Source organism: Microtus pennsylvanicus, chromosome 6, assembly GCF_037038515.1.
Source record: "Microtus pennsylvanicus isolate mMicPen1 chromosome 6, mMicPen1.hap1, whole genome shotgun sequence".
Taxonomy (NCBI): domain Eukaryota; kingdom Metazoa; phylum Chordata; class Mammalia; order Rodentia; family Cricetidae; genus Microtus; species Microtus pennsylvanicus.
In genome coordinates, this window is record NC_134584.1 from 60503523 (window position 1) to 60791880 (window position 288358).

The following is a 288358-nucleotide window of genomic DNA, read 5'->3' on the forward strand; positions in this document are numbered from 1 at the left end:
TAGAAAAAAATGGTATCTTATACCTCTTTTTCAACTCTGTAGCCCACGTTTCTAAATATCTTCTTAAATTTAATTTACATTTTAAAATATGTAACCTATTTACTTTCCACCCAAACTCTTTAAAGGGAATTAGATGCATCATGACTAAGCACCTTTGATACAAACTTGGGGATTGCTGTGCAGTATTTTGGCTCCTTTCTGTGGTAGAAAACAGGGTTATTTATGTCTTTCTTCTGTAGGAAATAGAAAGTGAACCACTCCTTTCTCCTCACTGGTAGGCATGCAGGGCACTATCATAAGATCTGAACTTCACTATTGGCATTGGAATAAATTAAAACAATAATCCTAAATTTTTACCCCATCCTGTGTCTAGGACATTGGCTATGTGTCTTTCCAGCTCCATTAATCAGGAATGGCATCTTTTATGTACTATTCCGTGTTGTCCTATGACCTTTTTTGGCAAAAGCATGTTAAAAGATATGATGCAGAGGTTGGAAATGCATTCAACACAGGTTGACTTGTCATCTTGAACTATAGTCATTATAAGGAAAAATGGTAGGTAATCCATTGATTCAATAAAATGAGACAGAGTTAGATTGAACCCACCCTGAGTTTGGAAGTAAGCACAAGCATGGGAGGATCAGAATAACTAGTCCCCAGTTAGGAAAACACAGAGATGAGTAAGTTATTCTAATTTGCCAGCTTTGGAGTTATGGTGGCATGTATCATGATTATGGTCCCAGCTTTCAGACAGTCTTGATTCTGGGACTTTTATTCTGCAGTGCTTGCTGCAGAAGGACAGAGATGGAGTAGAATTATTCCATCCATAGAGATCTCATCTTTAGGGACACGTGAGAGAGTGCTGGTGACAGAGTTTAGAGTCAGTCCAGTGTATCAGTATCACCTGGATGAGATTCCTACTATTCAGTTTTTATAGGATTTTACAACTAACATTGTCACAAATGAACTGATTTTCTGCTTAATTGGCCTGAAGTCAGTGTATGTTATTTTCAAATCAGAGTCATCCCAACCAGTTTTTGTGCTTCGTTGGAATTACTAAACTGAGAAAAGCTAAGGATGAAGCTGGGTGAAAGTAGAGAAAGCAGGGACATTATTCCGTGGGTCCACAGTTCCATGGCAAGGTGTCTAGGGCAATTTCTCTATGCTGCAGGCAGGATTTTCATTTTATGTCTTTGAGAAATGTCAGTTCTTCATAGTATTACATAGAACATCTGAGCAACAAAGTAGTTGAAATGAATGTGATTTAAGAGGAACAAATATAAAAAACATTTTAAGTTAGAAATTGTGTTTATCAATCTGGGGATGAATGAATTATGTCAAATTTATATTTGTTTGTTTTCTAACCATGGACACTTAAACATTCTTTTGAAGTGCTAAGAACTCCTAATTAAGAAAAGCTGAAGAAATCATTAGCACAGATTCTATCTAACACGATTTTTCAACATGACCCCTAGTAATAGTTTAAGTAACTAATATGATTATACAAAGAAATGCTGCTCAAAAGCAAATTTAATTATTAAAAAATCATCCATGCAACCCTTTTTATTCTTTTCCTTCCCCTTTCTTTCTTTCTTTCTTTCTTTCTTTCTTTCTTTCTTTCTTTCTTCTTTCTCTTTCTCCCATCCTCCCCCACCTTTTCTTTCCTTTTTGTACTAGTTCATCTTTTTATTTGGTTCTTGGAAATGTTCCAGTTTTCAAAAGTCTCAGAGTGTATATAATTGAATGGCATAATAAATACCAGATTTGTTCGTATTTTATAAGGTATGTAAAAAGCATGGAGACATGTTTGCCATTATTGCCATAATTCAGAAAAATTTATAAAGTTGCAAGGTTTGTGCCATGTAATCCCAGAGAGATGACTTCCATTTCATTCAAGAGAGATAGAATTGAGCTTCATCATTCAAAAGTTAGTATCACTTATTTGGCATTAATTTTCTATTTAGTACAAAGCATTTAGTTCTAGAAACTGGATCATACTCTGTTAATGTATAAAAACTTCCTTGACTAGTATATACATTTTAAGTTTATTATCTTTTGCCTTTATACAAAGTCCTTGGCAGACTATTCTTACACATATATTTTAGAGACAACTGAGTCTGTTTCTTGTCAGTGCTAAATGTAAATGGTTTTCATTTCACGATGGTTGAAAGTGCTTGAAGTTAAGGCATTAAAGGGTAAATTCAGCCCATTTGTGTTACTCCAAAGAATTAAGAATTTACGACAGATAGAAGTTTACTAGTGTTCATTCTGTATTTCCAAAAGCAAATGAGTTGGCCACCCTTAAAAGACTTTCAATTCAGATGAAACATTGAGTTGTCGAAGTGTGGGAGAATGGAAGCCAAAAAAACGGGAGACAGGGCAAAGATTTAGAGAGACGATAACAAGACCTTTCACAACTTCCTGAGAATAAAGCAAAGGAAAGCAGTGCGGGAGAGATTCTCAGTGGTTAAGAGAGCTTGCTGTGGGTTAATAGTGCCATCTGCTCTTTCAAGGATATGAATTCAGTTCCCAGCACCCATGTCTTCAGGCAGCTCACAACTGCTTGTTACTCTAGCTCCAGGGGATCCAATGCCCTATTCTGTCTTCTGTGGACATCCACACACATGACATTCACTCACACTGACACAGAATCACACAAATAAAAAACAAATAATAAATAAAAAGAACAAAAACCATGAGAAAAGTAAGAATCTGATGGTCAGAAAGTAGCAAGCACATAAAAATTAGAACATGACATTTAAATGTACGTATTTGCCATTCATCTTACCATGTTTTTTTCTGCAAAAGCATGTTTCACAAAAGTTAAACAAATAAATTCACTGATATTTTCCCCCTCTTGGGTAAAATCATGGACATGCTGGCATATGTTTTTGCAGTTATTGTGACTATGTGTGACAGGCTACATATTGTCATCACATGAAATTTTAGTCTGAGGATCATATTTTATAACCAATCAATCAAGATTATGAATCAATATTCTTTTACGTCAAAACTTTAATCCATTTCAATGGCCATATCAGTACCGCAGCCTATAGATTAAAAAAGTGACTTGAATCAAAATTTTCAGGAACTAGTCCCCCCCACTATTATTTAAATGGAGATTCAGCACCACTGCACCGTAAATGTGTTAAGGCTGTTAAGACATGAGCATCAACTGGGATTGAGGCTGTTGCTCAGACTGAATATTCCATCACAATCAACCTCTGCTTACTGGTGAAGCTCTGATGTTTGCTAGTCCATCTCCATCTGCCTCTAAATTTCTAGTATCTTTTCCTCAGCCCGGGACTCAGCCATTTACTACTAAAAGCTTCATAAGTTGAGAAAGCTTTTAGTCCAGTGTCCTGCAATGTTGAGAAGTGGTTTAAATATGGTATGGTAGCTGTTGAGTCTCTTTCCTAACAATATAGCACATCACACAGAGATTCATGAGGAGGCGAGGACATTATTTAAAACGAACTGTTCCCTGTTCTATTAAAAGTTTATGAAATATAAATGTTAAGCATGTTCTTAAAATATGTGGTTACAAGTTATAGTTAGGGTGAAGTGTAGTTTTCCAACTAACCCTGAGCCATGGGAGGCAATCGATTCACATTCTTGCTGACATATGCGGCTCATCTTGGACTGTACCCAGACAGATCGAAGTGGAAATGAGGTACTATTTTTATTATTAAACTTAAGGGCATATATGAAATAAATTGACCCTGAAAACACTGGTGTGATTTGAATCATGCTATCTTTTAAGTATGTCATTCTCAAAGTGGAAAAATTTGTGCTTAATAACAAACTGTTGCTTAAATAAATTGTGACCTACAGTGTAGTACTGTCATTATTTTTATATGGTATTTTACTTAAATAGCAAATTTCTTTAAGTTGTGTATAAATGTTTATGTTATTGCTAAATTGAAGGAGGCTAAAGTTAAAGGCAGTATGCGCCATTTATTTCAATTGGTAAAAATAAAATTTAAAAAATCTTTACAGATGTCTTTGCCTAACAGTACATTATACTGTTATTAGAAATCCCTTTCTCTTTTCATATATATTTTGTGTATTTTCTGTAATTCATAGACTTTAATTTTTTAATGAGAAAAAAATCATGTTACAAAAGTTTTGGCATGTGATTCTAAATGGAGCCTTTTGAGCCATTTCTGAGTAGACGGTTGAGATTCTGAGGAAAGCAGGAGCCATCTTTTACTCAGTGATTCTTCATGTTATTCCTGGGTGATCATAGAGGCACAATGTGACTGTGTATGTAGCCTTGGATCACAGCAAATAAAAATACACAGAAGACAGAGAAAATCATAAATATGGAAAACATTAGCCACTAAAGACCTAACAGTACTTTTCTGTTGTCCCTACTTTGCTTCTAGTTGCTGTGGAGCAAACGGATGAGTTCATTCTTACTGATACTCCTAAATAAGAAGCCTATGCCTGTCCATGCTCCCTACTGAAGTAACTACTGCTGTAATCATGTGACTCCCATGACTTCTAAAAGACCAAAGTGAGGACTCACGCAAGGTTGGGAAGATGAGCTACTGGGTGGGTACATTTAACAAAAACAGAAATTTCAGGTACAATGGGATTTCCAAGAATTATCTTTGAGAAACAAACAGAAACTGTTCTTTCTCCAAGAGCTCTTTGCCTGTAATTAAGAGACTGCTAGGAAATAAAAGTGGAGACGGGCGAAGACAACACAAACTCCAGGGCTCTGAGTTCAAGGCGGGGAAGGCTTTTGGGACCTTCTTACCCAAATCTGTGATGAGACTTCTTTCAAATTCTTCCTCCCACATGAATTGTGGTTCCCTGGTGCCCCTTGGCCTGCATGTGCATGGAAAACAGTTGCATTTACTTTTAGGCCAAACAACCATTCCTTGCTCTCATGGCACCTTTCGCAATTGTTTTTAACTGTGATGCATGTGCTTTCATTGAAAGGAGAATGTAGGAGCAGGACATGGGACATCAGCTTTGGCTGGGTTATGTGGCTAAGAATATGAAAGAGAATGTACACAGGATATTTACTCTTTTTAAATTATACAAGATTAAACTTCATTTTAAAGGTTAAAAGTTATTTTTGGAGAGCCACCTTTTTCTAGATTTCTATGACTAAAAGATGACAAATCTGGATGGAACAGAAAAGGCCCCCATGGGATAGATTAAGGAGTGTTAGTACACTTAGACAGAAAATTACTGTAGAACGGGTGACGCAGGACCCAGGTAACTGAAAATGTGCAGCTGCTGATGGCACATGCTCGCACCAGCTCACCAGTATCTTCCAGTGACCACTTGCTTCCTTGTAACTCCACTGGGTGTGATGAGCAGCATGACTAAGACCCCATCATTCCGCAGATTTTTTCATGACCCGTTTCCTGGCTGGATTATTTATGTAGCATTATTCAGCATGGGAAAAGCCAGCTGTTAAAGTTTTAGAATCAGGAACAAGTACACATTTTTATTAGCCCTTTCATCTTGTCTGCAGTGTTTTTCTTGGTTTAAATAATGACAGCAGCATGCTAGCCCCTCCACTGTAACTCTGTGTGCCTTTGGAGGCCAGGATGTTATTTCTTTTCTCTTTCTTTCTTCTTTCTTTCTTTTTTTTCTTTTCTTTAAGTTCTGGGGTTCCAGGAGGAGACTTATATCACAATAGATATGAATTCAGCATGTCAGATTGCCTAATCACTAGGAGGCTGAATTCACACACCTGTGTGGGGAGGTAGTGCCAAAAGAGATCTAGTTTCGGACTGGTGATAGCACAAGGGAGACAAGAGTTTAATATTAGAAGATGTGAGATAAAAGTGGTACTCTCAGAACCTTGTCAGGCTAGCGGGGAGCACAGCAGTGTGACCTACTCAGCATAATAAAGCAGCACATACATACTATCAGAAATCTGCCAACTAACCCAATCCGCCGAGGAAACACATCAGCCTGTAATGATTCGACCTGCCCTTTGATCTTTTTTTAGCCAATTCACGGGACAGAGGGGATCAGCTCTAAGAATAAGGGTGCTGGCCTCTTTCCCAAGAACGTCCATGGTAATGAGGCCAAAACAAGAACGGAAACAGGTTCAGTTCATCCTTAAAATACTTATTGCTCCAATATTAGACAGAGGCCGTAAAGCTCCTACAATTATTAAAGGCAAACTCTTTTGTATGAGCAAGTCGGCCTTTTCTATGGCTTGAAGTTCTTGATTCAGTCTTTTTTTTTTTTTTGAATCTCTGACACACCATTCTTTTCATCTCTACATTGAATTCTTTTACTAGTTTTCCATTTCTCCATTACTTCAGTTCTTAAGGTCTTTCCTTTGAATACACTGTTCCTTAGAACACGATCTTTAACTGCTGGAGGTCTTTGGCCTACTATCAAATTCTTGGACTGAATTTCTGTGAACACCCCACACAAATTCTTTCAGGTCTCTCTGGCCTTCATTAGAGGTTGTGTATGCTTTTTGCCCCCACACCCTAATGCCTTTTTGTTCTCAACTAAAACCTAAGTTCCTAGATCAGTACTTTTTTTCTACACCGACTATTTTGACTTTAGTAGTACCTGGCATATTCAAGTTAGCAAGCACAAGAGTTTACCTGTGAATGGAAAATAGGGGATTCTGATTCTAGCTTGTAGGTTGGTAATAAGGCCTTAATTTTCACTCCCTGGAGCTACTGAAGATTATCCTGAACCCTGTTATTCCTGTCCTCCATGACAGGTCACCAGAACTTAGGGATCGAGGGATCATGTCAGGAGTATTCAGTCACTCTTGTTACCTGCTGACATTAAATTGGACTACTCAGAAGATACCCAATTGAAATACGGAAAAGAAAAACCCTTCGACAACATTTGTTTAGAATATCACACTTCAGGTGTTGATTTATGTAGAGGCAAGAAAAATGGCCCTTTAAAAGACCTGAATGCTTCCACATAAAACCACGTTTTCAGAAAATTCACCCAGCTTTATTACTCTGTGTATACAACTTTAATTTCACATTGTTTTATAAGAAGTTTTTTCTTAGTAAGACATCATTATTTTATCTTCCAAGGCCTAACTTGCAACATTTAGTTAAAAGTAGACAAATGATTTCTGTCAAGTAATTAAAAGGAGAAAAATACTTTTTGACTATCCCTTAAGAGTGCTGATTTATGCTCAGAATTTTCCTAACTTTCTAATTTCCAAGGTCCAATCTTTCCATGTCATTGCAGGCCTGCAGATCAGGTTTAGTATTTGGATACTACACAGAGATCTTTTTATAGTGCTGGCCTTGTTGAAATCCTTTATGCTTTAAGCACGTATTTCTTTTAAGCAGTTTAATCTTTGCACACTACTTTCCCAGTATTTAGCCTAGGATGAGTAGTTTATCAAGTATTTGGAAGAGGCTGACAAAGTCCAGGTTCGAGCACTTAACAACCTCTGCACATCTGTTTTAGGCCACTTCCCTTGTCAAATAAAACAGTAACAGTAGTATCTGGCTCTCACACAGCCCCCATGTGTTCCTATGAACGGCAGAAAGTATAGTATGTGTAAATAACTCACCCTAACTTCCAATACTTACGTCTTTACTTAATATCTCTACCTCTAATTTTGTTTTGGTGAAGGACATCCATGTAAATCCTCTGAATTGTTCTTTCCCATATATGTTAAGTTTAATAGTCTATTACAATGGCATTTTGAGTTCTATGAGAGAAAAGTGAAATTTAGTAACTGTTTGTAGATCAACTGGAAGTCACAATGGCACACAGGAAGGCAGTAAACAACATCCCAAGAAACTACAATACCGCTGTCATACTCACTGTATAGTTTGAATTTAAAGCCTAATTAAAGCCAAAATTGCTAATCCCTGGTTAGGGAGAACATCTTTCCAGGAATCGGTGTAAAAAGGTTTGCAAACATTGATTTCCATATTTAGAAAGACCACGCTTTCTAAAGCAAAGAACAAACTTTATTTTTCAATAAAGTGCTGATTAGAAGAGTTGGGTTTCTAGGCTTTGGACTCTCAAACTGATAGCTACTTGTGCCACAATGTGTTATCTGTAGGCCCTCGGTTGAGAATATACTTGAAATTGTTAGTATTTGACAACTGCTATTCATTACCTCTGTGGCAATTCAAGACCAGATTGAAAACAAGCCAATCAGTTTTGGCTTTTGGGGATGTCTATTTTCCCAATGATGATAAAAAAGAAACTTCTGGAATTAGGACCTGCTTAAATGAGAAGTAGGCCTCTAAAGGGACATTAGAAGGTTAGAGCTTGGGCTAGTCTGTAGCTCCTGGACTCACTCTGGCTTACTGGTCCACTGAGTTTTTGAGCCCCTGCCACACATTCTTAAAAAAAAACTCCACTATGACTAGAAGGGAAACAAATACCCCACAAACTTCCCTGTTGTTCCTGTCTGGTATTATGGTCACAGTGACACAGAAGTCACTTATTCAGATACTTACAGTTTGCAGAGCTGCAGCGGAGGTCATGTGGGTAGTCTTAAAAAACAAACCAGTAAAATATTACCTCCAAACCTATCTTGGCAAGTCCCCACATTAAAGTAGATAAGCTACTCTGGTCATAATGGCCACCCTACATTGCTTTTTTTCTTAATGTGATAAGACAAAACTAGAGGCTTTTGACAATTCATTTTTTTATTACATAGCAGACATATAAACTAATCAGAGTAGGATGATCACCTCCACTTTTAATCACAAATTATTTTTCTCTTTATCCAAAAGGTACTGGAATGGCATTTTGGACTATTTCGGAATTAGTTTAGGGCAAAGGAGAAACAATATGAAGTTATTTCTCAGAAACTAGTCATGACTTCTTGAAGGTCACAAGGGTGATTGCCAGCACCACTTTGAGAACATTTATTACTAGATTACAGAAAAGTAAAAAGTGGCCCCTAAAAATTTTCAGATTGCAAGGATGGAGTAACTTCCCAAAGGCTTCTGAGCAGCTTAAGTTCTTGATAACTGGAAATATTTTCTGTGCATCCAGGAAATGTAAACAGTGCACTTTTGGTGTCGGTGTTTGCTTTAACAGCGGGGACTGCTTTTAGCAGATGGAATATGAGATTTTACAGGTTTCTGAAAACAACTGGCTAGTTGCTTCTACAACGTTTAGAGAAATCTCCGGAGAATCTACTATTGTATTCCACTGTCAACCTTTTTGTTCATCAACTGAGGGAGATTTTATTATCCTCCTGAAGGATTTGTGAGGCAGGAGGGAAAACACTCATCTGCTGTTTTGAGGTAGGTAAAATACATGACTCTCCAGAATATAACACCTGTCCACCTTCATGGTTTATACCATACTCCGTTAGTGCCACGACAAACTAAGGGACATATACCTAACACACAACTGTGCTTCTGCAAAACACTGCCAAGCTCAGCTTATTCCATGCTCTTCTACAAGTTCTACCCTCAATGAATCATGGCTCTGCATTTGCTCCTAGAATCTTGGGATTATCTCAATGACAAGTGCTAGCACATTGTACTTCATATACATTAACCTTTTATTTATATGACGAATACAGGGAAACTATTCATATTTCTATTTTCAATGGTTATACACCATAAGAACTGTGTAATGTCTCCTGAAATATAAATTATTTACAAGTGCTAAATATTTTTTCACAAATAGTGGTAAAACTTAATTCATAAAAATGTGTTATCCGATGATGAGAATAATTTTATTATGAAGATGAAGGAATTTATTATAAATTACATATTCTTACTAACCCCAGTAGGAAATATCTTGAATGGAAACATATAAGGTAGTTTATGGCATAGGTAGACACTGAACTGAGTTTCAACTCTTTTCAAAAATATACGACAAATTTGACAAATAAGTGGCTTCTGACCATCTTGAAGGACTACCTGGAAATAAGACATGTCCCTACTCTGTCAATGGCACAGATGACACTCATCAGGAACCAAACACCAATACAAAACAAATGTTGAGACATGGATTAAAGACTCTAGAGCCAATCTGGAGCTTGCTAGCCCCTGGGTCTGTGTCCCTTCTTAAGCTGTGTATTACAGCCACTGTGTAGAGGCCAGATGCCAGCAATGCTTACTGCTACTCCACATTCCACCTGAACACAGAGCTGAGTATCCTGTGGGCTTCACACCCCTATACCACCATGTGGCTCGGAAAATACGAGTCAGGGTTTACACATCAAAAACGGCAATGTCTCTTTTTTTTTAAATCAAACCCATACCTTTGCATCAATCCTGCACTCCAGAGAGCCCTACTTAAAGAGAAGAATGGCAGGGATAGAGATAAGCTGCTACACACAGTTAACCGTTTTATGTTACCACACATAGTCCAAATTAATTATGTTCCTCTCATTTCCACCTACACTGTCTGAAATGTTAAATTAAACAAACGTTTTAGGCCTGATCCTTTATTCTTTCCTTTTTATGAGACGTGTGCTAACTTAGGAAAAAATGTTGACAACACTTCCGGAAAATTCAGTTGGTAGCAGAGATGGACAACAGATGGCCGCCCAGATCAGACCTTGAAAGATGACTTACTGTTCACAAAGATGCTAATGAGGGAGTCCTATTTTTGGGACGTCCTAGAAATCTCTGACCTAATATAAAGCCCAAGATGCAGTTCAGAGCTAAGTAATTACCATAATCTGATTTCCTGTCCAAAGTAAAATAGACAGGTCTTAACTAGCTATAGACATTCCAAAGATCCTTTTGAAAAAAATGATCCCAAAAAAACACAAAGTAAGCTTCTTTGATGTTACCCTAAAGTGCAATCCATGCAGCATCAGGCAGTCTGTAAAACCTGGTGGTCTAGCAAGCTTTGTGTCTGTCTGGGCTAGGGTGATATGCTACTTAAAAAGGCTTCAAGTTCAGTACTCTGTTTCTATAGAATTTCATTTCTGAGAAAGTTTCTTTTATACTTAAACCAGTACTTAAATAATAAATGTTATGTGTAGTATGTGTTTTCAGGTAGATTAAATTCCTCTTAGCTTTAAAATAGCAATGGATTCCCACTTCCAACTGCCTTTTTATACTAAGGCTTCATTCCCAATCTTTGCATATATCTACATTACAAACTGCTCAAATTCTTGCTTCAGTGTCAAAGCTGAGAGATACTTAGACTGTAGTATCCAGACTAAGCAGGTATGAGATGTGTTTATCACCTACAAAGTTAGAAAACAGATTCCAGTTTAAGCTGACAGAAAAGAAACTGTATTTAAAGTGATGCATAAAAAACACAACAAAAACCACATTTGGGATAACTACAACAAACGCTCTATTTGGAAGACCTGACACTAATGAGAATGAAAACCACGTGACACTATTAGTCTACTCTTGTTCTACTTGCTTTTTTCCTTCTAAGAATGCTCTTTTTCAGAGAACGGCAGCTGTATCTTTGACCACACTTGACCATATTATATTAAAGAAATGCAGGGTTTTGTTTAAAATATTTTACACCTGTAATAATTTGCCAAGAATAGAGGTATTCTGGTTAGCAATCAAAATGGTTTAAATATGAACGCAATCCATAAGAATAGCAACAACAACAAAAATAGAACAATTTTTTCCAATAAAAATAGGCCAGTCACTAGAAGGTCTCATTCAATGAGGACAACATTTTTAAGCCCTAGTGAAAGGAGCCTGTGGAATCCACCAACTGTTTGTTCTACTTCATGGCCTCAAGAACCTTATGAAAAGCAGTCCCGAGACAACAGAATGACATTTGCTGAGAGTTAATACTGGAGCAACAGACTGAGGTTGATTGCTATAATCACATCCTGTGTATTAAACTGTTACATCTTAATTATTTATATAGCTCATTGGTCCATTAGCATAAAAATAGAGAACAGCATCTTGAAATTTATCTCATTTCTTGTTCAGAGATAAAAGGGTTAACTATTCTTCCCATTATTTTCTGGAGGCAAGTCTTTGTTTAGAGTCTGATGGCAATCACACGCTGGTAGTTTTTGAAGCTATTGTATGAAGAGGATGCTGAAGGCCATCACTATACAGCATACAGCAACGTAAGGACTCTTGCGTTCACCTGTTGAAAAAAGGAAGACATTCATCTTGGTTGAGTGAATGACTAATAAAGATATGATAAGGTTACTACTGAGAGATGGGAAAACAAGGACCTGGAGGCAAAATAAAACAAGCTCAATACAAACTGATTAACAAGGTGTGCTAAAATTGCAGCCCAACGCAAGGCAAAGAACTTAAAGACTCCAAAACAAAACCATTCTTATCATGTGCTGTTCATGTAAGTTTTCAAGCAACAGGGTACATGTGGAGGTTAGAGGACAAACAGGACCACTTTGGAGCGGGCTTTCTTTCCAACTGTCTATAAATTCTGACGTTTGAACTCAGATCATCAGGCAAGTGCAGAATACTGCCCCATCACCACATTTTATTATTATTATTATTATTCGTAACTCTGTGTAGTTTGCAAGAGTGACCTATGTAGACGACAATGTCACATCTCAATATAAAAAGGCTGGACATGGTTAGCAGCTAAACCCAAGTTATTTCTGAGACCTGTACCCGAAAGTACCAATGCCGTGCCCTGAAGAATTTAGGACAGAGCCAAAGAAATGCTCTCCAGCAACTCAGAGCAAAAGGATAGTCAGGTCTCTTCCTAAAAAATAAGACAAGGAATTTCTCCCTAGGGATTCTAATGCAGAACACTCAGCAATATATCTTCTTTGTATTATGGTACCAGTTCATGACCCTCATAGTATTTAGAAGACCAGCAAGATAGCCAATATTATCCCATTAAAAAAATAGGCACAAGCTCCTCCAAAGCTGATGACTACTTCTGATACACATGGTACTAAGTCTTTTACAGTCAAACATTCTTTATCTAATCTTTGGGATGAGAAGTATTTCCATTTGGGAGATTTTGGAATACTTGACTAGATCATCCCTAAAAATTTGGAAATTCTCTGAAGTCTAAAACATTTTGGGCATCATTTTCACTCACAAAATTTCTGAAATCTCAGTATTTCAATAATTTGTTAAGTTAAAAGTAGGTATTAAACACAATAACTTCTTTAATGAGTCAATTCCACATTCATTTAAGAGTGTCCCTATTTAGACACTTTCTTTTGCCTGATTTAAGATCTGATGTCGGCTTGTGAAAGTGTATTGCTAGCATACAGACCATGCAAGGGAATTCAATTCATTTTCATTGTCGCTGTGATTTTAGTAGCTGTAAACTGTACTAATTCAGAGGGTAGCAGGCATAAGAAGTAAAGCAGCAGTCACATGGAAACAGCTGAGGTATGTCTGAGTTCTTTGCGAGCCTAAGAGATGACTTTGACTAGCTTTACTTAGGTTCTTCTACAACGTGGAAATTCCTCTTCCCTATATTAAGCTCCTTAGTTCACCTTAGATACTCTTTACCTGGCTCTCATGTCAACCTTGACATCCCCATTAAGTAAAATTCTCAAGGTCACTATCAATGTTCAGAGCTTCTTCACTGTGTCAACACTGATATATTAAAATATTACATCTATTAAAACAGTATACATTTATTCAGGGGTTTTGCCTATAATTCCATCCTCCAGGAAGATCACCAATCAATATAGTCCACAAATATTGAGGCCATATTCTCAAATCTAAACTGAACCAAACTAAACTGAACTGAACAGAACTAAACCAACAAAATTCTCAAATTAAATCACAGTAAAGTAAAATAACAACCACAGATTTGGTGTTCTCAAAGTTTTTGTTTGTTTAAATTGCCTTTGCCCCCGCCCCCAAACAGACGTTTAATAGACTGCCTTCTATTAAAGGAGAATCTATAATGAAAAGGTGGTTTTAGAGTAACATTGATTTAACTAAAAAAAAAAAAAAAATTAAAAACAGAACGCTGGTTTACAATGTTAATTCATTAGGGCTAAATAAAGCCCCACAAAACACCTCACTGATCCATAAACTTTAGGTAGATGTTATAAAGTCTGTTATTCTTTTCAGGGCTGGTATGTCCACTGCTTAGCACAGTCGCAGTAAACACCCAAAGGGAGCAATTACCCCTGAACTGAGTTTTCCATCTGCTCGGTATTAATTCTTGAGGAAGTTCTTTTCTTTCTCATCTCATGACTTAGAATGCTATAATTTACAGATGGTTTTCATTTTCATGTTTTTCATTTTCTTAAAAGAGACTGCCATGTGGTAGAGCTGGGCATCTTTAGTTGAACTCGAGAAGGTTGCTTCTTGTCAGGCCGTAGCTTTGTGTAAGTGAGTGGGAATGGTTGCTGTCATATGATGTGTATCAAGATAAGATGACCTGTCTTCTGTCTTCTGCCTCAGTCCCATTACAATTGCATCCTCTCTTTGTGGATATACTGTGTGTGGAATAGAGAGCAGCAGGCTCTTGAAAAAAATGTGTGTCAGCACCAGAATTTTCATAGCTAGTTTGCTAAAAGAAAGCAAATGCTTTCAGATTTTCATAACACTTTTAAGTGACCCATTCAAGATTGGGGGGGGGGGGTCATATAAATAACTGTGCATGCACAAAGGAAAGGCAGTTATAACTAGACAGAAAAAACAGACCATAATTGAGGGACTCATCAAGACAGGCACATACTATATGTCTGATGCTTTAAGTTCTAGTCATAATTATGCACACAAAGGCTACTAAATAGAATTGTCTACAGGTCTAACTCCTATTTAAAACAAAGCTAAAAGCCTTTATCTTTTCTTTGGAAGTTAGCAACTTTATATAACAGAAAAGGAAAGTTAGCTCTTTAGTGCCAGATCTCTGCTGTCTCTCCCTGCAGAATACTACTCAGGTTTTTAACTACCTTGTTCTTGGCGATACTTTGGTCTATAATATATTTTCTTTTTCAGGTGAGGACTCCTAGGCAGTTTGGTTTACACTTACACTTAGCGATGAGGGTGATGGTCTGTTTCTCTTCTTGGTTCCTTTGCTGTGTTCAAGATTTCTTCTTCTATTTTAGGGTTTGTACCCATTATTCATGACTGAGTGGCAGATAAGCCTCTATACAAATCTATAAATCTAAGCCAGGCCTTTTTAATGTTAGCATCACTGACATCTTGAACTGGAAAATTTTATTGTGATTGGCCATCTATGCATTGTATATTTAGGGAGATCAAAAACCTGTACTCACTATATGTCTCAGATTCTATAGTTTTGACAATAAAAAATTGTTCAAGGCATGTTTAATTTTATGAGATACAACAATGTTATCTATAAAATTCATGTCTAAAGAGTACAATAAAAAAACAAAACTCTCAAAAAGTTTTAAGTGATGGGGTTGAGCTATAAGTTGAACACATATGCAAGAGAATCCAAAATATTCCCTGAATAATAGAATACTGATCTAGGCTATACATATTCTTTTGCTAATTTAAAGCGAGCCATATTTCCTATGAATTCTCATGCTTATTTCTATAGGAGAGAATAAGGCATCATGAAGAACACAGAGGAAGGAAAACTTCACATAAAAGCACACTTAATAGTTAGGGGGATAATGCTTCTCTTCTATCACTCCATCAGAATGATGGCTTTCAATAAGGTATTCTGAGAAATCCTTTGTACTTACCAACTATCCAGAAGACTAAGAAACATGGATAATTTAGCATTAGACGTCTAATTTGTAGTAGGAATTTGCCTATCATCTAAAAGTCAATGGAAGGAAAAACTTTCTCCTGAAAGTTAGTGAAATGATTAACAAATGATGCCTTAACACTCTGAAGTCCAATTTACACCTCAACTGTGCTTAGTTATGTTACACTGGCTCCCAGGACTTTAGAAAAATGTCTAAGTATTCTTTTTTCTTTTTTGAGACAGGGTTTCTCTGTAGCGTTGGAGTCTGCCCTAGAACTAGCTCTTGTATCCCAGGCTGGCCTTGAACTCACAGATTAAATCCTAACTCAAGGGTTAAGTGTGAACCATGTGGGCTGTTGATAAACTAGCTTAAAAATAAAAGGCATAAAAAAAGGCATACTCTTTAAATTATGAAGTTAACTGTGCTTTAACAGAAGAAGGTAGTTACAAGGAAATTCAAGGATAATAAAATATTGAAATATGACATTAATGTGTATATACATATATGTTTAATTACAAATATTTCCAAAGACAACAAACTTTACTTCCAGTCTAAGTAGTCTAAGCACAAAAACCACAAAGTATTTTTTAATTACATGTTAAAGATGGTATAGCTGATTATTAAAAATTATTACTTTTGCACTACATTTCGTTTACTTTCTGACCACTCTGAATTTACGTGAACAGTATCACATGAGGATAAAATAAGAAGTCAACCTGATGTGTATTTAAAATGCAAGTAACCTTACTATTGTTATTACACATGAATGAAGCTCATCCTTAGTTATCAAAACAGTATCCATGAGGGCTGGTGAGAGGACTCAGTGGGAAAAAGAGCCTGCCCTCAGGCTTGCCTCTACAGGAATCATGTGTGTGGAGGAGCAAAGTAACCACTACAAGCTGTGCTCTTCACACGTACATTGTAGCGTGCGTACCCTCACCCTTACACAAAACAAATATTTAAAAAGTGTAGCAAAAGTATTAAAAATTATGTTAAAAGCAGTAATTTTGAGAAAATGATACATGAAGATAGTTTTTACATGAGTCTTTGTAATATTCTAGACTTATTTCTTACAGAACATAGCTCTGTGTTTTATTATTTTTCCATATCCCTGTTAATAAAATATTACAAAGTTCCCCGTTACATCTAGTTTTAAATAGCAGAAAATGAAAACTGGGAGAATTCTGTAAGTTCTTACAAAATTACAGATGATTGAGAAGCCTATATTTGGAAAACTGACAACTGATTGCCAAGCGTATAACATAAATAAGGTGTCCAATAATTTATAGTTGAAGAAATGAATGCAGATTAGACACTTACCAATTCGGGCACACTTCCAAAATATTCCCAATAGTCTACACAGGATAAAACAGAACAAAAACAATTTGTGATTACTGCAAAAGTCAGTTCATTTCTGTCAATATCACAGAACACTAATTCTACATACTGGACTTTAAGATGTGCTCACTGGTCAGGAGCCACCAGTTATAAATGAAAACTGGGCTGGAAATACCATGAACCAGCACTGGAGAGAAGCTACTATTAACTGGACTATATGTGTGTCAGAGGTCAGAATTAGGGCACGTTAATGTGAGAGTGGCTAAAATTTATACAAGGACTCAATGAATTAATTCATTCAACTTCAAGCTCATTGTCACTTTCAAAAGCAAAAAAATTACATGTTAATTTAAGTAGTAATTTTGAGATAATTACACATGAAGATAGTTTTTAGATGTGCTTTTGTAACATACTACAAGATTTATTTCTTACAAATTATAGCTTTGTGTTTCATTGATCCATAACTCTAGGAGTAGTCCTTACATGTGCTAGTTAACAAGGAAATATACATAAATGTAAGACTACATTTTTAATATAATGAAAATTATTAGTTTAGGTGGAAATAAGCATGAGTGTATTAAGTGTGACATTTAAGACATATATTCCAGGAATAACATTTAAGATGAAGATGTTCTTTTAAATTCCATGAATAAGGAAATTATGAGTTAAATATACACACATAAATGGACATTTCACTTATTTGGAATACATAAAAAGCAACAGCTTTGGCAAAAGCAAATTTGAAAAAAATTTGAAAAAAAAAACCAAAATAAATCAAAAACAGTACAGCTGTTTTGAGGTATATACATACCTCTAACTATGTTTATCTAAGCTTACAATTATGTTCATAAACAGAGTACTAATTAAGACAAATCAACCTTATTTATTTATAATATGAAGACTATCTTCCTTATCTGAAGAGCTTAAATATCAAGGATATTTATATACTTTTTTTCAAGGAAAGATGGTTAATGAATCCTCACATTTAAACAGCAAGCTCACAGGCAAATACAATTCAGAAAATAACCTAAGCTACCGACAATGCCAGACTGTGCTTTAACTCAGCCGCACTTCATGGTTTTCAGAGCAGCATCCACGCTCAGAGGACTTTATGAGGAGTCTGCAGAACAGTAACAGGGCTGTGCACAGTAATGTGCACTGAAGGAACACGGGGCAGGAAATCTAAGCATTACTCAGAATTGGCTTTTTTACCCAAATAGAAAACTGAGGTCACCCTTACAAAACCATGTGTGTTTGATTCTCAGCACCTATGGGTCAGAGTAAGATATCTCAAGTCCCTTCATGGGAAACTCAGGACCCTGAACAGTTTGAAATCACCAGGCCACAAAAGGCAGGTCTCCCAAGTCTAGTCTAGGAATAAGGAGCTATTACTCTGGACTTAGTTCAGACCTATCCAGCAGTGAGCTGTTTCAGAGAATTTCCTAAGGCACGCCTCTGAACATCTAGATTGCTGTTTATTTTTATTTTTTTAAAGGAACTTTGTTAGTTGCTAAAAACCACTACAATCTGTTGCTTAATTTCTATGGCTTGAATGTGTATGCCTCTGCTGACAGAGCTGTAAGCTCAGGGAACTAGGAAGATGCTGTCTAAGGAGCAGTCCTTCAGTGCAGCCCTGGTCCAGACCATCTGGATCAGTTTGTAGAAAATGGAGTTAAATGTAAACAAATAGTCAAGACATCAAAAATGCATTGCACCTGACAGTGAGGTAACTCCACCCAAGCACGGTAAACACAATGACAAATCTCTTGTGAGAAAAGAGAATCAAATAATCACTTCTACAGAAAAGAAGTTTTTATTTATAATCAAGTAAAATTGTTTCTAATTGTACACACAACTGACACTATTAGCTTTTATTTTGAAACGTAAAAACAAGAAAGCCTTTTGGGGACCTTTAATGTAGGAGAAATATACTACTACTCAACCTCTACTGTAAGGTTGGTAGCCCTGAGAACTCCTTGATCAATGTAGCATGTTATGGATACATTCCTACTCCCAAAGAGAAGAGGGGCAGACATGTCCACATGCAACTTCCCTTTGAAGAGAAATTTCATGACAGCGCTAGAATAGTAAAAATGCTCAATTCTAACTTTAGTAGTGACTACTTTGTAAGATCAAACTCCTATTTTATTGGGTCTTACTCATTATATTACAATTCTAAATAACTGATTAGAATAAAAAGCTATAAAATATGTACAATAGGAGTTCAGAGAAGGGGGTGGAAAGGGGAAAACCATGTCTACAAAGTTACCAGGGCACTGTCATAACAATTGATGGATATATAACATGTCTCACCTTCAGTCAGAAGAATCTTGAGTCCACTTTTATTCAGTATGTGAAATTTCAAGCCATACTAGATCACTTCTGAAGTTTACTCATTAATTTAGTAAGGTACTACAAATATTTTAGAGCTTTAAAGCATGAAGAAAATGCAAAAACTTACTCAAAACTAAGCTATAAATAGAATTAAACTGTCTAATGACGCTCACGGTAATTTATATTCGATGCTGGTGAGAACTGACTTGACCAATATCATTAGGAACATACCCAGTTTTATTTCTGTCCAGGAGGCTGGGTGCCAAGGATCGGATATAAGCACACGTACATATAAGCAGCAAGATTACAGTCAACAGACTCTGAAAATTGAAAATGGCAGACTATAAAGAGAAAGAGAGAAAACAAAACAAAAACAAATTAATATCACAAGAGAAATTTCCTATCCAAAAAATGCCACACAATTCCACATTACAGGCAACACGATGTCGCACAACATGCAAACAGCATCATGAAGTCTTTAAAGGTGAACTTTCCTTCCATTCTTTAAAGTAAAGAATGCAGGAGATGCACCAGAAATGTAAATCCATGAACCTGAATGTCATGGATTCAAATCACCGGAGCCAAGTGGACTCTGTATAGTGAACGCAGATGGTCAAGGCGTGCAGAGTACTAGACAGAGGACAGGTGGTCTCCACACTGTCAGGGGCTGGCTGTGTGAGCCTGGGGACCATTAAGTCTTAGCCTTCATTTGGCATTTACAAATCTGAGCAAAGCTAGGGAGAAAGATTAAATACTGACTAAAGTTTCTTTCAACTGAGCTTTTTAACTGGGATAAGCATATTTTAAAAATATGAAATTATGTTCCAAGCCCTGATAAATATTAAGATTATTAGACATTGGTGAAAGAAAAGCACCTGCCCTTCCTTTTCAGTCACTCGTTATGTAACAGTGCCTTCTCCTATTGTAAAGTTTTACTAGGAATCCTAAGAGTTATATATTTAAAGAGGCAAACAGGTAATCATGGGTTTCAAGTCTAAACCTAGAGTTTGGCTCATTCCATTCAGTATTCAGGTCCTCTACAAGAGCAACAAGTACCCTTAGCTGCTGAATCCTCTCTTTAGATTATCAGCCCAGCTCGGTCGGGAAGGCTCCCAGAGCCCAGAAGTTCACCCTCTGTATTGCCGCGGTTCTTGTAATGCCTAGGCTCTTCTGGAACTAGAGATCCCTCGGCCTTTGCCTCTCAAGTGCTGGGATTCCAGGGGCATTTTCCTTAGGAACCTTTTCTACACCTCACATAGTAACTGACACTTCTGCTATACAAGCCACTCCGGAAGTGTGAGCACTGCACAGTCAATCTCTAACACCTGGCAATGTGTCTGAAGCACAGTGCAAACAAAAAGAGAAGCTTTTAAGAAGCTGCAAGAAAATCATATATGACAACTCTTCCGTTATTAGACGCTTCCATTAGGAGGCACATAAAATACATCAATCCCAGTCAACAGTCAACAGTATGCCTATTTAGTAAATTTAGAAGCAAAATTAGAAGATTTTCTTTCTTTCTTTCTTTCTTTCTTTCTTTCTTTCTTTCTTTCTTTCTTTCTTTTTTTTTTGGTTACTCAAGACAGGGTTTCTCTGTGTAACAGCTCTGGCTATCCTGGAACTCGCTTTGTAGACCAGGATGGTCTCAAACCCATATCCTCCTGCCTCTGCCTCCCAAGTGCTGGGATTAAAGGTGCCTACCACAACAGTGCGACTACATTTCTGAAAAAAACAGGAGGAATACATCATAATTATTTTTCAAAGGTAAAACTGCTACTTGTAAGTGAGGTTCACTTGAAAATCTCAGAAGCTAGTGAAAATGCTATGAACTTCAAGAGATAAGTCAGGTAAGAGAAACACATGGTCAAAATGCACACATAAATAACCTTCAGAATTATATTATTAACCAAATGAAAAATGAAACAAAAAGACAATAAAGAGTAACTAGAGCAAAACCTTCAGATTTCTAAGCTTAAAAAGAATTACATTACATTAGTAACAAAGGCAAACCCCCAAACCCAAACAACTACCTTAACACACATATAAGGTCTTTGTATAATTAGTATCAACTGATAAAGTTCTCAGTTCTGAAGCTAAGGCTGTGAAGCTAACCCAAAAAAATGAAATTAATACCAACACATGACTTCTGAAACAGACAGTTGATTCTCAAGCTTATATATGAAAAAAAAAATGAACAGGATAATTTTAAGAAAATTATTTTTCTTAAATTGCCAGGCATTACTAAAATTATTTTTACATATTTCGATAAATAAGACATTACTGAAAAAGCCAAGAATTGCACATTATTAACCAATAGTGCTTAGTGTGTGCAAGCTTATGGATTTGTAGTTTTGCATGTATGTATGATGGTGAGAGGCTTGGTCCTTCCAATCTCCATCTTTATTTTTAAGGCAGGATTGTTCATGCAACTTGGACTTTGCGACTTCAGCTAAACCAGCTCAACAGGGAGTTTCTGAGACTCTTCTATCTCTCTGCCTTTCCACCCATGGGATTATAGGACCACTTTAAAAAATATTGACACAGGGGGTTGAATTCAGGTTCTCATGCTTGCCTGTTAAGCAATCTACCAACCCAATCCCCACTTACTAATATAACTAGTGACAAAAATGATTATACACAAATTATATTAAGAACTGGGCAGACAGAATGCAAGATCTCAATGCTAGGATAGTCTTAGATCTATAAGCACTGATTCAAAGTGGGAAAATAAGGATGACTGTGGGTGGACTTTATTAGTGAGTGTAAGTTTTATGTCTTCAAAAAATGAACAAAAACACTTGTAATAGCCATTTTAATACTTGTTTTCCTGTGTAAAGATTTTGCTCACTTACAAAGCAAAGGTGGTATTTAATATGTATTGGCTTTTAATTAAATTTGGTTTTAAGTTGATGTCTGTGAAGCCAAATGGTTAAAACACTGCCACAGTGGTTGTCTTTCAAAGATCATTTGACATGCACATGAATATACTGATAGTATTTCTCTCTAGGCAAACAATATGCATATTTAGGGTCCACCCTGGGAAATAAAGTTGACACTAAGGATATAAAGTTAAATTGCACAAATTTTTCCTTATTTGGAGCTCATAACTAACAACAACTACTGACATTCACCTGATATTTTATTTTTAAGAAGTTGTTTTATTTGCATTGGTGTTGAGGTCTCAGATGCCCTGAAATGAAGTTACAGACAGTTGTGACCTGCCATGTGGGTGCTGGAAATTGAACCTGGGTCCTCTGGTAGAGCAGTGATCTTAACTGCTGAGCCATCTCTCCAGTCCTCACCTGGTATTCTTTTACATCTTCATACCCATCATAGTTATTATATCTTTATGTTATAGGTGACAAACACACACCCCAATTATCTGACTAGAAAAAGATGGATATTTTCAAAACTAAACAGTATTATATTGTAGCACCAGCAAGAGATGGTTTGGAACCCTGGGGATCGACAGAAGTTTTCAAAAGAAAAGCTTTAATAAGAAAGCAAATACATGTTAATCCACAATAGACTTCATTTAGAAGGAACAAGAATATGGTAGGTTCTAGAAAAGACAACACAGCAGTGTGTCTATGTATGTGTGCTTGTGTGTGTGTGTGGGGGGGGGGAAGGGACTGGCTAAGGAATTTTAGAATTAACACTTATAATCCTTAGAAACCAAGGATTCTAGTGGTAAAATGGCTAGTTTTACAAAGTAGGTTTACTATCTTCTTAATGGGGTATCTAAATCAAGGATTTCACCATGTATTCCACTTTTTCCCCCCGAAAGCCTTGAAAAATAATCTTAATGGTAAGACACCAAAGCTGGTCTCTGTGTGTTTGAGTCCACGCGTGCGCATGTGCATGCAGGGAGCAGAGTTGCCCATGAAATGCTGAGTATACAAAAAGCTCATCTTAGCCTTCTTTTTCTTTTCCTGTGTTTGAAGGTTTTCATAATAAAAGATAAAACAACACTCACCATCATGCCTATTATTAAGTGGAATGTGTATATATAATTTGTGTGTGTATAATCATTTACAAACGAAAGCTGTTTACATGTACAAAACATATGATATACGCAACTTTGTTCAGGGATTTAAGAAGTTTATATTTTAAACAGATAATATTAGACGGTAATGTCTTTCATATGTACTTATACTCTGGTCAAGATTGTTTTCTAAGTTATGGACATTGGCCTGTTACCTGTAACATTTCTCCCAATGCTCAGCATCTGCTGTCTACTGATCCAAGCTTACTCTCTGGGTTAAAAGAAACAGATGCCCTTATTTAGTAGAAATACCAATGAGACTTTCCACATAAAGATCTTAATAAGAGAAGAATGGGAGCTAAACAAAGATAGCACATGATAACAAAATAAAAAGATGTAAATTTCATTAATAACAGGCATTACTGAGAAAAATCAATTTAGATTAAAGCACTAAGTACATAATTTTGCTAATTATCCAAGAGAAGTCTATAAACTGTTGTGAATTTATATTTGTCAAAGGCATTTCAGATAAATGAGCAAAGACAAAAATACTATTCCGATTATGCAAAAGGCCTAGGCTGTGAAGGCCCGAGGTAATTTCTACCTAGATTCACATTTATCACTTTGTGCAACTCCAATGTTCTATCAAGATCCAACTCTGAAGGTGCTCACACCTTGAAAAAGGTGTATTGTTCTCATTCTAATACACACACTAAATTCACTTTCAAGAGGTATGTATAGCTGAGTAGGCAAACTTGCTAACTAAAAACTCTAGATACTCAACACTCCACAATTTAAAACAGTAATTATGAAACATGCTAATTATCAAGGGGTCACAAATACATATGCTCTTGTGTGCTGATTTGCTAATTACTAACTTCTTTGGTCTTTTTACTTTTTAAAGTCCATGGGTAATATAAGTAAACTTAGAGAGTTACACGTATCAAAGTAAAATACAAAACCTTCACTGGGTTCTGAACTCTTTTCTTCCCTACAGCAATGGTTCTCAACCTTCCTCATGCTGCAACCCTTTAATATTTAATACTCATGTTGTGGTGACCTCCTAACCATAAAGTTATTTTCATTGCTATGTCATAACTGTATAATTTTGCTACTGTTACAAATCATAATGCAAATATCTGATATGTATCTGATACCTGATGTGATCCCCAAAGGGGAACCGCTGCCCTAGAGTAACTAGAAGATTATTATTGTTATATCTTAATACATAAAGAGACTCTGGCTGTCTTTCCACACATCAACATGCATTTATGCAGATTTTGTTTTTAATGGGATGCTGCCACAAAGAAAACTTAGAAACAACATTTTCCATTTAAGTTCTTCATTCTTTTAGCGGTTTAGCGAGTTGCCACACTTCCTGATCTATACTTCGCTACTTGTAAAAAGGAATATTTTGTTAACCCCGATGGGCACACTGTCTCCAAACCTCACTCTTAAAAGTGATATGCAAAGACTGTAATAAACTATGCTTGCACAGGTGGAGGTATTCTTTAATGGGCTGGAGGTGAGAGAAGGGGAGTATCGGATGTTGGGTCAAAAGCAACTTATTGATCTTTTTCCCCCCAAGATAATGAAAACTTGGATGCAAAGTCTGTTGCCACGTGTGATTAGAAACATATTCGTATGTATGTGCAGGTAATGTTTTTACATGGGGTCCATTCTGTCTACCACATCTATAAATGTTTCCTTTTCATAAAGAAGCATCAAATGACATTCCCTTGAAACAGGGCTGCCTGTGGCATTTACTGAAACATAGTATCAAACACAATAGTAACCCTTAGGCTGTGGGACACAGAAACCCTTCTTTGACCTTAGATCACTTACAATTGTGCACTTCACTTTAAAACACAGTATTAGAGACTACCAAATTATTCTCTTCTTACGCTCTTCAATTGTAACTCTCCATTGCAGACTAATCACCAACCATAACTAACCAGAGCTTCCAATAGTTTGGAACAACTATGTTGGTTCCTTGAGTTAAAGCAGCCAGATGAGAAGCTACTCGATAATCATTCTGAAGTAAAATTAAGTACTTAAGTAGTGAAATAATGAAAGGGTTCACAGGCATTCTTATTTCGAGTCATTCCTGAATGCTAAAGCTATATCCACCAAGTTTGGAAGTGGGAGCTTGTTCTAGAATTATAAATGAAAGCAGCCTGGACAGATGTTAATAGAACTTTTAAATCAGAAATCTTAAGAAACCACCTCGGAACATTAGAAATATAGAGTTGGGAACAGTTGGTATCAAACATATCACAAAAATCTTAAAAAAAAAAAACACGGGGAAATAAATTAGTAGAGTAGGCACTCTATCTCTAATGATTGGTTACTAACAAGATTTAATCAACAGAAAGGATGTTTAACTTACCGGATTTCCCTAAGTATTGGATCACTGTGCTCCTTGCAGATTTATTTTTAGTATCAGCAAAACAAAATGTTCAGCGTATTAGCTAAGTAAGAGGCTTCTTTTTGTGTAACACTGTCTTAGAGTTTCAAACTTTTATTGCTCACATTTAAACTAAATTTTTATTGACATTAATTCCTCTAGGTTAACTCCAAGAACACGTTAAAATTAAGAGTTAATCTATAAGGATGATCGCAGCCAAGACTCCAGGAAACAGAGATACACAGCCTGAACTGGTAATTTCCTGTGACCTGGGCAAGACTTCCAATAGAGGGACTGGACACCAACCCAGCCACATAACCTCCGACCTACAAGCTATCCTATGAGATGTGCTGGGGTTAGGAGTGGAATAGAGATTGTGGGTGGCCAACCAATGACTGTACCATCCTCAGACCCATGCCATGAGAGTGAGCCCACCACTGACACTGTCTGGAATACCAGGACTTAGAGCTGGATGGTCCAGAGACCTAGGACAGAACCAAACACACTGGAGAAAAAAAAAGTCAATGTAACGGTGCCTAATGATATTCTGCTATACTCGGAGATTGGTGCCCAACTGTCATCAGAGTTTCCATCAGTCAAGGATGGAAACAGACGCAGAGACCCAGTCACACATTAGGCTGAGCTCAAGGAATCTTGCTCGAGAGAGGTAGAAAGGATTGTAGGAGCCAGAGGAGTGAAGGACACCACAAGAAAACCCACAGAATCAACTAAGTTGGGCTCATAGGAGTTTAGAGTCTGAACCAATAACCAGGGACCCCATACAGGACTGAACCAGGCATTCTGAATATATGTGACAATTGTAGTTGGATCTTCTTGTGGGACTCCTAGCAGTGGGAGCAGGAGCTGTCTTTTACTCATTTCCTGGCTTTTGGAACCCCATTCCTTATATTGGGTCACCTTGCCCAGCCTCAATACAAGGGAGGTGCTTAGTCTTACTGTAGCTTGATATGCCACGTCTTGGTAATATGGGAGTCCTGCCCTTTTCTGAAGAGAAATGAAGGAGGAAAGGATATAATGAAAACTTCGGTCAGGATAAATAAATAAACAAACTAAAAAAAAAAATTAAGAGTTAAACACCAAAGACAAAAATTTAAAACACTAGCTAGACTTTTTTGTTTGACACAAAACTAGTTTCTTTTTTCCTTAGGGTAGAGAAAACCACAGAAATCAACACCCCTAACCTAATTATGATAAAATATATACCATACTGGGAAAATAGGTCAGCATTTTATCATTTGCAAACCTTGGTCAGGTCAGCATTTTCCAACTAGATTTTACTTAGCAATTAATATGTACTATTGTCATTTAAAAATGGGAACCACAAAATGGAGATAAATATTAGCTCCAAATACAAAAACACCCAATCTACACAAGTAACCCAAATTGACTGAATACATGCATGCTCTTCAGGACCAGAGGCTATTACACATATGACTATTTAGCACATACATTTATCACCGAATAAATCAACATTTCTCCTCAGTTGCCTTTGCTCTAACTAGCCCTGTTTCAGAAGTGCATAAAGACTTTATTTACTCATTTTCCACTACAGAACTTTGATGATGAGTCAAGCCACAGTTCAGAGTTCATACACACCAGGCAGTGTTAGTAGCGATCTAGTCCAAAGGTGGAACTAATACTTGATAGCTTTAAAAAATGAAATCTTCATAGGACACCTCGATAAAATGATTGAAAAGATATTCTGAAGGGTAAAAAGCAAATACTACTATGAAAAAATGTATTTTGCAATCAAGAAAAGACAATCAAATACAGGCTGTTTGGTAAAAGAGAAAAGCTAAACGCTGGCCATGTGTCACTGGCCCCTCTCTAGAACTGCTCAAAGCATTAAACGCAGCAACTCCCCAAATTTAGACTTAAAGAAGCTACAATCTCTGGGAACTCAAAAGTATTTATTAGCAGTTACGTACTCTGAGAGAAGATCACTGCACCTACATTACACTTTATACACCGTGTGCAATGGCTTTCAGAGTTAAATTAATGGAACATTTTCATAAGATCAAATTTATTTTTGTAACACTAAAGATACATGTTTTTCTCCTGTCCTTTTTATTGTCAATACAACAAGAATTATCACCTAAATGTTTCTGTCACAAACTTGCCTTTACCTCTTGGATTTCCTGTGCGATTAATGACATCTTTGACCAGTGGAAAAGACCAGAAAGGACCAGATATACGGTGATTAAAGGAGCTACTATGTTTAAGCCTTACCTTCAATGTCATATATATGACATTGATATATAGTATATATTATATAATAATAACAATATTATATAATATATTAAATCAAGATGATCTTGGGTGGGCAATATACTTAATCCTTTTTGTGTGTTAAAATATTTATGTCCAGTAATATCTCTAATAAAACATTGCATACAATTATATTTTCTTATAACACTTAAAAAAGTAAAACTTGTAGATTAAAAAAAAGGTCCCATAGCTCAATAATGTTATCACGTATCCTTCCATAGCCATTGTACACATATAAGAACATGTACAATTCACCCTTCAATGTGGGTTATGCCTCCATGGAGTCAACAAATCATGGATTGAAAAAAGAAAACTGGAGAAGAAACTTGCACATCTACACTAAACACAGGTGACATTTTTCTTGTTACCATTCTGTAGGGAGACATTAAGATAAACCCAAGGCCTGGCTTTACTTACTAGGTTTGAGAGCCTAGGCAACTCGGTCACCCTACTTTTCAGCTCCTTTCCCTCTAAATATCTCAGAAGTGGGAGTTTACAGCAAGACAAGGCTTAGGAACTCTTTAAAACAAAATTTGATACACAAAGAACACTAACAAACAAAAGCTTTTTTTTTGTTTTTTGAAAAAGTTAAAACACTATCAGTCTTAAACGATCTTTGTGCGTTCTATGAGCAAAGTTACTCTACTTCAGTTTCTTGGTAGAGAGGAAGAGAGCATTCTTCTAAGTTTAGTACCACCGTATTAACAACATCCTTCTGGCTAAGTGTATGTTACTGTGTGGTAGGCAGCAAAACAGGCTGCGATGGGCACTAAAACATTAACCCGGATAACAAAAATGTGCTAGTCAATGCTCCCTCCTTTCCCAGGTGCTAATCTTGCTTAGGAAAGAAACTCCAATTTATGCCCAAACCTTGACAAACTGTCAAGAGGGCAGGAAAGACCAACCGAGCTTTTGACCACTGTTCTAAAGGCAGTGTACTGTAGATGATGTCGGAGTAACTCCTGGGAACTCAAACTCAGCTTCTCTTCACCATGGAATCCAGGTGGGGGGTGGGGTCATGGCTGCTTTTCAGATGATAAAAAATACATTCTTTCGCTAGGAATATGCTTATAAATGGTTTCTAAATTCACCTAAGTGGTGGTGCAGGGTTCCTTGCCTTGAATTTTGTTGTGGTTGCTATTTTCTGATTTGCACTGAAAGCTTTCCTGAGGTCTAAGCTATTAAACAATCATTAACACTAACATGAAATTTCAGGGAGGGCGGAGGTTTGCGAGGAAGACCCCGGCCAGACAATACTACGAGGAAGCACACTAAGCTCCTACAAGACAGATCCAACTTTGCAGGGAACTTGAATCCTTAAAACATTCGTTTGCAAAGAAGCACCATTACAATGGAAAGAATGCTGTGGAAGAGACCCTATCTCAGAGCTTTGGATTCAACAGGTAGAACAGAAGGTGTAGGACCTAGAGTTAAGGAAAAGCAGCAATCTATTAATTATCACTGTAAGATGCGGGCTGCGTGATACACGGAGCACATAAAAGGAAGGGGAAAAGGAAACTGAAACTAGCGTTTGAGAGTGGATGTCCACAGATATATGTAACCGACCGGCCGAACATGCCACCGAAACTGTACTAAACAGCTCAGCAAGGCGGCCTCTTCGCGAGGGGCCGAGCCCACCACCACCCGCGCTCTCCCTAAGGCTCTCGGCCTGATGCTCCGGGACGAGCCTCCGAGCCGCTCGACTCCTCGGCCTGTGCACCGCAGGGTCCCGGAGAACTTGGCTCCCGCCCGGGCTCCCGCGCTCCACAGCACCCGCGCCATCCCCGCAGCCCCTCCATGAAGCCCAACCGCGGCCCTGCACCCCAGGTTCTTACCATAGTGAGGCCGGTGCTGGTCCAGCCACATCACCCTTCCGGGCCGGGGCGGAAGAGGACGCCCGCCCGCTGCGCTTCCCGCTCTCTCCGGCCGCCCGGTTGGGCCTATCACGGGGCCTCCGCCCAGCCTGCGCCATCCCGACTCTGTGATAGGCTTCCGTTACCGGAAAAGGCGGGGCTTGGGCGACGCCGCGCAAACCGCGGAATTAGCGGACTCTCTCATTGGCCGCACCGTGTTATCCTGAGTGTCCACATTTTCTTCGGAGGAGACCGGAAGTGGAGTCACTGAGAGGTAGGGCCCGGAAGTGTCTGCGGTCTTTCTACATAAGGAATAGTTGCGCTCTCCTTCTGTTTCTTCCCATTTCAGCCTCCTGTAGTTTTCTGACATTTGCCTCCAAAGCTGCTCAGTGTGCGGCTTTTGACCCTGTTTGTGACCTTGTGTTTGTTGATCTTAGGGGATGTCAGGGTTTCCTAAGGTGTCACCTTTTGAGGTCCCCCTTAAGTTTCTCTTTTTATGCCTTTTGATTTGCAAGAGTGAGAGGCTCGTTGGAATATGCTGTGTTACTGCTTGACATATACTTGTATTCCGAGGACTGTGTTTAGCTTGTGGATTCACTGCCCCCACCCTTCCAGGTCTACATCCGGGGACTTAGACTTTGTAGGCCCTGAAGGGAGGGCAAGAGCTCTGGTCGCTACTGGAAAGGAACCGCCCATTTCTTAGGTGGGGTAATTGGCTAGTTTAGTACCGCTAGGTGAGGCACTACTTTACCTCTAGTTTTTCTTACGAATTTTATAAATATGGGCAAGGTGTAATTTGATGTGTTCAATTATATATATACACACACACACACATATATATATATCGTTCTTCGAATGATTCAATGATTCTGAAGTCGGGAATTTTTTTTTTCACGCCTCCAAGTGTATCAAAATTAGGGAAACCTTGCGTATCCAAATACTTTTTTCTTAGGCAGTATGTTTTTCTTTTTTATTCAAAATGTTCTATTCTTTAATTTATTGGCCTAGAAGATATGTAGAGAGCATGAATGAAAGGAAACTGATTTGATATATTGATATGGGCTCTATTCAGCTGAATCATGAGAATCCAATACTTAGGGCAACACAGTATTTTTACTTAGTGCTCTATGTGATTGTGTATGATACTGTATGGCACCTAAGATTTTATTTGAAATTATAATTAGATTTTAAAAATCTATTCAGTTGCTAAAAGTTCATCAAATATTCAAATTAAGGCTCTTCATTATTAGCGGTATCGCAGCAGAGGAAGTTAATGGGGAATAGAGAAGAGGACAATAGGAATGATACAGTGTACAGTACCTTCCACGTCGTATTTAATCATTTCAAAATTCCTGTGTGTTATACCTTACTACTCAAGTTGAATAAATATGAACGTTCCAAATGTAGTTGTAGAAAATATGTTCTGAGCTGGCTAAGTTTAGCTTCTGTAGCAGTGAAAAGCGTTGGTAGATGTTATAAATGACTTATTCATGTAAAAACTGCTGAGTGCTACCTTTTGACACCTGAGATTGCTATTTCTGTAGGAGGCTATGCTTCAGGCTCTAGTAAGGAGCACAGTAAGCTAAAGTTCAAGATAGTAACGGGTTTGTTGTATTTATGAACAATTTAGGCCGTAGTTTTTTTTTTTTTTTACTTTAGGCCATCACTTAACTTCAAAGTAGTAACAAATAGATTTGTCAATTTTAAGTTATTCATAGAAGCATTTACTATGGGGAGATAAAGCTGAACATGTGTGTATGGTATTTATTGTAGTCATGTAAAATAGCAAAATGAATCTTACATACTTAGATCTGTGGGGAACCTGTAAGGTGATTAGGCACACAAAGACCCTGATTTTGATTTTGATTGTAAGTGAACAATTCCTTTCTTCCTTCTGTAATCGTTATTTTGCTTTTTTTTTTTTTTTTTAATTCCTGCTGGTAGCTCTACTGTAAATTTCTTATTTAAGAATCATTTGGGTCATTTTCCTCCTAACACTGAAACTTGACTGTGTCATTCGTTATCCAGACATTGTTGTCTTCTCTGCATCTGGAGGAGGATTTTCAGCTTTCATGTCATCCACAGGGTTGTATATGAAATGATGTATTTATAATTTTCTGCAGGAGTGTGTTTAGCTTTCTTCACTGTTGTGAGGATTAAATGAGTAAGTACGAGTAAGTAATTTACCCAAGTCTTTGGTGCACAGTAACAGTAAGTGTTATGGTGTACATTACATTCTCCTTCTCTGGTGGAGGGTAATGATGAAAAAATGATTCAGTTTCATATTCGCACAATAAAAGGTTTAAAATTAATTAATTTTATTTCAATACTCGCAGATCACTGCATTTCTCTTTTTTCTTGATTTCTGTTATTGATAGTATTTGTGGTTTCTTTTTACTTTAATTACTTATTTATTGCTACTCAAATATATTACTGGGTTTTATTTTTATCTATAATTCTATCCATCTATTCCTTCATTTATTTTTGTGCTTGCTTTTTCTGATTCTTAACCAAATACATAAACTGAAGTTAAGTTCCTTTGACTTTGATTGCTGCCTTCCTGGTCTCTATGTGTTTCATTCTCTTCCCCCATGACTTCTAGATTATGGCAGGCTAATTTTGTTTGACATGTTTTTTTTCTTTCATCTTAAGAAATGATTCTAGGTGTCTTCTCTACCCTGGGAGCCGCTTGCCTCCCTTAGCCCCTCACCCCTAAAGCTGTATGCCTCCTTCAAGTCCTTCTCTACCTGCTTCTGGGAGCACCGCACAGCTGTTGAATAGTCAGATGTATGCAGTGGAATTGAACTGACAACAGACATTGACACATGGGGCCTCAGCAGCTTGGCAGTCCCAGTCCCCTGACCCTATTCATCCCTAGCTGCAGCTTCCACACCAGCATCATTTCAAGGGATATTGACACAGCTGCCAAGTTCATTGGGGCTGGAGCTACTCCTTGGGGTGGCTGGCTCTGGGGCTGGGATTGGGACTGTTTTTGGAATCCTCATCACTGATTATGCCAGGAACCCTTCTCTCAAGCAACAGATCTTCTGTGCAGTCCTGAGCTTTGCCCTCTGAGAGGCCATGGGGCTCTTTTGCCTAATGGGCATCTTTCTCATTTCCTTTGTCATGTGAAGTAGCTGTCTCCACCTCCACCTCCCATAGTTCTTCATGGCCATTCTGCTGTGTATATTCAGGAGGTCTGGAAAATGTGCTTGGCTAAGGGTTTGATAGACAAAAAAATATCTAAATATTGTATTAATAAAAAAAGATATTATTAATCTTTTTACATTTTAACCTCATTTACTTACTTTCCCCAGCAATAACATTTCTGTGTAGTTCTCTCTTTTATCCCAGTTTCTAGTGTTTGATGTTTTTATGAGTTTTCTCCAAAACAACTCCTGCTCCCATACTGCACCAAGATTCTCTTCTTAATGTTACCAGTGATCTCCAGATGTTGATGATCCTCAGGCATGATCATATTTGGTTTATCCTTTGATCACTTCCTTGCCCATGAAGGTTTTTTCCTTTACTTATTAGGTTTGTTTCTGGACCATTGTCACATGCTTCTCTTTGCACGCTTTAATTCACATTCAAGTCACATGCTTTTCTTCCTGCTTCCTTGGTTTCTCCTTCTAGGCCTGCACTGCTAGATCCTTTTGTTCTTCCTAAACATTCATTGTTAAAGTGCTCTATTGATCATTATTTTATGCTCCTTTCCTTTCTTTATCTCCTTTTGATGATACCAAGACTTTAACTTAATATTCGTATATCAATAATCCACACATTCATATTTTTCATCCCTACGCAGATCACAAACCAACCAACGAACCAAATAAACAAACAGAAAGACACCCCCACATGCAAAAGTAAATATAGGGTTTGGGAAGATAGTTCAGTTAGTAAGAGCACTTGGACTCAGCATGAAGACCCGTGTTCAGATATAGCACCCACAATAATAGCTGAATATCCCTGTAATCCAAGCATTGTGGGGTAGAGACAGGCAGATCCTAAATATTCTTTGGCATAAGTTCAGCATAAAACATCAGCTTCTGCTTTAGTGAGAGATCTTATGTCAGGCAATAAAGCAGGGAGCAATAAAGGAAGACACCCCAAGGCACGCTGTGGCTTCTGCTTATGTGTACATAGACACAAAGGTACTTATAGCATAATAGTTGTTATATAAGTCTGCTTTTCTGTTTAAAAAATTCTGTATGTCCCTGTTTTTGAACTTTTAAAAATGTGACAAGTCTTTCAAATAAACCCATAATCATGATTTTGGTTTGCAATTACATTTTCTTTTCTTTTTTTAAAAAGTAAAGTCTAACAAAATAATAGCAAGAATCCAATTATAGACTACTAACAGCTGGTTCTATATATTTTATGCCGAATTCCCTTTAGGTATTAGCCTAGTTTTCTTGACAAGGGGCCACATAAGTAATTGCTTCATTAGAAACTGCATTTATCCCTTCCCAGTCTGTAAGTTCAACTGCTTGGCAGAGCTGCGGAATTTGAACACCTGCAGTCCAAGCAGCTTGAAGAGGAGCCATAAGTGACTATTAAGAGCAAGAAAAGAAGCCCAAGTTCAAAATGGTGTTCTCAATGATAGTGTTGTAACCAACTTGAGCTGACCTAAGCGCTGGCTTCTGCACTGCTCCTTATCAGCATCCAAAAGGGCATACAAAATGCTTTGTAAACTAATTTAAAAAGTGTCTTGTTTATTCAGAAGCAACTGTGAATGCTATTTGTTCAGACCAAGATCACATCAATTGCGCACCAGCCAACAACGTATTAGTCTTCTAAGAGAGAGGCCATGTAGCAAAGGCACAAAGTACTAAAGATAAGCTTCTCAATTCTCAACTGTTCTGAGCTCTCAATAAAGCTACTGATGTACAAATTGGGGTGGAACCCAAGTGGTTCCACCTGCAGGCTCCTCTTAGATCCCTGGTTTTGGCTGAGAGAGGTGCTGATACTAATGTGTCCTTTAGTACTCTTACGAAACAAAACCTGGGCTCTCTTACAGTCCTAGTCAGTCAGCCTCTCTGAAGAGGATTCCACCCATTTTCTCCATGAAGCCTATTTCTGTGTACAAGGCTGGTAGGAGCAAAAGTATGGTTGATTTGCACTAGCTGTCTCTTAAAAGAATTTATGGCTCATTTGTTCCTGTGCTTGATTCTTGGATGTTTTGTATTTGATAATTTATGAGAGGGTAGTCTCAGTAAATGAATAAAGTATTCAAGAAACTAGTTCAAATGTATATTATCAAAACCTTAAGACTTAATTAAAACAATATATTTCTAATATTTTTAGAATGGATCTGATTCTTACCTGTCTTTTTAGTGTTATTGAGCTTAAAACCCTTTATTTTACTGTGAAATTAGTGACTGACAGGCATCTGGAATATTGAATTTTAAATGAATTTGTCTCTATATTTAGGAATTTGTTAGCAATTCTAAATATGGAATTTAAAAAGTGGTGAACCAGCCTGTTTTATAGTGATGTCAGCTGCTGGATTTTGCTTCCACAAAGTTAATGCTAACAGTAATCATGGTTCTCCAGGCATCTGGGAAAAGAAATAATTGTGCGTGCGTGTAGGCATGTGCTTGTGTCCCTGTGTTTATGTAGGTCTATAGAAGCACAATATGGCATTTTAAAGGAGTTTTTGTACCCTACCTCATATCCCAAATTAAAGTGTCTTTGTTTTTGTATGTGTATATTGACATGTGTGCATGTGCACATATCTCTGCATGTATCTGAAGGCGTGAGGCCAGTTATTCCTGTTCTTATTGAAAACAGAGTCTTTTTTCTTTCTTTCTTTCTTTCTTTCTTTCTTTCTTTCTTTCTTTCTTTCTTTCTTTCTTTCTTTCTTATTATTACTTAAAAAACTACCAATCCAAATTCCTACTCCCTCCCCTCCCTCTCCCACCACAGACCCTCCCCCCACCCCTCCAACCCTAAGGGGCTATGCACCCTGCCCTGTGAAAGTATAAGGCCCTCCCTACTACGTCTAGGATGAGCAAAGTTTACATCCAAAGAAAATAGGATCCTGTGAAGCTGGTACATGCAGTAGAGACACACCCCAGTGTCACTATTTATGGCCCCTCAGTCTGCTCCAGCTGTCAACCCTCTTCAGAAGGGCTTGGTTGTTCCCATGCTTGTTCACTCCCAGTCCAATTGGAGTTGGTGAGCTCCCAACAGAGTCTTGCCCATTAGACAAAACTGGCTTGTCAGTGAACTGCTGAAATCTGCCAGTTTCTACTATGTTTGTGTGACAAGAACTTTATCAACTAAACTTTCTCCCCATCTCCCAAATACGGGTTTGAATCCACATGAGTCAGAGATGTAGTTCATTCAGCGGAGTGCCTGTAAATGCCCAAGTACCACTGACTTCCTTCTCCAGCAACACAAAATACTGGTGTGGTGTCATATGTGTGATCTCAGAACTTGGGAGGTGGAGGCAGAGAGAGCTGATCACTTTAAGATCATCCTCAGGCACATTCTCAGCATATGTCCAACTCTGAGGACAGTAGGGCTTCATGACACTCGGGCTCAGACAAACCTGTGCTCTTAGGGAAACTAATCACCAAAGAAAATAATTGAAGGAGACATTACAAAATGGAAAGATTTTCACATTCATAAAGAAGCAGAAAAATGATTCATTTAGTCCCTAGAAAAATCACAATAACATTTTTTCACAGAAACTGAGAAACATTAAATTCATATGAAAGTTCAATAGAATAAAATACAGGATTCAGAACTTTCACACAGATATAGTCACCTGATTTTTCACACAGGTACAAGAAACACTCACTGGAGAAAAGACAGGATCTTCATCAAATGGTGATGGAAAACTAGATTGATTCCTTCCTTCCTTCCTTCCTCCCCCCCTCCCCAGCCCCGTCGCTTTTCAAGACAGGGTTTCTCTGTAACTGTCCTGGCTGTCCTGGAACTCACTCAAACTCACAGAGATCTGTCTGCATCTGCTTCCCGAGTGCACGAGCAACCATGCCTTGCACAAAGCATAGGTTGAGACTTCTAAATGTAGAAGAGTGAAACTAAATTCATATCTGTCAGCCTCCTTCAGACTTAATTAAAAATGGATCAAAGATTTTAATGTAAGGCCTGGAACCCTAAAAATGTTAGGGGAAAATAGGGAAAGACTTCAAGATATAACTAGAGGTGAGGACTTCTGAAAGTGACTCCAGTAACTGAGGAAATAGTCGTGAGAACTGACCAGTGAGGGGCAGTGAATGAAATGCTTCTGTAGAGCAACACTGAATATAGAGCAGTGGTTCTCAGCCTTCTGAATGCTGAGACTCTTTAATACAGTTCTTCATGTTGTGGTGACCGCAGCCATAACGTAATTTTCATTGCTACTTCATAGCTGTCTGTTATGAATCATAATGAAAGTATCTGATATGTAGGATATTTGATATGTGACTCCTATGAAAAGGCCAGTTGACTTCCATAGTGGTCACAACACACAGATTAGGGGAAAGTCTTTGAGAGCTGTACATTTGATAGAGGATTAATAGATAGAATACATAAAGAACCTAACTAAATACCCCAAAGCAAAACAACTGAAGCACTAAGTGGTTAATAATGAGATGATTTGATCTCAGAAGTGTGTTGACTGGTTGATGTAAAGACTGTCACTAGGAAAACAGAAGAATAAATTAAATCAGTATGATTGGTTAATGTTCTGAATGATCTATAACTGTAGACGGTAGTATGGATAAAGCTCTCAACTATGTTTATTCAAAGAAACTATTCCTTTTGTAAGAGAAGAGGCTATTTACTCTTGAGAAAAGGGAAATATAAAATTTACACATGTTGCTATAGTAATTTTCTTTAGCCTTCCGTCTTCTTGTCTGTCAAATCTGCTAGTCACTGTTGATTTGCTGAGCTCAGTGGTTGGCTCTTGCATACAACATTTTACTTTTATTTTTTTGAAGTTTTTATAGCCGAAAGAAAAGTATAAATGTTTTTATCATTTGATAATTGTAGACTCCTTTTGAATATAGATTTTGTTTTTTCATTACAGGTAGCCAGAAATGGAAAGGAAAGTGAGCAGAATCTGTCTTGCTTCAGAGCCCAACATAACTTATTTTCTGCAAGTGTCTTGGGAGGGAACGGTAGGATCTGGCTTTGTTATTACTCTGACCGATGGCCATTCAGCCTGGACTGCAACAGGTAATTTTGACAGCAAACATGTTTCAAGTTAAATAATGTCTATCATGAAATTCTGTTTCACTATTGAATGATACAAATCCAGCACAATCAGAATGAATTCAAGCTTAAAGTGTTTTATCTGTCATTTACACAGCAAATGTGAAACCTTTCTATTATAGGAAAACAAAGGGATTTCAAGGATAATGTGTACAATACTCCTTATGTTAGCTCTGTGAGATGTAAATTTCTCAGTGAGAACTATCAGCTGCTGACTGCTTCTGGCAGGGTAGCATGAGGGAGTTGGATTGCGATGCTGGCACTAGGCAGTGAGTGTGCCCACATGCTAGCTCTTGTTTAAAATTAGAGGATGTGTAGGGCTAAAACCGTGGTAGTGGTTCTGTGTGGACCTCTGTTGACTGATGGACTCAGCAGACTGTATTTATACGTACGTGCATGCATACATGCATATATAAATATACAGGCAATAATTGGAGAAGACAGCTTTAAGTATACACTACTAGTTAGAAAAAAAACTAAGCTGATGACAATGTCTGTAAATGAGAGCTCTTGTTTCCTGTTTACTCACATTACACACTTAGCACACATTCTGTGCAGTCTTCTTTTCATCCTCTAAGTAGTGTAACTTAGTATGACAAAACATGATGCAAGACTTCTTTCTGTACTCCCTGGTAGCCTGATAACATTTCCGCTTCCCGTAGTGATCATATTTCAAGCATGGAGTTTTATAGTTTCGTCTGTAATGATTTGATTTGGAGAACTATCCAATAAAGTTTTAGATTTTACATATGTTTTATGCCTTGCATTATTCAATTATACTTTTTTGTTTAAATATTAGGGTAAATGTGTAAGTAAGTATTAAAGTATATTTGTAAACTTTGTTTATTTAAGGCTTATTATATACAGGTCATATGGTACCTTACAGGCATTACACAAATAAGAATATTGAAACAATTACTAAATGAAGCACAAAAATGGGTTTCCTTCCTATACCTCTTCCTGTGTTTTAGTTATTCAACTTTTTGATTGCTGTAGCCTTCAATTATGGATAATTTTTTCTCTTTTCATTTAAATGGAAGGGATGTGAGGTTTGTTTTATTCTCCCACACACTAAGCTTGCTGATTTCTTTCCCATTAGCAATGCTTTATCTAATGAATGTTTGGGGACATAATTATCATGTGGCTTGTCATCGGTCACTTTTGTATTACAGAGTGTTGTGTCACAGGATTGTTTCATACAGTGCTAATGATTGATGGGCACTGTGTGCCTTGTAAAATAATTGCTTTGGCAGCAAGAAACTTATATCACCTATTAGTGGGGGGTATCTTTAAGTTTATTGGAGATTAATTCAAGCCTTACTAATGTTTTACTATCAAATATTTAGATTTTTGTATAATATTTCTAGACAGATATGTTGTGAACTATATGGAAATAACATTACAGAACTCATAGGAAAGGCCTTTGTATAGGTAGGTATCTGATGCGAGGCCACCCATATTCTTAATGGCATAAAGTTGGCGTTTTCTGCTTTCTGACATGGATTAGGATAGGTCTTTGCAGTCTTCACTTATAGGAACATTCTACAAATAATATCAAAACAATGGTTTTGGAGTTTCTGCTAGTCTTAGAATAGCTCCTCAGTTTTATGTTCTTGTTTGTCCTCTTGCCTTGTAGCAAGTTGTTCAGCTTTATTCTGGATGGCTTTATTGTTGCCATGTTTTCATTCCAGCCGTGTCAAGTTTAGAGCAGTGAATGCATACAACTGTGTTGTAGTTATTAACATAAAAATAAACTGGCAAACAAGTTCTTTTTCCAAGATTGAGGTTTAGAGTAGGCAATCAAAATTTCTTGTTCCTTTAAATAGGAAATATTTGGTCAAGCTTTGAAAAAACAGGCTCTTTTTTGCATATTACTTTTATGTTGAATTTAAAAAAATTTATTTTGCATTTTTAAGAATTTTATACAAGAGTCCTATGTTACATCATTTCTATACCTCCTTCTAACTCCAAGCCCTCCTGTATCTTTTCCAGTTCCTTTCAAATTCGCGTTCTTTTCTTTATATTTATACATGTATGTATTTCTTTATGCATATGCAAATACAGTCTGCTGAGTCCATTTTGTGTTGCTCATGTGTGTGTGTAGGGCATACCACTTCTGATTGGATAACCACACGGGGGCAGATTCTCCCTTTCTTAGCATCCATAAATTGCATCTAGGGATAGGGACTTTTGAGATTTCTTCCATCCAGGCTGGATGTCATCTGGAATTGCTGTTATATAGGGTTGTCTTTAAGCAACCATGATATTGACACTTCATGGGCGTAGTTTCCCTGTGATATATAGATGATATTGCCCAGCAACCATTCAGGTTTTCTGGCTCTTAAATCTTTCCATTCCTCTTGCCCAATGTTCCCTGAGTCCTAATGGTAGGGATTGCTGTAGGTGTATCAATCAGCATTGGGCATTCTACACTCACTCGCTTTCTATATTTTGACCAATTGTAAATTTCTGTAATGTTCTCTATCTTCTACAAAAAGAAGTTTCTCTGATGAAGGGTGAGAGATACACTTTCTGAGGGTAAATATTTAGTATTCAGAATGGAGTTAGAAGTTACATTGGTTTAGGAAAGTGCCAGCAGTAGATTCTCCTTTATGATCCATGATGCCACCATATACAGCCTCTTGGCCAGGTTTAAAATACTAGGTATAAATTTCCTCATTTTCAGTGGCTTTAAGTTTAATTAGACAATTGCTGGTTGCCCCCAAGACGTAAATGCCACTATTGTACTATTGGAAACATCTGGCCTGGCTGCTCATTTCTGTAGTTCACACCCATGACAGTTCATTAGGGCTACTGCTTCTTTTCTCCCTTGAAAGCTTGCATAGCACCTTCAGATACTTTAAGAGAGAGCCCTCAGAGAAGATTTCCAGTTCAGTTTCAGCTTGACTCTTCCCAACCTGTGTCTAAAGTGTGTAGAGTCTTCAAAAATTGGGCTGGTCTTACTTTCAAGTTTTAGAAGGCATTCAAGGACATTGACAATTATCTATATTATTTGGGGAGTCTATTCATTTCCCCAGACCATCAACTTGAAGGGAGGTTTCTCATGCCTGGCACTGGAGGTTTTGATAGATTGTCTATAGCCCTTGGTGGAAGACATTATCACTTTAAGTGATATCAGCTAATTCTCTCTCTCTTTTTCTCTCATACACACACACACACACACGCACACGCACACACGTGTGTGTGTGTATAAAGTGGGGAAACAAAAGGAGGGCATACAAATATATCAAATAATTGTATATATACATGTATGTATGTCCTCCTTTTGTCTTTCCAATTAACTCCCCTCTCCATTTTTTTCTATTTCATTCATATTAGCACAGTGTCCTACTGTCCCCATGTCTTTCTGGCCGTGATGGCCCTTTATTACATACCTAGTATCTGTTCTTATTTTAGGGTGTATGTATAAGGATACAGAGCCAGGATCTATAAGGAAGTGTGAACACATAGCATTTGTTTTTCTGGATCTGAATTACCCAACACAGTATAATTAATACTTTCTAATTCCGTCTATTTACCTACAAATTTCACTGTTTATTTTTCTTTACATCTGAATAGAATTATGTTGTAAATATACACATTTTTCACTTATCATTTATCAGCTGAAAGAAGTTTGTTTTGTTTTCATTCCTGGCTCTCTGCAGCAATGAACATGACTGAGCAAGTATCTGAGGAGTAGGATGTGAAGTCCCTTGGACATAATTGGACATATGCCAACGAGTGGTATAATTGGATCATGTGATAAACCTACTTTTGATTCACATATTCCTAATTGCTAAGGATGTTGAATTTAATTTTAAGATATTTCTTAGCCATATTTTATTTATTCTCCTGAGAATGTTCGGTTCAAACTCACAGTTCATTTTTGTAATGAGAATGTTGTGTTCTTAACTTGCATATATATATATATACACACACAAATACATGTGTGTATGTATGTATGTATGTATGTATAAATACTCTGTCAGATATGTAGGTGGTAAATCTTCTCTCAGTCTTTGGGCTTCCTTTGCACTTGATCATTTATTTTCTTTGCTGTATAGAAGCTTTTTAGTTCAAATAGTGTTCAAAACCAGCTTCTACAAAACTTCTACGTTTGAGCATAGGAGCATGAGGATTAGAATTATTAGACAAAAGGAGCAGAGACATAGGAGAAATAAGAGACAGAGACACAGAACAGCATTCTGCCTCATTTATTTTCCATACACTTATATATTTCACTCCAAAAGGGCAGGGGGAGGCAACAGGCTTCATTAATATGATATAAGGTATAGACTTGAAATCTCCAACCTTTGGTCCAGGTGGAGCACATCCACCTCTGCACCTAAAATACTAATTAATCACACCTTAAATCAGGATCTCTTGTTTGGAGCCACATCTGTTGTCGACAACTTTGAGAGAACAAAAATAAGCTCAAACTCTCTGACCTCCAGTCAAGGTAAACAGGCTCACAACTGTGCACCCACACATAAAAGAGGATCCACTTGTCCATTGTTAGCCCTAATTCCTGTGCAAGTAGAAGGCTACTCAGGAAGTCCTTTTCTGTACCTGTATTCTCCAGGTACTGCCTATGTTTTCTTCGAGCAGTTTCAGCATTTTAGGTATCATATTGAGGTTTTTATCCAGTTGGAGTTGATTTTTGTACAGGGTGATAGATCAGGCCTTATTTAAATCTTTTACATGTGGACATCTAACTTACTTAGCATCATTGTTAAAGATGCTGTTCTCCCCACCCAGTGTATATTTTTGATGTCTTTGTCAAATATCAGATAGTTGTTGTTACATGTAGTCATTTTTCTATCTTATTTTTTGTTTCATTGATTAACATATCTGATTTTGTTGGTCCCACACTATTTATATTACTATGGCTCTGTAATAGAATATGAAATCTGGTATGATAGATCTGTTTCTTACAGCATTATTGCTTAAGTTCAGTATTTTTCTTGCTAATCATTGCCTTTTATGGTTACATATAAATCTTAGGAACTTTTTTCTGTTTCTATGAAGGATGTTATGATTGCCTTGATTGACATTGCATTAAATTGTAAATTGCATTGTTATGATGATTATCTTTACAGTATTAATTCTACCAAAATGTAATCATGAATGTAGTAAGAATTTCTTTTTACCCACCAGCCCTCAAATAATGACACAGAGACTTATTATTAATTATGAAAACTTGACCTTTAGCATAGGCTTGTTTCCAACTAACTCTTATAACTTAAATTAACTTGATTTTTATGAATGTACATTTTACCATATAGGTTTTGCCTCTCTCTCGTTCTGCACACCCCACCTGCTCTGCTTCTTGCTGAAATCTCCCACCTCTCTTTTTTCCCAGAGTTCGTCTCTGTCTGAAAAGTTCTGCTTATTCTCTCTTGTCTAATTATTGACTATTCAGCACTTTATTGGACCAATTAGAAGGCATTTTAGGCAGAGACACATCTTTACACTGTACAAAAAGATTATCCCACAATATTAATTCATTTTTATCTAAATAAAAAGGAAAGGTTTTAACTCTAACACAGTATCACTATATAAAATAAGAACAATTATCAAGTAAAAATTGCATTCACCATGTCCAGTCTATTTGTATTTGGAAAATTCAGAGAATATACTTTATTATCTGTCCTGTCTTGGTGAGTCAAAAGTGTTCTACCTAAACCACTTTCTATCATAATTTGTATTACCAACCCCAAACTATCTTTTTAGAACTTAAAATATTTTCTTTTTTCTTTTTTTTTTTTTTTTTTATTTATTTTTTTTTTAAATTTATTTATTTATTAAAGATTTCTGTCTCTTCCCCGCCACCGCCTCCCATTTCCCTCCCCCTCCCCCAATTAAGTCTCCCCCCCAGCCCGAAAAGCAATCAGGGTTCCCTGTCCTGTGGGAAGTCCAAGGAACCCCCACCTCCATCCAGGTCTAGTAAGTTGAGCATCCAAACTGCCTAGGCTCCCACAAAGCCAGTGCGTGCAGTAGGATCAGAAACCCATTGCCATTGTTCTTGAGTTCTCAGTAGTCCTCATTGTCCGCTATGTTCAGAGAGTCCGGTTTTATCCCAGGCTTTTCCAGACCCAGGCCAGCTGGTCTTGGTGAGTTCCCAATAGAACATCCCCATTGTCTCAATGTGTGGGTGCACCCCTCGCGGTCCTGAGTTCCATGCTCGTGCTCTCTCTCTTTCTGCTCCTGATTTGGACCTTGAGATTTCAATCCTGTGCTCCAATTTAGGTCTCTGTCTCTGTCTCCTTTCATCGCTTGCTGAAGGTTAATATTCAGGAGGATGCCTATATGTTTTTCTTTGGGTTCTCCTTATTTAGCTTCTCTAGGATCACTAATTATAAGCTCAATGTCCTTGGTTTATGGCTAGAAACCAAATATGAGTGAGTACATCCCATGTTCCTCTTTTTGGGTCTGGCTTACCTCACTCAGGATAGTGTTTTCTATTTCCATCCATTTGTATGCAAAATTCATGAAGTCCTTGTTTTTTATTGCTGAGTAGTACTCTAATATGTATAAATTCCTACTTTCTTCATCCATTCTTCCATTGAAGGGCATCTAGGTTGTTTCCAGGTTCTGGCTATTACAAACAATGCTGCTATGAACATTGTAGAGCATATACTTTTGTTGTATGATAAGGCCTCTCTTGGGTATATTCCCAAGAGTGGTATTGCTGGGTCCAGGGGTAAGTTGATCCCGAATTTCCTGAGAAACCGCCATACTGCCTTCCAAAGTGGTTGCACAAGTTTGCATTCCCACCAGCAATGGATGAGTGTACCCCTTTCTCCACAACCTCTCCAACAAAGGCTATCATTGGTATTTTTGATTTTAGCCATTCTGACAGGTGTAAGATGGTATCTTAAAGTTGTCTTGATTTGCATTTCCCTGATCGCTAAGGAAGTTGAGCATGACCTTAAGTGTCTTTTGGCCATTTGAAGTTCTTCTGTTGAGAATTCTCTGTTCAGCTCAATGCCCCATTTTATAATTGGGTTGATTAGCCTTTTACGGTCTAGTTTCCTGAGTTCTTTATATATTTTGGAGATCAGACCTTTGTCAGTTGCGGGGTTGGTGAAGATCTTCTCCCAGTTGGTGGGTTGCCTCTGTGTCTTAGTGACAGTGTCCTTTGCTTTACAGAAGCTTCTCAATCTCAGGAGGTCCCATTTATTCAATGAGGTCCTTAATGTCTGTGCTGCTGGGGTTATACGTAAGAAGTGGTCTCCTGTGCCCATGTGTTGTAGAGTACTTCCCACTTTCTCTTCTATCAGGTTTACTGTGTTCATACTGATATTGAGGTCTTTAATCCATTTGGACTTGAGTTTTGTGCATGGTGATAGATATGGATCTATTTTCATTCTTCTACAGGTTGACATCCAGTTTTGCCAGCACAATTTGTTGAAGATGCTCTCTTTTTTCCATTGTATACTTTTAGCTCCTTTATCGAAAATCAGGTGTTCATAGGTTTGTGGGTTAATGTCCGGGTCTTCTATTCGATTCCATTGGTCGACTTCTCTGTTTTTATGCCAATACCAAGCTGTTTTCAATACTGTAGCTCTGTAGTAGAGTTTGAAGTCAGGGATGGTAATGCCTCCAGACGATCCTTTGTTGTATAAGATTGTTTTGGCTATCCTGGGTTTTTTGTTTTTCCATATAAAGTTGATTATTGTCTTCTCCAGATCTGTGAAGAATTTTGATGGGATTTTGATGGGGATTGCATTGAATCTATAGATTGCTTTTGGTAGAATTGCCATTTTTACTATGTTGATCCTCCCAATCCAGGAGCAAGGAAGATCTTTCCATTTTCTGGTGTCCTCTTCAATTTCTTTCTTCAAAGACTTAAAGTTCTTGTCAAATAGATCTTTCACATCCTTGGTCAGAGTTACCCCAAGATATTTTATGCTATTTGTGACTATCGTGAAAGGTGATGCTTCTCTAATTTCCCTCTCTGTTTCCTTATCCTTAGTGTATAGGAAGGCCACTGATTTTTTGGAGTTGATCTTGTATCCTGCCACATTACTAAAGGTGTTTATCAGCTGTAGGAGTTCTTTGGTAGAGTTTTTGGGGTCGCTTATGTATACTATCATATCATCTGCAAATAACGAGAGCTTAACTTCTTCTTTTCCGATACGAATCCCCTTGATCCCTTTATGTTGTCTTATTGCTATTGCTAGAACTTCAAGCACTATATTGAAGAGGTATGGAGAGAGTGGACAGCCTTGTCGTGTTCCTGATTTTAGTGGGATGGCTTTGAGTTTTTCTCCATTTAATTTAATGTTAGCTGACGGCTTGCTGTAAATAGCTTTTATTATATTTAGGTATGATCCTTGTATCCCTAATCTCTCCAAGACTTTTATCATAAAGGGGTGTTGAATTTTGTCAAATGCTTTTTCAGCATCTAATGAAATGATCATATGGTTTTTTTCTTTCAGTTTATTTATATGGTGGATTACATTGATAGATTTTCGTATGTTGAACCAGCCCTGCATCTCTGGGATGAAGCCTACTTGATCATAATGGATAATTTTTCTAATGTGTTCTTGGATTCGGTTTGCCAGTATTTTATTGAGAATTTTTGCATCGATATTCATGAGTGAGATCGGCCTGTAATTTTCTTTCTTGGTTGGGTCTTTGTGTGGTTTTGGTATCAGGGTAACTGTAGCTTCATAAAAGGAATTTGGCAATGACTCTTCTGTTTCTATATTGTGAAATACATTAAGGAGTATAGGTATTAGCTCTTCTTGGAAGTTCTGGTAGAATTCTGCATTGAAACCATCTGGTCCTGGGCTTTTTTTGGAAGGTAGATTTTTGATAACGGTTTCTAGCTCTTCGCGACTAACAGGTCTATTTAGATCGTTCACCTGGTCTTGGTTTAGCTTTGGTATGTGGTACTTATCTAAAAAAATGTCCATTTCTTTTGTATTTTCTAGTTTTGTGGCATACAGGCTTTTGTAGTAAGATCTAATGAGTCTCTGAATTTCCTCTGTGTCTGTGGTTATGTCCCCCTTTTCATTTCTGATCTTATTTATTTGCGTGTTCTCTCTCTGTCGTTTAATTAGTTTGGATAGGGGTTTGTCGATCTTGTTGATTTTCTCCAAGAACCAACTTTTTGTTTCATTGATTCTTTGGACTGTTTTCTGCGTTTCTATTTTGTTGATTTCCGCCCTCAGTTTGATTATTTCCAGTCTTCTACTCCTCCTGGGCGCATCTGCTTCTTTTTTTTCTAAAGCTTTCAGGTGTGCTGTTAAGTCTCCGATGTATGCTTTCTCTGTTTTCTTTAAGTGGGCACTTAGTGCTATGAACTTTCCTCTTAGCACTGCTTTCATGGTGTCCCATAGGTTTGAGTATGTTGTCCCTTTATTTTCATTAAATTCAAGGAAGACTTTAATTTCTTTCTTGATTTCTTCCTTGACCCAGGTGTGGTTCAGTAGTTGACTGTTCAGTTTCCATGAGTTTGTCGGCTTTCTGGAGGTAGGATTGTTGTTGAATTCTAACTTTAATCCGTGGTGATCTGATAAGACACAGGTGGACACTGATATTTTTTTGTATCTGTGGAGGTTTCCTTTGTTTCCGAGTATGTGGTCAATTTTCGAGAAGGTTCCATGGGCTGCAGAGAAGAAGGTATATTCTTTCCTATTTGGGTGGAATGTTCTATAGATGTCTGTTAAGTCCATTTGCTTCATTACCTCCAGTAGTTCTCTTACTTCTCTATTAGGTTTCTGTCTGATTGACCTGTCCATTGCTGAGAGAGGTGTATTGAAGTCTCCTACTACTAGTGTGTGTGGTTTGATGTCTGCCTTGAGTTTTAGTAATATTTCTTTTACATACGTGGGTGCTTTTATATTAGGGGCGTAAATATTCAGGATTGAGACTTCATCCTGACAAATTGTTCCTGTTATGAGTATAAAGTGTCCATCTCGATCTCTTCGGATTGATTTTAGTTTGAAGTCAGTTTTTTTAGAAATTAATATGGCCACACCTGCTTTTTTCTTAGGACCATTTGCTTGAAAGATCTTTTCCCAGCCCTTTACTCTGAGTAGATGCCTGTCTTTGTGGTTGAGATGTGTTTCTTGCAAACAGCAGAATGTTGGATCCTGTTTTCGTATCCAGTCTCTTAGCCTGTGCCTTTTTATTGGTGAATTGAGACCATTAATATTAAGTGATATTAATGACCAGTGGTTGTTTACGCCAGATATTCTTATTGTTTTTGGAAGTAGAATTTGTGTGTCTCCCTTCTTTGAGTTGTGCTAGTGAAGGGTCGCTAGATGCCTGAGTTATTGTAAGCAGTGTTGGCAATGTTGGATTCCTTGGGTTGCAATTTTCCTTCTATTACTTTCTGTAGGGCTGGATTCGTGGCTACGTATTGTTTAAATTTGTTTTTATCCTGGAATGTCTTGATTTCTCCATTTATAGTGAATGAAAGCTTGGCTGGGTATAGTAGTCTGGGCTTGCATCCATGGTCTCTTAGCTTCTGCAGTACTTCTATCCAGGACCTTCTGGCTTTCATTGTTTCCATAGAGAAATCAGGTGTAAGTCTGATCGGTTTACCTTTATAAGTTACTTGGCCTTTTTCCTTTGCAGCTCTTAGTATTCTTTCTTTAACCTGTATATTTTGTGTTTTGATTATTATATGGCGAGGGGATGTTTTCCTTTGATCCAGTCTGTTTGGTGTTCTGTATGCTTCTTGAATATTCAAAGGAATATCTTTCTTTATGTTGGGAAAGTTTTCTTCCATAATTTTGTTCAAAATATTTTCTGGGCCTTTGAGCTGTGACTCTTCTCCTTCTTCTATTCCTATTATTCTTAGATTTGGTCTTTTTATTGTGTCCCATATTTCCTGAATGTTTTGTGATGAGAATTTGTTGGCTTTGCAGTTTTCTTTGATCAGAGCGTTTATTTTCTCTATGTTGTCCTCAGAATCTGAGATTCTCTCTTCTATTTCTTGTATTCTATTGATTATGCTTGTTTCTGTAGGCTCTGCTCGTTGACCTAGATTTTCCATATCCAGCTGGGCCTCAGTTTGTGTTTTCTTCCTTGCTTCCATTTCAGTTTTCAATTCTTGAACTGTTTCCATTACCTGTTTGATCGTTCTTTCTTGGTTTCCCAGGGTATTATGTACGTATTTACTCATTTCTTCAAATTTTTGGTTATACTTCTCATCCATTTCTATAAGGGCATTTTTCACATGTTGTTTAAGGGACTCTACGGCTTTCATAAAGTCAATTTCTTCCACTTCTTCTGTGTTATGGTGTTGGAGACCTTCTGTTGTAAGATCGTTGGGTTCTGGTGTTTTCATGTTGTTTTTCAGATTATTGGGTGAATTCTTTCCTTGGCGCCTGCCCATCTCCTCCTATCGATGCTATCTAAGGGGTCTTTTAAAACTGGTTCAGGTTCCCCTGCTGGCCAGGGGCTCCTCTTACAAAATGCCCTTGCTCTGTTTCCTGGATCCTGCCGGGGGCCAAGATCCCTCTCACCCCTCAGAAAGGTCTTCAGGAATAGGACCCGGCTCCTCCTTTGCCAGGGACCTCCCCAACCGAAGGCCTACCTCTTTGGTTTAATTGTAGTGGGGCGATCTGTTCTTGGTGTTGCGCGCGGTCCCTGCAGCCTGCTTCTCCTGCTGGGACGGTTCCCGCCGCCAGCAGCCTGTGTCCTCTGCTGCCGCTCTGGTCCCAGTGGGTCCCCGCCGGCTGCACTGGGCGTCCTCCGGCCGCGTTCCGCCGCCCGGTGGTCCGGCCGCGTTCCGCCGCCCGGTGGTCCGGCCGCGTTCCGCCGCCCGGTGGTCCGGCCGCGTTCCGCCGCCCGGTGGTCCGGCCGCGTTGCGTTCCTTAAAATATTTTCTTAGATAAATGTTAAGCTTTTAGGTCTCTCAACTTTATACACTCTACACCTCTTTTGTTTGTTTCTTTTTTGAATTTGGTAAAACTAACTATAACATCTCATCCTCAATGCCATCAGAGACATGAGAATGATATAACATTACCTTAGTGAACAGGATTTGTAGCCTAAACATCTTCCAAAATTATAGAAATAGCAGAGGCATCTGGCTACCTGAAGAGTCACCCAGGTTTCCCCTATCTTTCTCCTACAGGCCTAGACTATCTGACAGACTTTTCTGTGAAGCAGTGATTTTGAAGGACTGTCCTACCTTGTCTTGGCAAAGTTTGGCATCTACCTTCTTTTGTGTCCTGCTTGTTCAAATTTGACAGCCCATTGTCATCAGTTGAGGCAGAAGCAGTTAGTTTCTTGCTCAGTGGCTACCTTTTATCCACAATGAAATCAAACTCTATATGGAGGTTCTTCAATGCCTGTCATACCTTTTTGAAATAAATTGGTCCTGCCAGTAGCAGACATGAAAAAGCTGTATGTTGTCATGAAAAGCTGTATGTTGTTAAAACTTCTTAAATGTCATTTTCTGTAGGTCTTTGACGTGTTTGAAGACCACCTATCTATCTAAAAATATATCTCTGTTTGACCTTGAAAGCATTCTAACATGGCCACAAATTTGATTGTTAGATGATCCGCTACTAACCTGTATTTCTTAATCATCTTAAATAGTTTTTAAAAATGATTTTCAAGGACTAGAAGTTTATATTATATTGTTAAATGAACTGCATAGCTATAGTGCTTTAAACTGGCATAGAAACATACATTCAGTATAGTACAAATAACCTTAAGTTTATATCATATACAAAAATTCATAGTAATGTAAAATATTTAACACTAGTAGTTGCTTTTTTAGATTAAACGTAGATTCAATAATCTACCCTTTTATCTATCATTTCTTTATGCCCTCATTTTTCTTTAAAGAATGAGATCCACGAATCTAATCTTATTTGCTTAGTTTCCTTGATCATGACCAATAACGACTTGCAACTACCCCAACTAAACAATAACAAAACAAACATCCACCGAACCACCAAACAACCAGAAACCACCCACCACAGCTCTTGGGAATGTGAGCATCATGTTCTTAGATTACTTTCTCCTGTTTTGGAACAATGGCATCTTTAAGTGAGAAAATTTACATAATGATCTTGACCTGGAAGAGCTAGCTGTTATCCATTTCAGTGTGATGAGAATGTTCATGGCTTATATCTGAAGTCTTGTTTGGAGTAGTCTGGACCATCTTAGTTAACTGCTTTGAAGTTGTCTTGTGCAGTTTGTAGCTCAAAGCTATCTTTGGGTGTGTTTGTCTGCCTAGTGACATTACTAAAATCCAGGTTGAATTGTCATTATAGGGCCCCATCATCTGCTTAGAGATCTCAAAGGTCAGTACATGGAATGGTCATGGTTCACTACAGAAAACTTAAACATTTTAGATGTAATACGTAGCAGATCTTTGAGAGGTCAAAGGACCACAATTTGTTAAATACATATAAAGAACATAAACTTAGTTTTTAATTACCTGCTTTAGACTCAAGCCTGAAATCACATACAGGAAGGTAGATGAATTAGTTACCACTCTATGTAATCATAAATATCGTGACAGAAAGTTTAAATATATATAATAATCTTATAAATATTGAGATATTTAGGCCTTAAGAAGAATTTTAAAGAGTCAAAATAAAACCAAAGGATTATGATATTTGTGGCAGTGAAATAATCCCTTAGTTTTTTTTTTCTGTTTCATATCAAGTGACTCTTCTGACATGAGACAGAGAGTTTGGATTTTTCTTAAGCATGCTTGGATATAGAGAAGGAGAGAGCCACATTCTAGCTCCAAAGCCAGCTTTAAATTTCAATAGAATTGGTTCTATAAAAAGACTTGACTTATATGTCTGTTGACAAGAGCAGAAACAAACATTTGGAAAGATTAATGAAATTTTATGCTGTTTGAGGTGTGCCATGTCATTAGGCCAGTTTATTCTTATTTTGGGAACATTTTCTTCTGATGATTTGTCTTTCTCATTTGTCCAGCGGTCTTCAGATTCCTTAGTTAGATGTTTTTATTCTCTTGGAAAGACAAAAACAAAACACCATCAACACCATCTCAACCTTAACTTTGATAAGTTCTCCTTTTTAACAGGTTATATCTGATCAAATGAAAGACATTTGTTAGTCTTTTAAGTTAGTTTAAATTGAATGGCCAACACTTTTTTGATAGTGTATTGTCTTTCCAAATCAAGAGGTTTCTCTTATTTGTGTCTAATCTTTATCTATCTTGATGATATTCATAGCTTTTTCTCCCCCTGGAAACAAAAGCAAAACATCTTCCTTAACGTAACACATATTCTGGTTTCCATTCTGAGATCAACACATCTTTAAAGTATACAGACTGATTTAATTCAGCAGTTTTTTTTTATTCTCTAATGTCTCTCCAGAGCTATATTTCCTTTCTCATTATCATTTAAAAATTAAAGTTAATAAAGCATTGTTTGATTTATCATTGTGTAATTTATCACCACTTTATGTTTATTAAGGCTATCTTTTAAAATGCTATTATATCATTCTATAACTCTTTGTCATGTAGGATTGTGTGGTATACTCATAATATGCTTTATGTTGTAATATGTAAAAAACGGTTTCATTTTACTAGAGACATGCTGGAACATTGTCAGTCTCAATTTGTACAGGTATTCCCATAATAGCCATAACTTTTGATAAATGTGTAATTACATAATTAGCTGTTTGGATCAGAGAAGGGAGTGAGAGGAGGTCACTGCTTGTATCTCTGCTGCTTTCTGATCAATCAGTTTTTATCCTGGCTTTTGACTTTTTAATTTTTATGAATAATATTTTGACAGGATTATATACATTATCAAAGATAGCACTGTTTCTTCCCTCTGGTTTTACTGGTATTACTTTGAGTTTTTCTCTACTTGGGATGATTTTGGCCAGTTATATAGTTTTTATTATGTGAGAAATGTTTCCTCCAGGTTTATTTTCTTTACAACTTTAAACATTAGGTCACTTTGGCTTTTTTGTCAAAGGCTTTTTCTGATTTTTGTCTTTAAACATATTTATATGATATCTTAGCTATGTTTTCTATTGCTGTAAAGAGACACCATGATCATGGCAACTCTTATAAAGGAAAACATTTAATTGCGGCTGGTCTACAATTTCATAGGTTTAGTCCATTATCACCATGGTAGAAAGCATGGCAGTATGCAGACACAAATGGTTCAGGAGAATGAGCTGGGAGTTCTACATTTTGATCCACAAACAGCAGAATGTGATTGTGTGCCACAGTGGCATAGCTTGAGCATATGAGACCTCAAAGCCTGCCCCCCCACACGCCCACTTCCTTCTAAAAGGCCACACCTACTCCAAGGCCACATCTCCCAATAGTGCCACTCCATAATGGCCAAGCATTCAAATACATTACTCTATGGGGGCCATACCTATTTACATATGATTTATTACATATATTGAATATACTGAGCCATCACTGTATCTCAGGATAAATTAAGCCTTGCTAATTGTGATTGCTTATCTCATGACATAATGTCTGTATTCACTGTATAAGTATTTTATTGATGATCTTTACATCTATGAATTGTAGTTTGAATGAGTGGCCCCCATAGGCTCATATATTTGAGTGCTTAGATACCAGGGAGTGGAATTCTCTGATAGGAGTGGAACTCTTTGATAGGAGGAAATATGTCACTGGGAGTGGGCTTTGAGGTGTCAAAGCCCATGGGAGTATTCATGCGCTCTCTCTCTCTCTCTCTCTCTCTCTCTCTCTCTCTCTCTCTCTCTCTCTCTCTCTCGTCCTGAGTATCAGGATATATCTCAGTTACTGCTGCAGTGTTATGTATGCTGCTACGCTCTTCTCCATGGTCATAGTGGAATAAATGTAAGTAAGCCCCTAATTAAATATATATTAAAAGTGCCAAGAATTATAATACAATGAAAGTACAAAACAAGAAAGCCTCTGGGACACAGTGAAAGTAGTCATATGAGGGAAACTGATAACTCTGAATTCCCACATTTAAAATCATGGTGTCTGTTAACAACAATAGAACAGGGCCTAGAATAATAGTTGTCATCAATACTGTCCTGTAATTTTCTTTATTTCTCATATTTTGCCTGGTTTTGGTAGTAGAGTAATATGGACTTTATAAAAGGTGTTTAGATGTGTTTCTTTTCCTTTTGATACTTTTGAATAAGTTATGAAATATTGCTTACAGATCTTCTTTGAAAGTTGAATGGAATTCTAGGCCTGGGCTTATTTTATTCAATCTCCTTATTTGCTATGGGTTTGTTTAAGTTGTTTACCTCTCGTTGGTTTTAACTTTGGTAGTTTGGATGAATATAAAATTATTCACTTCTAAATTTTAATAACTTAATAGAGTATGGTTTGTAAAATAATCCCTTATGACCTTCTGAATTTCTTTGGTATCTATTGCCATGTTTCTTAGTCTACTTCTGATTCTGTTAATTTGCATTATCTCTTTTTTGTTTGGTTTCTTGGACCAAGGGTCTTTTGGTCTTGATTTTCTTAAAGGAACAATTCTTCCGATTATTTGCATTTTTTTTGTATTGTATTCTTTGTTTCTATTTCATTAATTAAAGCTTTGCTTTTTGTTTCTTCTTATATACTGGACTTGGATTGTTTTGTTTTGTTTTTCTTAATTCTTCTGTTGTGTCAAGTCATTTATATGTATTTGCTGATTTTAAATGTGGGAATTGAGAGCTATCAGTTTCCCTCATATGACTACTTTCACTGTGTCCCAGAGGCTTTCTTGTTTTGTACTTTCGTTGTATTGTAATTCTTGGCACTTTTAAAATTTCAAGATTTCATGTTTGACCCATTTGTCATTCAGTAATGAATTGTTAAACTTAAGAGTCTCTAATTACTAGGATTCATTTTTCATTGATTTTGAACTTTATTTTTATTATGGTTACATAGAAACATGGAGTTAAGTTTTTCTAAATTTTAAAGATTTGTTTACTTATTTATTAGTTTTAGACAACATTTTAATTAATTCTTTGAGAATTTTATACAATACTTTTTGAACATATTCATGCCTTTTCTCCAACTTCTGTCAAACTACCTTGATCTCCTTACTCATCCAATGTTGTGTTATTTTTCATTTCTCTCTCTTTATAAACCATATAGTCCAGTTTGTGTTGTCCAATTACTCTTGGAAATGAGGCCAACTCTTTTTATTTCTTTATTTCCTTCCTTCCTTCCTTCCTTCCTTCCTTCCTTCCTTCCTTCCTTCCTTCCTTCCCTCCCTCCCTCCCTCCCTCCCTCCCCCCTCCCTCCCTCCCTCCCTCCCTTCCTTCCTCCATTCTTCCTTCCCTCCCTACCCCCTCCTTCTCTCCCTTCTTCCTTCCCCCCCCTTTTTTTATTGTTTTCAACACATCCTAACCACGGTTTCCCCTCTATCCACTCCTCATCTCAGTGCCTCTCCACATCTACTCCTCCTCTGTTTTCCTTCAGAAAAGAGCAGGCCTTCCGGGTATATTCACCAAACGTGGCATAACAAGACACAATGAGACTAGGCACAAACCTATTGTGAATAATAACTATGGGATATGATGGTATCCTTATTTTATACTGACTGTGTTTGGTATTTACTTAAGAGTGCTTTAGGATGCTCTACTCTGTTTGGAGATTTGGGGGAAGCTTCTCCTTCCAACAATTATAAATGTTCTCTTTTTATATTTTAATCAATGCTTTGAAATTTTCATACCTTTTAAATGTATTTTGTTCATATTTTTTTCCCAGCTACCTCTGTCCAAATTTGCATGATGATCTTTAGCCCACCTCCCTCTCCTCTTTTGGCCTTTATGATTATTATTATTGTCCATAATTTTCTCCAGTTAGTGCTCAGCATATGCGTCCAAGGGCAGGGCAGACTACCATGGACACCTTCTGTTTGCTGCATCCTCAACTTTATTGTTTTTTGTTTTCTTAATGATAGCCATTCAGACACTGTGGTAGAAATTAATGGTAGTTTTTATTCTTTAATTAATCTTATGAATAAGGATATTGAGAATTTTCTCTCATTAGTTTACGTGAATACTATCTGGTTTGTTTGCACATTGATTAGGCCATTATTTCAGCGTTGAATTTTCTTAGTTCATTATATTTTAGGATACTAATTTTCCATGATATCTCATGGAAACTTGCTTGTAAACTTATCTCTCATTTTTCAGTATTTCTGAACATTCCTTTTCTTTGTAGATCTCTGTAGTTTTCTGTACTTCCCTCACAGTTTTCCCGCTGTGTCTTGAACTCCTGGAACCCTGTTGTTTAAATCTATACTTGAAGTGCTTTCCTTTTGCATTCCTCTAGCAGTTTCAGGGTTTCTGTTCCATTTTGAATATATTGTTGTTGGGTGTGAGGGAGAGAAATCTAGTTTCATATTTCTACCTGTGAATGTTTGGCTTCCTAAGCATCATTTGTTGAGACATTCCTTAGAATATTTTTAACTTAGTATGTTTTGCTGCATGGTTTTAATTTTTCTCTCTAAGATTCCATGTAATTATATTAAACATAACACGTATCATTGGCTCTCAATACTAGACAAAGAAATACAGGCAACTATGGAATCCTCAGAGCTGAAGAAGTATCTTCCCCAGGAAGATCACCACATTTGATTACTAATCCCAAGTAGCCAGCCCTAAAGTCATTTGCATGCAAATAACATCATACAGACTGAGGAACTTGTATTTATATATTTAGGAGAAAGAAAGAGCACGCACGCAATTAAAGAAAGTGAGGCTATGAGTTTGAGTGAGAGAAAGGGTTTATATGGGAGCTGTTGGAAGGAGGAGAGGGAAGGGAGTGCATAATGTAATTGTGTCTTAACTTCAAAATTTGAACAAGAACAACATATTGAAAGCTGGGTATATAGACACACAGATGTATTTCTTGCACTCATAAGGCTGAGGCAGGTGTCAAATGGATACTTGCAAAATGTAGCTTATGCACATGCACACATACACACACATATGAAATTAAATCTTAAAAAAGAATATCAGAACTAGACATATATGTGACTGTAATTCTAATGCCTGAGTGAACAGAAGTTGACTTTCCAGGCTTCTTTAGTCACTAGAACTATACTAGGCATGAGAGAAACAACTGGAAGTATTTTTCTGTTAGTGAGACTGTCTTCAGAATACTTCCCTCAGCCCTGGAAGCTACCTCAACAGGTAAAGGGCCTCTTGTTTACTCATGAGGATTTGAGGCCTGGGCCTTAGCACCTATGTGGAAAACCCATGTGCAGCTCAATACATCTGCTACTCCAGTCCTCTGGGATTGACAGGAGGGTTTTCTGTGAGTCGAGCCTAAATGGTGAGCTACCAGTTCACTGATAGAGCCTGTCTCAGATTAGCTGGAGAATGATAAGGAGGACAGCAGCTGTGCTCAGTGGGGTGGCTTCCACATGTCCACAGGGGCACTTGCAGCTGCACAGAATGAATGAATGAGTTGCTGAATTTACCTCTCTAATCTTATTTATTTTTAGATAATGGTTGAAAATTCAGCTCTTAATTATAAAAGAAAGCAAAAAGAAAAGATTTAAAAGTAACTCCAGAACTGGTAAATCCTATAGGGACTCGGAGAAATGCAAGCATCAATCTTCACATAAGACTGCCTCTTCCCAGAGTACACCTGATGTGGTCATTATTGAATTATATTTAGATTGCCATATTGTTGGGATCTTGTGAGGGAAGCATTTTGTCTGGAAGACCTTGTCATAGCAGATGTCCCAGTGCCCTTTCTCTCTTAGTCTTTCCAGCTTCCATTCATGGTGTTTCCTGAGCCTAGAGGAGGGGTTATGTTGTAGATGTACCAGCTGGGGCTGAGGACCCTGACCGCTCATCCCCTGCAGTTCTACTAGTTGTGGATCTCTGCAGTAGCCTCCATCTATTGCAAAACCCAGCTTCTTGGGTGGGGCTGGGAACTATACTCATTTGAGAATCAGGAAAGGCATTTAACATTCAGTTAGAAGCTAGATGACTTAGGGAAACAGCAGGGGTTGGTCGTACACCAGGGTCTGTGTCTTCTCCAGCCACTGGTAATTGGCTAGGTTTTGCAGTACCAGGCGTCAGTTCCCTCCTATTGAGTACGCTGTAAGTTCCACTAGATGTCTGTTGCTTATTTCCAAGATAAAATAGCACGATTGCTCTTTTGGGGACACCTTGGCAGGCCAATTATTGTTTTGCTTTGTAGGCTGTTTATTTGTCTGGAACTATTGATTACATTTGTTTGTTGTTGGGTTGCATAGCACTTTCTCATACTATGAGTGCTGATCCTCAGAGGGAAAGCTTCCGGGTCACTACTGGGTCAGTTCCTCCAGGTCTGTGCTGGAAGTGTATGTTAGCTTCAGAAATAGCATCCTTTTCTTTAGTTGTAGGGGTGTAGCTAAGGACAATGGGACTATCTCATATTATTTGGTGGCTCTATAGAACCCTTGACCAACAGCTTGAAGCCTTCCATTGCCTGGCATTGGGGTATTTGTTAAATAATTTATGGTTCCTGCAGGGAGCATTGTAATTTTTGTGGCATAAGTCCATTAAACACACACATACACATAACGCGCACACACGTTCATAGCATACTTACATTTGAGTACGTAATCTGACATAACTGCAGAGGTTGGGAAAGGCTAGGTGAGTAATGGTTGGAGAGGAAGAGAAAGAGCTCAAGGGTTAAGGGCGCAAATGCTCTAGAAGGGCCAAGAGAAAATAAGAGGAGTGCCTAACTGGGAGAGGAAGGAGGGGGGTTAAGAGCACTAATGGTATTTTTAAAAAGCCACATGAAAACATTTTGGTTTTATTATTTTTCCAATTTCTGTTAGATTGATAAAGTAGTAGTAACAGCTAAATACATATTTCCTAAGAGAAAGTTTTTATTTCATCACTTTTATTAATATTTCCCATAGTTTCTGAGTCGGAGATTTCCCAAGAAGCTGATGACATGGCTATGGAGAAAGAAAAATACGTCGATGAGCTGAGAAAAGCATTGCTGTCAGGATCAGGACCAGCGGACACATACAGGTTCATCTTTTCTAAAGAGTCTTGCCACTTCTCCATTGAGAAAGAACTGAAAGATGTCTCAGTAAGTAAAGTGTTCCGCTCAGTAACGCTTACTGTCTCAGTAGTAAAACATTTGTTTTTATTGGTGAATTTTGTTTCACACTTAACTAGTGTTTGCTTGTTTTTGTTCTTGTTTTTTTGAGACAGGATTTCTCAGTGTAACAGCCCTAGCTGTCCTGGAATTCAGTCTATAGACCAGCTGGCCTTAACTTACAAAGATCTGCTTTCTCTGCCTCCTAGTGTTGGGATCAAAGGCGTGTGCTCATGCCTCGCTTGAACTGATTTTTACTAGTGATTAAGCTGCATAATCAGGAATTCAGAGAAGTGTTGAGTCCATAGCAAACTGCCTTCAGCTGTCACATTGCAGTTTAAATGGCTGTCCCTTGTTTACTCATTGTTTGTTTATGGATAAGTTTATTCATGCCTTGTTTGCTTGACAGAACTTTTTGGATATTAAATGAGGTAAAACTTTCTGTGCTAAGGTCAGCTAAGATGCAACTGAAACATTGACAAGCTTTTTCAGTCAAACTTGGGAATCTTCTAGTATGCCATGTGTTTCTGCAAACTGATTTCAGAGTGATACCATCTTATAAACTCATCTGCTGGCAAAAATGTGCTGACAGTTGCACACATGGCAAAATAGTCTGGTTCACTGCACTCGGATGACCCACACATTGTAAAGGAGTTTGTCATGGTTTCCGTAATGACACAGATAACTGACAGCTGCCAACAAAATGACCTCCTAAACTTAGAAGAATGGGAAAGAATGTACATATTCAATTTAGAAAGCTTGACTAAATTCTGTTGTGTTTCCACATATCCCTGTTTCCATGGCAAAGAGACCTTCGTGAGTCCCAAGTGCACTTGCTTCCAGACTGCCCCACTGGCAGGCACAGTTTGAGGCATTTCTTGCCATCATTCAAAAGCTTCATGTGCCAAATGGTGCTTTCAGGATCATTGTACAACTTGAAATACAGGAATTATGTAAAGCTTCTATGAAATTTATGTTTTTACATCCCTTTTTAAAAAATGAAAAATGGAAAATACTATCAATATGGATATTTTTTTTTCTTTTTCTGAGTTAGGATTTCTTTGTAGCTTTGGAGCGTGTCCTGGAACTAGCTCTTGTAGACCAGGCTGGCCTTGAACTCACAGAGATGCACCTACCTCTGCCTCCCAAGTGCTGGGGTTAAAAGTATGTGCCACCACTGCCCGGACCATTGTTTTCATTTTAAAGGACCTATTTTTAAGCACATTTTTCCTAAGTATTAGAATTTTCAATTTCCAGTGTAGTAAGGGGATGCTTAGATCTATAATTTGTTTGGTGATTTTCAGGGAAGATTGGGCTCAGAGTGTTTATGAGATTAACTTCGAATTTATAACTAATTCTTTAAATGTATGTATGTTCGAATTACGTTTATTCTTTAAAAAGTGTATGCTTTCATTTAACGCTAATACTCACTAGAATGAATATGATATGATCAGCTCTTCGTTAACACCATTTATCTATAGTTTGAACTTCACCACTAAGTACTCCATAGGTAACAGCAAGCTGAGGTGCACTCTAGTGCCAGCACTGGGAGCTGGCCGTGCAGACTCTTTAGGTAACTATCTGACTCTGCCAGATTATTCCCTCAACTTCCTACACTTCATGCTGATGTGGGGTAGAACTTGGTCATTTTGACATTGTATCATCACAATATAATTATCTTCTTACTTTTCTTTAAGTAGATTTTTTTTGGTAATAAATCACAACTAAATGAATTTTTAAAAATTCTTCTCTCATACAGTACATCCTGACAGCAGTTTCCTTCCCTCCAACCTTCTTATCCCTCCCTCCTCTCTCCCACAGATCCACTCTTCCTCTGTTTTCCTTCAGGAAAGGGCAGGTCTCCCATGGATATCAACTGAATATGGCATAACAAGTTACAATAAGACTAGGCACAAAGCCTCATGTCAAGGCTGGGTGAGGCAACCCAGTAAGGAGGTCAACAGTCCCAAGAACAGGCAAAAGAGTGGGAGACATCCCAATTCCCACTGTTAGGATGCCCACAAGAACACCAAGTTACACAACCATAACATATATGCAGAGAACCTTGCACAGACCCATGCAGGCTCCATGATTGCCGCTTCAGTCTGTGAACTCCTATGAACCCTGCTTAGCTGTCTCAGAACCGTGTTCTTATGGTGTCCTCGACTACTTTAGTCTTTCTTCCCACTCTTCTCTGGGGTTCCCCATCTTCCATTTAATGTCTGCTTCTGCTCCCATCAATTGCTGGATAATACCTCTCTGATGACAGTTGGGCTAGGTGCCAATCTCTAAGTATAGCAGAATATTTTTAGGAATCATTTATTGCTTTTTTTTTTCAGTCTTGATTGATTCTCTTCTAGGTCTTTGGGCCATCCAGCCTTCTGTTCCTGGCCATCATGGCTTGGTCATTGACACAAGTTGCAGGCAGGACAAATTGTAGGTCTATGTTTTGTGGATGAGTTAGTGCATTCCAGACCCAATACTGGAAGCCCTGCCTAGTTACAAAAGATGACCAGTTCAGATTTCATATTCTCCATTACTAGGAGTCCTTTCTAAGGTCACTCTCATAGATTCCTGGGAGTTTTCACTGCACTGGGTTTCTACATTGACTCCTAAATGCCCTCCAATTATATTAATTTCTCACCTTACTTTTTTCCACACCCTTACCCCTACAGCCCGTTCCTTTTCCTCATTCCCACCTATCCCCTAGTCCACCAGCAAAATCTATTCTACGTCCCCTTCCTAGGGAGATTCATATGTCCTGCCTTGAGCTCTTCTAGTTACATAGATTCTCTGGGTCTGTGGATTGTAGACTGATTATCCTTTACTTAACAGATAATATTGATATTAGCTGTTAAGTAATATCAATAATAAATGGTTATATACTGTTTTTATCTTTCTTGGTCTGGGATAACTCATTCATGATTCTTTTTGTAGTCTATTCATTTGCCTACAAATTTCATGATGTCATTTTTAAACAGCTGAGTAATACTCCATTATGTAAATGTACCACACTTTCCTTCTCTGTTTTTCATTTGAGGGACATCTATCTTGTTTCCAGTTTCTGGCTATTATGAATGAAGCTGATATGAACATAGTTGGGCAAGCGTGCTTGTAGTAGGATGAAACATCCTATGGGTATACGCCTAAGAATGCTACAGCTGTATCTTGAGGTAGATTGATTTCAAATTTTCTGAGGAACCACCATATTGATTTCATTAGTGACTGTACAAGTTTGCACTCCCAACAGCAATAAAGGAGTGTTCCTCTTGCTCCACATCCTTGCCAGCATGTCCTGCCACTTGTGTTTTTAATCTTAGTCATTCTGATAGTTGTAAGATGAAATCTCAAAGTAGTTTTGATTTACATTTCCCTGATGGCTAAGGATGCTGAACATTTCTTTAAGGGTTTCTCAGCCATTTTGGTTTTCTCTGTTCAGAATTCTATATTTAGATAAGTACCCATTTTTTAAAACTTGACTACTTGGTTTGTTGATATTTAGTTTCTTAAGTGCCTTTTATTTTGGATATTAGATCTCTGTCAGATGTGGAATTGGTGAGAATGTTTCCATATTTTCCTATTGATGGTAACCTTTGACATACAGAAACTTTTCAGTTTCATGATGTCCATTTATTAATTGTTGATCTTAGTGCCTATGCTGTTAAGAGTTCTGTTCAGGAAGTTGTCTTCTGTGCCAATGTTCAAGGCTACAAGGCTACTCCTTGCTTTCTCTGTTATGTTCAGTATATTTTGTTTTATGTTGAGGTCTTTTATTCACTTGGATTTGAGGCATTTTGTTTTTTTCAGGGTAATAGATGTAACATGAAGGGCCAGGCCTGTTTGTTTGTTGTGGTTTTTGTCCCACCTGGTACCCCACAACTGTTTAGCCCCAAAGAAAATCACACATAGGTCTCCATAAATTATAAGCTGATTGGCCCATTAGCTCTAGCCCCTCAGTGGCTAACTCTCACATCTTGATTAACCCATTTTTCTGATCTATATTAGCCATGTGGCTCAGTACCTTTTTCAGTGAGGCAGATCACATCCTGCTGCTTCGGTGGTCTGGGCAGGGGTAGGAGGAATCAACTTCCTCCTTCCCAGAATTCTCCTGTTCTCCCAGTATCATTTCTACTTCCTGTCTGGTTTTCCCACCTATACTTCCTGCCTGGCCAATCAGCATTTATTTAAAACATGATTGACAGAATACAGACAATTCTCCCACAAATAGATGTGTCTCTATTTTCATTGTTCAGTATGTTGACATCTAGGTATCTAGTTAAACCAGCATCATTTGTTGAAGAGGTTCTTTCCACATGAAGTTGAGTATTGTTTTTTTCAATGTCTGTAAAGGGAATTTTGATGGTGATTGCATTGAATATGTAGATTGCTTTAGGTAAGATTGCCACTTTTACTATGTTAATCCCAGGGATCCATGAACATGGGAGATCTTTCCATCTTCTGGTATCTTCTTTAATTTATTTCTCCAAAGACATGAAGTTTTTGTCATACAGGTCTTTCACGTTGCTTTATTAGAAATACTCCAAGATATTTTATATTGTGTGTTTCTATTGTAAAGGATATGATTTCTCTTTCTCAGTCTGTTTACCCTTTGTATACAGGAGAGCTACATATTTTTTTTTTCAGTTTATCTTGTATCCAGCCACTCCACTGAAGGTGTTTATCAACTATAGGAGTTCCCGGGTATAATTGTTGGAGTTGCTTATGTATACTATAATATCATCTGCAAATAATGATATTTTGATGTCATCCTGGTGGATTTTTTCCTTTAATGAGCATGCGCTGTCCTTCCCTATCTCTTTTGGTTAATTTTGGTTCTATGTGTATTTTGTTAAATATTAGAATAGCTATACCAGCTTGTTTATTAGTTCCATTTGCTTGGAAAATCTTTTTTCAACCTTTTACCCTGAGGTAATATCTATCTTTGATGTTGAGGAGTAGTTCTTATAAGCAGTAGAAGAGTTGATCCTATATTCATATCCATTTACTTAGTCTGTATCTTTTTATTGGGAACTTGAATTCATTGGTATTGAGAAATAATAATGACCAATGATGGTTAGTTCCTGTTATTTTGTTTTTATTTTTTGTTCTTGTTGTTGTTCATGGTGGTGCTGGTATGTTTGTGTGTGTGTGTGCGTGCGTGTGTGTGTATGTGTAGTGTGCGTGCTTTTTTTTTTGATTTTGTTAGTGTGAGATTATTTATTTTCTGTGTTTTCCTAGATGTAGTTAATCTTCTTGGGTTGGAATATTCCTTCTAGTATCTTGTGTAGAATTTTTAGATAGATAATGGTGCAGGAGGTCCTTCTGTCTTTGTGTTGCTTTCATTGGTTAATAAACTGTTTGGGGCCTGGTGATAGGGCAGAATTTAGGTAGGCAGGGAAGACAGAACTGAATGCTGGGAGAAAGAAGGGGGAGTCGGAGATATGCCATGGATCCGCCAGAGACAGATGCAGGGAATTTTACCTGATAAGCCATTGCCACATGGCAATACACAGATTAATAGGAATGGGTTAAATTAAGATGTAAGAATTAGCCAATAAGAAACTAGAGCTAAGGGGCCAAGCAGTGATTTAATTAATACAGTTTCTGTGTGGCTATGTTGGTGGTAAGCTAGCCCGGCGGCCGGGACAAACAAGCAACCCTCCTTGCAACAAGATATTGTTTAAATTTAACTGTTTCATGGAAAATCCTATTTTCTTCATCTATGGTGTTTGATAGTTTTGCTGGATATAGTAGTCTGGACTGGCATCTGTGATCTTTTAGTATCTGGATGACATCTGTCTAGGCTCTTCTGGCTTTTAAGTTGGATGTAATTCTAATAGGTCTGCCTTCATATGTTACTTGTTCTTTTTCCTTTGCAGCTTTTGATATTCTTTATTCTGTATGTTTAGTGTTTCGATTATTGTGTGGCAAAGGGACTTTGTTTTCTGGTCCAATCTTTTGGTGTGTTTTTTTTTAAGAGGACAACTGATGATTTATTCTAAAGCAAAATGTTAATGATCAATGGCCCCATTACAGGTTTCACCACATTTCCTCTTCCAAGAAGAAAGCAGTTTTTGAAGTTTTTTTTTAAATTTAAATTTATTTATTTATTAAAGATTTCTGCCTCCTCCCCTCCACCACCTCCCATATCCCTCCCCCAATCAAGTCCCCCTCCCTCATCAGCCCAAAAAGCATTCCAGGTTCCCTGCCTGTCTTTTGGTGTTTTGTATGCTTCTTGTTCCTTTATAAGCAGCTCCATCTTTAGGTTAAAATTTTTTCTTGTATGATTTTGTTGAAATATTTTCTGGGCCTTTGAGCTGAATTTTTTTCTCCTTTTGTTCTTAATATTCTTTGGGTTGGTCTTTTCATAGTTTCCCAGATTCCCTGGATGTTTTGTGTCAGGAATTCTTTAGATTTAATATTTTCTTTTACTGATACATCAGTTTCTTTTATTGCGTCTTCCATCTTTTCCATTCTGTTAATGAAGCCTGTCTCTATACTTCCCATTCACTTACCTAGATTTTTTTTTGTTTCCAGAATTACCTCTATTTGTGTTTTCTTTATTGTTTCTATTTCCATTTTCAGGCCTTGAATAATTTTATTTATTTCCTTCAACTGTTTTTTTTTTTTGGCTTTTCTTAAGGGATTTATTAATTTCTTCCTATTTTTTGCTTGCCGTTTCTCTCTCTTTTTAAGGGAATTTTTAATTTTCTTTTTAAGGATCTCTGTCATCTGCATAAATTTGTTTTTAAGGTCTTTTTCTTGTGCTTTATCTGTATTTGAATATTCATGTATATTTGTAGTATGGTATCTGGAATCTGGTAGTGACATACTTCTTTTGCTACTATTGATTTTGTTCTTATACTGGAGTTTAAGCATTGTAGTGTGGGTAATTATAGGTCTAGGTGCAAATTTTTGAGTTTGTTTTTTGTTTTAAATGTATTCCGTTCCTTAATTTCTGTTTCCTCTCTGGTCTTCTGGTGTGTGTAGCCTGTGGTTGAGCTCTAGTTCTCTGCCTGATTTGGGGCTGGATTTCTGGCAACCTGTATGGCCTCTTGTAGAGCAGGGGAGCAAGACTGTCTCCATCAAGTTGGGAGCTGGGACAGGGTGATAAGGGGAGATGAGCAGTGGAGGTAGGGGCATGGAGGTACCAAGAGAGTGGGGGAGGTCCATGTGTGGGTAGCCAATTTTTTCATTTTACATACCAATCCCAGTTCTCACTTTCTCCCCTCCTCTCATTCACTCCTCAGAAAAGGTAAGGTGCACTGCTTTGGGGAAGGTCCAAGGCCCTCCCTAATATATCTAGGCTGAGCAAGGTATTCATTTAAAGAGAACAGGTTCTGAAAAAAACAGTATAGGCAGTAGGGATATATCCTGGTACCACTGCCAATGGCTCCGCAGGCTGCCCCAGCCATACTACTATCACAATCAGAGGGACTAGTTTGGACCTATGTTGGTTCCTTCCCTAACCAGCTGGAGTTGGTGAGCTCCCATTAGCTCAGGTGACTGTTTCAATGGTTATCCCCATCATGGTCTTGACCTCTTTGCTCATGTTTTCACTTCTCCCACTCTTCAGCTGGACTTAGGGAGCTCAGCCCAGTGCTCTACTGTGGGTCTCTGCCTCTGTTTCCATCAGTTGCTGGATGATGGCTCTATGGTGATATTTAAGATATCATCAATCTGACTACAGAACAAGGCCAGTTCAGACACCCTCTCCTCTATTGCTTAGGATCGTAGATTCCTGAAAATTTCTCTAGTGCCAAGTTTCTTGCTAGCCCCATTATGACTCCCTCAGTCAAAAATATCTCTTTTCTTGCTCTCATCTCTGTCCTTCCTCCATCTCATGTATCCCATTCCCTCAAGTTCTCCTCTCCCTTCCCCTTCTCCTCCCTTCTTCCTCTTCTGCCCTCCCTTTTCCCTACCCCTATGTTTTCAATTTTATCATGTAATCTTATCTATTTCCCCTTTCCAGGTAGATCTTTGTATGTTTTTCATAGAGTTCACCTTGTTACTTAGTTTCTCTAGGTTCATGGACTGTGGGTTCGTTAATCCTTTGCTTTACAGCTTGCTAGCTAGGTTCCACTTAAGAGTGAGTGCATACCATGTTCATCTTTCTGGATCTGGGGTACCTCACTCAGGATTTTTTTTTTCAGTTCTATTCATTTGCATGCAAATTTCAAGATGTCTTTTTTTTTTTTAAAAAAAAAACTGCTGAGTATTCATTCTTCAGTTGAGGGACATCTAGGTTGTTTCCAGGGTCTGGCTTTTACAAATATTGCTGCTGTGAACATAGCTGAGCAAATGTCTTTGGGGTGTGATTGAACATCCATTGGGTATATGCCCAAGAGTGATATTGCCGGTTCCTGAAGTAGGTTGATTACTAATTTTCTGATCAGTCGCCATACTGATTTCCAGAGTGGTTGTACAAGTTTGCATTCCCACCAGCAATGGAGGAGTGCTTCCCTTACTCCATATCCTTTCCATCATAAGCTTTCATTGGTGTTTTTGATCTTAGCCATTCTGATTGATATAAGATAATATCCCAGAGTCATTTTGATTTGCATTTCCTTGATATCTATGGATGTTGAACATTTCTTTAAGTGTCCTTTGGACCCATTTGAGATTCTTCTGTTTGAGGATTCTCTGTTAATTTCTGTACCCCATTTTTAAATTGGATTATTTAGAATTTTGATGCCTTATTTCTTGTGTTTTTTATATATTTTGGAGATCAGACCTCTGTCTGATGTGGGGTGGAGGTTATTTTCTAAATCACTGTTAAAGACTGCTATTTTAGGTACAATGACATCAACTATAGTAAGCAACACATCAGATGTTCATTTCTTCATTTTCATACAACTGTAATTTTTACTATTGGAGCTTTCTAAAGAGTATTTAATTATACTAAAATATGCAATATAGTGTTTGAATTGATCAGTTTAGTTAGACCAACAAAAATATCTTTCATTAATATAACTAAATATTTGTTTAGTGTCTTTTGTGCAAACAACTAATCCCAAGTGATAAAAACTGTCCTTGGAATGGAAAAATAATGTCATTATGTTTCATATTACAGTTGTGGCCTTTATTCCCCCTGACAGAAAACATTTGGATTCTGTATTGACAATCTGAACATTTGCATGTAATATATCTGTAAACATAACATTATCATGTTTGGGCCAGTAGTATTGTGTTTTTCTTGTCTCTCCAAGATCTTGGCTTGGAAAGTTATTAAAGGCTTCATACCTCACCAAGATATCAGTTTATTCCCTTAATGGGTTTGTCATCTATCCTCAGACACTTCATTTTTGTTTGGTCTCCAGGATGCTGTCCTGGGCTTGTACATTGCACCAGGAGCCGTCTGGGACTCCTTTCATTTTCTGGAAGGGCATAAACATAACCTTGTCTTCATGTTAGAACAACATGTGGCCCTTTCTGTTGATTAGTTTCTAGGTCTTTTCATTTAACATGTGTTCTAGGCCATGTCTCCAAAATGTTTTAGTGCTGCAGAAGAAGTATTATCCTTTATAAGGAAGAAAAAAAATTAAGCACAGCTAAAAGCAGCATAGTATGCAGCAATTTTGGTGGGTGTTTACACCTCCTTTTTATTTTTAAAATTCACGATTTAGACAAGTATTTGATGGTGTTATTCCATAATGTCTTGATCTTGAAGCAGTTTAACCCTCTGAACAGAAACATCAATCATGTTTTGTAAAGCACCAACCATAACATGAACAAATTTGAAACGTTCAAATTCTGAAGGATGCGTAATATCAGTTTGCCAAGTGACGTTAAATTTTCACCCCTGAGGTTTAATTCTTCCAGCAGAGGGCAGTGGGATGAAAGAAGAAAAAGAAGAATAGGGTCAAATGATTTGTTATGAGGTCAAAGAGAATTCTAACAATTTTACCTTTTGATGAAGAAGTTTATGAGATTTTTGAGATTCCTGAAAAAGGAAGTATTATGGATGGGGATGAGGCTAGTATGTTGGCTTGAGCATTACCGGATGTGGACGAGTTAGAATGACCATGATATGAGTTATAAAAGAAGGTTGAGTTCATTGTCATATAGAAGTCTGAAGAGAGAGAAATAATTATGAGTAACATTAGTAGTGGGGTTGGGTTTAAGTTTTGTAGTTTCTAAAAGAGAAACAATTTTAACACATTAATAGAGTCAGTTAAAATGGTCAATGCTGAGGCACGTCTAATAAGCCTTTTTTTTTTTTAGCAATTTCAGACTGTTGAGCTATACAACAAGGGATCAGTATAATATTTTTCATGGAGGATTTGGAATTTATATATAAGACTTAAGCTCCTTATGCACTTGAAGAGCCATCTGTAAAATTATTAAAAAGAGAATTCTATAGGATTTTCTGATGTAATTTTAGGTAATATCCATGGGTTATCTTCAAAAGAAATATTAAGAGGAGAGCTATAGGATAATGATTATCTATCATTCATATATAATATATTATTGTTACCTGCAGATATCAGTGTGGAAGAAATAATTAACATGTGATTTTAAATGTACAGTGGTTTTTGTAAGCTCTGTGCCAGTAACTTAATTAAAATGTGTCCTTATCAAGTCTATAATTTATTTTAGATGAGGAGTTACAGAACATTGCAGAGAATTATGACATGCATAAATTTTTATATTACCATTGTCTTATTGATATATAATTTCAATAGATGATGAGGAAGAAGGAAGGATAATTAATTGATAAGATAGCATGGGATTAATTTAGGGAGCTACCACTTTATCAGCAGCACTATGTAATAAACAAGTAACTTGCTTCTTTTTGGCTGGTTTGTTTCTTAGAGTTTAACGAGGAGTCTCCAGAAAGTTAATTAAGGAACAGAGCTAAATATTTAGTAGTATTAGATATATAGGATATGCTTAATTGACATGACCCTCAATTTTTTTTTAAAGTAAGTAAAATTTCATTGTTTGGGATGTTCTAAACAGAGAGGATAATGGAGAATTTGTTGTTGAGTAATAATATATCCTAAATTATTATAAGGTGATTGCTTTTGTATTTTATTCAGAGCTATGCTCAAATTTTGTTCTTTTAGTTAAGTACTCATTTACATATTGATTAAATGGGTAGGACAGGAAAATGTCATCCATATAATGAAAGACCAAAATCTTAGCAAATTTAGTCAGCACTGAATTAAGTGCTTTATATACATAATATTGCATATAATAATGCTATTTTTCATCCCTTGTGATAGAACTTTCCATTGCTATCAGTTCATTTACTGTTGATTGCTTAAAGTAGGAATAGAGAGTATAAAATGTTCCTTATCATCAGGACGTAGAGGGATAGAGAAAAAGCCATCCTTTAAGTCAAGCATAATAGTGAAATGTCCTTGAGGAGTCATGTTAGGAACAGGGAACTCTGGATGGAGTAGCATTTATGCCCCAGAGATCATGCAACAGTTAAAATTTGTTCTTTGCCTTCTTTCAATTACAAAATAAATATGGGAATTCTAAAGACTGACTTCTATGTCCTACTTGTAATTATTCTTGCACTAGGAGTTGGTCCTGTTTTAATTTTTAACCATTAAGGGGCCACTGATCAATTGCTGCAGGGTTATCAGATTCTTCCTCGTCATTTTAACAGTTGTTTGGATGACCGTTAATCAATCAGTGACTCAAATTTGGGGCTGGTGATGCTTTCTTGTCTTATATTCATCAGATGATTAGTAAATAGCAGCAGTAAGTGCACCGTGCATTTGTTGTGATAAATCTCTTCCTTGGTGATTATGGAGAGTCCTGAGATGACTTAAGGTTGACTCTTCTTCAGTCCAACTTAAGACATTAGTATTTTAAAGCATCCTGTTGACCTACAATACCTTCCTTGTAAGGGGGTCTGGGTGGGTGGCTCCTCTAGACACTGGCCAGTGGAGGTTCCATTTTCTTGACTAATATTTGACTGATCTGCCTCAGTTTCTATATTGCCTCTAAAGAAATAGTTTTCAGTGTATGATATCACATTGGGTAGAAAACATTGCATTCCTTCTCTTGAAGGAACAACCCTGTGTACTTAATATTCAAAGTTCCTCTCTAGTGCATGTCTATGCCCCCTACACTAAGAACTAGATGAAATAGTTGACATAATGAAATTTTCCTTATAGAAATTATTGGTTTATATGTTTTACCAAATCCCTGGTTAGTGTAAATATTTCTCTGTTGCAGGGGGGCCAGCTTGTTTGTCCCGGCCTCCCAGCTAGCTTAACCCCAAAATAACCGCACAGAAATTGCATTAATTAAATCTCTGCTTGGCCCATTACCTTTAGCCTCTTATTGGCTAACTCTTACATCTTGATTTAACCCATTTCTATTAATCTGTATATTGCCATGTGTCAGTAGCTTACTGGGAAAGATTCGGCATGTCTGTCTGTGGCAGCTCCATGGTGTTCCTCTCTCACTCTGCTTTCTTCCTCCCAGAATTCAGTTCTGTCTTCTCCACCTACCTAAGTTCTGCCTCTATTAGGCCAAGGCAGTTTCTTTATTCATTAACCAATACAAGCAACACATAGAAAGAAGGACCTCCTACACCATTTCTCCATGAGTTTGCTTGCCAAGTTGGACCTTTATGCCCAATATCACTTAAATATATCAATTCAGATAGTTTCCAGTGGCAGAACACTTTTTAAATCTTCACTTTGTTCTAGAGTATTTATACATGCTGTTAATAATATGAGGTCTCTCTCTCTTTCTCTCTCCCCCTCTTTTCTCTCATTTTTTTTTAATGTGGATACTTTGTGCTATGAAATTGCCCGTAGAACTCCCTCTCTTGTGTCCCTTAAGTTTGGGTGTGCTCTATGTTCATTTTCATTTAGTTTTGAAAGTCTTTAATTTCTTTCATAGTTTCTATTTTGACCCATATTTTATTTAGTAGAAACTTGTTCATTTTCCATGAGTTTGTAAGCTTTATATTTCTGTTGTTGTTGATATCTAGTTTGAATCCATGGTGATCAGATAGGTTACAGGGTGTTATTTCAAATTTTCTTGCATTTGTTGAGGCTTGCTTTGTGTCCAAGTCAGTTTTGGGGAATGTTTCATTTGCTGCCGGGAAGATGGTGTATTCTTCTGTGTTTAGGTGAAATGTTTTGCAAATATGTTTTGTTATACCTAAATCAGAGAGTCCCCTCCCCCAAACCAAGTAGGAAACTGACTCTTGTAATAAAAACAAAGAGCCTTTATTCTTATTCAAGTTCAAACTCAAGACTCTCATGTATCTAACATTTTGGTGTGATTGGAGAGCCCGAGCTCAGTTGGGGTGGTTTTTATAATAGCAAGGGTTGGTGTGAGGGATTTCTAAGCTTTAGGACCTCTGATTGGCTAAAATTTGTCAGGGTTGACCTGGTGAAAAGAGATGGGTGTGTCCTGGCAGATTCTATCTACAATGGTTGGAACATTAGGCATTTCTTTGGATGGTCTGTTTCTGGGTGATGTTTGGGTGGTTTCAGTTTGTGGGTTTTTTTTGAACCAGGTATATTTTAGGGTAAACTACTGAGACTTGGGCCTCTATTGAATTTGTCATGGCTGGGTCCTATAGTGTTCTGAATTTTTTTTTTTTTGATGTAAGCATATAGTGTCATTTCCTATCTCTTCTGATTAGTTTTGATTTGAAATCTATTTTGTCAGACATTAAAATGACTGTACCAGTTTGCTTCTTGGGCCTATTTGCTTGAAATATGTTTCCATAATTTTACACAGAGTTGATTTTTCTCCTAAGTGTTAAGGTGTGCTTCTTGGATGCAGCAGAAGAGTGGATACTGTATTCAAATGCAGTCTATTTGTCTATGTTTTTTAATATGGAATTGAGACCATTGATGTTACGAGTTAACAATTAGCAGTACTTTTTGGGTTTCATCATTTTGTTGCAGTTGAATGAGTGTTTTTCTTCCTTGTTTTGACTTGCTGATCTGGGATTATTTATTCCTCATAGTTTATTTTTTTTTGCAGGGGGGTTAACCTCTTCATGCTAAAGTTTTCCTTCTAGAACTTTTTCTAGTTTTAAATTTGTTGATAGATACTGCTTAAATTTTTGTCATGGAGTATCTTTATTTCCCCATAATTATAATTGAAAATTTTACTAGGTGTGGTAGTCTGTGATGGCACCTATGATCCTCAGAAGTTTGTAGAATATATATCCAGTCCCCTCTGGCATTTATGGTTTCCATTGAAAATTTTGGTGTTATTCTATTCTAATGGTCTGCCTTTATATAAGGTATTTGGTCTTTTTTTCCTTATTGCCTTACTGCTACTTTTACTTGTCATGGATTTTTTTTCCTGGTTCCATCCATTTGGTGTTCTATATGCTGTTTTTACCTGGCGAGGCATCTCCTTCTTTAAGTTTGGGAAATTTTCTTGCTGGATTTTGTTCAATATATTTTATATATCTTTGATCTAGGTTTCTTCTCCTTATTATATTTTTATTATTCACAGATTTGATCTTTTCATTGTGTTCCAGATTTTCTTGATATTTTCTACCTGGATTTTTTTAATTTAATATTTTCTTTGAACAAGTTATCCCTTTTTTTTCTTTTTCTTTTTATCCTTTCTTCAATGCTTGAGAGTATCTCTTGCACTCTGTTGGTGAGGTTTGCCTTTAAGGTACCCATTTGAGTTTCTAAGTATCTTTTTGTCCAGATTTTTTCTAATTTCTTTTTGATATCATTTATACTTTCATATCTTGTACACTTGTTATTTTATTTTCACTGTTTATATTTCTATAGATTTCATTAATGTATTTATCCATATCTTCTTTAAGGTTCTTGAGCATATTCATGATTGCTCTTTTGATGTCCTTGTGTTGTGTTGTTCTTCACTTCTATTACATTTTTCAGGATCTGTTATAGAAGGTTTGTTGGGCTTCACTGGAGGCATATTGTCTTTTGTTATATTTACTTTGTTTTTATGCTGATGTCTAGGCATCTGGGTTTGGAATGTTTGTACTTCTAGGTTCTGATATCTGGTCTCTTTGGCTTCTGCTGCCCTTTCTTTTTCTTAGAAGAGTCTCATTGTTGTGTTTCTCAGGGTAGAAAATGCTTCTGAGATCCTGCCAATTGTGGCTGCTGGTGGTCTTGAATATAAAGTGCTTTTAGATATTCAAGCTGACTCTTAAGGATTGGAAATGGGCTTGAGGGGTGCTCAGGGTTGGTAGTTGATAGTTATTGCAGTAGGGAGGAATGCTGGGTATGCCACCATGATCTGCATAGAATCCTGGGGAATGGGGAAGAAAGGAGGAGAGGCCTCAACTAGTGGTCTAGGGGTAAAGATTACAAAGATGGGGGTATGATTAAGGGACTGGACATGGAGTACAGGAGGGAGTGAGGTGATTCTTACCAGATTCCTTGGCTGGCTTGGTAGCTTGTTCCCAATTAGTTCCTGTGGGAGTTGGCAGTTGAGCCAAAGAAAGGGGGTAGTTCAGGAAGGCTCATTCTCATATAGCCTAGAGAGCCTATATGGCAGGTGGGCTTCCCGAAGTGCCTGATGCCCAGCCTGGCTTGAAGGATGGGTTCCCAGGGAATGCCATATTATCATTTTTTCACAATTCCTACAGCTATGGGTATGTTTGGATGAATCCATTGATAGTTCTTTGTGATAGATCTTGAAATAAGAGAAATTTCCTCTTTATGTGGTATTTTGTTCATAGATACCCTAGTTTAGAATTTTTTTTCAAATGACTAAAGTACAATGAGTGCGTAAAGTAAATTAGGCAATTTCTGGTATATAATAGTTTGGTTCTTTTTTTTTTGAAATTTAGGAATATATGTAAAAGATATGTCACTACATTCTATATTTTTATTCCACATTGTAATTTAATATTAGCATAATATAGTTAACAATAAAACAAATATTTAATTCATCCAACCCAACAAAGATCCAAATAACATTAATATTTTAAATTATAGTTATTGGTCTCCTTTCCATCTTTTGAAGCAGTGATCAAAGAAAATTATATAATATATTTTGAAACAATTGAAATAATTTTGAAACATTATTGCCAATTCAAAATAATATTTGCTACAAAGGGTGCTTTTGTGAGAAGTGCTTTGTAAATGTCTGGTTTCACTGACTCCCCACACTGTTCTCTAGCTCTGGTACCTTGTAGGTATTCTGTAGAACAGCCCTTTGAGAACTGACTCATTGTTTCTCCTTACTATTTCAGTAACAATTTGTTTGTTATAGTGTGCTTTAAGCCAGCTGTGACATCAGAATGGACCACCCACAGAGAGGGGTGAGGGATTAGTGAGCTCAGGCTAAATGGCTGCCACCTAAGCAAATATTGCCCACTCTGTGATTTAATGCCTGGCCTAAGTGGCTACTTAGGAGTGAATCTCTTTAAGTGCTTGAGCTACTGAGACAGAACAAGTAATAAACACTGAAACTAACAGATGCAAATTTGAAGTCTGTTAGTTAAATTTTTGATTGGTGGTCACATTGTAATATTTACTTTAATTTTTGTATCATATGGTCTTATAATAACTTTGAGTAATATTTAAACATATTTTCATGCAATTTACTCATTCAAAAGACATTTATTTGCATTATTTGTCTGTGTAGTTTGGGTTTAGTGGAATTAGACAATATAAAAAAAGCAGTTGCAATTCTCTTGGATATCCTTAAATTGTAAGTATATATAACACACAAAATAAAGTAAATGTAAAGTTTCTTGGTATTTAAATCTTCCTAAGCGTGATTTGGAAGGTTAGAATTTGAAAGATAACATATTTGTGAGGTTTGGTAAAAGATTGCTATAACAGCAAAGGTCACTTAGAGTGCAGAATGTTTTCCAGGTAATATATTGAAATGTTCAGTTAAGGAAAAAGCCTGCTCACAGATGAAATAATGATTCAATTGTTACAGAAAATTAGGTGCAATGGGACTGCATTGCATGGAAATTAACTTCCTATGGCATTGATTTCTTGCTCACATACTCGCATGTGAACTTGTACATACATAAACATGCACATGCAAACATAAAAACAGAAACATTCATATACTTAAATACCCAGTATTTATACATATACTTAAATATAAAGCAACACATATGTATACATACAAACACATGAACACACACAAATATACACTAGAACATATATATACGTACAGAAACATAAACACACATACATAAACTTAAAACATGCATATATACATACAGACATCATACACATACATAGACACATGTGCACAAATACATATACTCATATATACATACAAATATGCATATACCATATACACAAGTATAAATTCATGCATACACGTGTAAATATACAAATATACTCACATCTGTTTGTTGATTCATATACATGCAAGTGTTTACATCCATATTACACACATATATACAAATTCACATGTATATCAGCATACACATATATATGCAAAAATATATACACATATATACATACATACACACATATGCATAATACATTCTTGCATAAGTGGGATAAATATAGTTAATGAGAAATGTTGTTATATTACCTACTCCAAGACGTGTTTTGTTTTTTTTTAAATTTATTTATTTATTAAGGATTTCTGCCTCCTCCCCACCACCGCCTCCCATTTCCCTCTCCCTCCCTTGATTAAGTCCCCCTTCCTCATCAGCTCGAAGAGCAATCAGGGTTCCCTGACCTGTGGGAAGTCCAAGGACTGCCCACCTCCATCCAGGTCTAGTAAGGTGAGCATCCAAACTGCCTAGGCTCCCACAAAGCCAGTACGTGCAGTAGGATCAAAAACCCATTGCCATTGTTATTGAATTCTCAGTAGTCCTCATTGTCCGCTATGTTCAGCAAGTCCGGTTTTATCCCATGCTTTTTCAGACCCAGGCCAGCTGGCCTTGGTGAGTTCCCAATAGAACATCCCCATTGTCTCAGTGTGTGGGTGCACCCCTCACGGTCCTGAGTTCCTTGCTCGTGCTCCCTCTCCTTCTGCTCCTGATCTGGACCTTGAGATTTCTGTCCAGTGCTCCAATGAAATGTCATCCTATAGTTTGGGGAATTCTTACAGTTATTAGTGAGTACAGAGGATTTCTTTAGTTTCCTGAGTTTGGAATTGTTTCCTCCATAATAAATATTACTACCTATTCAGAAGAGTCCATGTTTGTATAATTTATAGTCTCCTGGCCAAGAGGAATTGTAGTGTTGTGGTATTTATCTTATTAGATATAGATCTTTAAGATAAAAATTTTAGTCCAAGATTTATTTAAAATGTAAATTAAGTTTTAATTAACAAACTTATATAGTCAAATGATTTCCTTTTCTTTGGCTCTCAACGTGGAGATTTCAGTGTAATATGGCAATTTTTAAAAACTTACTATCAGAAATAGTCTCCTAATATTTTGTTTGTTTATATCTAATTCCAGAATGAAGATTCTTTGTTTACTAGCCTTTACCAGAGTAATTTACAATCTAAATCAGGGAGCAATTTCCTAAATGATCTTATTTTTTTCTAACATATCAGGACATGTGCATACAATACTGTAAAAAGTATAAGAATAAACATGATTGAAATGAAATTACCAGTAATTTCAACATGTAGACTATTTAAAAATATTTATACAGTTTTCATTTGATATTAATTTTAGTAAGAGAAACTATGTTATTTTACAAAGAGCAAATATAATAAGCTATTTTCTAGAATACTTATTTAAACTAATTTTTTTTTGCTTATTTTTCTGTAGCTTAGAACCAAATCTTAGTGAATAAAAATAAATTGTGTGTAAGTGTGCAGCCGGGTGTTGGTGGCACACACTTTTAATCCCAGCACTCTGGAGGCACAGTCATGTGGATCTCTGTGAGTTTGATGGTCTACCAGAGCTGCTTCCAAGACAGGCACCAAAGCTACACAGAGAAACCCTGTCTTGAAAAGCAAACAAGCAAACAAACAAAAAAGTATGTAAAAGGTAATAAATGTTAAGGTAGTTGTGAAATGAGTATCTATTTATCATCTATCTATCTATCTATCTATCTATCTATCATCATCTATCTGTGTATCTATAAATCTATCTATCTTGAATGAGAAAGAACTTAGCACTTCCATTCTGAGATTTTAGGTCATTCCAAAAGGAAATTAGCATTTTGCTCGAAAGGAAGTCTTGATAAATCATCCATTTACCGATACATATTTATAGATTCTAAAGGGAGTATACCACTTTTTGCCTTTTGTGTAATAAACATTATTGAAAATACGACATTAATCAAAGCAGTTCCTCTGCCAACACATCTGATGCCTGTGGGGATCAGTGCTTTGTCTGGGCCAGTTTTCTAGTGAAGTAATTAGACTGTCTTTGCATTCCTAGGGACACTGCTTCATCCTTAGTGTTTGTTTTCACGTCAAGAAAGTGTTTCTCTTTGAGCTGTGCCTTAATTATGGCTGTGCACCTTCATGTTTCTCTTATTCTCTTCTCTGCTTCCGTAGTTATGCTTGTAAAATTGATCATTTAATTTTGTATGAAGAAAACAATTGAAGAAACTGTCTAAGAATCATGAGGATCAAATGACAGACCTCATAATTAACAATGGAAGCCAATCCCTTACTTTGTTCAGTTGTAGCAATTTTTATAAATCTCAATTACAACTCAATTACAAAGAAGCTGTTTCAAAAAAAAAAAGACTCTCAGATATTGGTACATGGTCGAGTATTTCTCTGAATGCAGTGATCCAGAATAATCAGTTTACTGAGCCTGATGTATATAATTGACGTTCAGATTTACTCTTTAATATAAGTAGATAACCACAAATTGCCAGACATCAAGGACATCATATCATATACATACAGTGATTTTTCTAGATTTTGCAAAAGTGTATGTTTGTATAAACAGATTTCCCAAGAGACTTAATAGCTTTTTGATAACTTCCAATTAATACTTTCAGATAAATTAGATAAATTTTCATCAGTGAAACCAAAAATAGAATACACACTATTAGAAAAATCTGTCAAAGAAAGGAAATATCTCTTGCAAATGCAATAAGTTAAATGTATTAGAATGGTAAAAAATTATTGGAGGTAAAGTTTTAGGAAGTAAAAGTAAGAAAAAATAAGAGGTGAACAGCATGGGAGAAAATAAGAAAATTTGATAAGTTCAGAAACTTCAGTATCCAATAAATATTTAAGAAAAAAATAAAAGAAGGAAATGATAGAGATTTTAATTTTATACACACACTCACACACATGTAAACAAAACATCAAGTCTGTTGTGTGAGAAAACAAATATTTTAAACATGTGGATTAGTCCATTATTTACAATTTACACTTGCTTTGAATGTGTTATATATCCTATTATTTGCCAGACTCTAGCTCTAGGTAGATGGCATGTTATCCAGTTAGTGTTTAATCAGATGTCGAAGTGGTTGTGCACACAGATACTCCTACTCCATGATGGTTTCAATTCCATACCTCACCCTTCCTAAATCTAAAGTATTCTTATAGGTTTTCTCTTTTTATTTCTAGTTTATCTCTTTTTATTATGTCTTATATTTTGAGATTATAATATTATTACATCACTTCTCCCTTCACTATAACCCCTCCAGTATTAACTGTTGCTGATACAGGTTTTGGAGATTAGTAAACAGAGGGCTTCTAGGAAAATTCAAAAGTGATGAATGTATAATAAAATAAGAAAAGGTTCCATAACTTAAAATAACTGAAACTCTTCCATAATTTCCTAATTCAAACAGTGAATTGCTGTTATACTTTCAAACTTATTTGTAAAACATAGTTTCCTTCCTCTAATATTTGATTCTAGTGGGACTGTCAGACTGTCTTATTTGATGGAGGTCGTGAATAAGTTTGAAGGCAGTGGGAATGATTGACAGAATCCCTGCAAAGAACTTCACACCATCTCCCCTGAAACATTGTACAGAATGAAAAACAACAGCAAAGATTTGGATTCCAGGAACTGGATGAAATAATAATGGTACCGTTTCGTGTCGCCAACGCATGAGAATGCAGAGTGGCCCTTCTGTACTGATGGCGACTGAAGCAACGTCTTTCTTGCTTAGGTTGAATGCATTCTTTATGTACTGATGACTTCCTCCAAGGAAAATATGGAAGTTACTTTTAGTCGTGACTAAAGGAGTCCGGTATGATGCGTATAGTGTAGAAACTCATTAAAATTGATAAACGAGCCTGTTGGCACAGGGTTTGTGATCTCAGGTTCTCAGGAGTGTGAGGTAGGAGGATGGCAAGGTCAAGGCCTACCTGTGACTAAGGCAGCGTGTGAGCAACGTTCTGAGAGTATTTCTCAAAATACAAAGTAAAAAGAAGGCTGAGGTATAGTTGAGTGGTAAAGACTTCCCTTCCATGGAAAAGGGTCCATATTCAAATCAGAACTGATGACTAAAATATGTGATGACAGCCCGCAACCTTATTGCATTAAAAATGTCATGGTGGAAGAATTTACATTTGTAAAATATCTAAGGCACATGATGTCATCTCTCGTAAGATCCTGTTTACGTTCCTAGGAGGACCTCTGACAGGCTGAACGGCTGTAATTTTATCTTAGCACTGAACAGATTTTGAGTCTTATTACTAGATTAGATCTTCTACATAAACTCCAAATATTTTCAGTTTGTCTGTAATTTCATTATTAATGTAAATCCATAGAATTTTATAATAAAGTTAAAATACATAGAATTTTTATTTAAATATTTTGTAAATATAAACAGCCAGAATATATACCATTTTTAATATCCTTTAAAATATTTCTTCAATATGAAATATGTGATGTGTTAAAAATTAAAAATAGAAAGACAGGGTTTACAACTTCTAAAACTAATAATTAAATTTATCAAATTGATTTTCTGAGATACTACAGGTAACATTTAATGATAGGGTATATCATTAAGTTTTATCAATCAGGGAACATTAAATTATTTTGAGGGCACACAAACAAAAAAAAATCTTGAGAAGCCTATGCACAACTCAAATAGCTTTCAAATTCACAATCACACATTGTTCATGTTTGCTAATGCTTTTTGCATCCATAATTAAATGCAATTAAGTGTGTATGTATATGTAGTCCAAATGAAAATCTCCGTGCCAGTGATTCCTTCGTGCAGTGTGCCATAATCACTGTTTATATAAATGAATTCTTTATTCTTACCTCACAAAGTGGCTTTTCAGACTGCTCATCAGATGGTGTTTTCATATATGAAGTTAGTCCTAATTGTCTTTGAGTTTCTTTTAAATGTTTTTTCATGCATTAACTTTTCATAGTCTGTGGACTGAGCACTGCAGTGCCCAGGAGATCGTGCAGACCTCTGTCTTTAAGGAGAGTGTGTGTGCAGTGGGGTGGTCCTGCAGGGTTCAGGAGAGCAAGTTTGGAGTGGAGGGTGCTCCCCAACAGGTCAGGAGAGCATGGGTCAGATGTGGTAATCCTGTCGGGGATCAGGAGAGTGTGACTGGGGTGGGGTGATTCTGCAGGGTTTCTTGCTTACTTCTCTCACTTAAGAAAAAGGCTAAAGTCAAATTGGTTAGTTGGGAAATCACTATATTTTAAATTTATAATGATACTTTAATTTGTCATTTTAACTCTTTGTGAGTAGAAGTTTATGTAATGTGTCAATCGTGAGAAGTTGATTCTCTTGTCTTCCCACCTTATAGAAAGGGATTGAATGCAGAAAACAGTATTTAGTTAGTTGTGGCCGCTGTGATGGCTTGGCTTTAGATATCTGCGTGTACTTTTACTTAAAAGAGAGACCTTTGTGATTGCAAATATTATGTCTAATAGAGAAGAGAATAAAATCATGCCTGATTGATAAAATTTCAGGGAGTAATGATTCCTAACACAGATGATATCTACGTTTTAAGGTCAAATCAGTTGTTTTGAGGCTATTCTAGAGCCTCAGTAGAGTTAATGCAAACAGATGGCTTGGTTGCTGCAGTTTCCTCATGAAATATTATATTCTTTCTTTCATTCTGTTCATATGTCTTGTTTATGAGAAGTGTAATTAACTTCAATAAATAAACCGTGTTTCATACCTTGTCCTTGAATCTGCATACATTTGGTGCAGTGAACTGTTGGTTTGCTGATTGCAGCAATTTGAATGTACTATTATCTTAAATTGCGGTTTGGCATATATCTTTAAATTAGTCTTTTTGTATAGCTATTGAATTAAAGTAGTTACATAAAATTTAAGTTCAATTATTTTATCATAACATATTTGCAGTTAGGCTGAGGTGCCCAACTATCTTCTGTCGTCTTTTTACTAAACCACTATGCTTTCCTTGAATGCCATTGAACTTTGATTATTGAGTCATGGCTGGGAAATAAAGGTAAAGTAATTGTATTTTATTATTTCATTTTCAGATGCTTGTTTTAATAATTGCCAACATGTAATAGTAACCTGTGAAATTTACCAGCTTCTGTTAACTCCTGAACATTTTTCAGCTTATTTTTGTTGTTGTTCAAGTCCTAAATGTATGTAGAAGGCATTTCATTAGCGTTTATTGTGTATCCATTAAAACATGGTACAGCACGGAGTCACTTGATCACTTTCTCCATTGTGTTTAACATACTTTTTTCTCTATACATTTTGAAGTTATTTTGTTTCTGGAAACATAAATAAAGAACAGATGGCTGTTCACACCTCAGTTGGAATACCAGGGGACAGAGGACTTTCATCATGTCCCTGTGGTCCCTTGCTGGCTCTCATGTGGTGGACATCTGTGTCTGTTTGGAATCATTCCTGCTGCTGTTGGGAGCCTCCTGGGGCTGGTGTCAGTCCCCCTTTCCTTACTTGAAGTCAACTGGGTTTTCTCAGTCTTTTGTTACTTGAAAGACAAGCCCAAAATATATGCGAACAAGAGTCTTAAACATACCGAGTATGCTACTCATGTTTTAGAATGTCCTGTATATCTATGTAAACTTTCCTTATCCATAATTGATATGTTTTAGTAGGCATCTTTTATACTTCTAAGCCTCCTAGCAGCATATAAAACATTATAAAGCAAATATGATTTGGGTAAGTTCAGAGAAATGACTAAATGTAACCATTGAACTCATGAGATATATGAACACAATTCTAGGATTAAGGCCTTTTTTTCAAAAATATTTATTTATTTATTTATTTATTTATTTATTTATTTATTATGTATACAATATTCTGTGTGTATGCCTGCAGGCCAGATGGTTGTGAGCCACCATGTGGTTGCTGGGAATTGAACTCAGGACCTTTGGAAGAGCAGGCAATGCTCTTAACCTCTGAGCCATCTCTCCAGCCCCCTAGGATTAAGGCCTTTAATATCAAAAAAATGGACAAACATGTAAGAATTTATACTTTGGCATGGTCTCAATTTTATATAGCAGTAAATTTCAATTTCACACCACAGGTTCTCAGGTGGGAGAGTTGACCATTTTGTTGTCACATATGAAACATGGTTTTCTTCTTGTCGTTGCATTATTTTAATGTTGAAGTAATGTGTCTTTTTGGATAAATGCTTAAGAAGAAAGAACATTTTTAGAGAGTATTAAGCAGTATTAAGAGTATTAGAGAGTATTAAGTATTAGAGAGTATTAAGTATTATATTGAGATAAAACAGATATATCAGAAACAGATTATAAGACAGCTTTGTGGCTTTGAAAATGCTATAAGCTTGTAAAAAGTTTAATTTTTAAAAGTGCTCATAATTATGAAGGTCTTAGAAGGCCCAACCAGTATAACAAAGGTCATCTAAAATGGGATGTTAAGAGAAATGTTATGGTAGAGGGTATTATTATTCTTAAGGAAAACAACTAAAATTGTTAACTTAATAATTGTTTTTTGAAAATTACTCAGAACTGGAGTTAAATCCTTAAAAACTAATTTGGTTCATCCCAAATGATCCCTGATAGCTGGCTAAGAAATTATTTAATAAGGATCTAGGAGAGGTCAGCAGTTAAGAACACTCTTTGCTCTAGCAAAGAACCTAGGTTTGGAATCCACATAGTAGCTCAAAACTTTCTGTTCCTTGGTGTAGGAGGTCCTTCTGTCTGTGTGTTGCTTTCATTGGTTAATAATGAAACTGCTTTGGGCCTATAGCAGAGCTGCAGGGGAACAGAGCTAGGTGGAAAAAACTAAACTGAATGCTGGGGAGAAGAAGGCAGAGTCAGGGGGATGCCATTGATCCGCCGCTGGAGAAAGACATCCTGAAACTTTGCTGGTAGGCCACGACCTCATGTTGATACACAGATTAATAGAAATGGGATAAATTAAGATGTAAGAGTTAGCCAATAAGAAGATAGAGCTAATGGGCCAAGCAGTGATTTAATGAATACAGTTTCTTTGTGATTATTTTGGTCTGCGCTGCTGGGATGAATAAGCATTCCTTGCAACAGTTCCTCCAGTTCCAGGAGTTCTGATGTCTATTTTAATATCTCTGGTCTTTAGTATGCATGCTCTACACTTGCTTACATTCAGATACATATACATATAAATGTTAAATATTTCAGAATGACATTACTAAGCAGAAGATATCTACAGTCTGTCCTCTGTACATTTATCAAGAAATACAAAATTATTAGAGTATAGTGAATTTTGATTTGTCAGAACAGTTCATTATTTTCAGAGGGTTTTTTGTTACAGTTTTTTTAAAAAAGAATATTATCAATAAGTCATTTTAAAAGAATCTGAATATTGGTGCTAGAGAGATGGCTCATTGTTTTAAAATGCTTGCTGCATTACAGAGGACCAGAATTTCATTCCCATAACCCATGTGAATGGCTCACATTTTCTTGTAACTCCATCAGCAGGGTTTCTCTGTGTAGCTTTGGAACCTGTCCTGAAACTCAGCTTATGGACAATGCTAACCTTCAAATCACAGAGGCCTGCCTGTCTTTGCCTCATGTGTGCTGGTATTAAAGGCATTTGCCACCACCATATTGCTCTTTGGATGCTTCTTATGTCAAAGAATAAGATACCTTTTAAAGTTTTCTAGTTTCGGATATGTTATATGTTATAGCATGTAACATATTAACATCATCTGCTGATGGGGCTGACATGGTGGCTCAGCAGGTTAAGAAACTTGCTGCCTAGACTGATGATGTGGCTTTGATCCTTGGAGTCCACATGAAAGAAAGAGAGAGCTGACTCCCCCTGGTTGTCCTCGAACCTCCACGTGCATGAAAGGTACACACGTCTCAGTCTTCCCAACTAAGTAGGAAAAACCTAATAGAAAGTAATTTAAAGGAAATGATATAATATTCATATAAGGAAAGTGTGAAGCAATTTTGTTAAGTATTTTTTTTCTGAATGCATTGTGTTGTACACCTGTATTCCTATTACTCTGGAGGTAGAGATGTAGATTTCCAGTCCAGGCTGGGACAGACCAGGATACCTTGTCTTAAGGACAAGAGCACAAACAACAACAGCAAAATAAGCAGCAAAGAAACTTTTTTTTTAGTTTAGAAATCCCATAGCATTGTAATTTTGTATTATATACATAAAATGTGCCATCAGGGTGAGCTTTAAACACCTCCTCTCTCACAATATGGTAGCCATGTGTTATTATAAACATTAGTAGTGTCACTGTAGCAGTCATTTCACAGTGAGTATGTGTATCAAAAGCATGTACTACACCTGAAATGGTTGAAATGTTGATTGACAATTATAACTCAACAAAATGTCAAAAAAGAAAGTAATTAAATTTCTTTGGATAAAATTAGGCAAAAGCCTAAAATTTAAGTATAAATTATAATTAATGATTATAATAACTGAGAACATATAAAATGATTAGAAGTATCTGTTACCTTTATAGATGCCACAATAATTCTGAAAGTTTTGTGATTGCTATGCTCATTTTCTACAGCGTTATTAAAATTTGTCCTTATGTTCTTGAAGAAATGATCATTGGATTAGGTAGATCATTAAGCTAATTTCATTATAAAATAGCATGTAGTGTGCTGGAGTTATGGCTCAGCAGTTGATAGTATTGGATGTTCTTCCAGGGTACCCAGGTTCAATTTCCAGCTCTGACAAGGCTTCTCACAATGGCCTGTAACAGCAGCTCCTGAGGAACTGATGCCTTCTTCTGGCTTCCATGAGCAATGTATGCATGTGGTACATAGATATACATGCAGACAAATCACCCTATACACATAAAAGAAAAAAATAAATTTTTCAAAATAATTAGTATCTGGGACCTCTATCATTTTTGATCAAACATGTTGGTTTAGTAATTATTTTTTAATTTAGAAGGAAAATAAGTTCAAGGCATTAGGAACCAACCATTTTATTTAGAGGCACTTCATCTCTTTTAATAATAATTATGTAGTCTGTGGATGATATTTTTATGAAAAATTTCTTAGCATTCTTTAGATGACTTGCTTTTCTATGACTAATAGACATAAATTTACATTATTTACATAATTTTACATTAAATTCCACATATTATGAGCAAACTTTATGAAATTAGAGAATATTTTATTAGAATGGGAAACTGAGACACACTGAAATTGCTGGGGAAAGGGGAAATAGTTCTCCAGCCTTCTTAATCTCTGAGTTGACAGAGATCATGAATTTTATGCCATTCACATTTAGTGTCTAGTGGAACTCTTATTGGTTAACAAATGTTATTTATTAAAGTTTTTTGAGTGTTCAGGAAAGTATTGTATAGAGTTCTGCCCAAATAGGAATTGTTTTGTTATATAATCCTCACTCCCAAATAAGCAACGTGATACTAGTGATCAGAACTAAGATCTAAATTAGAGCATGAGTTATGCTGTTTTGGCCACAGTGCTCATTTACTTGTATATAAAATGTGTGACTTCTACTTGGAATAGGGTAGGGGATTAAGAATTTATGGAGAGCCAGTCAGTTGTGGTGAACGCCTTTAATCCCAGCACTTTGGAGGCAGAGTCAGGCAGATCTCTGTGAGTTTGAGGCCATCCTGTTCTACAAGAACTAGTTCCAGGACAGACTCCAAAACCTACAGAAAACCTTGTCTTGAAAAAACAACAACAAAAACAAAAAATTTATGTAGAAGGTGCCTCCTATGTACTTGTTTGGATGGAATCAGAGTTCATTCCATCCATGTAGCACAGGATCTCAACCTAAGGATAATCTTAACTCAGCAATTTGCAGAAGCAAATGCATAGCTATGTAGAAGGCGAGTTAAAGCCCATTCATTTGCAGCTCTTATGAAAGTATATGCTTTCTGAAGATGTTCCTAATAGAATTCTATATAAGTAAATATACCTAATATTGTATACAATGCCCAATAGTATAGAATATAGTCACCAGCAACAACAGAAAGGAGTAGAGTACCAGAAAATATGAAATACATAACAAATTTAAAGAGACATAAAATAACTAACATGTTTTTTAAAAAAAGATTTATTTATTTATTTATACAGTATCTTGCCTGTAGGCCAGAAGAGGGCACCAGACCTCATTACAGATGGTTGTGAGCCACCATGTGGTTGCTGGGAGTTGAACTCAGGACCTCTGGAAGAGCAGTCATGCTCTTAACCTCTGAGTCATCTCTCCAGCTCCCTAACTAACATGTTTTAAGAAATTATACAAGCTTTAAAAGAATATAAGATATAAATAACAAAATGCAGCAAATGAGTCACATAGAAAATAGAAATGCAAAATAATAAGGCAGAAATAAGTGGATCAGTTATGTGAAGATAAATTCTCTTTTGAAAATAGATTATGTTACACACAATGCTAATTCTAGGGGCAAAGAGATGGCTCATTGGATAAGAATATTCTATGTTCTCCCAGAGGACCTAGGTTTGCTTCTCAACACCTGCTATTGTATTGAGTCTGTATAGTCTGTTTAGGTGTGGAAAGTCTGTATTCACCTTATATGCAATCTCAAAATATTTATTTTTTAAAACCAAATGGATTTAATTACGAGCTTATATTTGAAATTCCAAAATCATCTTCAAATATCTTCAAGCACTTCATTCAAATCCAATTTATCATACAAGTGGGAAAGCAGATTTTCACAGTTCATTTGAACAAGGTTATTCTGATGGAGGATAGCAGATCTCTTTAAGATTAGAGACTGCATAGTTCCCTTTAAGCATACTAAAACATGAGGAAATTTAACCATCTACTAGATCACAGAGCAATGCTCAGAGAACAGAAGAGAACAATTTCCTGTAGTAACTTAATTACAAAAAAGGATTTCTCCACGAATTATAAATCATACACCAAAATTTGCATAAAAATTTCCAGAAATAAAGATTATGAATTTTTTAGAGCTGAGCAACATCCAATATTCTGTATATTAAAGCTTACATCTAAGAAATTGGCAGATCTGTAGATGCACACTTTTGCAAAACCTGAAGCCCCTGTGTGTTCTCTGAGAAAGTACACAGTAGGTAGAAGGGATTTCTAGCCCTAGCAAACACATTGCCTTAGAGAACCCAGTTCATCCTGGAGCAGGGGCTGGAGGCCTGTCCAGAGGACTGTAAGAAATTCATGTGAGGGGCTGTGGCAGGGCCTGAATATGATGTCTCAATGTTTTTATTTAGAGTTCAAATTCTTGATGAATTTTTTCAGTCTTATTTATTTTCTGCTCATTTTTTTGAAAGAACATAATTTAGATTTATTTTCTCACAGTTTTTATGTGCCAAAAGACAATTCAGTTTTCTGATGTTGTAGCGAGTCTTCATTCTCCCAACTTAGCTCTTCCCTTTGAAGTATGGGTCTCCTCATTTCTTACCATACATTTAGTGAGGCATTTTTGTTCAGTTCAATGTGTTCTGACTGCACAACTCTGCTCTGTACATTCTATTGCATCAGAAAGTGATTTCTGTGGAACTTCCTTTGGGATAGACTCCCAGCTTTAATCAGGAGAGAGAATGTATTTCCTATACAGGGTTTCTCTGTGGAGGCCTAGGGAATCCTGAAACTCATTCTTTAGACCAGGATGTTCTCAAACTTGGAGAACCACCTGCCTCTGCCTTCCAAGTACAGGAATTAAAGACCTGAACTTCCACTGCCTGGCAAGAGAGAGGATTTTTTAATTTTTTTAATTTTCTTTTCAAGGTTTTCTTTTGTGGGAAAGATGTTAGCGTTGAGAACTGAAGCACAGACAAAGCATTGTGCTACTAACAGAGGATGCAAAATGAGTGCCAAGATCACAGCCACTGCACTCAAGAGAAAGGGGCCAAGATCACAGCCACTGCACTCAAGAGAAAGGGGCCAAGATCACAGCCACTGCACTCAAGAGAAAGGGGCCAAGATCACAGCCACTGCACTCAAGAGAAAGGGGCCAAGATCACAGCCACTGCACTCAAGAGAAAGGGGCCAAGATCACAGCCACTGCACTCAAGAGAAAGGGGCCAAGATCACAGCCACTGCACTCAAGAGAAAGGGGCCAAGATCACAGCCACTGCATTCAAGAGAAAGAGGCCAAGATCACAGCCACTGCACTCAAGAGAAAGGGGCCAAGATCACAGCCACTGCACTCAAGAGAAAGAGGCCAAGATCACAGCCACTGCACTCAAGAGAAAGGGGCTCTGGTAATCGCGGGCTGGATCTCCGAAGCTAGAGCAGCTGCCGTTGACAGTTTTCCTTTTTCTCAAATCTAACGACTGGATAATGTTTATATTGGATCTTGCTTATCTTAAACATTTGGTCCAGTGGGTTCTTTTTGGCTTAGAAACTTGGTTAGAGTGCAGTATGAGTTTTAGAAAGAAAAAAAGAAAAAACTTGTCAGTATACATTCACTTCTTTTCTGAATGGACCTTCTGACAAATGCTATTTTTTATAGTATTTGAGAGTGACAGATTTGGTTATTGGTGAATTACGTGCACATGATTAATAGAATTTCTTCCTTAGTTTTTAATACTTATGATTAACATGAAATGTAAAAGCAATTATTAAACTAGAAATCTCTAAGAACAACTGCAGTGCACTTGTTTACTTACATTTTCCTTTTAGTGTTTGAGCAAGGCATTGTTTTAAGGCCTTGTTTTTGTTTTTTAGATATGTCATTTTGGATTGTTAACAATATACATTTTTTTAACCAGTATCCTAGGAAAACTGTTTTTGACTGCAAACAGAGTAGCTACTAATGCTACAAAGTGTCATAGAATGCTTTTGACAATGAGAAGAAAGGATAGTTAATCCAAGACTGGGTGGTACCTCTGCTTACTCACTGAATAAATAACAATGGAAAATTTTACATCATCATTCTTCCTTCCTCTATTAAATTATGAGCAAATTCATGTAGTGATCTTGTTTTTATGAAGTATATCACAGGATCAGATGTTTCTGGACTGGTTCCTGCTCAGTGGTAGGTCACTGCTGTGACACAGGTGTCTAAGGGAACATGTTTTCTGCTTTTCATCCACAGTTTACTTGTTTTGATACTCTCTGATTTCACTCTTAAATGTTGTTAAAGCATTTGTGCATTTTGTTCTTATGAATGTACCATCTACATTTATAATAAGCAAATATACATAGAAGCCTTTTCACTTTTTTCTATTGAAAATGATCAGGAAATGAAGTATCCTTAGTATCTATCTATAAACTTTATAAGGCTGAAGTACAGTCTTGATATTGGCAATCTTCTGACTATTGCATATGTCTTGACACATATTTTATGGCTGTTGCTATCACCAAAATGTGTGTATCTCTGTTAGTTTACTTGTTAAGAGTAGTTGATACTACATTAATTAGCACTCCTTTATGTCATATAATTCTCATAAAATGATATTTCTTTATACATCACTTTACATGTTGAATTGAGTGTTATTACATAAGAGTAGGGGCATTGTTTTGGTATTTCCTTTTGAGGTATTCTATATCAAAATAGTTTTTATTTTTTAATCAATTAGATATTTTTTCTTATAGGGGTTTATGTAAGCTAACACAGGCTTCAAGCTAGCTATGGAGTCTCCACTGTCTTCGAACTACTATTCTTCCTGTGTCCTCTCAGTGTTGGTTCACATGTGTCGATTGCCTTTGGGTGGGCTACTCAGTCTAGGTGTTGTAACCAACCCTGCAGTCAGTTATTCCAGGGTCCCGGAGAGGCACTATCTGTAAGATATGGGCTGAGAGAGAGGAAGGAGGCTAAGCGGGGGTTCTTGTCAAAGCCTCCGTTTATTAGAGATGGGGCACAACTTATATAGGGTAAAGAGTTGGGGGATGGGCACAGGGGCCTGGGCTCTTTCTGCGTGGTTCACGTTGGTCACATGGTCCGAGTTGGTCACGTAAGCAGGAGGTTACCTTCGGTCAGGTCACCTAGGCCAGGAAGTCACACCTAGATCTTTAGATAGTTTGGAATGTGGGGTGGGTTCCGCTAACAGATAGCTCTCCATAAACAGCCAATTTGGGTGTGGTGTAGGCTCTTGATGGAGGAAGGTCATTGGTTAAATTAAAAGAAACTGCTTGGTCCTCATTGGTTAGAAGATAGGTGGGAGGAGTAAACAGAACAGAATGCCGGGAGGAAGAGGAAGTGAGCTCAGATTCCACAGCTCTCCTCTCCAGAGCAGATGCCTCAGAGAGACGCCATGCTCCGCTCCCAGGCAGACACACGCGATGAAGCTCCGACCCAGGATGGACTTAGGCTAGAATCTTCCCTGTAAGACCCATGCTACAGTTTATTAGAAATGGGTTGATCGGGATATCAGAATTAGCCAGTAAGGGCTAGAGCTAATGTGCCAAGCAGTGATTAAAAGAATACAGTGTCTGTGTAATTATTTCGGGGCAAAAGCTAGCCGAGCAGGCGGCTGGTGTGTTGGGGACTCAGCCCCGCAGGGACGAAGCCCCGCCGCCCTTATTACTTCAGGCTCTGTCAATAGAACGATTCCTAACACAATAAAGGGTGTGGGGTTCTCTGCAGACTCCCCAGGGTGATGGTTCCTGCAATGATTTTAGGAGGAAATTGGCTCCTGACACACATGAGGGCATGCCCGTACTTGGTCATGATGTTCTCTTAGAGTATAATATCATATTGATCAGTTTTGTTTGTATAATTAAAAAGATATCTCCAGAATGACCTTAAAAGATAAGAGTGTGTAAGAAATATCTGCATTTATCAGAGCTTGCATTCATCCTTGTTTAAATTCCTATGGAAGAGGATGAGTGTTTCTTCCTGACTGCATTACACGTGTGACTCAGTTACCAAAGCACATCTAGTAGTGACGTCAAGCTTTTGACACTACTTTTGAGTGATGCAAAACAGTAAAGTTTACCAGACATTTATGTTGCTCCTAACAGTATTTTCCCGTTGATCTGCCTTCACCTGTGACATGAGTAGTCTTATTGAAGTTGTCTTTTCAGATACCAGCCTGCCTCTACTCCCTCCCTCATTTACGGTTCACAGTTCATCTCTAGCTACTCACTGAATGAATTGTGATCACTGTGTTGCCAAAATACAATGGCTGCTGTATTATCTGAGCAGTGTTTTGGTAATGGGTGTTCTCATTTGACATTGCTTCATAAAAACACAGTTCAGAGAAGCAGAATGATAGCATGCCAAAACAGTTGATTTCTTTTGGATCACTGAAGCCGAGTTTCTGGTTTTAATATTTGCTAACAGCGAGAAGCTGTTCCATGTAAAATGACTTATTTACATAGTTACCACACAACACTTGGTATTTCATACAGTAGGGACATTATTTCTCTGCAAAAACTGATTTTAGTGTTGCAATATTTTAATATTTTGTCTGGCTACTTTATACTTGAGCTTTTGAAATTTGAAAATTTGGTGTAGCTGTATAATAGTCATGGTTCGTAATAGTTTTCTTTATTTACTAATATTGTGGGCCATGGAAAATATTGCTGTTTTTTTTCCACTTATATCAAGCATATATTCTTTGATCCATTTTTCTATACTACTGATTGCCATGTTCATACGTACAATAAGAACTAAAGAAAGTGTTTGTAATTGAATTTCAAGTTTCCATGCAGGATTTTACAAAAACTTACTGACTACATTGCATGTGTTCTCTGCACAGCTTTAGTGTTAAAATGAGAACTCCAAAATTGAGTTAATTAATGTAACCTCTGGCATGTTTCTTTCAGTATAGACACCTTTTAGTAAATACTCCATGAACAGTAATAGTAGTACAAACATTTTATAGATTTCCTTTTTCTATTTCTTTCATACTTCTGCTTCTTAAATTTCTTAATGAAACTGAAATGATAGATTTTACTCTTCTTCTATCCTAAAAAGTATATATACATACATGTATGTATGTTTTATAAATGAAATATCAGTGAATTTCACAAATATATAAATATTGCTAATTCATAAATGTTGCTAATTGAAATTGAACTAATGGTATCACCATAGCTCTTTGTTAGTTTTTTAGTCTTAATTATAATCTCTTAATCATTTTAAAGATCTGATGACTATAATTCATCAAATTTTTTTGACCAATAAATGCATTCTTCTGTTAAAGGTACATTGATATAGAACTTAGGCATCTTTCACGGAGCTTTCTAATTATAAAACAAAAGAAAAAAAGAGAGAAAAAAAATAAGCAAACCCAGCAGCACTTTCCTGTGGTGGGGTCTGGCACCTGGCAAAGGGAAGTTTAAATAAGAAGGATAAGTCATTGGCCTTGGACCTCGAGTGGCTGAAGGAAAGAATGTACTTGCTCCCCTCCACATCTTTGCATCTTTCGATGATACCTTTGTCCATGTCATCACTTTTTCTGGCAAGGACTAACTGGCGGGATGATGGTAAAGGCTGACCAATATGAGTCCTCCCTGTGCACAGTTATGTTGGTTGCTCAGGATGTGGCCTATATGTGTAAGCTGCTAAGTGAATAGTCCTCTACTTATCAGTCTGGGACACAGGAGCAAACAGGACCAAAGCCCTAGGACATGCAACCATCAGACTTCTTGCTAGAATGAAGATCCTGTGACTGAGCATGTTGTCCCCATCTTCTCTAACAGCACATGCAAGAAGGGGTTGTCGTGGTTGCTCTCTGTGAACAGGATTGTCATTATAATCTCAGATTATTTTCTGCTAATAAATTACTTCATGTAAGAAGAGGAAGAAGAAAGCAAGGTGATTGATACATAGTGCAGTATGGAAGCTACAGAAGATTTCTCTGAAATCTCCCAAGACAGAAGATTGAGTTGTGTGGAGCCCACTGTTAATGGATATTTTAGTTTTATATGGCACCTTTTTTACTTGGTCTAATTTATAGAGATACATACCTTTATAAGTGATTTTTTAAGCAACATTAGGCACATAAAATATTCCAAAGGGATCCTTGATATCAAGATTAATAAAATGGTAATTTAATCTTGCTCTAAACAAATCTCATTCAAACTCTGATTTAATATTATTAATTTTATTTGAAATAGCAAATATAACAAGCTTATAGTAATAACAGCTTTACCCTAGCTAACTATCCCAGCCTTTTTTCTAAGACTGTTTCAAAAACAAAAATCAAAAATCAGGTTTGGGGTTATATGCTAAATCTCTAAGTATTTGTGCTTTAGTGTAAGTTGATTGGTGTCCTCTTATTCTGAAAGAGTCTTTGCAAATGTGTAGAGAACATGGACAAACACTCTGATGCACAAAAATGGTGCCTGCAGAATAAATTGGACACAGAAATAAAGATGAAAACATGTCTGCCTTAGAAATGCTTTGTATAAAAAAGCGTGGACCTTAATTTTTATCTATTTACTGATCTGAGGAAGGATAATTGATTACATCACTTTTAGGTCTATTAATTAGTAAAGCAGCACATTTTCAGCATTTTTGTTGAAAACTTTGTCATTGATTTTCTGTTCAAAGAGGATATTGATCATGTCTCACTGTATGGAGGGCACTGGAAAACACAATGAACAGCATTTTATACTGCTGTGGTGGAGCTGTCCCTACAGACAGCTTTTCTGTATATTGAGACACATCAAAATCCCAGTATAAAAATAACTGTAGAAGGATCAGAACTATCATATGGATAAGTGTTTAATAGGCGGATTTATCCTATACAGGAGAGTGAGAAAAATTATGAATACATATAGTGGTGACGATGGCTACAGATATTTTAAAAAAGTGGATTGTGGATTTGGGAGGTGGGGTGTTGTAAGAGATCAAGCATGAAAGATAAGCAGGCACCAGCCATGAAAGCCTCACTGTTTGGGCAGGAAAGAGGCATTCGACTCTTAAGCTAGGATTAACAATCAGATTAGAAGTTTTAGAGACCACGTGGTAAAAGCGGAGCTGGAAACAAAGGACTGACAGTGGCATGAAGTGTAGTTGGGAGGCTGTCACATCATCCAAAGGGCATGCAATAAGACTAGCCCTAGAGAGGCCATTGCGATCGAGGGAAACAGAGAAACCTTAAGTATTTAATGTAGAATTGACAAAAATTTTTAATTGAAAAGATGGGGGAAATGAAAACAGAAGCAAGGATTAGATTATAGACTAACTTTGGTTCCTAGTTGGGAAGAGAATTTGATTGAGTCCTAGGGGTAAAGCAGGTTTGTGAAGTAATGGGCAGTTTAGTTTTTGATATTAATTTGTGTATGTTCCTGGTCATAACCAAAGACAGCTTAGTATGAGGGTCTAAAGCTGAGAATTCTAACCTCATGAAACAGTCTTGGCAGTTCTCAGCATGCTGCCAGTGGGAAAAACCTTGAGAGTGCTTAAGATGACTCAGAGAGAAGAGGGAAAAAGAAGAGGAGTTGAGAACAAGAATACAAGCAGCCATTAAAGATCCGATCTAAAAATAGGAGTCTGCAAAGGACACTGATAAGCAGTAGAGGATAGAAGCCAGGCCAGTGAGGTGTCACTGAAGCCAAGACCATGCATAAAAACCGGGGCATGTGCTCTGGCTTAAAACATTAAGGCTTCCTGATTTACTTGAATATCTAATAGGAGAGGTAGCAGGGATGGGAAAAGAAAGGAGTAGTAGTAGAGATAAGGGTTTTTTTTAATGCAAACATACAAATATATGCAGAAATGCAAATACAAATGTTGACCATGAAATCATACAAGAGTCTGCAAATGCTGCAGAAATGCTGGTTGGCTTTCATGTCCTGATCTTCATTGTTTCTTCTTATCCTGTCGCTCTTTATTTCACATCCATACTGTGTGAAGAGGTTCAGATGTGCCAGGGCTTGGTCACCCTGTGTCTTTGTATCTGCTCTTTCTGCATAGTGTGATCCTGTGCTCTTTAGTCCCTTCCGTAACTAGCTTTTACAGTCTTCAGTGTCTGCCTGATGACAGTTTCTCCCAAAAGGGCAAGCCAGCCTCCTGAGTACTACCCAGTATTTGCTCAGTCTTTCATACTTCCATATGATTGCTGACTTAAAGATCCTCCTCTCCCTCTACGTGATGTGTTATTAACATGGAAAACATGTTTACCAGTTTCAAACTGGTCAAAATTCCTGTTTTAAGATGCCTAGCATACACCATATCCTCAGAGTGTATACTGAGTGAGCACACGAGAGAAGATCTGAGTGACTGAAGACAGAGCTCAGCTGGAAGGTTATTCTTCTAATGCAGGAAGCACCCCTTTCCCTGGAATATGCAGCAAGGATATGAAGGCCGTAGAAACCTCACTTTACCTTGAAACTATTATGATGGGGTATTCTGGGGCTGAATATTTTGGAGGCACAGGTTAGCGTGGAACCCTGTGGAGTTAAGGAGGGACGGAATTTACATTGGTTACATGTTTGCTACATTTCTGTTGTAAGCATAAATTCAGCTTATTGCCTCTGTTCACAGCCAAACTTTTCATGTTTTTATATTAAAAGAAAAATTGAATAGGGGGAAAAGTCTTCTGTCCAGCCAACTCTATAGGAACTCACCACAACCCTGAATTGACTGTCTTTCAGTTAACATTATTCATAGAGAACTTGAGGACTCTAATCATCACTAATTGGCCTTGAAAGAATCAGGCTGGTCTAACACTGTTCACTGATCTCTGGTAAGGGGGACATAGGAGCTGTAACCAGTAGGAAAGGCAATGCATACTGACAGTCTTTAATTAATAGAATGCAGATAGCATGTGTGTCAGAACTTTGAGGGGATTATGTGTGCTCTGGAAACTAGGAGGCAAAGGTCTTTTTGCTAATGAGGAAAGGGGGTGAGGAGGGTGGAGAAGACTTGGAGTTTCTGAAGCAAAACAGAGGCTTATCACCACCACAAGATTTGTCCCAGAGAAGCTGATCATATGACAGCCCATTTTTACCCTTTCCCCAGCAGCCCATTTACTCATTTAGAGAACTCTGACGTCTGCCATTTAGATTGATTAAAATTGGAAAGAGTTGTTGAGGTCGTTGTTAAGAGTGTGGTTGGAATTTTCCCTATTGCCAGACTGAAGCCAAGTGAGATTGGTTTCAGGAAAATGTAGATTGTGCCAGCCAGTTCCACACTAGTGAAGTGAATGCAGAGGATTGATAATGAACTAAGCAATAACCAGTATAGTCCACAGTGACTCAATACACAATATCCGGTGCACAGTGAATCCCATAAGAAATGGCATATGTAACTTCATTCTCCTAACATGTGATCTCATGTACACTTCTACAGAAACAGCACGGTATTTAACTCTTCATTCGTTTTTCTTTTATGTGTTTTAAAGGAACACATAAAGAAATCAATCTGACACCCAAATATCAGATAAGCTGAGTCCTAAATTATTAAACTTCCACTAAAAGTTATTATCATAAAATAGTACAAGGAACTAAAGGTGGTTGTAAAAGAGGTTAGTTGATACATGCAAACTAGCCATCATTTTGATGATTTGTTTTTTTCTTTTGTACTGAATTCATGTTATTTTGACTTAATATTGCTATTATCTAAATGGATTTTTTGTCTTATTTTACATGTTAATTTTTGATTATGAATATGGCAGTTCTAAACCAGGCCTAAATTACTATGTCCTCATGAATGGGATTAATAATCCCCTTAACAAAGCAGTGTGAGGGACCTTAGAAGTTAGTTGCCTTCTAACCATCACAGGTATCTTCTGGGAGGAAAAGCTCTTGACTAGACACTGAATGTCTGTTTCCTCACCTTAGACGTCCTCGAATCATGAGCAATACATTTCCATTGCTTTTAAGCTAGCTAGTTTGAAGCATCTTGTGCCCTGAATAGACTAAGACAAGTGTCTTGCCTTGTGAGGATTCAGAATATTCTCAAATTGCTTCTTGTCGAATATGTCTTGTTCGTTCTGGAAAAATTATTTCACTGTTTTCTGTTTTCCATCCCTGCAAGAGAAATCAAGTGTCATTATAGTCCGGATCCTTCATGTGTAACCTGTTTCGTTTCTCTGGGAGTTCTTAGAATCCTCCTTTTGTTCCAAGTGTTCTGAAATGTAGTGATTGTATTCATATGAATATCCTTCTATGAATTCACTTTTTAAAGAGTACTCATTTAAAATTAAAATCCAAAATAATCAGCTTATTAATATTTTTATAATTACTTTAAAGAATTCCATGTCCTCTGTTTTGTTTCCCTTTCGATGACTTCATTATGCGAATTTAAATCCCTCTATAGGAACTCTTGATTTGTATTGAGGTCCCTTAAGTTTCCTTTATGATGATCCACGAAGACCTAGTGAGTTAAGCCTTATCACCTCCTCACAGCCCTGCTTCTCAATAACACCGTCTCTCATTTGCATCTCTATTATTTGTGTACTTGTGTGTATTTCTCTGTTTCTCTGGCAGTTACTTAGTGACTTTTGCTGTGTGTCTGTGTACTCCATTCTTTGGTTCTTGCTGCCAGGAAGTGATATTTCAACCCGAGGTCTAGCATTCTGTTTGTGGACTTGTGACAAAAAGCCTTGTAAACGTGGGTGTCATCCTGTTAAATGACTTTCAGTTTCTACTTTAATTCTCTTGGCCAGCACTGGAAATGGATTTGGCTGTTGGTTTTTGCCCCCCCCCCCCCCCCCCCGCCCAGTCCTAAAGTTGCTAATTACAGCAGAAGAGCTAGTTAAGTGCCTTTTAACACTGCCTGAGCGGGAGCACCTGAGTGCTAACTTTTAACAAGATACTTTTGGCAAGAAAACTCAGTTAATTAAATCGTCACTTTTTGTTGTTTACCCATTTTTCTCAACCTTGTCAAAAGAAAGGTGTTTGTTGAAATTATTTCCAGGCTGGTCATTTGTTTTCATTTGTCTCTAGGTGAACTTGGACATCAGAATAAACAGTATTAGTTTTTAGTGTGCCCTGAGAATCTGCTTTAATGAATGATTAATGACTTCTTGTGTTTATGATATAGTGGCATCCTTGGTCAGTGATGCCAGAAAAAATTCCAAAATAGCAGCAGGTATGAGAACTTTGTTTCCTAGAGATCTCAGATCAAAATATAATTAACAAAGTTCTTTCTTAGCATTATTTTGTGTATTTTAATGCCAAGTATTTGAAACACTTATAATCAATAGTTTGAAAATTGTTAAGCCCTGTTCTTTCTTAGCAATAAATTCAAAAAATTAAGCATACCAATAACTTTTTAAAATCCATCTTATATTTAACTATTTTATTTTGGGACTTAGGGATACTTAACATTTTCATGATTTTTAGGGATCTCAGCTTTGAGTTTAATAGTCTATGATAACTTACAATGGAGTGGTAATAATGCTAGCATAAATACTTTATTTAAAATGTGGGCAATATCTGTGTGATGACTTCTAATAATTATGTGCTTTCTTCAAAAGTAGTTCAGTCCTCTTTTGAGGATGGTAGGGTTGATGGAAGTGCACTATAAGTTCAAACTGGGAGGAGCCAAATTTTTATAGTTAGGGTGTGTGTGTGTGTGTGTGTGTGTCTGTGTGTGTGTGTGTATGCATGAGTGCTGTGTTACTAGGTTCTTGTTCCTTTATAGACTGTTTACAAAATAATGAGCAATCCTTTTCAGTGTTCATGAATCTCAGTGTTACACACCTGTACTGTGTTTAGTACACATAATAAGCAGTCATTTGACAGTGTTCATAATCTCCATTGTTATTTACCTGTACCATGTTTAGTACACATAATGAGCAATTCTTTGATAGTGTTCATGAATCTCCAGTGTTACACACCTGTTCCGTGTTACAATACATAGTGAGCAATCCTTTGACAGTGTTCATGAATCTCCAGTGTTACACACCTGTTCCGTGTTACAATACATAGTGAGCAATCCTTTGACAGTGTTCATGAATCTCCAGTGATACACACTTGTACCATGTTTAGTACACATAATAAGCAATTCTTTGAGAGTGTTCATGAATATCTAGTGTTACACACCTGTACCATGTTTAGAGCACAGAGATTGCATTTGATTACTTAGGAATCCTCCACAAATAGTTGTTAACATTGATTTCCAAAGTAGAGAATTTTACAGTTGCTGTATAGTATGTAATCATTTTTACATGACCAGCATAATAAGAATGAATAGATGAGTTTATTCATGTTTCTTCTTATAAATTTTCTGATAGTGTTGTATTATTTGTAGGACAGAATGATTCAGAAATAGGCAATGGCAAAGTTAACTAAAGAAAATAAAAATAATTGAAATAGGGTCTTACTCAATTAGTCAATGCTGCGCTGAATTTACTCTAGTTCAAGAAGTCCAGCCTTTGGGTTTCATGCCCAGATACTTGCCCTTTATTGCATTTTACTGTAGGGGATAACTGATGTTCATACCTTTCAAAGCCTAATGTAACCCACAGCCAGAAATTGCTTACTCTGAAGGAGAAACAAAACTTTGCATTTATTTTAAATATTATAATTAGTTAAAGAACAAGTTAAGATTATTTTTCATTTGAAAAAGAGAACATGAATTTGAGAGGAGTGTTAGGGGTCGATTTGGCAGAAGTTAGGAATGAGAGATGAATGTCAAAAACACTATATTCATATATGATATAAATTTTTAAATATTATTTTAATATTTGAATGATATTTTGACTAACATTGATTTAGAATTAGTATTTTCTTCTTTTTTGTTTTTTTAAAGACATGATATATAGGGTCCTCTTGTTCTTATTTCTGCATTAGTACTTTGTAGATTGTTTTATTCAAGCCAAAGTGTGCACACATTCCCTATACACTTGATATTTTAAAAGTCTACCATGATGAAAACCTTTCTTCTCTAAAAACACACTGACAGCTGTAATACAAAGAGGATGCCGGCACCTTTGGGGATATGTGTTTTGTTTACAGTGTCTTCTGTTGTTTACAATTAAAGTAAACTTGGTTGTTCTCTTGCTTTATATAATCTCACAAGGTAATGTTGTACAGATGACCTTTAACTTTCAGTTTGTTTACACTCAGAAAAGCTCCAAAAAGTACATGTTCATTTTTTTTTTAATTTATATAGTCTTCATGTCAATAAATTTTTTAAACTTTACCCTTGTTACATGGACTCGTCTTTTATTATATGAAAAGTTTTAAATGCTCTTGACCATATGATTAAAAGCCTAAAATAAATAATTAAATCAGACACAGCAATCTCAAATAGTTTAGACCAACTGAATTTCTGCTCTTTTCCAGTACATTTTTGTTTAATGTTTCTTAAATTGTTTAATTCAAGCAAATGAGTTCCTTTCCAATGGGTATACTCATTGAAATAAAGGAAATTCTTTTGTTTATCTGATACTATTTTAGTTTTTTTAAGAGCTCATAAAAGACGCGATAAAACAAAGGATTAGTGAATATTATGAGCAGTTTAGGCTTAAAAATAGTGATGTATCTATATATATTTTGTGGTTAGTAATGTAATACTTTATCCTCTAAAATATGTTTATAATCTCAAATCTATACTATTTCTTTTAGCTTCTTTTTTTTTTTTTTGGTGTGACAGAGTTAATTTCAGCTCATAGTTCAGGATACAGCCTGCTGTCGTGGAGCACCACCACAGCCACAGTCGCTGGAGAGACTGGCTGAGCTCTAGCCACAGGCACTGGTAGAAAACAGTGCACACATCTGTGCTGTGCTTTCTGGTCCACTCTTTTACTACCCAATAATTAACTTATTCATGATTATCATCATAGGCATATCTTCAGGTCAACCTGATTTAGGCAGTCATTGAAACTGTCTTCCTCAGTCCTTCTGGATTGTGTTGCGTTGACAGTTAAAAAGCAACCATTACAGCACTGATTTTCTTCAGTTATTAGATGAGTATAAATGTCATTCAACATCTAAGATTCATATTTTAACCTTTTTGTCATTGTGTCCATGATTTTAAACTGTCTTCTAACCATATATTCTATATGAACACTTAAATCAGGAAACTTTTAAGTAGAAGAGTTTACCTTTTAGTGTTATATATCCAAATGACAATAAATTAAAGGAAATTACTGAAGTTATTAGTTGCCATATAGGTTATAGGCCTGGATTTCTGTATTAATAACTTCTATTTAGATTATTTTGATATTTATATTGTATGATATGTCTCAAAATTCTCAACCTGAGAAATGAAATATTTTCAAAATATTTACATTAAATACATAAACTACTAGAAGAAAGTGATGATCTAGGAGCAAAAAATTGGGAATAAATCCCAAACAAGTGACTTTTTGATGCTAATGATATCAATATATATTTATATAAATATATAGATAATTAGTACATGTGTTCATTCGAGTTACATAACTAACACTTGCATTTAGTGCTTTATTCTGAAGTTACTTCCTAAAATCGTAAGATTCTTATTTTTTATGAAAGTATTGTATTCTTTTATGTTGTATTCATTTAGTAGTATTATTATTAGCAAGTAATAATCTTTACATAAGAAGGCAATTCCTTTGTAGTTTCTCTAGATTATCAGTTTCTCAAAATCTTTTAATATCACCTGGGTATTTAACCATTTAACTTTTAACTATTACCAATACTAGATATTTCTTCAGTAGCACCTTATATATGAATTATTCCAATTGTTATATACAAATATATCCTTTTATTTTAGTAGTACATGAATTAAAAATCATAATGTGTAGCATGTTCCTTTACTCTGAGCAGAGGAATGTAAACTTAGGCTTTTATAAGTGGATGGTGTGGCATATCCAAGAGTAGGTATTGCTTTTTTTTCTGATACAAAATTAGAGACATTATTTTTAGGCTATTATTAGCTGATTCATATGATAAATGCAATAAGAAACTAAGGAGTGACCCAGTTTTGTGCTGTATGTTGACTGTAGTGTATGTGGTAAGTACACTTTCTGTTTTAAACTCATACATTTATTCCCCTCAGAAGAAACTATGTTAAAAACTGTTTAATTGTTCATTTTCAACACTATTCCAAAACTGAACGTTTTCCTTTTATTTCTTTTTGTTCTTTTTAGTTTAGACTTGTTTCCTTCAACCTAGACAAAGTTCAAAACTCAACTGAAGTCATTAGAGAACTCATTTGTTACTGCTTGGACACCATTGCAGAAAAACAAGCCAAAAACGAGCACCTGCAGAAGGAAAACGAAAGGCTCCTGCGAGATTGGAATGATGTTCAAGGCCGGTATGTAAACAGTGTGCTTGCATCAGGAAAGCACTGAGCTCTTTCATTCCTGTAGACGTAAGCTAATGATATATAAATTTACAACATATGTAGAACAGGCATTTTATAAAATCCCTCCCTAATTATTCCTTTACTCAATTTTATTCAACCACGTTATTAGTGTCTGTTTTGTACAGCAGGAGAGTATTAACCATTTCAGCTCTCTTGTTGCTTGGTAGAGTCAACAAACAAGAAAGTAAGCGGTGACTGCAGATCAAGTATCACAGGCCATTATTATATTGTTAAAAATTAGTAGCCAGAGTGTGTTGCCTGCTGACAGTCTGTGTGTTAAGCATACACATGGCCTGACCTAGTCCTCAGCACTTGCCAAGAATAGGGATATTTATAAGGAAAGGATTAAAGTAGCTTAATTTATAGGATTAATAATTATCAAAGGAGATGTGAAATATAAATAAGTAGAGTTGACTTTTTGTTTGGAGTTAGTAAATAATAACTATTTCAAATGATGTGTGTCTTCGCCCCACTAGAGACATTTCCCCTGACTGCAAATTCATGCTATAATCATTTTTAAAAAATGACATAATTGTTGCTACCGAATAAGACATTGAAAAGGTTTTCATTTTCCTGGATTTGCCTCTTGTATTTTTTAATGTTGAATAAGAATGATAGATTTCTTTCCAATTACTACTTTTTCATGTAAATCATATTTTCTCACCCAGTATATAATTTGTATTATTCTGTCTCACAAAAGGTGTTTGAACTGCATTATGAATACTTATATGTTCACAGAGACTAATGTGATATGTATATGTTTGTATGTATAACGGTGCTTGGAGTAATTGAAATATATATATATATATATATATAGTAGATTTTAAAAATGTCTCATTCAAGGTCAAGGTATAATAACATTCATCCTATTTTAAAGAAACCTGTGAACTTTTAGGATCACTATTGTGTTTGCTGTATATGGACTTGAAGAGTCTTTGAGGAAGTACATATTAAAGAGTTTGATGGTTTTCATCATATGTATATGAGAATGAGCATAATTAAAAGAAGTTATTAACAGTAAATAAAATAAATTAAGGTGGCTCATGTAAAATTGAATAACTAATTCCCAGTTATTGTAAACGGAGACTGCTCATTTGTTTCCTGGCTGCCAGGAATAATCACACAGAAACTATATTAATTGCAACTGTTTGGCCTATTAGCACAGGCTTCTTATTAAAGAACTCTTACATATTAAATTAACCCATTTCTATTAATCTCTGTACAACCATGAGGTTCCGGCAGCTGCATCCTTTTTCTTTGGCTGTGACATGGTGTCTCTGACTCCCCCTACTCTCTCTATATCTTTATTTGGATTTTCGACCTGACTTTACTCTGCTAAGTCATTGACTAAAACAGTTTTGTTCATTATCCAAGAAAGTAATACATATACAGAAGTACATCCCGTATCATCTCCCCTTTTTGTTTAAATATAAAAGAAAGTTTTAACTTTAGCACCGTAAAATTTTATAGAACAAAACAGATATCAAGCAGAATTACAGTTACAATATTTCATTGTAATTAAAAAAATTATATCTAATTTATCTTTTATCAGAACTAAGGAAAACTGTAATTATAATTATCTCTCTTTAACTCCATCAAATACTCCAGAAGGAAATAAAATTACCTAGGTGTGCATTCTAGGCAACTTCTAAAACTCTAGAATAGACAGAAACATCTTGCTGTCTGGACAGTCACCGGAAGTTCTTCTGTAATGTTGGAGCATCCATTTTCAGCTTACAGGCCAGTAGTATCCAGCAGAATTTTTGCTGAAACAGGAAATTTGAAGGCTTGTTTTGACTGGCAAAGTTTATTAGTTGCTTTCATCTGTGTCCTGTAGAATATCTGACAGTTTCTTCTGTGAAGAAGGAACCATGAAGAACTATATTTATATATATATATGTATATATATATACATATATATATATATATATATATATATTATATTGCCCTTTAATTGAAAACAAACATTTCCAGACAATCATTTTGAAAATTTAGCTGTTCTTTTCTCCAAACTACTTTCTGCTGTTTGTTGGGCCTAGTATTTTTAGGGCTCATGGAGACCTTTGGGAGGGATCTTGTTCCATCAAAACCACATTAGCCTTGAAGGAATCCACAGGTTTTCATCCTCTGTGTAAACAAAAGTTGAACCTCCTTTCTAATGGAACATATCCTTAGACTCAAATTTTGAAGTCAAGATACCTTTATGTTGATTTAGCTTAGCAGCCCCCCCCAATCAAATGTCTCTCTGTAGTTAACTCTTTAGCAGTCAAAAAATTTAAAGAAAACACAATAATATATATAATCCATTTTTTGTTGCTAATGATGATTCAGGCCTTCTCTTAAAAGAACGGCACCTCTGCTAGCCACCAAGAAACAGAGCCTATCTGAAAAAAAAATGGGGCTACCAAGAAACTCCAATTGAATCCATTTTTGTGGGTCTAAGTGTGTTTTTTTTTTTAAATAAACTTTTTTAGGTTTTATGTGGATGTACGTCGCCGAATGTTGGATGTCATTTTGTAAATGGAGACTGCTTGTTTGTTTTCTGGCTGCCTGGACCTGAATAATCACACAAAACCTGTATTACTTGCAACCCTGTTTGGCCTTTTAGCTCAGGCTTCTTATTAACTAACTAACTAACTAACTAACTAACTAACTAACTAACTCTTACATCTTAAATTAACCCATTTCTATTAATCTGTCTATTGTCACGAGGCTGTGGCCTACTGGTAAGATTCCACTGGTGGCATCTTTCTCCTTCGGCATGGCATCTGTCTGACTCCAACTACTCTCTTTCTATATCTGTGTTCTGATTTGCCACCTCTCTTTTTCTGCTAAGCCATTGGCTGAAATAGCTTTATTCATTATTCAATAAAAGCAACACATCCTGAAGGTCATCCTACATCAAGTTATCTTTGACTTTCACATTTTCATATTAAAGGAATGCTTTTATTGTTGTTTCCTTCCAGCTCAAAATTATTTTTTTTATATTCTGATATTTAACCTATTGTATAAATGAATGAAATCCAGTTTATATATTAGGAGACTATATAGAAAATCAGTTAATTCTTCTCTTTCATTTTTATTTTTTTATTTAATATGAATTTGTATCATATCTGTGCTTCAAAGCATTATTAGGACTAATACCCATAGTCTGATTGTATTTTTCTGTTTTGTATAAAAATAAATTAAATGAAAGGAGATCAATTGTGGTTATGATATACCACTTTATTTTCATAATAAAACTCAAAATATTTTCAGTGACAGGGAATTTGAATCACAAATTGCCTACCGAAATGCAGACTGGGTACTTTGTACTTGAACCAATTGCTTTAAAATGTCTACTGGTAACTAAAAAAGTACTGTGTGATTGGCATTCAGCTCCAGGTGCCTGAGCTGCAAGCAGCAGGGAGTGAAGAAGAGCCTGAAGCCTGTGCAGTGAATGCAAGTGTGAACAGTGTGTACTTCTGTGGAACACAGGTCCTTCACTTGCTTTCTGGGGTTTTGCATGCCAGCAACAAGGCATTGCCTGTCACTTGTCTTGTATGATTGCTCTAGCTAGTTCTTTTGCTGTCATTACTGGGTCAGATATCTTCTATTTGGCTTAACAATGTGTTGCCAATGGAGTGAGACTACAAATTGAGGGAGAGGGATCCTCTTCAGAGAATTCTAGGCTCTTGTTTGTATAATTGCTATGAGATCAGTGAATTCACATATTTCCTGAATTTGTTTTCTTTCCTTTTGAGCAGACAGCGTGCTGACTCTGAGGTTCTCTTGGTACACTGTGTCTCATCACAGCAGCAGTTTCTCAGGGTTCTCTTCCTAGGAGCTAGAATTTCAGAACGTGAGAGCATTTAGCACACTGACTCCCCATGGCTGCAGTATTAGCTAGGGCATGGCTTTCAAGAGATTAGAAGCAGAACCCAAGTGTACTGAGTTCAGAAACTGGGGACCTAGAAAGTAGACCCTCATCAGACATTAGGCCCTGTTAGGAGTACCAGTTCACTTATCAACATAACCTCTGATTGGGATGGTGTTCATTTGTGATGATATCATTTCTTCCCACACCATTGCACTTGTACTGCAGATAAAGGAAAGAAGGTGTTCGAAAGAAAGGCTCAAACATGGCGACAGAAATTCCTACAAAAACTGTGGTAGATGGGTCTGAAATGTATTGGGATTTAGTAGGCATTAATATGAGCAAACTCAATAATGTACTTGTATGCTTATTAATTCCTACACTGCTTATATTCTATTTCAGGAGTTTTGTATACTAACAAGTTGTTTACAAAATATAGTTATATTTTAAAGAGAAATTAAATGCTAAATAATATATCTTCAATTTTGAATATAGTTTTGAATTGAAATGTGTATCAATATTTGCTCAAAAGCAGATATGAATTTCTTTTCTTCAGGATGACAGGAATAAACAAGACTTTATAGAGGAGTAAGGAATTACAGGATAATAGAAAGTATAAACTTCAATGCACAGGACTTAGCATCTTTTTCCTATTACTGTTTAATAATCATTCAATAAGTGTGCCCTTTGTTCCATTTTGAGTATGTTTCATTACAGGGTTAGTTTTGGATTTTTTTTAAATAAAAGGAAAACATTAGAAATTTGTATGTGAATCCTGAGGTTATTAGCTGTATTTATTTACTAGATTTTTTTACTTAATTTCAAACAATAAGTCTCAAGTTTCATGTTACTGAATAAGTCTTTTGTTTGCAGTCAGAACTCAGTTTAGAAATTTTTGAGCTTTATTGTGAGTTATAGTTATTATAGCCATAATAGGAGGCAGTCTTCAGTGAACTGAGTTGACTGAATTAGCAAGCCTTGGAAACTTTTCTCTTTGTCTTAATGCCTTCAAGGTAGAATCACATTATCTACAGATGAATTCAGTCTGATTTTTAAAGACCTCTGGGGATATCCTTCTGTCTCCATGGCAGCCCATTAGATTGTTTAAGAACAGTTACAGAAAATCTTCCCTTCAGAGAGCACAAGAAACAGCTGTAGCCTTCCTCTTCCTGGCCTGGGGCCATATTCAGTCTCTGGCATCATTCTCTTCAGCTCTCAGCCTTCTTCAGCCATCCTGTGCTACTCAGATTCTCTTTCATTTTACAGCCTAGCGCTGGTGTAATGTGGGCTGAATGCACTGTTAATATAATGATCACTATACTGTTTCTGTACCATATGCTCACATGCATGTGCCTCTTATTTGTTCTGAACTGTGAGTCTGTTATTTTATTTGGGATATTTTTGTATGAAATTTCTTTGTGTTTGCTCTTTTTTTGGAATACTGTTTTTAGATTGCTTTACTACTCAGCAATGTTTTATTTTGAATCATTGATACCTTTGTAATTAGTATTTCTTTATTTGTCTCCTTTTAAAATAAGTGTATTCTAGTCTAACTTCCCAAGGCCCTGACTACTGAGGTTCACGATAAAGCTTAGCATTATTGATCTATGTCATGGTCACTTTCGGAAGGACAGATGTCATTGGACCTTTTCTGTTTGATGCTACTTACAGCATCATCTCATTTGAGCCTGGCCTTAGAAACGGTCCTTGACTAGCTGTAATCTTTTTCAGTGGTTTGTGGGTTTCTTTTATTGTCCCTAGGTAAGAAGGAAGTCTCATGTCTCTCCTTAATCAGTGGTCTCACCTGATCAATCTTGCCCAATTTTTCAGATAGAAGTTTGGCAGGGAGCAAGTACTATGTAAGGCACAGCAAATTACAATGCTATAGAAGATTGGTTTTAAAGATAATTTAGGTCACAAGCTCTACATGTCTTAAGTCCCGAATACTGAATAAAAAGGTAATATTCTCTGAGTCTACTGAGAAAATAAATTTGTATTCCGTCACTATTTATAATAATACCCTATGTATACAACTCAGCTTTCCTGGGAGGTTTTGTCATGGTTGATGATCAGTTTACTGTAATAAAGGTGTACAAACAGGGAGGGTTAACCTACATGAGGCACAACTTTTTTCCCTGTAACAGAAAGATACTACCTTTTACAATATAGTTGTAGTTTGGTTATTTAGGCTTATACTACTTTTGTGAAAATTATTTAAATTTCACTTTGGTTCCTTTTTAAAATTTAATGTGTTATACAAATGATAGTTTTCAACTGGGCAGTAGTGGCACATGCCTTTAATCCCAGCACTTGGGAGGCAGAGGCAGGCAGATTTCTGTGAGTTCATAGCCAGCTTGCTTCAAAGCAACACAGAGAAATTCCATCTCAAAAAAAACAAAAATAAATAAATAAATAAATAAATGATAGTTTTCATAAAGTTGTGGGAATTAGATTGATAGTTGATATATGTGCATAATTTTCAGTCAAGAACTTCAGTGAGGTTTATATGAAAGTCAAATATGAAATTAAGTCTAATATATTCTGAATTTGTTGTTATTTCTAAATCTTGGGTAAGATATTGGAGTATGTATGAAATTTATTGCAGTATACTTATTTGTATATGTCTAAAATATTTTATTATTTGTACTGGGATAGTTTAGGTGTATGTATATATATATATATATATATTTCATTCATTATTATATTTCTTCTGTTGTTACATTAGAAAATATAATATGAAAACAAGAGAATGTTCACATGACAACTAACATCTGAGATTATAGATATACCCCTGCATGAAATGAACCATAAATATTGGTAATATTTTTTGAAACTTGAAAGACTGAAAGGAAATAGACATTCCTAAGAGGAGTTCCATCCATTGGGGTCTTTTATATCCAATTAGGCAAAATAAATTTGCTAAGCCCCCTTTTGCCAGTGTGAAGTGCCTGAAGAAATACATGTCCTATCTTATGCTTTTAGGAAAAGTCTTAAGCCACTAGCAAGGACACAGTACTGCTGAAGTATTCAGATTAGTCTCCTGGCTGGTAGACCAGTAGTATACAACTAGAAGGGCTCCAGAGTGAAAGGGGCATCTCCAAGGAAGAAAACTTAAAGGTTATGTTGCTCTCAAACCAATCTAATGCCTGACTGGGTGGCATCTTGGAGGACAGGCTCAGAGAAGCTACAGAAGGGCATGTTGAAAAGGACAAGTACTCTTGGAGACATGTAAGAAATCATTGATTGAGCTGGGGGAAAAACTTCCTGTGAACTCACTTTATCTGCTCAGTGTATACTGATCATCTCGGCTAGGCACTGAGAATAGAGCAGTTGGTAGAACACACATGTTCTCTGGTCTCATGGAATGACAGCCTTAGTAAAATCCACGATAAAAGAATCTGCACTGATTAGTTCAAGAATAGTATTGTTAGATAGTCTTTTTTACCTTACAATAAATTCTCTGTATTTATAAATAGATAGGTTGTGGGACCCATTAAGGGCCTATCTGAAAAGTATCACATTTTGGCAATTTTATTTTTAATAATTTCATTGTATTCTATGTGTATATATGTAAATATTTAATTAATATTAGGACATGTAGAGCACATATAAGATACATTTAGGAATATGTGGAATAAGCAGCGTTGTAAAGATAAAAACAGGCAAGACTCAACTATATTTAAAAGAATACTGTCAATGAAAGTATTTGTGTTTAAGTTTGGAAATAGAAATTTATTCATAACCTGCTTACGTACACAGCAGGTATATACTTTCTCCCTATAGCTTGCGTTATGAAAGAAATGAAATCTCTTGAGCATTAAGGCAGTCCAGGGAGTATTATAATTTATAATTACTAGACAATTTTGTTTCTTTTTTCTTACATATCTGAAACTGAAATATATGTACTTTTTTGACAAATTCATAATTTCTTTATTGTCTTATTTGAAATATCAAGAGGCATAATTCAATTCATTACATTCGTGTTTCTATTTATATTTAGGTGTGCACATGCATGTGTGGTGGGTTATAAAGACACAAGATCAATTATATTCTTGTAGAACAAGTCATAGTCTGAACATTGACAATAAATTAGGTGTATTGCTTTAATATAAAATATGTTAGGTGCTGCTATATAATAGTATTAATATACTAAGGAAACTGTATACTTATTTGAATTTCTCACGAAAATATTATTTTGTAAATAAGCTACATATTGATAAATTATTATGTTTGGACACTTAGTTTAAAAAATTTTATTTCTATCCATTTCATTATTCTTTGGTTTAGAACATTAATTACAAATATTAATAGTTATTAGTTTCCAATTTATTCAATTCTCTTCTAGTACATTTAAGTTTTTGAAAGCATGTGTAAAAATGAACTTAGTTGTTTTTGCCTTCAAGTTTTCTTGAGATTGTGAGAATGAGATTGGATAAATTAATGATGTGGGATCTCCTTGACTTATGATTTGTTCACTTGCTTGATTTTTTTAGATTTGAGAAATGTGTGAATGCCAAGGAAGTCTTGGAAGCTGATCTGTATCAAAGATTTATCTTGGTGCTGAATGAGAAGAAAACAAAGATCCGAAGCTTGCATAAATTGTTAAATGAAATCCAGCAGCTGGAAAAGAACATGAAACCTGAAAGGTACATCTTTGTGCTCTTAGACACAGGTGTAAGTGTAAGGAAACTGGCTTTACAAACTGAGGGCAAGGTAGAGGCTAATTTTAATAATCCGGTTTGTTTTGTTTTGTTGTAGTCTGGGTTTAGATATTCTATTGCAGGTGAATGCATTCTCTACAGTGTTTCTGTTGACATTCATGGTGTCCTTTAAAGTACAACATTCAGTCATGATCTATAAAACTGGCATCTTGGGGTAGTTTGAACGTGGCCTAATAGTGGCCCCCAAAGGAGTGGCACTATTAGGATGTGTGACTTTGTTGGAGTGGGTGTGGTTTTGCTGGAGAAAGTATGTCACTGTGACAGGAGGTTGGCTTTGCGGGTTCATATATGTTCAAGCCATGCCCAGAGAGACAGTCCATTTCCTATTGCCTTCTGATCAAGATGTAGTCAGCATTGTGTCTTCCTGCATACCTCCAGTCCCCACCATAATGGTAATGGACTGAACCTCTGAAACTGTAAATGAGCCACCTCAGTTAAATGTCTTCCTTTGTAAGGCTTGCCGTGCTCATAGTGTCTCTTCACAGCAGTAAAATGCCTGACTCAGACTGGGTTTAATTTACTTATTTAATTCTTAGACTTTATGAACTAAGAAATGTATCATTTAACAAAACTTTTCACCTCTTCCAAGGTTCAAGTTGGTTGAATGTCTATAGTCTTTACATCTCGCAATGTTAACTTTAAATCCAGCTAATGAATGTTAAATTCCATGGGGCACTTATGTTGTCTGATAAACGTATGTTATTATTTTTATCATTGTCAAGCTTTTTTCTGTCTGAAACAATCTATAAACTTGATTTCTAAGGAAAAAATTCATAGATTACAAGTGGCTAGTATAGATTTGGATAATTTTAAGTGTTTTTAGTTATTAAGTCATATAGAAAAGATTCAGTTGCCTTGAATCTGAAATGAAGCATAGCTTTTTAATATCACAGTATAAAGAAGGTAATGGTTAATTTCAGCCTTTCCTAAGTCGGGTCCTAGTCTGGCACTGAGGGCTACATGCCTATGATCTGAACAGCTATATAAGCATGCTGTTCTTCATTTGGGGGGCAATTTAATGAAATGTGGAGCTGCTATCAGATTTTTACAGTGCTGAGCATTTGCTCACAGGGATAACTTGATGGAATGTTTTGACAGAATAAAATGTGATAAAATAATTAATTACTAATAGTGGGCATTAAACAAGAGTTTACTAATTAAAATAAAACCTTTCTTTTTTGTGGTAGTTGTGAAATGATTTTATCTAAATCACATAACCCTCTCTATTTCTGTCTGATCAGAACCTTTTTTCAGGAATATTTTCTATTTGCTTATTGGTAAAGTAGATAGTTAGCCAGGGGTGAACTAATAATTTCCTATTCTGCTTTTCTGTGTTTCCAGGGAAACTGCACGTTCTGAAAATGCAGCTGACCCAGATGCAATTTATGATGGAAGTACCGATGAAGAAAGTGGAGCTTCCATGCTGGCTGCAGGTGAGAGATCATCCTTATCTGTGTAAAATGTCACTTGGGCTTACTACTATAATAACAAAAAACATTTATAAAAAAGGTTTTATGAAAAACTGATCAAATGTTTTTTTGCCTAAAACTTTAAAAATCTAACATTAAAATTAATATTAACCATAGACTGTGGCCGTTAGCAATAGCAAGGCAAATCAAGCAAGCATACATACACTGGGGCTGTGTTTTCATTGTTAAGTGAGGACGCATACACGAGAGAAGGCAAGACATTGTTAAGTATCAACAGCTCAGAACTGGCTGCCTTTTATGTCAGAGTTTACAGAGGTAGGGCTCTGGGTAGAGTCTGGTGAAGTTGAAGTCTTCCTCCTCATGAAAAAGCTTACTATTTTTATAAAGGGAAATAGAAAACAGAGATAAAAGATGTCTATGTGGGGCATTTTTCAGGCATTTTTTTTAAATCTTCCTTTACTTTTGCTTGTATATTATGATTTCAGATTTTGTGAATTTTTTTTTTTGGTTTCTTTTTTGTTTGTGTGCGTGTCTGTGTGCATGTATTTCTGTGCTTCTTCTTTGTTTTCTTTTTGTTGTTCTAGTTTGTTTATTTGCATGTCTGTTTACCAAAGAGAGACTAAAAGTTGCAGTTGAAGGGATAGACAGGTAAGGAAGATCTTGGTGGAGATGGAGAAGGGAAAACCTGATCAGAATATATCACATAAAATCATTTTCAATTAAGAAAATCAAAAAAGGACAGAAACAGAAAGAGGAAATGCATCTTGGCTTTAATATCTAAGCCTTATTCAGTTCTGTGAATCAAGGTCCCAGCAGTTATTCAATCCTATGAGTTATTTTTTAGGGTTATATAGATTTTGGGGGATATAGAAATAGAGAACCTCTGAACTCATGTAACACTAGGAACGTTTGACTTAAACCTGATATAAGTCAATTCTTTAGAAAAGATGTATATTTTAAACTATAGTATTTTTATTCTTCAAGATTTTCATGTAGGCATACAATGTGGTTTGATAGTATTGCATCTCTACTTCTTGCCCTAACTACTCCATATCCATTCATTACTCCTTCCCCAACTTAATGTCTTCTGTTTGATCAGTTTTCTTCATCCCACTGAGTCCAATTTGTTGTGTGTGTGTGTGTGTGTGTGTGTGTGTGTGTGTATGTGCGTGTATTTATAGTTATAGGTACCCAATGGTGCTTTGTCAACTTACTAGGGCCCATATACTTGAGGGAAACTGACTCGTTTGAGAAGCCATTGACCACAGCTCCTTGTCTAGGAGTGGGGTTCCTCCATAGTGGAGTATTGGCTGCCTGCTCTTGTATAGGCAGTTGCAGCTGCTGTGAGTTCATGAGCACAGTGGTCCTGTAATCCAGGAGACACTGGTCTGCTCCAGTCCTTCCCAACTTAAAGTCCTTCAGTTCCATTTTTCTTAGGTGACCTCAGCATTTAAGGAAGGGGTTCTGATCTGAACAGCCCATATGTGACTATGACATCCACATTCACTTTATTCTCTGCACTCAGACCAGCTGTGGGAACCTCAGTAGAACATTTCAGTGAGATGGATGGGATAAAGTAGAGCAGAAATTAAGGGAATCGGAGATGAGACCAGGAACATAAAGAAACCTAAATTTCCAGAGAAAAGGAGGCATAAACCAGCAGCTGGAGGGAGAAGTGAAGAAAGGGGAGAGTTGTTTTTATTTAGAAGGAAATAGGTTTGTTTACTGATGGGAACAGATGAACTTGTGAATTGGTTTATTCAGGACTCTGAAGGTTTGCACAATGACAGTTGGGAAAATGAATGAACAAATCTCTAGAAAAGTCGTCAAGTTCAATTGTGATTGAGACATATTAAACGAGTTAATTGATAAATCAAATTTTATTTAGATCATATTATATCACTAATGCATTTTCAGACATGAGAATTTTTTAACATTTAGAGGAAATAATTCTGAAGGCGTAAGTCACAAACAATGCCACACCCGTTTGGAATTATGATTAATGGGGTGGTATTTATTTAAAGCGGAAAAAACTTACAGATCACTGTCCCAGGTAACAGCCCTCTAGGTAACCAGGAAGGGAGTCTAGTCACCTGCTGAGCAGGAAGTGAAGAGAGAGAGGAGAGGGAAGTGGCCTCTTTTTTAAAGGGAGAGAGACCACGCCCCAATGGGCTGGTATCTCAGCAACTATAGGCTGGAGGAGCTGGACGACCTCCCGCAACACCTCCCCCTTTTGTTTAAATAAGAGAGTTCTAAACCTACTATGAAATTATATACAATAAGTACAAATATCCTATTCTAACTAGCTTAGGTCTTGTATAATAAATAACTTGGCCAAGTCATGAGAGAAAGTAACTACATTTATATAGTCTTCAACCCCATCAAAGATCTGAGAAGGGAAATAATGTTACCTGGGTAATTAGGAAGTTCAGTAAAACAACTTCCAAAACATGCAACAAATCACAGAGACAACTAGCTACCTGGGCAATCACCCAAAGTCACGCTAGCAGCATTGAAGTAACCAACTTTGGCTAAGGCCTAAAACATAACTGACATACCATTTTCAAAGGCAAGCAACTTTTCAAAACTATCTTACCCTGTCTTGGCAGGATAGGAGAGTCCTGTTTTATCCATTGATGCATGCTCTGTGTCTCTGTCAGTGGTTGAGGTATGGGCATTTCTTTGCCCCAAGGCCAGTTCTGCCAAAAAGAAAGGCTGCAGGTGGAGTGTCTTTGGTGCTCAACATTCTCTCGGGAATAGAGTGGTGTTGCCAGGAGCAATTGTGTCTCACTGCCACAAAACTCTTAGTTAGATTAAAGGCTGTTTTCTACAGCTCTTTGAAGAAGTTGAAGATTATCTATCTCTACTGAGTATAATCTCTATATATGTAAAGAACCTGATTAGTCTAATTATTAATGACAAACTTAGATGACTATTTGTCTATATAATTCTCAATATCTATCTAACTTAAAGACTAAGAAAATAAACGACTGTGAAACAAATGAGGACAATGACCTCTAAATATAAACAATGTACAAATAAACATTGTAGTAGGTAAATATATATCAATACACAAACATTATATAAGTATCTTAATCAGAGGTAGAAATGTACACTGCAATATGGTAAATATATACAATATATATATCAATACAATATATGTCAATACATAAAAAATGTTTTAAACAGAGGTAGAAACATGCATGCATACAATAGTCAATATAATTTAACTTTGTATCAATATACCAGAATCAATACCAATATATTTGTTTAAAAACAGTAACTCACAATTATAAATCTATTATCCCATCATCCCTCTTTTTTTTTTCAAAATGATCCCTGAGCTTCTAAAATTCCTCCCCCAACCCTCAATCATATACTAATTATAATCAACCCCTAAATGATGTCCCTAAACCCAAGGGCAAACTTTACTGGGAGAGGGGACGTCGTCCTCTAGAATTACTTCCAGCTGTCATGGGGGCGACGTTCTTTCTGAGGGATCCTGTGAAAGTAAAATGATGGTTAAATTTCAAGATCAATGTCTTTTAAAACTGCCAATAGTCTCTGAGTATTTTGTGCAGGTCTGGCCAAAATGTTGTATAAGATGTGCACCATTTCAGTTAACCAAGTTGGAACTGTCTTGTGCAGCTGGTATCCAAAACAGGTCTTGTAGTAGCGCTATCAGTATCATGACGTCATATCAACCAGGTGGATTTGTTGTTATGGGGCCCCATCTTCTTCCTGGAAACTTCAAATGCCACTTCAGGAAAAACTCATTGTTCAATGTGAAAAACTTAAACATTAATCATATAGACACATATATATATATGTATATGTATGTATATATATATTCAATGAAAGGCATGATAGATATATTCAATGAAAAGTATGATAGATATGAAGAAAAGCAAAGATGTTTTCTAAACTCATATTTCTTTCTGTCCCATATCATGGCTCTTGACATGAGACAGAAACTCCAGAAACTCTGGGTTTTTCTCTTAATAACAGGCTTGGAATTGGAGAGGGACTGAGCCAGAGTCCAACTTCAAAACCAGCTTTATAAATTTAGAAATATGGTTTAATATTACTTACACAACCCATTCAGTTTTCTTGATATTTCCTATTGGGCAGGTATTTTTCCATCTGTCAGTATCCAAACATCCAGGGTCCCTTGAATTTTTCAAAGATGAGTGTTTTCCTGTGGAGATAAGAACAGAACTCTGCCCCCATTTTATATGTTTTTCTTACCACCTGTATGAATATCATCATTGTGGATGAGTTGCTCCTTTCCAAGAGGTTTCTCCTCTTCAAATCGAAACTTTTTTAATTTTGATGGTATCCACAATTTTTCTTCTCCTGTGGAAACAAGAGCAAAACCCCTTCCCCAACGTAGCACCTCTCCTGGCTTCCATTGAGAGGTCAGCACATCTTTGAAATAAATCGGTTGATTTAGTTCAGCAGACTTTTCCATTATCCAATGTCTTTCTGCTGCTGTAGTTCCTTTCTCATTAGCATTAAGAAAATTCAAGGTTAATAAAGCATTATGTAATCTATTTCTGGGGTATTTTCAGTCCCTTTCTGTTTGTTCAGCAAATCCTTTATAGTACGATTTGATCTTTCTATAACTGCCTGACCTGTAGGATTATTTGGTATACCTGTAATGTGTTTTATATTATAATAATCAAAAAAGCGTTTCATTTTCTTATATACATAGGCTGGACCATTATCTGTCTTTATTTGTGCAGGTATACCCATGATGGCTATAACTTCCAATAAATGTGTGATTACTGAATCAGCCTTTTCTGAGCTCCGGGCAGTAGCCCATTGAAAACCTGAATATGTGTCTATGGTGTGGTGTACATATTTTAATTTACCAAATTCCATAAAGTGGAACACATCCATCTGCCAGATTTCATTTCTCTTAGTACCCTTTGGGTTACTCCCTGCAGGCAACGGTGTTTGATTATAGAAAGAACAAGTAGGACATCTCTTTATAATGACCTTAGCTTGTTGCCAAGTAATGGAAAATTCTTTCTTTAGGCCTTTACTATTGACATGATGCTTCTTATGAAATTCTGAGGCCTGCAACACACTTCCAATCAATAATTGATCAATCTCAGCGTTGCCTTGGGCTAGAGGACCAGGCAGACCTGTATGGGACCGGATGTGTGTTATGTACATCGGACAAAGCCTGTTCCTGATTATGTCTTGTACCTGGATAAACAATGAAGTCAGCTCTGTATCATCTGGTATAAATTCAGCGGTTTCAATATGCAGGATAACTCTTTCTGCATATTGTGAATCTGTAACTATATTAAGAGGTTCTTTAAAATCCCTTAGCACCATAAGAATGGCATATAATTCTGCCTTCTGGACAGAATTATAAGGGCTTTGTTCCACCTTACTCAATTCATCTGACTTGTAACCTGCTTTCCCTGATTTATTTGCATCAGTATAGAATGTACGGGCTCCAGTTATTGGAGCATCACGTACAATTCTAGGAACAATCCAAGAAATTCTTTTTATGAGGTTAAGTCTACCACTTTTGGGATAGTTGCTATTAATTTTTCCCAAAAAATTAGTACAAGCTCTTTGCCACGCTTCATTGTCTTCCCATAACTTTTTTATTTCTTCAGTAGTAAAAGGCACTATAATTTCTGCTGGGTCTATACCTGCTAGTTGACAAAGTCTCAGCTTACCTTTTATAATTAATTCAGAGACTTTTTCCACATAAGTTTTTAATTTTTTACTTGGTTGATTAGGTATAAATATCCACTCTAAAATAATATCTTCCCTCTTCATTAGAATCCCTGTAGGAGAAATTCTGGAAGGGAATATGACTAGGATGCAGCTAAGATTTGGGTTCACCACATCCACATGTGCCTCCTGTAATTTTTCCTCAATCATTGTCAGTTCCTTTTCTGCTTCAGCTGTCAGTTTTCTTGGACTATTCAAATCTTTATCACCATCTAAGGTTTTGTTTAAATGAAGTATTAGATCAGGTGTTATCCCAACAGCTGGTCATAGACTGGAAATGTCTCCTAACAATCTTTGGAAGTCAATAAGAGTCTTTAACCGGTCTCTCCTGATTTGTGCCTTTTGCGTTTTAATTTTCTCTAACCCTATTCTGTAACCTAGGTAATTAATAGAATTTCCTCTTTGAATCTTTTCAGGGGCAATTTGTAATCCCCACCTAGGCAAGACTTCCTTTACTTCTTCAAACATCCTTTCTAAAGTATCTTTATTTGAATCAGATAACAAGATATCATCCATGTAATGATAAATTATGGACTTGGGGATTTGTTTACGAATTATTTCCAATGGCTTACTTACAATATATTGGCACAATGTAGGACTATTGAGCATACCCTGTGGGAGGATAGTCCATTGATATCTCCTATTAGGCTGAGAATTATTATAAGTAGGCACTGTGAAGGCAAATTTTTTCTCTATCCTTTTCTTGTAAAGGTATAGTGAAAAAACAATCTTTCAAATCAATAACTATAAGAGGCCATCCTTTTGGTAACAGAGAAGGCCAAGGAATTCCAGATTGTAGTGGGCCCATAGGTTGAATTACTATGTTGACAGCTCTTAGATCTGTCACCATTCAACATTTACCAGATTTCTTTTTTACAACAAACACAGGGGAATTCCAAGGGCTGGTTGATTCTTCAATATGGTGAGCATCTAGTTGCTCTTGCACCAGCTGTTCCAATGCCTATAGTTTATCTTCAGCTAGAGGCCACTGTTTGATCCATATTGGCTTCTCAGTTAGCCATTATAAGGCAGGGCTGTTGGTACCTCTAAAGGTTTGGTATTTGCTGTATGTTCTTGTACAGCCTGAATGGCTGGTGACCTTTTTCCATAATACCTCATCACATCCTTCCCAGAATTATGAGTTCCTGGAACTACAGGAATGTTAATCTTGGTATTCCATTGCTGTAGCAGGTCACGGCCCCATAAATTTATGGCAATATTGGCTATGTATGGCCTTAGTTTTCCTATTTGTCCTTCGGGCCCTATGCATTCAACCCATCTTGTGCTTTGTTTTACACGAGATAGGGTTCCAATTCCCAGGAACTGAACATCTACCTCTTGAAGAGGCCAATATGGATGCCAAGATTCTGTGGTAATGATACTTACATCTGCACCTGTGTCTAATAAGCCTTCAATAAAAGTGCCATTTATACAGACTCTTAGCTTTGGTCTTTGATCATTAATAGAAGTCTGCCAAAATATACGTTTACTCTGTCCTACTGGGTTTTTTGACTCATCCTTCACACGTAATTCATCATTTAGACCAGTATTACTTTTTACAGCAGAAATTGGAGCTTTAATTTTCTTTGTGAGGCACGTTCTCCACTGTGACTGGCAATGACTGGGCCACTGTTGGCTTGGGGGCCTGCGAGAGGCCCCCTAAGGTGTTTCCCGATGATATCAGATTGCCCCGTCTGTCTGTTGTTGACCTGCATTTGTTGGACCAATGCTGGCCTTTACCGCATCTCCTACATATACCTGAAGGCCGAGGTCTCCTATTTTTGTCATTCCCAGAAGAGATATTATTCCTAGAAATTCTTTGCCTTTAATCCCTTTTCAAATGTCCTAATTTACCACAATTAAAACACCTGGCAGTTTGATGTCTCCTCATTGCTTTGGAAATCGCTTCTCCTACCCAAGATTCATCCTTATAGCTAAACGTCTCAACATTCATCGTATGCTGATTCCATTCATCCATAGGTGCTGATCTAGACTTTAAAGGCCCAATTTATCTTTTTGCATTCTATGTTTGCATTTTCAAAAGCTAGAGATTCAAGAAGTATTCGTCTAGCTTCTGGGTCTGTTACCCCTATGTCCAAAGCCTTAATTAATCTTTGCAAAAAGTCAATAAAGGGTTCTCTCTGTCCCTGCCTAATTCTGGTATATGATTCAACCCTTTTTGCTGGATCTTGTATCCTATTCCTAGCATTTAAAGCTGCTTGGTGACATAGACACAGTACTTCATCGTCATAAAGAGCTTGGACCTGTGGATCAGCATATTCTCCTGCACCAAGAATTTGATCTTGGGAAACCTCAACACCTTTTGCTCTTCGTTGCTGTTCCATATGTTTGCATTCTTCTTTGAAATAAATTCCAAACATCAAGGAAGGTCCATTATCTAAAACAGCAGACACTAACTGATGGAAATCATGGGGGGTATCTCTAGCATTAGAAGCCCAAGTCCTTATAATTTCCTTTACATATGCATTGTGCAAGTCAAAATTAACAACAGCTTGCTTAATTTCTTTCAGATCATTCATTGCTATTGGTGTCCATCTAGCTTCTCTGACTCCCTTTGAGCCCTTAGAAGTTGACGCTTTGTCAGAATTAAGTATAGGGTATGTCGCTAGAACCCTGGGTAAGCCAGTTCTAATAGCTGGTGGAGGCATTGTATCCTGTCCTTGTGCCTCCTTACTCTGTTCACCAGCTGCAATAATTTCTCCAATCTTTTCAAATCTTTTTATCATTGTCTCTCTTAAATCCTGAATCTCCTGACCTGTATATATTTCCAGTGATTTCACTGAGGTATCGGTTTTTTGGTCCCCATTCTGCACCTGTGATTCCAAAGCTTTAATTTTTTTCCTTCAAAGATAACATGTCCTCCTTAAACTTTTCTTGTATATCATGTAGATTCCCATCTTGGAGGTACATTCTGTCTGTTACCTTATCAAAACTTTGTGATAAAGTCTGAAGGTCAAATTCAACAGCCTGAACTTTTTCAGGTAACTTTCTAATACCCTTGGATATGGAATCAATTTTGTCTGTCATAGTATCCACTTGTTCAGATAACCTCTGATTTTCAATAATTTTAATCCTGTCAATTAGTTGTTCATTATTAGTTCGTAAAGATTCTATCGTTCTAGGGGTGCCATATTCTTCCTTAATGATAGAATATGGAAAAGAAAACTGACACCTAGTAACAAGCAAATTAAGGTATCCCCATAATCATATAAACCTTGTATGACGTAATCCATTGTATTAGTAAGTATAAATTTACTAATCCATTGTATTAGTGAAAACAAAGCAGTAAAATTTGCATTAGAAACGAAAACTTCCATATTACCTATTTTCCAGCAGGTGGCGCTGTTGCCGAGTCGCGATGAAAACGGGGTCCTGTTTCAGTGCCTTAGCAGACGTTCAAAACTGGAAAATGCAAGTTTCTCAACAAAGTAAATGTAATTAAATCAGTTCCAGAGACGGAACCAGAAACCCAGAATGCAGGGGTAGAGAAGAGCAACCTGGAAGCTGCTTATGCCTCCACGTGACAGAGTCACCCTGAGGGGTTGCAGCTTTCAGCAACCGTGTGCTCTGGTTCACACCACTTAAGAGCTGTGCTTGCAAGGGAGATTTAAAAATGACTCAGAAAAGAGCAAACCACGCGGGCAGAGACTACGCGGGCCTGTGGAGTTTAAACCCACGTGGGGAGGCCAAGGCCACCACTGTAAGGCACAGGCGGTGGCTGAGGAAGGGAGGGCTCCCGCCAAGCTGAACTCACGGCCGGCAGCCATGCAGGGGAAAGGAGAGGTTCTAAATCCAAATGTTGGGCGCCAACTGAAGGCGTAAGTCACAAACAATGCCACACCAGTTTGGAATTATGATTAATAGGGTGGTATTTATTTAAAGGGGAAAAAACTTACAGATCACTGTCCCAGGTAACAGCCCTCTACGCAACCAGGAAGGGAGTCTAGTCACCTGCTGAGCAGGAAGTGAAGAGAGGAGGAGAGAGAAGTGACCGCTTTTTTAAAGGGAGAGAGACCACACCACATTGGGCTGGTATCTCAGCAGCTATAGGCTGGAGGAGCAGGAGGACCTCCCGCAACATAATTCCTTTACATTTTCCCTATTTAGGCAATTTTTATAGTTTTAATTAATATGTAACTACTTCATTTTCCCCCTAACCTTTCCTCTTTCTACGACTTCCCAAGGTTCCTCCCTCTAACTTCTTTCATGCTGCCCCTCATTCTCAGATTGATAGCCTCTTTTTCCCCAGTTAGTTTTGCATCTGTCTATTCATTGTGTGTATTGATATGTATACACAAATATAAAGACACAACCATCTGAGTCTGTTTTTGTTATGCTTTCATAACTATTTCAGATGTAGGTAAAGTGCAAGGAAGAGAAAACCTATGCATTTTCCATTTTAACCTTTACAAAATTTTTAATAATTGCAGTGTAATTTGATTTTGTTTTTAAATCTAAATAACATATCTCACCAACACATGTAGAGGATGAAAATTATCAAAGAGAAATACATCATTAAATCTGTATACATGAGACTAGTGCCTTTTATGTGTTAAACTTATTCTTAGCAAAGCTTGAGTATAATTGTACTATTTTAAATTTGGCAATATTTCCCTTTTAATTTCCTATTTTTCTTTTGTTTTATGTGTCATTTATATAACTCCCATCTAACTATATATTTAATATGTAAGCCTCTTGTTCTTTTTAAATTTTTAGCTCTTTGGTCTTAATAAGCATGAATCTCGAATCTGAAACTGTTGATGTTGAGCCACAAAGTTGATTCCACAGATCTGAGAATAAACATTGTATGTAAGATAACAGAATGTACCTCTGTAGATTACAAGCTTCTAAAATGAGCTGTTTTGCAGCCTGTAATATAGCTTATTCCATGGTGCATGCCACAGTCATTTAGATTCAGGCCTCATGCTCTCAGTGCTATGACTGGGAGCTCAAGTCTAAATTGACTCTTCTTCTTGAACGTCTAGCATTTTAGTGGAAAACCAAGCTTCCCTGCAATGTATAAAAACGTGTGTCTCTGCTGTAGCTTTTACTGTTTCAGCTATGCCCGCCTACCCTCTAGTAAAACAGGTGGGTGAAGAGTCAGTAAGGATTACTAGACTTACTGTGTCTTCAGAAAGCCATTTCTAAAAGTGTTTGAATGTGTAATTTGATAGTAATTTTATTATGGGACTTATGTTATTAGTTATTAAGATTTCTACTGTTCTCACGAGTTGTTTACATGATGCCTTGGTCCTTTGTGGTGACTGAGGTTCACTGAGGTGAAGAGCCTTCCTAATTCGAACATGTTTTTTCATATTTATTCAAGAGAATTTTTTTGTTTTGAGGCAGAGTATGTCTATATGATCCTGACTGTCCTGGAACTCACTGTGTAGATCAAGCTTACCTCAAACTCACAGGATCCCCTCCTTCTGCTTCCTTAGTGCTGGGATTAAATGTGTGATTAAGAGTGTGCCAGCACACTCTTGCAAGATTTTTTTTAATGCATTTATCCACAAATAGGATTCGGATATTGGTGTTTGAAAGAAATGTGTATGCAAGGGTATTCTTCATTTCCCCTGCCTCAAAGTGTTTTTGTTTTTCAATTAGAACCTGACAGGTTATTACAAATACTGTGAACCACCCTTCTCTACAGGAAATTGTTTTTGTGCCCAAACTGAGATAGCTACTTTGTTTAGTTTATTGAGTACTAGACCCTTGCAAAGCGATACTAAGCTATAAGGGCCCAAGTTTCAGATATAAGTAATGGAATATACTTTTTTTATTCTGAATTCTTTAATATTATTTCAGAACTGTGTTGATGCTATAATAGTATAGCTGCTGCATGTTAAAATAAATTTAATTAGATATGAACACTGTAAGAATTTTAACCAGTTAAAGCACTTCAGATCTTAGTATGGCTTAAAAAGCAAACAAATATTTACTAGAAAGCTAGATTTATTTCAGAGTGATTAGCTTTTTCTTTGAAACATTTTATGTTTAAACATCATAAAATTAAAAATTAAAAATCACCCCTAATTAGCCATGATATAAAAAATTATGTGTAAGAATATTGGTTTTAATAAATAGTTATTCTATTTGAATAATCATTTTACTCACGGAAATTGGCATTATTTCTTTTTTTTAATTTATTTATTTATTAAAGATTTCTGCCTCCTCCCCGCCACCACCTCCCATTTCCCCCCCCCCAATCAGGTATTGGCATTATTTCTTAACATTGGAGAATATTTGAATTAGCCTTACTAAAAAAATCAAATACAAAAATACTAATATAAAATGTTTTGCTTTTCATTCAGTGCAGAAGAAAACAGCAAGTTATTAAAAACAAATAAAGAAGCTTTCTGTCCATTTCTCTGCATAATTATTTGCCCAAGATTTAGCACATTATTTTAATTAATCATGCTTCTTTACCAACAGCAAGGTCCCTGTATAATTGCTGTCAGTCATTTGGGTTTCTACTTAGTTGCTAGGCTTCCTGGAAGGAAGTGTGGTTATAAAATAGCCTTTTTAAATAAATGAATGGCCATGCCAGGCAGTAGATGAATACTGATACAGCTGATTTTAAAAATAGAACAGAATCTAAAATTTCTAAGTATCAAAGGGCTTGTTGCTTTGAACAGTGAATCTCCACTTACACAGGGGAGAGTAACATGTACTGCCGAAGAGATTACTCGGAGCATTAACCTTAGAACCATAACTATGGTCTTAATCTTATCCAGCATCCTTATCATAGATATATTTATTTAAGATTTCTAAATGGAAAGCTTGATTTATCAAAAACTGTCTTTGTGCTGAAAAGACATTTTGGGTTGTTTCATAGCCTTAGTGGGATTTTACATGTAAGCATTATTGCCAGGAGCAACATTATATATACTTTTCCAAAGGGAATGGAGTCCTAGGAAGGTCAGTACATTACCTTGGCCACATAGAAGAATTTTGTAATTGCCTTATAAAACAGTAAATTAGCTACATTTGTAACATATGGTTGAAATATAAAACAATTGGAATTCCCTACGAATGAAAACCGAACCATTGACAGGAGCATATTGAGGACACCTAGTTCCTGTAGAGATCCTATGTGTTGAAATTTGCCCTGGAGACTGTCTTCATCGTAAGCTGTGCCAGTCAGACTTCATGTAGCTTGAACAGAAATTTTAGATATACGTTTCTAATGACATCTTTGCTATTTCTTTAGATTACTTTTAAAAATACCTTTTAATTTAATATATGTGCACTGTATTTACAGCATTTCTGTACTTCCTCCTGCCAAATTCATGGCCTTTTTGGAATTACTGTTGTTATAAACATAGGTATGTTTGTTTATATTATGATATATTGAATACAGACAAATGAAATGACTATGTAAATATAAACTTGTGAACCTTTTTACTGTTGTTTATATTTATATTTAAAAATGATCACTTGGTATTGTCAATTAAGGTTCATCCCCCTTTGGGGAGGGGCTGTTCCTCTCTTAGCATTTCTTAATTATCTGCATCTCTTCATGTAAAAGCTAAGAGAGAGACAACCATGACCCCTCCCCCCTTGAGATTTCTTTATACACATTGGCGTGGCAACTGGTGTTGTTATTCATGTAAAGTAGACATATTGTTTGACACATTGTGTGCAGCTTCCCTGTCACGTGTAGACAACACAATTTCCAAACAAATGTACTTGTCCCTTGGTCCTCACAGTGTTCCTGCCCCTGCTTCCATGATGTTCCCTGAGTTTTAGATGCTAGATTGTGCTATAGGCGTTTGACTTCCGGACAGCTATTTTAATTTTTTTGCATGTTCTTGGAGGAACAATGAAATTGTGTTTAAAATGTCTCTGAGTATAGATAGTAAAAAATGCTGGCATCTCCTTTCTTTTCAATGCAAAGGTGGGTCTAAAATTTATGAAACAAAAACATTTTTGAACATCCATAAAGGGTAGGCAGGAACACAAGCACTGCTTAGATTTGAAAGACTAATAAAGTGTGGGTAGTAACTGGCCATCTGTTGCATTTTTATCCATGACTGCCATACTTGCTCTGTGCCCCTTTTGTGAACTTAGTGTGGGATTCTCATGGGACCTGGCAGACCAGAAGGGTTGGCAACTAATTTACATGGGACCAAAAAGGCTCAATTGATCTTCCAAGAGGTTGAGATCCACATCTGGTGGCATTTCTTGCTGGAAGTAATGATCTTGGCAGTGGGGAATAAATGAGTTTTCAACAAAACCAGACATGCAAAGAGACAGGAAACCATGATCCATACCCAGTCGGGGAGAGAGAGGAAAGAGTCAATAGAAGCTTTCAGATTTCCCCCATATGTGGAATATAGTAGAAAAAGACTTCAAAGCACACTTAAAATATTTTAAGAAAACATGCTTAAAGAATTAAAAATGAGCACGATAATATGCTAACATGAAAAGATTCTTACCAAGGAGATAGAAGTTATTATTTACTAAGTACAGAATGGGACTCTGGAGTTGCTGAGTATGCCAGCTAAAGTGACAAGTCCATGAGAGCAGCCCAACAGGTGATTCAAGATAGCAGGAGAGAGTCAGCAGGCTTGAACGTGGATGAATAGCATGTAATCTATGAGAATAAAGAACAAAAAGTACCAAAGAAAGATTCTCAAATGCCTTTGGAATAGCCTCAAGTGTGTTGATAAAAGTCCATATAAATTCATGAAGAGAAAATCATAGAAATTAGGAAAATGCTTGAAGAAATAATAACCAAGATATTTAAGATTTTATCAGAAATAATAAATATTCAAAGTACCTAAACTCCAAGGAAAGTACAGAGATGCATAATGAGACTCTTAATCCTAGTCTGAAAGTCAGGGGTAGACAGAAGAAAATCATTCTAACAGCCACTGCCCACCCCAGTGCCTGCTACCTGTGCAGAGTCTCTGGTGTTGTTAGTTCTCATCTGAAGCACGGTTTGCATAGAGTGAGGCCAGAAGAAAAATAATGGCATCAACAGAGTGATGAAAGTAAATAGAAAAATGTGAATTTGTAATTTTATATCCAGTAAAGTGTCTTTCTAAATGAAGAAAAATTAAAACCATACTTATTTTCAGTTTCTTAGGCCTAACCCCCATTAAACCCAATTGTACACACGCACATGTACACCACACACTAGCATCCACATGAGAGGAAATACATGGTTCTTATCGTTTAGAGTCATTCTTATTGTCATACTTTCCAGTTCCACCCAGCTTTTGTGTACATTACAAAACTTCATTTTTATAGTCGAGTAAAATTCTAGTGTGTGAATGTAACTTTATACTAAAGACAAGAACAAGAGGGTGGGTGTGGGTATTGTGGAGCTGTACAAAAGAAACCTGAGACAGGGAAGTACAAGAGAGACCAAGGAATAAGCAAGAGTGAGCAGGAGAGGAGTGAGGGAAGGAAAGACAAGGAGGAGGAGAATCCACTAGAAAAAGAGTATTTGAAAATGTTAGTCACTATACTTGACACTGTGTATGCCAATTTTAAAGTGAAATCATATTTATAGTATAAGACAGTCATTGGCAACATACCTTATCAGGAACACTAAGGGAAATCCTTCATGCTGAGATGAGTATATCTGGTGTTATTGTGTGATAACAATGCATAAAACCCAATTGTATTTCTGTAAATTTGCAATGAACAAACCAGAAGAACTCAAGAAAATGGAGATTAGTGTCAAGAATAGACTTGGGAATATCCCTACTCATAAGCATTTTCTTAGCATGTGTGAGCTCCTAGATCTAATCCCAGCTCTTTAAAAATAGTGATAATAGTAAATTCTGAGGACTAAGTTGCATAACAAACAAACAAACAAACCCAGAATGTGTATATTAAAAACCACAAAACAGGGAAAAAGGAAGGCAAACTTGAATAACTAAGAAAGCATATGAATTTTTTATTGGAAATTTTTATATTGCTTAGTTAAAATTAGCCAGTTATATCAGATTTTAATTTTCTCACATCCATAACAAAATCACAGCTGGTATTTTGGCAGGTTGATATGCCCATCTTAAAATTCAAACTGAAATAGGATAGTCAAAATAGTCCTAAAAACAAGAACCAGCACTTTAAGAGTTTTTACAAAGATATAGAAATTAAGACAATGTACCTTTAGAGTAAGGATGGACATTATATAAATCCAACACAATTTTTATGGTTATTTTCTACTGATCCCTAGCGAAATTACAAATACAATTTAACAGAGAAAAGATAACTGTTTGTTTTTTTCTATCTTAGTTGGACAGTTTTTATGTGTTTGAAATGTAAATTAACTTTAATATTTGCTCAATATGTTTCTAAAACTAACTCAAGTAAATGATAGACTAAAATGAAGAAAATTCCTAGTTTTTATCTATAATATCAAAAGCAAAACACACAGTAGAGATCTTGTGGGAGCGAAACCAATGCCTGGCTGGGAGCAGCCGCAGCGGAGGTCTCTGGCCAGTATTACTTCCACCTGTCGACAAGCATGGGGAATATCTTTGCAAACCTCTTCAAGGGCCTTTTTGGCAAAAAAGAAATGTGCATTCTCATGGTGGGCCTGGATGCTGCAGGGAAGACAACAATTCTATACAAACTGAAGCTGGGTGAAATTGTGACCACCATTCCCACCATTGGTTTCAACGTGGAGACAGTGAGTACAAGAATATCAGCTTCACTGTGTGGGATGTGGGCGGCCAGGACAAGATCCAGCCATTGTGGCGCCACTACTTCCAGAACACCCAAGGCTTGATCCTCCTAGTGGACAGCAATGACAGAGAGCGTGTGAAGAGCTCATGAGGATGCTAGCTGAAGATGAGCTCCGGGGCGCCGTTCTCTTGGTGTTTGCCAATAAGCAGGACCTTCCCAATGCCATGAATGCGGCCAAAATCATAGACGAGCTGGGGCTGCACTCTCTATGCCACAGGAGCTGGTACTTTCAGGCCACCTGTGCCACCAGCGGGGAGGAGCTCTGCTCTGCGAAGGACTAGACTGACTGTCTAATCAGCTCCGAACCAGAAGTGAACCAGACCCCTCCCTCCCCCTCCCTTCCTCTTCTCCGCCCTCCACTTTCCTCTCACGTGGCAAACATGCGACTCTGTGGTCCGGACTGCCAGAAGCTGTCTCCATGGGTTGGTCACAGTGTGCATCGCACCGTGCTGTACATGTGCAGACGCAGCCTGCAGCCAGGTTTTTATTTAATGTAAATAGTTTCTGTTTCCACTGAGGCAGTTTCTGGTACTCCTATGCAATATCACTTAGCTTTTTTATTGTAAAAAGAGAATCAACTCACTGTCAGTATTGAGAAGGGATTTGGGTGTAGGGACACCTGGCCTCCGGGAGCCGTTGGGCTGTAGACTGGTGTCAGTATCCATTTGGTGGTAGTTTAAAAAAATACAAGACAAGAACACTTGAACACACAGAACGGAGACTGTGCCTAGTGAAGGTTTTGCAGTAATGGCCTGAATGCTAGTCTATTGGATCATCTGTTCCCCCGTGGGAACAGGAAAGAAGGTGGACAAACCACCGTCCCCTGCATGGTCACAGTAGAGCCCCCGTGACTCGCCTGTTTTTGGGTCACCTGCATTCCATAGCCTTGTGCTTGTACTTGTGCTCACATGGTGGGCTGGGAGCCATTGTGGGGTGCAGGGCCCGGCTTGTATTTGGTGTGCAGCCGGGCCAGGTGGCAGTTACATACCCAGCTTACTCTTGGGGGCCCACTTGGACGCGCTGGCAGGAGGCCTGGGTCTCACCAGCAGGAGGGCTGGCAAGCTGGGAGGGTCGATCCATTCCAGACCCACATCCTGGAGCACCCCCATGTCCTTGTGTGAAGTAGCTTTCTCCCTCAGCCTGCAAGGGTCCCATTTGCCATCGAAAGACAACCTCTACTTTTTTCTTTTGTATTTTGATAAACACTGAAGAAGCTGGAGCTGTTAAATTTATCTTGGGGAAATCTCAGAACTGGTTTATTTGGTGTCTTGGAACCTCTTACTGCTTTCAATACACAATTAGTAATTAACTGTTTTGTATACTTGTTTTCAGTTTTCATTTCGACAAGCACTGTAATTATAGCTGTTAGAATAAAGTCTCTTAACTATTTGAAAAAACCAAAATACACAGTAGACAAAAGTTGATTGTATTTATCATAAAAGGTTTTGTAGCTCCGAAGGACACCATTAAGTAAATGCCATAATTTAGGAGAATGTGTTCAAAAGTCATGTATCAGACAAGGGCCATGTTTCCTAAATACAGAACCGCATAACTAAATAAAAAGCAAAGAAACAACCTAATATAATGTTACCAATTGAATTGGCATTTCACTGAAGATGATATAACACTCACTAATAGCTAATAACCAAATGAAAATATTCAAACACTATTAGTCATTAGGGAAATCAAATTTGCCAAAATGAAGTCTAATATTACTTCAGAGAGATACAAATTAAAACAGATACTGGGAAAGATTCAGACAAAATTGACCTGTTACACATTGCTGATAGGAAGGAAAAATACTTTAAACACTTTAGAAAAGCATTCTGCATCTCTGTTTTTCCTTTAAAAACATGTCATGTGTATGAATGTTTGCCTATGTGTATGAGTGTATAAGTAATGTCTGCATAAAGAGCGCACTGAGCAAAGTGAGCATGGATACAGTGCATGGATGCAGCTAAGAGTGCTCATGAGCCGCAGGGTGGTGCTGGGAACCAAGCTTTGGTTGCTGCCTGAGCAGTAAGTGCTCTTAACCATTGAGTCATCTCTCTAGCCCCAAGTTTAGCATATTGTTTTTGCTTATCTTGATTTTATATAGAAAACAATTTATACTCTGTTATTAGCATGATTCAGAAACATAGACATGGACTAACTGCATCTTAGTCATGAGGCACAGAGCAAATCTCATGGAGGTAACTGAGCTGAACTCACTTCAGGACCATGGAATCTTCAGTGATTGTGCTTCAGAGTCTAATCTCTGATTGTTTGGACCACCACACTTTTTTTTTAAAAGCCATGGGCAGTTCTTAGATCATAGAGACCTTGTCATTAGGCACACCCACAGGACCTTCCAATGTCTATAAATTCAGGAGGATTTGTAGATTGTTATTTAACAGTTTCATTCATATTAGCAATATCTTCTTATTTCTCTTTTCCAGCATCCTCTTACCTCCCTCAAATCCCTATCAGTGTCCCCACCCTATCCTTACAAGTCCCAGAATCATAATTTTGGGGTTTGTCACGTTTTGTGATTCTTTTGATTTAAACCTGGCCATCTGTGTAACCATTGGACGGGAACTATCCATCTAATTTTGGTGGGGTCTTCAGGGGGTATATAACTGAAGCCATGATTCCCTCAACCCTGTCACTAGTTCAGCAGTGAGTAGCAAGGCCTCATGGGCCCTGCTTTTATCCGTATCTGACTGTTGAGAAGGCTCATTTTCACATGGATCCAGTGCACGTAGCCATGAGTGCTGACTGTTCCTGACTCAATGTCTTCATCAGAAGGTGACACTTTCAGCTCTTCTCCTGATTTTTAACTCTTACATTCTGTAACATTTTCAAACTTAAAGATCTATGAGACCTATGTGAGATACACTATTCCTGATGGGTTCTGCCTCCTAAGTACTTGGGTCTCTCTCCTAAGGAGGTTAGAGAGGGACAACTTATGGGAATCATTTTTTCCTTTGCAAAATGCGGGTATCTGGAATTGAACTCGGGTATACAGGCTGGGTGGCAGCTGCTTTTACTCACTGAGCTATCTTTCTTGATTATGAATTGTTTTTGTTTATGTGTCTGTGGGTATTTTATAGAAAAAAGGTAAGAATTACGGTTCAACCAATCACAATAAAAATGATCATTCTTTAGAATCAAGGATCTAAATTTTTGTTGAATTCTCAAAAAAGACTAATAACCATATTAAGCTACAGAAAGAGTGTTTAATATAGAAAGACTGGATTAGGATATTACATGAAAACTGAAGCCTGGAGTGGATGTAATTTTGAGATATGAAGTAAAATAGAAGCATTCTAGAAAGCTGAATTTCTTTCTATTCATTTACCTAAAGATATGGCTAGAATTTTATTATGCAATAAGCTAGCAGTTAGCCATGTGGAACTACTGAGGATCAAATTGTGGTTTGTGCAAATTGTGATATACTGTAAATATACTACATGTTATTTCAAAATCTTATAGTATAACTTATTATTAAAATGGTAGAATGTGCTTCCTTAATGCACACTTATCTTAGGCACTATTTTGAATCTATTTAGGTTTCTTAAATTCTGTCTTTCTTGTAATGCAATTCTTTTTAAAACCCAATTAGTGTTTTACTACTGAACTACTAATTCCTGATTCTTTTTTATTTTAAAAGTGTGGCTATCACAGAGATGGTACTTCCGTACTTTGTATTTTTAAAATCAAAGATACACTATATTTTCTTTCAACATACTTATTATGTTGCCTGTGCTAAAATATCCCATCGTATGTTTATTCTGTAGTTATAGAATACATTTGTGTTATTGTGAAAAAGAAAACAAATTGAACTATCAAATCTTTGTGAAACTTTTAATTTAATATTTAGTCCCTTAGGTTGAAGGACTCATATGTAAAACTTACGGTAGGCATCACTGCATACACTTAAATACATAGCACAATTAATTGCAGTAAAAAACAACTTAAAGATACCCCCATCCAGAGTTGCAGTTCAGTGGAAGACGGATACATCCCATGGATGAGGTCTAGGTTCAGGTTCTAATACTAATGCAAGAAAACAAAGTATGAATCACTTACAGTTTCACCTGGGAAAGAGAAGCTTCCCATCTGCATTGATTCCATAAATTAGAACACTACTGAGTGGAAACAGAGGATGGTGTGAGTATAGCAGCAACCTCGAAATCAGCTGAATTGCTAGAATACCATCTATAGAATTCTCACCTTCTGTTACTGTGACAGGGATCTCTACCAAAAGCAGCACATCTGGTCCCTTAAGCCAATTCATCATTGTCACTTATAAGCCATATTAAGATCAAAAGCCTAGAGAAGGTTGGCCATGATGAAGTTCTGGAGTGCTGCCAGCCCACCAGCATTGATGCAGTGCTAGCTGCAACTTAACTCTGAGAGCCTGGGACGTGTGAGGGATGGATATCAGCAGGCTCTCCAGACAGATCTGAGTGTGTGGTGTGTGGATGAGCAGGGTCACCAGTAGGGGGGCCAGATGAAAGACATAATGTGAGCCCAAAGTGACAAATGTAAGCCTGTGGGAAAACCAAGGAGTGGTAGAAGAGAGTGAAGCTACGAGAATTTGGAGTTTACACGAAGACAGATGCAAGGTGTTTTGTAGAGTGCCAAAAAGAAAAGAGCTTAGGGTACTCTTTGTCACATCGCTGTTAACAATATGGTAACAAAACCGCCATGCTAGTTTGTAACTTAAGTGAATAAACCAGATGAAATTAAAGGTTATAAATGGGTGATTTTTTTTATAAAGTAAGCCGTATATTTTGGTTTTCCTTTGGTGTTAAGTTTTTCAAGTAATGTTATATATAAAGGCATGAAAAAAGGCATTGACTCTGTAGTAGACCTCAACAATTCCTTATATTTTAGACATGGCTCCCCTTTTCCATTACTGTCATTTGTTTTGCGTCTTGTTCTTTTTCTTTCCCTGGAGCTGAGGTCCAGACCCAGAGCCTTGAACTTGTTAGGCAAGCACTCTGCCACTGAGCTAAATTTCCAACCCCTGTGTTGCTTCTTAAAGTGCATGTTTGTGACCCTTGGGAAAAGGGATGAGTGATGAGTAATGGTGTATCTCTGTCTCTTTGTATCTACAGGGGATTACATGCAGTGTCCCTTGCAAAGGTCAAAGTCTGTGATGTTCAAGTTCCTTATATAACATGTATTGTATACACACTTTACCTGCTCATCACCTTCTATATATTCAGTTGCTGCTTGCTGACCAGTTTCCTCATTTACACACTCAATCAACTTCATATCAGAACTGTTGTTTTTAAATTGTCTAGTAGAAACAACTATTTTTACAAGATTTATACTACATTAAATATTTAAGATAGTCTAGAGATGATTTATATTATAAGCCAGAATGTGTTTGATTATATTAAATGTTTTAATGTCTTGTCTAAAGGAATTGATCACTGGATGATTTTTGAGGGTTTTTTTTTTTTTTGCCGTTTTTGAGATAATGCTTCTCAGTGTAGCCCTGACTGTCCTGGATCTTGCTCTGTAGGTCAGGCTGACCTTGAACTCATAGAGATTCGTCTTCTTCTGACTCCCAAGAGCATGCACATGCATTCACATAATTAGTAGACAAAATAAGCTCTTACTACAGATCATACCAGTGACATCCTCAGAATTTTTGCAACTCAGAATCTGTGTATCACTAGGGATCAAATATTGACAGTATCATGTCTGTCAGTCTAATTTTATAGTCCCTGTGGCCCACAGAAACAGACATCAGCTCATTTGAACATTTGACATATTATCAATGCAACTTAAGTGCACCAAGAGGCAATTAGAGGAAAGAGGTCCTCTGGAACACAGAAACTGTATGCTGTGTACTCTTTTTATCACTTAGGAAATGCGGTTGCCCACTAGTAGAGGTTTTTAAAAGAGTAGAAATGAAATAAAACTTTGTCCCAGAATGAATGGAGACATAAAGAATTTCCTTGTATGAGTGAGACTTGCATTATGAGCCACTGGCACATGTGATCTCAGACTGTTTTGGTTGATCATGTTTACAAGATGAGCTTAGAAAGATTATTAAGTCAACCTGGATGTTTTCTTGAGTATGTCATCTTGGTGACCTTACTATTGCTGAGCCCAGTGGCCATGACGGTGATAATCCAGGGTCATCCACTTAAATGATCCATCATGGGTTCTGAAGAAAGAGCTACCTGCCCTTGTTTCAAATGCTTTTCCAGTGGTTTTGTTTGAGTGTGAAAAGTTAAAATTAAGTAGAAGCAGGATAAGAGAAATGTAAGAAATTACCTTCATTCCATTATAAGTACTTAAGTACTTTTGTTAAAGATAGGTTTTATAACCAAAGAAATTTCTAAAACAGTGAGTTAATAAAAATTAAAGTTTTCTTTATTTATAAATCACTGATTCTAATGTGGTTATTAAAAGCAGTTTTATTAAATTAGGAATACAGATAGCATGCATAATTTTCATTATTTTAATTTTTTCATTGTTAAAAAGTTAATTACTTTCCAACTGATCGTAAGAATGAAAATTTAAAGATGAGAGTAACTAGCTATTCTTTACTTTTAAATTTGTCCTTTTGCAATAGAAATGCTTTTTATTGATATTACATTTATCATGAATGATGTCTGCTCAAATAAAGGCTTCCTTTCTTTTAACTATGCTTTTGACTTTTTATGAGTTTTCTTACCCTAACTGGTTTCAGTGTGATGCTTCTATCATTTATGATTGGGAGTTCTAAAATTATGAAATGTCTTATACTTTTTGATCCTTTTTATGATACTTTCTAGCATTGTTTTGAAGGCATCAAAATTGTTTTTAAAACCAAAAATGTAATAGTATTAATGTTGAAAATCTTGCAAACACTAGTACTACTTTTTCCTGAGTAGCTTTGTCACTCATTTAAAAAATATATATATAAGGTTTATTAATGTGCCTTTAAAAAATTTTTTCACAGTTTTAAAATTATATTTTCTTATTTTTAAGACATCCCAACTGTAGTCTCCCTTTTTGCCACTCCTCGCAGTCTCTTCCTCACCCCGTCCCTTTACCCCAGACCTCCTCTGTTTCCCTTCAGAAAAGAGCAGGCCTTCAGGGCTATCTCCCAAACAGTCTTAACAATATATGCTAAAACTAGGCACAAATCCTCAAGGCCAGATAAGGCAACATAGTATACAGAAAGGATTCCCAAGAGTAGACAAAGAGTCAGAGACATTCCCACTCCCATGGTTAGGAGCCCTACAAAAACACCTCACTAACAACCATAACATATTTACAGAGAGACTACAGATCCATACAGATTCAGTGATTGCCACTTCATTCTCTCTGAGCCCCAAAGAGCACTGCTTAGTTGATTCTTAAGAATTCTTCTCACAGTTTTTCAAAGGATTAGCAAGCCTACACCTGAGCTCTTTCTGTACAATAGTATCATATAGCATCCCAATGTGAAAAAAAAATTGGACTTTTTGGCAAATGGAGAAAGCATTCAAAAGGACAGTTGTTTTGACAATTTTACATACACAGGCACACACAGTGTATTATTAACTCTCTCTCTCTCTCTCTCTCTCTCTCTCTCTCTCTCTCTCTCTCTCTCTCTCTCTCTCCAGATAACCCTTGAGCCTCTCCATTCCTTTCCCTCTGAACCCTTTTTTCTACCATTAAAGAAAAAATGATTTCCACTCCTTGTGGGCACTTCCATTATTTATGAAGGCAAGTCAGTCTTGGGCAGGTATCCATATTGCTGTGTGTTCATAGTGGCAATGACAGTACAGTCCAGACAGGTTTTCATGACAATCCCCCTGGGTATCTCTTTAATTCTTTCAACCATCTCTTCCACAATGATAACTGTACCTTGGGGAAGAGGACAGTGATGCAGATGTCCCATTTAAGGGTGAGCATGCGTGACTATTTAATGAATATGTATTTGATCACATTGTGTAGTGACTCGCACTTCCTTATTTAATATCTCTTACAAAGGAAATCAGGATTAATAAAAACATGTCTTCTGAATACTTTTTTTATACCTGTACACAGATGTTCAGTCTTAATCAAAAAATTTCCCTTCAGAGTGTGCGAGGCCTAATGTAGAGACACAGGGCTGTTTAAGATGCTGGGAATAAGGGCCAATCATCCCTAAACAGAACATTCATGCCCCCTCTCTGAGGCTCAGGGAACAATGCAGGAGAACAGAGTTGAGGGAAGGAAAATGTAAGAACTCCAGGATTCAGAGAAAGACTGTGAAATATCATATCATGACTGAAAAGTAGCCACTATGATCATGATCCTCTATTATCAGTAGATACCTGAAGTGGGCCTGCACAGCACTAAGCCTGTAAATAGTCTGTCATAGAAGAGGGAGGAACCAAGGTGGCCTTACCCCTCTTGATGCACTATCAGCTTCTAATGGATTCTGGAGGAAGAGCAGACCTTTTCTTCTGATAAACCCACTACTTTTCAAGTGGATAGTTCCAAACCATGATCGTACATGGCTCTGGTTAAACTCAGTACATCACAAAACAGCAACAAAAGACAAAAATATGGGAAGTAGGGTCATATAGAGGAGGTGAGGCATGATGAAGTGGGATTCAGATGAAAATAAGAGAGGGTATCTTAGTTAGGTTTTCTGTTGTGTGAAGAGACACCATGACCACAGCAACTCTTTGAAAAAAAAAAAACACTGAATTGGGGTGGTGCAATTACAGTCTCAGAAGTTCAGTCCATTATCATCATGATGAGGAGCATGGCAGTGTGCAGGCAGAGATGGTACTGAAGTAATAGCTGAGAGTCATTCAAGAGGAAGTGACTGCAGACACTGATGGTATGCTGAACATAGGAAATCTCAGTGCCTACTCTCAGGGACACACTACCTTCAACAAGGCCATACCCACTCCACCAGTGCAGTTCCTAATAGTGCCACTCCCTATGGGATTATGAGGGCCAATTACATTCAAACTACCAGAGAGGGTGAGAGTTACAGTAATCTAAATGTACTATATACATGTATGTATGGACTTTTAAAGAACTCATTTAATAAAAGATTTAAGAAGTGAAAAAGAAAAAAAAAGGAATAGCATCTGCTACTTACACAAACAACCTTCTGTAAACACATAGTCAGAAAGTCTTGCTGAAAGCCAAGTTTTTATAACTTGTATCACAAAGTATGAATGGCAGTTTTGTCATAGAATGTGAAAAACACTGTTTGAGAACCAAGGATGCAGGGGCCACTGTTTTTATTCGTGGTGTTCTATTGTTTATCTTCCTGTTTAGAGACCAAAGACTTAAAATTAAATCATGAGCTGTAAGATTCTAAGAATTTACTACTGTGTTCTTTATTCTTTTGGAGGAAAAAGTAAGGTATTTCTTGAGCCAGCAATTGCTAATGAGTCTAAGGAATTCTCCCTACTCTGCTGTAAGAACTCAACTTGCTTCAGTGAGGTTGCTTGTTTGATGTTCTTCCACCTTTTTATTTAATTGGCACATGCATTACAATACTTCGTGTACTAAAGATGGTACTGCATTTTCATTTAAAAGATTAGTCTGTTTTCTCTGTGTGTATGCATATGTGTACATGTATCTACATCTGGTGCCTTGGAACTGAGTCACGAACATTTATGAGTCAACTGACATGGGTGCTGAGACGTGAATTCCGGTCCCCATCATTAGTCAGCACATGTTCTTAACCAAGGAGCCATCTCTTAAACACCCTGATTCTGTTGTTACTGCACTGTCAGCATGATGGAAATTAAAAATGCGTGTCTATAAAGAGATGAAGTATAGCTCATCTTATTGGAAATCATCTGAACTATGAGCTGAGATCTTGTATCTTGTTTTCTTTATGATTGTGAATAATAAAGAAGGCACCTTTTATATATTAGCCAAAGATTCTGGAAGTCACACATATATAAAGGTAGTTGTAGTTTATAGAACTCTGGACTACTATTATTCTTAGGAGTTTTATTCTAGTAAGCAAAAGTTTCTAACTTGTAAAATAAATTTGACCCACTTTTCTTTGTTCTTCTACTCGCTACTTCTTTACTGTTTTGAAAAGATGCACGAACTAATCTGTTTTCCTACATCAACCATTCTTTATCTTTCCAATAGTAGTGTTTTTAGCATTTTATAAATTGTGACCAAATTCTTTGTAGCATAATTGAATATATTTGAGACAAAACAATAAATGAAGTTTAATCTGATTTTCTTAAAATAGCATATCTGCTGAGTTGTTTTAATGCCATTTATAAATTATGGACAGATTTGGACTTTTATTGTTGTTTAGTATGCTGTGAAGACAGACTAATAGTTTATTTGAACACAATTACATAGCTAAACAAAATCCAGTAGTCAGTAGTTTAATTTTGCACAATTAAATCTTCCTAAGCATTTTAGGAGGACAAAGTACAGTTTTTACCAGTTGTTTTCTCCAAGGCTTGTGACATTTATTTAACTTTGTGTTGTACCCAAATTAGCCTAAAAGACTCTATTCTTCCTCTGTGCTTTGGCGGGTGTGCCACTTACTCACAGATGTACTATGATGGATTATAAACTGCCTGGGAGATCCCTTTTCCATGGATTTGTCATTTATTACAGGTCAAATGAGTCACAATTCCTTTGGCTATTGGACTTTGAAAGATTCAGTGATGTGCTTCTACTCACTTACCACACAATGTGCTTCTTTTAATAGCACTTCTTCCTAGTTTAATCTAGCTATTGGATACCATGCCAAATAACAGATCATTGCTTATTGTCCTTTTCTTTCCATGAAACTATCCTGGAATATTTTTTAAAGGTCTATGTACACACTGTGTCTCCATAAAAATAATTCCACAATAATAAATAGCTCCACTGTCCTCCAGCCTAATATCAGTCACCTTTAACAAATGTCTTTCTGCATTCATAAAGTTCAGCAGTGCTGTTTTAGTGAATTGTATGTTTGCCTGATTTTGAACTCTAAGAAAATAGTGAATCATGGATTACCATCTCAGCCTTAGCAAAATAATCTACATTTACCACGGACTGTGCAGAATTTATCAGATTGAAGCATCCATTACTTCCGTTGGACATTTGTAAGAAAATTTTGGTAAGAATATTTCATAAAGACTTAAATGGCTCTGTTGCCGAAAGCTAAAATATCTAGGGCAGTGACCAACTCTCACACCTTTCCGAAGTATGTGTGTGACACTACTAGTTAATGTGCTGGGACTTCTTAAAGATGCTTATTAACTTTTCTGTAAAAATTGACTGTTGTAGAGATTTCTCCAGACCTGTCTGTGTAATTCTTATCTTCCATTCCAAGCAGAATTTCAATTCAGCTGACTAGGATTACTTAAATTGTTTCTTGTTCAAAAGCAAGGTCATTTAATCTTGTGAGTTGTTGGTCAAAAAGAATGATGGAAAATTGAGTCAAGATTGATTTTTATGTGTTCTTTGTAGACTATTGTGCAGCTAGTTGCTTTCTATAATTTATCTTTTTTCACCTTGACCACAATCAATATCAGGCCTTAATACTCTCATTTAAGGAAGGTTGCATAATCTATCCAAGGACATACAGTGATTAAACGGAAAAGGCATATTCTTAACACACAGATGTCTGTCTGCCTCTATGTCCTGTCTGCTGGAATAGAGACATGTGCCATCCTGTATGGCTGAACTTATATTAAATAACAGAAAGGCCCCGGCTCTTTAATGAGTCACTGTTTGCGGATCCTTCTCTGATAGTTCATACATTGTTAAATAAATGTTTACCATTTATATGAGCTTATAATACTTAAACTGAATCTAAGATTAGGGTTTTTTGTTTTTGTTTTTTGTTTGTTTGTTTTAATTGGGATGGCTTGAAACATGACTCAAATGTCAGTTGAATACAAAGATATGAGTATCTGAAAAACTTTTAATAAGCCGGGTGGTGGCAGCGCACACCTTTAATCGTAGCACTCGGGAGGCAGAGGCTGGCAGATATCTGTGAGTTCAAGGCCAGCCTGGTCTAAAAAAGCTAGTTCCAGGACAGACTCCAATGATACAGAGAAACTCCGTCTCAAAAAAAAAAAAAAATAAAATAAAAAAATAAAAAATAAAAAACAAAAAAACAATAAATTTGATGTCAATATAAATCCTACTTATTTCCCTTGCTTGAATTAGATCACTTCATATGTTGGCTAGAGTGCAGAGAATGCTGTATTTTAGATTTAAAAAAAAAAAGAAACAGTGAACTTTCAACTCCCTGGATATTTTTTAAAATGTAGACACAGGTATTGTCCTATAATAAATCTTTGAGGTATTATCACAGTCAGTCCATGTTATTAAGTTCTCATGATGACCTTTCTGAGTGGATGCTCTAACCTAACCTACAACCAAATCTGAGTCAAAATAAACAGGAAAAATGAGATAGAAAACATATAATACACAATGATAAATAATTATCTGTACAAACTGTTTGAGGTTGTGTGTGTATATATATACGTATATATATATATGTATGTATATATATATATATATATATATATATATATATGGGGAAAAGCACTTATTTTCACATAGGGATGATATCAAAGTGAGTTTGATCACTGTCTTAATTAGGATTTCTCTTGCTGTGAAGAGATCACAGCAACACTTGTTTAAGGAAAACATTTAACTGGGCTTGGCTAACAGTTTCAGAGGTTTAGTCCATTATCATCATCGCAGGAAGCAAGGCAGCAGGCAGCAGATATGGTGCTGGAGAGGTAGCCGAGACTTCTACCTCTTGACCCCCAGGCAATAGAATGTAAACCATGACACACTGGGTATAGCTTGACCATGTGAGACTTCAAAGCCTGCTCCCACAGTGACACACTTCCTCCTACAAGGCAACACCTATTCATGCAAGTACCACTTCCTATAGGCAAAGTGTTCAAAAGCTTGAACAAATGGGGGCCATGCCATTTTAAACCACCACATTTTACTCCCTGGCCTCCATAACCTTGTAGCCTTTACATAATGCACAAATGCATTTAGTCCAACTTCAAAATTCCCTTGTAAACAGAAACTACATTTTTATTCCCAACCCCCCAGACCCAAATAATTACAACACTGATTGGCTAATGGCTCAGGCATACTCCTATCTAGTTCTTACATTTAAATTTTGATTTGCATTTCCCTGATCGCTAAGGAAGTTGAGCATGACCTTAAGTGTCTTTTGGCCATTTGAATTTCTTCTGTTGAGAATTCTCTGTTCAGCTCAGTGCCCCATTTTATAATTGTTTTGATTAGCCTTTTACAGTCTAATTTCTTGAGTTCTTTATATATTTTGGAGATCAGACCTTTGTCAGTTGCAGGGTTGGTAAAGATCTTCTCCCAGTTAGTGGGTTGCCTTTCTGTCTTAGTGACAGTGTCCTTTGCTTTACAGAAGCTTCTCAGTCTCAGGAAATCCCATTTATTCAATGAGGCCCTTAATGTCTGTGCTGCTGGGGTTATACGTAGGAAGTGGTCTCCTGTGCCCATGTGTTGTAGAGTACTTCCCACTTTCTCTTCTATCAGGTTCAGTGTGTTCAGACTGATACAATGATAGCCTTTGCTGGAGAGATTGTGGAGAAAGGGGTACACTCATCCATTGCTGGTGGGAATGCAAACTTGTGCAACCACTCTGGAAAGCAGTGTGGCGGTTTCTCAAGAAATTCGGGATCAACCTACCCCTGGACCCAGCAATACCACTCTTGGGAATATACCCAAGAGAGGCCCTATCATACAACAAAAGTATATGCTCAACTATGTTCATAGCAGCATTGTTTGTAATAGCCAGAACCTGGAAACAACCTAGATGTCCTTCAATGGAAGAATAGATGAAGAAAGTATGGAATATATACATATTAGAGTACTACTCAGCAGTAAAAAACAAGGACTTCTTGAATTTTGCATACAAATGGATGGAAATAGAAAACACTATCCTGAGTGAGATAAGCCAGACCCAAAAAGAGGAACATGGGATGTACTCACTCATATTTGGTTTCTAGCCATAAATAAAGGACATTGAGCCTATAATTTGCAATCCTAGAAAAGCTAAATAAGATGGTGAACCCAAAGAAAAGCATATAGGCATCCTCCTGAATATTAACCTTCATCAGACGATGAAAGGAGACAGAGACAGAGACCCACATTGGAGCACCAGACTGAAATCTCAAGGTCGAAATCAGGAGCAGAAGGAGAGAGAGCACGAGCAAGGAACTCAGGACCACGAGGTGTGCACCCACACACTGAGACAATGGGGATGTTGTATCGGGAACTCACCAAGGCCAGCTGGCCTGGGTTTGAAAAAGCATGGGATAAAACCGGACTCACTGAACATAGTGGACAATGATGACTACTGAGAACTCAATAACAATGGCAATGGGTTTTTGATCCTACTGCATGTACTGGCTTTGTGGGAGCCTAGGCAGTTTGGATGCTCACCTTACTAGACCTGTATGGAGGTGGGTGGTCCTTGGACTTCCCACAGGTCAGGGAACCCAGATTGCTCTTCAGGCTGACGAGGGAGGGGGACTTATTGGGGGAGGGGGAGGGAAATGGGAGGCAGTGGTGGGGAGGAGGCAGAAATCTTTAATAAATAAATAAATAAATAAAAAATTAACCCATTTCTATTAGTCTGTGTATTGCCACAAGGCTGTGGTTTACCAATAAGGTTCTGTGTCCTTCTCCTTGGTGTTCATGTAACTCCGCCTTCTTTCTCACTGCATTCAGTTTCGTTTTCTGACCTACCTATTTTGTGCCCTGTCATAAGCCAAAGCTGCTTCTTTATTAACCAATGGTAATATAACATATTTATAGCATACAAAGGGGAATCCCACATCATTTCTCCTTTTCTGTCTAAATAAAAAAGAAGGTTTCAACTTTAACATAACAAGATTATATATACAAAACAGCTATCAAACAAGAATTATAGTTACAATATTCAGTCACTTACATTTGGCAAGGTAAGAAAAATACTTTCTCATTTATCCTATCTTTGTGAGTCTAAAGTTACATATCTAATTTATCTTTTATCATAATTAAGGAAAACTATAACTATCTATCTTCGATTCCATCAAAGATCCCAGAAGGATATAATATTACCTAAGTAAACAAGAAGTGCATTGTAAGCAACTTCCAAAACTCTAGAATTGACAGAGACATCTAGATGCCTTGACAGTCATCCAAAATTCTTATGTAGCATTGGGACATTGATCTCTAGCCTACAGGCATACATTTCCATGAAGCAGGAAATTTGAAAGACTGTTTGACCTATATTAGCAATTTGCCAGTCATTTTCTTTTGTGTCTTGAAGAATGTCTATCAGACTCTTTCATGAAGCAGGAACCATACAAGACTGTTTCATATTCTTTAGGCAAAGTAACCAGTCTGCGTACTTCATGTCCAAGTTTAAACAGCATACCATCAGGCAGTTCAGGCAAGAGCAGTTTCTTGCCCAAATGGCTAGCCTTGTCACATTGAAGGCAAATTCCATAATGAGTTTCATCAATCCCTATCTGGTATGGGAAGGCCTTCTGTATATATGTTGCTTTTATTAGTTAATAAATAAAGAAGCTGTTTGAGCCTCTGACAGGGCAGAATAAAACAAGTCTGAAATTCTAAGCAGAGATAGAGGAGAAAAGAAGGCATAGTCAGAGAGATGCCATGTAGCTCTTGAAGAGAAAAGATACTCTGGAACCTTACTGATAAACCACAAGCCTTATGGTAGAATACAAAATTATAGAAATGAGTTAATTTAAGATGTAATAGTTAATTAATAAAGAACCTATACTATTGGCCAAGCAATGTTGAAATTAATACAGTTTCTGTGTGATTATTTTGGGTCTGGGTGTCCAGAATAAACAAGCGGTCTCCACCTATACCCATCAGCTCTCTGAAGTAATTAGTGCTGCCAGAAGCAGACATGTCTCACTGTCAAGAAAAGTCTAAGTTCTTAAAACATTTTAAATACTGTATTCTGTGGGTCTTTGACGTGTTGAAGTTCTAACATATCTCTATATCTAGAAAACTTAACTAATGATATTAAATGTTTGATTATTATAGACGACTACTTATTAGCCTATGTTTTTTAACTATACATTATAATACATTTTTGAATGAGTTGTATAAACATAATACCTTAAACAAGAATAAAAATATACATATAACAAAATTGACTTTGAATTTGTATCAGTAAACCAAAGTCCTTATCAATGTATTCATTTCTGCATTATATCCTCTCCCCTTTTTGTAGAAAGAGATTGACTGTAACCATTAACCATTTATAATAAACCTCCTTTAAATGAAAACAAACATTTATGAACAATCATTTTGGGAATTTGGGCATTGCTTTCTCCAAACTGCTTCCTACTGGTTTTTGGTGGTGGTGGTGGTGGTGCTGGTGGTGGTGTTTTTTTGTTGTTGTTGTTGTTGTTTTCTTTTATGTTTTTTTTTTGGTTTGTTTTTTGTTTTTGTTTTGTTTTTGGAGAAGTATTTTTAGGGTTCACAGAGACCTTTTGGGAGGTCTTGTTCCATCAAACCACATTAGCCTAGAAGAAATCCTTAGTTTCTCATATTCTGTGGAAGGAGAACCTCTTTTCCGGTTACATGCCTGAGACATGTAGGTTTGTGTGTGTGTGTGTGTGTAAGTGCGCAGGGATGCACAATGCTACTTAGAGCTGGGTACTCCAGTATTTTATTTTCTGTACTGTGTATTGTTTGTCATTGAAATAACCACTGCCACCGGGCGGTAATGGCACAAGCCTTTAATCCCAGCACTCAGGAGGGAGAGGCAGGTGGATCTCTGTGAGTTCGAGGCCAGCCTTGTCTACAAGAGCTAGTTCCAGAACAGGCTCCAAAGCTACAGAGAAACCCTGTCAAAAAAAAAAAAAGAACCACTGCCCACTACAAAACCCAAAAGCAGCTTCTGATGAAAGCTAAGAGCAATTCTAATCTATATGTATAAATGTAGTTAGAAGGCAGTTTGATATGATGTCCATTTAACAAAATGACAGTATTTTTAAATAAAAAAACATGATACCTATTTATTCAAAGCTGTTTTACATACAGTGCATAGAAATGAAAGTGAATTATTAAACTCTTTTTGTCTTCCAACTCTCTAATCCCTTTTCATCTCACTGAAGAAGTCTATTTAAATAAGATAATAGCTATACATTCCAATAAGATTTAAGATTTCATTGAGACCTTTACTATTATATTTTGCTTCCTCGGTGGATGTACACACATATGTAGAGTGGAAATATATGTTGTATGGTTTACTAATTAATCTTGTTTTATCATATAGCCTGGTAATATTTTCTAAATGTTGGTTACAATTATTTTTTTATAACTCCCTAATGGGTCTTCTTCTGATCTTTGAAAACCTCTACTCAGAGGTTTTTTTTATACCTCCTCAATTTATTTCAGTGTATTGTTTCACTAATACTTATTTTGTTTATTGTCTTCAGTAGGTGTTTGAGATTATAAACTGGGAATTCCTTGAAATATAATTATGAGCAATTTTCTTTTATCTTAAACTGAATAATTTGAAATTCCTCTGTTGAAACTTGCTTGGGTAATTTTAAAATTTCTGTCTAATCTGTCCTCTACCATCAATATCCAGATTCTTTATAATTGGTATAACATTTATTTGTATTTTTCATTATTTGTTTTTGTATGTGAGGATGTGCCATGGTGCACATTTGGTGGTCTGAAGTCAACTTGCAGGGGCTTGTTCTTTCTTCTATTCTGTGGATCCCAGCAGTGGAACTCAGGGCATTAGCCTTGACTGATAGAGCCTCTATACCCGGAGTAGCCTATCCTGCATCAGACTTCTTTTTTTATATAAATATAGAAATACTTATAAAGTATTGGCCTGGCACATGAATTATTACAAGGGTTTACTATCAAGATAATCTGTGCATGAGCTGTTACAGAAGTAAATGCCATGAAATCACCATTAGAGATAGGAGGGCTTAAGTAGTCATTGTCATATTCTGAGTATCTTATTTGCTTTTCTCTTGCTTTGCTGACAATATGAACAAGGCAGATAGCTGGAGGAATCCACTTGTTGGTTCCTGGCTGCTCAGCCATGAAATAATCACACAGAAACTGTATTAATTAAATCACTGCTTGGCCCATTAGCTCTAGCTTCTTATTGGCTAACTCTTATATATTAATTTAACCCATTTCTATTAATCTGTATATCACCACGAGGTTGTGGCCTGCCAGCAAAATTTCAGCATGTCTGTCTCCAGCAACAGCTCCATGGCTTCTCTCTGATTCTGTCTCCTTTCTCCCAGCATTCAGTTTAGATTTTCATGCCTAAATCTGTTACCCTATAGCTCTGCTATAGGCCCAATGCAATTCCTTTATTAACCAATGATATTCACAGCATACAGAGGGGAATCCCACATCACCTCCCCTTCTCTGTTTAAATAAAAAAAGAAAGTTTTAACTTTAACATAGTAAAATTACTCATAACAAAACAGGTATCAAGTATTTATATCTACAGTATTTATTTTATTGTATCTTTTATCACAATCAAGGAAAACTATAACTATATAAATTTTTCAACTTCATCAAACGCTCCAGAAGGATATAACATTACCTAAGTAAACAGGAAGTACGTTGTAAGCAACTTCCAAAGCTCTAGAATTGACAGAGACATCTCTCTTACTGAATAGTCACCCAAGGTTCTTCTGTAACGTTAAGGCATCCTTCTTCAGCCTACATGCCCATAGTATCAGGCAGACTTCTCCATGAAGCAGGAAATTTCAAGGATAATTCCGCCAATATTGGCAGATTGTCAGTCACAGTGTCCTGCAGAATATCTAGCAGAGTCTTTCATGAAGGAGGAACCCTGAAAGATCATCTCACTTTTAGTCAAGTTCAGCAGTCATTTCTCTGTGGGTCCTACATGTTCAATTCATCAAGCAGTCTAGGCAAGACCGGTTTCTTGCCCAAATGCCTAACCAACTCCATAAGGAGCCTCTTGAAGTAGATTGGTGCTGCCAGGAGCAGATGTGTCTCATTCTCATGAAGAGTCCTAAGTTAAATGCCATACTTTGAAGGTCTCTGAAAGATTTGAAGAATACCTATCTATCTGAAATACATCTCTGAATATCTAGAAAATCTAAATAACATGACTACAAGCTTGTCTGTTATGGGTGATTATCTATTATTAACATATATTTCTTAATTATGCATTACATTTTTAAATGTGCTACACAAATGCAATACTTTAATCAAGAGCAGAAATATACCATAAACACAGTATTCATGGCAACCTTTCAAGGGATCTTGGTCCATCAATCCATATTATCCTTAGACCCAAATTTTGAAGGCAAGATACCTTTAAAATATATATGGTGGTTTATATATATATGAATGAAATGTCTTTCTGTACTCAAAATAGTATACATATTCCATACTTTCTGTCTATATTCCATCATTACATGGTTTATTCTTTTTTACTTCTTTAATCTATTCCTGTCTGTATTCTGTCTCCTTAAAGACTTTGCTTTAGGGGCTGGAGAGATGGCTCAGAGGTTAAGAGCACTGGCTGCTCTTCCAGAGGTGCTAAGTTCACTTCCCAGCAACCACATGGTAGCTCACAACCATCTGTAATGAGATCTGGTGTCCTCTTCTGGAGTACAGTAAATGCCTCCAGAACACTGTATAATAATAAATAAGTCTAAAAAAACCTTGCTTTATTTTTTTATAAAATATTTACTTCATTTTATATCTTTCTATACTCATTTTCTAGTCTTTCAAGCCTTTATACATTTATCCAATACTGTGACTTATTTAGAGGTCTTTTATGTCTGAACCTGTCCTATTGTGTATCTGTAATTCTTTACTGTCCAGTCCCTTCTTATGAACATAAGCTGCAACATTACTAGGTCAAATACGGCTCTGCCTGCTTGCCCAACATGGTGGAAGAGGACCACTCACCACCTTTGCAAACCATGCACATTGCCCCACTTCCAAGTTTGCAGCAAGTCTATGTTGAGCCATTAAGCAGTTGTAGCACTCTACTCAGAAAATCCATTTAAATGCTTGATAGCTGGATCTCGTCAAGTTTGCACTGTCGGCACTGGTCAGAAAGCCAGTATTTCAATACTGCAGCTTTTTTTTTCTGCTACTGCTGAATCAGAAGAACCTCTCTTATAGGAGCAGCAGCGTACCCCCAACAAGCAAAACCCATTCAGGAAAAATATGCAGCTAAACTTTGTTTTTTTAGTGTCTAGAATCCATTTGCAAACCCTCTGAGGTTTTAAGCGGATTTTGGTTGGCCATGTGGGCACCAATTTGTTGGAGGAAGCCGCTTGAAACTGTATTAATTAAATCAGTGTTGGGCCCATTAGCTCTAGTTTCTTGATGGCTAACTTTTACATATTAATTTTACCCATTTTTATTAATCTGTGTTTCACCATGAGTTCATGGACTACCAGCAAAGTTTCAGCGCATCTGTCTCTGGCAGCTCCATTGCTACTCTCTGACTCTGCCTCCTTTCTCTCAGCATTCAGTTTAGTTTTCCCTACCTAGCTCTGTTACCCTATAGTTCTGCTATAGGCACAAAGCATACAGTAGGAAATCCCACATCAGCAGATTTAGAAGAAAGGGTTTATTTGGGGCTTACAGTTTCAGAGGGTTAAAGTCACTTGTACCATCATGACAGGTAGCATGACAGCAGGCATTCAGCCATGATGCTGGAGCCATAGCTCAGAATTTACATGTTAAGACATTAACCAAGAGGCAGAGAGAGACTCAGAATGGCAAGGATTTGAAAACTCAAAACTGGTCCTCAGTGGCATTGCTTTTCTAACAATACCTCCTAACCTTTGCAACACAGTTCCACCAAATAAAGATCCACTATTCCAACACATAAATCAATGGGGGCCATTCTCATTTAAATCAACACACTGAGGTACCATGGATTCAAGAATTTGGAGGAAACACATTCACTTTCTAGTAAAGAATTCCCTTTTGATCAAACAGCAATCTAATACAGTTTCCAAGAGAAGTATTATGAATTAATTTAATAACTAAGAGATATGCCAGGAGAAATGTACTAATCCAGAATGCTAATATCAGTACAGTTAGAAAGAAAAGTCAAAAATCACATTTTAATGGGGAAAAAGTAAGTTCAAGGTGGAAATATATGCTAAGTTTTGACCTAGCCAACCCCCAAGAGTGCAAGCAGAAATTCAGTATTCGGAATTGGCAGCACTTATCACCCTGCTGAGTTTCTGTGAGCAAGAAAATTTCTGAAAGTGAAGAGCCCATAGTGGAGTGTAGCAGATCTTAGACTTTATCTAAGTCAGGTCTTATACTTTATCTCATTTTAAACACTACATAAAGTCAAGCTGCTTTTACAATTGAGATATAACTAACTGAGAGATGCAGTTTTCCAAGAAATATAAAATCTAGTATGTAATATAAAAATATTAGTTTCTTATATATGTGATGTATTAGTAATTAATTACTCTCCGTGAGTTATATTTTCTTATTATTTCACAGTTGCTTTCTATTTCTGCTAGACGTTGTGATTACTATCCTTTAGCAAGTCAGAAATTTGTCATTTTCCTTTAAGGAGGTTTGATTTGTTTGGGCAGGTGGTCAATTTGCTGACAGCTCACCTTGTTCCCTTTTCTACTAATTTTTGAGCACAGCATGGTGGTTCTGTCTAGACCACGGTGGGTGTCGTGGAGAGCACAGCATTCTCACCTCCGAATCTCCCAGTGCATAGTTGATGTCTGGGCTTCTCCACAGCTCTCTAGGCCTCAACAAAGTCCCGACTGTCCATGTGCAGTTTCACACCTGTCCAGGAACTGATTTTTACCTTTTTCTAGTTTTGAATGTGGATGACAAAAACATGTAAGTGATTCAGTTTTCAAGGTAAAAACTATATAATATGATTTTTACCTTTTTCTAGTTTTGAGTGTGGGTGACAAAAACATGTAATTGATCCAGTTTTCAAGATAAAAACTACACTTTTTGTAAAATAAAGTTATTGATAACATTAAATACCACAACAGAGAAAATATCATACTGATGTTTGGAAAGGAAAAACTTTCAACTTGAATAAAACATTTTCTTCTAATACTAACTTAAGCACTATGAGATAGTCTGAGATTGCATTTAATTTGTCTTAGATTTAATTAATAATCATCACTTGTTTGAAAGAATAATAGGTAAATTACATCCTCTTATATTCACAGTAAGTACTGGACCTAATGTTGCACACTATATTTTAAATGTATTTTTATTAAATCTTTGAGAATTTCTTAAGTGCATTCAGTGCATTTTCATCAGTTCACTCCATACTCTTTCCCCTAGCAACTGCCAGATAAAGCTGCTACCCAAACCATAAGCAGTGTTCACATTAAGAGGCCACAGTGTGGGAATATCAGGCACCTGTCCCTGCAGCTTTCCGTGAGACACATTTATCTTGTGTTGTGATTGCTAGAGGTCCTGGTGTATGATACTAAGCAATACTGGGGTCGGAAATTCTTTGTCCTGAAATCTGTGTTGAGTGAAAGGCCATCCCTGAGCCTTTGGAGGCTGGGGTTGATAGTGATGCTCCATCTATGGCTAAGCACTAGCAATTGCTTATTCTCAGCATTTTGAACATTAATTGCATCTATAAAGCATTACCCATGGAAGCGAGAACTTCCTCCCACCAAAGTTGGGAGAACACAAATCTATGGATAGAAATAGAAATATTTAATAGGTAGTTTAACAATGTAACAATATGAAAAAAAAACATGAATAGGTGTCTATCTACAGCCTATGACTCCTCTAGCTATGAATTTGGCCAGTCTTACGGTACCACAAAGATGGTTCAATGGGTTGCTTTTTGTCAAAACTGATTAGCGATTATGTTTGAAAGTTTCTTGTGAGATGTTTAGCTTTACAAAATATTAATTTCATTGTTTAAACGCACGCAAAGAATATCTGAAATTGGCCATAGTTCAAAGAACCATTAGCAACTTTATATCACCAAGGTATCAACCTTAATGAAGAGAGGGTTAGAGCAATGCAAAGCCTGTTTTTCCTTAATGTAGCAAATTTGTTCAGACTTTCCGAGATTAAGTGGGAATGGGAAAAGGAAGTGAATGAATGTTGTCTTCAGGCAACCTCAGTCACACCATTCTTCTTCTGCTAGTGCCCAGCAGAAAGAGCATATAACCTTCAGGAGGTACTTCCTTTGCCTTGGCCGCTTTTCCCAGCTTGTGATTTTTGTGTTGTTCATCGAGCTGGTTATCATTTTCTACTTCTAACCTGTTCATGCTGAGTTCCTTCAGAGTATATACTGATGATATTTAAGAGGTAAACTCAAAGAATCCCTATAGCTCATTAAAATGATTTTCATTTTATTTTGCTTTATCTATTTTGATTTCATTTTACCTAAATAGCCCAAAAGTTTTATAAAGAGTTACATTTCATTAAAAGTTCATCAAGAGATAAAAACTAAAAAGCCTAGAAATCTGTATAAACAAGCACTGGCGAATGTTTGCTGTTGACGGAAGTCCACATCTGACCCAGGAACAATGAACTCTGTGTTGACTCGAGCATTGCAGACATGGGTAACTGTTGGAAGCTGAGGAATTACAGTTTAGTTTTGTGGAAACTTATTAGCCATTAAAAGTACTTTCTAAGGTTTGTTATTTTAACTGTAAAATTATATAAATTGATTGTTTAATGAGGTTCTTTCATAAACTTTTCCTATGTAACATTATTTTTATGCTAACTAGATTGGTGGCAGCAGACATAATAACAGTATATTTATATTTCACATAAACAAAAATTAACTTGAGGAATTACTTATTTTATCCCAATTAGTATTTAAATTTTATGTGTGTATTAAGGAATTTTTCTGTTTTATACATTGTGCTAATACTAGTAGTACATACAAAAATTCTAGCCTAGCTCTAAACTTCTTGTAAGTATCAAATTAATTATTTTAGGAGTGATGAAATCAACTAAAGATGTTGGTGAGCTATCCAAAAGGGTCTAAAAGATGCTAAAACTAAAAAGGCAGTATTGATTCACATTTGCTGTTTGAGTTCCTCGAGAATATTCTCTAGGACTTGGTATGTAGCTCAGTGGCAGAATGCTTACTCACCATGTCTTGACCTGCTAGTCAGCATAGCACCATACAGAGGCAATTATACTGAAACAAAATCTTAATCCCTAGTCTTTCTAATATCTAATATCATAAATAAGATAAACTTTTATTTTCCTCTTGGGAAATCTGTTCCAATACCATCTGATAACAACAACTACATTTTCAAAAGAAGTGTCTGCAAATATGGAAAACAGTATAAGAAATCAAATTGTAATAGATCGTTAGCAAATAAACCAAAAAAATGTGGAGCTCTACAGATTAATTGGAAAAAATATAAATTGGAGGTAAAGCTTTAAAAGCTCAGTTCTTTTTTTAAACTCTATATTATAATTTCCTCCATATGGCTTCTTGGAAATAGTTGTATTCTCCTGTCCTACTTGGCTATAAGCCTTGGGACGGTCTTCTAGATAGTCCCTAACCCAGAAAACACTCAGAGGTTATTGGATCTCAAAGGAATAATATATCCCTGTTGTGCGAATAGAATTTCATTACTAGCCATTTAGTCAATAAATTGAAGCATAAGCACTGAGCTATGTTGTTGATGAAGAGTGCTATTTAATGTATTTACCCCACAGTTTTATAGTATCAGTACTCTGGCATGCACAGTTTATGCCAGTGTCCTACTATGTCTCTGATTTTTAGAGTACTGGACTTCTAAAAATGACTTCTTATGTTACCCCAGTTTAGTAAAGATTTGTTGTGAAGTTTGCATTGCAGCTGTGCAAGCGAGAGAGAAGCCTGATTTTTACCAATGTGTGTAAATTTTGAGGTATGTCCATGTGCACACAGGTGCATTCAGTGTTTGATGATGTGATATTATTTTATTTAGTGATTGCTGATAACTAGGTTAAACTGTTGACCTTTTGCATGAGGTGATCATGAGTTGTTCAGTAGATCATAAAACCAGGATGACACGAGATGAGATCTCTGAAGGGGGCTCTTTCATGAATGATGGGGAAAAATTATGTTCACTTGTTTTATCAGATTACAAATTTACTACCTCCCGCAGATCACTTAAGATACTGCTTTTTGAAGTGTGGTGTGACCCACCTTATCTTAGCTTAGTTTCCTGATTATCTGGGTTCTTGTCACTAAGACATACCGCAGAGGCCCAGTGTAGCCTCAGGTCTTAGGGTGTTCACTCTCTCTGTGGGAAAAAGAATGATTTCTGAAGTTTCAGAATATAAATTGACTTTTTCCCCTTTGTTTTATATCTTTGAAAATAAAATATTATTGATTGCAAATATTTAATCATCCTGCAAAATAATTAATTAAATTAAATAGTCCAACAGTCTGAGCATTCACATAGCTGTCTTCATAATAGATGGAGATTTTATGACAGTGAGTTATTTTTTATTGAAAATCCACCAATTCCCCCTTTTGCCTTTTTAATTTATGAAAAGATCTAGAAGTTGTCCTAAAAATTTATTCTTCAATTTCATTCACAATGAATCTCAATTTTTTTCCTTTAAGATCATAAATATTCTTAATTTTTCATTTGTGTCATGTATATCTTGATATGTTTGTACATTTATAAAGTGATATCTAATTAGTTTCTATTTGATTGGTTTTTATTATATCAGAATTCAGAATGAGTATACATCTTTTTTTTCTTTTTTTTATTGATAAAAGGAGAATAAAAAAAAATTTCCACCTCCTCCGAGCCTCCCATTTCCCTTCCCCTCCTCCCACCCTTCTCCCCCTCCTCCCACCCTTCTCCCCCTCCTACCACCCTTCTCCCCCTCCCCCCACTCCTCTCCCCCTCCCTCTCCAGTCCAAAGAGCAGTCAGGGTTCCCTGCCCAGTGGTAAGTCCTAGGTCCTCCCCCCTCTGTCCAATATACACACTAGAGTACTACGCTGCGGTAAAAAACAATGACTTCTCAAATTTTGCATGCAAATGGATGGAAATAGAAAACACTATCCTGAGTGAGGTATCCCAGACCCAAAAAGATGAACATGGGATGTACTCACTCATAATTGGTTTCTAGCCATAAATAGGGGTCACGGAGTCTACAATAGGTGAACCTAAAGAAGCTAAGTAAGAAGGTAAACCCAAGGAAAAACATATAGTTATCCTCTTGGCTAAGGGAAGTAGACAGAATTGCCGGGGAGAAAATTGGGATTTTGGGGGTAGGGTGGGATGGGGGTAAGGGGAGATGGGGAGAGTATACATCTTTTTAACTGAGGAATCTAGAGATTCCATTATTTGCCCACTACAAATGGCAGAAGTGGAGGACTGTACTCATTTGCCTCATTCCCTTTTCCCCTACTTTATCTTAGGTCCTGGAGTCAATTTGATTGTGAAAATCAGAACTTGCATGTCCTAATTTCTCATACATAAAACTACTGAGTAGTAAGATAACAATATTTCCGTATGTAGGATGTAAATTATCACTAATATTCATACTGTAATTAGAGAGGAAAGTTGTATGGAAAGAAAATAATAGCGGTACAAGATACTATCTTTCAAAGAGTGGCTGACACTATGAACCCTAGGGAAAGGAAGATATCTGTGGGTTGGAGCTACTGGAGGTGATGAATATGATTTGATGCTGAAGGGGGAATGTAAGTGGGCATTCAAAACAAAAAGCAAGGAAAAATGTGAGTGTTAGTAACACTGCAGATCTTAACAGAATGTGAAAGACAATTTTTGGAAGGTGTGGTTATCAAAGCAAGTCGGGATCATATTTAAATGCAGACTCTGTGATTGCCATTTTAGTCTCTGTGAGCTCTTATGGAACCTGCTTAGTTGATTCTGTGGGTCATGATCTTCTGGTGTCTTCAAACCCTCTGGCTTCTACAGTCTTTCCTCCCCTTCTTCTGTAGGATTCCCTGATCTCCAAGGCGAGGGACCTGAAGGAGACCTCATTTAGACTCGCGCTGTGTATAATGTCTGGCTGTGGTCTCTGCTCTGGCTAGCATCTACTGCAGAAGGAAGCCTCTCTGATTATAGGATAAGGAAATAACCATGAGTGTCGCAGAATATTGTTAGGAATCATTTCATTCATGTATGTGTGTGTGTGTGTGTGTGTGTGTGTGTGTGTGTGAGTGTGTGTGTGTGAGTGTGTGTGTATCTGTGTGTGTATGTGTTTGACCACAAAATCTAAAAATATTAAGACTTAAGAGTTTAATGGTCAGAAACTCAAGTGTACCAGGTATTTTTTCTTGTGGGACTGATCCAAATTCCTGACAGTTTAGCCAAGGGTCATTTAGTTTGACATTGAGAATAACCAGGGAAGCCAGCCCTCTCCTCATGTCTTCTGTATGCTGCCAGGATCCTGCAGTTCTGCTGTCAGATGAGAAGGCTGGTGTTTTGTGAGCCACCTTTTATAATAGCAGCAATTGTGCAAAGATTCCACATTTCCAAAGCAGCGAACCTGATGGGAACTTGAGATTCATTCCACAGCTTCTGCCAGTCAGTGCTTCAGCTTTAGTGTGTTGATTGGCGGTGGCCGTTTTCTTCTGTTTCCTTGTTTAGAAATTACTGGAAATACTAACATACATTGATGACAAAGAGCTGGCAGTATTTTTAAAACTGGGAGTTCTAGAAGTACAGTTACATACAATTCAGTTTCCAGTCAGTGGCAGTTGTTGCTGTCCCGTCTCCATTTGAAAGGTGGTAAATTTGCTACCTATGTGTCTCCTTTACCCTCATTTTTTTCCTTTGTAGTCCACTCTTACCTATTTTTCTTGTATTGAAAACAGGTTTTTTTCATACAATATATTCTGATTAGTATCCTCTCCCCAAACTCCTCCCAGATCCTTTCTACCTCCCCTCCCATCTGAACCTACACCCTGTTTTCCTCTCCTTAGAAAACAAACAGACATCTAAAGAAAAATAATGTGGCAAAATAAAACAAGCAGGGAAAACAACTGGAACAGGACAAAACAGAAAACAAAGAAAGGAGCAAGAACTGAATAAGACTGAATAAAAAAGATGCAAAGACACACACATCAGTGCACACAAGAATCCTATAAAAACACAAAATGAGATTCATTATGTTTATGCAAAGGACCTGTAAAGTGTTTTTTTTTAATCCCTGAAAAACGTTATGAGACCACCTCCAAAGGTGCCCCCTATGTTCATTTGGTGTGGGTCATCTACTATTGGGCATTGGATCTGCCCTTAGGAGTGTTCTCTATCCCCAATAAGACACCTTTGGAAATAACTGATTTTTCATGTTCAAATAGTTATCATTTGGAGACAGTTTCTAGGTCAGCAATGAGAGTTTGTGTCTACTTCCCCTCTCAATTCTGCAACCCCATCTGGCTGAGACCCTTGCAGACCCTCTGTATACTGCCATATGTCATTGGTCCTACTGTGTCTAGGAGACCTTGTTTCCTTGGTGTCCTCCATCTCCACTGGCTCTTAGAATCTTTCTGTTTCCTGTTCCGTAGGGTTCTCTGAATCCCGAGGGCAGGGATTTTATGGAAAAAAATCCATTTAGGATTGCACCTTGTAAGGTTTCTCATGCTCTGCACATTGTCCAGCTGTAGATCTCTGTGTTTATTTCCCATTTACTGCAGAAGGAAGCATCTATGATATGGCTGAGCAAGGAACTGATCTATGAATAAAGCACATTGTCATGAGGAATCATCTTAGGATTACACTCCTTTAGCAGAACGTTAGAATTTGGTTTTTCCTTAGGTCTCTGGAATGACTGTTCTCAGGTTCCTCACCAACTAAGCAGTATATGGAATGAGTTCCATCTCATGAAGTGGGATTTAAATCCTTTTCTATATTGTTGGTTAATCCCACATGCTGTGTGCCACCATTGCCCCAGCATACCATGCAGGTAGTTCATTATTATAGACCAAGGGTCTATATATAGACCTTTTCTCTTTTGGTAACATGCAGAGTAACTTCCAGCACAATGAACAATAGTCATTAGTGAATGAAGACTCTAAGTAAGCACCAGCTCAACATCTCCGTGTTCAGTGAGTTACATAGGTGTTATATTCGGCAATGGGTACTTGCCATTTGGTTGTAGAGACCAAGCAATAGTATTGGCAATACTCATGTATGATCTATTTGTTATAGTTTACTAAGAATATAATTCTATGAAAAGGACTCTTAGAAGAAATCCCGCACTAGCTCAGAATTCAGAAATAGATGATTAGTTATTTAGGGGTAAACTCACAAATCAGAATTCTCTGCTTGAACGGAGAACAGAGACTGAATCTGGCAACCCGAAAGAATGGCCGGTGAGGAAGGGGCAGATGCAGGCTCTGCATCAGCATATATAGTATAAGAGGCCATGCCCTAGTAGGCGGGTAACCACAAGCTGTAGGACTTCCTACAGCATGATTCCGTTCAGGTCATGCAGTTCCTAATTGCTTTTAATAATGTTCTTCCTCTTCTAATTCTATTCAAGTTTCCCCCATGTCTTAAGTAAATATCATGACTGAAGCAATATTTTAGTGGTTAAATGCAATTGTAACTTTTGAAAACAACTGTCTTAGTTAGGGTTTTTATTGCTGTGAAGAGGCATCATGAGAAAAGCAACTCCTATAAAGGAAAACATTTAACTGGGACTAGCTTACAGTTTAGAGATTCAGACCATTATCATCATGGTGGGGAACACGGTGGCATGCATGGAAATATTTTGATGGCTACATCTTGGCTTGAAGGGGAAAGGAACTCAACTGACAAATTGGGCAGTATCATGAGCATAGGATACCTCAAAGCACTCCTCTCCCCTACAACACACACAGTGATACTTTTTCCAACATTGCCACACCCACTCCCACAAAGCCACTCCTCCTAATAGTGCCACTCCCTATGAGATGATGGGGACCAATCTTACAAGACTGATGAGACTTCACGTTTCCTGTCCATTTAGGAGTACCAGTGATCTTCCATGTCAAATAGTAACTGTATAGATTCCTGAAGTTGGAATGTGACTCTTCCTGTTGTCAAACAGTTGCTCTGTCTAGAGTTCAGAGTGGGACACAGCATCACTCAAAGTCCTAGCCTAAAAAAAAAAGAAAACCATCTCCAAGCATGAATAGACCTTCTGTGTTTAGATACTTACATATAAAATGGCGAGGAGCATCTCAAGTGTCTCAGTGTGTCTGTATATCTCCTTCACATTTAATGCTGCATAGGACTCTATATGCAATTTTCATCAATCTAGTTTATATTTCTTTTTATTTTAGAGATTATAATACATTTACAATATTCCTTGCTTCCTTTTCCTCCCTCCAAACCTTTCCCTGAATCCCTCCTTGTATTCTTTCAAATCCATGGCTTCTTTTTCATTAATTCTTAATATATGCATACACATACACACTGCTAACTCTGTGTAATGTTACGTGTATATATAAGATCTCTTATTGAACTTCTAACCATAATTTTAAGTCATCATTTACAGTTTTAAAATGAATATTAGAAATGTTGTAACTTTAAAAATATGTATCTTACCATTTTACTAAAAGTTAATTTTTTTCCTCCAAAGCATTGAATATAATATTTGTCTGTTTTTCAAATCTTCCTATAGTTGAAATATCATCTACTTACAACATTTACACTATGGTTGCTCATATTCATGATATTTATCTTCATTAGTTGTCTCATAGCTTAATAAAAGGTAGCAAATAATTGAGCTTTAACATTTTCAGGGGAAAAATTATGTTTTCTTTTTAATTTCTCTATTTCAGCATATTTTAGGAATGAGTAAAATTATCTACATAGAATCTTGTAGAATCAATTGACTTAAAGCTTTGAAAACTAAAATATGTTTGCCTGGATCTATATTTGCATGCCTCTTTACCAGCAAAATTATATAAAAATTAACAGTAAAATTAATAGTGTTTGCTTAGGAAGTCAACTAAGTTCTGGACATAAGTTCAGAACCTGTACAGTTCTGTCATTGTTTTTGCTAGGTCTATATTTACAACACAAGTAAAAGTTGTGGCTCCATTAATCTCAAGCACCATGGCAGCCTGTCGTCATAGTCAGTCCACTCTGCATCAAACCTCCTCTGAAAGAGAAGCTGTGGGCTATGACTGTGCTGGTTTCCCACAGGTTTTCAAATTGACTATCCAGCTAGGTATAGTGGTGTGGTGTGTAACTTCAATCCCAGGACAGGGGAAGGCTAAGGCACAGACTTCTTTGTGAATTTGAGGCCAGGCTCATTCTACATAGCAAATTCAAGGCTCGCCATGGCTATATAGTGAGACTCTTTCTCAAAAATAATAACTGTTTTAAACGCAGTTAGGGGTTCAGGTAAGACATTTTCACACCATTCTCGGGGCAGTGTTCACTTGAGGAGAGAGTTACCTTTAGAAATGGAGGTTGCTGCCTTCTTGTTCTCATTGAGCCAGCTGCTGTTCATGGGAAGGGACTGGGCCTTCACAGTACCTCTCAGTAAGTGCCTGGATAGTGTTCAAATTCCTCCATAATTATGAATCAGAACTTTTTTCTGCTAAGCTTAAATGAGACATGAGGTCATGTGTTTATTCTCAGAACACATATTGAAAGCTCAAATCTTTTTGATGTCGTTGTAGCCCCCAAACACCCCTTTGTTATAAAGACATGGATTTTCGTGGAACAGTTCATGATTGGTTAACAAGAAGGTATCGTTAGTGCCCTTAAGATTTTTCCAAACAAGATTAATAGAAAATACAAGAACATAAACCTAGTGTGTTTTGATTGTTTCCTCTGCGTAACAATTACAGATCACCTTGAGGTTTTCCTATTTTAGCCACTTCAAATTCCATTTTCACTAAGGGCATTTGATTTTCAAGTTTGTAATTTTTGTTACCTAACATTGCTGCACTTCCCTTCGCACCTTGCAGGTTAAGTTGCTTCATACCGTTCCTTTAGTACATTTGTTATGCTCTTTGTGACTGTGTCTGCCACAGATAGACAGAGACTACTTCAACCAGGTTAGTAGGCACTGTTGATAATTCTCATGCTAGGTTTTCATACTGCACCCCATCTTCCCGCTGCACATCAGCAAGTGTGCATAAAGGTTTGAGAGAATAGTTTTGCTATATTTTCTTTGTGCTACATATGTCATTGTTGAGGAAGCAATTTAATATTTAATAGAAATAAAATGCATAACTAATTACATTGCATTGCATTTTGTTTTAGCCACTCTTTGTGAAAACGATTCCCTGTTTTCAAGTCCCGATGTCACTGACATTGCACCAAGCAGAAAGAGAAGACATCACATGCAGAAGAATCTTGGGACAGAACCTAAAATAGCTCCACAGGAACAGCAGCTGCAGGAGAAGGAAAAGTAAGTGTTCTGTCTGATGCAGGACTACATCTTCCTATAAGACATTCTCAAATATTAGAGCTTAAAATGTGTAATGTGGGATATTATAAAGTGACACATATATTTTCTCTGGTATTTGGTTAATTCCTAAGAATATTGATGCCATGATTTCCAAAAATTTAAACAAAGAAAAGTTTTCTTTGTGCTTTTCACAGTTTAATTAGAATTGGCATATAGGATACTAAAAATATTAGAATGCATCTTGTTTTCAGTTAAGCATTTCAATCTATTTTATTGCTTAAAGGATACTCAGATCACATTCAAATTAGTCACTCTGTCCAGTTATGCTTGTCTTCCCCACCCCACCCCGTAAACTCCCTCTTTCTAATCTTCTGTTTACTTATATCAAACTTTGGAATTACATGTTTTATTTTTGCTCTTGGTTTCAAACTTGAATTTATATTCTAATTTAATTGTAATGAATTTAAAGTAAAATATTTCATTTTAACAAAATAATAGATATTTATATAGTATTACTATTTGAATTCTTAATGAATATGTGGCTTATATGTATTGTGTGTATGCATTTATTGTATATGTATATACACATATATATATGTGTGTGTATATATATATATATATATATATTTCCTTTTCTTACAAGTTGTGGTTAATTGAGAAGGTGGTGGTGGTGTTATATCTCTGCAGAATGTGAGAAGAGAACACCTGGAGCTCCCAAGGTCCTTCCTTGGGTCTCCATGTGTTCCTCCCTTCTTCAAGTCCTTACCTGTATGAAGCTGAGTTTTCTTTACATCATTAGATTAATGTGTCATAGTTGATAAAATGCAGAAGCAAATGAAACTTGAACAGCTTTCAATCAAGTCAGCCATTAAACATTTACAAATGCACAAAACAGTATTGTCACAAGCTTTTTGTCTGTCTGTTTGGAAATATTGATGTTTCTTAAGGAGATGGTTTATTCTATTAATGAAAAAAGGATATGAATTTGAAGGAGAGTGGGGAGTGGTACATGGACAGGTTTGGAGGGAGGAGAAGGAAGGGAGAGATGTCATAATTATGTTATAATTTCAAAAATTAAAAAAAATGTATGTTCCTCATATTGTCAGCATGATTTGTGTAACCTTGAAATACTTATGAATATTTTAGTGTTAATTTTTAAGATGCCATATGTAGTTTACATAAACAAGAATATGGATCTAGCACTCTTGATATGCTCAAAGAGTTTAAAAGTGTAAAGTGATCTGGATACCACAATGCTTTAGAATTCTGTAAGCAATGAGAATGTGAGGGGAGGCAGGAGTCTGGCAAGATTCCAGCAGCATTTTTTAACATTTCTAGCATAAATAAGTATTTCATATTTATGTAACTACTCTCTGAGTCTATAATCCTGGTGCTTTTGTGGCTGGAGATAGTGGACTGTGTAGGTTCAAGGTCAGCCTTGTAATGCAGTTAGTTCAAGGTCAACTAGCTATAGCTGTGCCCCCCTCAAAAACCCAAAAAACAAATAGATAAAAATAATTCACATATTTATTATTTATTTCTTCCGTTGACCTGATATTTGTGTTCATCATACAGGATCCATTGTGTATAGTATGTGTGTCCAGACAGCGTATGTAAAATACAAATCTGCACTCAACTCCTGCTCTTCTAGCTTTGCCTGAGTTTAGTTCTCAGTTCTTAACCCTTTGAGAGAGGTTGTGTAATTCAAAGCATATTATTCCTTTACAGAACAAAGAAGAATTATTTCTAAATTATATTAGAATTAACATGCTACTTATATAGATAGTTATTGCCAAGAATAAATTACCAATAATCAGAAAAACTCAGAGAATTCTCCCTTTCATTTAGCCAATCGGCAAATGTAACTCTTGGGTATCAGTTATGTGCCCAGCTTGTAGGAAATTTTAAGGATCCAGAAGGATCAAAAACAGAAATATTTAACCAATATCTTTACTGTTTTTGGTCTGATTGTTTTGTCTGATGAAAATCTTATGCTGTAAGGAAGGAAATGTATTGAATTATGTGGTAGAATAGCGTTACCTCTTTCCAGTGCATTTGATAACTAAATGTGATATTCTAAAATACTAGCATTCCCAGTGTATGTGTTGCTAAAACAAGCTTGGGATATATGCAAGGTAGACAGGTGAAAGAATTTTTGTTCTGAATCTTGACTAATCTTATAAAAGCTTTTAAATAAAAGTAATGTGCTTTTGTTTCTTAAAAAAATTCACATTATAACATTTCCTTATGGTTTAAAATAATTCTGTTAGTTTTCCCACACTGCAAAACTACAGCAAAACCCTGTCTCAAAATTTTTTTTAAAAAAATTGGCATAGACCATATCATCTTTTTTGGTTTGTATGCCAGTCCTTTTAGGACCATCTGTCAAGCTGTTCCTATATAAGACTGAAAAGCATGTGTAAGAATTGTGAGGATTAAAGGCAATGTAGTTTAGCATGTGTCAGTCAGAGGTTGAGTCTCCTACACCCTGCTTTAAAACTCCTTTTTCATCACCCAACTGAAGGAAGATATGAATGTATGAATTTGGGTTTTTTTTTGTACTTTAGAATGTCTTTTTATTTTGAATATACATGCTGAAATTTTAGAGCACATACAAAATTTAAATACTTGTTCTGTTTTTCCAATTATTTCTCTAGAAAAAGAAGCTTCTAAAAAACAAAAATACATTCTTAGCAGGAAATGAAATAAAAAGCATCAGCAACAACAAGAAAAGTAGAATAAGATGGGACCAAGTGGGATGGGTGGGAGATAACGAGAACGTGACTATATGTTGGTGATTGCCCCCTCTTTTTTAAATTCTTAAACAATTTCTTAACAAATTCTTATTAACAATGTATATATCATTTAGGTTATTACCATCAACCTTAGCTTCCCAAGCAAATGGACTGTTAATGTTTTAAAGCATTTTACTATTAATACAGCATTAATGGGTCACTATATTTTATGTAATTACTTTGATATTCTGGTTCAGTTTATTGTACTGAGGGAGGTATAACCTTTTTGTAAAGTTTACAAAAGTAGATAAAATATTTGCTTTAGTTTATTTACAAGGATATTCAGTTGCAGTATCATTCAGAGTAAAATATATAGTTTGTTTAGTGCTTATCTACCATGGCCAAAGCTTAGGGTTCAGTCCTAAGCACTTTGGTGTAATGATAAACCCTGTAGTCACTACTCTAGAAAATGGAAGCTAAAGAATACAAATTCAAGGTCTGCCTCTTTGTTGGCTACATAGTGAGCGCAATGTCAGTCTGGCCTAAATGACATACTAGCTCAAAGATGGGTGAAAGAGGAAAAGATAATCAGTTTTAACCCATTTGGAATTTAAATATTTGGGTCAATCCCTTAGAAGATTATATCCTCTGTGTCTCCCATGATGGTCTCATAGCCTCAGTTGCTGACGTTCATTATGTGGTGGCCACCGACTGTCCACTGACATTGCTGTGCAAAGTATTCACCTTCCTTTATTCCGTATAACTTCATCTATATGACAGAATGCAAAGCGGTAATTATCCTAGAGATGAAGACCTTCAGAATTTATCAGAAACACCACAGAGGGTTCAGCTTGAAGAATCGTCATTTGATCTATAAGCTGAAGGGAACAGAGGAGTCAAACAATGAAGTAGGGGGGGAGATAACAGTACTCAACCCTGGTATAGGCTGGAAGGACGTGCTCAGAGGTGTTCATGCGATAGCAGAGAGCAAGGCAGATGGTCTAAGATGCCGGTGGCTGCTGCTCTGAGGACAGAGCATGGTGGGCATGTAACCTTGTTAGGAACTCTGCCTTTCCTCCAATATATGAGCATCCACAATATTATAAAGCAATTCTCTCTTCAGTTTTTTTCTGCCTGTTGACACTGCTCCATAACTCTTGTTAAGACATATCAAATTATTCCTTCCTTGTCACTTCCATACCTTTGAGACCTAGCATCTTGGTACATGCCAAGGCCCCCCTAGTTCTTCCACATTGTCCCTTTTGCGCCTTTCTTCTGTCCCATCTCTATTCCTTTGTGACTGGGAGGACCCAAAGCTGCCACAGTAGGCTGCCACTCTGCTAGGGAACCTTTGTGTTCTTCCTGTTCTGGACTTCAGTCTCTCCAGACTGAACTCTTTGACCTGCTGCAGTCTCCTGCAGGGGCCCCTCCTCCCACACCACTTTTATTTTCTAGGAACCTGCTCCTCTTGGTACAGACCCAGGTACCCCTAGTTTTCCCATGTGGCCCCTTTCTGCATTTCCTTATAGCTCCATCCCTTTACTCTTTCTTCATACTGGATGGTAAGTCCCTGTTTCTGAAGCCATAACTTACTTATGCCATCCAAAATTGGGAAATTGAGCTGTAGACCAACTAAGACTTCATCTTTACTTTCCCTTTATGGTTTTGGAAGGTACTTTGCATTGCATACAGAGAGGAAAATTAATAATTAATTTCTTCAGGCTACAATCCCAGTAATGAACCGCAATGATCTACCCATATGTAAGTTATGCTTTGCAGGAGAGTCAGAAATGCCATGGTCGAAGCCAGCCAACAACACAGACGTCTTTAGTTTATTCCTTGTCTTGTTTTAGTAAGTTTTGTCTCATTAGATTTTATTTTAGCTTGTTTGTTTTTATTTTCGTTTTATGTTTGTTAATTTTTTGTTGAGCATAGTTTGATGAGTAGGGAAGTTGAAGGTATCTATAGATTTGGGTGGGGAAGAATGGAGGAAAACTGTATTTAAAAAATTCAATTAAAAATCTTTTAAAACATCAAATCATCAAACTGGAAAGAAAATTCTGATATGTGGGTCACTATTACATATTTGTGATCTGATCTAATAATTTATGTGTCAAGTTATTATACCTTTCTCTCTGGTCTGTTTTGTTTTAAACTTCTTACATTGTGTGATCTCGAATTTGCAATGATGTAGCTTTCAATTTTTGAAACACAGTAAAGTAAAAATTGAAAACATACCAAAGGTTACTAGATGCTTACATGAATGAATAAGAGCTTAATTTAGCATGAATTAGCAGTCCAGAGGTGCAGATTTATACTGTCATGTTGTTTCTTTCTAGTAAATGCTTTTTCTCAGGAATATTTTTAGATTGCTAATTACTTACTGCTTCTAGTATTATTCTGAATTGTTAAATCTGCTGTTTATTGATACATATTTATTCAGAAATAAGTGTGACTAACGCAAACAATGTGGTTGTGCTACAGGAGCATCCTCCCTCGCTGTCATTCATCCTTAGCTCTCAGTTACTATTCAAGGTAACCATGTGCTGTGCAGCCCTTGCTCTCTGCTATTGCATCCCACAGGGCTGCGATTGTAGACTTGTCAGCCTTTTTATCCTGTATGTTCATCAAAATGAGTCACCAGCAAAGTCTACAGAAGCTGTGAAAACACTGTTGAATACGTATGCTTCGATAATGCCACCAAGCACAATACTGAGAGCGTACGAGAGCATTATAAAATTACTTTCTATGAAATTTTAATGGTGAAATAAGTAAATGAAGTAACATTGCATTCTAGCTTTATTTGGCATCCATCTTTCAAGTTTTTTTTTACTTTTAATTTTTAAAAATTCACTTATTTTATGAGTGTTTTGCTTATATCTCTGAATGCATTGCCTACATGTATATGCCCAGTGCCCATGGAAGTCAAAAGAGTGCTTTAGATCCTCTGAACTGGAGGGTCAGATGGTTGTGAGCCACCATGGGGCTGAGAACTGAAACCAAATCTTCTGTAAGAGCAACAAATACTATTAACCACTGAACCTTCACTCCAGCCACTCATCTTAAAATTCATTTATTTGTTTGTTTGCTTATTTATTCATTTATTTTGGTTTTTTGAGGCAAGTTTTTTTTTGTGTGTGTGTGTTGCCCTGGCTGTTCTGGAACTAGCTCTTGTAGACCAGGCTGGCCTCAACCTCATGGATATCCACTTGCCTCTGCCTCCTGAGTGCTGTGATTAAAAACTTGTGCCACCACTGCCACGCTTCATCTTAAAATCTTAATGAACCCTTACTCTATTATAAATCAGAATACCTAAGAAAGAATTTTTCCACACAAATTATTTTTAAATTAAGAACTCTTTTATTTCTTCCAAATGCAAACATATACAACTCTGTTAATAGAAGTAAGTGGAAGTCTTTTCATAGCAATCTATTGGCATGTCCTGAAGTTCTGGCTCATTTTAAGAAACTGATGAATATTTTCATTATTTAGCTAAACTGGGGCAATTTCCATGTCTTATTTGGATTCTCAGCCAAATAATAAAACCAGCAAATCAATACTGTAAATGCTATAATTAATGCTTTTTCAGGTGTTTCTCTGCTTTTACCATGTAGAAATTCTGCTTTTCTGCTTTCAATTGCTCTGCTTTTCACCCTCTCACAAAGCTGTTTTATCTAAAGAGATTAGGATTACATATAAACAAAGGCTGGGATACTTATTCATAACAACTTTTATAAATGAAAACTTCTTTCTCTCAAAGTAGTTTTTATGAGAAAAATGAAGACTCCGAGAATAGAACCACATCTAATTGCTTCCATACTACTATTATTGACAACCAGGAAGGGAAATCACACATGGAAATATGCAAATTCCATAAGCACTTGTCAAAATGTAACTAAGAGTCTACTCTGGCCAAGCGAAGCCTAATAGATATGGACCAAGTGCTGCATGGGAGAGATACAGGGAAGAAGGACAAGCATTTCCTGGACTTTGGTGATAGTGATGTCAGTACATATTCATATGACACCATTAATGCTAAAGACGGGAGTGAAAGGTTGTACTCCAGCTAGGGCTCTCGCTCCAGCTATGGTGGGAGATGATGGGAGTCACCATTGACCCTTTATACTCCATATTTAAAAACCAGACATTTACAGAGAACATTTTCAGAGAAACTCCACAGTAGATCATTTATTTGACTTTGAATTTCCAAATGTTCTTTAGCACAGTATTATCAAGCATTTCTTATTTATTACACTCTACAAAATGGAGACAGGAGGGAAATAGTAACAACACAAGGAATAGTATTCTCTTTAGTACTCATTTGGGATATAGACTCTAATTTGTTTTAAATGACAGTAATTTTATAATATGAAGAAATTTCAAACATAATGTTAAGCATGACAGTGTATTACAAAAGAACACTCTAGTATGCCTTAGCATCTCCTCATATTCTCTGTACAACTTAGGAAGGTGTTTGCTTACCACATTGATGGCCTTTTTTGGGAGTAATAAGGTCATCTTCTGAGTGACAGGACACATGTGAAAACAGTCAGCATCACCTCATATGCAGTTGTAGGACAAATCACTAAGGCACCAGCAAAATATAAACAAACTCTTGCATATCCTTTAGAAACTTCTAGAGACCTTATTTGTTTCTACAGGCTACAAATAAAGTATGTGTAGGGTTCCAATATTTCAGGCAGAATCTCATGGGAATGATTTAGCTTTTTGTGTGGTAGATGTCTTCTAAAAATATTCAAACATGCTTTCCAAAATAATAAATAATATTAAAACTTTACAGATGTTTCTCCTCAAAGGAGTGTGAGCTATGTGTTCTGAGTTGTCCTCATTTAAGTGTTCCAGGTGCATAGTGAATGGTAAATGGTTACACTCTAAAGTAAGACTGTGTTTGGGTCTAACCGCAGACTGTGTTTTCACTGTATGCCAGGCTAATTGGTCTGCAAGCTTTTGGGCACACTTCTGTTTGCCCATATCTCTGAGGGCACCCTTGGATTACAGATACAGCTTCCACATCAGGATATACATGTATTCAAGGCATCTCAGCTCAGGTCTGCTCAGTTGTGTAGCAGCTCTTCATCCACTGATCCATCAGTATTAGACATACCTTTTAAAACGTGAGGGTCTAGTTGGGAAAAATATACAAGAGAAAGTTAGCATCAATCCATTTGTTTCTAGCAAAACGGGCTTTTTTTTTTTCTTTTTCAAGACAGGGTTTCTTTTTAACAGCCTTGCCTGTCCTGGAACTCTCTCTGTAGACCAGGCTGGCCTCCAACTCACAGAGATCCATTTGCCTCTGCCTCCTGAGTGCTGGGATTAAAGGCATGTGACTCCACTGCCCAGAACAAAATGAGCTGCATTTTTACTTGTTTTCTCATTATAGAAGTTATACATAATCATTCAAAATAATCAGAAAATACAGACAGCAAGGATGAGAGCTGAGTCTCTTGCATTCTCCTCCACGTGGACATGAGCAGCAGGAACACTGGAGCACCAGCTCTGTATCTTTCTCTCCCTCATCTGTATTTGGTTTGCAGAACTAGGCTCACAGCATGCATGATAGAACCTATTCCTAAACACAAATGCATGTAAAATTTTCATTTCAGTAGATATTTTCAACAAAATTTGACATTTCACTTTATAAATGTTTTCTTATTTCTTTAACCAATCTTCTATTGGAATGTATGTATTTTTGCATTTTGGGGGAAAGCTTTGTATTTATTTTAATATACTATGTAGTATAATTTTTATAAATTGGTTATTTTCTTAGGTATTGTCCCCAAAGCAAAATTATTACATCAGGGAAATAAACTTGTTAGCGTTGTGTTATGTTTGTCAGAATTCTTTCAAAAACTCGTTAACTCTTTTGACTTCATGAGTAGTGTTTGCTTGGTACTTTTCATAATCTGCTCATTTTGGTTATAGGCAAATGATTTTAATAGACAGATAGTATCTCATTATTAAAACCTTTTGTGTTTCAATATTAAAGAGCTTTATATGTATACATACTTGTGCATGTGTGTATGTGTATGTTTGTGTGTGTTGAACACATGTGCATGCATGTGTGTGTATACTGTGAAATTGTCTTCACATTTTACCCAGGCTGTGTGTGTGTGTGCGCACATGTGTGTCTGCACAGGCATGTGTGTGTGTGTGTGTGTATGTGTGTGTATACTGTGAAAGTGTCTCTATGTTTTACCCAGGCTGTGTGTGTGTGCTATGAAAGTATTTTCATGTTTACCCAGGCTGTCTGTGTGTGCATGCACACCTCTATGTGTGTGTGTGTGTTGTGTGTGTATGTGTGTGTGTGTGTGTGTGTGTGTGTGTGTGTGTGTGTACTGTAAAAGTGCCCCCATGTGTTACCCAGGCTGTATGTGTGTGATGTGTGTATTATGTGTGTGTGCTGTGAAATGTCTTCATGTGAAACCCAGATTGGCTTTGATCTTCCTGAGTCAGTTTCCCCATTTTTCAGGTATGTTACTCCATTTTCTTTTCTCAAATACTTATTGGAATTTTGTCATTTACCTCTTCTTAACTTCATCCCTTTTCAGTAAACAATATTTGTTTCCTGTTGCTTTAGTGTTCCTAATATCCTAAATATTAATCTTATCTTTCCAGATTACCATCAAAATTCTTGTAAATGTTATGAAAATTATTAAATTTATCATTTTCATGTTTTATGTCTGCATAACAATAAACCATATATATAGAAAGATAGAAAAATGATTCATATGTGTGTTACATTATTATCTGTGCACATTTAATAGATCAGAAAGCTCAGATCTAAATAAGTTATACTATTTGCTCTTTTAATAATTTTCTGGTTCTTTGTTTTAGGGTAGATTCATCTTATCTGTCCTAAGGACCATATTTTTAGCGACTGTTATGTTTAGATGAATTTTGGTGGGTGGGGTGCCAACTCACAAAAAAATGACATGGAGACTTGTTAATAATGAAAGCTCGGCCTTAGTTTAGGCTTTTTCCTGACTAGTTCCTATAAGTTAAATCAACCTGTATTTTTAACTGAAGTGGCTCGGCTCCCTTTACTCTGTACTGCCCATCCTGTTTCTTCTGCACCTGGCAGGCACCGCCCCTTTTCTTCCTCCCTGTGCTCTCTGTCTGGCAGACCCACTGTGCCTCCTGCCAAGCTGTTAGCTGATTAGCTTTTTGTTAAACCAATCACAATGACACATCTTCACACAGTGTAAAAGAATATTCCAGAAGAGTTATACTATCATATTAATTTTGATTTAATTCCTGTGTGTCAAGTATTGTGTTAAGCATATTAATTGAGAATCTTCAATGTATTTTTTCATTGCAACTCTGATCAGTGGGGCTACATTTTCATACCTATTTGTAAAATAACTGAATAAAGTTGAACTTCAGTGAAGTTCAGTTGTTTGCTTCACACCACTGTATTAACACAGTGGAACATAACTGCAAACCCTGTGAGATCAGGGGTTGGGTTAGTAACAGCTATGTGACTTTAGAGTGAGGATAGAGAGTCCTAGCCCTTCACTTTTCAGAACACTATCTTCCCAGGCCTGTTGGCTGCATCATGTGCATCTTTTCCTCGAAAGGCAAGGGTAATTTTGAAATGCTTAGATCACAAAATTTCCTTTTCTTATACTTCTGTGGAAATGAGAATTGTCTGTGTTTCTGTTAATTCAACAAATATTTTCCTTCTCTTTTAAGTATAATGTTAGATTAAGTCAACATGTTTTAATGTTTTAAAATAAAGGATATATTTTAAAAATTGATAACATTTGCTCTACATATGCACACATATAAATTATGTAATAACAGAGAGAAAGGGGAATTGCATATGACAATTTCAAATGTTTCACATACTTCTGTGTTTATATTTAATTCCTAAATTTGTTAATAATATATGGATTTTTGAAGTTGAAACTCAAACTATTTGAAATATTTGCATATATATTTATATAGAGAATGTCATACAAAGATATCTAATTCTTACAATTTGGCATATCTGAATTTTAAACTCCTTTACTGTCAAATTAGGAAAATACAGTTGAGTTATTGCTATATATTTCCTTAGGTCATCAAAACAAACTTCTTTATTATACAACTTTAATTTTATCATAATGTTTATGTTACTGGCAAAAGTAAACACTGTGGTGGTTTTAAAACAAGGTAGTTTTTATTAGCTTTCCCGTGTGTTGACCTAGCTGTTGAGACTATGGCTCTCCCTTTCCCTGCTGCATGTTTTCATTAGTGGCCCCTGGCCTTGTTCCAGAGTACACTGCCTATGGCCAGGTCACTTCAGGGATGATTTATTAATTGTGCCTGCAACTCCAAAAGTAAGATTTCTCCTATTTATTATCCTGCATTTGCCAGTATCATCAGGAATTATAATTTAAAGTTTGCCTGGGGGATTTTTTTTTAGCATTTTAAGTGTTTAAGAAGGACAGAATATTCATTTATTTTATTGTATGCAGTATTAACCACAGTCTTCTGGCCTTTGAAAGCATGCCTTTGAAATGATCAGGAAAATGTGTTTTAATTTCTATTTTAATGAAACCTTAAGATAATATACTTCAATAGATCATCAGGGGTATTTTAAAATATACATTTAATGCTTATAAGTCCTTCTGGGAGTAGCTCCTGTAATACCCCCCATATTTAATGCATGAGTTCAAATTGAAAAGCACTGACACATTTGGATGTCTTTGAAAATAAATTTATTAGGGATCTGTGTTCATCTTTCTGAGTTTCAAGTAAATAGTCTTTCTGTGTATATGTTTCTATCATTTGAACAACTTGTATACCTATATCTCTAAGCAATACATTGGCTGAAGAAAACTACTGATTGACAGTGATGAATAGAAGACACAGTAGAAGGAATCCAGGAAGAATTTAAATAGAAGGTATATAAATGTGAGTCTGATTTTGAATGAACAGAAACAGAGATACTTCACATTGTTGTCTCCATACAACCCTAGACAGATGAAGCATCATCTGTTTTTTAAAGTAGTTTGGTAGACATGCTCTTTCCCTAAGCAAATTATCTTTGTTCGCTTAGAAATCCACCTAAAAGTGCTCAGTTTAGCAGCATATTACTAAAATTGTAATGATAAGAAAGATTTTCATGGTCCCTTTACAAGGACAACATGCAAATTCATGTAGCTATCTCTATTTCTACACAAGGAATACAAAAAAATCACAGAAGAATTAACCAAAAAAAGGGGGAAAACCCCGCCATAGCAAGAAAAGTAAGAGGAATGAATAAACTCTGTTTAAGAATAACATCATTATTTATGATATCCCTCCCAAATAAAAAGACGCAGACTAATTAGTTGGTTAGAAAATAGGATCTGATTTTCCAATGCATCAGAAAATTAGGAAACAACCTACCTCATGACCCAGCAATACCACTTTTGGGTATATTTCCAAAGGATGCTCAATCATGCCACAAGAACATGTGCTCAGCTATGTTCATAGCAGCATTTTTTTGTGATAGCAAGAACCTAGAAATAACCTAAATGTCTCTTGACTGAAAAATGGATAAGGAAAAGGTGGTACATTTACACAATGGAGTACCAAACAGTGGAAAAAAATAAGGATATCTTGCTATTCGGGGGGAAATGGATGGATCTAAAGAACATCATATTGACTGAGGTAACCGAGACCCAGAAAGAAAAATATCATGTGTACTGACTTGTAAGTGGCTTTTAGACATAAAAAAAAATCCACACCTGACTATTTACAATCCCAGAGAACCTAGACAACAATGAGGACCATAAGAGAGACATGAATGGATCTAATCTATATGGGAAGTAGAAAAAGACAAGATCTCCTGGAGTAAATTGTGAGCATGTCCCGGGATCATAGGAGAGGGTAGAGGGGGAGGGGAGAGAAAAAGAGGGGAGTGGAGAAAAATATATAGCTCAATAAAAACAATTTTAAAAAAGACACACTTCATCAGTCAAGACAAACATCCCCACGGGGTAAAAGAATGGAGAAAGGCAGTCCAAGGAAATGAAATCAGTGGAACTATTATACTATCTGACAAATAGACTTCAAACCAAAAGTAATCAGAAGAGATATTAAAGGACAAGACAAACTCATTTTTTAAAAAAATCAACCAAGAATATTTTATAATTCTAAACATATATACACCTATCAGAAGGTCAATCAATTTTATAAATGTCCCTAAAACAGTGATAGTAGGTGACTTCAATATCCAACTCTCACTGCCAGACAGGTCATCCATATAAAAACTAAACAGATATGCTGGAGCTAAATAATATCATAAGTCAAATACCTCTAACAGACATCTACAGAACATTCCATCCTGACACCAATTTATTTATTTTTCCTTGGCATCATCTACAAATGTAGCATTGTAGGGCACCAGGATATATCCCTATTGCATGTACTGGCTTTTGAGGAACCTCTTTTCTTTGGATGGATACCTTGCTCAGCCTAGATATAGTAAGGAAGGCCTTGGACCTTCTCCAAAGAAATGTGCCTTACTTACCCTCTCTGAGGATTGGATGGGAGGGGGATGGGAGGGTGTGTGGAGGAATGGGGGAGGTTAGGGAGTGGGAAATTGGATTGGTATTTTTTTAAAAATCTAATAAATTATAAAAAGAGCAACTTCTATGGTAAATGGTAATTGACAGAGATCTACAGGTGGACAATGTGCAGAGAGTGAGAGACATTGGAACCCTAAACCCTAGGTCAAACCCTCCTCTTATGACTCAGAGATCTACGTTGAAGAGGAGATTTTTTTTTAGAAAGATTGTAGGAGACAGTGGTGACAGATGACTCCAGAGAAAAACCATCCTCTAGATAGATCCACGTGTGAACCCATGGAGACTGACAGCAGATCTAAGACCTGCACAGTTTAAGCCAGACTAAACTTCAGCAAACTTGAGGGGAGTGGGAACAAAGTTCCATTGTAGAATAGGTCTGTTTAAAAATTGTAATGTCCAGGAGTATAACTCAAAGTGACTCTGACTGCATGCTTAAGACTTATATAATGTCAGATCTGCCAAAAATCCTAGCATGGAAGGAGAAAGTGCTCATGAGTTGCCACCATTAGCTGAGAGATGTCTGCGAATGGAGTGAGAGTCAGTTTTCTTCAGGAATCCTTTTCTAGAAAAGCTCTTAATACCAGTTGCTAGTCCTAAACCCATGTCCATACAGAAAGAACTAGTGGAGTCAGAGGGTTTAAAAGCACATGAATTTGTGCATGGCAGGGGCTGGGAGATACTCAAGAGGAGTTGGAAAGAAGGAGTGGAATTGATCAAAACAATTATCTAGCAAGGAAAAAATAATCAGTCCTAGAAACAGATACCCAAGTTACATACAGACCAGGATTACACTTAGAAATATATATGTATAAATATACATATGTATATGGCAGCAATTGCTGTTAGAAAGAGACCCTTCATTTAAAGTACAGCAAAGTTGGAAATGTGGAAAGGTTTGGGATTGGAACAGAAAGTGGAAATTGATGTAATTTTATTATAATCTCTAAAATAAAAGGAATAGAAAGAGAATGCAAAAAATGAAGAAAGAGAAACTACTGGGAGCTGTCAGGGACCAATTATTGCAAAATGAAGTGAGAATTAGAATACATGGAATATTAGGAATATTTCAAAAATTTTTCTCTAAAAGACATGAGGCAAGTGGAAAGGTTTGTAGGCATACGGGAGGGTTCTGCCTACATGTCAGTATGCCTGTAAGAAAATATCATCATGTTTTTCTTAATGAACAAATCAAGTAAAATGTATGCCCTTGACCAAGTAGTTTTTCTTTCCTTGCTTTTTTTAACCCTTGTATAAAATGTGGGCCTTGGCCAGTTAAAGTTATCTGATTAACTTTATAAGTAAAGAAATATCAACTAGATATAGGGACTTAGAGTACAGATTTCAAAACCCAGTTTTCTAAATATCTTTGTTAGCTTTATCACTAAATACAAGTAAAATTTGAGTATCACACCTGACTTTTCTCATATGTAGCAGAGTGTGTCTGTTGGGGGGGATGCTATATGCATCTGCATCTGGGGTGGACATGAAGAAGATACTAGATGTCCTGTTCTGTAACTCACCTTAGTCTCTATTCCATTGAGACAGGATCTCTCATTGAACCTGAACATAGCCTAGCTACTAGCAAGTCCCAGTCATTTCAGCCCCACAACTATGGGGTTACACATGCATGTGGCTACACTGAGCTTTTCAAATGTCCTGGGGCTTAAAACTCCGATTCTTATGCATTAACAGCAACTGAGTCATCTCTTCCATCCTCACTTGATGGTTTTAAAACCATACTTAAGAAAGGAACACCTGACTTGATTTGTGGAAATTATGAAGTAATGAAGGTAATTCCATAACACACTTCCTGGAACATTATTGGTACTCAGTATTATTTTTCATCATTTGTTGTGTTTTTATTTTTGAGACTATTTTAATTACAAAATTTCTTCCTTCCTTTATTCCCGCCAAACAGTCCCGTATACCTCATCCCCGCTCTCATTCAAATCCATAGCCTCTATTTTTCATTAATTTTTACTGTGTGTATATATGTACTTGTGTGTGTGTGTGTGTGTGTGTGTTCCTAAATATAACCAATTGAGTACATACATTTTATGCATATTTTCAGGGCTGACTGACACTGGGCAACCATTTGGTGTACACTTTCCTGGGGAAGACCACTTCTCCTGCTCCCAGGTTCACCTGTTTGCCTCTATGTTTTTGTGTAGGGTTGAGGCCTCCTGGGTTTTCCTCATCCAGTTTGGAGTGTCCATTGGTGTTATCCTTGTTCTGTTCATATTTGAGCAGTCATATTGGTGAGACCTTACAGATATCTGATGTTACTAGGAGACAGAATCTTACAAAAAAGTCCCTGATCCTCTGGCTGTTACAATCTGTCAATACCTTCTTCTCAGTGTCCCCTGAGTATCAGATAAGGGAGTCTATTGTAGATGTATCCATTTGGACTCAGCTCCACAACTCTGTGTATTGATTGGTTGTGGTTTTCTGTAGTGGTCTCTATCTGTTTCAAAGAAAAAAATTCTTTGATGGGGGCTGAAGGCTACGCTCATCTGTGAGTATAAGGACAAATGTTTATGAATTAATCTTAGATTATCCTGGTTTAGTAAATTAGTGACTAGATTCTCCTCCAATAACCATGATGTCTCTAGCAGTGAGTTGTTAGCTAGGTTTCCAGTTCCAAGCATGGTACCCCTTTAGTGAATGGGTCTTCAGGTCAATCATAGAACAGTTGGTTACACCAAGGTGTGTGTACCGTTACTGCACCTGGAAAGTTATCCTGCCATGATGGTCACTGATGTGGTTCATAGGTGTGTTGTATGGGTGGTGGTGGTGGTTTCTCCCTTTTTTGAAATATTACATAGTACCTTAAAAGATAGTCGGCAGGGAGGCGACTTCCGGGTCTGTCCAGCTCAGAGACCTCTGTGCTGTGTTTCTAAAGTTCTTGGTGTCCTTAGCAATAGAAACTTGTTTTCCACCTCTAGGGGGTAAGCAAGAATAATAGCAATAGGCTGTGTGATTTGGGAGTCTCTTAGACAGCCCTCACCAAGAGCTCAAAAGAGAGTGTCTCATGCCTGATATTGGGACTTTTGTTTTGTAACCACACAACAAAATTCACTCTTTGAGTGAGTGCTGTCAGCCCAGATGAAAAAAGTTCATTAAAACTATTATGAATATGTATACACTGAATTAAAAGCATTTTAATTTGGGGAGTAATATAATCAAATTATCATTATTATTTTTAGCCTAAGATGCTTTCTACAGGTGTTTGTCCCCAGTTATGTTACATGTTCTTTCAACTCTTTCTATGCCCTATTTTATGTCAGCAATATTCAGTGCCTTATTGCCAGTATTCTATTATAACTAATGGTATTTTTATTAATGAAACCTAGAAAAATCCAATATTTGAAATAGGATTCTTTGGAGAAGATAATTTTTCTAATACTAAATTCATTCAGCAAATATTTGAAAACCTGATACTCATGGATAGAATAGTGAATTAGTTACTTTTTTTGTTGCTATCATAAAAGACATGGACATAAAGAAGGACAGAGTTTTATTATGTAGGGTCACAGTTTGAGAGATGCAGTCTTTCAGAGAGAAGGCATGGTGGTTTGAGTATCACATTGCTTCCTCAGACAGAAAGCTAACGAGACATGAATGCTGGTGCTCAGCTGGCCCTCTCCAGTTTCATCTATTCCATTGTCCCACACTACAGCAGACAGGGTAATACCATTCACCTCTAAGATGAATCCTCCTCCTCAGTTGTATATCTCCGGAAACAACCTCAATTGATAACTAAGATTACCCTTCACAAGTCCAACACTTGTCAAACACATCACTTTAAATCATAACATTCTACTTCTGGCCTCTGAAGTCCTGTGTATTCTAAATGCATTTAGTACAACCATAAAAGTCCCTGTAGTCTAAATAATCTCAATACTGTTCAAAAACCCATAGTTTTCTGAGACTCAGGACAATCTTTTAACCAACCATAAGCCCCCTCGAAAGTCAAACAGTAAGTTATATACTTTTGCCATACAAGGACACAGATAGGCACCCTTATTTCTAATGGTGCGGATGAGAACTGTTGTAATAGGAGTGGTGGGGCTGCGTCCCCAGCACCCTGGCCACCTGGCTAGCTTATGCCCCTAAATAATTACATGGACACTGTATTCTTTTAAACACTGCTTGGCCCATTTCTATCTAGCCTCTTCTAGGCTAATTCTCACATATTAATTTAGCCCATTTCTAGTCATCTGTGTAGCACCGCTAGGTGCGCTTACCCAGAAGATTCTAGCCTACATCCATCCTGGGTCAGAGCTTCATTGCGTGTGCCCGGGAGAGGGGAGCATAGCTTCTCTGCTCCAGAGAGCAGAGCTGTCGAGTCTGAGCTTACTTCCTCTTCCTCCCAGCATTCTGTTCTGTTTACTCCTCCCACCTATGTTTTAACCTATGAGGGCCAAGCAGTTTCTTTATTGCTTAACCAATGAAATCAACAGATTGATATATGACATTCCCACATCAGAGAACATAGCAAGGAAAGAGAACTTCAGCAAGAACTGCGGCAGGGCAAACACCAAACGTTGAAGATCTGTCTCCAGCACCTAGGGCTTACAGATGTATCATCTGTGTCTTATTGAGCACTGGTTGTTCCATCTCTCTAGCTCCATAGCCTGTAACCTCTCTTGGGCCAGATCTATGCCTTCAGCATTCCTAAGCAGGTTTTTCATATTCCATTGTCCCAGTATCTCCAAAATCCTGTGTTCTCTGTTAACACTTACAGTGAAGCTTCACAGATTCCCACCATGGCCTCTCAGAGTTGATGTGATGGGAATCTGACCCAACAAAATGTTTCCTGTCCTCAGCAGCTTTCTGCCACAGTGGTGTTAGCCTTTATGACTTCGTCTTCCATTTTCAATGCCTGTGAAATTGGCACCATTTAAGATGTCTGGCCTAGTCCACCACAGCTGTTGTGGTAGCTTAACCTTGAAAATAAAACAAAACACTTCGCTTAGGTGTTTGTTTCCAAACAGGGAAACTCTTCAGGATATTCTAAGCTCTGCCACTCTTCGTTCAGGTAGATTTTCATCTTTAAAATCTTGGATGAGTGACTCTTACCTATGAGATACTTTTCCTATTGTCTCAGTACTCTTCTCCAGGTTTCTCTTTATAGCACTAATCTCATTGACAATTACATCTGCTTTGTCTGCATCCACCGTGCCTGCAACTCTGAACTCACACTCCTTTCTGCAGTAAACTGTACATCTGATATAGTGGTTTGTTTTCATTATCAACAGGTTTTAGAATCACCATTGAAACACACTTTTGCTTGTGCATGTAATAAACCTTCTCTTCCTTGAGTCACCTTTTTCAGGTGTTGGCATGCAGCAAAAAGTGAAATAAAAGTAATACAGACACTGGAGATCTAAGAAAAGTGTGCAGTAACTGTGCCACAAGCTGGGTATGAGGATTCTTTGAAACTCCCTGCCTCTTCTGTTCCTTTTAAATTCACTTCACTCAAATTATCACAGCACTGGCAAAAAGAATGTGTGTATATATATATATATATATATATATATATATATATATATATATATATATATATATATTCTTAGGAAGGTGGGGTGAAGATAACAATAGTCCATACAATAGTTTAGTAAAAGTTGTTAGCAACCTCTGCTGTTTGGTGAAATTTCGAGGAGTTCCTAGATACTAGACTGTTGTAGCAGTAAGTTGTCAGGGTTGCTTGCGTCCAGGGGTCACAATGGGGAAAAGGGGGAGTCAAGTGTACTTCTGTCTGAGTGAATGATAAGCTTAAATACATAGAAATACAGATCTGTTGCATTATTCAAGGTTTTCTAAAGGAACAGAACTAATAGAATGTAATGTATACTGTAGTAATATGGGCAGTGGGGCTGCGTCCCTAACACCCCAGCCGCCTGCCCGGCTAGCTTTACCCGAAATAATTACAGGGACACTGTATTCTTTTAAACACCACTTGGCTCATTTCTACCTAGCCTCTTCTAGGCTAACTCTCGCACCTGGACTAGCCCATTTCTTATCATCTGTATAGTACCGGTCTTACCGGGAAGATTTTAGCCTAAGTCCATCCTGGGCCGGAGCTTCATAGCGTGCATCTTCCCTGGAGCGGGGAGCATGGCGTCTATCTGAGGCGTCTGCTCCGGAGAGGAGAGCTGTCGAGTCTGAGCTCACTTTCTCTTCCTCCCAGCGTTTTGTTCTGTTTACTCCTCCCACCTATCTCCTAACCAATGAGAGCCAAGCAGTTTCTTTTTATTTAACCAATGACCTTTCTCCATCAGTATACCTATATATTAAAAGGGGATTTATTAAAGTGGCTTATAGATGGAGGTCCAGCTAGACCAACTATGGCTCTTAATCCATGAAAAGACCAAGAATCCAGTATTTGTTCTGAGTGAAAACCTGGATGTCTCAGCAGTTCCTGTCTAGAGCTGGAGTCCTCAAAGATGAGAAAGTCTTCACTGTACATTGGAATCACAATGAAGTGGAATATAGTACCAGAAAAGGGATAGCTCAGCAATGGGATAGATGAACTTGGCAGAGAGAATAAGGGCAAATGGCAAAAAGCAAGAGCATCCTTCATCCATTTCTTTTTAAGTGGGCTACCACCAGGGGTTGGGGCTCAGATTCAGGGTGGGTCTTTCTACCTCAGATAATCCACTCAAAAAAGTTCCTCATGTATCCAGCTGCTTCGGTGTTAGTTATTAGTAGATGTAGTTGACTACCAAGATTAAGCCATCAACTGTCAAAGAACAAAAATTTGATATTTTAATTAGATTAAGTTAAATAAAAACTAAGACTCATCAATCATGAAAACAGAAATGTTAACATATATGATCCTTGACTTTCTAGGAGAATAGAGATCTGGATCAAAAGATTATGTGGTCCTAGGCATTCAAGATTCAAAACAAATACTCTTAAAAATAGGTGAAAATGGTGAGCATGGCTAAATGCTACCCTCTCCAGCAACACAAGAGTGATTCCAAAGTTGAACTTTAAACAGCAAATACAAGAAAGGCAGAGAGGATAACTGTGGTGCCAAACTCCGTGTTTCATCCTTCAATGGGTAATAACATTTGTAGAGTAATCAAATCAACCAGAGTGTGGATGTCTATTGTGAAATATACTGGCTTTCTTTAATACCTGTGTGGTTCATTTCTGGTTCCTCAGTGTGTTTAAGGTACTTTATTATCTGTCTTTGGAAACTTTCATGTCATCTCAGGACTAGATTTCATTGTGTAGTAACAGATAGTTAAATGGGGTTTGGGAAGAAAAATACTAAGCAGATTTTGTTTATGTTGAATTCAGACCTCACTCTATGACCTGGGCTGACCTCAACTTTGATAACTTTGAGCAGTCATCTTCCTAACATTCCCAAACACTGCTGTCAGAGGCGAGCCACCACACTAGCTGACTGTACCAAAGTCAGACTTTGAACTAAGCTCTTCATAGACATGAGTGAATCAAGAAAAGTTTTATTGGGAGAAATTTTAGCCATGGATTCTGACTGCACATTATGTTCAAATAGAGAAAACAAAGACATGTGAAATAAAATAGGGCAGTGATGTGAGCAATTGTGATAGTCATTGAGTTCTTCTCACCAGAAATAAACACATCTCTCCCTGCCTTCTGTGCACATGGTTAAATTTCACTTCATAGTGGTAGCTGAATAAGTATATTAGACCCATTCTTGACAAGTGTCAATTAAAAGTGGTACCTGTAAAGTCAAGTCCAGAAATCTGGTCTTTCTTCTCCCTTAGTGACTGATGTGCTGGGATCTGCCCACTCAATTTAAAAAATGAGAGCAAGAGATCTTAGAGTCTCCTAACCCAGGCCATATCTGATGAGTGTGGCATAGCTAAGAAGTTATCTTTGTTATTTCCAGCCACTGTGGCATTAGGTGTTAGTCCATGTAGCTGTCGGTAGGCTACAGGGACTTATCTAATTATAGGATATTTTTACCACCTTCACGTTCCTCCGTTCTTTTAAAAACAAACAGCATTAAATAACTTTGGTTAAAGTTTGTTATCACTGTCCTTGTTTAAGCAAATTAGAGAGTTGGAATAAAAGATTTCTTAGCTTTATAATAATAAATGTACGGTCATGAAATTTATTTTTATACGTAATAGACAATTTTTTACTCTTATATAAATATAATTGCATGGTATAGAAACTTTACAACAAATAAAATATTTACAATTATCTTATAAAACTTAGCATTTTACTTTAAAAGAAAAATGGAGCATTTTAAGCTTTTTTTTTTTTAAGCAGGCAGTAGGAATTGATTTCATCCACAGAGCTGTTTAAGAAATATTCTTTTTTAATCTTGTCTTGTGCCAGTTGGGCAAATAGAATCAAGCTCCTAACTGAAAGGTTAAGAGAAAAAACACTCAGAGGTTTGACATCACCTCGCCCCACCTAATGACTTCACTTTCCAGTTGATTTACTGTTGTCTGGCTGTTACTCATTGAACTAAAAGAAAATGTAGTTATCCAAGAGAAAGCTGCTGTCTCTGCTTCCTCTAAATACGCCACTTAGCCGCAGTGCAAAGGATGCAGAAAACTCGTAAGGTGAATAAAGGTCAGCATTTGCAGTGTGACCAGAGTGAGAGAGTACTTTCTGCTCCCTTGTGTCCCTTAGCATGCTATTTGTCTTAGTCCATTCGTGGGTTACACCAGAATGTAACATAGTGAGTAATTTATACGTTATAGATATTTATTTCTCATAGTTCTGTCTGTGAAGTCCATGATCAAGGTACAATCTAAAATTCAGTGGCCAGTGAGGACTTCCGTGCTACATTGTCACGTGGTGTTCTGACTAGATTTCTGTCAACTTAATACAATCTAGAGTCATCAGTAAGGCAGGAACCTCAAGTGAGAAAATGGCTCCATAAAATTGTGCTGTATTTAAGCCTTCAGGGCATTTTCTTAATAGTGAGAAATGAGATAGATGTGGAAGGGCTCAGCCCACCGTGAATGTATCCATCCCTGCGACCATGATCCTGGGTTCTCTAAGAAAACAGGCTGAGCAAACCATGAGGAACAAGCCAATAATCAGCACCCCTCCATCTTCTCTGCATCAATTTCTGCCTTCAGGTTCCTTCCCTGACTTCCTTTGATAGTGAACAGTAATGTGGAAGCATAAGCTCCTATCCTGCCCAAGCTGCTCTGGTCATGTTTTTCATCGCAGCAATAGTAACCCTGAGACACCTGGGAAAATAGATCAGTCCTGTACCCTAGCATGATAAAGGAAAGGTACAAATAGGGGAAAGAGGCCTAGAGGAATTTCTTCCAGCTTTCTCATGAGGCACTCATCTCTTCGTAAAAGCAGACCTCTAGTGATCTAATCACTTCCTTACAAGGCTCCACATCTTACTGCTCCTAAACGGAAATTTTCAACATGAATTTTGAAAAGCAACATCATTCAATCCATTGCAATATGTCTATCTTTTGATTAGTTGTGAATTGCATAGAAAATTACTGTAATGAAACATGGATTGAGGGGCCTTATTCAGCATTCCAATGACTCTGTAATCATGATCCTTGTTTATGTTTCTTAGAATTTATTTTCATACCTCCAAAGTAACCTGCACTGGGTGAGCTCTTATTTGTAAAGAACCATCCAGGCACCTTGTGCATTACACAATGTATCATCACTTTAAAAGGGCATCTCTGGCGTGACTCAGAGGCGCACCTCTGTAATCACAAGTCCTAAGCCACGCTGAGCCATATAGTGAAACCCTGGCTCAAAAGAAACGAATATATAAGGTAGAAGACATCTATGTACTGGTGTAGATATAAAATTATCAAGCAAGATAGGAGCCCAGCCTTCGAGTTTGCATTGTGTCAAAAGCTAAACTCATGTGTTGTTTAGCTTCTTTCAAACTGGTATCTTTCCATGTCCATCACTGCTTTGTGGAAGTCCCTGTGTAGCTCCTTTCCAGACTTTCAATACCGCAGCCAGAGAAAGTTGTCTGGGATGTTAGTTCCAATCTCTTCTTGAGTTCTATAGTTTTCAATAAAGTTCAAACCCCGCAGAATCTTTTGGAAGCTTGGCTTGCTTGACTATAACTCTGAAATTGCACAGCAGCAGACAGTTAGCAGAGTTCAGCGCACATCTGCAGTTGACATGGTTTTCTTGTGTTTTAAATGTTAGCTTTGACATTTTAACTTAAAAGGGAGAGATTTCTGATTTCTCTTAACATTAGAAGATTGGTGCCATATGCAGTGGCAATTAACTATTGCAACGCTTTTCTTGAGAGTATGTTCACTCTAGTTTTATTTTGTAGGTTAAGTCATTAATTGTCTGAGTGTGTGTGGAGTGGGTAGGCACTTGGTACAGTATGCATGTATCAGAGGCCAGCCTGAGAGACCCAGTTTTCTCCTCTCATCGTGTGGATCCTGGGAATCAAACTTGGGCTATCAGGTCTGGGCACAAACACTCAATAAGCCATATTGCTGCTCCTCCTTTAATTTTCTATAATCTTCACTCACAAATTTAGTTTGTTTGGATAACTTTGGGCATTTGGGTTTGCATGTCTCTCAAGTCTCTTCACCAGCCACCTTTTAAATGTTCATCATCCATAGCACCGTGCTGCACCACGTTCCTCCAGTGTTGATGATTATTCCTGTTTGGGGCATCTTCCTGCCTTTCCAGGTCTGTGTCACACTGGCCCATGTACTCCCTTAAACTACAAGATAAGCTCTAGGTTCTCCAAAACACTCCCCCAACTCCACTTCTGTCTACTGGCCTCTCAATCAACTACATTTGTCACAGTGTGCAATAGAATTTGTGTCTTTTTTCTTTTCCTATAGTTGATATTTTAAAAAAAAAAAAAGGAAAACACTATGCAGTGAAACTTTCCATCAGAGAACCTGCCTCTTGTAACAGAACAGTGAGTTCATTTCCTAGCTTGTCGTTATATCACATCTGGATAGTGACCTGCCAAGTTAGGAAATGTTTCCGGCTGACTACTGCAAGCTGGAGAGAACATTGAACAGTCTGTTGCCCTCTCCTTACTTGAAGATCTGAGAATCAAGCAGTCTTTTACCATACTTAGCCTAGACCTAGCATCTTTGGTTGCGTGTGCTTTTTCTGTCCTCCCAGCAGCATATTGGCTTTTCATAATTCTCACTTCTTCCACTTACATGCCCACCTACTTGAAACATCCATAATAATTTCTTAATTTTTTCTTTAATTAAAATATTAATGATTTTTAGAGTACCAGTGACCAAAATTTCTTTATTTAGAAAAATCAGCACAAATTAGGACATCTGAAGACTGCTGTGTGACTCAGTTTTCTGATTTATTTGATTAGTGTTCCCTAATTTATTTTACTTCACTAACTCAATAAACACGTAAATTCACTCAGGTTTGTAATTTGCGTGTGAACTAAACTGACTCAAGCATTCGCATTTGCCTGCTCTTTGGCATCTGAAAGGAAGACATGAGATACATGTTCCATGGGTCCACCCTCCTTCGCAGACGTGAATGAATCCATGAAGCACTGTGTCCTGGACTTCAGGATCTTAACTCATTGCTGCTTCTTCTTTTTCCTAGGATAAGTCAGACCTTTCCCACGGTTCTTTTTTATTTTCTTACTGAGATATGAAAACTTGTATTCACTTTTATTTGAAGAATTTGAAGAATGAGGTGACTTGTTTCAAATGTAGGAAAATAAAGAAGCTAAGAACCATCCTGCAAAGCCCGTTGCTGAACTCCACCCACCTCCAAAGACATTGTAATACATAATGCAAGGCAGTTCAAACACACACGGAGATCTTTAAAGTAGAAGTGATACCGGCAGTCACTAAGGACTCTAGTCATGAAAAAGCTTTGAAAAGAGGGATGTTATAGATTATTCTTTTATTTGACATTTAATTTTATAGTAAAAATGGAAGTCAATAATGTCTGATTAAAGATATGTAGTGAACTTTATCATAATCCATCCTAATTTGCAGATTAGTATATTTTATATTCTCCAATGAAAATATTTTTTCTCCTTTATTTCTTTATTTTCTTTTTTATTGATTTTTATTGAGCTCTACATTTTTCTTTGCCCCCCCCTTCTTCTCCCCTCTGCTTCAACCTTCTCCCAAGGTCTTCATACTCCCAATTTACTCAGGAGATCTTGTCTTTTTCTACTTCCCATGTAGATTAGCTCCATGTATGTCTCTCTTAGGGTCTTCATTGTCATCTAGGTTTTCTGGAATTGTGATTTGTGGGCGGGTTTTCTTTGCTTTATGTTTAAAAACCACTTATGAGTGAATATATATGATAATTGTCTTTCTGGGTCTGGGTTATCTCACTCAAAATGATTTTTTCTAGCTCAATCCATTTTCCTGCAAAATTCAAGATGTCATTATTTTATTCTGCTGTGTAGTACTCCATTGTGTAAATGTACCACATTTTCCTGATCCATTCTTCAGTCAAGGGGCATTTAATGTGTTTCCAGGTTCTGGCTATGACAAACAAAGCTGCTATGAACATAGTTGAGCACATTTCCTTGTGGCATGGTTGAACATCCTTTGGGAATATACCCAAAAGTGGTATTGTTGGGTCTTTAGGAAGGTTGTTTCCGCATTTTCTGAGAAATAGCCACACTGGCATCCGAAGGGGCTGTACCAGCTTGCATTTCCACCAGCAATGCGGGACAACTTATGCTGGAGAGGTTGTGGGGTAAAGGAAAATCTTAATGACTTAATGTACTGAGGTGGAAACCATTCAGTCTTGTATCATCAAGAACACAGTACCTAAAGTATAACAATTTAATTTACCTAACTCACCCCTCCAGATTCCACATGTAGGAGATTCGGGTTTTATTTTTTCATGTTAAAATGTCTTAGAGTTACATTGTCTTTCTTGTTTCTTAAGTTCTAATTTTAGTTTTCAGATTTTATCTGTACATATATATTTTGGTCAAATCCACTCCCAGAACCTTTCCCTCCAGCTTCTCCCCCATTCTCTTAATTACTTTTCCTTCCCAACTTCATGGGCTGTTTGCTCTGGATCTACTAAGCTTTTATGAACACGAGTGTAGGACCACCTGCAGAAAAAAGATGGCCTCTCAAAAGCTGCATCCCTAAAGAAAATGGACTTCCCTCCCTAGCCAGCCATCAATGGGCAGGAGTTCCTTAACTAGCAGTAGTACTTCAAGACTCCATGCAGGTATTTTGGGCAGCTTGGTCATGTGCAGATTTTATACCGATAGTTCTAGCTGCTATGAAATCATGTGTGCAACAACCTTGTCAGTCTGCGCCAGGACTGTTGCTCATTAGCCCTTGAAATCAACCAAAGAATATTTTATATTTAAAAGGGATGTTATCTTTATAAATGATCCATTCAGTAACTAGATTCTAAAAGCAAATTTATTTTCTTATGAATTAAAATTCAGAAATGTACAAGTGGACTCTGGCATAACTATTGCAGGAAGGATAGGTAGGGTCAATGGAGAAGTCACAGCTTTTGCGAAGTAAACATGGGTCGTTGTACTGTTTCTGTAGTCTGGCTGTCATGTTTTTCACAAATTGCTGTGTTGTATAAACAAAGGAATTGAAAGGAAACCTCTCCTTCCAGAACAATTCTGATTCAGTTGTAGTTTCGGCCAGCAAAATAGATAGATAGATAGATAGATAGATAGATAGATAGATAGATAGATAGATAGATAGATAGATAGATAGATAGATAGATAGAAAAAAGAAATGAAAAGAAAGAAAGTTCTAGTACAGAATTGTGCAACAAATGAGTGTCATTCAAGGAGGAATTGTTGGTTCCATTACAATAGCCTTGATAAATTAAAAGTAATAAATTCAGTTGCAAACCACAAGTCTGTTCTTACAAATCTGAATGGTATAATTTTTTTCTGTTCCCGTTGCTATTTCCTCTGGGGTTTATTCATGGGGTGGAGCCATGGTCTGTGACCCCTCCGTTGTCACTCCACCCTCCTCTATGTGGCAGCTGACTTTCAAAAGCTGAGACCATGACGTTTCCCAGGACTTGTTATTCGCTTTCCAAAGTTCCCTTGCCATTAGCCTAAGATACCATGTCCCCTGGCATGTGTTCATTTAGGAAACTTAGGCCATCCAGCACTTAAATCCTCATTAGTAAGATAACACCCATGGCTGGGTGAGGTTTGGGAGATGGAATAATTTGGTGAATCTCTGGCTGAAACCTAAGTGGCTCTCTTGGGACCAATGGACTTGGTGTATCTGCAGGAATTTCAGTTTCCTTTCTCAACTCGTCCACTTTTTGTCAGAGAATCTCTGTAGGAAAAAGCTCCCAATCCGGCTCCTGCTGACGTTTCTGGCTTACAGATTTGATTTTCTGTCTGATTTCTTGTCACCTTCTCTCTGTAAGCAAGGCCATTAGCCGTGCTCTCCTTGCTTAGTGGCCTTCTGGTGTGATTGTCCAAGATGGACACTTGATTTTTTACCTTTTTTTTTTTGAGGGGGGTGTTTCAAGGCAGGATTTCCTTGTGTAGCCTTAGCTGTCCACTGCTCCCTATGGCATACTCTGCACATTCCAACTGAAAGAGGAAAAATAAGGACAAGTTAGTTATATTAATGTTGATGTTTGACTCTTCCAACTTGGAAATTTACATAGCATTTTATAACAGTTTTCTTTATTCATCTTATAAATTATGCAGACAGGAAATGCAGGCAGACATCTACAAATGTAATCATAAAATCCTCTTTGATGTGTCTCTTCTTTACAGTAGCTCTACTGATTCGGTTACTTCTCTGGTTCAGTAAAAGCTGGTGTTCAGCTTATTCAGCTTTCCCTTTAAAGGACAATCTGAAGACTTCTTTACATCTCGGAAGTCAACTGTACTGAACTGTACATCTTGCTCATGTATTAAGTGTATAACTTAACATTTTAATTCCATAGTTAACATTTAACTAAATTTTTGTAACATAAAATATAAAAAAAACTGAGTTTATGTTTATTGTAGAGAATTATATACAAAGGTAATTTACTAGACTTTTGAAATTTTTAAAATGTGCATCATTCATACTGTATGTGTTTATTAGTACTGCATCATAAGTATCCTGCTTATGTTCTGTATGATGTGTGTTTTTGTAAAGATTATCTGCTAAAAACCAATGTACATTACTTTGGTGTTTTGTAACCATTTTATTACAGTTTCACCTGGCAGTTTCTTGTCTGAAAAATGAGCAAAATAGTTGAATTCACTCTACTACTTAGATTAATGAAATTTTGTTCATTGAGACATCTTTTAATTTATCTATTTAGAGAGCTCAGGGGTTCTCTAAATTAGTACAAAATGTCTTAAGTTTTCCACAATTTTCTCTAATCTAAATAAATAAATTTTATCTTTTTTACTATTTATACCATAGGAACTTATAAATTGCTACCTAATTATCGATGCTAATGAATTTTAGCAGCTAAAATACATTCATTTTTCCACAATATAATGTGTCATCTTTGAAGGGAAATGTATATCCATAAAATTATTGCTTTATTGAATTTTGTATTTTATTCACTTTAGATAGATTGAGCCCTGGATAGAATATAAACAAATTTAGAAAATAAAATAACCTCTACTGATAGCTTTTAAATTCTTTAAATAAGCCGGGCAGTGGTGGTGCACACCTTTAATCCCAGCACTCGGGAGGCAGAGACAGGCGGATCTCTGTGAGTTCCAGGCCAGCCTGGTCTACAAGGTTCCAGGATAGGCTCCAAAGCTACAGAAAAACCCTGTCTCAAGAAAACAAAAAAAAAAATTATTTAAATATCTAAGTGAGTAAAATATAAACCAATATACTAAATTTATGTTTCTTCTTGGGGGGGGGGTGTTTGATACTCTCAAAAGCAAAACAAGCATATGAGAGACACACTGGTGATGTCAAGACTTAAGACACAGAGTTTCAGAACTTCAGTTGTGTACCTTGGTCATACCGTAACTTGTGTTTATGACATTGAATTTGCTTATCCTTCCCCCCATTTTAACTTTCATTAATAAATGAGAATATTAAGGGGCTGCACAGGTTGTTCAGTGATTAAGAGCACTTGCAACTTTTCCAGAGGAATCAAGTTCAGCCCCTCCCTCATGTAGGATTGCTCACAATCACCAGTGACCTCAGCTCCAGGGAATCTGAAAACCTATTATGGCTTCTTAGGGCATACATATGATATACATTCATACAGACACACATACATATGCATTAAAAAATTAAAATGTTGCCAGATGGTGGTGGCATATACCTTTAAACCCAGCACTCAGGAGGCAGATACAGATGAATCTCTGAGTTCGAGGCCAGCCTGAGCCTGGTCAACAGAGCAAGTGCCAGGACTTGCTCCATGGCTACTGAGAAACCCTGCCTCAAAGAAACAAAAAATTAATTAATTAGTTAATTAAAATGTTGATTGAAGTAATTATATATAAGACAATTATTAATACATTCACATATAGGCATGTGCCAACAAAGAGGTCAAAGCTTAACTTTGAAAAACTGATTCTCTCCTTATACCATGTGGGTTCTAGAAATGGAACTCGGGTCATTAGACTTGGTTACAAGTTCCTTTTCCAATTATGTCACCTCCTCTGCCCATTTATACTGGGTGGTGAGGTGTTATATAGAGTAGTGGACTTTCAGGGTACAATGTTGTCCGTTAGACATCCACGTACCTTGTGTCACAATGACATATTCATTTCCAAGGCTTAGACAAGCAAACCTATTCTTAAAAAAAAAAATCTCTGCATACTATTCCAGTTAGATGTCTCAGTCGGTTAAGATGCTTGATGCCAAGCCTAACAACCTGACGCCAGTCCTCAGAACCCACATGATGGAAGAAGAACAAACTCAGATCTGCAAATAGTCGTGGTACATGTGTACACACACACACACACACACACACACACACACACACACACACACATCCTAAACAAATAAACCAGTATACTTTTTAAAATTCATGCATATCTAAATGCTTACCTACTTACCTACCAAGTCATTATGATTTTAGGTGCTTTGCTTTGTGATAGCTGACTTGTAGGCACTATATAAGGCTTTTGGGAAAGATGGTAGATGGGAACAAGTCAGTCTTGAACCAGTGTCAGGAAGAGCATGTGGTTATCCCTAAATATACCTGTACCAGATAGGTAGGTAGATAAATACTTAGCTAGGTAAATAGAAATGTGCAGTTTCTTTCTCTCTGTACATATGTTGTAATGTGAAGAACTCTTGGGTATTCTGTGAGAAAGACAGAAAAAAAAGATTAAGCAAAACCACAAACTTCCTAAAGAGAAGTGCAGTTTCCACGATTTCTCATAGACTAGAATCTCATGTAGAGTTTATTCCCTAAACTGATAAAAAGTAATCTGGAAGTACCATGTTTCCTTGTCCCTTACTGTTGGGAAACTGAAGGAAAGAGAACTGGCCTGGGATTCAGCGCACACACTAGCATGTTAACTTTATTGAATCAATACTTCCCAAATGTGTTTGAATTTAAAATCTTTTTAAACAGAGTGTTTTGTGGGATTTTATAAAATACTGGCCTAGAGCATTTTCTCATTAAAATTATTACAACTTGTACTAAATGTCCTCAGAAAAATTAGGGTTGAGTAAATTTTTCTCTGGTAAAAAGTTTGCAGTGTTTTATGGGATTCTTCACCCACAAACTGAAACATAATTCTCATTGTTTGCCTTATGGTAATGAAATGTAAATATTATATCTAAATGACATTTTAATGCTGTTGTATTCCCCAAATCAATTCAATGTTGTAATTCCTTTCTGAAGATGATGTTAGTTTACAGTTCTGCAAGTTAACAAAGACAACTTCTCTCTCACTCCAGGCTATCTGGCATCCCAAAGCACTGCACTCAAGGGACACTTGGGGCTCTCTTCTTTCCGCTCCGCCCCCTTCTCCTTCCCTCCTTTTTTCCTTTGTTTTTACTTGGTGGTGGTCATCTAGCATATTAAACATTTTCATAAACCCACAATTAAATCAAATGTGTTCTTTACTTATTCCCTGAACTAGATGATAAAAAAAAAATATTTTTGATTTCTGTTCACAAGGAGAGAGAGTTTTCTGTATCTTACCATATATAAAGTAACAGAAAAAGTGATCTTTTTAAGTCAATATATGGTAATTCTACAGGATTAGTCATAATTGTCATAAACAGTAAGAACAACAATGAGGTTTATTACAAGCCTGTTTCTTGCCCAATGTAATTTTATTTAACAATTGTGAGTTAAAATGTAAATGAGGATGTGTAACTTTGTGTTGGCCTGCTGACTCAGCTCTTCTTTCCAGGAACTCATTCCCAGGCCACCACATTGGAGACTCTGTGTCTAGTAAGAACCTCTCTTTCTTGTTCCTAACCAGTTTGTTTCTTTCTTCCCAAAAGAAATTGCAATCTTTTCTGTGACAGAAATCTCAGTGACCCTAAATCTTTTAATTGAAGATAAATTTTCTTATTACAGTCTATTTTGATTATTGCTTCCCCTCCCCCAGCTCCTCCAAAATTTTTCTTCCTTCGCCAGCAACCCGAATCAGCATCCTTTATTTCTCTCTTATTAGGATACAAGCAGACAATTTAATGATAATAATAAGAATGATGATGATAAAATAATAATAATAAAATTAGAAAAATTAAAACAAACCAGATTAGCACAAAATGAACAGAGGAAAAGGAGCCAAAGAAAAAGCTCAGGAAACACATATAGACACAGGAACACACACAGGTCCCATAACAGTCACAAAACTGGAAACCATAATATTGAAAGGAAAAAGCATTACAAGACAAAAAAAAAACATCCAGAAATGCCATTGAATTCACTTTGTGCCTCCTTGTTCACAGTTCCCTGAGCCCTGAGGGAATGGGCTTGGTGGAGGCATCCCATATGGGACTAAGTGCTTCAAGGAGTCACTCTGTGCACACTGTCCCGCTATGGCTGCCTGTGTTTGTTCCTATCTGCTTCACGAAGAAGCTTCTATGATGATAGCTGAGCAAGACACTGACCTGAAGTATAGCTGACCGCCATTAGGTATCATTTCATTGCTACATTCCTTTAGCAGAAAAGTGGAATGTGTTTTCCCCTAGGTCCCTGGCCTGTGTGCTCTCAGGTCTTGTCCATCTAGGAAGTGGCAGGGTTGGGTTCCATTTAGTGGGGTGGGTCCTCAGTCAAATCAAATGTTTGTAGGTTAATCCCACGAGTTGTTTCACTATTGCCGCAGTTAATCTAGCAGTATGTCCCCATTCTAGATAGAAGAGTTTGTAGCTGCTTTGGTGTTTACTTTCCTCCTTTGGTAGGTTTCAGAACAGCAGGAGCAGGTGTAGGCTCTAGGTAGACTCCTGCTCGACATCTCCATGTTCAGTGAATTCTGTAGATGTTGTCACTTTGTGGAGAGCAATCAAAAATATTGACAATAACCTAGGTTTTTGGGGAGTTCCCATAGGGCCCCTTTGGTCAACACATCAATTAGATTTAATCCATTCTTAGAATCTATTCTTAGGCTTTATCTGGTGACTAGAGATATCTAGCAGTGGCTCTGTCTTCCCCATTACTTGGCAATTCCAATTAGATCACTTTTATATATGTATATATTATAGAAAACGTATTCTGTGTTAGATTTCCATATTACCCCTCATTTGGTCCTTAGGATTAACTTCTCTCCCCATATGCCCTCCCTCAATCCCGTCATTCTCCCTCACTTTAATCCTGTCATTCTAACCACCACTACCCATCCATAATCATCTGTTCTATTTCCCCTTTCTAGGGTGATCCAACCCACACATCTAGTCCCTTATTCTGTACCTGTTATATCAGATTATCTAAGAAAAATAATAGGCACCATGAATATATAAGCATTTATGGTTTTAAACAAAGAAGATTTTTAAAGTGTCCTTATCTTAGTTACTTTTCTATTACTGTGAAGTGATACCATGACCAAGTCAATTTATAAAAGAAAGTCTCTAATTGCTGGCTTGCCTACAGTTTCATGGGATAAATTCACGACAATCGTGGTGGGGGGCATGGCAGTGGGCTGGCAGGCAAGGGGTAGGATCACTGGTGTGAGCTTATATCTTATCTGTAAGTGGAGGAAGAAAAAGAATGGAGAGAGAGAGAGAGAATGAATGAATTTTGCACACCTGGGCCATGGCCTGGGGCCTGAAATGGGTCTTTTCTCACAGCCCACCCTTTGTAGCACACCTCCACCAACAAGATCACACCTCCTAATCCGTGCCTAGATTTTCTACCACCTAGGGACCAGCCATTCAGCTATGAGCCTTTCTGGGTTATTGTCATTAAAACCACTAGAGTCCTTTTAATTAACACTACAAAAATAATCAATATATAGATATTTAAGGTTGGTTTCATAAAAATATTTATTTGGCATTATTATCTAATTATTCTGGATTGGTTTTTAAATTCTTTTGGAACTGATAAGGATACTTTATTTGGGGATTTTCTTTTCATCACAAATAGGTAAATATCCAATTTTGTAGACTCAAGAACAAAAGCAAAATCATGAGATGAAGACAACACTATTGCCTTTTAATATCATTTGGAAGCAACCACGCATTTGAACTCCAGGTAATGCCATGGAGATACTCAAGCTCCTAAATGCATAGGAAGAACATTGGGAAAGTGTTTGTGCCAAAACCATAATTGAAAGATAGTAAGGTAGATCAAAAAAAAAAAAGATTTGGTACTGTTGTATTGTTACAGATGTCATGTGATGTTCTGAAGTAGTCTCAACATGGAGCTCTAACAGCAGAAATTTATCTTCATTATACTGAGCTATTAAAAGCCACAGACTCTCAGGTGCATTCATGACTCTCAGAACAACTGCTAAATCAACTAAGCAAAATATTTTAGGAGCAATAGATATCGAGCAGATAATGTGGTTTATCAAGGACAGGAGCAAAATTGCCATTACATCATGTTCTACTTGGACACCTTTTTGAAAATAAGATTCTTATTAGTTCCCAAACAATTAATAAGAAACTTGGACAGTACTCCATGTACCTATGGAAGCTTGGGAAGATTTTAAGTGATTGATTGTGTATGTTATTTGATATATATTATTATCAGACAAACAGTTTTTCTTCTATATGTTATTGAAAGTGGCAAGAATAGGACTCTCAGAGACAAGTTAGAAGGCTATTCGATTTGGTGTTTGCCATAATATTGAAGGCATTTACAAGCAGTATTTCCTTAAATCTCAGGGCTGAAGAAGTTTGTTTTCTTGAATTTTCTAAGGTTATGGAGTCTCTGTCTGTCTGTCTGTGTGTGTGTGTGTGTGTGTGTACTTTCTTATGTTATACATAGGAAATTTAAATATTTATTCATTTCAGTTCACAGAAATATATTTTTGCTTTTGAGAACTGGTTATAAAAACATATCTAACACTATGTATTTTATATGTCACAGTACTAAATAAAGAGTGAGACTGTAGAACATTTTAAATGCCTCATATGTATGAATGTGTGTATAGCCGTATGTGTAGTAAAATAATATAGAAAAATGATACTAAGATTCTACTTCCTTTTCTTAAATTATAAATATCTTTACCTTAAAGCCCGGTTTCTACGTGCCTTCTTTAAGGACTTTAAAACTATATCCTACCGTATTCTTGCTCACCCTCAGGTTTTACACTACTAACCACATAACTAGTGACCCTAGCTATGATTGGTATTCTTTGGGGCTGAGTTATTACATACCTTCTGAGCGTAGCTACATCTATGCATGTGTGTTCTTTCGATCTGGGCGAGCCTTTGTATTTCCCATCCTGTTTATGATCATTTATTTCAGCTACTTCTGCTGCCTTTACATTTCCGTTTTCTATGGTAGTTCTTACTGCCTACCAAAATCACCATTCTGTGCCTGCCATTTCATCTTTGAGCTCATTTGGGGTGGATGCAAACTTTTCCTGTTAGTGCAAGTCACTTTTATGCTTTGTCCCTGTCTCCCAAACTGCGAGCATTCCAGTGCTTCATTGCCCCTTGAAGTTTAGGAGACTGAGCTCAGAAAGGAGAGTGACCTTAGACGAACAAATAGATAGGAATATGATAGAAAATTTCGTTGACATTGTAGTAATTTGGACTTTAAAGTTTTCTGAAAACTGTGAGATGGCACTATAAATGTTCTAACAGTGCTGGGAAAATGTGTCTGCCATGTTTTAGTAGGTCAGATTTGTAAATCTTGTTATGTAGCTCTCCTAACTAAAGTTCATTTTCTTCTGTTTAGTGAAAAGAGATGTGTTAAGATCCCTGCTGTTTCAATAAACGTGCCTGCAGCTTTACAGTGCTCAGTCTGCAGCTGTATTGTTAGATAAAGTAGTTTTCCTGGAGAACAAGTTGCTGTTTATTATAAAATAGCTCTGATTATTTCTAGCAGCTCTGTTTTATGTGGTGTTAATATGGGCACAGAACTGTCTTTTGTTAGGATTTATTTGGTATGGGTGTTTTCCAGTCCTAACATTTTTTTATACCTTGTGTATGCCTGCAGTTTTGTCTCTTTAGATGTACAACATTTAAATTGTTTTGAATTCCTTAATTCTGATAGATTTTATCTTTTTGCTGATTTAGAGGGGATGAGCTGCTTCTCTTTCTCTGACTCAAAAATCGAACATACTCTTTTAACTTTACATGATGCAAAATCAGTCAAGTACCCTCCACACTCCTTCAAACTGCAGAAGATTATTCACTGGGCAAGGTTTTCTGGTGTGCTCATTTAAACAATGATGCACTGTTACTCTCAGAAACCCAGTAGGAGGTTTTCATTTGAATGTTTTCACCACAGTGTTTAATAACCTATACATGTATCAAGACATCACCTGGTAGCCTATAAATAGTTTGTATGTCTTGATGTACCAAGTTATTTCTAGGACTGTAATAAATAAGTGGTTGTTTTATTACGGTTAGTTGCCACATTTGAGTAAAATCCTTTCTCCTGTTTCCATGTGTGTTTAGGTACCTGTGGCTATAGTAACCACTAGGTACATGATACTCATTCTCTTCAGAATTCTTAGAATTCTGTCATCAAGGTGTTTTCTATGCTTTGTTTCTGCTCCCTGAAAAAATTATTATATTGGTATACTTTAAACTAATATAAAGGTTTTATTGTTACCACACATGCTATTAATTTCATCCTCAAATATAACCAAGTGCAGGTTTGCAGTTGTGGTGTAATAACAAAATCGCCCTGTCCTCTGGGGGAGTAGTCTACTAGAAGTTTCATTGGTGGGACGTTAGGCTTTGTCTGTGACTACCATGCTTCAAACTTTGTGAAAGTTGAAGTGGTAGTTCACTTAGCTTTATTAAACATCCTCAGATACAGAGAAGGAGATGGAGAGGTAGGAAGAGAGTGGAAGAGGGAAGTTTTCTTTCTAGGACATCTAGAATACAGACTTCATGTAGATTTTAGCTGCATTATTTCCCTACTAAATGCAGTTTCTCCAGTGCTATAAAAGCAGTAATAGTGTGCGCAACATGAGTACACAATCCAATTATTTTTTTGCATTTTGATAGAGGTTTGTTTTGGGGTGGTTAAAACACACAACACATACAAACAAAACAAAGAACAGTTGGAGTTTGTATTTTGTTGCTCCTTTATATTTTACATCACACCTCCCTTCCCTTTCCTCCTTCCAAACCCTCCCATATACCTCTCCTTGTTCTTTCTCAAAGTCCGGATCCCTTTTTGTCATTATTTAGGGTATAGCTAGTTTAACTAAGAAATGGATAATGAAAATGTAATACATATACACTGTGGAATACTCCAGCTCTAGAGAAAAGTGAAATCACGATATTACAAGTGACTGGGTGGAACTAGAAAAGATAACGTTGCGTAAAGTAAACTAGGCACAGAAAGACAAACATGGCATATTCTCTCTCAGTGGAGACTTTTCCCAGCAAACCTTCAGATCTCAGGGCATATCCTGCACTAACTGCAGAAGTAGGTCAGGAAAGTTAGAAGAGACCATTGGCACGGTAGAGTGTTGAGGACCCAAAGAGATGGGGATAAATAGCGGCTACAGGTAAATCTCTGATCTGGGAAATGGAAAAGGAGGGTACTAAACAGGGAGGGTGAGGGGAGATCTAAGATGGAGGGTAATAAAACAGTAAGAATGTCTGAAAAAGTCACAAGGAATCATGCTATTAAGTACCTACCTAAAAATCTGTGTGTAAGTATACATATACTTTAAGTGAGATTTTCCCATTTGAGCTGATAATACTCTCTCAGGAGCCAGAGTACTAAAACATCTCAGTACCAATCATGAGAAACTCTCTTTTTAGTTTTTGGTCAAGGTTGTCCAAGAAACTCCAAAACATCACAGCCTATTGCTGTTACCCTTAGTTGCTCTCAAGAAGTGGAAGGTAAGTCCTGCTGAAGACACCATGCACGTTAGACACAGGACCCAGGGGTCCTGGAACTGGAACTGACCTGAATGCCTGCTCCCTAGGGAATAGCTTTCACAGTACCATAAGATGCCGTGGAAACTTCTAGAGGTAAGCAACCAACAATCCTCCCTAGCTGTGATGCCTAGGAACCACAACCATGACCAGCCATTACCTGATAGCACTAACGGTGTTATAGCACAGACCTTACAGTAACCAACAGCTCTCTCATTGCACTTAAGATCTGCTCACCAAAGAGTGAAATCATGCCTGCTCTTGAAAACCAGACTACTACTCAGGTCTAGTGAAGTCATGGAACTTGGAGGAGACCCTTAACTGCCTCTTTACTAAAGTTCTTTTCAAGTAGGAAATATTGTCCAAATACCTAGACTTACATATTATTAAAAACAAACACTCAACTTCTTAAGCTTTTGAAAATTATCAATATTTTGCTAATTCCATAAAGAACACTGTTACAGGTAAAGTTAATCATCTGGGAAAAGAGGTTCATAGTACACAGGTTTCAGTTTAAACAAGCATAAACAGCCACATTCAAAGAGAAATCTCTTAAAACGGTTGCTTGGAATAATTAAAAATAGCAGCAAACAAAGCAGTGATGACCACTACTGCAGTAGAGTCCCATGACGACTTTCCACACTCTTCCCATCACTCACACTCCTAAGTCAGTCCTTCCATAGACTCCATGGAGTAGCCACTGCTTTAAACTGCATTTTGTAGATGAAGAAACTGAAGCACAGAGAGTTATGGATGATGAGCGATAGAGAAGGACGTCAGACTTGATTAACAGCATCGTAGGCGCAGACTCCATGTTGTATTGCTGCCGTAGCAGTGAACTGTATCAACATCCTTTTCACTTGTGTACAAAAAGCGTTTTAGGTATATTTTATTTGAGAATTGGATTCAACAAAACATTCATTTTTCATAATTATCATATAATTATGAGGACACATCACATACATGTGTGGCTAATAAATGTTTTTATAAGAAAATGAATTAAAATTGTAATTTTGTCATTTTATAAAAGTAATATTATTTGAATGTATTATAATGAAAATAGCAGAAGTTATTTATAACACTTCAAAATTATTAAATTATAGCGACTTTTAAACATGAGACAATTAAATTTTTATTTTTAGTTTTATTTTAGTTTTTAATTAAATCTTTAATTTTATAGTACTGTAATTTAGGAAAATTCAATATAATCTAGCAAAAAACCTACAATTAATAAGAGAAAAAATACTGTTAAAGAGACAAAGATGAATAGAGAAAATTAAGGCTAACACCTATGAATAGCCAAAAACTTCAAGAAGTAGAAAATTAGTAGCTATTGAAAAATAGAACTTTTCATCATATCAAAGTTTATTCATGATTAAGTACTTCTGTGTTCATCTCCCTTTAAACATAAAAAGAAAAAGACTTCAGTTCGTGAGATCAAGACCATTATTAATTTCCCATATTAGGCAATCGAGCCACATTTCAACACAGGGCTGGCCTTAATAAAAACATCAAGTGGTTGGTAAATCTGTTACAGTTGTGTGCTCTTCTCTTAAGAACGATTTTTAAAATATCAAACTTTTATCAGTTTTAGGTTAGTGTGAATAATTTCTCAATCAAAAAGAAATATTGGTACCAAAGAAATGGTTTACTACAATGTTCACCCTTTGTAGCTTGGTACTGTGCAGGATTTATGAGTTCTGAAATTGAGTCAGCAGTACGTGGCACTGATGGAGAGTGGGTGACGTGGGCAAAGCCACAGCCCTCCCCCACCCTGACTCCAGTGAGCCTCTGCCCTGGTGAGAGCTGCAGCCTGGCCGGCATGAGCACTAGAGACGCAGGAAATTCTGAGTCACCCTTCTCTTGTTTCTTTTCTTCCATGGAGCCAACAATAAACCAGAACATAGAGCAGAATAGAAAAGGGAAATGAGGAAACAGAAAAACGGAAATGTCACCACCATAAGATATATCAATGTTCAACTCTTTGATCACCCTCTTTCTCTGTGGGAGTAAGGATTCGGGGATAATTGCATTTGGCTCTTAGTGTCTTTGCAATGAAAGAGGAGATTTAACTTTTTTGCCTCTCTCTGTTACATAGTACAGGATTATTCTGGCCAAATGATGCAAAGAAATTTAGCTTTTCCTATATTACTTTAGTCTGACACACTTGTTAATGGAATAATATTAGACGGCTCCAAGAATTCTAATGGGATTTTAAATTTTATTATTTCAAACCACCGATTTTCGTTATTTGTTCTAGTGTCTAGACGGTGGCTATACATTATTCCTGCCTATTTCTTAGATCTTGGAGTGGGACTAAATGCAAAATATGGGCAGTATTCCATTTTAAGCATCTGTTGCAGTTTTGGCAACATTGACACTATATTCAACACTGAGGATCACCTAGCTTTCTATACATCTTTCAGTGTAATTCAGCTAAAGGATAAGCAATAATCAAAAACACTTTTAAAAACAATTTAGGACTCACATTTGAAGAAAATGATAAAGAGTACATTTGATTATTTTAAGAAAATCGTAAACTACATGTTATAGACTAGGGACATGGTATCAACTTAGTTGTGGCTATCAGGAACTTTAAGGGTTCAGTGCTGAGCTTGAGAATGATATAGGTAAGGGAAAAAGAATCTCATGAAAGATTCAGAAACATGGAAGTAGAAAAAGAAATATATGTAAGGAACAGGAAAATGATTAATTTATAGCTGAAGTTTAGGTTAAGTAGTAAGAGTAAGAGAGAATTATAAAAGTACTATAAAATCCAGTATATATATATGTGTGTGTGTGTGTGTGTGTACATATATGTATGTATTTCATATATATATATATATATATATATATATATATATATATATATATTACATGTATATGCTGTAGAAGGTTGGCCTAGTAGAGCTATAGAAGTCCTAGAAACATTTATATATTATAATCAATTAGTTTAGAGTTAACACTAAATGTTAAAATTCATGTTTCACTTTTGTGAAAAAGCCTTTTAAAAGCACATGATGTATATTCTGTGTCTTGCTAAGCATATTATACATTCTTCTTTCTATGACTGTTTTATGAATCCTTAAATATCCGTAAATATTCTTGAAAGACCAAGAAGAGTGTTGGTAAATCAAAAGATCTTAGTGATACCTTATCTTCATTATCTCAGCTCAGTTAAACTTTTCATCATTTTGCTTATTAGATGCAAAACTACATTTGAAAAACAAAATTATAGCAATTAAAAAAGTTTGAATCTAGTAAGAAAATGTTGTATGTTGTCCTCTCAGAAAGTGTTCACTCTGTCTGAGCATTCAATTTCTTTTCATATCTAGATATAAATTACCTGGATAGAGACTGAGTTAAAACATGAGCACATTGATGTATAGAAATAGTAAAACATGGTGTGTCTGTTTGAATGAAAAGCTGTGTAGATAGGAATAAGATAATACCGGTTACACAATGGTCTGATTTTTAACCATTTATATATTGAAGAAAACAGTAATCTTGTTCAATACATTAATCCATGTGTTTGCAAAATAATTTCCTGGTTTGTTGGAAAAATCAATACTGAAAGTTTTCTATACTTTTAAACATTTTTATACTTAGCTTAAAAGGCCTTCTAAAATACTGCTCTTCGTGGTTTATGAAAGTATAAGTACTTGTAATATGTCATGTTCTTTATAAGAAAAGACTCGTTAAATATATTTCAATTGAGCTACAAGTACAGAAAATATCCTCTGGGGTTTTTTTTAATTAAATGGTTCAAATTGCAATTTATTCATTTAATCTACAAGCCACTCATTAAAATTTCTATTATATAATTACATAATTATTGTTCAGCTTAATCTTAATTTGTAATTATTTCTGTTAGCTAATATTGTCAATCTACTCTCAAAATTGTACTTGATTGTCTATATCTCCATGTATGGGAACTCATAATAGCAGAACCACATTTTCCACTTTCTGTCCATGGGCAGATGTTTACATAATACTACCCTTAGAAATATAATTGGAAAGTTTCACCAGGCTATTCATGGCACTCCATTAATTTAATAAGGAAAATTATCAAATCTAGAAGTTACCCTGTTTTCCATAAGTCGCTCATTAGTATTTGTACAATGTGACTTTTACATTGCTTTTGAACAAAAGAAAAATATATTGTAGGCTTCTAGAAAATAGATTGAGGTTTTAGCTAGAAAGGAGGGAATTTTCCACAGCACACAGTGATCAAAATTATTTCTATCATTGGCTGGCTGCGTGAGAGAACAGCAAGTTTTTGCAAAATTTGAAACAGATTTTATGTGATAGGTCTCCTAGAGAAAAATAAGATATCCTTTTAAACACTGTCATATGAATCTTCTTTTCATAAACTCAGAAGTGTGTAGCCCCTGTGGATTGAAAGGTAAACTTATGTATTAACTATTATGGTGATAAAAGCAATAGGTCACAGATCCCCAAGTCTTTAAAACTGAAGTCATATTGGAGACTTTCAGGAGCAGGAGAACATCTGTTAGATTATCACTGTGAAGAGAGGAGGCGGAGACTGTCCAGCAGAGCAGGGCCATGTGAGCCAAGTCCAGATTTCCTCTGGGAGTTTTGTAGCTCTCCAGGCTTGATGTACCAGTAGGAGCTGAATAGGAAGGGTGGGTCTGATTTAGAAATGAAGGAAAGGAAATTTTCCTTCGGGCAGTACTTGCATTTTTGCACCTATTCTTTGTACCTTTGTACCTTTCTGCATCGCAGAGTCATGCTTCCTACTGTTGCTCAAAAAAGAAAAAAAAAAGTCAGAATCCAGTTGCCTGGAATCCGTGAAAATGTGACTTCCTGTGACAACATGTGAAAGTATGGTGGCAAAAGGGAGCTTTGCAAAGTTCAACATGACAGTTCTTGGAACCTGTGATTGTTTCTGTGTAGGACAGACTTGATTTTCCGCAGTACATAACTCGAGGATCCCATGGTGAGCAATGTCAAGATGACCCTAAATGTGTCTCTGTATTGGAGGGAGGAAAGGACAACTTCAGATGAATAAGAAGGTGCTTGTAGGATGGGAGGGAACAGAAGATGCTGAACTGCTGCCTTTGAACACTGGAAGAGGTGGCTTGAGAAAAGCAATGCAAGAATTGGAACTCTAAGCGATGGAAAATCCAAGGAAACTGATTATCCCAGGAAACCAGTGGTTAAAGCGTAATCCTGTCAACACCTTGATAACTTTCAGAACTGTATGGGAGCATTTTCTATTTATGGAATTGTCAACTTTGCGGCCATTTATCCATAGCAATCTAATAGACATTAGGAATTAAGTTCCATAGTCATGGAGAAGACTGGACTAGGTTCTAATTGTTAGAGAAGTGATCATTTAGTTCTGCCAATAGAACATGAGAACCTGTAGTATAAGCTAGGAAGTCCCTCTGCATGACAGCCTGAGAATCTGTGAATGAGTGTATAGTCTGTCCACCATCTCTCCACAGCTGCTTTTTAACAAACAGCATGTATTATCATTATTGCAAAGAGAACATAGAAATGACACAAACACTCATAGAGGAGTGGGATCGAATGAGATGGGATGGGATGGGCTGGGATGGAATGGAATGGAATGGAAAGGAAAGGAATGGATAACCCAGAAAAACAAACAAAAACCTAACATACTAAAGATACTAAAGAAAAGTGTCTTCAAATTCTCCAGTCAATAAATAAGCTATTGATGTGGGACTGGGGAATTAAACTTGCTTCTATAATCTTTATTAAAGTGTTTTTTTCCAATTGAAGTCTATCTGTTACTGTGTACAAGTGAGGTCCGGGACTACTCTTGGTGCTGACCCTATTCCTGAGAAACTTTAATACACTAAACATTTAACTTTTCATGACAACAAAATATCTTGTCTAGATTTCCCACAATGCAGGACATTGGTATTTCTTCCCATTTTTTCTCATTGCTCCCATGTACCCTACATAGCACTCAGAACTTACCTCAGATTTTTCTTCCCCTTGCTCACTCTGCATACCAACAACTATCCGCAGTGTGTTCTTTCTCCTGATCACCTGTGGATGCTTTTCTGCAGCATCCTTTGCCTAGACTGCTCCTCTGGCACACTAGCCATCCCCTTCTTACTTCTCAGTCCCCACTTCTTGCTCTCCATGAAATCACCTTACCCTATGCTAATATTGTAACATATCTCATCCCAAAGACTAGGTTTCATACCTTTAATTTTTTCTTCTCTGACCATACCAGTTTCTAAAATATTATGTTCTAATTCATGTGATGTACCTTTCCCATAATATGTTACATAACAACAATAATTTGTATAAACAATTTGTTGCTGATACCTGAGGAAAGAATTTCTAGACACATGCTCAACTAAGATCGTAATCTTAAGTAAAACATTCTTGATTAATGTTACTTAATCATTCTTCCACATACATCCCTTTTTATTCTCAAATATTGTAGTTTTTCCTTTAACAAATGTCTTCTTAATATATAGTTCTTTAAATATCACAATCTTAGTATATGGCATGAACCACTTTTAAAAATTGTGCTACTCAAATGAATAAGGATCCTAACTCTAAAAATAGACACAGATGATATGGTATCTTCTGTAATAACTTTGAGTTAATCACAGCTTAGTGAAAGAAGGTTACTTATTACATAAGAAAATATTCCAATCTTGTATGAAATTGTTGTGTGTTATAGATTGTCTATATTCAGAATAAAAAGAAACAGTGATGACTACCTAAATTTCAATGTAAACGGTGTGGGTGATAATGGATTTTAATGGGCACTGGCAGGGCCTGTAGTACACTGATAGTAGTTTCACTTCATTTTTCAGAATTGCAAAATTTACCACAAGTTTCATCAGAAATTTTGTAATAACACAAAAAGCACATCACGAAAGTTCCTGTCAAGCTGAGTATGTGTCTCGGTGGTAGTGCTGCAAGGCCTTGGTTTAACACCCAATACTGCAAAGCAAGGATCAATGAGGAAAAGTGATCTGTAAAACTCTGGGGCCAGGAAGATAGCCCAGCGGGTTAAGGCACTTGCTGCGAACGCTGACAAAAGAATTGCAATTCCTAGAACCCAGTTAAAGGCCAAGGATGAGAGCTGACATCACAAAATTGTCTGATGGCTTCACATGTGCCCCATGGTATACATATGCCCAATACACATCACATATAATTTAAACATACATATCACATATCTTTCCCACAAATGATTAAAGCCCCTAATCAGTGTTTCAGTGTTGCAATTTTCTGATAAATACTATAAGGCCATAATTTTCTATGAATTTGCCTCTGTAAACATCAGTTTTATTTTATGTACCTCAGGGAAATACACTTGAATACACTTGTTTGATATTTAAATGGCATCTACCCTATACTAAATTATCTAAGGAATGAAGGTCCAGCCTGAAAAGGAAACCTCTATTTCACCTTGAATAGATTGATTTGTTATATATGACAGAGACTTTGAAGCTCTGGACAAATTATGAATTTTGAGATTTTCCTAGAATTATGTTGGAATCTCAGTGTGGGCTGATTGCAGTGACTTGTACTGATATATTGTCTATGTTTTAACAACTAAAGCTTGCCCAAAGAGCCCAGAGTTAAACCACTCGAGGCTAGGGAGTGGTGGTACATACCTTTAATTGCTTAATCACTAATCACAGGACTGGAGAGAAAGAGGCAGAGGGATATCTGTTAGTTCAAGGCCACCCTGGACTACACAACACTGAGTCTGTTAAAAAAGAGAAATAGAACTCACACAAAGATGTTCCCAGCACTTGGGAGTCACACACCTTTAATTCCAGCACTAGAGAGGTGGAGACAGGAATTATATGACTGGATGGAGAGAATGTAGGGCGGGAGGGGGCAGGAGCTCAGTGCAGTCTGAGGTTTGGTGGAGACAAGATAGCAGGCAGTCTGAGATGCAGTCTGAGGACAGGATCGTCCTTTTGACCTGAACATTAGTAGAAGTAAAATGTCTCTCTAGTGGCTGACTGTACTGCTTCTCTGATCTCTCAGCTTTCACCCCCTAATTTCTGACTCTGGGTTTTTATTAAGAATAATTATAGCCGGGCGATGGTGGCGCACGCCTTTAATCCCAGCACTCGGGAGGCAGAGGCAGGCAGATCTCTGTGAGTTCGAGACCAGCCTGGTCTACAGAGCTAGTTCCAGGACAGGCTCCAAAGCCACAGAGAAACCCTGTCTCGACAAACCAAAAAAAAAAAAAGAATAATTATAATTTGCTACAGTGACATGTGTCCTGGTAAGAAAGGAGAAAGATAATACAAAGGCAGGGAAGAAAATGTCAGTATGACTCAGTGAACAGTGTGTAGTGGTGAGTCTCCAAGGCAAGGGATGCCACAACCCCAGAGCCCAAAGCTACAGGAACATCTTGTCTCCTCGTAGATACAGAGCAAGGCCTCTTAGTCTTACAGTTTCATTTTGTTCAAGAAGAGGAATTTTAGGTTTCTGGAACAGGACTATGAGAGAGTAAACACGTGTTGTTTTAAACCATGGAATTTGTGCTAGTTTTCTATAATATTCGTAAAAATCAGATAGAATGACTTTAATGACAGACACAGATACAAATACTAACAGTTTTAGTGAGATGAATGTGTGATTGAGACATGGGAAAGAAGAACAGAGGACAGGAGTATGCCCTTAACTGATGTGGGTGGGTCTTCTATCTATCTGTTGTTTCATTGGTTAATTAATAAAGAAAACTGCTTGGCCTTATAGGTCAGAACATAGGTAGGTGGGAAAGACAGAACAGAATGCTGGGAAGAAGGGAAGTGAGTCAGGCACCATAGCTCTCCTCTCTGAGATGGACACAGGTTAGAATTTTCCCAGTAAGCCACCACCTCATGGTGCTACACACATTAATAGAAATGGGTTAATCAAGATGTGAGAGTTAGCCAGTAAGAGGATAGATATAATGGGTCAGGCAGTGTTTAAAAGAATACAATTTGTGTGTTGTTATTTCAGGTGTAAAGCTAGCCGTGCAGGAGCCGGATGGGATGAAAAGCAGGCCTGCTCGCCTCATCACTACACTTAACTCTGATAGTCTGCATTCTATAAAGCTACTTGGAAAATCTAAACTGATCTCATAGCAGAAGTAAGAGTTTCCTAAGCAAGCAAGAGAAATTGCAGAATTAGAAATGAATCTGGTTAGTTTTGTACTACAAAAAATTCCATGTTTACTCTAAGAAAAAGATTAAGACTTAAACAATATTCATTGATTTTTTTAAACTTTAATTAGTGATATTCATCAATAACTGTTTGTTTGAATAGTGACATCAGATATGGTAAAAGAAAGGGCCATCATTTCACATCATTGATAATTGCCTAGGATGTTAGAGGAGCTGGTTCACTGGAGAGATGGCTCAGGGGTTAAGAGCAATGCCTATTTTTTCAGAGGTCCTGAGTTCAATTCCCAGCAACCACATGGTGGCTCACAACCATCTCTAATGAGAAGCTGGTTCCCAGAAATGTCACATGAGCCTCTTCAAGGCACCAAATTTTAACCATTTGAAGTAATTAAGACACTTTTCTGTCTATGGACATCACCAAACCCTGAAATCCTAATAAAATTTTGGATATGATGTTAATAAAATTATTTCTCATGTCTCCTTTTGTTTACTGAGAATTTTGACCTGGTAAGTTTTCATGAAGTGAAAAGTAGGAATAAGTCACTTCCCTGTGTTCTTTTTTCAAAGTGATAGCAAAGATAGCTGGAAGAGTCTGATGCACTGCACCTCAGTTTGTCATGTCAACCACACTCAAGTGATATGTGTAATATGTATGCTTGGAATGGGAATTTAAACAACTGAGAGGATAGATGAGAAAAACTATAAAGAAAAGTGAGGATGGACTGTGATGGGAAGTCTTTAATGATTTGACTGGGAAAACAAAGAGGAGAAGACAAATAAATTATATAAAGGACAATTAGCTCTCATCCAGTGATAACGAAGGAAGTACAAAGGCAGCTGTTGATTTCCTCTTTGTACCAAGAGCCAAGAAAGAGAGTTAGCCAGTCAGTAAATCTGCAAAGCTCATTCCCACATCATAGCATTAGACATTATCCAACTCTTCAATTCTGTAGGGAAAGAAGCCAAATACTTCCTAGCATTTCCCAAACTACTAGAAAATAAACATTAAAAGTGATGTTTTATCCATATGTACCAGGTGTCCTGTGGACGCCCAACATTCGCTCTCTTTCTAAAAATGTCTGGCTCACCTGAGAGCCTTGGGGCACACATGTCCATCCCAAGCCTTCCTGGCTGGCAGCCCAAACATTTAGTAAATTAAGCTGTGTCTACATCCCAGTTACACACGGGTTTGCAAGCTTAGCCCATCAGGGAGGCCTCCCTTCATGTTTTATTCTGGCAGAGGGCTTTCAGGGATAATTGCTTCCATCACAGGCTAAATAAGTTGGCTATTAATGCAAATGAACACAGAACTGCAAAGGAGATTATAATTTATGGAGACAGATGGCAATTTCCTGTTGGCTTCTTTGTTTGCATGCTTGCTTTTATGAACTGTCTAAAAGAACTCTCTTATTGATAAAACTCTTTAAATAGTTTATTTATATGCAAGAGTAATATTGCTAGTGTATAGTAAGAAGTTTCCTCTCTTATTTCCCTCCGAGCATCCTCCCCCTTTTTCCCTAGTATATATCACTTGGGATTTCTAAAAAAAGAAAAAAAATAAGGAGGAGGATAATAGTCTCACACAATGTTCTCACATACTCCCCTGTAGGAAAAACATATATGCTAACATTTGCTTATAAAAGATGTACTTTAAATATTTTAGAATATCTACTACTCAGATAAGAATCCTATCAATTCTGAAATATAAATTCCTGGGATACTCACTTGTTGGAAGAAAATATATGCTAATATTTTCTTATAGAAAGTTGCATTTAAATATTTTCAAAATCTTTACTTCTCATTGTAAAATAAGATTACTATAACTATTCTAATATACATTTAAACTTTCAATTTCAAAGTTATGTGTTCAAGTATTTTATTAATTTTGACTTAAGCAGATGTACACATTTCTATTAGTTTTCCAAGTTCTTTGATAAGATATACCATAGGCTATTTAAATTTTTAATGAGTTAACTTGACTCTCTCTATTTTAATCCAACCCATACCACCCTAAGCCCAGAAACTTGAACCATTCTCAAACTATTTACTCTGCAAATATCCACTAAATAAAAAATTATTTCAAACTCCACCGTTCAGGCTATAACAAAATGAATGTACGTTAAAAATACCACCTTAATCAGCTAATACACCAGTGTCAAATTTACAGAAGTAACAGTTGCACTCATTTAGTGTTTGTTTCTTTGGAGAGGTTGGAGGTTTAAGTCACTGGTAAAGTGCTTATACCTAACAAGTGTAAAACGCTGGATTTGCTCTTAAATAAAAATTTTCAGTAAAGAGAAGGGAAATGTAAAATGCATAAATCAATATCTTTCTTTGTACATAAGATGAAATTGACTTTTGCAATAATCATAAATGTAAGTATTTGGGAGGTGGAAGGTACAGTTTTTATTTGTAAGGGCAAATATGCCCTTGAGTTCCGTGTGTTGATGCCAATGGATTACTCTTTTCAGTGCCTTTGTTTCTTCCGAGGATGAACTGGGAATTAAGGTTGTGGCCGCCTTCATTTTGGATAGTCATCTTAGGGATGTAGGATATATTGATTTTTAATTTTTTAATTCATTATTATTATTATTTAGTTTTTCAAGACAGGGTTTCTCTGTAGCTTTGCCGCTTGTCCTAGAACTAGCTCTTGTAGACCAGGCTGACATCAAACTCACAGAGATCTACCTGCCTCTGCCTCCTGAGTGCTGGGATTAAAGGCATGCACCACCACTGCCCCGCTGAATATGTTGATTTTTGCAGACAGGTCTTACTATGTAACCCAGGCTTAATGGAATTTACTGTGTAATTTATGCCTATCTCAGACTCACTTCAATCCTACTGCCTCCAGCTCTCAAGTGCTAAGATTAAAGGATTTTTACAGTCTTGCTCTCGCCAAGATATGGTATTTTTTATTACCATCTCAGTTTAAAAAATAAAATCTGTTCCATAGAGGCAGCATAAAAATAATTTACAGATAGAATTATTAAAGATGCGTCAGATTGATGGCCATTGCAGCTAATCTTGTAGGAGTAACACTCTCATTAGCTGCTTTCCTAAGTTTTGTGGGGATGTTTCAAGTGATTTTTTTTAAGAAGATACTGGTCAAATAATATAGGTGAGTGCTGCGTTCTTTAGCTTGTTATGTTTTGTATTCTTTCTGCTGTGACCTGCAGTCAGCATCTCCCTCATGCAGTGAATCTGAACTGTGGTTTTAGCAGCTGTGGCCTTGCTTGCTTTCAGCTTGATTCTTTTATTCCTATAAGCTATTCTCCGAAGCTTCCATTTTATATAGTCTCTATATTAGATTTGCCTTCTTTTCTGAGATCTTTCTAGCAAGCCATTTCACATGAAATAGTCTTTGTAGAGAAGTCCACTCATGATCTGTATATTGTAAATTTTTTTTGATCTGTATATTGTATTGACGTCACAATTTCCACTCTTTCATTTTGAACTGCAATGTAGTGCTTTCGTGATGCTCTGCTTTGGCAGGTATAATCTGTGACTGTAGAGCACAGCCTTTTATTTCTCCAGGGTGGCATTTCTGTTGGTGTTTGCGCACCTAGTTCCTGCTTACTGGTAAGCAGCTTTTAATCTGATTCTTAAACAGTGTACAAAGTAACAGAAAACCTAAAAATGCACATTGAGTGTCCCTGATAATTTGACAGTAATAACAGCCCTTTCCCTTTTTAAATTGCTTTTCTCTGTTTCCAGAGAGTTGATAAGGAACCCCTGCTGCTGTTTCATGGGCATTCACTGCACAATTAACAAAACACCATTTTTTATGTCCACATATTCTTAAAATCATTGGTGACATAAATCTGCATATTAATCAGGACTAAGCTCATTATGGGTACCAAATTGTTTGAAAATGCTCTTGTTTGCTTTGTTTATCCAAGGTATAATTAGTAAAGCCTGTGCCTCTAGGTATGCAGTTTCATGAGCTGTGGCATGTAACAATGAGAGAGAGGACTTTATTTATTTATTATTTATTTATTAAAAATTTCCACCTCCTCCCAACCTCCTATTTCCCTCCCCTACTCAAACTCCCCCTCCCTCTTCAGTCCTAAGAGCAGTCAGGGTTCCCTGCCCTGTGGGAAGTCCAAGGCCCTCCCCCCTCCATCCAGGTCTAGGAAGGTGAGCATCCAAACAGACTAGGCTCCCAAAACGCCAGTACATGCAGTAGGACCAAAACCCAGTCTCATTATCATTGGGTTCTCAGTCAGCCCTCATTGTCAGCCACATTCAGAGAGTCTGGTTTGATCACATGCTCCATCAGTCCCAGTCCAGCTGGCCTTGGTAAGCTCCCAATAGATCAGTCCCGCCGTCTCCATGGGTGGATGCACCCCTTGCAGTCCTGACTTCCTTGCTCATGTTCTCCCTCCTTCTGCTCTTCATCTGGGCTTTGGGAACTCAGTCCAGTGCTCCAATGTGGGTCTCTGTCTCGATCTCCATCTATCGCCAGATGAAGGTTCTATGGTGATATGGGAAATGGCCAGTTCAAGCACCCGAGAGAGGACTTTCCATCACCACAGACATTTTCCACATGCTCCCTGTAGTCAGTCAGTCCTGCCTTGATCCCTAGCCCTGGCAACCACTGGCCTGATTTCTATCACAGTACTTCTGCCTTTTCTAGAATGTTAAATAAAATTATAAATATGTAGTCCTTTTTAATATGACTTCTTTTATGTAGAACAATCCCTTTGAAATCATTCTGTAGGGAACTGTATCAGCATTTCATTGCCCTTTGTAACAAGAACTCCGAGTGAACATGTCATATTCGCTTATGCGTTAAATTGTGCATTTAACCAATAAAGTCATTATTATTACAAATTTCTCACTGTGTGCCAGGTACTGTTGTAAATGCTTTAAGTTATTTAAATGGACAAATGCTGTAAATTACAGCATGACACTTGACACTAGCATTACACTTTTAAGACTGAATGCTGTCTCCTCTATTTACCATTTTATGGACTTGAAGAAACAGTGTTTCTTCTACATTTTAGCACTGTGATGCGATGCTATCAGGATACTTCCTAGTGCTGCTGAAAAGTTTAAGTCAGTTAATACCTGAGGTAAGCAGAGCATGATCTGCCCCATGGTGCGTAGTAGGTATCAGTTGTGGTTCACTCTGAACTTAGGGGAAACTTTATAAAGTTCAGTTTTGGTATCCTCAATTTAAATATGAGGCAGGCAGATACAAATTCTTAATTTTTTTTGGTCATGTTATCAATAAATGACAATAAATAACAGATCCAAGATGTTAGCACGTTTTCTGATTTGAAACTTCATTCTTTTCTATGAATCTTAGAAAATTTAAAGTGCTGGATTTAGACTGGAGAAATTTTTCAGCAGTAAAGAATATATGCTCTTATTGGAAAGGATCAGAGTTCAGGTCCCAGCATCCAAAAGGTCCCAGCATTCAAAACTGCCTATAACTTCAGCTTGAAAGGACCCAGTATTGTCTTCATGCCTCTGAGGTCACCTGTACATACACTCCTACATACATACACACACACACACACACACACACACACACACACACACCGCAACAAATTAAACTTAAGTACTTTTACAGTGCCTCTGTCAAAATGAACATTCTCCTAAGGTCTCATTTCTACATAACTTATGATAACCACCTAAGTTTTTAAACAAACAAAATAAAACATAAGATTACAGAAAGTGTACAAGGTAAAGCCAAAATAGGTGTTTTGGTCTGAACAATGAACTGTCAAATAGGGCATCTTAAAGATGTTGGTCGCACATGAGAGGGAAACTACATCAGACCCCCAAGTACCCTAGCAGGCACCCATTGATCTCACTAGAAATAAACAGAAATGTCTATTGAGGAAATCCACAGGTTTCCCAAGTAATAAATTATCTCAATATTGTTACACTTTTCCACAAAATTAAATGAGTAAACATTACCAACTGATTCTATAAAACTAGCATAACACTAATTGCAGAAACAGACAAAAGTTTGGGAGGGAAAGCTTACACACAGAAAATTCCAACCCACTATTATTCGAGAACAAAGTGGAAATTTTTCAAATGATAAAATCAAGCTTAATCTAGCAACTCATTTTTAAAGCACTAAACGTGAGGGGAAGGGAGAACTGGAAGGATGGTAGGTCGAAGGATACAAAGTTTCCTCATGAATGAGGCCTAGGAGTCTTATGGACAATAACATGATTAGTTAACATTATACGGTATCTAGATGGGGTTGAGATTAGTGATCTCACCACAAAAAAGCAACTCTTTGAGTCTTAGGTATGTTGATTGGTGTAATTATGGTATTTATTTCGATATCAAAACATAAATTTGTGTACCCTAAATATATATAATTTTCCTTGTCACCTAAACTCAGTAAAGCTGATAAATGCACCAAAGGTCAGCTGATTTCAGGGGGGGGACAATTATAAGAGAAGAAAAAAGCCTACATGATATAATAAACTAATATGTGAACGTTTTTTGTAGTTCATCATTTGTGCATAAAATTTTTCTTTTTAAGTTCAGATTCATAAGAACTTCCTTATATACCCCAGAAAGAACCAAACAAAATAGAAACTTGTTTATATATAATGACACCCTCGGTTACTCTTTCAGTATTATATTAGAAATTCTAGGTAGTATATGTAGAACACAAAGAAATAAAACATGTAAGTCTGATTAAGAGAACAATTTTAACATTCATGACCGAATCTACGACATTGAATTAATAACAACATCTTAATGCTGTAGCCTCCGGCCACAATTTAGCAACAGCTACATCCTAGTCCCAGCTGCTGCTGAGTACCGTGTCTGGGTTTGTGGGCCTGCCAGAGCTGGGGTCTGTGTTGATGTCTGGTGGCCCATGGTGCCACCAAAGGACACGTGGCTACCTAGTTCTAGGCCATAACCTATGACCATGGTGGTTTTCAAGGACTATGCCACTACCAGGACCATGCTAAGTTAAGTTGCTAGCACTGTCACCAGGGACCATGCTATCATCCAGGCCAGGGTTACTACTAAGGGCCATGTCTGGACCCATGGCCCTACAGTAGCCAGAGTCTGAGTTGATGTCCATAACTCTTGATAGCACTGAAGGCCATTCCAATGCCAAGAGTCTGTGCTACCAAGCTAGGGCCAGGTTGGTGTCTGAGGGCCAGTCTGCTCCAGAGCCATGTCATACCAGTACTGGCCTGAGCTGCCACTTGAGACCATGGTGACATCTGAGCCTGGGCTGTGGCCTAGCACCATGTCTTGGTCTGTGGTCCTACCACAGCCAGGATCTGTATTGATACCCTTGGCTCGTGTTGCCACCAAAGGCCACATGGATGCCTAGGGCCTAGGCTACAACCTGTGGTCATGTGGGTATCCTGGGGCCATGCTGCTACTAAGGCCATACTGATCTGAGTGGCCTGTGTTATCACCTGGGTCCATGGTATCGTCTGGGCCAGGGCTGCCTCTAAGGGCCATATCTGGATCTGTGGCTCTACAGTGGCCAGGGTCTGGGTTGATGTCTGTGGCCTGTGTTATTGCCAAGGGCTGTGTAGGTGCACGGGATCTGGTCAGCCACCTGAAACTATGTTAGTCCTTGGGCCATGCTGCTGGACCATACTGATCTGAGTGGCCTGTGCTGCCATCAGGGCCATGGTGATGTCTGGTCCTCGGTTGCTGCCAAGGGCCGTGTCTGGACCTGTGGTCCTGCTGCAATTGGGGTCTGTTTTAATGTTCATGACTCATGTTACCATAAGGGTTATAAGAACCAAGCATGTTAAGCCGGGCGGTGGTGGCGCACGCCTTTAATCCCAGCAGAGGCAGGTGGATCTCTGTGAGTTCGAGACCAGCCTAGTCTGCAAGAGCTAGTTCCAGGACAGGCTCCAAAACCACAGAGAAACCCTGTCTCGAAAAACCAAAAAAAAAAAAAAAAACAAGCATGTTGAAATCCAAGAGCGGTGCTGGGCTGGCCCTGCCCGTCACTGGCCCTGGGATTGCTAGCCCTCCCAGTCACTGAATACTGCAGCAGTAGAGCTGGTCCCCCACAGTCAGAAAACATGACCCCTCACCATAGGCATGAACCTCACTTGGACAGCACACTAGCATTCTAGAGAGAGGGTCCTGCACTTTGCCTGGACAAGACAGTGCAGGTGGCCCTGGTGGTGTGAGTATTGGTGAGCCAGACCCAAAGGCCTGAGAGCAGGAGAACCGGCCGTGCTCCTCGCTACAGGTTGCATTGGGTAGGCTGGCCTAGGCAGTGCTGGAGAGCTCACCCGGATGGTGATAGTGAGGGAAAGCTGGTGGTCTGATCAACCCAACTACAACCCAGACCCAGAACCTGGGCTAGGAGTTGACACATACACCTTCTGTGAACTGTTGGAACACGTGAAGGGGATGAAACTGCAGATTCGAAACATGAGGATCCCCACTACACAGGACAGCAGGATCTCCAAGAGGAGCACCAGTGAAAGCCCAATATTGATGGTATAGGGGAAGCCAGAGGCCTCGAACCAAACCAATGACTCATGGCAGTGAACACTTGCAAGTGAACATGAAGGGACTAAAGGATTGACTGTACCTCAGCAGGCCACACCACAGGTCTGAGTTTCTTCTTGTGGAATAGGCCTTGTGTCCAATTCGAAAGTTGTTGGTTACTCCCATGTTGCTGTTGCCATGATTTTGTTACTATTAAAATACGTTAAACCGAGAGAAAAGGAGAGAAAGAAAAGTGCATATTTTAAACTAATATCCTCAAACAATAGTTTTTAAAAATAAAAGAGCAGATAGTCATATACATCTCTAATGCAGGGAACTGAGGGCAGAACGAGGAAGAAAGGCTCAAGAGCATGCTGGCTGGTTGGATTAGGCAAAGAGGTCTGGACTCACTGAAAAATGCTATCTTAAAAGATAAAGTGAAACCTGTGTTGTGACACATGCCACTAATCTCAGCACTGAGGAGGCAGAGCAAGGCAGATTTTTGTGAGTTCCAGGTCAGTCTGGTCTACAAAGTGAGTTCCAGGACAGCATGAAAGACATGTACACCTGTTGACTGGGTTTTCTGTCCTGCCTGGTTTCCATAGTCATTAAGTCCCAAAGAAATCACATAGAGGTCTACATTAGTTATAAACTGATTGGCCCATTAGCTCAGGCTTCTTATTAACTCTTACAACTTATATTAGCCCATTATTCTTGTCTATGCTAGCCACATGGCTCGGTACCTTTTTCAGCAAGGCAGTTACATCTTGCTTCTATTATGGTTGGGCCAGGACTGCCCAAGAAACTTCCTTCTTCCCAGAATTCTCCTGTTCTCATTGACCCACCTCTACTTCCTGTCTGGTTGTCCTGCCTATACTTCCTGCCTGACTACTGATCAATCAGTGTTTATTTAAAATATAATTGACAGAGTACAGACAATTGTCCCACACCATACGCCAACATGTTCACATATTTGCTATGCATATATGTACACACACTCACACACAGCACAGAGATGAAGTAGTAGAATTCAGTTTAGGGCTATCTTCCACATTTCAAAGGTTGAGACTTTTAGAAATGTCTCTTAATTCTTAACACTGAAGTGTGAGTTTATGACAGCATTTCTCATAACCTTTTTGATGTAGTGTAACATCCAGGTATAGTTTCCAAATAAAATGCTCCATCGGAAAAGATTTGGTTAACATGTCTATTGCTCTTGGTACAGTCTGGTTAGTCTGTGCAGCCATTTCTAGCAGAGACTGCTTCACAGCAGACTTCCTAGTATTATAGCTCTTCTATTGTTATCACCCTCTCTTCTATTGTGTTACCTATGGCATAGATGTAAGAGTTATGATGTAGGGCTATCCATTGGTTAGGTCTGGGCTCCAAACAATCCTTTGATTTCTGTGCCCAATAGTAACCTGCCTTGAAACATTATATACACAAACAACAAAAACAGGCACAGTATGTCATACTTATAAATATTCATGCATGCATATATGTATATATGTAACAAATACAATCAGAGGAAAAGGAATTGTCAGCTTGAAAGCAGGGCACCATGAGAGGGCTGGAGGGAAGAGAGGGAGTGTAGAGTCTTTTGGTGTGGTGCTTTTCTTTGCTTTAAATAATCTCTTTGAGACAGAAAATTAAACTCTTAAAAGACTTTTCCACTGAAGAAATATTTTTGTCACATGGTACTCTAACAAATGAAGGAAGCAAACTGCTTATGTAAATAGTCAAAGAGATTTATTAAACACAGAGTAGTTTTTACTGCTCTAGGGGCTGATGTTATAAAGTATGAACATTTCCTGACAAAGTTTACTCGTGTTTGTTCATCTTCAGTAAGTCAACATATATCTATTTATTGTAGATAAATTATGTGTATTATATATAGACAATGTTTAAACTATATAAGAAATAAAATATCTGTAATAATTGATACCAAATAATGAATTTTTGTATTAATTGTCATTGTATTGGTGAGAGTTTTGTGATCACTAACTTTTCATTTTTATCAAAATAAGGTAATATATTGTAAATTTATTGGTATAACTTTTGCTAATAAGAGATGGCAACACATGCCTACCTCAAAGATATCTTATTGAAAACACAATCATCACTTACCTTGTTACAAATATAACAAAGCAGAACAGCACAAGCAGAGTTACTGCTTGAACATCTCTAAGTAGCCAGTTTTAAATTCTCTGTGACTTCTGGGTGGATTATACCATATGGCTTTGTCATGTCGACCTGTTGCTAATAAAGTAGGACTGGTGTGTAATTATGTTTTCAATGATTCATCTGTGAAACACGCTGGATTATTTTACATGGTCGCATCTGGTACACATGTGTACAGTGGTTGTTCCATGGTGATTGACAACTATATTCTTCTCATAAAGTCCTAGATGCACAGATGTGAAGTCTTGGTTTCTTAGAGAGATAAAATGTTGCCTTTATAAAATTTGTGCCTTAGCAATTTTTGAATGGAAAATTTATTCTTATACATGCATTCGCACACAACACAAAATTTGCTCTATACTGAAATATAATGTAAACATTTCATGAAATGTTTTTCTATCACTGAGCAGATGCAGTGAAAGCACCTTGATCTTTTGGTATTCATTCATAGCATGACATCTGTTTTGGATTGTAGGCTCAAAGAAGGCAGTGACCATGTCAGCTTTTTATTATGCAGACAACATCCAGTAATGCATCATTCTCCCTTGAATGTTTGCTGAGTATTTGTCAGTCAAGATGGGTATGTTAATTACTTTTAAAAATAGCATTTATAATGTGGCCATAAGCACCTTTTGCATTAAAGATGCATTAGCCATATAAATTGTCCTGGTTTGAATTTCATACATTATAGTTAGCAAGATAACACATGGCCATGTTGTTTTCAGTAAGATAAGTTTGCAATATGTTAAAATAGTTCTGTAGTGTAGATTGTATGTGTAAATGAAGGACGTAATAGTTTTAGCTGATATTTCTTAGATAGAATTTGAATGCATAATAACAGGAACAAAGGTTGAAGAAAAGAGGAAAGCCAGGAAAGAAGCAATGGTTAAGATCCTGAGGGGATGGCAGGGCATGGAGTCAACCACTGACTCGGCCACTTGCAAGTTGTAATGCCTTGGTGGACAACTCTGTGTCTATGGTTGTATTTTCACCTGAAAAATAGAGATGTAAGAACATGAAGTTATTGGTTATGTAAGGAGCATGACGTAAGAATACTAAATACTTTACATTGCCTTTCCATAATATTTGAAGTACTGCATGAAATAAGACAACCAAACCAGCCAACCACAAAGGAAACAGTGGGAGGAAGCTTCAGTTGTACACAGGCATGTACAGCTTCTCTTCATTTACACAGAGAAAGGTTGTAAATAATTTCTATTGTGTGAATTATTTCAGTTATACCTGTTTCCTGAGTGATGTCAAATTATCATACATATTTAAATTTATGATAAATATTTGAGCACTATGATAAATACAAAGAATAGGTTGCATTTTGGTTTTAGTTCATCTCTTCGTGTACAAGTCAAAAGCCTGTAGACACAAGCTATGGAAGTAAACCTATGTATCTTATTTCAAAATAAATAATAACCTTTCATTTTATGTGTAAGGAAGAAAATTTGCCTCCATACAAGTATAAATAGATAATTAACACCATCTATAACAGGAAAGACAGGCTAATCTGTTTTTCAGAAAAATAAATAAATAAAAGTTACATGGGGATCTGGATCAATTGGCCACGTAGTAGAATGCCCAAAGCCTCGGGTTTGATCTCCAGAACCACAAAGCCAAGTATGATGGTACACACCTGTAGAGAGGTGTAGGCAGTGAGCCAGAAACTCAGAGTCATCCTCCAGTACATAGTGAGTTCAAGGCCAACAGATTTTTTATCCCAAAAATAAAATTTTAAAAATGAAGAAAGCTGTCGTCATTCTGGGGTGGTGCTTATAGAATCTACAGAACATTGTTGTGACTGTGAATTTAGAGACATGGTGGGAAAAAAAAACAGTAGTCTTCAAAGAGAAACTGAAAGACTGTTTTAATCATCCTCTATGTTAGTAATATGCAGCAGTTGACTATATACTGTCTCCACTCCCCCGGGATTTGTTCCTCCTTTTTAGGTTAATGTGATGTTATTGTAGTATTTGTTCCTATTCTTTACAATTTTGTGCAGCTCACATTGTTCTATGATAATCATATCAAAATAGAACCCTGTTAAAAATAATTGAATCTCAGTTGAAAAAATATATACGGTACTTTCTTTCATAAGCTCTACTTCTTCTGTAGCATTCTAGGAGTAAGAAGTCTTAGGAAAGCATTTACATTCAACTTTTCTAGTTAGAGATAGACGTTAGTCGTAGCAACTATACCTAAAATTAGTATAGTTGGTGTTAATTGAAGCGTTATTTATATTAGTATTTAAATTGTTTGTATTTTTTTTACTATTAATCAGGAGTCACTTTGGAGCCATAAAGGCAGATCAGTATGTTAAAGGGCTGATGACCCAAGTTACACTCCTGGAACCCATGGCTCCTGAAAGATGTCCTCTGATAGTCATATATGTGCCTTGGAACACACACATGTACTTACACACACTTGTACTACATACATACTAATAAATTCTCAAGAGGGAGGGGGAATGGAGTGGGGGGAGGGGGAGGAGAGTGGGGGAAGGGAGCAATGTGTGGGAGGAGGGGGAGGGAAATGGGAAATGGAGCGGAGGCAGAATTTTTTTTCAACAACTGAAAAAAATAAACAAAAAAAAGAAAAAGTTAATTTAAAAGAAGAATAAATTTTGTTTATAGGATACTTAGAATATTATGAGGTTATTAAAAGTATTTGTGCAGAACTGTCATTTTCTAAAAGGTTGTCTCCAATAAATTATTAAGAGAAAGTACTATAAGGAATTTTATAGTATCATAATAAAAAAGAATTTTATATATATATATGTATAAGTTTTTAAGGATATACATTAAAGTATCAGAAGGTGAAGGCATAAAGTATAATCATTAGTTCCTTTGAATTTTCTGAAGTATTTGTAATAGTTGTACTAGATACCAACCAGAAAAATAGATTTGGTTCAGATTGGATCTAGAAATTCTGTGCTTGAAGTTCTAGTCTTCTTAAAATGATAGAAAATATAGTATTTATTTATTTGTGTCAAATCCTAGATTACTATTTCACTATAAAAGATATGTGTGACTGAACAGAAAATAAAGCAAGGTAAGACGTAACACAGAAAGGTCAGCACGTTAGATAGAACCTGAAAGCCACAGTGTTCTCTTCCATACTGAGCATACAGTAATAGAATGTTGTACCCAGGAGAGATATGCAAAGGTAGAAATGGCTTATTAGCTCTCACTGAAATTTTGCATATTTGCATTGAGATTTTCTGGAATAGAAGGACCTATTAATATGTTAGTATATAAAATGGATTTAGAATGAATATCAAAATTTCCTATTAATACTCAGTGGACTGAGTATTATCAGTTAACTCTGTTTTGTTTTAAAATAGCTTAAAGTGACAAAAATTTTATTTTGTTATGAATAGCAATTTCTTTGAATCACTAACAGCAAAGTGTTTCTTCTGTGGTCATGGGTAACTTTCCTGTAGATTACTCATGTAGTGTTTTGTATTATGTATACATACGTACAACATACATATATGGATGGGCCTTCTCTAAGGAAAGATACGTTCTTTTTTAAAATATTTATTTATTATGTATACAATATTCTGTCTGCGTGTATGCCTGCAGGTCAGAAGAGGGCATCAGACCTCATTACAGATGGTTGTGAATCACCATGTGGTTGCCGGGAATTGAACTCAGGACCTTTGGAAGAGCAGGCAATGCTCTTAACCACTGAGCCATCTCTCCAGCCCGGAAAGATATGTTCTTAACAGAATATTTTAGGCTTACATAGATTTTAAACCCTAAAAATCAATACTTCATACCTATGTCACCATCATCATGTATTAGCTTTTTAAGTATATTTTTGCTGAGTTCAGTAGTAAAATCTTCAAGGATGCAAGATTTGGCTTTAATCTTTTGTGTCAAGGGCTCACAAGATAGGTGAGACTTAAAAATGTTGAAGCATGGAATGTATGAGAAACACATTCTGATGGGTTGGGCTGATTATTAGTTAAGTTCTTATGGTTACTACTTTCTAATAATTTGTCTTTATCATAGGCCAAAAAGTTTTTGACAAATACATATTGATTTTTTTATTGATTTTTTTTTATTGAGCTCTCTATATTTTTCTCTGATTCCCCTCCCTGCCTTTCTCTTCCCCCATTCAACCCTCCCCCAAGGTCCCCATGCTCCCAATTTACTCAGGTGATCTTGTCTTTTTCTACATAAGTAGATTAGATCTATGTAATTCTCTCTTAGTGTCCTCATTGTTGTCTAATTTCTCTGGAATTGTGGTTTGTAGGCTGGTTTTCTTTGCTTTATGTTTAAACATCTTGATTTTTAAACAAACCTTAAAAAAACATTTCTTGAGATAAAAATCATTTACATATAAAAAATAAATCTTCCAGAATGAATTTGTACTTCCTGCTGTAGAGAAAATCCAGCTATTACAATAGTTCTTTGAGGTTACTTAGCTACAAATTGTCCATCTGTAGATAAGGGTTCAGGAGTATAATAGGAAATATCAAACACCCTTTTTCTTTTGTAATGACAAACAAACCTTATATTATGAAAAAACAAAAAGTATACTTTAGATGGTCACTTAAAAGAATTAAGTTTGTTATAGAATAATATTTGGGGAGATATATATATATATATATATATATATATATATATATATATATATATATATATATTTCAAAGTTAATTCAAAGGTAATTATGATCAGACCAGAGAACTCAGGTGAATATTTCCCATGAGTAAACACCCATGGGTGTCCAGGTTTTGTGGAGTAAATATGCATGTGAATTTCGTAATTTCAAATAAGTGTTGTATTTTTTTTAATTGACTATTTTAATTTTTGCTAGTTGGTTCTCTTTCTTGATCGATTATTGAGAGACTGAGCTGAGCTAGTATCCCCCACCTCTTGAGAAGAATATGATATATGCAGCAGATTTTATTTCATGCTTGACTTGTTTTTCAGTAGGCAAATAGAAGACATTTATGTTCACTGACACTCCAAAAGCTTTAACAGTAATAAAGAATAATAACTTAATGACTCAAAGAAAGAAAAAATTCAGTATTCTGGAGTCTTCTGTTGGTTGGGTTCTGAGGATGTGTGTGCCTAGAAATTTCCCAGCATTTCCTGTTGAGACCACAGCCACAGGATTGAAAGACCATTCATTTAACCACCACTTGCCTCTTTCAAACATGCCAATAAAATGGAACTGAAAATACTAATGTGAACCTTCAGCATATAAATATATAAACTCCAGAACTACTTAGAAAAGTCACTGTGTACACTCATAATTTAAAGTAAAAACAACTCTGGCCAGCCTGTGTCAATGATTCTAGTTCCAATAATCTCTAATGAAGACCCAACATGTATTTTTTTTTACAATTTTTGGGTCATCTCTGTCTTTTTAATATTTTTAATTGATTTTATTGAGCTCTACATTTTTCTCTCCTCCCTTCCCTGCCTCTCCCCTCCCCTTCAGCGCTCCCCGATATGTCAGATGTCTTTTTCAGCCAGTCCAGGGGCTTTTTCACCTCTAGACTTTACATAGATTGTCCTTATGTCACCTGTTCTAATCAGTTTTCCTGAAATCTATGTACCTTAGTAGGTTGAAGCAACAATTGAGCCCTAACAAGATGAACAATGGAATGATGGCAGAAAAATACTCTACTCCAGAATGATTGCATTTGTAACCCCTGAACTCTGAGAATGTGTTTGACTGTGTGGAAGCAAGAATTGAGGTTGCAAATAAGCTGGCTATATAATAGCACAAATGTAATATTAGATTATCCAGGGTAGTCCAGGTTAATCACTAAGTGGTAGGATCAGGAGGGGAAAGCTAGAGAAAATGAAAGCGTCGCAGCATGGAAGTGATTGGTGATGTACCGGGCGGTGGTGGCGCACGCCTTTAATCCCAGCACTTGGGAGGCAGGGGCAGGCGGATCTCTGTGAGTTTGAGGCCAGCCTGGTCTACAGAGCTAATACCAAGTGCCAGGACAGGCTCCAAAGCTACAGAGAAACCTGTCTCAAAAAAAAAAAAAAAGAAAAGAAAAGAAAGAAGGAAGGAAGGAAGGAAGGAAGGAAGAAAGAAAGAAAGAAAGAAAGAAAGAAAGAAAGAAAGAAAGAAAGAAAGAAAGAATTAGAAAGCTATGGCAATGTAAGGATGTGTCCTGCTACCAATGATGGAAGTGGGAGAATTCAGAAAGCTGAAAAGTGTAGGAGTTTCTTCTTCACCATCTCCTCCAAAGGAGAGCACCATCCAGCCAACACCTTGATTTTAACCCAAGCTTCTAACTGAGGTGCCACATTGTGTGAATTGTAGCATCAGCCACAGGAATTAAAGCAGCACCTTCCATACCAGGGGGAAGCCATCCTTGGTCCTAGGTCCATGAGAAATCACTGCCTTCCATGGCTCAGAAGACCATCTGATTATGTGGTTTCTACTGCTCCAGCACTAAACTTCCCTAGCCTGGAGCTCATTTTCTATATTTCCATTTTATTTCACTCAACTAGTAAATTCTGGAGTCCAAGTCAAGAGATTGTATTCTCAGGGAAGCAAGTTAATGTTGACTGTTCAGAAAATGCTGGTTTCATGGAATGTTAATGGATGAGATTGTGAGAAAAAGAGCACCCAACACCAGACTCATTGGCGATGGATGGAGATAGAGACAGAGACCTACACTGGAGCACCGGACTGAGCTCCCAAGGTCCCAATGAGGAGCAGAAGGACGGAGAACATGATCAAGGAAGTCAGAACCGTGAGGGGTGCACCCACCCACTGAGACAGCGGGGCTGATCTATTGGGAGCTCACCAAGGCCAGCTGGACTGTGACTGAAAAAGCATGGGATAAAACGGACTCTCTGAACATGGCGGACAATGCCACTGGGTTTTGATCCTACTTCATTTTCTGGCTTTGTGGGAGCCTAGCCAGTTTGGATGCTCACCTTCCTAGACCTGGATTGAGGGGGGAGGACCTTGGACTTTCCACAGGGCAGGGAATCCTGACTGCTCTTCGGACTGGAGAGAAGAGGGAAAGGAGGGGGGAGGGGAGATGAGGGGAGAGGGGAGAGGGGAGGGGAGAGGAGTTGGAGGAGGGGGAGGGAAATGGGAGGCTGGGAGGAGGCGGAAATTTTTTTTCAATAAAAAATAAATTAAAAAAAATTCAGACTCATTTGGAAACCATAGTAAACAAGATTCCTTTTTGTTTTCTTAAAATACTTTTTAAAATATAATTTTGTGTATGTGTGTATATATACATATATACAACTGGCAGTTAAAGAGACTATCTAGTATAAGTTATCCCTGTTTCCAAATAAAACGTTTACTATCTCTGGCCATAGAACGTTCCAGACCTGTTCTCGACACAGAAGCATATTTACTCATGCATTTATATGCACATATATATGTGTAAATACACATATAATTTGGTTTTCTACATACACTATTCTGTACTTTATTTAAAGATATTATTACAGGAGAAATTTTATGCCTTCTGTTGTCATGAAATAATTGTAGGAGTTAGTGAAAGAAAATAGTTTCCTGACATTTGCACTAAATGTCTCCTTCCTTTTTAGAAAGCATCCCACTTTTTGAGACCCACCATCTCCACATTCATGCTGGCCTCCTGAGAATAAGAGTGTCCCCTGGAGGAAACACACTAACTAATGTTCTTCATTAACAAGTGTGGCCTAGGTGCTGTTTACCTTGGAGTGGGGAAAGTGTAGGCTAACGCCCTGGCTTTGTTGCCTGGCTGCCTCCTCCCACGTTCACTGCTGCATGGACTGTGAGACTTTGCTTAGTCTTCTCCTCCATCCTGTCTACCTCATTGATTTACTCATTTGTCATTGTTAATACATGCAATCGCTGGAACATTTGTGAGCCAAATGTGGTGCCAGGTAAAATACAGCATGGCCTCCCAAGAAGGTTTCCCATGGAGAGCACTGAGCAGCAGTAGCAAACATCCCTGTGCCAGTTCCACCCAGTGAATACACAGCTGAAGCTGACGCTATGCAAAACGGGCTTGAAAAGCTTGTGTAAACTGGTCCACTGAGAATGCGCTTGCTTGCCACAACAGTTTGTTTATCCGCAGACATTTAACAAGTGTTCAATTTATTGTTATGGAATTTCTGTATAAGTGCTTCCCTCCTTAGGGATTGTGGCCCTATTTAGCTAATGGTTGGTGTTAGTACTGAATTCTATGCAGAGCTCAGAGGAGAGCTTTGTGGAGTTGGTCCTCTCCATCTACCTTTATGATGGGTTCTAGGGCTCCAGCGTGGGTCATCATTCCTCTGCGGCAACAGCTTTTGCATGCTGAGCCATCTCACTGCTCCCCAATAGTCTTATTTTCAAACTTTACTTGAAACACTCTACATGAAATATTTAGAATTATCCTTTTGCAATGTCTATGCTTCATTAAGTGCATTATAGGGTTAAATATAACTACTTTTGTTACTCTTTTTTCTTGTTTTATTCAATGTCACATACTCCAAAGGGCATTTCTGTGCTCTTTTTGCTCATGTTTAAACCGTAGGGTTGTTTGTATTAGAAGTTATCTATGATATAATTGAAACTAATGAATAGTTTCTCTTGCTTGCTACTTGAGTTGCCAGGAGAGTCTGTTTCTCTTCTTTCACTTTCTCAGGCCAATGAAATGACGTCTAGACTTGTGAATTCCAGACAGCGTGAGCCTCTGCTTTTACTGGGTCATGGAGGCTTCGGTCTGTTAATTTGTTTCGGAGAAGCCTTGGTTTTTATAAGGTCAGCATGAAATCAGTCAGCCACTCTTCCCATCCTAACACCCAATATATCTCTATGTACCAATTCCATATTAAAAATAAACTAGTGACATTGGTAATATCAAATCTTTAAGTTCATCATTTAAATATCTTATTTAAATGGTAGTCATAGAGTTGAGTTTGGTAGTTCATCAGTGTTCTTGTAGAATGCATGATAGGAGCTGTGTTAAAATCAGTGTGATAGTGGTCTGCCTGCTTGATCTTGGCAGGGATCTTATTGTTTGATTTAGTTTTGTTGTTGGTGTCTTGTTGGGGGGGTTCTCTTTCTCCCCCTCCCTTTGGTTTTTGTGGGATTTTCTCATGAAAACTTGAACTGATGAATCCTAAAGTCAAACCATTAGATAATTAGCTTCTTTTTGTTTTGCTATTAGAGACAGACTTTTGATATGTAAATTGTAAGCTAGCCCAGGCTCACCTCAAACTTGTGCTCCTACTGCCTCAACTTCCCATGCACTAGGATTATTGTCATGCCCCAGCAATTCTTGTCAGTATTGGCTTTTTCAAGTTGTATTTTATGTATTTGTGTGTGTGTGGTATATGTTCTTATAGGCAGTTACTCATGTTCCACCATTCAAACTCCAGGAGGAAGAAAGAGAATAAAACAAAGTTTAACTGTGTAGGCAATTTTTTTCTTTACATAAGCAGAACAGTTGCTTCCAGCTGTCCTTCTGAGGTGGCTGGGTGGTGGTGGTTCAGCACTTGAATGTGTGACGGCTGTGATCTGGGAGTTTAATACTTCTTCCTTCCTGAGAAAAAAACACTGCCTGCCCTTCTATGATAAATCTTAAGCTTAACAGTGTCCTTCCAGATTATTCTTCTCAGCTCCAGATAATTAATAATGAGTGAAATAATTTACCTAAAATGTAAGCTTCCGCAGTCAACATTGCAGTGGGAGCCAGAGTTGGTGAAAGTGGCAGCCACTCAAGCTGTTAGTGCTGTCTTGAGTCACTCCTCTGTTTCCTTTTCTCCTTTCCCTGTCTCTTCAATTTTAATCTTTATTTGTAGTAATAAGGGCGGTGGGCTGCTTTCTGCCACCCGGCTAGCTTTACCTGAAATAATTACATGGAAACTGTATTCTTTTAAACACTGGTTGGCCCATTAGTTTTAACCTCTTATTGGCTAGCTCTTACACATTGATCTAACCCATTTCTAATATTTTGTGTAGCACCACGAGCTGGCTTACCAGGAATGATCTTAACCTACATCTGTCTGGAGTGGGAGAATCATGGCGACTGACTGACTTGGCTTCTTTATCCCAGCATTCTGTTCTGTTTACTCCACCCACCTAAGGGTTGGCCTATCAAATGGGCCAAGGCAGTTTCTTTATTAAATGAAAATAACTCCTCCATCATTTATTGTTCACAACAATGCATTTTCTATTTAACAAGCCCACCTCTGGATAGCTTTTCCCTTTCACCTTTTACTGTAGTGACTGTTGATGAGGCCATGTCTGCCCTCCTCTGAAGATGCCTTCCCTGAGTTTTGTTGCTATGTATCCCCTCCCCCGTCTCACTCTCCCTCCAATTAGATGACTAGCTGGTGTTTCAAACCAAGCTCTCAAAACTAGCACTGCATCTCCTGTTCTTCTCTATAAATATCTCCACCACAGCCAAAGCTACAAGGTCTAGAGGAGCTGAAAAGATTGTCATGGAGGAGCTGAAAATAGCCAGAATTGACATCTCATGGAAAAGCAGATGTAATAAACATCCATAGGTACACAGATATATCCTGTATGCACACATGTGTGTGCACATGACACATCCACACATATATCACTGTTCAAAGATCACTATTGCTTAGTTTTGTGATGTTGACTTTTAGGTAGAGCCATGCAGTAGTATGGCTTTCATGCTTGGATCTGTTGCTTGACACTTCATTTGAGATTTGTGCATGTGTATACCTGTATAGTATTCTACTATACAAGACTTATGTATATAACTATATAGTATTCTACTCTGTGAAAATTGTGTGTATTGCTATATAGATATTCAGTAATATGCCGTTTCCATGTTGAGAGACATGTATATAGTTTTCAGTTTTTCACTACTAATAAACACCTCTATGACCATATGTATGTATATATGTATGTATGTATGTCCTGAGTATCTGCCTCGTGGTGAATTTCTGAGCCACAGGTAGAAACATTTCCTTATCTTTGACAGATATTGGCCAGTTGTTTTCTGTAGTAATTTCAAATGTCGGATATCTTACCAACAATATTTTATCTAGTTGTTTGACATCCTCTGCAAGCCTTGATATTATTACAGATATTGTTAACCTGCCATTGAAAGAAGTTTCACAATGGTTTTAATGTGCACATAGAATTTAGTTGATCCCAGATAAAGATCTCCTGATCCTGGCTTCTGAATTCCCTCTGTGGAACCATCATCAAACTATCTGAAATCTACCTAACTCCTAAATAGTAGAAATGTAGAACAGAAAAATGCATCTTAGTTCTTTCTGTTTTCTATAAATTTACCAAACATCTCTGAAATATTTGTCACTTGTGAAAGAGATGAATGTTTCTTTGCTGTGGACAGAGTTTTAACTGTCTCTGTTGACTCACTGTGATATGAGACCTGAGAATTGTGCGTTTCTGTCACGTGCTATCCTGACTGCACTGTCATGGCTCACAATCACTGTCATGGCTCACAATCCTAACAAAGGTCAACTCAGTTTCTTCAGCTCCAGGCTTTCCAAAAACAGCAGTTATACATGTAGCACCAGGAATCTCTGTCTTTGTGTCTCGTCCCTTCAGAGTAATCCTTTTTCCTTCTGCTGATATTTTAAAACAGAATTGATAGACCTCTGTTTTCTAGGTGTGTACAGTGAACAATATTGCAGAGGCCTTTCCACGTCTGGCTTCCTAATTGACATAATTCAGTCCTCTTTTTGCTCAAGAGAGCAAATACATCTCAGACCAGAGAAAAAGATGTGTGTGTATGCATTCGTGTGCATGTATATGTGTGTTTTTGTGTGAAAGCATATATATGTGTTTCTACATGTATATGTTTGTGTATAAGTGTGAAAATGTGTAAAGGATATAGTATCTTTTTTCTCTTATGAAGTACATTCTAGATACTTGTTTATGTGCTATGATAGTTACATCTGTGTTTCCTGTTAATTCCCAGGAGTTGTAATTATCACCTTGACTCTGTATTAATGCCTAGTATCTTGGCATAATCAGGTTATCTGCCCTTGGCTTACTTAGCATAATGAAGACCCATCCCTGATTGGGAGTAGCCAGTCATGGTTAATTGGGCATAGTCAAGAGACCAAAGAGGACTGGGCAGTGAATTCAATTTTAATAATCTGTGCAACTGAATATAGGCACAGGGATTTTAAAATAATAATACATAGCCCATATTTCTGGATTTCAGTTGGTTATTCCTTTATTCTGCCTCTACCAAATCTTAATACTTTATTCAGTATTTAGCCACTTGTAATAACAGCTTCTGTGTGTCTTGTGGGAATTTACAAACATTTTCATTTTCGTCACCTAGTTTAATCTTCACATCATTATTAAGCCTCATGCCACCTCAGTTTTATGGAAAGAAAACTGAAGTCCTATTGAATGGACTGGCTGGCCTAGTCATACCATAATTCACACCTACATGTCCTAACTTCAACCTTGTACTTTTTCAGCTATAGTAGGCTAGGCATGGCTTTGAAGCTGGAAATATGGAGAAACCTCTATTAATAGATTGATTTGATCTAATCACATCTACCCCTGAAGCCATCTCTAGTTAATATTGAGCAATGCTTCCCAAGGCTCAGTGGTGAACCACTGGCAGGGTTTACTCAAGGACGGCAATTCACTTTGACTAAGCTCTGTGATCTTCCAGCCCAGTTTGCTTGGCCACAGTAGTCATGGAGTGAACAGGCTATTGTCTTGGTTTCACAGATGTGTTTACGTATAGAGGTCAAATCCAGTGAAGCAGTAGCTGTTCTCATGCATCTAAATAGAATTTAGCTTACTGTGTGATTAACTGTAGACCCTATAAATCATATAGACAAGTACATTTTGTCCCCATGTGCCAGGATATGGTGTCATCATTAATCAACTGACCAGCTGACTACTAGAGTGAAGTCGTGTGATCAGAGAGTACAGTTGCTGAGAAACAACATGGATATTAATGGGTAAAACAAATGTACAGACTCACAACCAGACAGTATGCCAAGGATGGGTGAACTGAGAACATTCAGCTCTAAACAAGATGTCTCCATCCAGTCCCTCCTCTCAGTGCTCAGTCCTGCAGAAGAGGAGAGGGAAAGAGTGTAAGAGGCAGAGGGGTTGGAAGACACCAAGAAAACAAGGTCTTCTGAGTCCACATGATGTATACACAGATGAACTCACAGAGACTGAAGCAGCACGCACATGGGTCTATCCCAGATGGGGTCCTAGAACTGAAAGGAGAAGTGGGCACATGTAGGCAGAGACTGCTCGTTTGTCCCCAGCCACCCAGACCCAAAATAATCACACAGAAAATATAGTAAAGACTACTTGACCTAATGGCTTAGGCTTCTTATTAACTAACTCTTACATCTTAAATAAACCCATTTCTATTATTCTATGTATCTCCACAAGGCTATTGCTTACCGGGTAAAGTTCTGGCATCTGCCTCCTTTGGCAGCTATATGGTGTCTCCTGACTCTACCTTCTTTTTTCCTCTATCTCTGCTTAGAATTCCCACCTTGCTCTATTCTGCCCTGTCATAGGCCCAAGCAGCTTCTTTATTGATTAACCAATAAAAGCAACACATATATAGAAGGACTTCTCACACCAGACATATGCCCCCATCCCTGACCCAGAAGCTATGTCTAATTGAAAACTTCTTGCAAATGAAAATTTAGTTTTCTCCATGGAGTTTCACTTGGGGAGCAAAGTACTCTTAAGGGTAGGCTGCGTGCCCAGTAGTAGGTAGCCAAGGGAAAATGAACCCCCTGACATCCTTGGAAGTTCAAGTCATTCTGCTGTTGTTATTTAAATGTATCTTTTTTAAATTGAACTTTATTTATTTTTCGCCCCCTTTACTCTACAGGTCCTGTGTGTGTGTGTGTGTGTGTGTGTGTGTGTGTGTGTGTGTGTGTGTGTGTAAAATGGCTTCTGATTTAGTGTTTTTATGAGAGTCTTGAGTGTGCAGATGAGTGGGTCTCAGTTTCTTGTGCCTTCTCTTGGGCTCTATTCCTTCTGCTCATTGTTTTGTCCTAACCCAATGTGCTAATTTCATTTTATCTTATTTTATTTTATTATTATCCTTTAGAAACCTATTTATTTTCTGATGAGAGCCAGAAAGGCAGTGGATATGGACGGGAGGGAGATGGGAAAAAACTGGGAGGTACAGAGGGAAAGGAAACTGTCGTCAGGATATGTTATGTAAGGTTTAAGAAAACAATTTTCAATAAAAGAAAAAATAAAGATAAAATAGAAATTTTTAAAAAACCTAAAAGATAACTCTCCTGGCTTTCTTTTTCCTCTAGGCTTGCCCCCTCACTGCCTCAGACCTTGAAAGAAGAGCATGCAGCTGCTGCAGACATGTCTTTAGAAACCCTGAGGAACAGCAGCCCAGAAGATATCTTTGATTAGATACAAACCCTAGAACCCAACTTCAGTGTTCATTAAGCTATGTTCTTCATCCAGTTCTTTCAAATGAAAAGTCAAGCTTTCAACTTGACATTTTTCTCAAGCATTCAGGTTGCCCATTAAAATTGGACTTTTGTTCCAAATGGCACATTCATCATATTCCTTTAAGTATTATTGTGACTTTCTAATGACTCTTGGAAGATTTTGGGAATAGACTAAAAAAAATTTTTTTAAATGTCTCCAGTTCTTTTCAAATTGCACTTTAAACATGTTTGAAAAGTTTAACTTATAAGATGACACATATAAAATAGATCTGTATGTTGTATGTAAACAATCTGAAAATCCGATAGTTAATAAAAGTTTGTGTTCTTACAGAAACCTTATTTGTCTGAAGTTTTTCTTTATTTTAGTAACTTGTCTTTCTAAAGCATTTACTGATGGACATGCCGCGTTCCAGTGCGATGACCCGTACCCATGCACACACTGGCAGCACTGATTGGCCTTAGTGGGCTATTTTAAAAAGCCAAGTTGGGAAGGGAACATCCCGAAGAGCATGTGGAAGGATTTAGAGAAGAGAAATAGGGAACAAATTTATCACATTTAACTGAAGAATAAAGAAAGAAATATGAGTGCTTACATATGTAAATGTACCATTTGGGAGACCAAAACAAAATAAGCAACAAAAATATAACCTTTTCAGGCTTTTCCTGAAAGCAAAGACGTGTCAAATCTAATACCAGTAAAACTGGTACATTTTCTCTTAATGTTCACCACCCTACTTCCTAACCTCTCCTGTCATCATTTCTTTCCAGCTGAGCACCCATTCCTTCCTATCAAAGTTACAATGCACAGCATGTTGTCAAATCTCGTATTGGGTCTATTCTGTGTCATCTGCATTTTTGATGAAACTCATCACTTCTGTTTTTTCCTCTTGATTTTTGGAACAGCATCTTCCTTTTTTCTGGCCCCCTACTATTTAGGCATCTCTGCTGATTCTTCTCTGCTCAGTAGCCAAATGCTTGGTCACTCTAGGTTTAGTCCTCAACACTCTGCTCATCACTGTCCAACACCACTTTAGGTTTCATGTTATTTAAATGTCACCTATATAGCTTATCTCCAAAGTTAATAGGCAAGGTTATAAAGAGACTTATACATACATATTTATGTATATAGTTACATGTACATGTATTTTGGTATGTTTGTTTGTTTATTTTGTTTTGGTTTGTTTTGGTCCTGAAAACCCAAAATAGTTGCATTTGCATGAGTAAGCACTCATATTTATTTCTTTATTCTTGAGTTTCAAACACGTGCAATAAAATGTGTATGTATGTGTATTCATGTATATTATATATACATATATATATACATGAGAGAGAGAGAGAAAGAGAGAGAGAGAGAGAGAGAGAGAGATTTTCCTACATTTTGCCACATATAGCTTATGCCTATAATCCCATGACTCAGAAGACTAAAGCTGGAGAATTTGCCATGGATTCAAAACTAGCCTGGATTACCTAGTGAGTTATGAGCTAGCTTGGCTATGAAAAATGTTTTTTTTAAAAAAATTTATCACAAATTAATTTTTTATGGTTTACATAAGAAAAAACGATATAAATTATCAATTGAAAATATAATTCTAAAACACAAGCTTACTTAGCCACCCGAGAATATTGTTATACTGTTAAGTCTTTGATAATCTAAGATGTATGCACATTAGCTCTCTCCAAGGGACTTTTAAATATGAGATGGTATTCAACTAATTAAAATTATGCTACCAGTATGCATAAATGACAACAGCATCCATAAAGTTCATCAGATTTTGAAAGTTTTCAATTTTTATTTTCTCTTTGTAGGACAATGGATATTTTCATCCATTTCTGTGTCATGTTGATTCAGTTGGTTATAAAAGGGTACATACAGGCTATAACCACAGGTTGTTCATGTCTCATAGAGACATGAAGGGCATGGCATTCTGTTTCATGCACTCCATAGACAGCGCTCTACACAGTACTCAGATCCTGCCATGCTCAGCCATGTTTAAGCCCATGGTTTTCACCCTCTGTGTTCTAAAAAAGTGTTCTAGAGACCACGGATGGACTTGTAAGAACTGAGCAGGGCTACACTATGAGTCTTTGAATGTTAGTATCCTCATTCTAAGACAAATGGATTTCAGTTCTGGAAGGGGGATTCAGCTTAAAATTTTTAAGTTGATGGTTGACATGAGATACAGTCCAGGGTTCATTAGAGAAGGAACAAAAAGTCGCTGTACATGAAAAGGTGTCCTTATATTGTTTTAAAAGGTCAGAGATCTATTTTTGAAAAGGTTTGCTTCCTGGTCTCTAATTCAAATTTATAAAATACAGAACTCTGTCTTTGAGCCAAGCAACTATTTATTGGGTATTGAAGTCAACGAATGTTTCCCCAGGGAAGGTTGTACACAGAGTACAGGACTGGGCCATCTGGAGAACTGAAGACTAGATCTCTTCATTTTGCAAGCAGTCGCTGAACATTTGTGCTAGTTTTTGTTCTTGGCATGAGATGTGGCAAACAGTGAGCAACACAGGTAAGCTCCCTGTTTCCATAGCACTCACATTGCAGTAAATACATTCCGGAACCCTAAAACAGGACCATTTTTTTGAGAAGCTGTAACTGCCCTATAATTAACAGAATTCATTGGGCTTTTTTAGGATGCCTGAGAATAAGAAAAAGGAAATAAACTGCTGATCAATGAGACTTGCTAGACACAGCCCAAAAAATCAGCTCTAATCCTTTCATGTCTTTCTCATCCTTATACTCAGTATCATTTATAGGACCCATCACAAATATCTGTCATCAAAGTAAGCATCCTCAGTTTACCTGTGAGTTAGTAATCCCAGAAAACACATAGTCACATTTCAGCCTCATCTTAATGACATTGTTAGGGAAAATGATGACATCCACAAGACCTTCCCCGCACATATTTATGGCTGTTGTCTGAACTTAGGTTTTTCACCAGGGTTCTTTATAGATGAGATTTCTCTGTAGATGTTCTCTGACTTAACCTAACTGATTTTCTCTGTATACTAATTGTAAGGGGGTCTTTGAAATGATTGTCCACTTTCTTTCAGACCAGTTAACTCTCTTGTCTCCTCAGTATCAAATACTGTCCAAGTTATACTTGGCTCATATTTACCCTGCCCTGTGATTCTTTTACTTATCCATGATTTCTGATTTTCCTCTAATATGTGAATAAAAATCAGCATTTATTGCTTGCCTGTTAATTTTTTTCTTTCTATTATTTAAATATTTCGTCTGAAATTCTCATCCCACATTGTCCCTAAATATGCTTGCTTCTGCAGGAGAGAATCACCCCCATCTCCATATTGATAGGGAATTTTTTTTTTCATGAAAGGCAGGAGAGATTTTAGTGACCTAAGTACCAGTTGAAGGAATATGAATCTTGAACCATTTACTTTGTTTATAGAGAGTTTGCAACTTCCTGGTGATCTTGGATATACTAGCCAGTCAAGAACAGGTAGTTGAAACAATGTTTTTGGAACCTGCTTATACAAGACCCTTCTATAAAGGCTTTGCCTCTGAGCTGTGCTCTTCCTCAAAAGCTGCGGTTGAGACAGGAGCTTTTATGAAGGTAGTATAATATTCCTAGGAATATTATCCATACACCACAGGAGTGTGACACAGTAAGAAGCAGGAAAGGAGAAGGCAATGCAGAGATGCCCCATCAATATGGCTGCCATGTGGGCATAATGTGTTCTCACCAGGATCTTGGAAGAAACTGTTTGGATGATTTTTCAAAACTACACATGATCGGGCACGAAAGAAGAAACCGTTATTTATTGCTTGCTGCTTTCAGTTAGTGGTGGCCTGGCTGCATTGGTCCCTCACATTACAGTTCCTGCTGATGACCCATGCTCTGGGGTCAAAAGCAGAAGTACAGAACCAGTGCATCTCCCGAAGGAGGTCAAATCTTACTGCAGTTGACTGATGGTGATTTTAAGGATCTTGAGCCCAATGGTTAACCAATGTGGTACACATTGCTTTATGCCATTTTGTGCAGCCTCATCTCACAATCTTAGTCGAATTGCTAAGACTGGGAGGCCAGGGAATAAGCTGGCTTCCTGGCTTATCTGAAAATGGATTTTTCTGGGGAATGCAACCTGTAAGTTATGAGGAAACTAAGAGGCGTAAAGACCTGAGCAAAATGGCTGAGAGAAGCAAAGGAGTCTAAGAACTAATGACGAGGGAAAGCAATGCCTGCCATGCCTCTGAAACCTGCGCTTTTCGGAGCTAGTTCCAGCGTAAGTATACTGTTAAACACTAATGCGCCCCTTTCTGTAGTTTTGTTAGTTGAATGTCTCTTTAAAGGGAGGGTGGGATTAAACTAGCAAGGAAATGCAATACATTTTCCAAAGATCTCAAATAGCAATTTCTCAGGAGTTGCTGTCCCCCACATCTGGCCTCTGCTGACTTACAGATCATAAAGGAGTCTGATCTGTAGGCTAGAGTCCAGTCCACTTCAGTGAGACTTTCGGGAAGCTGACTGTCTAAGCCACTGCAGTTATGCTAGGCCGCAGAACTGTAGGCAGATAGTCCTACTGTCAAACATGAATAACCACTTGCTACATGGTGTGTGTGTGCGTGTGTGTGTGTGTGTGTTCATGAGCTTATGCATGTTATAGCTTACATGTGTAGAGGTCACAGGATAGTTTGAGGGAATTGGTTCTTTCCTCCCACCAGGGATTCAAGAAAGTGAACTCAGGTTGGTGGGTTTCTCTTCAAGCACTCTTACCCGCTAAGTGAACTATCTTACCAGCCAGGATACAGCTTTGCTTGTGCATTAGTTTATCACAGAGTATTCACTTTAATAAGATTTTCCTATTCTGCAAGAGTTATGATAGAAGAAAAAGAAAAAGAATACAATAACAAAAGGAGTGTTTTCTTCAAAACTTCTATATAAAACATTGCTAATTATTTTTCTCTGTGTGTGGTGTGTGTGTGTGTGTCTGTGTCTGTTAGTTACAGGGGTTGTTGCATGAGCACACATCCCTGTAGAGGCCACAAGGAGGCTTTGGATCCCTTGGAGCTGGAGTTGGTGGTGGTTTTGAGCCATCTGATGTGAGGTTTGAGTTTTGAGAATTCTTAACCACTGAGCCATCTTTCCAGCACCCAAATAATTTCATTTCTGAAGTTCATTTTCATTCCAACCCTAGAATATTGTTATGTTTCCGTTTCATTGTGAAATCTCAGGGAGTAGAAATTGGAGCCCAAGGAAATGAAAGAAGGAGATAAGTGAAGTTTCTGAACTTCCCTTCAAGGATCCTCCAAGTTTGTCTGAGGAGCAATCTGTACCATTCTAGGCATGGAGAATTTATGTAGCATGATCAGTACTTTGTAGCAGGAAGGACCCTTTTAGTTCATGTAGCCCATGTAGTTGCTAGGACTGTCTACCAACTAAGAATCTTGAATTGTTACTAAGAGGAAAGCTGTTAATGTGAATGCAGGCTCTAGGAAATTTTCAAGGGAAGTAGGGAGGTGACTGGATTGGATCTATGTTCTGAGTGAAATGATTAAAGGGAATGTGAGGGCAGGCACAACCGCATACTCTCAAAGGAGTCAGATTTGTCTGTGGGCTATGCAGCTCCTTAGTGCTATTTCTAGCTCATGTAAGACATCATCAAACGGTGCTACAGACCCAGGAACATGCACAGACTGAATGATCTGGAAGCTGAAAACCAGCTGACAGAGAAACTCTTTCCCATCCATCTTCAGGAATGATTTGGGAGTGTTGTTAGGTTCTGGTAAAATTAGCTTCCATTTTTGATCGATCCCAATCCTGTATTGACTCCTCATTTCCTACCAAATGCTACTCCTGTGCACCTCTGAAATGATTGCTGCTGTTGTTATTGTCAATTCATATCTCTATGACTCTCTTCCCAGAGGCTAGGGGTAGAACTGTGATATTGGAAGCAATAATCATTTGCTTCTTAAGGCGATTAGTGAAGAGATAGCAACTCAATATCTAGTCATTTCAAAGGACACTGGAAGGAGTCAGCTACACTGGTGCCATTCAGGGGATGTTAAATTATATGAAAAGCCTGAAAATACATTATGATCTAACACCTTTCTTGGAATTTTGGTCCCACATTATTTACAAGGTACAGAGTATCTTTCTCCCAAGAAAGCAATAAAATAAATAGCACTCTTAAAAATCTCAAATTATATCTTGTTTCTAATTTAAACAGAGAGCTTTAGAAAATTTTATCATCATTTCTGAGCAGGGGCCAAAAACCATCCCCTATATCTCCACAGATTTCTGTGGACAATGTGTGAAGAGACATTTTTTCTACTTCTTGCATGACTCTTGCATTTTTTTATTTTTGAGACTATAATGTAATTATGCCACTTCTTCCCTACTTTTCCTCCCTCTAAGCCTTCCTAGATGCATCTTATACTCTTACAAACGCATGAGTTCTCTTTTAACTAATTGTTCTTACATACATATAACCAGCCCATTTTGTATATTGCTACTTACATGTATGTTTTCAGGAATGACCATTTTATATTGCATAGCCGATTGATGTGCTCTTCCCTGGGGGAAGACGATTTCTCTCACTTTTCACATTCCTTTATTGTTTGTAGGTCCTGTCGGTTGAGGCCTTGCTGTCTTTCCCCTGTCTGCTTTGGCATGCCTATTGCTGGTGTCCTTCTTCCAGTCATGTTTAGGCTGCCATGTTAGTGAGACTTTATGAATTTAGCTTCTAATATAGAGCTATTTACAAACCTTTCATGAGTAGGTTATCCAGTGTTTTGAAAACAATTAAGCTTTCTATCAATATCCTTCAAGTAATTAACAGAGAAGCATTTGCAACCAAGCCCTCTATAATGTTGCTTAAGGGCATAATAGAGCCATTGATAATGCCTTAAATAAAACAAACACCAGCACCCTAGCAGCCTAGATGCAGGTGCCAGCTCTGCCCTGCAGAGTCATCCATCAGGCCTGCTAATAGAATAGCTCCAACAGAATGGCCTCATAAAGACATGTGAATTGAGTTCTGATTTTATTCTGCTCAATTAAAGAATCGCTGAAAATTCTGCCCTGCATTTTCGACACATGTTTCCAATTAGTGCTGCAGTGCAGGCCCCTGACTTGATAGAAGCACTGGTGTGTACCTTTAGAACCTCTGCAATATACTCTTTCATTTTACAAGGTGGCCAAAGTGCAGTCTTAAATATCTTTTTAAACTGTTAACAAAAAAACCCAGAGGTATAAGTTTAGAGAAAGGTGAGGAAAGGAGAACGCAATGTTGTTTGAATTTCCTGCGATAGATTTCCAGAACTGTGTGTGCATCAGGGGGACCTATTTGCCAAAGTCTGCACCGAGCATTTGTAAGCTTGTGTGCAAAAAGCATTACGGCTCCTGGGACTTGCACTCCAAGGCCATTAGATGGGAACTTACTTACCTCAGGAAATACAACTTACTGTATAGTAAATTTGTTTCATATGACCACTCTCCTCAAAAGGCAATAGAACCCTCCATTCGAGTAAACGGTTTCAGGAGTCTGCAAAGTGCTGGGGTACTTACCTACAGCAGGGTCTTGTGAGTAACTGCTTAAAGCTCGCTGAGGTTTTAAGTGACCAAATAAAATGAGTGTCCCAGAATCTGGAAATTCAATGGCATGCTTAGTTTAGGCCATCAAACCCTAGTATCTGTGAAAATAAAGGAAACTTGCAAGAGGAAAAATTAAGATAAATAAAACACTTTATGACTCCATTGGATGGTGTGTACTCTCCATGGCTCCAGGAGCACTGGGATGGTTTTCTACCCTGGGTCATGGGAAATTATGATATTTTCTGTCCTTCAGAAGGGTGCCAACCTAAGCCCTTATGTGATTAGTTCCTACATAAAGCACCGAACAAAGCACTTGGTGTCTGGCTTTTATGTTTCCAGATACCGCTCAACTTTGTGTCACTATATTCAAACAAGAGTGCCCATCACAGACAAACAACAACAATAAACTCCGTCCCCTAGACATGCTACAGAATTCTGAAAAAATGCACTTACTAGTGCAAAGTAAAAGCAAAACTGTGAACAGGTAAAACTGAGTACGTGGGTTGCTTTTTTCAAATTTCAGCTAGAGAAAAGGTCATTGAGGTGGACTTTCTGGGAGCTTCAGTTCAGGCTCTGTGACAGCAGTTATTGGTGCCCTGCTTAGGTCTCATAACTGTACAACAGTTCTCCCTTTACTTTTATTGATTTTATTGAGCTCTACATTTTTCTCTCCTCCCCTCCCCTCTCCTTCAACCCTCTCCCATGGTTGCCATGCTCCCAATTTACTCAGATCTTCTCTTTTTCTACTTTTTCTACTTCCCATGTAGATTAGATATATGTAAGTTTCTCTTAGTGTCCTCACTCTTGTTCTTCCCTCTACAAACCTTCAGCCTGTGTGGGTGTGGGGTTATTTCCTCTATAAACCTTCAGCCTGTGTGAGTGTGGGGTTCTTTCCTCTATAAACCTTCAGCCTGTGTGAGTGTGGGGTTCTTCCCTCTACAGATCCATCATGCTCATTGTTGATCATGTCGGACAAAAGCATCTGGCCAGGGTCTTAGGTTTCTGTGCCTCTCTAGGATCACTTCTCTATCATCTTAGACCATGTGATCTTGAAGAGTTGTGCCCAAGCAAAAGTGTCATGCCCCCAACGGATCTCAAGACTTCTCTCAGTCCATGCTATGATCAAAGCTCCGCTGAGATAGGATTCTGTAAGTTCTCATCTGTTCCCCAATAACCTCTGTATTGCTAAGTCCTCTGGCCATTCCATGGTCTTCATTGTATTTATACATTAATAGTGATCATGAGAAAACCCAAAAGGTTAATCATAATGCCAAGGAAGTACTGTTAACTGAAGAAGTGACCATAGCCAGATTCCTGGAGACTTTCCGGAAACAGGAGGTATGTTACAAGAATCACACATGTAGATCACAGCACATGGACTTGCATGCCGACCAATGGAAAATCCTCTAACATGCCTGTTCTTCCAACTCAGGGTATCCTCAGTCTTCAGGGGTGAGAAAATAGCTTCTCTTGTCCTAAAGCTTACTTTCTGGGCCATCACCATATACTCCTGCCCTTGTCTCTTATTCTGGGATACTCCTTAATAACAAGACAAATACTACAGCACTTCTTTAAAGGTACCTTTGAGGTCATTGATATTTAGCTGCACTATTATTCTCATGTGCACACTTTGCCAGTCTGAGCCGATGTCTAACTCAGAGCTACTGGCATAATAATCGTGTTGACAAGTTGGAGGTTTTAAATGAACATCAAGGGCATTTCTACATTTCTGTCCACAAGCTGTCCAGAGGCACAGAGAACTTCCGTGATACAGCAGTTTCACACAGGTTTAAAAAACACGTCTGCTGGCCCCTGACAGTAAGCTCCTTGTGGACCTTTGGTAGGCAAAGCAGAGCAGAAGAGATGCTGTGCCTGGAAGAGGATGCTCCGGTTCTTCTTACTTAGTAACAAAATTTAGAAGCCGTTGGTGTGATAAAATTATAAGAGAGGACTCAGATGCCAAACTCAATTCAAAACCAAATTCTGGTTGAGCCTTGGAAAATGCCTTTTACTTCCAAACTCCTGCTCTGTCACCTCTAAAATGCAGCCAATAATTCCAGGTGGTTCTGAGAACTGAGTGAGATAACAAAACAGTGATTTTCCTTGTGTCTGTGCTCAAGGCTCTCTGGGAAAAGTGGGGGGGGTGGTAGTTTGATCTGCTGGCACTTTTGTCTAAGTATAAAACTGTCCTGGGGGAAGGACAGACGCAATGTAATGCCCCAGGCAGCAAAGCCTGGTGCTGGTGACTAACCAAATCCCTTAGGGTTGTAGAACAATCACTTTTTTGTAAGCAGAGTTAAGTCCCTCCCTGCTGTGACTAACTATGACTAACACAGAGAAGGGAGTTGGCCATCCTCTTGTAAGACACTGTTGGGAAGTTGACCACACTGGGAAACAGAAATTTCACCACAGATAGGAAGTTTCTGGTCCTTGTAGCTGCTATAGCGTTTCATAAGCGGAGAGAAATTTACTCATTTCTAGGAAACAAAGGGCAACCCATATGGAACCCTAAATGCAAAGTTTCTAGAAACTAGCTTTGCATTCCTAAAGTAAAATTCATTGATTACTGGTGGAGTAAGAGCCTTTTGATAAGGCAGGTTGTGTTCCTGAGTATGTTGGCATGGGCAGAGATGTGGAATCTGATATATGATGGTGTGCCAGGAGGTGAAATGAAAGCTCATATCAATAGCAGGAAAAATAGTCCTTATTGACCTCAGTATTGGAACTGTTTTGAATTTCTCTCTCTAAACCACTGTGAAGCTATTCCCTGAGGAGTATCAGAAATGTCGCTGATGGTGATCAAGTATGTAGCCGTGTGCAGGACTTCTTGGAAGCAGCTTAAATACTTCTTTTTTTTTAGAAGTATTTAAGCTGTTCCTTCTTTTGTAGAAAACCCCCACCTTTCGTAACCTATTGCTCCATATAGTATCCAAAGCAATGATCTTGCAAAAATGTGACTTGTGCTGCAAGTAGTGTGTGCCATGAAACACAAAAGGAGGAACAAACCAACAAAGCTGAAAAGCTATTGGGTTTCTTCACTTATATTTTATATGGCTGTACGCGTTATAACCTTGTGTGACTTACAGACCACAAATGTGGTCAGGTTGCACAGCCCCTGGCAGGACCCTGAGCAAGTGAAAGTCACTAAATTTTATATGAAACTATTCGAAGACTTCCTTTACTTCCCCAAACTTCTCTTGGACCCTCTGGTGATTAGTGCCATTCTCAGCATGGAGATGAAAACACAACACAATCACGTGGTTTCGGCTACTATACGTGTGATTCTTCCTTTAAAATTGACTTATTTAATGCATTCGTGCTTTACAGTTGCTTATTCTTTTGACGGTGTCAAGGTTCAAATCCAGAACCATATGCATGTAGGCAAGTTCTCTGCCATTGAAGAAATAGCGCTAGCCATAGAGATGTGATTCTTGTCACGGAATCTTTGATATATCAATTATAAAGGGGACATTAATCCAGAACTGTTTTTTTAAATCTATTCTTAGAAGCTTCTTATTTCCCAGAGAAAAAGGAGGTTTCCCCAGAACCAGAGCATCCCTGCTTCTCATATCCGGCATTGTGGGTCACTCGGGCATATTCTCTACTAGAGCTCCTGAGAACACAGAGATCCTTCTTAATTCTTTATTCTGCTGCCTGTCTCTAAAGGGCCTGCCTCTCTGAGTGGGTTTGTATTTGGAAAGAATCAATCATCTAAGACTGATTCAACTGTCTCCTTTCCAGGTTAGCCACACCATGTTCCTACTTGAGTACTTCCCAGTGGACCGAATGGCATCACCATACTGGTGGGTGTCCTAGTTTTAAACTGCCATGAGCAGGCATTTTACCCACTTCTGCTTTCCAGCAGTCTGAAATCTTTCATTTCTTACCATGTAGCATTTAATTCAGTTCTCTCATTCCCTCCCTTCCTCCCAATTCCCCCTCTCCTTCTTCCTTTTTTTTTTTCTCTAACACTACTGCCATGATTTCCACATGTCACCTACACTAACAAGCCATAACAGTTCTGGTGGAGAGAGAGAGAACACAGGGAAAACACCATCTCCTACCAATAGATGCCGTGTAACAGTCTCACTACACGGGACTGGTGCAGCAGCCTTCAGACGCTCTTCATCTACCTTGTCCCATTCCCAACCCTTTCTCCTACCTCAGAAATTTCAACATCTATGCTCTTTAAGGTATCTCCACTCCATGAAACAGTCTAATCTCGAATATGACACAAGGCCTGTCATAGCATAGCACTGCCTCATCGCAGTGGTCCTTTCTACTTTCTATACTCTCCTTTAGTCTGTCTCTCTCTGTGTGCCTGTGTGTGTCCCTCATTCCTCTCTGCCACCGAGCCCTTTGCATGAGCTCCTCCGCCTTCTGTCGCCTTGTTCACTGTGCTGCCCTGATCTGGCTGACCCCCATTCACCTGACAGGTATCTCTGATGAAGTGTCATTGTCCCCAGGAAGTTTCCCTCGACGGTGCCAATCTTAAGTAGGCATTTCTCTTCAGTGCTCTCTCAGGACTGTGTTTTGTCAGCCATCACGCTTACTCTATTGCAGCCATATGTTACCTTCCCTCTCTCACTCAGTCTAGACTCTCTCAGCTCATGAATTTAACCGCAGCCTTCCACTGTCGGTCCATCCACACACAAGCAAATCTTCCTACATAAATGAATTGGCATCTCATGGCAACAGAACTAACGGGGCATTAAAGAAAGACAGATCAATGCGTGCACGCGACTATAAGGCTCAGTGAAAGAGAAGCAACAAACTCCCTCCAGAACAAGGTCCACATGATTCAGGTTTATGGCACGAAGATTTTCAGTGGTGTAGTGAGGCTGGAAACCAAAGTGAAGTTCATTGAAACTGGTTGTGCAGAGAAACCCTGTATCGAAAAATCAAAATAATAATAATAATATAATAAAAATAAAAAATCAAAGGAGAGCAAACTCACTGGAAAGTTGCTCCAGAAGGGGAAAAAACGAAGATATTGTTGAAGAGACATATATACAGATTCATATATGAAAGATTTTTACTAGAGAAAGTCATTACTAGAGAAAAAAATATCAACACTCTGCCTAGGATGAACCAAAAGGAGACAATAAAAACAGGAAGGGAGGAGGCACAACTGGGTAGTGTACACACTCACACGGGGAAGGGAAGGGAGGGAGCACAACTGGGTAGTATATACACTCACACAGGAGGAGGCACAACTGGGTAGTATGCACACTCACATTTTGAATCACAAGCTGTGACAAAAATCTGCCAAGAGAAATAAAGAAATCCCAGAAGGCACTAGAAAGGGAGTTCACAGCGCTGCTTGGCTGTGCACTGTGCAGTGGTAGTGTCTTTTCAGTAGGCACTGTTGCTGTATTGCAACCACAGTGTAAGAGAAAACAGAACCAAGGTGGGGAGAATCATGTAATAAACAAGCAGGTATTCACCTCCCACTTAAAGTATCAAGCACGTTTGAAGACCTGCTAGATCCTGAATTGAAAATTATTCTTCTCTTGAGAACTACATCTCCATCCAAGGTGCACTTCATTTTTTTTTTTGGTATGAAAAATGTTTCAGCTGTAGCAAATCATAACGAACGTGTTGAAGTTTACACAGAAATATTTCTAGTAAACACAGCAGAGTGCGGGGTTTCAAGGAGGCTGTGTGAGGGCTGGGAGGATGAAAGCCACGGAAGACTAGCAGATGTGCCCCGGGCCCTCCTCATTGTCATCAATCATAAGCCTGTCCTGCTCCATGGTTCTCGAGCAGTAGGTCTGGGACCCCTGAGGGTAGCAGAATTTATTGTGAGGGGTCTGTAAATCCACATGCACATTCAATCTGGGGAGACTAAATAAATAACATGTCATGAACGTGCATTGCTATTTTTAACATGTCTATAGATGAGGTGATGGGAAAGCACAGTTTTGTTAACGCAGCTGAAGTAATAGCGGTGCCTGGCCCTTAGGTCTTTTCAATCTACAAATATTAAAAAGACCATTTCTAGCATTACATTCTCATAGTCAGAAACAGCTGAGTGAATATGGCCTCTTACAGAAAGCCTCTATAAAGCTACCAGTAGAAAACTTAAATTCTAAGCAGAGTGTTTTATTTTATTTCTTTTTCTTACATTTCATTTATTGGGTGTGTGTGTGTGCATCTCTCTCTCTCTCTCTCTCTCTCTCTCTCTCTCGCTTGCTCGCTCTCTCTCCCTCTCTGTGTGTGTGTGTGTGTGTGTGTGTGTGTGTGTGTGTGTGTGTGTGTGTGTGAATACACATGTGGAAGTTGGAGAACAACTTGTGGGAGTCGGTTCTTCCACTTATGTTCTGGGGATCTAATTCAAATTGCTGAACTTCATAACAAGAGCTTTTGCCAGTGAGTAGTCTCAGCAGCCTTTGGTGTGTGTGTTGGGGGGCATGGGTTCTTATGATGACCAGGCTGGCCTGGAATTCATTTGTAGCTGAAGGTGATATACTTCTGATCCTCCTGAATCCACCACTTCCTAGTGATAGAATTATACCTGTGTGCTCTCATGCCTGGTTTCTTTGGTACTGGTGATTGCGGGAACGGCTGCACGCAAGCAACCTCTGAAAGACATCCTGAACCTATTATATTGAATTTTTAAAGCTTTTCATGCATTATTAAAGTTATGTAGAACACTATAGCATGCTCATGGAACAAACTTGTTTTATTCAATGGTTATTCCTGTAGACTGTTTTTGTGTAAAGCCAGTTTTAGTCCACACTGAAAACATCAGCATGCCTTAAAAGTGAAACCTAGCATTCAAGACAAGATCTGTAGTCTGGCAGGAGAGTTTCTCTTTTGAATACTGATAGTACTCTCCAAGGCAAAGAACAAAAAAAAGAAGAAGAAAGAAAGGAAGGAAGGAAGGAAGGAAGGAAGGAAGGAAGGAGGGAGGGAGGGAGGGAGGGAGGGAGGGAGGGAGGGAGGAAGGAAGGAAGGAAGGAAGGAAGGAAGGAAGGAAGGAAGGAAGGAAGGAAAGAAGGAAGGAAGGAGGAATCCTTCCTTCTACTTACTTTCTGCCTGGAGAAAGTATCCTTTGTGTTTTTTTTTCATTTTCCCTCTATGCCGTGGTGTCTCGGGGACTATTCATGTAAGAGGGGAAAGAGTACTTTTGGAACGCAGGCAGAGTCGTCTCAAGTGCCTTACTCAATTCAGGTCAGACGTCACTGCTATCGTTTCTAAGGCCAGTGGGTGGAAAACTTGCTGTTCCTCTCTATCTGTGAGATAATCCTGGCTCTCCCTTTCTCACCATGATGCTGTTGCCAAAATGAATGAATTCCACACCTACCTCACTCATAATGACCTCTGGAAGAAGAAGAGCGAGTGTTTCTTGCAGCTAACTGAAAACATTTCCCTCCAAAGACTCCAAATAGCACAAATGCCTACTCCAATTGATGGATAATCCTCACAATACTTTTTCTCCAGTGCAGCATATTAGAGACATCATCACACGCAGAATGAAATGGGCTGAAGTCACTAGTGATGTTCCAATCCTAGATCTCCTTGCTTAACTCTCAATTCACAAACTAGCCTCTTGACCTTCTTTTTGAAAGCCAGCTTCCTTGAAAATGAACTTGATTGTAAAAATTTCCCATCTAAGTAATAGACAGGGCCTGGTGCTGCACAGAGGCAATGGCCATGGAGTGCTGAACAGAGTAAGCTCTTCTCAGGAGACATTCCCTATGACTTCCTAAGTCAACATGTTCATATACTACCAATGTGAAAAGACTACCAGCCAGGAGGCCCCTCCTGTATTTAAGATCACCTAGTTTTCTTCTAGTAATCATTTACTGCCTCCATAAATAGGTTTACAAAAATAGCAGCACTATTTTTCTTTGTATTTGAGCTTTATTAATCATCATCTAAATTGTTAATCTTTATTATTTATTTCAGACTCTCTCTCTATATATATATTAATATATATATTAAAATGCCTTTATATCCCAGACACATGATTTTTAAAGAAATAGGGGTGTTGCTTGGTACACATCACATATGCTTTGCTTTTTAACATTACTTAGAATGTAGAGACAACACATCTTGAATCTCCATAGTAAAATTTGATTCTGTAGACACATAAAAAATGACATTGCTGTCTATTCACCCTGTCACTGTGGAAAAAAAACTGAATTGAGTTAAAATGTGAGATTTATGAGTAAAAAAGAACAGTGAGAAAAAGCAGAGTTTACTGAGAATTGCCATGACAGAGATTTTCATGTCACATTCAAAATACGAAATAAACACCTGTCACAGAAAAGTATTCTACTATTATGAAATTCATGAAAAATATGCTTAAAACATGAATACTTGTAACTGTGTTCAGTTTAGTACTTTAGATATTCTTAATGCTCACCTTTCATTATCTTTCTAAGTGCTATCCCAAATTCTTACAAAGGAAGAGAAGAGGTATGGAGAAGAAAGTTTCTGAGCATCTCAGGATATTTTCTTTGTAGCTGGAAAGACTGAAAGACAAATGTCAATGTTAGCTTAAAAATAAAAACGCTTTATACTAAAGATAGTGGCAAGTTAGAAGTGGCCTCTGGTAAGACATTGGAGTAATGACTCACTATTAGTTAAGAATAATGATTGCTCTTCCAGAGGAGCCAGGTTCAATTCTAACACTCTAGGGGTAGCTAACAACCATTCCAGTTTCAAGAGATACAATTCCCTCTTTGAGCCTCTGCAGGCAGAGAGCATATGTAGACATACATAAAGACAAAACACATGCATAAATAAAATAAAATGAGCCTTTAGAAGCGGTCTAGTATATGGATTTATTAAGTTGTGTGTTTGAACCAAATAAAAAGCAGAGGTGCCTATCATTTCAGAACATGAATTACACTTGGTTTGTCCCTGCTGGTCATTTCATACATGATACCCAAGGGCACTGTAAGGGTAACGGGCTTACCACAATTAGAACCACAGCATGAGGGAACGCTTATTCATATTAAGTAATTACCAAGTCTTATCTTTACTGAGGGATCAAGAAGATTCTATTTAAATTCCTTCATTCGTGAATTGGAGCTTACAGTTGGAGGATTTTTTTGTATAATTCTTGTGACTATGAAAAATGTTATTTTCTAAAATAATTTGGGAATTTTACTTTGGTTCTTAGGATTTAAAGGAATCAGTAATAACTAATAAGGTAAAATGATATGTATGGAAATGTGTCAAATAAAGTAAGGAAAATTCCAGGGACATTGTTTTCATAAATCAATTGGCCTAACCTTTTCATTAGTATTGGGTTTTAATTTTATATTAGAAATAGTCTTCAATAAAGTATTCATTATACAAATTGCAAAAGTGTCAACGACAGTTTCATATTTCTTTTCTTAAAGCTGTACAAACCACTTCTAGTGATTATTGTACTCTGAGTTGTCTGTAGTCTGTATGCTAAACTGCCTTTGTTTCCCATTGACTTTAACTTGAGGCTGACTGTCCACCAACAGGAAATATCACTGGTGTTGATCCCAACTTGGCGACGTTATTGGGCTCCACCCCAACAAGTCACCAAAACATTTGAGTTTAGTCAGAACACTAATTCGTCACTCCATAAAACTAAGAGTGCCTCTCCATTCCACAGTAACCTGTTCATAGACCATGGGGAATGGCACATCTGTGAGTAAATTCACCGATGAGAAAGCCCAACTTTCTCAGACGTCAAAAGAGAACCGAGGCTCCTCCACATTTTCTTTGAATAATGGGGGATAGCAAGGAAAGAAAGGTTGGAACAGAAAAAGAGAGAAAGGGATCTTTTAACTCTTCAAATTGTGGTGTGAATACATAACATAAAATAACATTGTTGAGAGAACGATCATGTACTCCAGTTCAGGGTTTTTTAAATAGAAGGCCTAGCTATGTTGATTTCCCAGTCATATGCTCTACTCAGCACTGGTTGGATATTTCTGGTACCACTTAGCTTCATTTTAGAGCTAAGAATGATGATGTCATCACTGTAAACAATGTCCATCAGAGAAAAACCATGTGGTGCTGCACAAGTGTGCCGTCTCTGTGGGTGGAAGAAGCTAGGTGTGTTAGAGGACAGCTTGAGCGTAGACGACCATTGTTAATGAATGAAGTGTTGGAGACTGGGAGCACAGTGCAAAGCCATAGAAGGCCGTGAACCACAGTCAATCAAGATTTCAAACTGGTGAATCTATGTGATTTCCATAGGGAATACAGTTAGGACTTTCTTCCAAACAATGAAGAGAAGTCAACTTATTGCATTTAGAAATCCATTATATCATGCACTTTTACTCTCTTTTCAGTTCTAAATGTGGAACTCTGAAGAAAAGACTTCTTCTGGTCGAGAACAGAGGTGGTTAACTGGGACTCAGTTCTTGGTGAGACATACTCTTTTCTGAGTAATGACCCAAAAACTTGGATCTCAGTAATGGCTTTCTTTTCTGGGAAGAATTTTACTTTTCTAGAGAGCCAGAAAAATCCCTCCTCATTAAACATCAGAATAGCCTCCCGGGAAGAAAAAAATGGCTTTTGTATCTCACGTTGTTGAGAATCTGAACTCCTGGGTAACTTACCAGCCATTTTGAACCAAAACTTAGAAAAATACTATTGGTTTTCTGCCCTTATAGATCATTTTCAGCTGTTGAAAACAAAAATACGAGATGTTCTGAGCTGAGAGAACTTGTATTTTTTTTTTTAAAAAAAACTCAGTTTCCCATGTAAAGATAGAGGCTCTGATAATAGCAACATCAGATCCTGTGCTGTGCAGATGTCAGGGTAGGGACACCATCTGCTGTTAGTGTAAATGAAATATGACACAGCAGTTCTGGCAATGTACACCAAAATCCTCAAAACATATACATTTTTCAGTTCATGATGACAGACTGGCCATATACATTGACCTCCCATTTCTTACAGGAACCCATTAAACAGAGTTACAGAATACCCCTTATGGAGTAAGAAAAATCAACTCAAATAGTTTAATAGGAAAAAAATTTAATCTATGCCATCACTTAACTAAAGTATGGGGTCATGTAAAAAGTTATAAAAGTAAGTAACATTTAATGCTATTAACAACACTATTTGTGGAGGGGCCCAGGGACACGATATTGTTAGCAGATCTCAGAATCAAGAACTACCAGACAGGAATTGGAATCACAAGCTGGGAGGCTATGCAGGTTCAGAGGCTATTGAGTTGGATATAATAAAGGAAGTGCTGGTGATTGTAGAGAGGCTGCCCAAAGCATCCTCAAGCAAAGTCTCTTTCCTCCTCTTCCCAACATCTCTCCGGTGCTTCTTAATGGTTGAACATAGATGACAACTGGCTGGCAGTTGGTAGCAAAATATCACTGGCTCGGGTCAGTTTCCTGTGACGAAAAGCCAAGAGGGTGAGGTAAAGTGGTAAGAGTACAAAGGAACATGCCCAGCACAGTGGATAAGACAAAGTTGGCGCATTGCTGAAGGTTTAATGTCTAATTTATTCATGTAATATTAATGTAGGAAAGAGCATTTGACATGAAAAAGTGAGGAATCAACAGTTGGCAATAGTGATCGGTGTAGAAAGATGGCAGTCAGCCTGCCTTAGGTATCCCACAGAACACTGGGTACAAAACCAGTTGGTAAAAATTAGGGGGAAAGTAAAATATGGAGCTAAAAACATATTACTTGAAGCTGAATGTGACAAAATTCAAACCAGCACTTCTACAGCATGTACACAAGGCACTGGGAAAATATGACCCAGGGAAGACACCTGAGAAATTCTTTCTAAAGCTATCCAGAAAGGTATAACTTCTAAATAGTACAGAAGAAAAAAAACCATCATCTCTAGGTTGTTGGTAAACCATTAGCTTAACAGGCAGCTTCCATTATCCACCCTAAAGAACTTACTAGTCAACATTGTCTACCCACCCCAGGAAGACAAACTTTGTAGGAAAACTGGTCTGTTCATCTCCTCAAGCCTTCTTGCTTAGTGTGAGACAGAAGTCATTCTCAGATGAGGAAAATAGGTAAAATGAAAAGGGATGTGCAAAACTTTGAGCTCGGAAAAGTCAAATTAGAGGAGGCTGAACTAGTTGAGGAAATTAAAACATTGAAAACATTCTTAAAAGCATCCTGAAAATAAGATCTAAGGAAAATAACATCAAACCAAAGAAACAGAACAATGCTAAAATGAAATTTAATTATGACTGCCAAATCTAAAAACATAGAACAGAGGCCAGAAAATAATAAAAATCCACCAAAAGAAACTACAAATGAGAAAGATGATGAGATAAGGAACAAGCTGAGCAGCCAACATCCAACTAATAAAAACCATAAAAAGAGGGAAAGAGAGAGAACCATGCTAATATTATACAAACAAGTAATAAAAAAGATGTGAACTATAGCTAAAGAGAGATAAAAAGCTTCAAATCAAGTCATACCACCCACGACCAAATCTAGAAAGAAAGATAAAAAGCTTCGAATCAAATCATGCCACCCAAGGCCAAATCTAGTGATCAAACAAAGTTCTTATCTAAGCACTCTGTGACATTTCTGAACAGACTGAGCAGACTGTACTTGTGTATTTAGGGATATATACATATATGCTTGTACCAACAATTGATGATAAAGAGGAACTGCATTTGAAAGAGAGTAACGATGTGTGTATGGGAGGACTTAGAGGCAGAAAAGGGAAGGGTGACATGATGTAATTATAATCTCAGAAAATAAGTAATCAAAAATATTGACAAGAAGATACCAAGTTACAGAGAGAAAAAACTTCAGACTAATACAGTTAGTGTTCCTGATAAAATGATTCGCAATCTAGAAAAGTAAAACCACAGTGTCAAGGGCATGGACCCTGGCTCCTTGAATCACCTCATGTGAAGCCACTTTGGTGTACTTCAGTTAAGGGCTCTGTAAACTAATGAAAGCATGTCCAGTCGGTGGTAGACACACGGAACATCTAGTTCTGGAATGCTTTGGACAATCAGACCCAAGACTCAGACTCCAGGCATGAGTCTGAGGTCTCCAGCACCCATATGAAAAGTTAATTGTGGTGGCACGTGGTTGTAGTCCTAGTACTTGGAGGTAGAGACAACTGGATCTTTGGAACTCACTGGTCAACCAGTTGAGGCAAAGAGCTGAACTCCAAATCTATAGAAATACCTGTTCTTGAACAAATATAAGGTTGAGAACAAAAGAGAAGACACTCACCATATACCTCCACCCTCCACACATGCCTGCAGTTTCAGAAACTATACTTTAAGTAATTTGACTTTAGATGGCTTTGGTGGATTCAGTAATTATTTTGTTGTGTTTAATGGTAATGACAGAAGAAAGAAAATAACAATAACTAAAGCAAACATTATGCAAATAGAATTTTTGAAAAGAAAAGATCAATGGAGATAGTATTTTTTTTCAAAATGAAATTTTAAAGGAACGGTAATTACAGAAAAGATTGAGTATTATACATAATTGCCAGGGAACTGTACCTAAATGACCCAGATTTATGTAACTTATAAAGAATTAATTGTGGAAAACAGAAAATCTCAACAGGCAATAGATAACCTCACTAGAAAATTCAACATTTAGAGAATAATATCAATCATCTCTAAAATTTCCCAAAAACTTCAAGAGGAATTTACACATCACATAAAACCATGTGTTGTGTGAGTGTGGTGGTGGTGGCAGCAGCTGCGTGTGTTTGTATAAAATAAAAGTAGATGTGAAGTTATGTAGGTAAGCCGAAACAGCAAACAGACTTATGTAAGAAAGGGACATCAGGGTAGTGTGTGGTGGGAATAGGCTTGATATATAACACACTTATGTAAAACTTTCAACAAATTACAAATTGAAAAAGAAAAACGTACTCAGTCAATAGAGTAAAGAGGTGACTGAGATAATGAGAAAAAATATTAGCAACTCAACTATCTAAGAACGATTCAGTATGCTGAATACATAAAGAACCCTACAACTCAACAGTAAAATGAAAAATAACATTCTAGTACACTACTGTCTTCCCCCTCCCCCTCATACTGTGCTTACAGATGCACTGCTATATGGACTTCCATGTGAATGCTGGGCCTTCTAATTCAGGTCCCCAGACTCTTTATATTAGTCTTTTCAAAACAGAAACAAATGAACATTGTTGAGACCCAATGAAACTGGTAAAGATGTACAATGGTGTGACCATTCTGGAAAATAGCATTGTGATTTTTTTTCAAGGTAAAGGTAACATTATCTTATGATCCAGTAGTTCAGATGGGATTTCTATTGCTGTAGTAAAGTGCCATGGCCAAAAGCACCTTGGGGAAAAAACGTTTTTTTTTTTTTTCATCTTATAGCTTATAGTCGTTTATCTGGGAATCAGGACAGGAACTCAAGGAAGAAACCTAGAAGCAGAACTGCAGCATAATCCATGGAGGGATGATGCTTACTGACTTGCTTCTTGTAGCTGGCTCAGCTTGCTTTCGTATACCAGCCAGGACCATCAACAATGAGTGGAGACCTTTGAAATTGCACATTAATCATGAAAATGCCCTACTACAAATCAATATTATGGAGGCATTTTCTCAATTAATATAGCCTCTTCCCACACGTGTTTAAGTCTGTGTCAAGCTGACAAAAACTAAACCATCACATGTAGTAATTCAACTATAAAGCTACTAGTTTTGTATCAGTTTCCTCTGATATTGAAACATTCCATCCTACAGGGAAGCACCTTAAGACAGAAAGTAACTCAAGTAGCTTCACGAAGTCCCTGAAACTTACCAAATTCACTAGACCATTCCCTCCTCCAGAGACAAACAGTAAACACAGCTGAGATTCACTTTCAGGAAAGCCAAGCTGTGAAAGACTCAAGAGGAGCAAAGCTGCTGAGATACAGAGCCCAGTCAAACAGTAGAAACTAGCAGATCTGATGGAAGAGAATTGGGGAAACTGAGATACTTAGACAGGACGACCTGTTAAGCTGCCTGCAGGCTGTGCAGTATGCTCCAGGTTTCCAACTTTTATGAGTGGTCAACCATGCTAGTTTGAGCTTTAGTGATGCAGCTGTCTTCGATGCAACTCCTTCTATGTGTTCCTGCATGTAACCCCAGTAAAACTCATTGGTTCACCAAGTTAACTTTGGTGTTATTTGTACTTTAGTCTGGTGTGGACTCTATAACCAGGATAAGTAGATTACTGTGTATGTTATATCCCCAGGAGAAGTCTGTGACACAACATACATCTCAGTGAATTGCAAGCAGGGTCCAAACGTATTTCAGCACCATTACATCATACAGTAGTCAGGAGGCAGAAGCAACCTAAATATCTCCCAACAGGTGAATGAACTAACCAAACTGGTACGTTTGCACAATAGAATAGTATTTTGCTTTAAAAAGGAAGCAATTCTGTCACATGATCCAACAAGTCTGAGCCATCACATGCTAATGAAACAAGCCTGTCACAAAATGACAAAGTATGAAGTTTATAAAGGATAAGCCATCTAAAGCAGTCAAAGTTTTAATGGAATTGTGGCTAGTACTCAGCGAAAATGAAAGTTGCTTAATGTGTATAGCGATTCAGTTCTACAAGAAGAAAACGCTCTGGAGATCCATCTCAGAGTGATGCAAATAAATGGACTTCAACAGAACCATACAACTAAAATTCAGATAATGGGAACTGGACATGGAGTCCATGGTAAAGCATTTGCTTAGCATGTGAGATGCCTAGGATCAATGGCCAGCATGTTCCTTAAATTAAAATGGTATATATTTTTACCATATTGTTAAATAGAATATGTGCTTTGGTTAACAACTTTGTGTGTATGTTTGCATGCATATTAAAATTGTAGAAGAGATAACAATGCTTGGATAATGTCATTTGAGCTATAATTAAACCCCGCTTGACTTTCTAGCCTTTCTGACTTCTGTACCATAGGCACAAAATATTTTAAAACAATGAAATTTTCAACAATAAAAAAATAGAGAATAAAGAAAACACCTGCTGTCTACTGAGAGTAAATGTCCCAGGCTCTAGAAACCTGTGTGGTGAAGAAGCAATTACACTCTCCTGAGAAGTTCAAGTCATCAGTGTCCTATAGAGACCCCTGTGCAGTGTTTAGACCTTTGTGAGCTGCTGTGGCTTCTGACTACTCTTGGGAAAGAGAACTAAAAACTAAATGGTCCTTTAGCATATAAATTATAAAACTTCTCTTTAAGATTATCTTTGTAATTTTTCAAAAATAATTAATGTTTTTAGAGTTTCTTACCTGAATACTGTATTATATCATTTCCACTCAACTCTCTTCCCCAGCCACATCTGTGTTTTCTCCATTGCTGTTAAATTCATGAATTATTCTTCTTTAATTGTTTTTGTTACAGGAGGAGAGGGGGGGATGGAGGGAGGAGAGAGAGAGAGAGAGAGAGAGAGAGAGAGAGAGAGAGAGAGAGAGAGAAGGAGAGAGAGAATCTACTGGTTTCATTATCTGTTGTTCCTATGTATATGTGTATAGGACTGACCAGTAGGGACGGGGATTGGATAAACTATTGGAGAAAGTGCTGTCCTTGGGGAAAGCAGATTTACCCTCTTTTAGTAGCTACTAACTGCCTATAATTCTTCATCTAGGAGTGAAAGTTTCCCTATCTGGTGAGAGTTTCCCTATCTATGATAGCATGCCAACCATGTTGTAATTTTGGAGGTCTCACTTGCGTATTGTTGGGATTTCATGGCTGCAGTTTCTCTGTCAAAGAAGACACTACCTTGCAGTAGAAGTCTGGTACTCTGGCCTTTACAGTCTTTTCTCCTTTCTGTCCTAATGGTCTCTGAGCCTTAGGTGCAGGGGTCATGTTGTAAATATGTAAATATTCTAGTTTAGAACAGTAATAGATTCTCCTCTAAGTTCTGTGACCTCAGCCATAGGTAGTTGGATAATTTTACAGTACTAGGCATGAATTCCCTCCTATTAAGTGAGCCTTAAATCTAATTGTACAGCTGTTGGGTGCCCAAACATCGATGTATCACTATTATGTCCCTGACAGGCTGGTCGTTGTTGTGGTTCATAGACTTTACAGCTGAACAGCACTACTGATTTCTTTGTGTGTGTGTGTGTGTATAGTGGGGGAGTGAACACCATCTCTGTATACTATGAGCTAGTTGTCAGGGAGGAAACTTCCAAGTCATTTTCAACTAGATTTCTCTAAGTTCTGTATCCAAGTGTATTGTATCTTCAGCAGTAGGGTCTGAACTTCATTGTTTAAGAAATTAAATATTGCTCAAACCATCAGAATAAAAATAAAACATGTATACACAGTCCAGATTTGCTTCATTCAATGTAAAAGTGTTTTCTCTAAATGCTAGAAATAAATTATTAGTACTAAAGTTAAAATACAATTTTTGAGACAAAAAAAAGTCACAGGGAGAAAATAAACACATTTTATTATTTTATTCAGAATGCTTTGGGCTGCAAGCTACCCCCCAAAAAATTGTCTTCTAGGGAACATGTCCTGATTTAGAAACATTTATAATATCTTGGTTTTAAAAATGATGCCATATCCATAGCTGGTCAAGCAAAAGAGCTGTCTGAGGATGTTTGTTGGCTTTTCTTTAGTTTGCATACAGCTACTTGGTTTCTGGCCCTTTGTATAAATATTCAACTTTTCACACTATCAGATTTCATACCACCTTGTTAGGATAGCATTCTGGGCAGGCTTTGGTCATTCACTAACTTTTGCAAGTCAGACACGTGAACTTAAAAATGTTTGAGATCACCACACATCCAGTAAATGCCATTCCTTATATTACATGTGTGTGCACTTAGCGTATATGCTTCTCATTCACATATGTATTGAGCAGAGTGGCACTAGAGCCTCGAAGGCTTAGCAGTATATTTAAATGTATATGCAGGTTGCTTCTGTGTTATAGAGCTTTCGCACATGTTTTGCATATCTCTGGTAAAACACACATAACTCTCTTTTGTGCACTTGTACAGCTGGTATTTTTTAATTCATACATTTAAAGTAGTTGAATTAAAACAAGACTTAGGGAGTCTGTAGCATATTTTTCCACATGGATGACAAAAAGTAAAACTTCAGCACTATATTTTTTCAAAGTGCGGGGACCAGAATAGAAAAGCCACAGTGATCTTAAAATCATAAAGAGCTGGAGGCTGATTCAGTGCCTGATCAAGACAAATGACACTGGCAGCTGTAAAAAGAATTCCCACCAGCTACCGCCCCACGAACAGTGGTGTCATTTTTCATTCTTAGAAAGGTATCAAAATAAACCTAGAGTAACACCAATTACTAGGGTTACAATGAACTAGCCTAACCTCAGTGTCAGAGGGTGTGATTTTAGCTGGTTTTTCACAGTTTAAAAATGTTAAACATTCAAGTTTCTACAGAATTTAATAATTGCTAAACACAAATCATTTTTTTTCTACAGGCTTACTGTTTTCCAAATGCCTAGAATAGTGTCGGACATGTGGTCCGTAAATGTTGTTAAGTAAGATGTTCATAATATATAACTCATGTGAAGATCCAAGTACTGAGTGGGATCACATGCACAAAAATTACACAAAAGAGATAGACACATAGCAGTAAAGGATGTTTGTTCACTAGTTTTGTGAAAATGCCTACAAGGGTGTGTGTTTCTGTATGAGGGTGTGCATGTGTGTGCCTTCCTGGTTGTCTATGTGTAGATGCATGTGTGTGTGTATGAGTGTTTGTAAGCCTGTGTGTGACAGAGTGTGTGTGTGTGTGTGTGTGTGTGTGTGTGTGTGTGTGTGTGTGCATGTGTTTAAGCCGGGCCAGAGATCAATCTTGGGTGTTATTCTTCAGGAGCTATCCATTCCCCAAGCCCCCACCCCCATCATCTTGGTTTTTGAGAGAGTTTCTCATTGAGACCTGGAGGCTCACGGATTAGACTTGACTACCTGACCAGCAAGCCGCAGTACGTGCCTGTCTCTGTTTTCCCAGTCCTACAAATGTAATTAAACCTGTGTGCCATCATGTTCTATCAGGGGATAAAACAGAGGTTCATCATCATGCTTGGGGTAGTACAAGGAATGGTTAAACCATGTTGAGGATAATTATGATGTGGTTATTGTTTTTATTTAGAAATTAAGAATGACATGAGGAAATATGATTCTTTGACGAGTTGACAGGGCTGAACTTGTGATGGCTATATTTGGTTATCAACTTGACTACCTTATTCAAGTAAAAACAATGTTTACTTTGGCATTGAAGACATATTTTGGCACAAAGCTTCATTAATATTTAAATATTAATGGTACCCATTAATGATAATTAAATAACCAATGATTTCGCTTATAAATGAAAGCAAACAGCTATTGATTTGTGCTCAAGATTTCCAAAATAGGTACACATGATTTCCTTTTCTTCTGTGAGCAATGAGGGCACTCCAGACTGATTAGGCAAGTCAGCTTTCATGGTCATCCAGGACTGGCTACATTTTGCTGTCACCAGGCTACCTTTAGGCTTCTGCTTGATTTCTGTTCATACCTCATTTGTTCCTTTTATGAACATGTTAACTGTCAACTGGGTTTTGGTAGAAATGGAGCTGATAAACTCTGGCCAATAATTGCATCTCTACCTTCATGAGAGAGGCTGCCGGACAACATGATGGAATGTCCAATGAAAAAGAAAGGTCGAATATAGCCTTTGAGCATTCTTTTATTGTCAGCAATAGCCAAGAGATTTAAAGAGGACACATCAGGAAAGTGTATGTATAGAAAGTCATTCCAGGTGCCCTTCTCTAGCTTATTTTAAATCGCTCAGGTTTTTTTTAATTAATTAATTAATTTATCTATTTATTAAAGATTTCTGTCTCCTCCCCGCCACCGCCTCCCATTTCCCTCCCTCTCCCCCGATCAAGTTCCCCTCCTTCATCAGCTCAAAGAGCAATCAGGGTTCCCTGACGTGTGGGAAGTCCAAGGACCGCCCACCTCTATCCAGGTCTAGTAAGGTGAGCATCCAAACTGCCTAGGCTCCCCCAAAGCTGAAACGTTTGTTCTTGTCTTTACTGCTATAATCTAACCTCATCTGAAAGGTTGTGTACAAATGATGCACTATTGGTTCAGACAAGTTTACTGCACAGCTACTCTGTGCTGATACTCCGGCCATGCCACATACTTTCTGTGTCTGGAGCAACTTTCGTTACCTCTCTGCATTTGATGTTCTTACATTAGCAATGAAATAGTAGTATGTGCTTCTGTACCTGGTGTGAAGGGTGTATCAAAGCATTTCTGTAGTGCACTGGTACTGTGCCTGATGTATTGTAAGCACACAATAATTTTTCTTACAAGCCAGGCGATGGTGGCGCATGCCTTTAATCCCAGCACTCGGGAGTCAGAGGCAGGTTCGAGACCAGCCTGGACTACAGAGCTAGTTTCAGGACAGGCTCCAAAGCTACAGAGAAACCCTGTCTCGAAAAACTAAAAAAAAAAAAAATCTTACAAAAAATAAGATTAAAAGGCTTTTTTTCCTGAGATGATTATTCTGTATGGTTTTTCAATGTGTACATACTTAACTGTTACAATACGGTAAAGCAATAGGATCAGCAATTAAAAAAATACAATACAGTGGTATGAAGAAAAAGACTAGAATAAACTAAAACAGAAACGCTACCTTACAGGTACTATAACATTTGGTTTCAGACAGACAAACCTACATGTCTATGGGTATTGCTTAAGGATACGATGTATTTCTTACTAAGGGCTGGAGTCAAAGTTGGAAAGATTTTTAATAGATGTGAACAGTGTTTTGTGGATACTTGTCCAGAAATCAGAATTTTGTTTGTGCTTGGCATAAGCATTTTCAGAGAAATAGTTCTCCTATGTATGGCAAGAATAGTATAGACAATTTTAAACATCAGTCGATAAAAAGCTTTGGTGAAGAGAACAAACCCATTGCATAAAAATCAGATGCTGCAGTTCCTGACAAATTCCATCTATATATGCTGTTTCTGTTTGCTGTCATCCTTCTGTAAAACAAATTATTTGTAGTGGAACTCTGCCATATAGATATCTTTGAAACACCCTGCATTAAATCTGTTCCCGATAAGGTTAGGCGAAATTCAGTTCTCTGTTGTGTTTTTTGTATATAGTGACACGAAACGAAGGGAAGAGAGCTGTCACCATTGGCCTGAAAACCCCATGAATAATTGCCGTCTTCTCAGGAGAGTCCTTTGCCCTAAAAGCCTTCATCTCCGGATCATCTGTCTTTGGAGTTGCACGGGCACACCAGCCTCCTGTCTCTTTCTTCAAATTAAGGGCACTCAGCAGAGCTGCCACACTGGGCACTAATGAATTCTCTGAGACTAATCTACACAGAAATGAGAACAGGAATCTGTCACTCACTCTCTCAGGAGGTAACAGTTCACACACCGTTACATCACCCTATTAAAATAACTTATTAGCTGCCGTGCTTGTCTGCTTCTATTCATTAAGAAGGTGTGACCAAAGAGATAAGCATTTGAACAAATTATGCTATTTGATTTGCATTGTTCTCCATATTATTTTTATCGCTGAATGCACACATTTCAAACAAATTCCAGCATCTTATAGAAGCTGTAATTTACCTTCAAGAAATCTCAGTAAGATTATGACTTTTACTGACTAGATGAAAAAATGTTTGCGATAATCCACATCCTGTTCCATATCTGAAAAAGCTGTCATGTTGCTTGTTCCATTCTCTGCATTTCTGCCTCCTGGAAATGTTCATTCCCATAGAGGACTTTCGGCACGAGTGTAGTATATATAGTGTCCCATGATGTTGCTCAGTTGTTTTGAGAACTAAGCTGGAGAGGGAATTTAGGCAGATGACCCAGAAGTTGGGAATATATTTCTCAAGTCCTATGAATTTCATCAACATCTTTTTCTGTTTATTTTTGTCAGTATAGTACCACAGAGCAACCTTGAGTTTTAAATCTGTGGAGATTGCATCACTATTGGCTTTTTCTTTCTTATAGCTGTGCAATTTGGGGGGAACTTCTTAGTATTTTTATACTTCTTTACTTCATTTGCAGAATGGTTTCACACACTGTGGTTATTGGAAGTGCAAAAGGTATTTAAGCAGTGTTTGTCCTGGGTAAATTCTGAGAAATTGCCTATTATTTTTGTTAAAATCCTATTATTATTCAGGTTTCCTCAAATAAAATGTAAGAACAAAGTTACATATTTTTTTTCTAATGAAAACCCTTTCTTGTTTGCTTTTCATGGAACTGTTTGAAGACTGGAAGCATACAGCCTAGCTTTAAAAACACGAAAATCAGTTTGGGTTCATTATTAAGCTTAGTGAGTTTGCACGTAGTCCGGGCCTCCCCCAACCATCACTGAAGAAGAACCCTGTCCTCGAGGTGCTGATGCTGGGTGTAAATGTGGTGATGCTGAGCAAGTGTCTTTAACTCTAAAGCTTCTCTTTCCTCACTGGGAAGGGATATGATTCTGATGTTGAGGAATGAAAGAGGCTGTAAGGTGTTTACCATGTATGCACACTCATCAACTTGACGTGGTTTTCATTGCTCGTGATAGCTACTGATCCACCTACTCAAGGTCCCGTTCTGGATTGCTTTCTCATAGTTGCTTGCAAGCATACTGTTCCAGCTCCATCCATTTCTAATCTAAGTCCTCAAAAGTCCACATTCCCTGGGGAGCTGCCTCGGACTAGGCAAGTTCCAGAATGGGGCTTTTCAGACTAAATCAAATCACACTGCCATAGAATTTATAATGTTGGCATTAGCTCAGGTTTGTAGCATGCTAAGTAATATAGTCTATAGTAAAGTTCTATTTATTTTATTCTTAGATCATTAATGATTAAATACTATTAAAATGAACATTCAAATAAGATGGATTCATTATATTATTGAATAGCATAAATGATTCATAGCTTTTCAAAAACTATTGAAATTAGAATAATACTCCAGAAATAACAGCCATATAGGCTCGTTGTTCTCTAATAGGTAAGAGAACAGATTCCACATCAATTTGTATTTTTCACAGTCAATAAATTCATGAATAAGTGACAGTATGTGCATGCAATAACGATTAATTTATAAGAGGCCGTATATTTGAAAGAGAGCAAAGGGGAAGAAGGTATATGGGAAGGTTTTTAGAGAGGAGGGATAAATGTTGTGGCTATAATCCAATCTTAAACGGTAAAAAAAAAAATCCTCACCTGGGAATGGCAATGTAGTTCAGTCATAGGGTCCTTGTCTCACTTGCATGAAACTCTGAGTTCAGTCCTGAGCGCCAGGTAAACTGAGTGTGGTAACTCACACCGGTAGCCCCGTCACTCAGGAAATAGAATCAGGACAATCTATAATTCAAGGTTATCCTTAGCTGCACAGTGAGTTTGCATTAGGACTGGGACTACAGGCAGTCCTGTTTCAAAACCAAAACAGCAACGGTTTACCCGTATGCTGCTTCAACAAGGGTGGTTTCTTGCACTCCGGGATTGGTGTAACTGTATCGTCAGAACAGCGGATTCCTTTCTAGCGTTTTGTGAAGTATGTCTCTCCAGATAATGTTCTGCACAACTCTTACATTTCTGTCAGGTAGCTGTTTGGTAACAGCAGAGTCGGTAAAAATCTTTTTTTATTCTGTTTTTTTTTTTTAATTGAAAAAAAATTTTTCGCCTCCTCCCAGCCTCCCATTTCCCTCCCCCTCCTCCCACTTCTCTCCCCCTCCCTCTCCAGTCCGAAGAGCAGTCAGGGTTCCCTGCCCTGTGGAAAGTCCAAGGTCCTCCCCCCTCCGTCCAGGCCTAGGAAGGTGAGCATCCAAACTGCTAGGCTCCCACAAAGCCAGAACATGAAGTAGGATCAAAACCCAGTGCCATTGTGAAAAGGCACCTGTGCTGGCATTTTCTTACCGAAAACATCCCCAGTGCGTCATCCACGCCTCTGGAGTCGGGTAAAAACAGTACCAGAATAGGACATTCAGATATGCTTCACTGTTTCTCGCTTACCCGGGATGCATGACCATCAATCTTGCTGGTCAACTTGACAGGGTTAAAATCATCAAGGAACTTGCCTCTCAAGGTGTCTATAAGGGTGTTTTCAGAAAGGTTCAGTTGAGAACGCAGGCACTCTGCCTCCAGGAGGCAGTGTTCCGTGTGCTGGGGCCGTGGACTGAACAAAAAGAAGAGAGTATCCTGAGAGGAAAAGCACATCCCTGCTTCCGTGGTCCACTATCTTTCACCTTAAATGCCATATTTTATTGCTTATTTCCCTTTATCTGCTGTGAAATACAGGTGTCTGTAAGTTCTGTATTTCCCAGGTTTCTTCCAGTGGCATATTATATGTGTTCATATTGTATATGTGGGTGTATTCATCTATGATACATATGAAAGATATTTAACTTCTTTTGTGTATTCATATCATATATGTGATATACTCTTGAAATATATGTTAAATATATTTAACTTAGTATATTATATGCATTTATATTATATATACAGGTGTATTTCTGTAGCATATGTAAAAGATATTTAACTTAACAACTAATATGTGTTATTATGATATATGTGGTTGTCTTTCTGTGTATGTGTCTCTATGTGTATGTGTATCTGTGAGAGAGAGAATGTGTATATGTGAGTGTGTACATGAGTGTGTACTTCTGTGTGTGTGTGTTTGTGTGCACGTACACATTAGCGCATCCTTGTATATACAGGTTTTTGTGGCATTCAGAAGAGGGTGTGGGATTCCTCAAAGGTGGAGCTGCAACAGTTGTGAGCAGCAAATGTGGATGCTGGGAGCTAAACAAGGATCTGCAAGGGAAGCAAGTGCTCTTTCCCACTGGGACATCTCCCAGCCCTTCCTTTCTCAGGAAGTTGTGAAGTGACAATTAGAAATTATAGCTCACCAGGCAAGGTGGACTGTAGCCCACTTTTGTCTGGGCTGTACCCTAAGGATGCGTTTTAAATGATGTTTGTTATGAGAAGTAAAAAGACAGAGGAGATATATTACAGAGACCATATGTAGGTCACAAAAGGCAAAATGCCCACTCACTGGCCAACACCCAAACTAGATTGTGTTTGTGTGCAGGGATAACAACCGTCTCTCACACGCACATATTGCAACAATCTTGTACAACAAAAGTTTAATTTTTTGCCAACTATGCCTAACCAGGTTATGAGAGTTCCCTGCTTATCAGAACCAATGAAAAATACAGCCCGGCAAAAACTTCAGGTCAATATGTGTTTGACAGTCACCGTAGTAATGAGAATGATCTGAGCCAAACACTGGCTCTGGGAATTTCCACCTGTGTGTGAAATGCGCCACCTCTGGCCACATTCCAGTCACACTTCTGCATCTGACTACAACGGAGATGCAATTCTAGCTCGTGTCTGGAAGAAACACAACTAAAGTTATATGGTGAATGACAGTATTGATGTAGGCTCCATATATCTGAGGGCACATACTTTATTGCTTGTGCCAATAAAACTTGTTCAAGAAGAGAGGAATAAGAACCTATTTGTTGATTCTTTTATCTTTATGTTTGTAAATATAAAGATATTACTATAACATAAATGTAAATAGATATTTCTGTTATACATACTGAATTCCAAACCTATATATATATATATATATATATCTGTGAATATTACATAGTGTATAATTGCTTAATTATAATATTATGAGAAATTAATACTATATAATAGAGATCTCACTACATCTATTTATCTGTAGAGATCTCTTCCATATATATTGCTATATGGGCTTCAATATTGAGTGTATAATAAATATGTTTAATGGATAAAAAATTCAAAATATAACAGGAAAATTAGATTTCATGGGATAATTACATTAAGTTTAATGTGCGTATATTTGCATGTATGTATATTCTGTATTAGTGGTATTTTTCACGAAATATTCCTGCTTCGTTTACCCATGTACATTGTATATATAATCAGAACTCTGTCATCTATAAATTACAAGAAGAATTTAAATAAGAAATAAGTTTTTATTTGATTTTAAATGCATTCTGGTATCAAGATATACAACTGTTGCATTTGATATGAATTCTTCAAAATTGTCTAAAATTTTAATGTTCATTTTTTACTTCCTAGCTTTAACTTTGAGATGGAAGGGACTAAGGAAGGGAGGGAAAGGAGAGTTTGTTCCTTCTACTTTTGTGAATAATTGGCTCTTAATCAAAGCTGGAGATTTGGGGTAGTGAATATTCTTAAATTGGAGGTGCCTCTAGTGTTTGAGATAAGTAACAATGTTTGAAGAATCATGAGAGGATAAATATTGGCATTAAAACAACCACACAGTTGGTTCTGGTTCAGCGTCCACATGGTTAGGATAAGGACGCGAGGATAGAGCCACGAACAGAGTTTTCAGGAATTTCCATTCCCAGGTCACCGCTGAGCTATGTACTTTTTGTAGGATAAGGACGTGAGGATAGAGCCACGAACAGAGTTCTCAGGAATTTCCATTCCCAGGTCATCGCTGAGCTATGTACTTTTTGTTCTGTACTGGACCTCTTCTAAGTAAAAGCCTTATATTATTTTAGAATCACGCTCAATAGAATTTTATAAGATTTCATGCTGGTAATAGTTGTTGTGACAAAGCCCATCTCCCCTTGAAAAGGAATAGTTTGCTTCACTTCTAAAGGCTTTGGGGAGTCAGTGGGTTTATACCCCAGGAGCAAGGACAAACTGTTCTCTCCAGGTTTTCCAATCCACTGAGAATGTTGGTCAAAACTTTCTTAGCTCATTGGTAAAACAAGAAAAATTATGAATGATAATTAATTAAGGAATATTCTTTCTTTTCCATGAATCCATCCTAACTTGAATCCCAATTTACTGTTTCTTTTTAACTCTGAATTAACTATAGGGCTAAGACTACCCACATGGTAAGATTCACAAATAACCAAGTCCTAGTGGTGCTGAATAAGTGGGGAGCAAGGAAGAGGGATCCCCGAAAGGCAAAAGTTCATTTCAGAACAACAAATCAAAATATTTAAAGGGCAGCAATCTTGTGAAATAGCCAACCGTGGAGGGGACCAAGCCTGTCCTCCATCTGTGTTTGGGGAATCGTTAACAGCAATGTGTGGGAAGTCAAACAAAAATGGAGAGCAGAGATTTCTTTGCTTTTAAAACAAGGATGTTTGTTTTAAGGAAAGTATGTGTGGGGCCAGGAAGGGAGAAAGCAAGACTCCTGTGAGAGAAAAGGGATGTGGAGAGAAACACAGCAGCCCTTCAGTCAGACGACATTTGTGTGCTCCTGACAGCAAATAAGCCAGAGTCAATTTTCATTAAGAGAAATCAAAAAGAAAAAGAGAGAAAGATACAAAGAGATGGGGGAGAAAGAAAGAAAGAAAGAAAAGAACAGAAAGAAAAATGTTGAGTCATTATACAGGAAACAGTGCAACTTTAATGCTGTTTCTGAGACATTAAACCCATCAAGTAGGGCTTGACCCTTAAGGATTACTGAGTTCTGTCTCAGCTGACATTTCTGGATTTTTTTTTCATCTTTTCTCTGAAAGTCTTTGTATTTTCATGGAGTTTCTTCTTGAATTGACCTATGCCACTGAAAACTTTGGTTTAGTTGTTTTAAAAGGGTAAGGGGTCACAGAAAGGGAGGGACTGAGTAGGAGGTTAAGGAACAGTAAGGAGGTACAAAGAAGCTTTATGAAAACACAGTATTTTCTAAGCTCATTAAAAATTAAGTTTGACAGAGACTCCCATCAAAGATGCACAGAACTGCTCCTCATAATCATGGATTATTAAATGAAACTCTTAGGAAGCCCCAGAAACTATCATGGTTTTTGCTGCCCACTATAACTAAAAGATCCCACCCCTATTGCTAAAGACACTAAACACCTTGGCTATAGGACATAGAGAAATTCATCTTAAATTGACAGGCAACTTCATCCCTGCTGGTTAGCTGGAATGTACCATGATCTGCAGTGATACCCAACAATGCCAACAGGCTGGGCGAGATGGATCTACGGGTGGAATAACGGCTTGACTGTTACTGGATCTGAGGCCTGCTCCTCAGAAGGGAAATTGTGCCTAGCTATACACATGGTTACAGTTCCATAGCTGGGAGCATCATAGGGGAAACTGCATGCTAAGTAGTCATGTTGTCTCACAGTCTTCCATATATTTATGTCCATATCCAGATTTATGTTGCCCTTTCTCTTGGTCAGGAGAACTTCCATTCACAGTAGGAAGCAGTCAGTACACAGGCTTCTAACTGGTCAAAGTTTGGAGAATAAGGGACAGGGAGTACTCATCCATGGATTTGACATCTTTATCAACCTTCCTCTTCCAAGGCTCAGGGAGCATCAAGAGAAAGGAGACAGAAATAAGAGCTTGATGATGGGGGGGGGGGGTATGAAATGCCATCTTTGGGGCATGGCACGGCCGTTAAGCTCATAAACTCCAGCAGCAGTGGTCACCTACACAAGCCAGTAAAAATTCCACTGTGGATGAGGGAACCCCATCCCTAGTTAAAGAGAGTTGACTTCATTCATTCATAAATAGAAATTCCTTCAGGAAAGCCAGGAATGCTTTAGTATTTCATTATTTCCAAAGAGAACTAAATTTAATAATATCAGCTTTTTATCAATTAAAGGTCAGGTTGGCTCATTTCCTGTGAAATTATGAAAATAGTAAAATTTGTCAAGTATCACATAGTCAAGTATTTCTTATTTGTGTGAATGCAAGTAAATAGATGAATGTAAAAAATGGGGTTTGGGAGAATTAAATCTGCTTCAAAGATAATATCCCTGCAATGTGCATCATTCGGTTTCAGAAAATAAAATCTTCAAGATTCATATTTTACAAAGCTAAGATATTGTTGAATCATATTCAACCACCAAAAATGATTAACATTGCCTACATACTAAAATTTAAAACAAATAGGTCAATAAGCTACATCTCATAAAAGGTGCCAAGGGAAGCTCATAGTTCACTTCTCTAATAACAAATTTCTAATTCTGAAACATTAGCAGAGCCACCCAGCAACGAATCCTGGGATGTTTGTTCATTAATCTGAGACATTCTTCTGGGACTTATGAATATTTATTAGCCCCAGAGATCAATCCAGCATTATGAGGAGTGAGAGGCAGTGTCTTCTGGATGCAGAGGGCACTTTTCATTCTGCTGCTTCTCCACACACTCACTGGCATCTTGCCACGCTTGAATAAGCCATTCAACACAGAGCTGCCATCTAGTCCAAGTACCTGAAGTGCAAAACTGAGAGAATGCCTGATGAAGCATGTGCTGTCCTTCCCACTGGTGATGCAGACTCTTTAGTGGAGCACAATTGAATAAGCACAGGAGAGGCTTCTAGCCATCAATCCCACTGCCTTCTGCTTTACAGACAGGAAACCTGCACGTTCAATTGATGCCTATATTGTAAAATGATACAGGAAGCAACTGGCGAATTCAGGATAATCTCTGTCTTTTTTCTTTCTCTCTCTCTCTCACACACACAGCTCGTGTGGGTCTATAATCAATAATTTACTACATATAAAACTGTGTTCTGTGCTGCTAAGGGATACGATGATCAATAAAAATGGCTCCACTATTTATAGGAAATAACACCTCTATCAGACACCAAGGGGCAATTCTTTTTATAGGTTATTATGCGGCCCAAAATTGTAGATGTCTCCTGCATTGGAATTCAGTGAAAAAGCAACTATTGTGGTACAGTGAAAACACACATTCACACAACATACATATATACAAACACGCAGAAAAATTGCACATATACACACACATACACGTACAACAACTGCACATATACATACATACACATGAATATATGAACATCTACACACACACTAGCTATTTTGTGATAAAGAAGTTTCTCTTGATGAAGAGCTAAATTGAATTTCTCAATCTTAAGGGTGTATCTGTGTGGTGGCATGGGCTTGAAACTCTGTAGCTTAGTCACCAAAAGGAAGGAAATAAAAAGCATGGGAAAATTAGTAAGAATTAAGGTCACCCTTTCCTCATTTCTAGTTGATTCTACTGGAACTAAGAGCATTCTACTAATCCACACATTTATTATTTTACAGAATATTACACATATATTTGCATATATATGTATATGTATACATACATACATATAGCTCCTTAGGTACAGCTACAAGATACATAGTATGAACACAATTGAAGACATCCTGCATTTCTGTAGTTTAGAACCAATTAGTGATTAGTGATTGGCTGCTCATGCCACAAGGCTGTATTATCTACCACTTCTTGCTCTACTACTCTGGATCCAGTCCAGCATCTCTTGTTGTGTTTAATTTGTCATGTCTCTTTAACCTGCTTTAGTTTAGGACAATTCTCTGATCTTTGGTTTTCGTGGTTCTGGTTCTGAACGATGCAGATCTGTCATTTATATAAAATTCCTCCACTTTGATGTCCAACGTTTCCTTTCAATTATAATCAAACATGCTTCTAGTGGGGGATACTATAGCAGAGATAATGTAACCTTCCCAGATATTGCAGCAGGAAGACTACTGTAGAATAATCCTTTGGTGTGCAGTAAAGATTTGTCACTTAAATTGGCTTCATATAAAGCTGACAAGCTAGTAGCCAAGCAGGAAGAATAGGCGGGAAAACCAATCTAAGGATGCTGATGAAGAAGGGCAGAGTCAGAGAGTCCCCAGAAGATGCAAAGGAAGCAGGACATATAGAAAATGAGGTAACAAGCCATAAGACACGTGGCAGAGGGTAAACAAGAAATGAGTTAATTTAAATGTAAGAATTAGCTAGTAATAAGCCTGACCTATCAAGCCTGACCTATCATTTACAATTAATATTAATAAGCTTCTGAGTGGTTATTTGGGAGTCCTGCTGGCACAGGAAAACTCCTCCTACAGGAGACACATTACATTTTGAAATAATAAATGTAGCTATAGTTTACCGTTTATGCTTCTCTATTATTCTATACTTTCCCTCAGCTTTTTCCATCTCTAGACTTTATATATCTATTTTTTCCTCATAATTGCATGGTTTGAAGATGATCTCTCTATCTGATTGCTTGCATGGCAGGTCGCCTTAGACTCACAAACACTTAAAAATCTAAGCTCAAATCCTCAATCTTCCACCATGAATTCCTCTTCCTACAGTGTTACCTGTCTCAAGGATTGGCAAATCACACCCCATTCATTTGGGCAAGCTATGATTTTAAAAGCAATCATTAATGTTTTATTTTTCCTTGGCTCCCAAATCAATATACACACAATCAAGTCTTTCCAATTTTACCCACCAAATGTTTCATATAATAATAGTTCTTGCCTGTCTTACTGGGTGGTGATAGACACTTTAATCCCGGCACTAGAGAGGCAGAGACTCTATGAGTTTGAGACCAGCCTGGTCTACAGAGTGAGTTCTAGGACAGGCTCCAAAGCTACAGAAAAAAAAAAAAACCTTGATAAAAAGAAACAAAAAAAAATAGTTCTTGTCTCTCATTCTTCACTGAGAGAGTGAGAGAGAGAGAGAGAGAGAGAGAGAGAGAGAGAGAGAGAGAGAGAGAGAGAGAGAGAGAGAGATTGCTATTTTTGGTACTTTCACCAAGTCTACTTGGCACAATCTACTAAGTGGTCTTCCTGAGCCCACATTACTCTCTTGCAATTTTATTCCACATTTCAGACAGGTTGGTTTAATTGCAATTATCTTTGGTATTTGAGATTACAATATAATTACATCATCCCCCCAAAACCTTTCCTTCCTCTGAATCTTTCCATATATCTGTTCTTAGTGTAATTTTGACCAGGTAATGTGTTAATTGCCCTACCTCTACCATGCCAAAATTCTCTATTAAATTCACTTTGCTCTTAGATTAAAAAATTAAAGTGTAGGTAAATAGAAAATTGAGAAAAATAAAAGCCAACCTCTGCCTTGGTGGTCTTTTCACTATGCCGAGGAAGACTGATATTACTGCAATAATCACAACAAATAGCAAAAGTAAAATCTCTCTGTCTCTCCACTGTTTTAGCCTCCTAAAGTAGCTCTGGACGCACTGTGTATTTGTGAACAGAGTTCCCTCCATCTGCTTCACCCTCTTCCACTCACTCAACCAATCTGTTCATCCTTCGGAGCACAGATTCCTGACCTTGTCTTGCCTGGGACATTCTGTTGCATGCCTTTGTATCACGCATTCCTTACATGCAGAGTTTATACCTCGATTTGTAATTACTCCTTATCTCTTGTGATTATTGGGCAGGTATTGGTTTCTGAAACAGAGCACAGGCACTGTGAAAGCAGGGATTCTGTTTGATTTCACTCACCTTTCTAATACAGCATCGTAGCAGCCAGTACAGCACCTAGCACACAGTAGGTGGTTTGTATTGAATAGATGGGTAATGTAAACTCTAAAAGTCTGCTTTATAATTAATAGAATAAACCACATATTATACAGGAATTACAGTTCTCTATTACTGCTGAACTTCTGCTCACAGATAGCAATGTCCCTTTAGAACATCAATATTTCTGAGACTGAAATCTTTGCTAGCTCCTACTGTCACACAACGAAAAACTTCCTCCTTGTAATATTTTGGGAAAGGTTTCCTAAAACATTCAAACATATTATTCATTTGAATTCCTTGGGGAGAAAACTTCTCCTTGATTTTATGAAATGGCTATCACATTAGCTCATAAAACCAACTTTTAAATTATTAAAAATTATTACCTATAAAGAGTGACACAGTAATGAAATTTTTATTCCCACAATTGTTTTGGGTAAGCCAACAGTGCTCCATTATCTCAATATCAATCAAAACCGTTTCTCCATCAACCATACACTCTAATGGAATTAACCTACACGGATTCTCTCCACAGAACATCCGTATGATGTAACCTGATTTATAATCTGCTCTCAACCAAACTGTATTTCTCTTTGATCTATGTAGATCTTCAGTTGTAATGTTGCTACTATGGTTTGACTATAATGAAAGTTTGCCATCTAAGATTAGGCTAGAATTAAGACTTGCTGGGAGGAGAGAAGAGAAACGCTATTCCTTGCTGGTTTAAAGTTTTCATGACACTGATTTAATCTGGAGATATTATTTATCCTAATAGTGTGATGAAATGAATATTTCATTTCTAGCTCAAGCCACATGCATAGTCATGTTAAAAATAAGTCTCGGGGGCTGGAAATATGGATCAGCAGTTAAGAGCACTTGTTGCTCTTACAGAGGACCCCAGCCAGGTTTGATTCCCAGCTTACAGCAATCTGTAACTCAATTTCCAGGGGTTTTAACACCCTCTTCTGATACAGGCCCCAGGCATGCATGTGGTGCACAGGCATATTTGAGGACAAAACACTCAAACACATAAAATAAAATAAATATAAAAATAGTTATTAAAATAATTCTCAGTAAATTTGATTATTTTTGAGTTTACGAAATATATTTGCTATTTGAATAACACTAGAGCAAACTTTCACATATTATATACCCATAGGGAAACTCTTAGATCTATGTACCTGATATTTATGCAATTTTGTATAATTTGAGTCTAAACAATGAATGTGTAGTATTTAACAGAAAGTTAATAAAAATGCCTTTAAGTGACTTAGTGAGCATGCTCATGTGGGATGCTGAAGGCTAGAGTCAGAGCAGGTGAACATGAGAAGGCACTGGGCATCGCCAGGGCATCCTTGAGAACAAGGCAACAAGGGGGCACCCTGAGAGTAGGGTGGAAGAGCAAGTACAGTGCTTCAAGGAACTCAGAGCATCAAAGAAACGTGCCATCTCAGGCCTCGGAAGTCTGGAGTCCAAAACCTTTTGGGGATCTAGAAATACAATAACCACACTGGAGAGAACAAAGGACTTCTTTAAAGGCTAAGAGCTGGCATGACAGGCTCCTGGAGATGCTACACACAGCTGAAGAGACATCTTCTGTATTCAGAAAGATGGAGGTCAGGCAGTGATCACAGAGATCTTAGTGGTTCCATAAAGTGCAGACCTCAAGTTCTGCTAAAGGCAAAGTCTGGGTTTCATCATCAAATCATCTAGACCCACTACTGAGCTGCACCACGTGGTATGACAGAGCAGGGTGCGCCATACTCTACGTGTACAGGTAGTGCCAGTCTCCGCTGATGGTTTATATATAACACTGGATATACATATGAAAATTAGAGTCAAGATTGCGTTTAAGACTTTCTCTGGAGTCAAAGAGAGAAACAACAAATGGACTTAGTTTCTCTATAATTTGTTTGCCTTCCCCTGTTCTCCCCCAACTATCTCTAGTTGGCTCCTCTCTAGAAGATGTCCCATGAATTCTAACTTCCTTGACTCCTCCTTACTCTAACCACTACTTCCTTTACTTGGTAAAACCAAAGTGGGTTTCGAGTTTCCCATTCCTCCTCTCTCTGTAAACCATTCTAATTATAAACTTACTCCCTTCTTTTGCTTTTGCTTTTTTCTAGTGGAGGGCAATAGTTTTAAAATGCCCATTAGCTAATGTCTGAAAATTATTATTTCACAAAACGATTGTTTTAACATTTGTGTGTGTGTGTGTGTGTGTGTGTTTGCACTCGTGCATGTATACATACACATGCATGCTATGGCGCACAGGTCAGACAGAGGACAACTTCCTCTAGTTGGTTTTCCCATCTACCAGGTGAGGCCTATGGCTCAAACCCAGGCTGTGACGCTTGTCAGCAAAAGCTTTTAGCCCCTGAGGAATCTGGCTAAGCCCCATTTTACATATATTTTCTTATTATTTAAGATGAAAAAGTTTATCGACACTTTGTTAGTCATTACAGCCAAAATCAAAATCTACTAGTGTTTTCCTCAACTAAAGAGTGCTGTTGATTGAGAAGATGCATAATACAGAGAGTGACGTGAGGCAGCCTCCCTCTTCGGTGAGGGTTAAATGGAACCTGGAGCTTGGCAGCACCTGTTAGCAGCAAAGTGAATGGAGCATCCTTAGAGCAAACACACCGACAACATGATCTCTTCTTTCCTGAAAGAAGGCCTCTCTGCCATCCTCAAGATGGAAGCTGGGTATGTCCAGATATGTTCCTTGATGCCGCTGAATCCTTTCTACAGATCCTCTATGAACTCTGGCTAAGCATAGCCAAGCATGTGTCTTCCAGTGATTCTTCTCAAACTATGACCCTAAACTGAGCCTGCTCAATAATGCGCATTTCAATCTGAATGTGCCTTGGAATGTGTCCTTCCTTAAAGTGATTTCTTATGTTACAAATCCAATATCTAGAATAACATTCTCATAATTGTTTGGAGAGTAGCAATACTTTCTCTATTCTTTTGTCATCTGGTATGTTTATTTGTTTTATCCTTACCAAGAGGATGAGAGAGACCTACTGTGTTCAGTGACATACCTACTTCATCACCATGTTCTATATTCAACATCCCAAAAGACCCAAACACTCCAATATACCACTATAGCCAACTGTGTTGGTAACAGCAGGTCACGATGGCTTTCTTGAAAGTGCTGTGGAACTACTATGAGGACTACAGAACTCAGAACCTGACCTTATTCTCCACGGGGTATTGAGAAGGCAGATTTTGATGATGGGAAAGCAAGCTGATTGCAAAGGGGTATGCATAACTGGCAGAAAACACACGAAGGACACCGTGGCTGCTAGAACTGTAAAACCTAACCAGAAGCAAAAGCGACTCCCTTTGTCTTCCTAAGTAAATTGGTAAAATACACTTTTGAAATGGGCTAATAATGGGATAAGTGTGTACAAGCGAAGGAACCGAGATCCTCTCTCAGGTTTATGTCTGTGCCAGGCAAACGTGGGAGATAGCAACGCATCAGTGGACCTGGAGCCTGGATTTCTTGGAGCCAGGACAGACGTTTATCAACGATAGCGTCTACTCTCATCTGCATCCCCTGCACATCTACCAAAGCATCCACCTCTATCTGCTGCTTCATTTGCACCTTTCGGGAATAAAATAGTAAGGTACTAAAGAATATATAAGGTAATTACTTAGCTATGAGTAAATGGTAAGCGAATTGACAGCAGAAGCAGTTTCGATCTATGTGTCCTGACTTCCAACTGGAAGGTTTTAAAAGTCAAACAAAGGCAGGTTTGTAGAGGTTTTTTGTTTGTTTGTTTGTTTTTTATGGCAGCAGAGCACTTTAAAAGGTCAGTGCTGGGGATTAAGCTTTGTCTTTTATTATTGTAAATATATAATAGAGTGTATTTTAAATGCTTCAGAGTTTTCTTAAATGCAATGTTTTTTGTCAAGGAAAATTTCTTCACGGTGCTTTGATTCTTCCAAGCTTCATTTCATTATCATGGATATTTAACCTATGAAATCCACTCCCTTGCTTTCTAAGAACTATTAGATGGGCAAGAAGCCTATTAGCCTAATAATAGTTCATTCTTTGAAACAGGAAGCAAAATTTTGCCAAGATTAAACAAGCCCAAACACCAAAGGTTCAAGGTCAGGCTGAAACAGAAACCACAAATTTTGATTTGATCTAGACTTGGCAGGGTAGACCTCACATCATTGTTTCTACTATTGGATAAAAGAGAGAAATATTCACAGTTGAACAAAGAGCAGCAGAGAGACCAGTCTGTACTAGCAGAGTGCTCAGGAAAGGATTAAAAGCTTAGGTCTGTTCCAGGGAACAGGAACCTGAAGACCTGTGCGCATGTTCCAGTACAAAGCACCTGGAGAAAGTTAGCAGAAAGTTGAACGCCTTCAGAGAAGTCAGCGAAGCTCTCCGAGGCAAATGAGGAGCCCAAACATACAAATATACCAAGTGCATATTAATTCTCAGAGGAATTTCACAACTGAGAATTGAGGTCCAAGGTAATGTTTAGATGTTAAAAAAAAAAAAAAGAAAGTCAACTTTGAATTACCATTACTTAACTTAAACCCCATAGTTAATGTGACCAAAATTCCTTCATCTGCATATAAAAAATTCTAAGGAAAAAGAAATTCTAAGGAAAGAAAAGGGGTGTGTGTAAAATATTTTCAAATCACTAATACACACACACACAATAATTTCCTTTTTTTCTTTTTTTATTTTTTCTTTTCTTTTTTTTTTTCTTTCCGTTTTTTTTTTGTTGTTGTTGTTTTTTTTTTTTTTTTTGGCCTTTCAAGATAGAGTTTCTTTGTGGGACAATTTTCTTGGTACTTGCTCTGTAGACCTGGCCTTGAACTCACAGAGACCCAACTACCTCTGCCTTTTCATTGCTCAAATTAAAGGCACGTGCCACCACCTGGCTACTGATTCCTTATAAATCACTATTTACACTGGAAATTGGCTTCATGGTGTCAGCTAATGCCATGGATGTACAGGGTGGTTTTGCAAAGTATTTACTCACTGTGCTTCCTGGAAGGGGCTACAGAAGTGCAATATAGAACATTTCCTAAGACTTTTACCTCGGGGCTCTGAAGTACAATGCAGAATACATGTATAAACCTAAACACGATGAACTATTATTTCCAAAACCCACACAGTTATCATATAGGCCAAAAACCAAGGTCATGTCAGTAATTCATAACCCTTTCCCAGGGTCGATAATTGTAAACCCTATCTTCCAAACTTAATGTTCCAGATAAGTGACATAAACCAACTTTATTTGAATAAATAAAGACAAATGAATCTTTTAAAGCCAGGATTGATGTTCCAATCTAGTGAGACATTCCAGGAAGGAATACAACCGCCTCCAACAGAAGCTCAGCTTCCTCCATTGATGCCTTGCATGCTGTTATCCTGCTCAGTTCTGAGATCCACCCAAAGGAGAATCCACTGCCTTCCTGGAGTCTGAATTTGTGTAGGAGTGGACCTGGTATCCAGTGTCTAAAATGAAAGAGCCTGGTTTCCTCACAGATGATTTCCTCTGTGAAATCTTGTCCTTTCCTACTGGTATTAAACCTTTGGTAGGATAACATCATAGCTAAATACAAGGTTGGGTGAGTGAACTCAGTATCTGCCTTAAGCCTTACTAGGAGTGAATGAATGAACAAATGAATGAATGAATGAATGTGACTGCACTATGCCTTCCATTACTATGTCCTTGGATACACACACCTTGAAAATACCCCTCCTGCCAGCGAGGGGTGTTGGAAACTCTCTGACCAAGGATAATTTGAACTCCAAACCAGATTCCTATATCCTGGCTGAGTTACCTGATCAACCAACCACTGCCCAGCTTCTCTAGTGTTGGAAATGGACATGAAATATGCGGTCCTTTTTATCAAAGGGTTAAATGAGATGAAGAAACTTTTGTCTTTAAGGAAATTGTAAAGATGCCATTTGATAACAATCCCTCCTCGGTCAGTATATTTCTAAAATTCAAATTCAAAATATATGCTTGGGTTAGCAATGGCATAGGATTAAATTAGTCAATTGCTACCAATGGGAGGCTGAGATCGGGCCATTCACAGTGAGACATAGGACCCACTGCAGTCAGTGTGTAAAGACCCCGTGGAGCCTGCTGAGTGAGCTGGGTTGCTTGATTTGACAAGGCTAAGCACCTTTCTGCAAAGTAAACCTTGAGGTTTTTGCTGAAATATTTTGGCTTGTGTGGCCATCCTGCTGGACCCAATACCATTCCTAACAGCTACCCAGCAATGCTCTCCTAACAGCAACCCAGGGATGCTCTTCTGACAGTTACCCAAGGATGCTCTCATCTCAAGCCTGACATGGGGTAGTTGGGCTTTGTCCGCTTTTGTGTGACTCAAAGGTGAATCCTGGAGCAAGCCTGCTTACTGCACAGCCTCATTTTCCACTCATGTCTTCTATTCTAAAGACCCACTGGCTCTTCACACCTAGCTTTTGCCTTGTGTGATTCCCTGGGCAGCTCCTCAACTCACTCTCTTCTAAGCATGCATCCTTATCTCACTTCTCCCAGTACCTGCCCTGGTATTGTACCCCAGAACAGTCTGCTCTGGGCCCCAGTTAGACATCATCACAGATGAGTATCGGGTGCATGGCCCTTGTTATCTGTTAGCTGCTTTCTCCAGCTCTACCAGATGGTCTGATTCTATACAGGTCTCCAACATCCTCAGCCACCAGCTTGTGTTTGGAGCTGTACATGAGCACAAAACAGTTTGGAAGTTTTTGCTGCTTTGAGTCTTGGTTGGTTGGTTTGATTTGTTGCCTCTGGAGTCGAACTTGTACCTCTTGGTCATGCTTTACAAGCCCTATAATTAAGTTGTACTCACAAAAACTCTTAGCATAAATAGGATAATTGAGATGGCAGAGGGGCTAATACTGGTTCCCAGGGATATTAAATGCTTGTTATCAGTGTCTCCATCAGGAACCCAAGGCTGAAGCAATCTTTAACATCACTTTCAGTTTTCTGCATCATCTTAGCTTCAGATTCACTGGAGACTACGAGTTCTTCTAAAGTGACTGTATTCTGTTTTCTCCTGAAAAGAAAGACGTTTATTGTTCTCACTACTACTAAAAGTTATGACTTAAAAATACATGTTTTAAAAGTAAATGATTTATATTTGCTTTCCCCCACTTACCAAAATGCTTCTTGCTGATGGGGATTTTGTAATTAGGAAAACAATTTAAGAGGTGAGACGCCACCTGGTGGACACGTTCTCAGTCAGGTCTAGGCCCTGCAAGAACAAGAGAGCTTTGTTCTCTTGCCAAGAAATCGTACCATAACTTTCTCCTTCCGATACCCAAATCTCAACTTTGTAATTGCCTTCGTTTTCTGTGACTCACACACAACTTTTATATATTAGAAGAAAATATATTGATTTGGGCCATGTTTATTTGATTTTTATCTGCTTGATTCACATTTACAATGTGCTAGGCACTGTGAAGGGGGAAAAGCTAACTCCGGCAAGCTAAGACTGGCTGGTGTTAGCCTCTTATCAATTTGGTTTGAAAACAATCCTTGAGTATTCAGAGACGCCTTGGCTAGACAGTCAGACAAGGGCTAGAAGAGCTCACACGTCTTGGAGCAGAGCATACAATAGAGTCCAACCTTTTCTCTAGTGCCTCACACTGGCTCAGCAGTTTCGACTTTGCCTTGTTTCACAGGGAAACCATTTAGAGGGTAATCTAGGGCTCTGGATTAGCAGAGTTATTGCAGTGTGAAGTGGAATCTTTGTCTGGGTAATGTTTTCACTACGTTTAAGGAAATCTAAATGACCTCCACTTAAAAGGAACTAAAGGACATGATTATGCCGGTTTCTTTCTCTACCTCAGAGAAAAATATCTATCTATGATGTCCACTAAGGTTCAAAGAAGCTTAGGAGAAGGTGGTCATGGTTAATTAATGAAGCATCAAGAGGATAGCCACCCGCCTCCAGCCCTACTTATGATGCCTCGAAGGTACTTTATTTAATTTTCACAGCAGAAACTCGTTCATTTAACCAAAGCTAATGACTCCTTCCAGCAGCCCCAGGTCAGCCAGCTATTCATATTGTAATTGCATCACTGTCCTTCTGTATTTCAGCTTCTCACAAACACATTATTATTTTTCTTTTCATTATTTTTTCTCTGCCCTAATTGCCATCAGTGAGCATAGGACATTATGATATTTCAATTTCTGTTTCCTGTGTTCATGAACCTAATGCAAAAATATTTCCCCCTTTGCAGGTTTTCATTTGAGTTTTATTTTTCAGGCACTTCTTAGAATGTCTCAAAAATTTTGAAATCTCTCTGAACCTGAAAAATCATTCCTTTATTGGGATAACCACTGAAGTTGAAATTGTTTCTCTTCATCCCTCTCGACTTGTCTTCCTTCTTCCTTCCTTCCCCATAGCAGGGCTGCATACACAATCTCTCCAAACGCTGACATATCTCTCCAGTCTCTATCATAACTGAGACCCTCAAAAGATTCCATAAAATTTCTTGCTAATACTCTTCTCCTTCTGTTCCTGAAAAGGGTTAATAAGCTGGCACTTCATAAAAGTACCTTTTAAAAGGGGGCTTGTAGACCAGTCCAAATAATGCATCGGAAAACTCCAGGGGGAAATGTGGAGAAATTACAACCTTGGTCACACCCCCATATTTTGTGCCCAAGGTGCATTACGTTGTCATGAAAAACTGTTTTTATTCTAACAAAATACCTATACCCTTATGAAAATCCCTACAGAGGCCGTACACAAATACTAATTTCAATAGGATTTGTATCAATAAACAAGCCCAAAGCAAATATCTATCTGTAAGTGTTAATGTATCTTAGGTGCTGAGGACAAAAAAGGAATAAACATAAGGCCCAATTTTACACTGTAAGGATTTATACTACGCTTGGAATTGCAGGACCGATTTCAAACCAAGGTGGGACTGAGCCTGTAGTGCTAACATTTTGTGGAGCTGATCATAGGCAGTGTGTGGAACGGCACAACTGTTCAGTGTGGTACTAGGAGCACAAACAAGGAGACAGTACAGTTGGTGGAAGAATAGCTTCACTGAAATTATATCCACATATTCGCCACTAGAAACTTTTAATGTGACCATATTTGGCGGGGGGAGCCCTCACAAATGTAACTGAGGAGCTTAAGGTGAGGTCACCCTAGGTTATCTGAGCAGGCACTAAATCCTAGGACAAGTGTCTTTATTAGAGACATGGAGAAGACATAGATGCAGGGGGGAAAGACCTGTGGAGGTAGAGGCATGTATTCAAATTATGCGGCCACCCACCATATAATTCCTGTACTCATCTGAAACGAGAAGTGGCAGAAAGGGTTCCCTCTACCCTAGGGTGTTTGAAAGACAGATGGCTCTTTCAATACCTTGATTTTAGGACTTTAGCCAACAGCTATAAGAGAATACACTTTCTGTTGTTTTATACTACCAAGTTTGTAATTGTGATGGCAAGTATAGGATTCTAATACACATGCTGTTAGTCCATTTGACTACTATAACCAGCTACTATAGATGAAGTAGTATAACAATAGGGTTCTTAATCAGCGATCCAGGGATGGGAGGGCAAGATCCTGGTGTTGGTCGGCTTGGTGTGGGCTCAGGTTCCCCTCTGCTTTCAAGATGGCACCTTGCTGCTGTGTCCTTAAAAGGCATAGATGCTGTCCTCACATGGCCTGGCTTGTTCCCTCTAGCCTTTGTATCAGGTCATTTATCACACCAGTGAGGACAGAGTGCAAATGTCTTAATCACTCCCAAGTGCCCTGTATTAGTTAACACCATTGCCTTCCCCCATCTCCTTCCCCATTGCTTTCCACGATTGCCTGCCTTCCCCTACTGCCTGCCTTTTAGCACCGCCTTCTACCATCATCTTTTGGGTTATTTTCATAACCGTGGATTTTGAAAACCACAGAAACTGGCAAACAAATAAAACCCTTTCAGGAGTCTGGTTCTACTTTCAACAATTCCTTTATCATTTATTTTAATCTAAGCTGTAATGATGTAGAAATTTGAAAGGCAGCCTGACAGAAAAATGAACTTAATAATGTCTACATAGAGTATGGTGACATCTTTGAAGAGATCTGAAGGTGATATGTCTGGCCAACTTCTTGATGTACTTGAAACTTGGTGTTGTTTTTCTCATATGTAGCACAGTTGGGTAAACAACATCACAGATCTTTAAAATCCTCCCACAGATCCCTTTGAGTACTTTGATCTGCAGTTTTACATCATTTCTTTGGAATCCTTAAACCTGAGTTTCGAATGGAAGACTAAAGGCAACCATACATTGTTGAAATTCGATTCTGAAAATGGATAATCAAAAGCATTTGTATCTTGCTCCTAATACTGGCTCTTTATCAGATAGCAATTGTCTGAACCGTTACTTTTCCTTATTAATCATCTTAGGAGAAATTTTCAAAAGTAAGTATGAAGTAAGTTTAATTCTTAAGCAAGGCACTCAACAAATATTTGTTTGGTGAATGAAATTTATTCATTTCTGAGTTTAACTTTACATAGCTCTTTGTTTGAGATAGTACAATTCAAATAAGCCCACTGAAGCTGAAGATATTTCTATAAAAGAGTTGACGGTAGCTATGTGATAAAAGCCATATGATTCCCTTATACACAGAAAATAGTTGCAACTCCCTGAGGGTATTGGAAAAAAAAACAAAACTAACCCGGAATTGTACAATAGGAGGGGGACTAGGCCTCCCTAGAGACTGGTGGCCTGTGTTGAGAGACTAGTCACTACTCAACAGCAGCCAATGTTGTCAGATAGAACTGTGAGGCCCATGTTTCCACTTGTCTCATAGTTTAAGAAACCCAGAACATTTGACATTTTAAAGGTTTTCATTGACATGATGTGTGTGTGTGTCGGGGGTGGGATATTCACTCTGTGATGATCAAGCCAAACCCATCTGCTACTAGAGAGTTCCAGATCCCAGAAGTCTAAATCTAGACATTTTAGCATCTTTAATTTGCCTCTAATGTCCTTGAGTTTCTTTCTCATTCACCTTTGTTTCTTTCCTTCTTTAGAAATGCCACCTGCAGCAACAGGACTCAGGAGAGAATCTTGAAAGACTTACTCTAGTTCTGAACTCCATAGTAAGACTTCCCATGAATAAACCAGAACACAGTCTAAAAGCAAGCGAACCTGAGCACAAACAGCCCTGCGCCATGAACATTCTTCAGAAGATCTGGCAGCAAAATATCTTCCAGGGGTTTCCAGTGGGCATCTAAGTTACTGAAAATGAGTTATGTGTTATAACACATAAGGTAAACTTCAGCTACTTGTTACATACGAACCTTATTTATTAGCACAGATACCAAAATACAGAGTAACCATGACACTTTTTGAATTAAACATTTTAAATTCAAGGGCAGGAAGCTTTTGTCCTGAGTATTTTCAACTTTGTTTGCCATCAGAGAAATTCTTTTTTAGTTTGAGATGCTATCATTCTTGAAGGCAGAGTATTGTAATATATTTTTGTATTTGGTTCTTTGCTAAAACTAGAAGCTCTGCTCTATCTTTATGTCAACTGCCAATATTTTCAATATAACTAGCAGGTCTTTATTCTTACTTAACAAACACTAATTTAGGCTGAATGTTCTTCATCTGAAATTCTTGAGAACAGTCGAGATCCAGATTTGGGATTTTTTTTTTTTCGTTTTGGATTTCAGAATGTTTTCTTATACTTATTTTTTTATTGATTTTATTGAGCTCTACATTTTTCTCTGCTCTTCCCCTTTCCTCTTCCCTCCCCTTTAACCTTCTCCCATGGTCCCCATGCTCCGAATTTACTCAGAAGATCTTTTCTTTTTCTACTTCCCATGTGGATTAGATTCATGTATGTCTCTCTTAGGGTCCTCGGTGTTGTCTAGGTTCTCTGGGATTGTGATTTGTAGACTGGTTTTCATTGCTTTATGTTTAAAAACCACTTATGAGTGAGTACATATGATAATTGTCTTTCTGGGTCTGGGTTACCTTACTCAATATGATGTTTTCTAGCTCCATCCATTTGCCTGCAAATTTCAAGATGTCTTTAATATTTTTTTTTCTGTCGTGTAGTACTCCATTGTGTAAATGTACCACATTTTCCTTATCCATCCTCTGGTCAAGGGGCATTTAGGTTTTTTCCAGGTTCTGGCTATGACAAACAAAGCTGCTATGAAGACAGTTGAGCACATGTCTTGTGGTATGATTGAGCATCCTTTGGGCATATAACCAAAAGTGGTATTACTGGGTCTTGAGGAAGGTTGTATTCATAATTTTCTGAGAAATTGCCATAACTGATATCCAAAGCGGTTGTATCAGCTTGCACTACCACCAGCAATGCAGGAGTGTTCCTTTTACTCCAAACCTCTCCAACGTAAGTTGTCATCAGTGTTTTTGATCTTGACCATTCTTACAGGTGTAAGAAGGAATCTCAGAGTTGTTTTGATTTGCATTTCTCTGGTGGCTAAGGATATTGAGCATTTCCTTAAGTGTCTTTCAGTCATTTTAGATTCCTCTGTTGAGAGTTCTCTGTTTAGGTCTGTACTCCATTTTTTTAATTGGTTTATTTGTTCTTTTGATGACCAATTTCTTGGGTTCTTTGTATATTTTTGAGATCGACTTCTGTCTGATGTGGGCTTGGTGAAGATCTTTTCTCATTCTGTAGGCTGCCATTTTGTCTTGTTGACTGTGTCCTTTGCTTTACAGAAGCTTCTCAGTTTCAGGATGTCCCATTTATTAATTGTTTCTCTCAGTGTCTTTGCTACTGGGATTATATTTAGGAAGTAGTCTCCTGTGCCAACGCATTCAAGTGTACTTCTCACTTTCTCTTCTATGAGATTCAGTGTGGCTGGCGTTGAGGTCTTTGATCCGTTTAGATTTGAGTTTTGTGCATGGTGATAGTTATGGATCAATTTTCATTCTTCTACTACATATTGATATCCAGTTATGCCAGCACCATTTGTTAAATATGTTTTCTTTTTCTGTTTTATATTTTTTGCTTCTTTGTCAAAATCAGGTCTTCGAAGGTGCATGGATTAATATCCGGGTCTTCGATTTGGTTCCATTGGTCCTCCTGTCTGTTTTTATACCAATACCAGGCTGTTTCAAGTTTTCTTATACTTATTGAGATATACTAGACATGGAACCCAAGTCTAAGAAGAAAGTCATTTATATTTCTTTTATACTTTAGACATGTGGTTTAAAGGAAATTATGTATAATGCCTTTTGGCTGTTACCTTTAAGAGGTTAGGTGTGAAACTTCCTACTTGTAAAACTATGTTTCAGGTTTCATAGGAATTTAGATTTTGGGGTTTGTGTTTTGATTTCCAACATAGTCCTTGTAAAGAACAATGTATAAAAATATATGAAAACAAACAAACTCTGTAGAAATAAGATTGGGGAATCACATAGGTAAGTTGAAATTGTCCATGTTCATTCCCAATACCACTATATAGACAGACAAACAGACACACAAACACAGAAAATCTAGGACCAGAAAAACAGCACAAAGGAAGAAATGATCCTTATTAGGAGAATTTAAACTAGGAAACTGGGAAATACTTGAAGTGAGGAATGCCCCTGTATCCCTGAGAACTGATTGCTACACAGTGGTCAACCCTCATTATGCCCATGCTACTTATTAACCCCAAGGGAGTTTTTGCTGTCAGTCATGTGATAATGGAACTTTCCTTTTGCCTCCACCAGTGAGAAAATGACCAGTTTGAATAAGTTCAACTTGCCAAATGTTAAGAAAAGGGAACACCACGAAAGCCAAGTCTGTGACTCTCATCTGCTGTGTGCAAAGGGGATGCTTTTCCCCCAACTTAACTCACGCTGTGTAGTCCTCTCCTTTATAGCATGACTAAGGGGTAAGGAGGAATTCATCACTTTGAACTGTTTCAACCTGAAACCACCAAGAACACTAAGGAAACATTTTCATTCATCTTAAGTTCATTCTCTGTGTGTTGGGTTTTACTTTAGATTCAGGTTATTTACGTACTCAGAGATACTTTGGTTTTAAAATTGGTATTTCAAGAACATATTGATGATCGTTGATGTCATATCATGTAAAGAACCTTGACCTTTACTCGTTGAGTTTCTTTCTTCCCATCACCCTTTACTGTTGGATTTGTTTGCCTTTCTTGAGGGTCTTCGGCATTCAGAATGCTAATGCTTGAAGCGCTTGTTAAGTAGGTGCATTTACTCACAGGCCTTTTATGCAGCAAGGTATTTTCCTTAATGGTTCCTCTTGGAGTCTGGACCTGCATTAGTGAGATTTTTTACTAATGAAGTCTCTGCAGTGAAGGTCTGTTCTGCTGTGGACACTTGTCTATTTGGGTGAGGCTTCCCCAGGACTTGCCCAGGCTCCTGTGA

The 288358-nt window shown here is 37.5% G+C and overlaps 2 protein-coding genes, 1 non-coding gene and 2 pseudogenes across 4 annotated transcripts; 3 read left to right on the plus strand and 2 right to left on the minus strand.

Moving 5' to 3' along the window:
• Positions 1-7005: 7005 nt before the first annotated feature.
• On the minus strand, positions 7006-29879 carry Tmem167a (transmembrane protein 167A). Its single transcript, XM_075976356.1, has 4 exons — positions 29748-29879; positions 19463-19572; positions 16880-16914; positions 7006-12030 (listed from the first exon to the last, which is right to left on the minus strand). Exons 1-4 carry the CDS (start codon positions 29748-29750, stop codon positions 11960-11962), a joined length of 219 nt encoding a protein of 72 aa, XP_075832471.1. The 5' UTR covers positions 29751-29879; the 3' UTR covers positions 7006-11959.
• On the minus strand, positions 18811-18945 carry LOC142853236 (small nucleolar RNA U109). The gene has a single exon (XR_012911154.1). It is a non-coding gene; the product is annotated as a small nucleolar RNA U109 (small nucleolar RNA).
• A 49-nt stretch (positions 29880-29928) lies between the features above and the next one.
• Xrcc4 (X-ray repair cross complementing 4) lies at positions 29929-234509 on the plus strand. 2 transcript variants are annotated; one of them, XM_075976353.1, is made up of 8 exons: positions 29929-30039; positions 37807-37955; positions 58847-59022; positions 103220-103386; positions 111787-111939; positions 113356-113447; positions 162129-162276; positions 234024-234509. In XM_075976353.1, the coding sequence occupies exons 2-8, from the start codon at positions 37817-37819 to the stop codon at positions 234127-234129; spliced, it is 981 nt and encodes a 326-aa protein (XP_075832468.1). In that variant the 5' UTR covers positions 29929-30039; positions 37807-37816; the 3' UTR covers positions 234130-234509. The 2 variants fall into 2 exon arrangements, with proteins under 2 accessions (XP_075832468.1, XP_075832469.1); XM_075976354.1 differs by lacking the exon at positions 29929-30039 and adding an exon at positions 30390-30499 and having other exon boundaries at positions 234024-234256.
• On the plus strand, positions 31316-32981 carry LOC142853052 (uncharacterized; annotated as a pseudogene).
• LOC142852036 (ADP-ribosylation factor 1 pseudogene) lies at positions 129630-130150 on the plus strand (annotated as a pseudogene).
• Positions 234510-288358: the final 53849 nt, after the last annotated feature.

Excerpts from the sequence above, each read along its gene's own strand:
- Tmem167a (XM_075976356.1), bottom strand. Across the intron at positions 16,915-19,462 it reads CTGGACAGAAATAAAACTGG|ACTATTGGGAATATTTTGGA; the intron begins GTATGTTCCTAA and ends TATCCTGTGTAG. Across the intron at positions 12,031-16,879 it reads TTGGAAGTGTGCCCGAATTG|GTGAACGCAAGAGTCCTTAC; the intron begins GTAAGTGTCTAA and ends TTTTTTCAACAG.
- Xrcc4 (XM_075976353.1), top strand. The coding sequence starts at position 37,817 with ATGGAAAGGAAAGTGAGCAGAATCTGTCTTGCTTCAGAGCCCAACATA. Across the intron at positions 37,956-58,846 it reads TTCAGCCTGGACTGCAACAG|TTTCTGAGTCGGAGATTTCC; the intron begins GTAATTTTGACA and ends TATTTCCCATAG. Across the intron at positions 59,023-103,219 it reads AAGAACTGAAAGATGTCTCA|TTTAGACTTGTTTCCTTCAA; the intron begins GTAAGTAAAGTG and ends TGTTCTTTTTAG.